Below are 288,358 nucleotides of genomic sequence, written 5' to 3' on the forward strand. Positions count from 1 at the left end.
TCCATTTTAAGGCATTGGAGATCATTTTGGCTGAACAGCCTATCATTTTTTGCACCTCTTTATAGGTTTTCCCCTCTCCAATCAACTTTTTAATCAAAGTACGCTGTTCTTCTGAACAATGTCTTGAACGACCCATTTTCTCAGCTTTCAAATGCATGTTCAACAAGTGTTGGCTTCATCCTTAAATAGGGGCCAACTGATTCACACCTGTTTCTTCACAAAATTGATGACCTCAGTGATTGAATGCCACACTGCTATTTTTTTGAACACACCCCTTTCAACTATTTCAACTAATTGCCCAACTGCACAGCCTTAAGAGCATGCATATCATGAATGCTGGGTCTCATTTGTTTTCTGAGAATCTACTGAACCTACTGGTAACTTGTTTGCCACGTAGCAATAAAAAAATATACTAAAAACCTTGATTATTCTGGTTAGTCACATTGTACTGCTATTATTTTGAACAATACTTTATATGACAATGTGTACATCTAACAAGCAAAAAAAAAAAAAAAAAAAAGTTTTTATAAGCTGTCGACTTTAAAAAACAAGCATTTAAAGACACAGAAATGGAAAAAGGCAACTTTTCATAGTACTACTATTAGTAAAACTGCGTCCACTAGGGGGAAACGTAGTCGGCGATCCACTTTATTCTCCTTAAAGTCTGGGTTTTACGGCTTGACAGCTTATAAAAACTTATTTCTGGGTTCTTTGGCTTGTTAGCTGTACATATTGTCACACAGCAGCTTTTAGGCATTATTCTGTTTTTTGTTATAAGCCAGAAATGACAAGGAGGCGGCCTCTCGCAATACAAAGTCAATGGAGACGGTTGGATTGCTTCCCCCCCCCCCGGTGGGCGTGGTTTTCAGGTTATGACGCGCTGCGCTCTGTCTCTATTGTGTCACAAAGTATACATTGTCTGATCTTTGTTGATTTTTCCCTTTTGAGACTAGAAATTGTTCTAGTGGGAGGCATTTTGCCTTGTTTTATGCTCTAATTATAGTTCTTTTTTGATAACCTCTTGTTTTAAATCTCTGACACATATCTTGAGCATTTCTTTCGAATTCTTCTTCTGTATCATAGATACGTTTAAGTCTTTGAAACTGGCCAAAAGGGATATTATTTTTTAGCCATGATGGGTGGAAACTATCTGCTCTAAGAATTGTATTGCGATCAGTTGTTTTTCTAAAAATAGAAGTATGTAAGTCTCCATTTGTTTCTTTTGTGATTTTAAGATCTAAGAAATTAATTTCAGATGAAGAGAAGTCAAGGCTTTACTTCAAACCTCTGTTAATGTTGTTCAAATTTGAATGGAATTGAAGCAGTTCAGTTTCTGAACCAGACCAAAACAGAATGATATCATCGATATATCTACCCCACCATATTATTTTATCAGCAAAAACATTGCGATCAGAATATACAAATCTTTCTTCCCAAGTTCCCATAAATAGATTTGTTGTTATTCTGCAACCTCTAGAGAAGTTACAGAGAAAGTTACAGATTGCACCATTGAGCGCAACATCACTGAAGTGTATCTTCTTGGTTCAGTTAGCAGTAAACACTGTGTAGGGACCCTGCAAATCGGTATGGAGTTTATGTTTGTAGACCTCCAGTGAGCAAACCAAAGGCAAATATTTAAAGAAACCAAAACTTCAGGTGGTGTAAGCAGTGAAGAAAATAGAAACGCTTAGAACAAATCAGACTCAAGTGCAAGAGTGCAAGGTCTCCTATGGCCAGTTTCCCAATATTGATGATTACTTTGTTTTCTCAATAATGACGATGGACTGAGGCTATCTACAGCTGTAAACTTTTTTAACAGAGAGTGAAACACAAAAAAAAACATATTGGCTACGTCCAAAACCGAAGGCAGCTGACTTGTTGCCTCGGTGCCTCATGAGGCAATGATTTTGGCGGCATGAAGGCCAACGATGCACCAATGAATATCTTTAAAGCAATACTATAAAAATGATAAACAATTTATGTTGGTCATTTCACTTATGTTGTATCTGAATATATTCCAATTTTAAATTTTCCAGTTTCCATCATTTTGACAGGTACAGTTTAATATTACACAACGTTTATAAATATGTCTTTAAATAACAAATATGACATTATGTTTACAAATAATTCAACCAAATTGACAGGAGAAATGGTACCTCTCTTTACTTTCATACATAAACAGGCAAAGATGACATTTTCGGAAAGATGTTTGCGGAGACGTCTAAAAAGCGCACCCTGTTTATTTTGTATATTTGACAAAAGCAAAAGTTTTGTTGCTATAATGAATGTACACAAATAACAGTAGACCCTTCATTTTCAAATGATGTTAAACATGTAACTGTTTCATTATAAATGATGGAGTATTTTAAGTTGATTTCTCTTTGATGAGAAAAAAATCCATCAAACTGCGCCCCTGCGTTTTTTGACCACAGGGTGTTAAACCACATGGCATAATTCCCAAATAATACCTTTATTTTTGCTACTCCGTGTTTACTCTGAACACATTCTCCGGCGTCATTTGTCATCTCCTAACACATTTATGCCATAAACAGGCCGTTCTGTGCTTGAATGTTTTTGCACACAAATAGCTGCTGTTTTACACAACCTTTAAGGGAAATTAACTTTATTTTAAACAGTGAAAAGCTCTCTGTGTAAGGTAAAAGATCTGCAGCCTGGAGGGTGATTTACAAAAAATATAGTGAAGGGGTTGAGGTCATATAGACAATCTATTTTCTCTCTAAGATTTATTTGTCCAGTTCACCTTGTCAAGTGATATACTAAAGCAAACTTCTTTTATTAATGATATATGTTTTGCTTTAATCAGTCATGCTGACTAGAGATTGATAGTCTTGCATTTTTGCTAAAATCAAAATACTGTACAGCAGTGGTTCTCAATGTTATTCCTGGAGGGCCACTGCTCCGCACATTTTGTATGTCTCCCTTATTTAACACACCCGATTCAAATCATCGGCTCATTAGTAGAGATCTCTATGAACTGAACTGATTGTGTCAGATGAGAGAGACATACAAAATGTGCAGAGCAGTGGGCCTCGAGGAACAGAGTTGAGAACCACTGCTGTATAGAAACAATTCACAGAAGTCAATGCACAATGCAATTATCCTGAATGACTCTGGATGTTCTCTGTTATCTTCTCATAACCATTCATGGTCTGTATAATTGTCAATACTCTTTAAGCTTTATGTTTTTATATGAACTAGGCACAACAGACTGTCTTGTCATTTTGGTCATGTGTGGCTATAGGGTTTCCTTGTCATTTGGGGACTAGGCTGTTGGTCTTGGGAATTGGGTAATTAGGAGTTTTCCATATACTGTACCTTACTTAGACCTCGGACTATTCATTTTTGGTTCTTTCCTCATCAGCCTAGATGGTCAAATGTTAGAAACATAATATAGCATAGTTAACACATTCCAAATGATCTCATATATCCTCAGACTTAGTTCACCTAATTAAATGAGAAAGAACACTGCTGCTGTATCCTACTGTATGCTCCCTGTACCACTCGGGTCTCCCCCTCCTCTGCCAGTTCTGCCTTGGTCTCCTGCTCCAGCAAGCCCCCACCCATGCCAGTTCTGCCATGATCTACAACCCCATGGATATATAAACTATCAATATATTTAAAAAACATTGATTGTACTCATCTGAAAAAAGAAGTCATATACCCCTGGGATGGAAATTGGGTATAATATGAGTATATTATAGGATAATTTTTCATGTTCAAGTTAATGGAGAATATCAGTCCCTTTAACACTACTTAGTCAGTTCTTGTCAGCAGCAGGGGCGTAGCAACCGGGGGGGACGGGGGGGTCACGACCCCCCACTTTTACTGTGCGTTCACAAGGCCACAAAGCATCAAAGTGGCCTTAAGTCATACATTTTTAATGAGAGACGGAGGCGAGCTCCGGCGAGCAACAGCGCAGTGCGTCATGTAGAGTGTTCTCTGATTTGTTACTTAGATTTGAGTGAACTAACATTCAACCAATCACAGAGCGTGTCTGCATGAGCTTCAAATCTCTTGTTGCTCTTGTGAAGTTTCGTTTGTTCATTCACTTTTGCTATTACGCCGTCTGGGATAAAATGCACTCCAGAAAAAAGCAAAGGACGATTAGCCTACATAATTTTTTCAACACACGTTAGATAATGTTGCAGTATGTCGTGATGACACACATTAGGCGATAAAGTTTTCATGTTATGACTTAATCTAATGTAGTTAAAATACACTATGGACCTCCTCACGCTGCGCAGGATTCAGCGTGGGTTGCACAGATTAAAATAAGCAGAGTTTAGAGCTAAAATATGGTTTGTTTATCTCAGTTTAATTTTAATTCGAGTTGTGTTGCACCACTTACATTTAAACACAGCTTACAAAACTTATTTATGTTAACCCTTGTGCCTTGTTCCAATTCACTACCCTTTCGTGTTGTTGGCGGCCAGGAAAGGCCACTAAATTAAACGGCTGTAAAGATGTATCGGATTAATGTTTTTTTTAATTTTTTTGCATAGATCTGTTGATCGGCCTCAGAGCTGATCAAAACTACCAAATGTTTCCAAAAAATTCATGATTTTGGCTCTTTAATTGCCAGGCTCGTAGGTGATGCCACTGATTTGAGAAAAAAACACAGAGTCACTGATTTTCAATATGGAAAGTGATTGTGGACTGAATTTTTTTCCGCCCTTTTCGCAGTCTTGGGCATGCCAAGGATTGGTGGGAGCATTGGCTTTGATGCATTTTTTGTTTTTGTGCAGCATCAGATTAAGTTTTTTTCTCCCTCGTTTGTTGTTTGTGGCCGTTTTTTCCCCATTGACTTCCATTATAACAACATTTTTTGATTGCAGAGCCATGACACCTTATTACCATGCATTTTTGATTCTTTGTGGTTTTACCTTTTGCAAAGAGGTAAAATTTGTCATTTTTACTGTTGATCACCATTTGGCACCATTAACCCTTTAGTAGCCTATGCAAAAAAAGAGCTTGAATTCTGGATTGTACATTGAGTTATATGGACTATAACAGCATATTAGAGAGAGAGAGAGAGAGAGTTTGTGTGTGTGTGTGTGTGTGTGTGTGTGTGTGTGTGTTTGTTTGTGTGTGTGTGTGTGTGTGGGTGTGTGTGTGTGTGTGTGTGTGTTTGTGTGTGTGTGCGTGCATGCGTGCGTGTGCGTCTGTGTGGAAAAATCTGTAAAAAATCTTCTCTGCATCAGATTTATGAACAACATTTATTATGAACCAAAATGCAAAAACAACTTCAAATAAACTGAACAATGAATTAAGAGTAGAGGATGGATGGAGAACTAAACAATCAAACTAATTTTTTGGTGTGTATATGTGTACGTGTGTGTGTTCAGTCTTTTCAGCAGGACTTGCAGCATATTACTTGGTGCTCTCTGCAAGTGTGTCTACCACAACGGATACAAGTGCTGACTGTTCTTTTTTTTGGTTCTGTACACCACTTGCATGTTCCCCTCTTCACTCCTGAGCTGCTGGTGTCTGCTGGTGTCTGTGGATTTGTGTCTAGAGGGACAGCTACAGGAGACTAAATCCCTCTCACCAGTGCAGCACTAACTGGTGCGCGAGGGAGGTGCTCTCTCCTCAATACTAACACTAACCCTACACACACACACACACTCGTACACACACACACACACACACACACACTCGTACACACACACTCGTACACACACAATGGTTTTATAGTCCATATAACTCAATGTACAAACCAGAATTTAAGCTCTTTTTTTTTTGCACAGGCTACTAAAGGGTTAATGGTGCCACCTGGTGATCAACAGTAAAAATGACAAATTTTACCTCTTTGCAAAAGGAAAAGGCACAAAAAATCAAGAATGCATTGTAATAAGGTGTCATGGCTCAGCAATCAAAAAATGTTGTTATAATGGAAGTCAATGGGGAAAAAATGGCCACAAACAATAAATGAGGGAGAAAAAAATTTAATCTGATGCTACACAAAAACCAAAAATGCATCAAAGCCAATGTTTCCACCAATCCCCGGCATGCCCAAGACTGTAAAAAAGGTAAAAGAAAATCCAGTCCACAGTCACGTTTCACATTGAAAATCTGTCATTCCGTGTGTTTTCTTTCCCCAAATCAGTGACACTACTTATAAACTTGGCAATGAAAGAGTTAAAATCATGGAATTTTTGCAAACATTTGGTAGTTTTGATCAGTACTGAGGTTGATTAACAGATTTATGCAAAAAAATGTGAAAAAAATTTCATCCGGTGAATTTTTGCAGCGGTTTAGTTTGGTGGCCTTTTTTGGCCGCTAGCAACACGTAAGGGTAGTAAATTTGCCCACGGTATATTGTTAAGTTTTTGAAAAATTTCAAAGCATTTTCTTAAAATATGTGTAAATATAAGATTTGTCACCAAAAATCATGCCATTTGCTGAAACACAGAGAAAGTTGTGGCCAAATTAAGACAAAAAAATAGCAAAAATGGCCAAAAATGGCCCCAACAACACAAGGGTTAAACCCATCATCTGCGCTGATGAATCTGCCAATGTAATTAAACAGCAACAAATGTTGATGTTGTCATTCATAAAGAAAATAAACAGTTTATGCTGGCAAATGTAATATATTTTTTTGTAGCCTATTATAAATCACTATACATCTTTAGATTACTGATCTTATTCAAATAAAAACATTTGACGATCTTTTAAAACAATCAATTGTATTGATTAACGAAGCAATGTGGCAGGAAATATTGCGAAGCTCAGTTATTGTGATATAATGAATGAACAAGATTTGCCGACGGGACGCATTTGTCATGAAGCACCGCCGTGTGTCCGTTCATTCACTGCTCTCAGTTTCTGACTATAGCGCGTGACAGAGGAGAAGCGCATACGAGCATCGGGAGCTGTCACTGGTAGTGTTAATTAATATTTTAAACCGTCAAACTCACTCTGTTGAGACGTTATAATAAACGCATCTTTGAATAGTGCCATCACGCTCGCGGTGTCTGTTTCTGATGATTTAGCCACATATTTAATTGTAGAAAATGTATTTGAACTCATCATACATTAAAGTTAATCCATAACTGAGATTTAAAACAAAGTTTAAAGTAATGGAGCAACAGGATTAAAGATAATCTAATTTAATTGTAAAACGTTTTAAAGTTTTAATGGTTTGATTAAGGGCCGCTGGAAGTCATTTTGAACGGGGTGCTGTGAAATATTTTTTTTTAACAAAAACCTATGAGCCTATAGGCCTATTTAAAATACATATTAAAAATAAATACATTGAGTTTTACTACTTCATTGTCATATACACTTCAGTGCACACAGCCAGGGTCTGAAACACACAGACATCATCAGTTATCAGATAAATATATGCGCTATTAATCAGAAGCAGAAATACTTGCAGGGGAAATTACTTTCGTTATAACTTCAGATATACATACATAGAACATATTTACATACAACATTTAATATTATATTATAACAACATAATATTAATTAAACTTCACAATTTTTAATGTCCATGCGGACGGACATATTTTACTTTCGTTTTTAAATCAAACGTCGATTAACAGTGGTAAAATATTCTCACAGCAACATACCTAGTATATTTTTATATAGATCTTTTTTTTACTAAATAGTACTATTACTGTCTTTTTTTACTTATAATTCATAAATTGAACAAAAATAATAATGGGTTTAGTTCTGATATTGTATAAAGAAATACATGGTGTATAATTACATTTTTAGAATATATTAGGCTTTATATAAGGTTTGTACTCTAAAAAGTATTAATTATTTATTTGTTACAAACAAGAGATAAAGAATTTACAAACATTCTCATCTCACCATATCCACAGGTACAGAGTCATTATATACAATAAATTCGTGGGGTAGCATTTAAATTTTTTTTAAAATAGATGCATTCGTTTAAAGTAAAGCATTTATTTACTTAGCTACAGATGAAGCAGCTCTTTACGCCTTCTAACGTCTCATAATCGGTCATCATTTATGTCAAAGAGACTCAATATTAATCTTTTACATTTTAATCCTTTAATTTTTCATATTAAAAAGCGTTTTTGTGCTGCTTTGCATCCATGTATGTGATAAGCAAACCCGCGTTGACGTTGTCATCCCGTTAATACTGTATGCGCATAATATCAACGCGCTCTTTACTCTAAAGACACTCGCGTCGCGCATTGCGCCGGTTGTATAATAGAGTCCAAAGTCTCTCATGAGCTAGGGGACGAATGCCCAGGGAGTTCAGAATTTCTGTGTGGGCAGGTGTGTGAGTCTATTCTGGGTCATAGTGCTGCGTACCGATGTCTTGAAAAGACGCAAGGCGGAGAAGGTGCACTCGGATGAGGCCACGGAGATGGGTAGGCACAGACAGTAATGAAATTAAAATCCAAAATACACGTAATAACCTACGTGTGTAATAATTTCCTAAAATATTCATAAGTAATATATAAATTGTGCAAAATATTTTTACTTAAAAAAAAAATCTCCCACCCGCAGCACCCCCACTTCCCACGGCCATGTTTTGATTAAAGAACTTACTTCCATCTTGAAAAAATTAAAAACTTGTAAATACATTGATTTAGGGTTTATTGCTATATTTTCATAAAATGTATGTTGTATAAAATTAGTGTAGATGTAATTTGTATATTCATCAAAATACAAATGTAGTGTAACTGAAATATTGTAACTATCATAAAATATCTTTATTTCATAAAAATAAAGTAGGCTATAGATGGTCTCACATTGGTTTCAAAGTCCTGCAGTATTTTTAAATTGTGAGTATGATTTCACAAAAATAGGTTCATGTAAGCTATCATGGCATGTTCCCAAAATTGCCACTAAGGTGCTGTAAAATCCCAATTGGTATTCTATTTAGAATGTATTATTATGAACATCAGCTTTAGGTCACATTACCATACTGCCCCCCCCCCCACTTTTAAAATGGCTGCTACGCCCCTGGTCAGCAGTATCAGTCAGTTCTTTGATTTGATAATGACAACGGCCAAACAGTGAGGGCTAGACCCTTTGTAAGGCGTTCCCAGGGTATGTACCCATCAAAGGTTATCCAACGAAGGAAAATCAGTGAACTGGCGCCAGGGTCACCCGAAACTTACTCATGCATCTGGGGAGCAAAGTCTAGACTTTCTTGTCTGATCACACAGAAAACTACTGTAAAAACGCACTGCATAAAGTTCAGAAATGGTTTAAGGAGGATGACAAATGTTCAAAATGTTCAATCCCAATTTATTTATAAAGCACAATAAAAACAACTGTGGTTCACCATTGTGCTGAACAATATCAATTCAAACAAAAACAAAAGAAAACAGTAAGATGAAAATAAAACACAAATAAGACAATACAGCAATTAATGTTTAGAAAAAGCCCATATGATTTGTCTGTCGGTTCTTGCGGCACCGCATGAAGTTGAACAAGCCTATTGACGCACTGGGCAACCCTATATCACGAAATTATGTACCTATAGGCACGTATGGACCAACGTGACAGTGTCACGTTTCGCCGCGTTTGAGCGTGAGCATGTCACGCTTTTCTGTTTGTGTCATTGTCACGTATTGGTTACTCAACTTTTTTGTCCTATTTTCAAACCATTGTCACTGCTAACACAATCTAACAAAGCTTGTGTTCATTTGATTTATGTTTAGTTTTTATGTTTAAGGGGACATTTAGTAAGAATTTTTTTAAGATGTCAAATTAATATTTTGTGTCCACAGAGTACATATACAGAGTACATAGTTTTAGCTCAAAATACCATATAGATTTAGTATAGCATGTTAAAATTGCCACTTTTATAGGTGTGAGCAAAAATGTGCCTTTTTTAGGTGTGTCCTTTAAAATGCAAATGAACTGATCTATGCACTAAACGGCAGTGCTGTGGTTGGATAGTCCAGATTAAGGGGCGATATTATCCCCTTCTGACATCACAAGGGGAGGCAAATTTCAATGACCTATTTTCGCATGCTTGCAGAAAATGGTTTACCAAAACTAAGTTACTGGGTTGATCTTTTTCACATTTTCTAGGTTGATACAAGCACTGGGGACTCAGCACTTAAACATGGAAAAAGTCAGTCAGATTTTTATGATATGTCCCCTTTAAGTTGGTTCAGAGATTCATCCCATCACACATGCACTTGATTTCCACATACAGTAGCAAATGTGCATACAGAAATCTCTAAGTGAAAGGGGTGTGTTGTTTAGGCAAATAATTGACAGAATAGGTCAGCTAGTTTGACCCCACAGCTTTGCTGTCTGTCCTCAAATGAAAACAATTAGGTGCCTGGCTGACATTTACACTCTACATCTCGAGAACCGGAGGAGTCAGGCTTCAGGCAATGTGGTCAAACAAGGGACACACTGTGAATGTCTCATCCACACAGGGAATCAAGTTACAGGTGGGTGTCTGGCTGTTGATGAAATCACAAAGTCGGTCTTTCAGTTTTGAGCCTAGAGGGCATGACAGGATTTTAAGAGGGGAAGACAAATACAGAATATACTAGATTTGTGTTGGGCTGACCACAAGCCAGTTCAATCATCAAGTGCATAAGACTTTGGGTTTAAGGCTTAGCTTTTTTATAGATTAGTACTTTTCTGTAAAGAGAAACCATTTTAGGAAAGGAACGGTTTTCAGAAGGGCAATATATAGATTTTTTTTTTTTTACTTAAATGGTAATTAGAGAAAAAATACAAAGGAAAGCTTACTGTATAATAGGAAATAAGTTAGCATGAAATATAGCCACAAGGTGGCAGAATATTCTGATTTTGGGTTCTTTTTCAATTTTATCAAATTATACGGAGCAACACAGTTAAAGTAAGAGTAGATGGACATGCAAATGTTTTTGTGCGAAGCAGGGAAAGGAAAGCAGATGATAAGTTTGATGATAAGTCCTACCTCCTGACTATGTAAACAGACCACATTCTCAGACAGTCAGGTCTCATACATCAGTGGAAAACAGGAAAACCTCAGTCAAGTATATTGCATTGTTGCTGAGAAAATCAACACATGTATGTGTTCTGAACTCTCTTTGATTGTGTATGAATCAATCTTTCAGATATGAAATGAATACACTAAGTATTTACTAACAGCTTGCGCCAGTGCAAACCATAATTTTGGCGTTAAAACGTGATTTACTAATGTTTGCGTGTGTGTTATGACTGGTATTTGCACCCTTATTTAACACTGAAAAAAAGTATGTCTTAAATTCAGTGGCGTCCATGCATTTCACACCTAGGCCCTCAGTGGTGTGTCCTATCTGAATGAATACATCTCATAATAACGTCATTATGACGTCAGCAATAAAAACACATTAGCAATTTAAGTGCAAAGTAAAATAGAAATTACTGTATTTTACATTCTACCCCTCAAGGAATAACAGTCAAATGTTATTTTTTTTTAAAAAGACATTGCAAAATGGGACACAGCAAATATTATACAGAAACCTGTTTAAAAGGTATTTGAAATAAAGTCAAGCTCTTTTTTCTTGAGTAGCTTGTATGATCCATGGATCACCCCGCTTGATCCATGGCCATCTTGATGCCTTTTCAGTGACGTCCGTGATGTTCTTGATGGTTTTCCTGCTGTGCAGACCCTTCACTCCAAGCATCTTGAGGGCCCTGATAAGTGACTGGTCGACGAATCCTCTACACCTAACCTCGATGGGATTGCATCGAGTCTTCCACCCCCTGCTTTGGCATTCACCTGCCAGTTCCTCGTACTTGGCCCTCTTCCTCTCAAAAGCCTCCTCCATCCAGTCTTCCCAGGGGATTGTCAACTCCAGCAGCACCACTTGCCTTGTTTTTTCTGACACCAGGACTATGTCTGGCCTTAGCGTGGTCACTGCAATGTTCCCTTGGATATTCACATAATTTACATTTTACAAATATTATTTGCTTACTAAATAAAATGCATTAAACTCACCAAATTAGCATGTGGATTATTTATAAACAAAATCCATCTTCCTTTCTTTCCTCAAGAAGAGTTCAATCACTATGTTGTACAACAATAAGTCATTTTCTATCACTGTGGAGGCCAATAGTGAAAGTCGAGACAATCCAGTAGTATTTCTGGCATAAAAGTTTTAATTCGTTGTAGGGCTGAAAATGTCCGTTCAACTGAAGCAGTGGACACAGGAATAATCACCGCCAAACAGTCAAGGATTTAAACGGGATGTTTTACTTCAAAATCAATCACGGCATACATCACAGTCAGTTTTGTTTATAGCCGGGACAGATAAAATAATAGGTTTGTTTGACGTCATGGTGCATTGTTAGAACTGACAGGCGGATGACTTCAAAGTACCATGAGAGCGAGAGGAAAATAGACTTTGTATGATTTCTCAAATCACTCTCGCGGTACTTGACGTCATCCGCCTGTCGGTTCTTGCAGCGCCTCATGCATTCGAACAAGCCTTATGTTCCGTGACTCTGCGTTCAACATAAGCGTGCATGGATGCCATGGCGGTTCAGTGCATTGTTTATAGTTTTCTTTGAAACAACAGTACCTGCTGATGCAAGGTCTTCCTGATGTTTTGCCTGAGTGGATCTTGGCTCTTGGAGAACTCTCCTGATTATTCTTTGGACTCCTCAGACAGGGATCTTACGTGGAGCACCTGATTGTGGCCGGTTTATGTGAAGTGATGCTCTTTCTACTTCCGGACAATGGCCCCCAGAGTGCTCACAGCAACATTCAGCATTTTGGAAATGCACCTATAACCATTCCCATCAAAATGATTTTCAACGATAAGATTATGAAGATCTTGAGAGAGTTCTTTGCTTTTACCCATCATCAAGTCTTTACTATGTGCCTCCTGGGTAATGAGAAGCCTTTATAGGCCATCAGTTAGGACTAAAACCACTGATATCAATTAGAAATGATCGGGAGCAGGGTTTCTCTTTCAATACTGACAGATTTCAGGTGATCATCTGGCTTTTTATGCCATTTTGTACCTTGTTCTCTTCATGTGTTCAATTCCCTGTGTCATTTCACTTTATTTATAATGACTCAACTTGTATACTTAAATGTTCTGATTACTTTGTATGAATTCAATATTTGGCTTGATGGCTACATCTGGTGGAAATTTTGTGTCAATGGCCCACTTAGAAATCCCCTTACTGATAAAAATGCTAATGTGTCAAATACTTATTTTCCCTGCTGTATTTTGAATACATAAATGCTTACCTTCCCTAATACTTGTTGCAGTGTAGGAATAGTGAGTTAAGCAAGGAAAATATGTGTAGTGCATTGTGTTGCACACTTCCTACACACAACAGAAAATAGTGCTTGAAAAAGTAATGTGGGGCCTGTGTAAGCTTTATGTCTAGCAACGCGCCTGCTGCAGGTCCACTCACTTGGACCATCTATTTAAAAATGTGATTGGGTCAGCCAAATGGTTTTGATGTTATGGGCTGGTCAGACAAAAATAGTAAGATGTATTGGAAAATGCCCTGTCCGTCTGTGCCACCGACAGAAACATAATTGGAGCAAATTATTATGATTCATATTTTATAGTTACTAAACTGACTATTTTTGTTTGATTGACAGCTCCAATGTTAAACAATGATTTTCTTATGTGCATGACTTGAGAAGTCAGGTCTTTAATGAAGTATTTGATTAAGAGGCCCATGGTCTATTATACAAATATTTTCAAATTTATATTATATATTTTATTCTACAAATATTGTTGTGTCATTTATTTTAATAAAACTACAAACATGTTTATATGAAATCCTAAAAATAAATGTTTTTGAAAAATGTTTGATAAGGCAATGAGTAAGTTATTCAAGCTGTCTAGTATTCTTATTAGTTAAGCAGACGTTGGAGATTTTTTCTCCGTAACATTGTTTTAACTTTATAATTCCAATATTGTAAATATCTTACAGTGTTTGGATCTAGTTATTTCTATTGATTTTTTAATTTTGATAATCAGTGGTGTGGTGGTGCGTGGAGAAGTCTTCTCTTAATTTTGCCCCCAATTTTTTTTAAGCATCCCAGCAATAGATAAACGCCCTTTGTTTAAAACAGCATGTAAGTATTGCAAGTAGATCACCACAAAATGGGCTATAGTAGTATTTTCACAATTTTACTGATGCTTGACTTCTTAGAGTAAGGATCACTATGAAATTAAAGCCACAAAGAGGTGCAGAATTTTCAGAAAATAGGCCTACTGGCTAAAAGACTATAAGAATAGACAACTAGTTATGAATGGTGAGTACACTTTTTTTTGCAACAGATAGTGTAGGCAAGAGTATGCCAATATTATATATTTAGGGGGACATTTTGCAAATATTTCAGGTAGGCCTAATACATTAATAAAATATATATTAATACTATATTCTAAAACATAAAATATAAGGGAAGCATGGTCTTTTAAGAGATTAGTTCATAGTTATTAGTTAGTTTATTAGTTTTTTAACAAACTTTAATATACTGTATACTTTGTAATGCACTAGAAGTCGCTTTGGATAAAAGCCTCAATATTTTCATAAAAATAACCTATTTAATCTGTATTTAAATACATTTTACAACATATGACACTCTTAACCCAATGCAGGGTTTCTAAATTGATGCTTATATATTTTAGTCAAGGAACCTAATGGCATGTACTGTAGTTGGGTAGTGCAACACTTATCTAAATATGACATAACAAATAACTGATTTAATGATAATAATAATTTAATAATAAATAATAATTTAAACAGATTCATTGTCAGTGCAGTTTTGACATACAGTGATGGCCAGGCAAATTGTAATTTCGAGCCCTGTAATAAGTTATTTACTTAATTTACAAGTTCCTGTTATTCTCACTTTGGTTGACGTCTTCGTTGGAAACTGTAGCGGGACGGGCTGCATCTCTGTCGGCATCCTCTCTGACTTGGGGTGTGGGAGGCGGATGGAGCGGACAAGGGCGCTTGGCAATCGTTTGCTGAGCTGCTGGCTAACAACACTGATGTTGATTACTATCTTTAGCTTGAACTGCTAGCTAAAAACAGGGATGTAGCATTGCGAGGTTGTTTGTAAATCTGGAATAAAGTTTCAGTAGTATTAATGATGGCAGGCAGTGAACCAGGTAGTGATTGACAGTTCTCTAATCCAATTGTGTTGGGCATTGTCAGATTGACGGCAACCTAACCCAATGGCGTTTAGGCGAATCATATTTCAAAGCAATCCGGAGCCTCTGTCCTCGCATAAGTAACTTATTTACTGAGTGTTTTAGGGTATATTTGCTTTTATTCACATAATGCAATTAGATTAGTTATAAGAGAAGTGGTAATACGCCATATACCTGCATATATCCTGCACTAAACCTTAACAATACTTAACTTAACAATAAAGAAATAAAAATGGATGCAAACTTTTACAAAAAAAAAAAAAAAAAACTTTTGGAGCACCACTGACTACCATAGTATGTGAAAATATTGTGAAAATAATCGTGCTCCAAAACTGTTTGGTTACAAACATTGCTCAAAATATATATTTTTTCTATTCATCAGAATAAAGAAACTTAGGCTATACAAGTTTAGAGCAACATGATGATGAGTAAGTTTGCAGGACAAGCAATTTTAATTTTGAGTGAACTTGTGGTAACATTAAACTTGCTGGAAAAATATATATATATCATAAATACATTGTTAGTTTATATTAGCTAAACATTAACTAATGTTAATAAGTGGAATTTTTAAATGGTTACCTTGTGATGTGAAATTTTGGTCCAGGCTCAGTGGCTTTTCCTATTCCACATATTCCACCACATCTGCCGGTGCCTCACAGCTTCTCTGCTCTGTCCTGGTCACTTCTCTCCTCCAGCACTTCAGGTCTGCCTCAGGCTTCTTCTCCACCAGCTTGGCTCTGTGAGTTGGATCCTCCGGTTGCGGTCTGCGGTCCTTCAGTTCCATGACTCAACCTCAACCTGCTAGCCTTCAGCCCCCTCGGCTCCACCATGGTTCAACATCACTCAGTCACTTTTGGTCACTTGTTGTCCTGATTTAAGTGCAGACTTACTGCCCTCGCTCCACTATATGTGGTTGTTTTAGTTTATAGCGGCATGAGGCGCATATACTGTACCCAAAGGGTGTAAAAATGCCAGGTTTATGTTCAGTGTTGTATTTATTTTATTTTGTCCATGTGCTTCTTATTTCCTCAGTTTGGGTTGGAATTACTACGTTACTGTGATGCTGGGTCTAAAAACCTATTACCCTAACAAACATTTTCTAACAAAAAATACATTATAATTTCACATTTTAGACATTTTTTGCCCTTTACTTAAGTAAAAAAATACAATATTAATAATACACACCGTACCATAATGTAGCACTGCCTTTTTTGCTGCTTGGTAAACTTTCAATCAACACTGCCCATCATGACACTAGAATTTTTTACATCCCATCTGACTACAGAGTAACCACACAGATCGGTATCTTTATTGTCCTTTCTCAGAAAAGTTTAAACCAGTCTAAGCTCATTTGCAGTGACAGAAAAACTCATTACTGGCAGACAATGTAATTCGTATTTCAAAAAATATTATAAAAAGCCTTTATTAGACATGGCTATATAACATTAAAAACATTAAACTGGGCAGCAACCACTTGAGACTGGGCAGCAACATTTTCTTATGAAACTTACTTTTCCCAATAAACTGATGAGATTTGCATCAAATTGTTTTTTTGCTCTTGCAGTAGACGATTCATAGATGATTTATTGTGATATCTATGACTACAAATTATAGATCCTTTTCCTTATAGAGGCTGTTTGTATCAAGTCAGGCTTAAGTTTATTTTAAAGGTAGATGTGCGGCAAGTGCACTAAAATATATACGCCTCTGAAACAAAACTTGTATTCACAGGCGAGTGTTTTGAAAAGCAGAATAAAGCGGCACATCCTGCATTTTCCATGCATTTTAGATGTTAATGGACCCTAATGCAAAAATTCTTCCTATAAATTGCCGGGACTCGGGACACAATCAACTTGGGCATAAATCAGTGGGGACACACCCACAGTGGGTCTGGAAAATAATGTGAATGCTGGTAGCCTACGGACATCAACCTTCAACCTGGTGGCATGACAACACTGGCTCTGCTGGCCAAAAAAAAAAACAAACCGGTCCAACAGGAATTCTCCTGGTCCTCACGATTGGCCAATCTGGGCCTGGGCATTAGTACTTGGACCAGTTTTGTTCCTCATCTGCTCATCTGAATCAATACCTAAAGTCATGACCTCTCACTGCTCCTTATGCAAAATCTTCATGCAGCATTTTAAAGGTCTCTGGCACAAATTGGAGTCCATTGTTAGGGCTGGACCTCTCTGGAATGTAGTGATGGACAAAAGCCTCTTTCATTCCTGTCACTTTTAACTCTGATGATATTTTTCTGATATCCACCAATTGTGTATATTTCAAGACTATGGACATTCAAGGCATTTTACCATTTTTAGAGGTGTTCGCCTTTTCTAACATTTTCGTAGCTAGCTGTGCCAGGTTTAAAGATGTGGAACTACTGTAGGGGTTTCACTAATTGAAGCCATGCTCAAAATGTGTAACCCGAGGTTATGGTTTCCTTTTTCTAAAACTTTCTGAGTTAGCATTGAGGTCAACTGTTATTTTATGAGCACAACGATGCATTGAGGTGAAACTGTCACTTCAGACTCCAGTGTTCCTTATTGCCTGTTTATAAAGAAACAATGAACAGAGAGGGACTTCACAGAAATATAATAACACCTCTGCTTTCTACTTTCTACTATATTTTCTTATTTTTGACAAATGCATTTTGCCAGGGCACACATTTTCAAAATCCCTCTTGCTCATCCTATGTTTCTGTTAGCATGTTTTCTTCATATATGTTATCTCTTGATGTGGTATAAATGAACGTGTTAAGCGCATACCTATGATGTTTGCCGTTGTCATTAGGCACTAAAATTGTTCGCATTTTCTTCATATTTAGCAAGTAATTTGGTCTGCCTTTTGACTGATTTTCTGCTCTACGCCAGTTGGGATACGCTTGCCTTGTGTGAAAGACTGTCTGTGAACCTTAGAAAAACAGGGTGCGGGAAAAATAACATGACTAAAAAGGCTCCTGTTACACGTTTGGGAAGATAGCAGTAGCAGCCAGAAGGAAAAGAATGAACATTTTGCCTCTTTGCACAGTAATTCAGAGCAAAATAAAACTCTGTCGAAAACTGTGGAATTGAATTCTTAACCCATCCACCAATACACTGGTAACAAAGTGAAAGAGAGAGGGAGAAGTGTAAATGTGAGACATGGAGTGAGCGAGGCATGCATGTAGGAAGTATTAGCAGGTTATCAACATGATGGGACATGACACAGAGCCACACAAGAGCTATTGCACATTGAAATGCGGCACCTGAGCGTCCCTGTACTCCAGTGAAAGAAAATCCAGCAGATGAGCTGAACTACACTTAACACAGGTCTGCTTTCAGGAAAATAAAGTATTACTTGATAGATCAGTGTTGAATGATGTCTTGCTTTATTTCTTCTTTAAGTGCATAGAGCTAAATTGATAAAAAAAAGAAGTGTGTGTCTGCGTGTGAGTGCTTATTCCTCACGTGAATGGGTTAAATGCAGAGGTCACATTTTGAGTATGGGTTACCATACTTGACAATTACATCACTTTTCACTTAGATTACTTCTAACTAATCTCAGTCTGAAGCAAACACAGTTGAGGTTATATACTTTTGTGTTCAAAGACATTAATCATGAGCTAAACACTTAACAGCACATAACTGTACAGTGTACGTGCAGTTTTATGTTATGCTTATAAATCACTTGGGGGAACCAATTGATATCCACCATGTGCAATTATCTTTATGTTAATTATGTTTATGTTGTGTCAGACACACACTGTTTTTGTGTATGTATAGAGTTGAGTAGAGTCTCATTACAAGTCATTAATAGATGCATTTACATCTAATGAGTCACTTTTTTCTATAACTTCTGTATTTGACTTTATTTACTGTATAGTAGTTTGAGGAGCCCTCAATCTGACATGCATGGTGTCCATATGTTGTGGTGTTCATGTGGTCTGTCTGTGGTTTCCATACCCACCAGAAGCATTTTCACTCGGCACTTGTCCAGATCAGACACTTTACGTCCTTTAGCATGAGGTCTATGTTCTGCAAAGACTTCAAACAAAACTTTGAAGAAACAAAATCTTTAACACTTTAATAACATCCCCACTACAGTATGAAGACTTAAAGATTTACAGGCATTAAATCAACAAATAAACATTTTCTGACATATGTATATGTTTCTCAAATCATAAATATTTCTTGCCACTGACTCGTGTCCAGATGTAAGCCAAATGCTCCAACAGAACACAGTGTGAAATTTATGAAATACACACAGGGTCCGTCATCCTTTATGATTATGATCCTTTGTAAACATTGATGAACAAACTGGATTTTTAGGCAGAAATTGACTTGAAAATGTTATAAAACAGCTGAGAAGCATGTGTATAAATGTTTTGTGCCCTGGTATGCAAGTGCAATTACAAGCATGAAGAAATTGATTGTAGACATATTTTCATAGAAAACTCTACTTTAAGGTACTTTTTATTTCTGCTCGAATTTTTGTATTAAAAAAGTTATTCTAAGCTACATAACAGGCGGTTGTAATATGTCAAACACACATGTTTTCAGTGAGAAGCTTTACTACAATGACTATAAATCAACATGCAGATGGATAAATGCACCACAGGCTCAAATTGAAAAAAAATTTGCTCTTGTTGAAGAGATAAATTACAAAATGATGAATGACTTCAAAATATGATAACATGTAGCATATACTGCACACTCTATGAATGTGTAAAGCTTGTTTCAGACTACAATATGCATGATAATATGTACCTTTGAAAGTGAAATCATGTTTGTCACCATGTTTATTCTGTGTGCCCTGTGATAGACTTGCCACCTGTCCAGGGTGTTTCCCTATAAGATGCTATAAAATAGATTCCAGCATCCTTCCCCCCCAAAAAAAGATTAATTAGGTTATAAAGTTGATACATGCATAAAGGCAGACACTGTGAAATAGCTAAATGTATCTTTGCAGTACATTATGAACATTACTTCTGAATTATTAAGATGCATGTCCAGCCAGTTGCTGTTATCGCAGATGAAACCCTGACAGAGTGATCAGGATCCTGATGTGAAGCTGAGAGAGCCTTTATTCGCTCTCTGGAACTGTAAATATTTCTTTGTCCTGCTGAAAACAAATTTATAATCAAACAGGAAGCAAGAACACTACTGACTTGTACAAAACTACATTATTGGTGCTGCAAAACTGATCAAAATATCTTCCTTCGTGATCAGCAGAACAAAAAAATGTATACAGGTTTGGGGTGAGTAAATGATGATATTTTGGATGAACTATCCTTGTTTGAGTCAATTCAGCAATTATCACATATGTATAGCATTTATAAGATGGCTTATGTTTCAGATTCTCTGTCCAATTTGTGTAATGTGTGTTTGAAACATCATTGATCTTTAACCACACTTGACGTAGCTCTAAGATTTTTTAAGCTATATAGTAATGGATTTTATTTTGCTGAAATAAAACAGTACACATTCTAATGTTTAAATTAGAAACACCATTATGAACCATACATTTACTGTTAAAATCTGTGTTGTTTTGGGTCTTATTCCAGTATGATTTAATAGTGTTTATTGGTTCTCCTCTGCCAGATAACATCCCAACACATTACCACAGACGATCAAAGACCACTAATTGTCTTTAAGCCAATTCCCATTATAACCATTACATCCATGATGTGTGCTGGTTTCTGTAGTTAGGTTTGCGAGTCTCTGATCGGACCGTTCACAGCTGTGTTTTGGGTGGGACTGAAAAGGAGGCAGTTAACTTTCACCCCTCCAGCATCAGCAAACACGCACACACAGACCTCACAGCTGACACATCGAGAGATGGTTTAGCGCGTACAAACGCTCGCTGAGCACAAACACGTGCGTGTCTGGAGTTTTAAAGCGCCGGTCACCAGTCTCCGCGCGTCAGTCGCGTCAAGGTAAGATACCTCTGATTACAATCAACCTCGCGTGTCATCAGCAGGTCCAGGTTTAAAAGTCATTATGTTTTAAATACTGACTCTTTATCGGTTCAGTGTTTTTCTTACATTTACATGTAGAAGGATTTCTTATAATCCCCTACACAAGCAGTTATTCTCATTACTGCATTACTAATAGTGTGTACAGTAAAGCTTCGATGTTTATTTGTGGACTTACAGTATTAATGTGTGTTCATAGTCTTCCGTGCCAAAATATTTATGATCTGCGGTTACAGCACTAAACAAGTACAGACTTGAATTAGAAATTCACCGTGTCGTACTACTGAAAATAAGAATTTTGATTTTTATTACCTACAGCCAAATATATTGATTGACCTGTCGTGTCAATGTTTTTTCATCTGAGTATATTAGTTTCTGTCAGAATGTGAGTGAGCTTGATCAGACTTGTATCAGTGTTGAGGGAACCATGCGCGACTGTGGTTGTGCGCGCGATGTTGTGTCTGTGTGAAGTGCTATGGAAGGCCAAGCGGTTCAAATGTACGTCAATTTTTCAAATACGCGTGTATTTCAAGCTTACTTAAAGTGTTATTTAGGCCTGGAAAATCAAAGCAATAGTCCACCCAAAAATAAAATTGATCTGATGATTTACTCACCCTCAAGCCCGATGTATATGATTATCAGTGTTGGGAATGTTACTTTAAAAAAGTCATTAGTTATAGTTACTTATTACTTCTCACCAGGGTTCTAAATTAACACCCGCCAACCTGCCAAATGCAGGTTAAAATTTATTTTGGTGGGTGTTAATTAAAACGTACACGCCAGTTTGGCCGGTGATGCATGAGGCATTGCATGAATGATACATAAAGCTCTGTTCTCGGACATTTATCCCTCTGGCAGTACTTCCCATGAACACTGTGCCGTAATGCTACGTGATAATGTTTCATACACCCATTGGTTGAGTGAAACCAGCGTGAGAAACCATGGAAACGAGAGGAGCGCGTCCACCAAAACACAAGGAAGGTGGAACGTGCCCCAGCATAATTCTCAAGTTTAAATTTTGCAGTTAACTAGTGTATTAATAGCGGCAAAACAAATCTATATTGAATGTAGTTACCCAACTTACGCTTGTAAAAGCGACGCAGCAGTCGCACTGACGCATACACGCACAAATCCATGTCCGCGTGCGTCTTTGCGTTCATGCACGCACAACCGCATTCAAAAGGTGATGCCACGCGATTGAGTAGGCAGCTTATGAAAACATGACGAAACTAAAGTAAGTTTCTAAATAATAATGATAATCTTATTTTGACTCGATCACTATTGGCTCCTGTAGATGAACATCTAAATTGTTTTGTGCAAAGCAGTAAAAGGGAAGCAGAAAGGAGATGATGAGTTTAAGGGAGGTAAGACAAGTTACATCAGCCTGTCAGGTCTCAAACATTAGAGGAAATATCTCTATCTTGTCAAGTCTATAGGATTGCATTGTTGCTGAGAAAATTAACACATTTATGTCTTACACTGTTCTGTATTTTCAGATATGAAACTAATATTTAGTTTACTAATATTTAACTCTAGGACACTTTAAAAACTTAGCAGTAACTATGACTAAGATTATTTTAGTATAGCAGTTATAAAATGACTGATTTCTTAAAATATTGTAAAAATATTATTGTAAAAATAAGTTATTAATCATTGCTATCATTGTATAATGTTGAAAATATTTCTCTGCTGTCATTATTTCCAAATATTTTATGCCATTTATGCCTCCAAACATGTTAATAATGTTAGGTATGATGAAGATGAGGGAGACTTTTGGGAGCGAGAGGAGGCAAGGATGTAGACAGAGAAACAAAGAATGTGTTTGATCACAAAAATGTCGTAATGTTTTGTCAGGATTGTCGCATGTACACGAAAGAAAAAATGAAACAAACAATTTTGTGGTGGGAACTAATAATTTTAAAGTTGAGGCAGTAAAGAACCATGAGAGTGCCCGAAGTCATCACAGAACCTAACTTTAATTAAAACTGCCAAGACAGGTCTTATTGAAGAGAGCCTTGTTGGGAGAAGCCTCGCTTTATGTGTGTTTTCATGCCAACAATGTTAATAAAATTATCAAATGCAGTCAGTCGCACTCATAATTTCTCTTATTTTCACCGGAAAAAATTTGGCTAGTGGAAATGCTGATTGGCTGGTAACTTTAGAAAGTTACCAGCCACATTGGCTGGTGATCAAAAAAGTTAATTTAGAACCCTGCTTCTCACAAATAGTAACTGAGTTGCTAACTGCGTTACATCATTATAAAAGTAACTTATTACCAGGGAAAGTAACTATCGTGTTACTTAAAAAAAGTATTAAAAAAAAACTTGGATGCCCCTATATTTAATCAGTTAAATTAATTAAATGGATAGTAAAGAGAAACCACTAATTTTGTAGCAGCATGTAATGATGTGAGGTGCTTCATCAGATCAGACTTGCCAAATATGTGGAGAGACTCTTTCTTCATGGGCATTACATAGGGTGTAAGTTGCATGTTACATAAATATTCCTGCCTTTCACCTCAACAATGGAAAAGTAGTGCTTATTATACTTTGTGTTTGCTACCGCTACCTTTGAGCTCGTAGTACTTGCCATTGCTCTGTCGTTGAGGTTGTGTGTGACTGCACCGTGAGGACTGGGCTGCCTGTGAGTGCCTTGGATGGGGCTAACCACAGCAGCTGCACCCGTTGCTCGTTGAGAAGACAGAATGACACATGCTTTCACTAAAAAGTATCCAACCACGCCAGAAAAGATCGCTAGATTTGTCCTAGTTGCTTTTTACTTAATTAAAGTCGCTAAAGGTCTAAAAAGTTGGTAAATCCAGCGACAAAGTTAGGAACACTGCTCTGACTTTTTTTTACACTGTTTAAACTGCTTGGACTGACTGTTAAGTCTTCTTGTGTATGAACTCTGATTCTGGTTGGCTAACGATGGAAATTAAGCCAATCATCAAAAGCTATGTAGTTGTCCCACCCCCCAACACACACACACACACACACACACTTAGAAAAACATTGTCTTTCTGGCTGAGAGAGAGAGAGAGAGCATACTCGGGTGAAAATCACTTCAGTGAGATCAATTATAGTAACGCACAGCATTTTAATGTCAGTTACGGTAACAGCGTTATAACGGGGGAAACAGTAATTTATTTGATTACTCGTTACTGAAAAAAATAACGTTGTTAGTAACACCGATTACTTATAACGGCGTTATTCTCATCACTGATGATTATATATTTTTCAGACAAACACAATCAGAGTTATATTAGAAAATGTCCTGGCATCGGAGTCGATGGTGTAGTGAGCAGCGCTCCGACATGTATTGCTTTCGCACTTTCGGTGACCCGAGTTTGATTCCCGGCTCGTGGTCATTTGCCAATCCCATATCCTCTCTCCTCCCTGTACTTTCCAGGCCCCCTCTATCACTGTTTAAAAAAGGCAAAAATGGCCAAAAAATATACCTAAAAAAAAATAAAATGTCCTGTCTCTTCCAATCTTTATAATGGTAGAAAATTGTGCTTCCGATTTGAAGCTCAAAAAAGTCCATTGTTCATTCACAGAAGTAATCTGCATGGTCTTCGATGTGATTTTGTAAGAAATTTTTAAATATTTAAAACTTTAAAAACTAAAACAATTAGCTTCCGGTAACAAATGACGCACGTTCACGAAAATGCACTCTTTAAAGCAACGCTAAAGAGTTTTGCTCTTTGCTCCCCCTACAGGTTAGAAGCGTAATTGTCCATTACCACTGTCGTAAATACTGCAGCATAGCTGGCTCTGATTGGATTGTAGGTCTGCCGTAAAGCAAGTTTTTGAAGTATTCCCTCGAACTACAGGACCACTACCTGATGGTTGGAAACTTCTTAAGTGCGGTTTTGGCCGATAGAGGGCTGCAAAGCGAATGTGAAAGTGCCGTTCACCCTGTTTCGAGTGGGTGAACGACGGAAACTTTATTGGAAACATTATTTTAAGGTAAAAAAAACCTCTTTGGTGTTGCTTTAACATGTTCTTGACACAAAAACAACATGTTAAGTACGTGTTAAATATTTCAAGTACGTGTTAAATACATGTAAAGTGCACGTTATTCAGACACCAATTTCCCTTTTAACTGGGTCAGTTTCATTGGCTGCCTAAGAATTTGGTTAAACCATTTCTGTAAACCTGGGTGTTGCCTGCCGTTCATAGGCTACATGCTATCAACATTAAAGATCCTCCTGTTTATTTCTTTGTTATTTGTTTATTTGCCTTTACAAAAAATATCTAGATTGCAGTTTATTTATTAAGATAAGATAAAAGGCCCCTTTTGCACATTAGTGAGCATTCTGACCAACCCATCCTCATGCCCATGGCGTCAATATTTGACGCACTTGACCATGCGTCAATATGTTACGCGGAGGGTATACCTTTCGCGTCATTTTTTGACGAACTGGGGACTTCAATACTATTACGTCCGTTGCATTCTCTTTCCTATTTTCTTACCATTTTCGCGTCGGTTTAGGGTTAGATTTACATAATGACATCCCTACCCAAACCTAACTCTAACCCCAACGCCAGGTGACAACTGTCGTACCTTACTGTAACCCCAACGCCAGGTGACAACTGTTTAATTTCGCCTACACTGTTTAATTTGCATAATCTAACCCTAAACCGACGCGAAAATGGTAAGAAAATAGGAAAGAGAATGCAACGGACGTAATAGTATTGAAGTCCCCAGTTCGTCAAAAAATGTTGATGACATGGGATGAGGATGTGTAATTCTGACTGTAACAACATTTTCCACACTTCAGTTTTTTAACATTGAAAACACTAAAATTTGCTTATGAAAAGATGTGGTTCTTTTTTGAATTTACCATTGTATATGAATTTCCATTTTTGATAAACAACATAAACTTTGAATTAAATAACAAATTAAATGTACTGCTATGGCCAGCAGGGTGCAATCAAGGTGCTTTACAAGTGGCATATTACAGATTATCATAAATGAAGATCTGTCAAGATTAGTGATCTAAATGGGTTTCAAAATCAAATCCAAGTGGTTACTAAAGAGATAAGATATTGACTTACTGTTTTTGTATTACAAAGTGTTTTTCATAATACACTATAGCAAAAGTTTTTGGGAGGTCTGCCTTTACATGCACATGAACTTTAATGACATCCGATTCTTAATCCGTAGGGTTTAATGTGTAGTTGGCCCACCCTTTGCAGAAATAACAGCTTCAACTTTTCTGGGAAGGCTTTCCACAAGTTTAGAAGTGTGTTTGTGGGAATTCTGGAAATCCTCTTAGAAGTGCATTTGTGAATTAAGCATTGATGTTAGATGAGAAGGCTCTAATTCATCCCAAATGTGTTCTGTCAGGTTAAGCTGCAGGCCAGTCAAGTTCCTCCATACCAAACTCGCCATGTCTTTATGGATGTTGCTGTCTGCATTGGTGCGCAGTCAGGTTGAAACAGAAAGGGGTCATCCCAAACTGTTCCACAATGTTGGGAGCATAAAGTTGTCCAAAATGTCTTGGTATGCTGAAAAATAATTAGGAGTTCCTTGCACTGGAAGTAAAGGACCTAGCACAACCCCTGAAAAAAATCCCACACCATAATCCCCACTCCGCCAAACTTGCCACAATGCAGTCAGGCAAATACCGTTCTCCTTGCGACCACCAAACCCAGACTCCATCCAGTCAATCGGATTGAGAGATAGAGAGTTGTGATTCATCACTCCAGAGAACACATTTCACCTGCTCTAGAGTCTAGGGACGACATGCTTTATACCACTGCATTTGCAGTTGGCAAACTATCATGCTTTAACAAACGTTTGTAGAAACAGTCATGCCTAGATGTTTGATTTTATACACCTGTAGTCATAGAAGTACATATGATAATTTGGAGGGGTATCCCAATACTTTTGGCAATATCGTGTGTACCTTAATTAAAAAAAATAAATAACACTTCAGTATGATTTTCTTATGATTATTTTCTTGTGAAACTCCTTTCTGTTTGTGGTTATTAATAGAGTTAAAGTAAAAGACAGATCTGATTGACCATAACAGAATAGGATAAACTTACATGGTGGAAGCAAACTGTAAACCTGGGTGGTCAGCTCCACTGCTAGAGGACTAGCGCCCTGTAGATTATATCTTCAAACATCCAACAATGACTCTGGTCAATTGAATTATGGAAAGCACACCTGAGGTGTAACCCTACGGCACTGTGTGTATTTAGGTCAGAGGTCTTAAACTCAGTTCTTGGAGGGCCACTGTCCTGCATAGTTTCGCTCCAATCAGCTTCAACACATCTGCCTGTAAGTTTTTAGTAATCCTCAAAAGCTTGATCAGCTAGATCACAGCAGCTACATTTGTAAATGTTGCCCAAATTGAATCAGGTGTTTTATACAAGCAGACATGTACATCATTCTGAGAGGAGGTGTGAGGACTGAAATTAGGAAACAATGCTATAATGCACCTTCCTACATTAAACTATGAACATTTGCACATTGAACTATTGCACAACTTGCAAAGTATTGTCTCTTTCTTTTTTAAAACTGTATTTACAGGCATAGATTAATAATAAGAGCGCTGTACATGGTAATGACATATCGTGAGCCTCAAATGGATTTGTTTCTGTGGTATGTGCTAGTTAATGCTATATGCTAACATTTAGGCTGCTAGTTAATGCTATATGCTGGTTAATGCTATATGCTAACATTAAGGCTGAAGTTCTACTATTGACTTTACAGTTACGTATGCAGGTCAAAATACTAGTAGGTGTAAATACACAGTAATTGAGAAGGAGCAGGCAGGAGACTCTGTTGAACTAAACTCATGACACTGTGTATCTGAAACCATCTTGTGTAATAAACGCATGAAGGCAGATTAATGTTAGACTTTATTGTTATACGATTTTGTGCCTTTACCTCACCGATGACCGATGACATCTTGTTTACTTTTGTTCTGGAGAATGATCTCGCACTCCTACATTACACTGGAGTGTGATTAACTTCAGAAGCTGGGCAGACCTTTAAGTGTATGATGTCACAAGTATCGCAAGAGAGACAGTGCTGCATTAGGTCAGCGTGTCACCAACTGGACATGACTAGGAATTACATTTAGACAAGTTGTTAGTGCAATCTGTCAAAATGGCTTTCACATTTTTCCTTTTTCCTGCTAAAAAATAATTGGTCAAAGACCTTTTGGTTAATGCAACCTCTGACACACAAACACACACACAAAAGTAAAGTAAGGTAGTCTAATCACAGGCCAATATGTTTCTTTTTGTTTTAATAGCACAGCACAAGCATGGGTTCCCTCACAACAGACAACATACAGTCCAACAGCTCGTTCTGCACGGTTCTCGAAGTTCCCTTAAATACAGTGGCATTCTCAAGGTGCCCTTTTAAACTCAATCAAGGGAAAAGCAACAATGTCGACCAAGCCATGGATTATCTGAGCTCTCGCTCTCATTATGCCTACGCAAATCCAGCTCAAACGCGCCACAAAATTTTGCTGAGTCTATCACGCAGTCAGATTTCGAAACAGTAAAAGGCATGACTTACATCATATCCAGCTAGCCAACTCTGTTTGCCATAAGAAGTGGAGGAATCACTTGACTCCGTTGGTTGATCTGGTCCAAGCTTCTTAATTGTTTTTTTATTCTTCATCTGAATGCTTTGTAAAGGATGATTTTGTAAGGATTAGGGATGGCGAAAACCCGAGGAGCTTGTATGTAATTGGAAGACAAATGGCTCCTTAGTTTGGAAATGGTTTGGGTACAAGGTGATCGCGTTGAAAATAAAAGCATTTGTCTAGCATTAGAAGCTCATTTGATACATTGCCGCAGCTTATTTAAGAAAATGACAGGTCCAAAGAGACGCCGCTTAAGTTTGAGGTAGTGCTAACAACAGATGCCTTAGTTAGCAGTTAGATGCCTTATGCGGGGCTTTTGATATTGAGCCGACTACTTCTTCCTTGGAGCATGCTCAGCCTATTCGTCTGCTTAATAACTTTACTCTGACAAACCCCACTCAAATAAGTGAAATAATTTAAAAAATCGAATTCCTATTCCTGCCAATTAGACCCTGCACCCACATTCCTTCTGAAACACTGTATCAATGTAATTTCTGCTCCTATTTCACATCTGATTAACACATCTCTTATCTCTGCTAATCTTCCGATTCCTTTAAAGACTGCTGCTATTACACCTGTCCTTAAAAAAACAACCCTTGACCAAACTGACTTTGCTAACTATCGCCCAATTTCTAATTTGCCATTTGTTTCAAAAAGAATAGAAAAGGTTTGGCCGCTCAACTCCAATCTTTACAGGTTGACAACAATCATTTTGACATTTTTCAATACGGATTCCGATCAAATCACAGCACCAAGACAGCTTTAGTAAAAGTTACTAATGATCTCCTCCTATCTGGTGATTCCGGCAACGTTTCCTGCTATTACTCAATCTCAGCTCACCGTTTGATACTGTCTGCCACAAATTATTACTGATGCGCCTCTCAGAGATTGGTATCTCTGGAGCAGCGCTATACTGGTTTTCCTCCTATTTGACAAACAGACATTATTTTATTTTATCACCTTAAAGAAAGGCTTTCTACAAAGCAAAACCCAATTAAGTGGTAAAAATCATGTCTGACAATTTACAAAAACAAAACTTAATCTGCACTTTACTGTTTAAAGAAATGTTAATAATTTGGAATACAATCAGGAGAGACTTTGGTTTCAATTATTTAAATGCTGTATTTTATTTGCTATTCGAATGAAGGATTTTACAAAAAATTATTTAATTTTAAAACCTGGAATATGCAGAAATATAAGTTTACAGAAGGAGGACTTTCTTTATTTCATTAAAATATGGTGGAATGTTCAGAAAATAGTTTTAAATGTTCAGCAATTTTCTTCAAGTCTGAGACTGTTGCATTTAATTATATTTTTGCTTGTACAATGTGAATAAAGTTAAAATATAATAAAACAAGTTATGGGTGTACATGATGTACCGCTACTGTATTTAAGCAGCATTGTATCACACAAGTTGCAACTTACATCTGTGTCATTCTTTTTGGTGAAATGGTCCCACATACTACTTTTCTTTGCACGCTTCATCTTGTTGTCTGTCCAGGCTCTAACCTTGTGAGCGCGTAAACCCAAACACCATGGTCTCGCGCCAAATGTTTTTATTGGTTTATTAAGTACAAACAGGTGAGTTATGAAAAATTGAGTATGAGGGATTTGTTCACTTCACACAAAAAGATGAGATGGCAAACTGTAGTAGAGTTTAGTCCACAGCCTATAATAGCCTAATTTAGAGGTCACTTTTTTAACCGACTACCAACAACTTTGATCGGTTAACGTTGATACGGTCAATTATCGGTCAAGCGGTCATCAGTTAACATCCCTAGTAATTATATTTTCGTTAATCTCAAGATATTTCACTGATCAGTACTGTAACTATCAGTTACGTTACAATCTGCAACGCGGTTATGAGACTCTGAGAACAATCCAATCTTGATTCGCTAACAATAAAAGTTACGTTATTCGCTAACAGTGCTGCGCCCCAAGGATGATCTGAAACAAGCCAATTAGTGCTCAGCCTCAAGTCACATGCTTTTAACAAGTTTACTGACCTACATACACAGTCACATGGGTGGCGCACCTAGACACACACATATGATACACATGAAAAACAGCTTTGATTTTTTTTTTTAATAAATGATAACATGACTAACAGTGAAATAGTACAACTAAACTATTTTATTTTGTATTAATTTTGTATTAAACTATATATTTAACTTTTTGGTAACATGTTAAAGTAGCTTTCTTCTCTGGACAAAGCCCCAGCGCCCCCTATTGATCAGCCGCCACTGATAAGAAAATAAGAAATGAAATACAAACAAGACTCAAATGTATGTATGTACTCAAAATATCAGAATTCCTCAGAAAATATGTACGCACAAGTTGCTTTTAGAAATTCTATTCCAGCTGTCATTTCAGAGGCAGCCTGATCAAGAGTTTGATATTTCCAATTTGGTATTGAGGAGCCTCCACACGGCAATTTTTTTTTTGGACCAAAAAATCTGCTGTGGTAAAAAACTAATTGGGCCAGTCCCCCTTCAATCACTGAGGGTGCAAATCGAGCATAAAATCTTCTGTGTGTGACCAACCTTAGTGAACTTTCACTGTGCGCTTTAGACCATGCACTAAAATCGTTAGGTCCCATAGAGAGGTCCCCTAGTACAGTGGGGGCTGGTCAATAGGGGGCGCCGCCCCACTAAAGTTGGCCAGAGAAGAAAGCTACTTTAAGATTTTTAAAAAGAAAGTTAAATATATAATGCAAATTACAAAATAAAATAGTTTAGTTGTGCTATTTTACTGTTAATCATGTTATCATTTATTTTAAAAAATTAAAAAACTAAACTGAGTTTGTTGTGTGTGTGTCATGTTTGTGTGTCTGGGGCGCACCCCTAATGAGTGTCTATGTAGGTCAGTAAAAAGGGTAAAAACATGTGACCTGAGGCTGAGCTCTAATTGGCTGGTTTCGGATCTGCCCTGCGGTGCAGGACTGTGCGCTCAAACCCTCTCAATTATGTTGTAAGCGAATCAATACTGTTTTTAATGTCTTTGACCTCATGTGATTGGATTGTTCTCAGAGTCTCATAACCGTGTTGCAGATTGCCATGTAACTGCTAGATACAGTACTGATCAGTGAAAGCAAGTGAAATACCTTAAGATGAAAGAAAATATCATTTTATGCTTACAAAACCCCCCTTTACAAGACATTTAGTTGAAGAATAAATAAAGGATTAAGGAGCTTGGACCAGATTAAGCAGCAAGAAGTGATCGCGGACGAGCTTACACGGTGTGCTTTTCCAGCACTTTTGGCGAACAGAGTTGGCTAACGTTAGCTGGAAGCTGTGTAAGTCACATGCCTTTTATTATTTCCCTGTTTGCTGTTTGAAAGTCTGTGTGATATACTGTGTGATATTTTGTGCCGATAATCCGGTATTTTCTGTGGCTTGGTCAGCTTTGTTGCAACATACTGGTCTGTAATTAGGCATTAGTGTGTGTGTGTGTGTGTGTGTGTGTGTGGTGCGTGTGCGTGTGTGTATGTGTGTGGTGCGTGTGTGTGTGTGTGTGCGTGCGTGCGTGCTTCCGCGTGCGTGTGTCAGATCACGTTAACCGAAGTGTAATGCATGAGATCAAATTCCAGAACAAAAACTGTAAGTCATCTATCTGAGGTAAAAACACAAAATCTAATAACAAGAGTCTGCATTTATCTGTCTTCATGCGTTTATTACACAAGATGGTTTCAGATACATGTTTAATTCAATTCAGATTTTTACACGTCTGATTTGATTTGTTCATATTTGCCTGTTCAGCACAAAGTTTGCATGTTTTATCGCCTCAGCTGTAGCTGTCACTGTGAGAAAAATTAATTAATCTGCTTCATGTGATGTTAAACATGTAAAATGATGCAGTCTCTGTTTATCAGTTCTTTTCACAAATAAATAAAAACATTTGAGTTTGAATGCTCGTCAAGTTCATGATAAAAAAAATGAACTGGTGAACGAAAACAATTATTATCATTAAAACATGAAAATTTTCATTCCTAAATAATTTAGTTCCTGAATACATTTATGAACTAATCTTACCAGGTAGTATTTCTTTTTTAATTAGGGCCCGAGCAAAACCCTTTTGTTTTTGCTCAGTTTCTTTTTCTTCTTCTTCTCCAAAATGAATCGCATTTTTGAGGTCCTAAAAATGCTCAAAAACTCATGAAACTTTGCACACACGTCAGAAATGACGAAAATTTACATGTGGTATAGGCGTCAGAAGTGGGCGTGTAGAAATGACTCTATAGCTCCACCTGCAAAATTTCAAGAGAACAGGTCTCCCGCTACAAAAAACGTACAGATACGAAATTTGGTAGGGTCATCTATCACCTCAAGACCTACAAAAAATTCCCTTGGAACCAAGCTCTAAACCCCACAGGAAGTCGGCCATTTTGAATTTTCTCTGTGATTTCTGTGCAAATTTGGCCATTTTCAGGCTTCGTACATTAACGAACTCCTCCTAGAGATTTAATCAGATCATCATCATATTTGGTCAGTATCATCTAAAGGCCTTTGCAATGTTAAATTGCGGAGATTTTGACTTTTCGTTGGAGGGTGTGTCTGTGGCGGCCTGACAAATTTCACCATTTTCGCATGAAACAGGAAGTTGTTATAACTCAGGCATACAATGTCCAATGTGCACCCACGGTTCACATGTTTGATAAGTGTCATGGCCTGAACACATTTCAATGCCAATATTTAGCTTCCGTCATAGCGGCCAGGCATACAATGTCCGACCTGTCACAGACGTCATTTGACATGGGTACTGGCCTGAACACATCAATATAACAACAATCAGTTACAGTCATAGTGCCACCTGCTGCACACAGGAGGTGTGGCACATCATATTTCCTTTGAATTTCCACCTATATTAACCCAATTAAATTCATATCCCCCTGGTTTACTGCTTTACTAATACCATGGGTAGCGGTACCCATGCGTGCAAGGGCCCTACCATCGCTGCTTACAGCTTTAATTTATTTTGGATTTCAGTCATAGTATTGACTTGCATAGTTCTATCTGTGTAATTTCATAATTTTAATGAATTTGTTATTATAGTTATTTTTGGAAAACATATTAATACGTATAAAGGTAAATGACCCAAACCTTTGAATGGTAACATACAATACTTTTAAACTAGGGCTGGGCATAGATTAATCTAGATTAATCTCATACAAAATAAAAGTAATTTTTTGCATAATATATGAGTTTGTGATGTGTAAATATTATGTATATTTAAACACACACACACACACAGACACACACACACACACACACACACACACACACACACACACACACACACACACACACACACACACACACACACACACACACACACACACACACACATACATATATATACATACATTTAAGAAATGTTTTATTTAAATATCTTTTTTTATTTATGTTTTTTGAATGTGTGTGTATTTATATATACATAATAATTACACATAGCACAAACTCATATGTTAAGCAAAAAATTACTTTTATTTTGTATGAGATTAATCTAGATTAATCTATGCCTAGCACTAGTTTAAATTTAAGAATTAAGAATTCTTGCTGTTTTCAAGTGTACAGTAGGGTTCTCAGTAACAATCTAGTTTACTTGGAGGTATATAATTTGTGTGGTACTAGAAAGAAACAATAAGCTTTTGTATTTAAGTATATTTACCTAGACGTTTCAAAGTTCTAACCAAATAACTTAACATTTCACAAGTAAAGTATAAATAAATCTTTTGTATACATTTTCTCCTCTTTAAATTTATTTAAATACACTGTAAGCCCATACAGGTTGATTGAACTTAAAAAATTTATGGGAAATAAGTTTAATGTACTTAATGTTTTAATTTTTTCCAGTATTCCTGCACTCTTAACCCAGATTAGATGACATTACTAGAAATGTGTGAGGAAACCCATTGCATATAACTTTAGTTTTTATCACTTTATATTACTTTTGATGTTATAAATGGTATTATAACAAAAATTCAACACATCCTCACCCCATGACACTTGACCATTCGTCAATATGTGACGGGGAGGGTATACCTTTTTTTGACGAACTGGGGACTTCAATACTATTACGTCCGTTGCATTCTCTTTCCTATTTTCTTACCATTTTCGCGTCGGTTTAGGGTTAGATAACGCAAAATTAAACAGTGTACGCGAAATTAAACAGTTGTCACCTGGCGTTGGGGTTAGAGTTAGGTTTGGGTAGGGATGTCATTATGTAAATCTAACCCTAAACCGACGCGAAAATGGTAAGAAAATAGGAAAGAGAATGCAACGGACGTAATAGTATTGAAGTCCCCAGTTCGTCAAAAAATGACGCGAAAGGTATACCCTCCCCGTCACATATTGACGAATGGTCAAGTGTCGTCAAATATTGACGACTTGGGGTGAGGATGGGTTGCAAAAATTAATGACTGACTTTAAGTCAATCATTAAATAAACGTGATTCTCCACAGAAACAAACAAAAAATGTGTTTTTGACATACGTTGTTACTGTGGAGAGAATACAATAAAATGTTCTGAACAGGGTTCACATACGGAAACACTGATCACCTGAACGGTGACTTCACAAAATTATAATTTACAACAAAACAACATCAATAATATAAGAGCTTGAACCTATATGACATTTTATTAACAAATATTTAAGTAGAGAAAGTTCTTATCAGAAAAAGCAGAAAATAATCAAAATATTCAGGCGCAAAGGAGTATGGGTATTCCTCACAACATGAACTAATAATTTTAAGTTCACTTTACTTGAATGTTTTACTTTAATAGATTTTGTAAGCTTAAAAGTTAAATCAACTAAACTTTTTAAGCTTTGGCTTCAAAACAAAAAATATTAATAATGTTTCCTTGATTGTTTGAGTAAAGACAATATCTGGGTTAACAGTGTATGATATATCAGATATGTTTGAGTGCATAATCTCAAACAAACAAAAAAGGTAATAACAAGCAGATCATGTAAAAAAGATTTGTTTAAATGGGAAACTGATGCCTGAATCACACATGTATTATTCGCGCACTTGATGCATACTTACATGTTGTTTTCACATCAAGAACACATGAATTTTTCACGCGTAAACAACACGTTAATTACACGTGAAATACACATTAGATTTGCGTATCTTTGAATCACTTGACCTTCCACAAAGGGGACGGCTCTGTAAAGGTTTGTGTTGAGTGAAGGATGTGCGTCTGTGAATATGGGCTGCTGCTGTGTCTGTGTGCCAAGGCCTCTGTGCTTGTTCAAGACTGTGATGCTCTCTTATATTATTCATGCTGTGCTTTGTTCTTTAGCACACCAGCTGTCCTAACAGTCTATGAATGTGGATGTGTCAGCATTCTTTCTTCTGAAGAACTAATAAGAAAAATATGATTTATTTTAAACATTTTATGAAGTTTGTTTAATTGTTCAACTTAAAGAAATAATAATAACTGTTATTAATGTTTTTTTATTATAAATATTATTTTCACAACCTGATGTCAGTGCTGTGTGATTAGCTAAAGGTACCTGCATAAAGTTGGTTTGAATCCAGCTTAACACTTTCCCCCAAAGGTGTTGTCCCTAATTTTACCATGCAAGTTTTTAGTTTATTATAAATGGTTTGAGCAGTAACCACATTAACAAACAGCTTTTGGGGACCAAACGTAACTTCCGATATCTCTACAAAGAATCAATAACATTTTAGAGTAGTTTATTTCTGATAACAAGCAAAATAAACAACAAGTAGGTTAGTTTAGTTTAAATCATAGCTAAAGCAAAAACATATACAATGTTCCATGATCGTCGTCTCCCCTCTCCAACTATTTTAATCAGTTGTAAAGCTATGTTTACCTAAAACAGAGAAATATTAGGAGTGGTAAACAAACATTTTAAAAAGTTTTTAAAAGCGGCAGTCATTTACTATATAAAACAATATTTTCTTAGACTGCAAGTCAAACCCTTCCATCTGTTATCTCTGAACATCTTTACTTTCCTCATAGCTGCAGTAAGGCATATTTAAGTAAAGAACTTGATGTTAGGATATCGAGTGAAATAAGGATTATAAAATACAACACATGATTGTTTAGGAGATTTTTCAGATCGCTGTAATAATCTGAAAGTGTTTTGTGTTTAGTCTTGTGATTAAAGGGGTGAGTGCACAATTCAGTAGTGTGGTTGAAACAATTTATCTTTTTAATTTTTCTTTTAATTAGCAGGTTTATTTTTTTTTATCTTTCTTTAATGTGTTGGGGGTTAGAAACAGAAAGGATTTGTATAGTAGGGGTGTCACAATTAATCGATTGTGCGATGCATCGCGATGCGGGGGTGGACGATTCTGCATCGATGCAGTAATAACCCATAATCGATTATAGCCTGCTGACGTCATGCGTCACGTACAGGTATGTGGCGGTAGAAAAAATGGCGGAGGTGAGACACTAGTGATAAAAAATGCACCAGGTATCTTAAAAGCCAATGTCTGGGCTCATTTCGGCTTCTATGAACATGCTGGTAAGCACGAATTGGACAAGACACACGCTGTGTGTAAAGCCTGCCATGTACAAATAAAAAATGTAGGCAATACAACTAATTTAAGAAGCCACGTTAACCATTTTCACCCCGAGCTGCTAAAGGATGCAAGTGTTGATAATGCTTTAATTGACAGTTTTATGCACTTTTAGTTTTTCCTTATGTTTTAGTTTTAAATGCTGCTGTTGTTTGTCAGACTAAGTTTGTCTTGTTTCCTATTAAGTAGTATACTTTAGTATACTTCTTGAAGAAAACAAAATAAAAAGGAGTTCACATACTGAATCTGACTTCTTACATTCATCAATATAAATGTAGCAATGTGCAATAATAAAAAAGGATGCAATGCATCGTGATGCATCATGATGCATTGTAACATCGAATTGAATCGAATCGTTAACTTAATAATCGGAATCGAATCGAATCGAGGAACCAGTGAAGATTCACACCTCTATTGTATAGTGCCTTTATACATTTAAATCTTTCACGGCTTTAGACTGTCTTTAGACTAGATGCTCACACATCTTACAATATCTACCAAATCCATGTGTTGAAGTTGCATTAAATTACTTTTTTATTCATGTGGTAGACAACTATACACTGTACACATTCTTTAAACCTGCACCAGGTTTATAAGAGGGGAAACCTTGACTGTTTCATGTTATTTTAATTAAAGTTTTATTCTGCCTCAGGTCGAAGAGCATCACAACGTGCAAGCAAAGGTAACAGATATAAACAAGATCTCAGAGTTATATCAATATAAAAAGGGAACATGCAAAGCTCAGTACGGTCGATCTTGTGACAGAAGTCGGAATAAACTATTACATTCTGTGCTCCAATTTATTATATTGTAAACATTGTTTTTCGTATACACAGTGTGCTGGTATTACTGTTAATAAAAGTATTATTACATTTTACATAATAATCTCAAAACTTTATTATGTTTTAATAAACTTATTACATTATGAACAATTTACTACCTCGATAATGTAATATTAGATTATGCTCAGTTGTTCAGTTACAACGGTGTATTTAATTTAGTCGACCGATTGTGTTTTAAATATAATTTCCTCAGTAGAATAGTAGAGACCCTTTTGGCAAATTTGCACCTGTTTTTGTAGATACTGTGGGCCCTATTTTAACGATCTAAGCGCATTGTCTAAAGCGCACAGCGCAACGTCTAAATGGGCGTGTCCGAATCCACTTTTGCTAATTTAACGACGGGAAAAATGGTTTGTGTGCCGAGCGCATGGTCGAAAAGGGTTGGTCCTATTGTAATGAGAGTATTTTGAGCGTAATGTACAATAAACCAATGAGAGTCTCAGCTCTCATCCCCTTTAAAAGCCTGATGCGCTGGCGCTGTCTAATCCCTATTTAGACGACGGACTTTGTAAACTGAAAAACTAAGCGGAGGAAGAAGATCCCCAGTTTAAGATTAATGTTAAATAATTGTGTTGTTTTTCACTTGTATTGAAATTGTTATTTTTTATTAAAACCTTTAAAAGTCGTTTTCTTTTAGTCATGGAAGTAAAAAAGTAGGCTTGTAATTGCCTTAAATGTATGGCTATCCAATATCATCAAAAAATAATTTACAAGTATGTAAGATAAGGTTTGTACTCTAAAAATACTTTATTTGTAACAAACTGGAGATAAAGAATTTACAAGCGGCTCTCCGCACGTTCGTTTCAGCACTTGGACAGCGTTGGAAAATGTTTGGAAAATCTCACCATATCCACAGGTACAGAGTCATCATATACAATAAATCCGTGAGGTATCATTTAAAAAACATTTAAAAACAGATGCATTTGTTTAAAGCATTTATTTACTTACCAGGCTGCAGGTGAAACAGCTTTTTGTGCCTTCTAACGTCTCATAATTAGTTCTCATTTATGTCCAAGTGACTCAATAATAATCTTTTACATTCAATCCTTTAATCTTTAATATTTAAAAGCGTTTTTGTGCTGCTGCGCATTCATGTATGTGATAAGCAAACCCTCGTTGTTTTTATAGGCGCAAATTACTAATGCGCTCTTTAAATAACATAAAACACATTGCGCCATTGGCTTTAGACTTTAGACCAGGTTTTTGTTGATCAATGGCGTAGTCTATTTTAGTTGCGTCAAAATAGCAACGCGCCAACAATGCGCAGGAACACACCTCGTTTTCAGACCAGAACGCCCATGGGCGCAAAAGGGGGCGCAAATGCATTTGCTATTTAAACAACGTGGCGCTAAACGTGAAAATTATAATTGCGCAGGGTGGAAACTAGCGAAAGACACTTGCGTCGCGCATTGCGCTGCATTGTGCCGCATTGCGCCGGGTGTAAGATAGAGCCCTAAATAGTCTTTTCTGTTTAAATAAAACATTGTTTTTTTTTGTCTGGCAGTGTGGGATCTGTAGACAATGTGGCACAAAAATCTTAAACAATAGGAAAAGCTGTCTGTGTATGCACATTTACTAAAGAGATCAGTCTTTGATATTATAATATGGTAAGGAGAATTTGTCGTCACAATGTCTAAGTACAGTAACAAATATATCCACAGATTTGAATCAGCTCTTCCTTGACTAATTTTGAAAACCTTGAACTTCATAAAACCCAGTGTCTGGCAGAGCTGCCATTTAAAAAGCAGTTGTCTCCTGGGCGAGTACACAAAAATACACCATGTATACAGCACAAAACCTGGATTTCTGCGTCTAACCAACAGAAAATAACAGGGTCAGATGGGTCGTCCTTCACTGTATTTTCTGTGACCATACTGGTTTACTGGTTTAGTGAAAGGCCTTCTTTGTGGCTTCATGGAACATTCCATTTGTCAGACGCTTTTATTCAGTAAACATGTGCTTTGTATTATAAATCCACTCCTTTAATTCTTTCTCTTGAACTTCGTGCCAGTGACATTTACCTTTCCAATTAGGCATTGACATTGTGTGAAGATTAAAGTTTTTGTTCGTGAAAACGTCTTCTGCCATATTAAGAGTTTTTCCTCACTAATGCTTAGGGTCTATTCTGGATCTTCAGTGGGGATGATCACTGATCTTATAGCCTTGGCCTGCCATCCGAAACAGACATAAGATAAGAGCAACTTGGAGGAAAGTGTTCATGGAAACATACTCATCCCATGTACTTCTTAAGTCATCTCTAAAAAAAAAAAAATGTGTATAGCACCTTCTGTTCCTAATCTCTGTTCCAAATTTGTATGCTAAAAAACAGGAATATTTGGATTTAGGGGAAATGTGAAATAACATACAGCAAACCTGGAGGGCGTATTGTTCACCATAAATGTTTGAAGTGAACCAGACCAGCAGAGGTCATTTGGGTTTAAAAGGATGTGAGTTAAATAAGCTAACCTCTGTGAACAAGCCAAGAAAGTGTGAAAGCATGCTAATATAATTCTTTAAAACAAAAATGGGAATTCTGTTTTCTCTTTTAGAGGATTTGGCTCCATTGAGAAATGTGATCCCACTCTTTTGGCTCCCTAACAGTTCTACATTAAGTACCACTTCTAACTTTTAAAATTCATGCACATTTATCATAGTTTTGACTTGATTATTATGAAAATATGTAAAACTAAAATAGTTTCATACACACCTGAATACAACATTTAATTTTTGTATGGAGTGCATGTGGCAAAAGATAATACTTTAATTCTTGTATTCACTTCTCAGACGGGAGCTGACTTTTGTCGTTCACATCACTAGTTTTTACTATAATTATTTTTTTATAGTATAAACAGTGTGAAGGCATTATTTATATATATGTGTGTGTGTGTGTGTGTGTGTGTGTGTGTGTGTGTGTGTGTGTGTGTGTGTGTGTGTGTGTGTGTGTGTGTGTGTGTGTGTGTGTGTGTGTCTGTGTATTGATGATATGAATGTTACTATAGTCTCTCCTCTCTTTGAATACAGGACGTGTTAAGAAAGTCAGAGGGAATATTTCATCCGATTCTACAGCTCAAGATGCTTAAAACACCTCTTACTGCCTTCTGTATTGGTAACGTATTATTATCTTTTAATGTTTGTTTGTGATTTTAATCTGCATGTTCATTTTCCTGAAAGCAGGTCTTCATACAACAGTATATGCACTTTAAACTGTACAGGTACATGTAAAATTAAGTCCGCACCTTGATTTTCAATTAATCTGGCTTTCAACATAAATCTATTTGTCAATGATTACCACAAATCTGCCCTGGTTAAAGGGAATCTAATGCATTCCGTCAATGAATGAAAATGTATGTAGTTTGATGTTTGCTGTTTCTCAGGTCTTTTCGGTTCACGGTTTTTATGTATATACCGTGGGCACCTGAAGGTACTGTATATGTTACTTTGGGTTCTTCGAGGATTTGTGTACATAACATATGTAGCTGTAGCGAGACTAATTGATAACCCAATGATAGCTGGTGCAATGTGATCTGCAGTATTTGCATCTGCCGGCGACACCTCATGGGGCGAGTATAAATAGGCATCAGGTGTGCAGCATCATCAGTTTTTATTAAGGAGCCAAGCCTAGGAGACCTGGCCGCCTCAGCAGTGGCGAGGGGCGGAGTGGGACCCAAAAATCTACCGTGAAATTTCATAGACCACCAGCCCTTTGAGGTCAGAAAAAAAAAGGTTCCCTGTAAATAAGCAAATGCGGAAATCTTAAATTACAATAAAATAACTGCACAACAACACGAAATACCAAGTGTAATAATTATTATTTTAAAGATCTTAAAGTCAACAACAGTTCCCTAGTTTTAGGTAAGCTAAAGCTTAATTTGGTTGCAAAGCAGTTGCTTATGAAATTATTAAGCCTGTTTGGAGAGAGATGTTTAATGTGACAAAATGTCAGTCATCGTGTGATAACGAAAATATAACGAGGCTTAGACTAACTTGCATGTTCTGAGCAGGTGTTGTCAGTGAACAGGCTGTAAACTGTTGGCTAAGTTACAGACACTCTCACATGAAAAACTGATGCTGATTATACAGCAGTCAAGTTGTCATTGTTTGTGTCAAAGTTGTGCATTTGTTGTAACATTAAAACAGGAGATCAGACTTACTCTGTGCTGCTCAAAGTGATGCTCGGAGCTGCATTCCTCTGTGGGTGTGCGAGGCTATGCTTTTTTATTGGTTGTTGCGTTAATCTTACCCAGATACAACAGTGCTATTTTCTGATTGGCTGTTGTGTGGCCTCTTTCTTTTTTTTTGATTGGCTGATAAGTGGCATGTTCGACTAGAACTCCAGGGGAGACGGGCTTTATAGAGAGAACGCTGCGGCCAGATACGGTACATTTTGAGCCCCGCAGGATATTAAATAACTGATAAATAGTTTTTAGTGTGGCGGGAGTGCATGACTAAAGACTGAAAGCACGGCTATTATCAGACCGGCCCTCGCGGCCTCAAAACACTACCGGCCCACCGGGAAAAGTCCCGACTCTCCCAACTGCCACTCCGCCACTGGCAGTGGTGCCAGCACGATGGGACGTGTTTGTTCCCTACCTTCAGTTAAGGAGGGTTACATCTGTAATCAAGACATTTCCTATCAGTTAGTCACTTCAACGTCATGTGAATGACTGACAAATTGGGAATCCCTTCCAAAGAGCCATGGGTGCTGCCCCTTTCAGTGTCCTCCAAAAGCCTCCGCCCCTTGTTTTCAGAGTAGGTGGGACAGGGCCCTCTGTCAATAAGACCGGCCACTGCTATTCCGATATTCCAGATATTCCAAATGTCTGTCAGCAAGGCACCATGAGCCAGTGCCCAGGACGATGGGATACTTCTGGAAGAGTGCGCCCGCAACCTGAGCAGGCACAGGATGCCCTGAGTCTGATATGTCAGAGCAATGGTGTCCACTATCCAGTGTGACATCCTCTGCTTGGAGACAACTTTTCCCTTCTGCTGCCCTCCCTAACAGACAGAGATAAAGCTTCACGTATGGTCCACGAACAATCACAGAGAGCAGACAGGACACAAGCTAAGGCTGTGTCTGTTTCCTCTGGGGGCATCACTTGCAGGTTCACCACCTGATTCTGCAAGGGAGTGTTGCACAAACTGTAGGCAAAAATCATTGACCAAGAATGCGTGCAGGTCCCCTACCTTCTTTATCAATGCCAATGCAGTCAGAATTTGAGTTTTCATGGAAAAAAACTTGATCCGCATCGACTGCAAAAGCTCAAAGGGAGCGTCCTGTAGAGACTTCAGCACCATGGACAGTTTCCAAGGCCGAGGTGGATTTAATCTTCTAGCCCCTCTAAGGAACATGTTGAACAGATTATGCTGACAAACCGACCTACCTTCTATAGGGCTATGGTGGGCGGAGATATATATATTTTAATGGTGGGGGGACAGCCTCCTCTCTAACCGGTGTTGCAAAAAAGAAAGCACAATGCTGATTGGGCTTCTTTGGGGATATTCTTGAAGAGAAGGACACCACTCAACGAACAGTTTCCACTTCAAAGCGTAAGCTTGTCTCATAGACAGTGCTCTTTCCAAAGTGATCGTGTTCACTACCTGCTGGGGTAAGCCACTTAGAACCTATGTGTCTCGTCCAAGCACCACACATGGAGATTCCATAGGTCTGGACGTGGGTGCTCCATGGTGACCCATCCATGAGAAAGAAGGTCTTCCTCAGAGGGATCCACAAGGGAGGGGAGCTCTGGGAGCCAGTAAGGCGCCACTAATTGGAACTGCTCCTCGTCTTTCCTGACTTTGCACAGTGTCTGTGCGAGCAGGCTTACTAGGAGAAACACGTATTTGCGAACATCCCGCTGCCAGCTGTGTGCCAACACATCTGTGCAGAGTGTTGTCTTTGTCAGAGTAAAATAGATGGAAGTGAGAGGTTTCTAAGGACGCAAACAGATCTACCTGTGCTGTTCCAAACCGTCTCAAGATCAGCTGGACTCTCTGATGCAGTCGCCATTTGATTACTGTTAAAACAGAGCACTTTGTTTCAATGAATGTGTAAGCTGAAATGCGTAGATCTACCTTTTAATTTTGTATGTAGCCCAGTGTATTAAAGGCTTTTTAACATTTTCACTTGAGTGCCTTAGATATTTGTTTTTCCGTATATTAATTACCTCTAAAGAGCACCAGTGATTGACATAAAGAAGACCACTGCAGCTCTGCTATTTCTTTTATATGTATTATGTCCTTATCAATTGCTTTTGTATTATGCTTTGTGTTCATAGCAGTCCTACTGAGTTGTAGCGGGGCAAAGCCAAATGGAAAGAACAAAAAGCAAAAACAAGGTATGTTGTATGACATTTTTTAGATGTTTGTCATCAGAATACGTTCAGTATGTCTTCTAACATGGCTTATGTTTCTCCAGTTGTGCCTGCTATAGACTGTGACGTACGGGCAGGGAGGATCAATGCACCCGAATTCATTGTTAAGTGTCCCGCTAACTGCAGGGAGACCAAAGAGAGGGTGTATGGGACTGAAGTGTTTGCCTCCATATCCAGTATCTGCAATGCAGCCATTCACAGGTACACCAGTGTGTTAAGACCTGCCAAAACCCTGCTTAAAGATTAGTGCTGCAAATGCGCAGTTTACGTATACATTGTGTGAATTAAAACGTACATATATTTTTATGGTCCAAGGTGGTGCAAGAGAGTGGAGGCAGTGACTAATTTGCATATTCATACCTATGGTCTGAGCTGTGCGATTGAGTAGAGGCGGAGACTAATTCACATATTCATAGTTTAGTGTATACTTAATGAGGCAAGGGTGTAGAGTTACATTCAAGCTGCTTTAAAGCATGAAAAAATTGTGGTCACAGGTAAAACTTTTATATATGCTATTATAATGCTCAAAGATGATAGGCAGTCATGTTCTTTGCCCGACCAGCCATTTCCTTCGCCCCGCCAGCCATCTCCTTCACCCACGCTAGCCATCTTCCTTCTCACCACCAGCCATCTCCTTTGCCCCGCCAGCCATTTCCTTAGCCCCGCCAGCCATCTCCTTCGCCCGCCAGCAATCTCCTTCACCCCGCCAGCCATACCCTTCGCCCCTCCAGCCATCTCCTTCGCCTCGCCAACCATCTCCTTCGCCCCGCCAGCCATCCCCTTTGCCCCCCCAGCCATCTCCTTTGCCCCTCCAACCATCTCCTTCATCTCGCCAACCATCTCCTTCGCCCCGCCAGCCATACCCTTCGCCCCACCAGACATCTCCTTTACCCGCCAGCCATCTCCTTCGCCCCGCCAGCCACCTCCTTCGCCCCGCCAGCCACCTCCTTTGCCCCGCCAGCCATCTCCTTTGCCCCGCCAGGCATCTCCTTCGCCCAGCCAGCCATTTCCTTTGCCTAGGCAGCCATCTCCTTTGCCCGCCAGCCTTCTCCTTCGGCCCCCCGCCAGCCATTTCCGTCGCCCCGCCAGCCATTTCCTTCGCCTCGTCAGCCATCTCTTTCGCCCAGCCAGCCATTTCCTTTGCCTAGGCAGCCATGTTCTTTGCCCCACCAGTCATCTCCTTCTCCCCACCAGCCATCTTTTTCGCCCTGCCAGGCATCTCCTTCACACCGCCAGCCATCTCCTCTGTCCCCCACCCCCAGTGTGGCACCAAAAAGTAAGAGGGAAGATACATATGACTGGATGAAGCATCAGGTGTCTTATTTGGAGGCAAAAATGTCCTTTAAAATGCAAATGACCTGATGAAATGCAAACACTGATCACAATGATGGGGGTTTGTTGAAATTTAAACTCAATTGTGATGTTTATTATTTTGACTCTCTCTTTTTCACTCCGGACTAAATGTCACTTTTCTGTGAAGGCCTGCCCTATCTAACTATTAGTAAAATTAATTAATAGTTGCGGTCATTTTTCCATTGACATAAGTTGTAACTTAGGATCCCTTTACATCGCAACTAGGCTAAGTTGCAACTTACAGACAACTGGTGCAACTGGCCCTAAGTGATTGTAAAGTCCAAAAACCTGAATGACTCCACAGTGGTCACAGTATTGCTCTGATTGATAAGTGGGGGGGTTGGGGTCTTTATTTTAAACTCTGTTATCATTTGAACAGTTTGAGGCTGTTCAGGTTGAGGTTGTTATGACTGCACAAGACAGCCAGCTGTTCAAGCTTCCGTCTCTATGAACTCTTGGCTCCTGCAGATTTTCTCGACAAAACAATACATAAGGCTGGGGGAGATCTTTGTTCTTTTGAGTTGATGTTGTGCAAAGCGGAAGTTCTCTTTAAATTCCTTTCCAGTTGTAACATGATTGAGTCATTTTATCAGTGGTTTGCTTTTTAGATTTTGTCTTAATTTCAGCTGTTCCCTGTAGTGACATTAGGCTGTGCAAGCCATTATTTTAGTTTTTCGTGGTCGTAAGACCTCTGTTTGAGGACTGGGGGTGTATGGTTGTTATGGCAATTTTTGTAACTAAATGCCCTTTTGTGAAGGCCTGCCCAACCTAACTGTTAGTAAAATGAATTAATAATAATTTAGCCGTAAATAAAATTAGTCACATGATGATCTTTTGACCTTTCATAGGACGTTATCATCTGGGACAATCCCTCGCTCATGCAGCACTCACACGCTCACACTCTTACTACTGCACAAGGTATTAAGCGAAGCCGGATGCTTGTTAAGGGCTTTAAGGGATCTGGGGCCTCATTTAAAAAAAACTGTGCGTAGGATCCTTACTAAAAATCTATGTACGTAGGCCTACACCAAAAAATATTCAGATTTAAAAACTGCTGGATTTCATCGTCATGATAATGGGGATATAACGTATGATATGGAGTGAAATTGAATGTGTGTATGGCATCAATACTTTTAATCGTTCTTGTCATATTTACTTTCTTCAAAAAAAATTTGATTCCGTCCACTAGTGTTGCCATAGTTGCTGCAATTGGAAACTAAGGATAGCGCGGAGATTAAGTCACTAAAAGGGCAACAATTACAAGGGAAACAAGAAATGTGCCATCATTTAAAACAGGAATTTCTCTGGATTTACAAATCTTTGGGAACTTTGGGCTAATGTGTAGGTACACAACATCATGACATATATCACACTGTGCAAGTGGATTTTGGAAAATTTGTTGTCAAAAATGTACATATTGTGGCTTAAACTACACTGTAAAAAATTATATGCCTCGATAACAATTCCAGCATCCTTTGGGCTGCTACTCCTAGAAGATCCATTCTTTACAATTACAACCATCACAAGCTGCTCAAGTCCTGCCTCTTCATCATTATCCTGCAACATTAAACAGCAAATATGTCTTAAAACCTTTATAAATGTAGACAGCTTGAATATTGAAATAATCCACGCATTAAACTTGTATATTAAAATGTTTTAAAGAAAACTGGATATGTGCAATGGAGTTCATCTGAGTTTGTGGCTTATTAGGTGCGTTTGAAATGTGCAGTAATATTGAAAACTGATAAAAAATTTTCATTGGAATTACAAATAATATCAAAAAATGTTTGAAAAGATATATAATCTATATTTATAATTAGGGCAAATCTTTTCCCTACATTTTTTTCTGTCACACGATAGGATACAGTCACATATTTATTTGTTAACCAAGTTACTCACATGTATACACACACATACACTATATACACAATATAATATGTACAATATATTTATTTAATAATATTCCTCACCTTTTGTTGTGAATAAAGTTCTCCCTCAGCAATGTTTCACGTTGCCTCAGGCCTTCATGAACACACAATTTAGATAATAGGTCGCGAAATTAATAATAATAATAATAAATGTTCACTTTACATTATGTAGAAAGCTTAAACATTTTAAAAAGACAACTTATACATTTAATATCTTACTCACCTTTTGTGGAATTAAATGAATGTTATATTTCCCCTCAGTAATGATACTGTACTCCAGTAAGACGCCTTTGTCAAACATTTCAGTCAGAAATGGTTCATGTTTTCCGCGGGAAAATTCAACACAGGGCGTTGCAATTGAGCACACAATTAATTTACAGCGGAGAATAGTTTTACATTACCAATTTATTCGAATACTTTGTGGATATAATTAACACAAAACTAAATAAACCGAAAAAGACCGCAGTAAAGTCACATTTATCTTTAAAACACGAACCAAGCGAGCGAGCGAGCAGAATTTGTCATAATAAATACATAATACATATCTATGAGAGTTAGTGATAAGAGAACACACCCATTCAGAGGAACAGTATGATTGGTCAGTTTTTTTGTCACTCAAAATGAGTTGCATCTGAACCTCCTAGGTCCTAAAGCAGAAGTTACGTCCAAATCCAGTTCATATTAATCCTTATTGTAATTAATATTTACAAATTACAAACAAATTATACAAAGAAACCCTGCTTATAGACTTATAAGACCAAAGATTGCCCGTTAAATTTACCCGAAATGAATTTTATCCACAGTTTAAACACTACATTGACGTCACAGCCAGCGGAGATTTTCAGCAAGACTGGCCGAGGTGAGGCGCCGTTGTCCGGTATATATACGTCCGCTGATTATCTGGAGCTCCCATCGCCAAAAACTCGAAGGAAATGTTTAAATAGGCGATATCTTTATGAACCTACTGCAGATTCTTGTTTAAAAAAACATACATTCTCGACTGAAATGCTTTCAAAACTTTGAATTTTGGCACAATAACAGAAATATTTCCTAAATCCGTCTGCTCAGCGCTCACAACCTGCATATCAACCCGGAATGGTTTTTGATTTAAAACAGCTGATTCGTATTACGTTGGATTTATTCAGTATTCGCTACATGCACAGATACACAATAAGAATAGCTAAATCATTCACAAAAACAATATGTTGTTTTTATTTCTGTCATTTTTAAAGAATTTTAACACACAAAAAATACTACATGAAATTAATTTGATTAAATAAAGTGTACATATTCAATTTCATCAAATCTACAAGCCTGCAGAATGACTTTTTACAGTGTACCAAAATCATTTGGAAAATGATGGGGTCTTGTCTGGCCAAACACACGTAGTGTCTGATAAATATTTTTCTGACATTTCAGACCTATTTTCCATGCTGTTTATGCTTTTCTGTCCCTCTTCCTTCACAGGTGACAAAAATGGAATTAAAATTTAGAATTTAGTAGGAAAGGGTCCAGCTTTAAACAGTGGGTTATAATTCAGTAAAATAAAGAGAGCATTCATTGTTTCTGGATTGTCTTCAAATCTGGAAGTAATCAAACACACTTTGTATTTGAATCTCAATAAAATTGAAGTAAAAACAATCTCACTTAGAAAGCATGTTTTATTTAACAAAGCCCCATAACTTGCAAACAAATCAAGCAAAACTTTTCTGAGTGAGTATTTGCTCAAACCTGTATTTGTTATAATCCTCTCACACCTCACATCACTGCATAGCCCACAGGTACTCTCTTACATGCTTTGCATTTTTTGCGGTTATTTTGTTGTCAGTGGGGTCATCAGTAACTCAGGAGGAAAGGTTATTGTGAAGAAGATGGCAGGACAGGCCAGCTACAAGGGCAGCTTGGCCAACAGTGTCCGATCTCTGTCCTTACCCACCTGGAGAGAGTCTTTTTCAGTCTCAGGTAGGTTTATTCTGTTGGAAAACAAGTGACAATGTTGACTGTTAAACATGCATTTTAAATTGTTTCATTTCATATCTTTGCTTGGATGTTTCAGTGGGTAAACCAAAGAAAGGGGTGATCTATCCATCCACTCTGGACTATGCCACCCCGAAGCAAACCACTGTGAAAACAGGTAAGCGTTTTTTAAAGTTACATATGACTTAAATTGGAATGATGATTAGACAAAGATTAAACTCTCCCTGTGTGTGTGTGTGTGTGTGTGTGTGTGTGTGTGTGTGTGCGTGCGTGCGTGCGTGCGTGCGTGCGTGTGTGAAACAAGTGGAATGGAAATATTGTTAAAGAAACAAAAGGCTTGAAAATATGTCTTTTATTCTCAACTTTTCCTCTTAATCTTATTTCTCTTTGCTCTTCGGTTATCTGATTTTGGCTGTGTGTCTCTTGTCATGTAATGGTAATTATGAAACGCTGTGTTTCAGAATGAACTTCAAAAGTCTTAACCAAAGCTCACAGCGTGAGGATAATCAACATGTATTATGGCTGTTTCTTAATAGATTACTTACGGGGCAATTATATATTATATGTGGAAGAATTTGTTGATTATTTTTGAAGTCATTATCTGTGCCTTTCAGAATAAGATATTTGGGTACACCTTCTTTAGACATAGAGGAAGAATCTGACATTGTAAAACGATTGAGGCGGTTTCCCGGACAAGGTTTAGATTAATACAGGACTAGGCTTTAGTTATATTATGACATAAACATAGTTTTTACAAATATACATTACACAAAACAATACAGTTGTGCATCTTGAGACAAAACAATGGCATTGATATATGTTCAAATTTTTTAATTAAGGCAGCTCAAACAGGCATTTTAGTCTGGGACTAAGATCAAAATACGCATTTGGTAGGAATTTGGTAGGAAGTGGCCCAGCTTTAAACAGTTTGTTATTTATTATCCAGTAAAATAAAGACAGCGTGCATTGTTTTTGGATTGTCTGCAGATGTGTTAGTCTTTATCTGGAAGTAATCAAACACACTTTGTATTTGAATCTCAATAAAATTGTAAAAACAATCTTACTTAAAGAGCATGTTTTATTTAACAAAGCCCCATAGCCTTTGATTCTGTTGCTATCCATTTCATTGTTTATCCAGGTGCTTAGATTTGAGAATAAGTTTTATTTCAAAGGGCATTGTGTGACCCAAACACACCACAAAGCTGTAGCCAACACCTTTAGCACTGCAGACAGGGGATAGATCTCCAATGTCTCTGAGGATACCTGACTTCGGACCACTAGAGCAGTTGTTTTCAATTTTGTCCTAGGGGACCCACTGCTCTGCACATTTTGCATGTCTCCCTAATCTAACACACCTGATTTAGATCATCAGCTCATTAAGGGAGAGATCCATGAACAAAACTGGGTATGTCAGTTAAGGGAGACATACAAAATATGCAGAGCTGTGGGTCCCCTAGGACAAGACAACCACTGCACTAGAGCAGCAGGCTTGGCGTGAGCAGACTCTGGTTTGGCAGGCATGATGTGAGCAGGCTGTGGCATAGCAGGCATGACATGAGCAGGCTTTGGTATAGCAGGCATGATGTGAGCAGGCTGTGGCATAGCAGGCATGACGTGAGCAGGCTGTGGCATAGCAGGCATGACGTGAGCAGGCTGTGGCCTAGCATGGCATGACATGAGCAGGCTTTGGTATAGCAGGCATGATGTGAGCAGGCTGTGGCATAGCAGGCATGACGTGAGCAGGCTGTGGCATAGCAGGCATGACGTGAGCAGGCTGTGGCCTAGCATGGCATGACATGAGCAGGCTGTGGCATAGCTGGCATAATGTGAGCAGGCTGTGGCATATCAGGCATGACGTGAGCAGGCTGTGGCATAGCAGGCATGATGTGAGCAGGCTCTGGCATAGCTGGCATAATGTGAGCAGGCTGTGGCATATCAGGCATGACGTGAGCAGGCTGTGGCATAGCAGGCATGATGTGAGCAGGCTGTGGCAAGGCAGGCTTGATGTGAGTAGGCTGTGGTATAGCAGGCATGACATGAGCAGGCTTTGGTATAGCAGGCATGATGTGAGCAGGATGTGGCATATCAGGCATGACGTGAGCAGGCTCTGGCATTTCAGGCATGATGTGAGCAGGATGTGGCATATCAGGCATGATGTGAGCAGGCTGTGGCAAGACTGGCTTGACATCAGTAGGCTGTGGTATAGCAGGCATGACGTGAGCAGTCTCTGGCTTGAAAGATTTGGCATCAACTTGTATGGCAGCATGAAAAACTGCACCCACAAAATCCACCAATGAAGTGTCACAATCCACTCTGGTTTGGCAGGAATAACGATAGCAGGCTGGGGCATAGCAGGCATGACGTGAGCAGGCTGTGGCATAACAGGCATGACGTGAGCAGGCTTAAGTATAGCAGGCATGATGTGAGCAGGCTGTGGCATAGCAGGCATGACGTGAGTAGGCTGTGGTATAGCAGGCATGGCGTGAACAGGCTTTGGTATAGCAGGCATGACGTGAACAGTCTCTGGCTTGAAAGACTTGGCATCAACGTGTATGGCAGCATGAAAAACTGCACCCACAAATTCCACCAATGAAGAGTCACAATCCAAAGGGACAGAAACAAATACAGCGCAACTACTACATACATTCAATAAAACGAACAAGAAGAAGGGATATATATATAAGGACAGAGGACCAATGGGAACATGACACATAGTACAAGGGAGCCAATCAGAACAAGACACATGAAACAAGAGACATCATGGCCAGACATTAGTGTTGTATTTCAGTAGTCTGTACTGATACCAGTAAAACCGTACGGTTCTCGGTACCAATTTCAGTACCAAAGCAAAACACAAAAACATGCTAATTAAACACAATTTTATAAATAAAGTTAAAGGTCAATATAAAATAATAACATAAAAGCATTGCCATTCTGTATTTACTTTACATTTATACATCAAGTCTAAAATGAATTTGTTGCTGAAAGGTTTCTGATGAACATCATCCTCTGATGCTGTAAAAGACAACTGATTGAACATAGTTGGATATAAAGCATTTGATGACTGGCACTAAATAACTGGTTTTAACGAACAAAACTGAGCTATTATGATACATTTACAAAAGACTACGTAAGCAATAAGGTACGAGAGGCTGTGCTGTATCGTGAATAAGTAACGACTGAAGGGCGTTGTTAGGCACGACGCGGAGCGGAAGCAGTCATAGCCGTGTTTTATCGTGAATAAAGCACACCTATTGACCAATCAGAATCAAGGATTCAACCGTTTTATAAGAATATTTTTATTACAACAGTTAGGCTACATATTTGTCAGCATGGCACATTCAAGTACACAATGACACTAGACTAAAATTAAATTTAATGTAGATTTTGCCAAAATTGAGCCAACATTCAGTACGAGTAAAATACTTAAGTACTTTTAAATTGGGTTACTTTAAGACTTTTACTCAAGTGTTATTTAAATTGGTGACTTGTAACTTGTAGTGGAGTAATTTTTACGGTTAGGTATATGTACTTTTACTCAAGTATGGCTTTCAGCTACTCTTTACACCTCTGATGTGTTGTGCTTCGCCCTGCTACTCTTTGAATCTGATGTCTTCATCCAAGCTGGGATGTCAGCTAAGCAGGCTGTAATATGAGCTGTTATGGTGGGATCATCTGAGTGAAATGAGAAGAATATCTGGGTGTCATCCGCATAGCATTGGTAGGGTGGTGCATAAGTACATTTTGAAGGGCATGTGTATATTCATCTATCCATTTTTCTAAAGCACCAGGAGACTACACAGAACCCAGCTTAACCACAACAACCACAGCTCCTCCCACAACCACAACAGTGACAATTCCCACCACTACCACCACCACCACAGCCCGGCCCACCACAACATCAGCCAAGCCACGAGCCACTCTTCATAAGGTTCGGGAAGCAGGGAGCTAAAGGATGATTTTTTGTTTAATGGGTTGTGTTGCCTGAACTTCCAGAGTTTTTTAAATGGCAACAGTAATTTCAGAGCTTTGATTCTGGGTCAGTACCACAGCATTAAATGGAGATAGGGCTGCATAAATTAACAGGTTCCTGCTCGTTCTTATTTTCTTTATCCCTAAAACAAATCTGTCTCTGATCCAGGGAGCAGTCATCCATATTTCAGCGCTTTAGCACGTAAGTTCAGAGGTTCACTTCTGTTTTTGGGTGTTTCTAACAGTCTGGTGTGATGGATTATTACTAAGGTTATCTTACGCTTCTACTCTATTCTTTTTTAAAGTTTCTGTCACTTTTGGGTTCTTTAAAGGGGCCATGGCATGAAAATCTGACTTTTTCCATGTTTAAGTGCTATGATTGGGTCCCCAGTGCTTCTATCAACCTAGAAAATGTGAAAAAAGATCAACCCAGTAACTTAGTTTTGGTAAACCATTCTCTACAAGCACATGAAAAAATAGGTCGTTGAAATTTGGCTCTCCTTATGATGTCATAAGGAGCTCTTATTATAATAATACCACCCCTTAATCTGCACTATCCAACCACAGCACTGCCAATTAGTGCAGAGAAAAAGAGAGAGAGAAAATAATTCACAGCACAATTGAGTTTCAATTGCAACAAAAGCTGATTTGCATTTAAAGGGACACACCCAAAACGTCACATTTTTGCACACACCTACAAAGTGGCAATTTTAACATGCTATAATAAATCATCTGTGGGGTATTTTAAGCTAAAACTTCACATATGGGGGACACCAAATATTTATTTGACATCTTAAAAAAGTATTGTGCCGTGGCCCCTTTACGTTTCCTTTCCTTTTAATAAAATTAATGTAAAATTTTAAGTTTAAAATAATATAAACAATGAAATGAGAAAATCTCTAAATCAACTCTCTATCAACAGATATTATCTCAATATTAATTCAATAGGTGCTCTTTATCAGCTTTATATCCTGTCTATATATTACCTTTATGTCCTTTTATATGTACTATATCTTCTTAATATCAACTGTTTATCAGCTCTTTGTCTGCTCTATATAAACTTTATCTTAATATTTCCCCAATCTGCTCTATTTGAGCTCGATATATTTCCAGTTTATCCCAGCTTTATGTTTGCTCTATATCAGCTCTATTCTCTGTTCACAATCTTAATGTTGTATCTAAACACTGGCTGTAGGACAGTCACAGAGCGCCCAAGGAAAAGGTCCCATGCAAGGTACGTCCTGCTTTTACACTGTTTGTACTGCTTACTTTCTCTATCGGTAACTCTAACCATGACAACATCTGTCTAAAGCGTTTAGAAGCGGCTCCATCAATAGATTCGTACCCCGAACAAACTCAGGTAAACCACAGTTTCTGTGTACTTTAAGTGTTTGTCTGTGTATCTGTTTAAATGAGAAAATGATAGAATTTGGGTAGATGGATTTGGATTTCTGAGAAGCACAGAATAGATGCATTCTTATATGAGAACATAAGTGGACTATTAGTAACTTGAAATCACAGTTAGCACAACTTAATGTTGTAATTTTGCTCTATCCATCAGGATATTTTTCTTTTACTTCAATACATTCGGAAGCATAAAATCATACTTTTTATTCAACAACAGTTCACATTTCATATATTTTAATACTTAATAAGTTAAATAAAAATCAAATTTTACTCAAATTAAAGTTTATATAAAAGTAAAAGCTTACATAAAATAATTCTAGATTTTATTGAAATAATAAACATAGGTTCAGGAGGAGGATCGAGCTGAGCCTTGGGTTCGAGCTCCGACATCAAGTTTGTTTACCATTATTTATTAAAGTCACCATGAAACGGAAGTAGCGATTGCCTTATTTTCCCTGTGGTGACGTATATCCGAATGAAACGGCTTTTGAGATGAAATAAGGCAGGGCTGGATTTGAATTTGTCCATTGAGATCTGATTGGATCGTTTGAAGTTGGGTCGTGTTGCTAATTGCTAATTGCTGCGATCCTCTCCCGGACCCCGCCCACCTGCCATACTTTTGACTGGAAGTAAAGAGAGATCGTTTTGAGGAGGGGAGGAGATTTACATTTTTGATTAAAGATTATGAGCACACACGAATTTTAAAAAAATAATGAAGCTCACAGATAAGTCATTTGTTAATAACCCCACAATATTAAAAAAATATATATAGTTTTTCATTTCAATTTCATTGCGACTTTAAGAGATGAACTAGTGAAATTTCCCACTGTAGGGAAAAAACTGATTTTTATTGATGTTTATAGGTCTATGTGGTGTTTTTAATATGTTTTAAGACTAGCCATGTGCAAATTCATCATTCAACACAATCAGAGCCGATCCTGGCCTTCTGGGGGCCCTAAGCAACTTTGTGAGGGGGCCCTGTCATCGCGTTCATAAAAAACATTCACTGTCTCTGCTTAAATGTAGCTATAAACAAAATGTTAACTAAAACACAAATCTTATAGCTGTATGTTTTTGCCACATGTACATTACTGTGACTATCAACAGAATACTTCCTAATTATAACATTGACACATGTTTTCTGAAAAGCCCTTAATCTGTTACATTAGTACTTAGAAAACAAGGTCTACTGCCAAATATATTCTTTTTTAAGAGATGTAGATTATCAGGGAAATTTAAAATTAAATTAAAATGAATTAAATAAAACCAAAATAGCTGTCAGATAAACTATAACAAATAACTCAACAGATTTATTTAAATCATTCTCTAAATATGCAAACATTAGACCTAATGTGCATTGTTTTAAAATGCTAACAGGAGTCACACGACATCTTGCATGAATAAACAGGGGCGTCATGCACCAATTTTTTTAAGGGGGCACAGTGTCAACAGCTCACAGAAATTTGTGCATACACAGACATCAAACGAAATATTATAGAGCTTTTAGTCTTTTCCATGGCACTTACATTTCTAACAATCTGAAAACCCCTGCATACATGCAAAAAACTCCAAAATAAGAGTGATGACTAACTTTAATATCAAATACTATTCAATCGGAATAATGACACATTTGCATCATATTTACATCTGTAACGGCATGTTTTATTTAAGTCTTAATGGCTTGTTTAATTGTGTCATTAATGCATTTTGCACAACAACTACATTATCATATAAAATTAATGTAATTTTAAATCCATAAAGTATATAAACAACTAAAATAACATAAGCTATAGCCACGTGATTAATTTTGATGTTCAATAATGATTTTAAAAAATATGTTTAGATAAAATTAATAAAGGAACAGATTTTTGCATTAAATTTTACCTCATGTGAGCATGTGAGATTCCGTGCCCGCGTTAACTCTGGCGAACTTTGGCGTTGTGCCAAGAAGATGAATCTCTACTTATATAACGTTGAGACGGTCACATTTAAAACCACACATTTTCTACACAGAGGAGGTTAACTGAACATTACCGTACTGGGGTTTGGAAATTTTGTGAGCGTTTCTAACACGTTTTAATGCCAAATGCAGCAGCAAGCCAGCAACAGCAGAGAGCTCGTGAGCGCGCCCAGACGCTGATGACGTCTGCGACTGCGCTGACTGCAGCGCCAGCTGCCGCCAGAATAAAAGTAATGTAACATGATCAAAACACTATCAAAACGGCGAAAATCTCCGAAAAGTGACAAGGATGCAGCACAGAATGTATAATATTGTGCATATTAAACAGATTAAAAGTCAAATAACAGATTAATTGACGCTTATTTGATTTTGAGGTTGGATGCAAAATCCATTGGCTCCAAAAACCAATCGGGCAGGTGCCCCCTCAGTTTGAATGGGCATGACGCCTCTGTGAATAAATGTGTATTTTTTAACATGTATGAAAGATTTTGATTTTTGTGCAAGCATTTCTAACAAAACACATGGACTAAAACTGAATCTAGGGATTTGGACTGCAGTGTTTGTTGTAAATCCATTGCATGGTTATTCAAGACTAAATAGGAATTTTGTGTTCTTAATCTTTTACTTCACCTTCATGGCGCTTGTCTTTCCTGCTTCGGGCGGATAGCTTTAATATCCGAATGAAGACGCATGTTGATATGTGCGTCAACCGCATACAGAGCTGCATAGATGGACTGACAACTGTAATTAAAGTATCGTGAGATCAGACTGCTTGTTATAATTTCGAATGGCTCCCGCGGCACAATGTCACTCCCCAGCTGGAGTGTGCAGTGCTGCATGAAGTTAAGAACAAGCAGGGGCGTAGCACAAGGTCTCGGGCCCTATGCATAGGCAGTCCTGAGGCCCCCCCCCCCATTTTTCCTTTTTAGTTTTCTAATCACTACATGAACAAAATGTATGATAACCAAACAAGACTTGTTTCAGTCATATTTTATTTTGCTGAATGAACAAGACATTACATTTTTACATTACTTAGAACATTTATTTGTATTATGTTTTATTACTTTAAGGCATAAATTAAATCTTAAATATGCCATTTTAGTTTTGTACATTTACAAAAAGCTCCAGTCATAAAAGACAAACAAATCTTGTGTCACTAGTCATTTTTATTTGGAGAAAAAAAGGATAATGAAACAAATGCTATTGCTTACATGCTATAGCTTCCTCAAATGTATAGCTTATACTGAAGTTTATTCCTAAGTAAATGCCCACTGGCGTTTATAATATAATGTTGACCTGATATGTACCAAGCTACCCATGACACTGATTAGCCTATTATTGCTAATTTTAGATATTATAGCCTATTCATTTAAAAATAAACATGTTTCAAATTAGGCTAATATAACGGAGTTTTGTATGCAAACAGCATTAATACACAGTTTATTTATTTAGCCTTTCACCTCAAATTGGATGTAGTCTATTACCAAATTATCATCTGAAAGTGTATGTTCTGCTTTATCAATGGTTTGTCTTAGTTAATTTTTAGCACTAACAATCCCGGGGATATTCAAACAGTTTAGCACGATAGATTTTGTGTTCTAGTTTGTGCTCACCTTTCTTTGAAAAGAAGTCAGTCACAAATAATTCCCCATCGTTTTTTGTTTCCTTTTCATGTCTTTGATTCTTTTTTGGTGGCCTGATTTAGCTTTTTTTGAGAAAGACATTTCAATCACACCGCAGAAGTTTACGCTCCGCCAGACCCTCAACTTTTGTTTCATAAAAAAATGCGCGTGCAGATGGACTAAACCATTTGGCGCATTAGCAAGGGGTGGGACCGTGAGACTTTAGATAGTTTTTACTTATACAAAATGTAGTCAGTAAAACAGTTATTTATCCAGTACACTTTACATTTCATATGACTTTATTATGAAATTTAATTAGGAAATGAAAAAATCCAGGTAAAATAAAATATATATTTCAGACTTTTCAAGGGCTCTCTCTTCCCTTGGGGCCCTGGTAATCAGTACTGGTTTTACCTGCAGTCCAACGCCCCTGAGAACAAGGGGGCCCCCTAGTGGTGCGGGGCACTACACAGCTCGAGTTGCCTGCGTGTAGGGCAGATCGGCTCTGAACACCATTGCTGAGTATTTTCTCATAAAATTGGAGACAGTCTGATTACTGTGGTTTACAATCGCTTTGGTCTCCAAAGTCCTGTACCCAACATTTTATATATGCTGTTTAATATGCTCAAAGATGAGTTTTAAATAATAAACTGATTGGCTACATTGAGACTTTAAGTATTAAAGGTAAAAAAAAGTTTTTAATTAAATGTAGTCGAGTAAAAAGTACAGTATTGTGCATCGTAATGTAGTGAAGTAAAAGTTTGTCAGACAAAAACACTCTGATACAGATACTTTACTTGAGTAAAGTAATAATAGTTAAGTACTATACAACTGTGTTCTTAAAGATATTTTCTGTGAATTCATTTTGAAGGCATTTTTGATTTTTGCCAAACATGGTATGAAGCTCCCGACACATTATTAACTCTTTCCATGCCAGCGGTTTTTTTTTAAGTTGCCAGCTAGCAACAGCATTTTTATGATTTTCACAAAAGTTTAATGCTTTACAGAAAATGCTCGTTTTTAAATATATAAACATACAATATATAAAATGAAAGAACAGACCCATCCATCCTACCTTTATTTGTTCTCTTTTTATCACCTCTCAAATATGGTTTCTTTAAAAAGACCAAATTTTAAACAAAAAGTTGAGATAATTGCGTTTTGTGAAGGACTTTTGATAGAGATCCGATTCAGAGCGATGATCAAAACAAATACAGAGTTTGAACTGTTTGACATAAGGGCTTGCTTCCGGGTTTTATAATTTGGGTAAGAGCGGCATCTGGTGGATAATTAAGGAAACATGGAATGCTGGAAAAACTTGTCATTGGCAGGGAAGCGTTTTCTCGTAACTGACAAGTTAACTCATCAATTCTTGTCAATGGCGGGGAAAGAGTTAACTGAATCCTCATCTCACCAAAGTTTTGTTTGGTTTTTGAGTTTTATTAAATTGAGTTTTGCTGTGTGCTTGTGTCCTGAGCTAAATAAGTTGTGTCAAAACACAGGTGTACAGAGAGCAGAAACAAACGTTGCGGTGCGCAGACAGCCACCGGTTTCTTCTGGTGCAGGTGAACATCATTCGTTTATTCAGTTGAAACAGTCGCACTGCAGACATTAACTTTAGGTTTCTTCTCTCTCTCGTTCTCATCATTGTGCAGCTTACAGTCGTGTGCAGACACCACAGCATACTAATCCCAGTAAGTATCTGTCATGTATTTTGACTGAATGGTTACCCGTAGCTGTCGACGTCATATATGAGGAAGCACTTCGCATGTTCCAGTAGCCTCGTGTGTGTCGTCTCATTCTTTAAAGTATGTAAAAATACATAACAGTATCTACAGATGACGCCTGTCTGCGTGTGTGCTGATGATACGATGTCTTCTCTTCTCTTATGAAGATTAACCATGGTATTACTACAGTCAATACCATACAAACATGGTTACTTACTATATTCAAACCATGCTTACCACAAAATAACCATGGTTGTGCTACAAAAGCCATGATTAAATTATGATTGCTATAGTGAACAAAGGTATTTTTAAAGCACATCTCACAATTTGCATTGTTGCAAAGTAGCTTAGTACACGATGTGACTACAGAAGAGTCAAGTTTTAAATAGAAAAAATATTGAAACTCTTTGGTTATTTTTGAGCGCGATGCTAATGGTCTAATCAGATTCAATGGATTTTGCTAAGCTATGCTAAAAGTAGTACCACCAGACCCGGAGATCAGCTGAATGGATTCCAAAATGGTAAAAATCAATTGTTTAACTCTAGGGGAGCTGGAAAATGAGCATATTTTTAAAAAAAAGTGGAGTGTCCCTTTAATTTACCAATTCTACCTTGCGGAACCTGCAACGAAATTCACATACACAGAATGATATTTATTTAGACTTATGTATATTTTTACGCATCAATGCTGAATATTTTATCATAAAAAATATTATACTACACAGCACTTATGGTGAATTGTGTATAAGTATATATATATATATATATATATATATATATATATATGTCTAAAAACATTTATATATATATATATATATATATATATATATATATATATATATATATATATATATATATATATATATATATATATATATATATATATTACAGTTAGATACTTATTAAATACTTATATAATAATGATGTTAATATTTAATCATTAATTATTTGATATATTTCATTGCAATGTTGTGTTTTGGTGTAAGATCAATTTCTCTTCAGTGACCTGAATCCAAACTGCATGTTTCTTTTATTTTTACTTTTTAAGATATGGGTGACCTTGAATGCATGGAAACAGTCCTCTGCGTGACCGGGTTACTTTTCTTCATGTCATGAACTTTAGTGGCGAGGCTTCATTATATTCATGTAATTTTCAAATTTTATCTGCTATAAATTTTTAAACCCTCATTCATTCGTGCAATGGAATTGCCCCCATCAGAGCGCTGTCATTGATTTACTTATCAACCAGCTAGATCGACACTAAACTGTTCTTGCGTAGCCAGACCTTTAGACTGATGCAGAAGGTCTTGACTCCATAGCAGCTTTCATTGAGTTCATGATCAGGATGTTGCAAAGTTCTTTGTTAACATCAGAAACCATTGCCTGTGGAAAACAGTACGCATGGGTAGCCCTGCTTCCTTTATACCAAAAAAGTAATTTCATGAGATAAGTTGTGTCAAAACACAGGTGTACAGAGAGCAGAAACAAACGTTGTGGTGCACAGACAGCCTCAGGTGTCTTTTGGTTCAGGTGAACGTCATTTGTTTATTCAGTTGAAACAGTTGCACTGCAGACATTAATTTAGGTTTCTTCTCTCTCTCTTTCCCATCATTGTGCAGTTTACAGTCGTGTGCAGACACCACAGCATACGGCACAGTCTAATCCCGGTAAGTATCTACAGATGACGCCTGTCTGTGTGCTGATGATACATACTGTACAGTATAAACTATACACCTGATCCACCATCTATGTAGGCATCTAGAGTCAAAGCTAGAACTGAATGGATTTAAAAGATCAATATTATGTGTTGTGTGAGTCTCCTTTGAGAAGACCAGCATTGCAGTATGTATAGTACAGTATTTTGTGTTGTGCAGTGATAGCTTGCTGGTTTCTCAACCTTCTTCTCTTATGACCATGGTTTTACTACAGTCAATACCATAGAAACATGGTTATTATATTTAAACTATGCTTACCACAAAATAACTGTGGTTGTGCTACAAAAGCCATGATTAAACTATGATTGCTCTAGTGAAACTATGGTTTTGCCAATAGTAATCATTATGCCATAACATCATAGTTGCTACAAAAAAAGATACAATTTTGTAAAGTCATCAACAACCTTATTTGATTAACCAGCACTTTTTTATTCAAAGATATTTTTTAAAGCACTTCTCACAATTTTGCATTATTTGCATTAATGGTCCTTATTTGTCAAATGAGCATACGACAGAAAACTTTGCGTACCGTTGTTTCAACTTAAGACTTTATCAATATGGACAGGAGCGGTGGTGGCTACGATCAAATCTCACGTCAGGTTTCACTTTGTGTACACAAGTTTTGAGTAAGGATTAGGTTGTGTGCTTTACCTGTTTGATATACTATCTGAAAAGAAATAACGAAAAAGTGAGAAATAGTGTTTCCCCTGATGATTTATGTAAGAGACTGTTGTTTCAGACTTGTCTGACCAGACAAGCACATGGTGGCTCCTCAGGGCTGGGAGAAAGTGCTTTAGCGCTCTGAACACTGCTAAGAACTCCAGCGAGTTTAAGTACCATGACTGGTGGTGGCTGCTCCACAAGCACTGGGCTGACAGCCTTCCATAACCGACCCCCAGCCTGAGAGAGAAGCATCTGTCGTTAACGTCATGCGCCAACAGACTGCACCTAACTTCGGACCATGCAACAGAAACACAACATCTTTCCATATTCGTAGGGCATGTAGACTTTACCGCGTAATACTGAACATGCTAAAAGGGTTGCCCCTTGGGGAAAAAGTCTTAGTTTTGAGCCCCACTGCAGGGGTCACATGTGCAAAAGGTGTGTGATTGACCTAGCCTCATTTTGTTCACTTCTGTGAAAATGGAAGTGACACGAGCAGGAGGCATCCGTGCTTGTTCACTTCCTGCTCTAAAATTAGGGACTGCTCTGACCATATAGTTGTACTCAGCAACCCTTCGAATCTGGGGGGAACTGAGTGAACTGAATCCTGTAGCCGAACCTTATTGTGCATAACCCCTATTATGTTTTCCCACCCTGTCATAAATGTTTTCAAGGGAAGCAACCCTTGGAGAAATCCCGCACTTCCCCGGAGGGCAAGGCCCCTTTTACAGCCCTGTAGCACTCTCATCAGGGCTGCTTTTTAAACCTCTTTTCAGCTTAAATGACTGCCCTCAGATTGGGTTTCTTTTGAGGTTTTACAGCACGCCAACCCGACCCCCAGTTTCTGCAACAAGGGGGGGGGGGCACGAGTGCTATCGCTCTCCTTCTGCACCTGTCTATGCAGAGTTTGCGGGTTCGGCCATGATGAGGAAGTGTAAACTCTCTGAGGAAGAAAGGTTCTAAAGGCTGCCACCTTTGGTATTCCTTGGAACCTGAGGATGAAACATGGATATGATATTAGTGTAGAGGCCACTCACTTATAGTGTAAAAGTTACAATAAAAATACAATCAAATGGATGTGTGCGTTTGGTTCAGGTCAAGCCAACTATTGTAGCATAAAAATGTTTAGGCAATGAATTAGGTAAAAGCTTGGTTAAGTAAATGAGTCTTTAGTTTAGACTTAAACTGACGGAGTGTGTCTGAGCAAAGCTGGAAAGGTCATTGCAAAGTTTTCCTAAATCTACCGCCTTTCGAGGATTTTAATATTCAGGGAATTATTAAAAGGCCAGAATTAACCGCAATGTACACAATGAGCATAAAACTGGGCTTATGATCATATTTTTATTTATTTAGTAAACTCTCTATCTGAAGCTTATTTAGTACCTCTGCCAGGCACATACATTCTTAGCTAAATTTCTCCTGGACAAAGTAAACTCTCATCTTTTCATAACCTTTGGAGCAACAGATAAAGCAATGCCCTTGTGGGGTTTTCACAAATCACAATATTAATTATAAACAAATCAAAATTGTATAAGTACCATCAATCTATCTATCGGTCTATCTAAATGTATTAAAAGTAATGTGAACGTTGATCTTTGTGCAACCTTGACTACATAAACCATATTACAAGTAGAAAAGAGTCATGGGCTCAGTGGGTAGCACTGTTGACTCACAGCAAGAAGGTCGCCGGTTCGGGCCCTGGCTAGGTCAGGTGGGCTTTCTGTGTGGAGTGTGCATGTTCTCTCTGTGTCCGTGTGGGTTTACTCTTGGTACTCCTGTTTCCTCCAACAGGCCAAGCACTTGCAGGTTAGGTGAATTAGAGATACCAAATGGCCCCAACCTGTGTATGCATCAACTTGTGTGGATTAACTTGTATATAAATTAAAAAGTGTCCATCATGAATGTAGCCAAATGTTTTAAGACTACAATTCTAACATTTTAAAAATGTAATCAGGGGTCAAGCCCAGAATGGGCGAGACCCCTATTGGGATTGTTAGTTTTCTTATTATTATTATTATCTATTAATCTTCTTCTTCCGCCATTGCGTCTATGGCAGCCCATAGAACCGTATGTAGGAAAGTTATGAAATTTGGCACACTCATAGAGGACATTCGCAATAGTCACCACACCAAATTTGGAAAGTCTATGTCGAACCCAATAGCGCAACCAACAGTCCAAATTTTTACTTACATTTTTGGTTATAACTGCGGATCCGTACGTCATAGAAACGCAATGCTTGTTTCTTCTGATTCCTTGGCTCATGCCGATTCGATTGCACCATATGACGTCATTTCCGTTATGCTAATTATTTCGATATTTTGAATTGTTTGTAAAACCTTTTTTGAACTCGTCCTAGAGCTTTTGTCCAATTTGCGTAAAGAATGGGTGTGTAGCATCTAGAGACATTCATGGCAAAAAGTTATGGAATTCGTGTTGATTCGCTAATCCGTTTCCGTATACTTCGCCAAAGTTAAGCGTATTCACACGACACTTGGTAGTTTTGATGGCAGTCACGACCTGAGGGTGCGTGCCCAGTTTCGTCACAGCGCCACCTATTGTTCATGAGATTTGAAAAATGTCTATTTTTGCTTATAACTACTGCAAACTTGAGTCTAAAATTATTTAAATTATTATTTAAAGTCAAACGATACCAAAAGGTTTTCGGTCTGTCATTTTGGGGGTCGGTCATATTGAATTTTACCTTTTTTTTGTCGGAAAGTTATGAAATTTGGCACACTCAAAGAGGACATTCCAAATAGTCCCCACATCAAATTTGGAGTGTCTATGTCAAACCCAATAGCGCCACCAACAGTCCAAATTTTCACTTACATTTAAATTTTCACTTACATTTTTGGTTATAACTGCTGACCCGTATGTATAATACGTAGCACGAGCACGCTGAAATGGATTTGAGGCTATATCTTCGCAAAGGTTTTGCACATTGATGTGTGTATTGGCAGTGGTTCAGTGGTTAGTGTAAGTTGTCTACAAATCGGAAGTTGGTGGTTCAAACCCCAACTCCACCTGACTAAGTGTTGAGGTGTCCATGAGTGAGACATCTAACCCCAAATGCTCCCGATGAGCTGGATGGCTCTTGTGTGCCTGACACTGTATGAATAGGTGAATGTTTCACAACTTGTAAATGTCATGAACTGAGGGTGTATGGAATGTTTTGTTACAGCACCACCTACAGTAGTTCATCAGTGACATTTTTTGAAAGCCCTTGTAAACTTTTCAGTGCCCCCTAGTGGTTAAGAGTTTTGAGGCTTTATCACCAGATCGCTTTATCGTATGTACACAATCATGACCTGAGGCACCATCTATAGTTTCGGTGCAGTGCCCCCAGTGGTCAAGTCATTTGAGGCTATATCTCAACATTGCTTAATCGTATGTATATCAAATTTGGTGGGTGTCATCACAATCATGACCTGAGGCACCATCTATTGTTTCGGTGCCGTGCTCCCAGTGGTCAAGTCATTTGAGGCTACATCTCAACATTGCTTAATCATATGTATATCAAATTTGGTGGGTGTCATCACAATCATGACCTGAGGCACCATCTATTGTTTTGGTGCAGTGCCCCGTAGTGGTCAAGTAATTTGAGGCTATATCTCAACATTGCTTAATCGTATGTATATCAAATTTGGTGGGTGTCATCACAATCATGACCTGAGGCATCATCTATTGTTTCGGTGCAGTGCCACTTAGTGGTCAAGTCATTTGAGGCCATATCTCCACATCGCTTATTCGTATGTACACCAATTTGGTGGGTTTCATCACATTCATGACCTGAGGTGCCATCTATTGTTTCGGTTCCGTGCTCCCAGTGGTCAAGTCATTTGAGGCTATATCTCAACATTGCTTAATCGTATGTATATCAAATTTGGTGGGTGTCATCACAATCATGACCCGAGGCACCATCTATTGTGTTGGTGCAGTGCCCTCTAGTGGTCAAGTCAGTTGAAGCTATATCTAGGTGTCATCACAAACATGATCTGAGGCAAAACCCATTGTTTCTGCACAGCACTCAAGATTTGAAAAATTGTTTTTTTCCTTAATCTACTGAAAATTTATTAAATCTTAAATCATGACGGTCATCACTGATACTTTATTCTGTGCCCTTTTTAGCTTGACCCCGGCATCGCTGCTTTGCAGCTATATTTGGAGATTTGAGATTGCTTTGAAATTATCTATTTTTTGCTGATCGAATTGTGTTTTTTTTTAAATAACTACCAGCTTGAAAGCTTCTGGGACATACTGTAGTGCTAGTGATGGGAAAATATAGAGTAAAGGTTTTGCTACTACAGGAAAAGTTTTTCAGTGGTTTATTGTAATGCAACAGTAAAGCAAATTAAATGCAAATACAGATTCTCTTTAACCTGAAAGCTAGCCCAAACAAGGCAAGTCAGGTGAGTATTAGTTCCATATAATATCATGGTTCTCAACTCAGACCTGTAAGATTTCTTGCAGTTTAGCTCCAACCTGCATAACACTCACCTGTCTGTATTATTCTAGTAGGAGGAGTTTGACTACCTGCAGCGTAGTGCAGGCTGATGGTTGTATGACATCAAAGTACAGCAAGAGCGATTTGAGTACACACAGCTTTGTATGTTTTCAAATCGCTCTTGTGGTACTTTGACATCATATGGAGGAGCATGGTCTGTGCACCACCGCATGAAGACCAAAAAGAAGACCCTAAAAACCTTGATTAGCTCGTTGAGATGTTTTATTAGGGTTGTAGCTAAAAGCTCTTGAGAAAATTGGATCTTGCAGGCCAGGGTTGACAACCTCGGTACTAGCCCATGGTCATTGGTTTATCTGAAGGGATGTTTCTGAATATGGATGACCCAACTGAAAGTCACTTGGTGAATGTTTGTTCGTGATCGATTGTAAGTATTTTCTCATTCTCTATTCAGCATTTGCAAGAAGAGATTGGACACACCCTGCAAACACACGACCTGATTTGTTGTCTGGGACCAGGAGACCAACAGGTATCAGAACCATTGTGCAGGTTTCATGATCCAATTCAATAACACACTATAACACTTTTTATTAATGTACAAGGGCTAAATATGATTCCAAAGAGATGTCCATATACATGGTAAAAACCATTACATTAGCTTGTATAATCTAACCCGATGAAATGATCTTACTTTCCGTGTTCAGACAGTAGCCACTCTATGCCAAACATTGGCTATAAATGGGGCAAGGTGACCACAGGTGATTCTACAGGTAAGCTTCTCATTTACTGCAGTGAAGTAAATGGAAAAACATCTCAAATCTACTTAATACACAGAGCGAATGTCATATCAATTTAAGTAGTTACGTTTAGATTGTGTTTAATTATAAAGCAGTACAAATTCTTCTTATAATGGTTAAATAAGTCTGTCCATCTGATAACATTAGCTTGTGATCGGTTGGCTTCTTTGCTAACACATGCACGCATAGTGATTCTTTCCATAATGCAATAGGCTCTACTAACTGCTTTGTCCTGCAGCACATGACTCAAGGCCTGATAACACAGAATCTGAACCCTGGCTAAATCACTTTGGACAGTACTGTAAGTATAATTCAAACAAAAATGCATGCCAAGATGTTCTTGACAATGTAAATTAAGTCAGAGGTGAAAGAGGTGAGACTGGATCAAATAATGTATTATACAGTAGTACTGCATATATGCAGAACAAAAATATGAAATCAAAATTATATCAGAGTAGCTTCATTGTCGAAACAAACATACATGAAACAAATTGTTTTTTGTCCAGAACCAAGGACCTAGCCAAGACAACAGAAGAAGAAAACAAACCTAACTGTAAACGGTGTGATTATATTACCTACATTTAATTCTATGCACATTATAGAAGGTTATACAGGTTTTAAAGTGGCTTTACATGAAGCTGTAAAAAATATTGATTAAATATAGAATTATATACTAGCAGATTATATACTTAACAAAGATGGCAATAAAGGTGTTTATTTAGATGTAAAGGAAAGTTTATGGTGAAGCTTTATCATTTAAATTGGTTTTGAGTAATTTTAGGTCTGATTGTGTAGGAAATTGTAACAGTCAGCCTTATTGGTTGATTATTTAAATGGGGTCAGATTTGACTGTATGAGATTAAAATAGTTTATTGTCTCGGGGGCCCTGGCCCTATCGTTGCTGTTTTTGCACTGGGAAGCATCTAGAGCTACGGAACCCGGAGCCCCAACCTGAGGGCGGTCGGTTGTACCGATTTTCGAGGACCTGTGAAATGTTATCCCATCTGCCACCTAAAAAATCGGCTTTTCATGCCTTTTGTGCCAATTAAGCGATTAACGAAGACGAGGGGCAAGCGGAACTTCAGACGCATTCTCAGGGGGAAGGAAGACTACAGTGCAAATAGGCAGTAAGGGGGGTCTGATGGTGTTTCTTGGATAAAACGAGGAAGAATAGGCAGTCAGGGGGCACTATAGGCTGTCCACGGTACTGAGGAAGACTACTGTGTGAGTAGGTGGTCAGGGGGAGCTTCTGGCAATCCCTGGACTAAATGACTAAGATTATGTGGCCAGGGGGGACCATGGTGCCCCTGCTGGCGTACATACGGCCCCTATCTGGTAAAACAACCACTTTACCTGCGGTTAGGCCGAAATGTCTCAATCACCATAGGTTCTAACAGCATATGGAGGTACACGAAAGGGGTACATTCCGTCGCCCCAGCTATGTGTACAAAGGCAGCTTTTTCCAATGGGAAAATTTTCACAAACTATCCTTACCACTCCCCAGCCCTATAGGGATGCATTCATTATAAACCTGATGCGACAACCTTGAGCCCCCAAACTGTCCTTCTTGGAAAAGGAACCATGGTTCCATGCGTCTGTCGTTAATGTCATGCGGCAACCGACCGTACCCAACCTCTGGCCTTGAGACAGAAACCCAAGATCTTTCCATATTCTTGCAAAAAGCTAGCGAGGACATTAGTAGGTCGCCTTTTACACTTCCTAGCTCCCGCGTCATCCAGCTAGTGACGGTACACCCCACCATTAGTTGAATTTGTTATATACATTCAGATGCACTCACGCCTGGTGGCGTTCTCAGAGCATCACTACGTCAACACAATGTGAGTTCCATTGAAAGGGAAATTAGGATAGAGATGGTTCAAGAAACTGTATAATACTTAATAGTTTAAGAACCAATAAAATGAAATAAAAAAGGGTTAATTTGTCATACATGTCCCTTATGGAAATTAACTTATTAAATTAGTTTTGTTGGGGATTAATTATCATTTGTAATAACCAATGTAAACCAATGGTAAATTTGTAGTCACATTGGTTTAGCTACAAATAAAAATACCAGTGGCATAACAAACCTATGAAAATAAAAAGAGATGCGTGTGAGATTTAATGTTGTGACATCACAGAATGGAAGTTAAGTTCACATTCAAGACATTCCATATCTGTCACTCACTTCAACGTTGTGTTGATGTAGTAATACTATTGGTCCCTATACTAAAGACTAAACCACCTCACAACATACTCAGCCTTGTTGCAACCTTCACAGTGCGACAAGTCTCTTCTTATGCTCAAGGGGTGAAAGGAATGTAGTTAGAAACGTTAGCTACAGCGACCTTTTCTGTTTAAATAAAACTACCAGCTGAGCAGCCATAAAAAATGTGCCGGAGAAGTGCTCTTTTCTCTTACAGAGAAAAGAAAACTATGGAGACCACATCCAACGGAAAGCACCTTGGGCTATGTTTGCTGAGTGTAGTTCCTGGAACTGTGCTGGATCAGAACTAACCTTTTGGTGCCTTGCATACCTTGGCCCACACCACCACTTACACAGTAAAGTTACAGGCAAACCCCTTTGCTTTCGCCACCAGCAGATTGTAATGGGTTAGGTCGGGTTGTGACTGCAACCTTCCGATGGACATATTATTGCAGAAAGCAACTTTTCCATCCATAGATGTTGCTTGCAGCGTGGTGGTGACTCAAACAGCTGAAGCAGTGTTCGTAGCCGTCTGATGGAGTGTGATAACAACTACATCCAGAAATACACCAGCAGTAAGACTTTGAAAAGATGCTTTCTCTGGTGTTCTCGTTTTTGTAAAGAAATTTGCTCTGATTAAGACTGCAAAAGTGCCCATTGGAATTCCCATTTCTGCACAGACAGCACAATAACCACTTCCCAGTTCTTATTGCCATTTTCTGAAAGATCAGACGCTTATTTAGGCTCTCATAAGTAAACCCTTAGGGGCGGTTTCTCGGACAGGGATTACACCAGTCCTAGACTAAAATAAATGTTAGAGCTGTCAAAACTGAAAACAACTTGCACTGACATATCTTTAAATACATCAGTGCCCTTTGTATTGCCTCAAAATGCACACAAGTAATGTTTTTAGTAAGGCATGTTTGCTAAAACTAGTTATATTTCCTAATTAAACTAAGGCCTAGTCTTGGTTTAAACTAATCCCTGTCTGGGAAACCACCCCTTATTAGTGTCATTACATCAACACAACATTGAGTGAGTAAAAAATTGAACTTTGTGGGGAATTTTGCTTGATGAGAAGTAAAATTTACCGAACAAATTACAGAAACTGTCTGGATTCATTTATTTCTATTTGCCAGGGTCCTAAGCGTATATTCTTCAAAAGTACAGGGTATCTCATGTCTGGTTATTGTGTAACTGAAGTATCTCTGAAATAAAGTCTTTCTGGAAAAAAGCTGAATTTTTACCTGATTTCTGTTTTCCAGCTCCTGGGTCAGATGACAGCAAGGCTCTGTTAGAGACAATCCACAACAGAGGTATTCAAAACCACATGCACAATGTTTATGAAAACCCAGAGATCTCATTTCTACATGGCTATATGTTTGAGGAGGTGAAATCAAGTCCAAGGATTGTATTTTGTCACTGTTACATAGCAACTGGGGAAAGTATAGATCAGGATAATAACAAAAATACATATTTGAGGGATACATACAGCATGCCTGTGGATACAATAAAAGCGTGATTGTGCATGTTTCGGTAGCCCCACTGGTAGAACATGGCGCCAGCAATGCCAAAGGGACTGATTTGAAAGGAAATGCACATACTGATAAAATGTATGTCTTGAACACAGTATAAGTGTAAGGAAATATACACTAGTTCAAAGGTTAAGGGTCTCTGAAATGTTTCTCATAATCTTGAAAATCTTTGTAGTTTAAATTATTAAATTAAGAGAAAAACGTAAGTGTTCCAACATATACATATTTCATTTCTTTCATCATATAAAATCATATGAAAGTTTTAAAAATGGGTGAATTGGACTGAATAATGAAGAAAAGGCAGTCAAGAATAGATGTAAGAATAGAACTTATTCGATACAGTTTTAAAAAAATAATCGCAGGTTGAGACCTCAACTGCTTGATAAAATGACAAGAGTGGTTTGGCAAATTCTCGAAAAAGCATGACTACACTGAAGATGATACAATATAATATTGAAATATTTTTATTTTTTGTTACAACATAATTCATTTAATTACATTTGTGCTATTGTATAATTTTGATGAGATTATTATTATTAAGTGACCCAACACTTTTGAACTGCAGTGTAAAGTTCTGTTAATTTATTGTTGCAGCACAGGCATGTTTCTAAAATCTTTGCCAGACATTCACACACACAAACACCCTATAAACCAAACAGGCTCATATTTTGGATTTATTGCTTCTGTAGTGTATGTCATAATAATTGACATGTTATGGTTTTCACAGAGACTCCTACTGAATCATGGGACCCTGCATTAAACCCATTTGAGTCGGGTGAGGGATCTTTCTGTTTTGGTCTGGAGTGATCATAGACTTGTGTGGCTAGATAGATCAATGTCTATATTACATTTTTACATGCATATATAATCTTAATACATGGTAAACAGTTTTTGCTTGCTGTTTGCTATGGATGGACTCGGGAAGGATACTCTACTCAAGCATTAATTAGCCCAACACTTACACTTTATGTATATACAGTATATATAAACAAGAACCTATAAGTACTTTAATTTTGTTGACATTTGTAAAACAATCCCTATGATCATTTCTAACTCAGCACAACAGTAACCAAATTAGAAATAAGTCAAGTGCATTTGGAGCAGGAAGCTTTACATCCACAATGCACTGCCAATTTAGTTGTAATCTAGTTGTAAGACAAGACTGAGACAACATTGGCATATGAGTGATGTGAAGGTCAAAACTATTCATCCATAGTAGAAAGAACCCTCCGTAGGAAGTTTTGTTCCTAAATGTATTTTATATTAAGTAATGCAGTCCCTGTAGTGGGACTGAGGGGCTTGTAGCTAATAATGGTGATGATCAGGTCTAAGATGAACGTGAGCTGGTCTTGAGCAGTGTTTCTTAGACAGATGATTTGTATCTGTATCTTGTCAGAAATCACAGCTATCAAAACATTAGTCACTCTGCAGGACAGCTTAAACATACAGAGCATTTTTCTCAAGAACAGTGGGCAGATTCAGAGCACAAAGACTCATGACGCACAATACAAACTCTCATTGTTTGTTGCTGCCAAGCAATGTAGCAGCATCTCACAAAATGCGTGATCACAGATGTGTGTTTGTTGGCATTTTTACACCGAACTCAAACATCCAGTCAGTTTTTAGAATCAGATATATTTGTTTTAGAATTGAAAGAAATGATTGCTCTCGTTTTTTCAAGAAGAGATAAACATTTTGCAGATTGCACTAGACTGAGTCATGTAACCCTCTAAGCACAAGTATGTCCCACAGGCTTTAACTAATTTGTAAACTGTACATCTTCCCATCTCCAGGGTTCAGAATTCCAGAGCAGAACACACCAGCCAGAGCTCCCGATATCATCTCTGAAGGAGATCCAAGTAAAATTCCTTTATGTTCTTATAAGACTGTCACAGCTTAATATAATCATAGAGTTTACTTCAAGACTGTCTTTGATCCCTTTCAAATATGTGAAATCAGTCCAATGGTGAGATGATACGTCATAGGCAGGTGACGTAGGAACCAGGAAGCTATAAAAGCGCATCCAAAGAGGGAGACGATATATACATTAGCCAGGTTGGATCCTGCAAGTTTGATTCAGGGGAACGGCAAAATTCATGCAGTATATCAGAGGCCGTGAGGCAGGTCCCTCTTATAGACTTTCTGGCAGCGTTGAAACATTTGCCAAATGTGTTTTAGTAGGTCTTGCAGATTATAGAAAAAGGCTACAATGTTTTGCAGTCAGCCGCCCCGGTTTAACAGCGTGTTATCCACCATAGGGGGCATCGGTCATGCACGGGTAATGGAACACAAAGAAGTATGAAATATGATGTGAGGGTCATCGCGTTATGCTTTGCAATAGATGCATCCCTCACAGGCTGGGGAGCGGATATGGAAGGCCGTTGGGCCCATGACCTAAAGCAGTGTAGCATACATTCCTGGATGTCGGGAATCAGGGAGAAGACATCCTGTCAAGGCAGGAGCCATTCATTTTTTACGATCACTCTGCTCCTGAGAGTTCTGGAGAGGGTCCAACGCAACAGGGTTAGCCTTTTGCTGGTGGCCCTATTTTGGCCGAACTGGATATGGTTCTTGGACTTGGTGTCTCTCCTCGACACTTCACCTTGGGAAAAACCTGTGACGAGAGACCTTCTCTCTATGGCAGGCAGTGCAATTTTTCATCCCCAGCCAAGGTTGTGGAGACCTTTCTTTACCCCAGAGCTCCCTCCACGCAGAAGGCTTATGCCTAAAAGTGGAGAGTCTTCACTTCTTGGTGCAGTGAACAACTGTATGACCCAGTTAACTGCCCGAGTGGTTTAGTTTTGGAGTTTTTGTAGAAACATTTAATGCAGAATTATCTTCTTTTTTGCTTGAATTTGCTCCTGAGATGGTTAAGCCGTTTTTTATCTGAGGTCCATTGTCTTGCAGGCTTTCGGCCAGAAAGGTCTTCCGGCAACCAAACAACTTCTTCACTGATAGTCTTCAGAGCTTATTCTATTCTGGGCAGACTTAAGGGCATGCTGGCTTTAGTTCAGGATGTTTGTTATGCAGCAGGATGGTCCTCTCTGCTCACATTTGTTTGGTTCTATGAGTTAGATGTGGCTGCTACATCTGGGGCCCAGGTGCTTGTCTTATCTGTGCACGATGACTACACAAAGACAGGCACTTAGTAGCATGGTGCTTTGGTACATCGTTCCCATAGTGTAGCTTCGGCGCCATTGCACAAGTTCCCTCGAAAGAGAATGTTTCAGGCTACACATGTTACCATGGTTCCCTGAGAAAGTCTCGCTTCCATACTTCGCCAGATGCGTTTTTATAGCTTTCTTGTTCCTATGTCACTCACCTATGACGTATCAGCTTACCATTGGACTGATTTCACATATGTGCCTCAGACGGAATCAAGCAAAGGACTCCCATAGCATTATCCGGGAACCACGGTTACATATGTATCCTGAGATGTGTTCCTTTGGTCATTTTGTAGATTGTAAAGTTGATGTGGCGTTTCTTATGGATGGCAGCTGGAGCATTGGGAAACGACGCTTTAAGATTCAGAAAGACTTTCTCGTGGAGGTCTCTCAGGTCATGAATGTTGGTGTTGTTGGACCCATGATGGGCATCATTCAGTATGGGTAATAATGTGTCCCTGGCTTAAACAAATATTTTTTCATAAAAAATGTTTTGTACATTTGATAAAAATATTCCTAATTAATATTCTTATAAAACAAATATAACCTTATTAGTAGGTTTGGGAATCGAGAATCGATTGGAACCGGGACTAGCTTTGCGATTTTCCCAGAATCGTTCAAAAGTTTAAATTTCGATTTCTAGTTTCGATTCACAGTCCGCCGACCGGAAAAAGAAACCGCTGAACACCAATGAAGAAGCGTCTGTTTCGTGCATAGGAGGGTGCACGTCGAACGTAATAAAGCACCTCGTTCAATGAGTAGAAATAAATGTGTGCCCCGTCTTTGACGCGCTGCGCTGACCGTCCTCCGCTGCCTCTTCCTCTGTCTATGACCCACAGCTTGGCACCGCAGTGACTGCACTGCAGTCCTTATCAAGTAAGTAAAACAATACATATACAATGAGGGCTCGCTAAATTTCGAAATCCCTGGTAGAAAAAAGAAACGCTAAAACAATGTTAGTCTCTGAAAACAAAAGGACTTATTATTTTTAAATTACTTGAGTTCGCGCTTTTTGCTGAGCACAAGAACAAGTGCGTACTTGTGAAGAGCGGACCCGGGATGCAGAGGAGCGCGCATCTCAGACGTGAACACAAAAGAAATAATGGGTTTAATTATGCTTTCAGTTTCACTTCTTGTTACGTGAGGATAGTAATGACTGACAAGACGACGGCGTACATACTACCTAACAAAATCTGAGAGAATGCAAAAACATTAAAATATTTTTCCTATGATAGCCCGACGGGCAGAGCGAAGATGCATTTTGGTAACCCGACAGGAATTTGCAATAGCCCCGTGACGTCAGGCTAGCGATTTTGCGAGCCCTGAAAATAATGCCTTGCGCCAACATTGAGCTAATAAATTAGCCCATGTATTTTTTCATAGACAATTTACGAGCTAAGAGTGCGAATGTAAGTTAGCCCATCAATGGGAGCACAGTAACATGTTCAAGTACCTGCAGCGGCATCATACACTCATGTGTAAATGTGTTTTCATGAGGTTTTCAAAAATAAATCTCTCTTGAGGAAAGTGTACCCTGTAAAAAAGTTTATAAAATTTAAATTGATGGAGAAGGTCAGACTATTTCCTTCAGAAAGACCATTGGTTAGCTAGCTCATTTAAAATATACTAAAAAAATTTGACCCTGCCTCTTAAAAGAATCGGAATCGAGAATCGATAGGAACCGTAATCGAAACAAGGAATTGGAATCGGAATCGTTCAAATTCAAACGATACCCAACCCTACTAATTAGTATTTATAACTGTAAAGTGTAGCTCTAGTATATTTTATGTATGTTTAGATAGACAATGATACATACAATCAACACATTGACAGCATGTAAAACTTTTGGAGACGTATAAACATTAACATATTTACAATAATTTACTGCTAAATAGGAGTAATAATTTACTTGCTACAGGAGTGTGTCTGAGAACCTGTGAAAGTGTGAGTCTCTTTCACACTTTTGAGTTTATTTAAGGTTATTAAAAGCAATTCAACATATAGAGGGTTTTCACCGACTCGAACCGTCACTTTCTGGGCGGTAACCCGGATGCGCGGCCATTGTGGAGGCACTCTGTGTAAAGAACTGAACGAAGTACAATGGAGTATTGTGCACTTTGGATATTTTAAGTGAATGTAAACATGTTTAAACAACAGAAAATGCGTCCAAGATGCAAAGGCATATAAGAAAGGACTTGGACCACAAGAAAAGGCACGATATTTTGAGAAATTACAACTTATAGGTGGTGCAGATCCCTACAAATTAGCTCCCTCTTCTTGGATCCGTGACGACCCGGCGATTCTTCCTTCAGTTGCGATATAGTAAACTACCTGGTTTCCATGCCGAGCCCTTATGTCAATGTCAGCTTTATTTATACAGCAAATTTAAAATAACCAGTGTCCTACCAAAGTGCTTTACAGTAAAATAAGCACACAGTAAAACAATAAAAGCAATAATGTTTTTACAATTTACTATAAAAAATATTATTATCATTACAATAGAAAATTTGTTATGAGCAATTAAGCACACTGGCATTAAGGCATTGCAGCACAAATTTTAGTTTAGTTTAAGTACATTTTGTGCAAACACTAAAAGTACATATTAAATAATCTTTAAATAAAGCACAACAAGTAGAAGCATACTTGTTTTCTACCTTATGTACTTCAATCATATTTCTAATACATTACTACTCTTTTTCCTGAGCTTTGCCAGCGACAAGCACCGCCTCTGATAATTTCTTGCACTCCTTTTCCTGGTTTTTAGTAACTTTTGGAGGTCGATAATATTCCAAATGTTTTTCTCAAACTTTCCTAATGATACAACCTCAAACACGGCAATAATTAACCATTTTCCTTGACGACGTTCGGGATATACTTCAGTCCCTGTGCTCTGTTGTGATGCGGAGTGCCTCCAATATGGCGACCACCGCTCTGATGATGCGTCGTGAAAACCCTCTATATGCATTAACGTTATAACTTTTGATTTTAAAAGTGTATTATTAGATCCCTTAATGAACATTAAGGTGATCCATGGGTGTTTTGCGCATCGTCGTTCATCGAATTCATCATCTGTGCACTTAGAGGACTTAGAGGAATAATCTATGTGGCGTTTAGTGAATTTGCCAACAAAGTGGTATTTCTGAATAATTTCTGAATAAGCGGAATTATACCCAACATAATACACTCAGAGAACATATATCATTTTTGATGGAGGTGATGTTTAGTGGCTCTTGCATCTGAGCTCCCTAAATACAACCTTATTGTAAAGTCTTAAATAATTAAATTAACTAAATATAATTTCTATTATTTAGTTTGACCTCAGCTGGTGATTAAGAGATGTGCTGAATAAAACGTATAGCTCGCCAACATTCTTTTAAAGCACATTATGTGTAAATCAGCATATGTGCTGTGTCTCTAGAGCACTTAAAAAAAATGATTCAGTCAATTTACTTAATTTTTTAAGGTAAGTGGTCGCAATCAATTTATTTAAGCTACATTTAAACCGGAGTTTTTTTGTTTTGTTTAAATGTAGCTTAAAGAAATTGATTGCGACCACTTACCTTAAAAAAAATGAGTAAATTGATTGAATATTTTTTTTTCAGTGAGAGCTGGTCATAGTTAAGCTCCGTTGTACACTGAAAAAAATGATTCATTCAATTTTCCTAAATTTTTTAAGGTAAGCGGTTGCAATCAATGTATTTAGGCTACTTTTAAACAAAAAAATAAAATAAAATAAAAAACTTTTGTTTAAATGTAGCATAAATAAATTGATTGCAGACACTTACCTTGAAAGTTGGGTGAATTGAATGAATCTTTTTTTTCGGTGTACAAGAGAGGGCAAAACACTACAGCCGCAAACCTACCACAGCGTGACTGTACATGAGAGAACTCATTGTTTTCTCAGAAGTGTTTTAGTTTGAGTTGTGTTACTGGCAGTATTAAATACTTGCCACGTCTTGTGAAATGTTTGCACTGCAGACATTTTGAGTGACTGTTGCACTGCTTTCCCTGCAGATAAATAAAGGATTGGACTCAATAACTCTGATTCCAATCAGTTTAAAAATGCCTTAATGGGCCTAGATACCAATCTTTGGGATTGGTCTTGGACCACACCCAGGTTTTGCTTGTTACCATGTGTTGTTTGTTATTGTTTGCTGTATCATCACTATTCATATCTATGTACCATATGTATGCTTTGAAAAAGCACCAGATTGATGTGTTTCACCTTAAGACGTACAAAATATCCTTACGATGTAATATGAACTTGTTGCAATTGTCAGTAAACACCAGTAATTGTTTTTTTTTTGTCACTTGTGTGAATTGTTTGATCTAGGGATGATGCAGTCACAGAATTCAGCCTGAAACAATTTTCCAACTCCAAAGACCTGAAACCAGCCATCAACAAAATAGTCCAAAAGGGCGGCGTTTCTAATGTAGGTGAGTGAATCACAGTACAGCACTGCAATCAGCACTGATCTTATACAGAGAAAGCACTGAATTGTTCTCAGTTTGTACATATAAGATCTAAATCTGAGCTGAGAACTGCACGAAATGAAAGGCCTTGAATGCCATCTGTGGAGATTTGTGTAAGCTGACCAAATGCCTGAGGTTTATCCAACCTAGATATTAGGTTTTACATTGGTTTTATGGTTTGTGTTATAGATAGAGTCTGTGTGTCGCTCTAATGTAACAGAGGAATTCTGTAAAACAGCAGCTGTCATCTCTAACAGAGCCATGAATAGTAAGATGTCCTGAGGATACAATGTAATCTGTTTGAATGATGTTTAAACAGTATCACAGCCCTTCATGTCCTGTATGTGATTTATGACAAGTCAAGCTCAGAAATCCCTTAGGGAAAACACTGGCCCCACAAAGTATTTGAACGCTCAAGTCACACTTATAAATCCATACATTTTAAAATCGGTGACATTTCTTTGAAAGGAAACACAGTGTTCAAGCAAAACATTTATTGACAAAAATTATAGTGACAGGTTTGAAATACAATAATATACGGTCTGAATGTCTGAACACGAACACAAAATCTACTCCAAGTATGACATTTTGTGTGGAACAAGTAGTTAATATAATGAACGCTAGCTGTGGTTACTGTGGTAAACACTTGACCTTGTACTGCACATCTGCTTATAATCAATTTAACACCAGTTGTTTCAAAGTTATTCCAAAACTGCTTTGAAAAACATTTACAGTAGGGGAGAACCGGGGGAAAATTTATGTGGGACGAAAAGTGATTTTCTCGAGCCCTGATGACATTTGTATCCCAAACTATGACAGCATCTTACGCACATAACCCCTGACAGATCTGACAAATATCGCGTTATTTACTCACCGCTTTCCACGTGTAGATCCAGGAAGGTGCTTTCAATCATGATAAGTGGTCATTTTTTTCTTATAACACATTGTGTTTCTGGTTTCATGTGATAGAGTACTGATCAACCTACATGTTATTTAGTGCTCTAACACATCCTGAAGTTTGACTTCTTTGAGTTTTTCAAAATAAAAGTAAATTGGGTTTAAATGTGAGGAGATCCTGTTGGGACAAAAGTAACACTTGTTACTTTTGTCCCGCTGTTAATACTGTTGTATATGTTGATTAATTGATATTATTCTACTTTGATGCAATTTCATTTACATAGTGTTCAAACTGTTGGTTGCTTTTGAAACATTTGATAAAACTGAAATTTAAAATGAAAATGTAATTTAATTATTTTTTACAAAGATAAATTACAAAATATGTTTGCAGTTACATTGTCGAGGTCATAGGCATGTATATTTAATAAAAACAAGTGTAACACAAAAAAATCTATCTTGTTTTGTTGTGTTACTTTCGTCCCTGCAGGTGGGGTCGAAAGTAACAATTCACTACTTAAGTTTAAAGTATAATTATACTGAAGTCGTTTTAAATTTTTACTAAATTCTACGTGGTATTGAAAGACCACACGTGTGAGTTATTGACCACAGCAAAAATATATCTCTGTCTATAACATTATCTTTTAAAATTAAGTTTGTCTGAAAAATTTTACTTTCGCCCCCGCTTTCCCCTACTTCTTGTAGAAAACTAATATTCAATGATTTTAAGGCATTTTGAAGGGACTAAATGATAATTCACAACATGGACGATAACTATAACCATAGCTTTAAATATTGTTCAAATTAAAGAGAATAGTAGCGCTAACATACAAGGAACATGTTGTTGTGATCAGTTTTTGCGTGAATGTTTTCTGAATGATGAATGATAAACCTTTGACAGCCAAATCTATTTGAATTTAAACTAAGTGCTTGCGTATTTGAACTGGCAGATGACACTGTGGAGAAGTTTGGTGAGGTTCATAAAAACACAGCACTGTATCATAAAACAATCTTATTTCATAGATGGTTTAAAGAAAATAGATATCTGGAAAACAGCTAGGTTTACTCTTGAAATGATTATCATAATTAACAGAGATGAGTTCATTAAAAGCTGTATCAGACTGCTTGAAGTGTAACATAAAATCCCCTCAGGTATCCAGCGCTGTTGCAGTGAAATTGACTACTCAACTTAATTGACTATTATACTACATTGAATACACCGATAGTTAATATGAGAGATTACATAAACTAGATTCACTGTTTAGAGATACGCAGCGTGCTGAGGACATCTGCTGGTTATAGCCGCTGTAAATGCAACAAGAACTGCATATTCAATTACATGTATACAACTGTAAAAGTTGTAGTCCGGGTGTTATATAGTTATCATTATCGTTAAAATATGAACAGCCCTTAATAGTTCACTGCACGGATTACTATTTAACTTGTTAACGTTTAAATTGAAACTGTAAATTAAAATGATGAATTAAAGAAAGCTCTAGCTGTAAATGGATGTACTGTAAATGCAGCATTAATTGCTTTTCAGTAGGAGTGCTTTCAGCTCACTTTTTCTGTTCTGGAAACATTTAAGGAAACCAAGTTATGGCAGGCATTGGACCTCAAACAGTGCTGTAGTCGAATTAGATGTTTGTCTGTTTGTGGGGTAGCAGGCTGAATAAACTGTAGCTGTTTTAAACTGATTCTGCGTCTGTGTGTTTTCATTTAAGGGAAGGCCCTCTCCTACATCAACAAACAGTTCTTCAGTGACGCTAATGGGAACAGAGGTGGAGCGCCAAACGTGGCTGTGGTCCTGGTGGACGGCTGGCCCACTGACAAAGTGGAGGAGGCGTCGCGTCTGGCCAGAGAATCTGGCATTAACATCTTTTTTGTCACCATTGAAGGTCCAGATGAAAATGAAAAACAAAACGTGGTTGAGGCCAACTTTGTCGACAAGGTATGCATGTGATGCTAATAAACCTTATACATTTACATTTAGCCATTTAGTAGATGCTTTAGGTAAACAATAGAAGCAATTATAAAAACATAAGAACAGCAACACATAAGTACACTGGAAATAGTCTCATCAAGTCCAACACAGTATACATAGCCAAGGGTTGGTTAGTCATTTTTATTTTTTAAGAATGTATAGATAAAGAAAAAGGAAAAATAGAGAAACATAGTAAGTCTTATATTAGTAAGTGAGGTGTTGGCGGAAGAGATGGGTTTTTAACCGATTTTTAAAGACAGCTAGAGAGTCAGCAGATTGTGTTGCTACCATCAGATCATTCCACGGTTGTGGAACAGCTCCAGAGAAGGTATGCGTTAATGTTTTTTTCCCTTTTTGAGATGGCACCACAAGCCGTCGCTCGGTGACAGAGCGCAGGGATCGAGAGGGTACATAAGGCTGTATAAGCAAGCGAAGGTAAGGGGGTACTGACCCAGTGGTGGTTTTAAAGGCCAGGAGTAGAGCTTTACATTTGATGCAGTGTAACTTGACAAAGAGAGGAGTGACGTGCGCCCTCTTTGGCTCATTGAAGACCACTCTTGCCGCTGCGTTCTGAATCATCTGTAGGGGTTTGATTCTGCAGGCTGGACGTCCAGTCAGTAGTGCATTGCAGTAGTCCAGCCTGGACAGGACAAGAGCTTGGACTAGGACCTGCGTGGCATGCTCATTTAGGAAAGGTCTAATTTTCCTAATATTGTAGAGGATGAATCTACAAAAGCGAGCGGTGCTGGCAACATGCTCTGTGAAGCTAAGCTGATCATCAATGACCACTCCCAGGTTTTTGGCTGTCCTGGAAGGCGTGATGGTCAATGAACCTAGCTGAAAGGAAAGATTGTGCTGAATTTTTGGTTCAGATTATATGACAAGCCGTTCTGTCTTTGCAAGGTTAAGCTGGAGACAGTGATCCTTAATCCAGACTGAGATGTCCCTCAGGCATGCTGAGATGTGGGCAGAAACCGTGGGATCATCAGGGTTGGAACGACAAGTGGAGTTGAGTGTCGTCCGCATAGCAGTGGTAGGAAAAGCCATGTTTTTGAATGACAGAACCCAGGGATGTCATGTATATCGAAAAGAGCAGCGGTCCAAGCACAGAGCCTTGAGGCACCCCGGTATCGAGACGTTGGGGTTCGGAGACGTCACCTACCTGAGAGGTACGACTTGAACCATAGAAGCTCTGTGTCGGAGACACCCATAGCCATGAGGGTCGACAGGAGGATGTGGTGATTGACCATTTCAAAATCCGCATATAGATCCAGTGAGATCAGCACAGAAGATTTGGAGGCTGCTCTTGCCTGCCTTAGGGCTTCAATGACTGAGAGCAGCACAGTCTCAGTGGAGTGACCGCTTTTGAAACCAGACTGATTGCTATCCAGGAGATTATTTTGTGTAAAAAAAGAGGGAGCTGGTCAAACACCACACATTCAAGAGTCTTGGCAATGAAGGGAAGAATCTAGCATAGCAGGATTGAGTGTAGGTTTCTTCAACCGCGGGGTTATCCGGGTCTCTTTAAATATTGTGGGGAAGAAGAGGTCTGAACATGTGCAAGAAGCAGCGTTTCAGAGAACTGACTGCTGATAGTATTCGTTTTCTTCACAAAGAACGAAGCAAAATCATCTGCTGTTAAGTCAGATGAAGGTGAACAAAGAAAAGTATAGAAGGTCTTAAAGAGAGTGCGAGAGTCAGGTGAGCTGTTGATTTTTGAGTGATAGTATTGGGTCTTGGCAGAAGAGACATCCATGGAGAAGGAGGCAAGAAGAGACTGATAGAGACAGAGGTCAGCAGGATCTTTCGATTTGCGGCACTTACTCTCTGCAGCCCTAAGTCTGAAACAATGCTCACGATAGCCAAGGGGCAGATGGTGTGGGCCAGGCCAGTCCAGATGTCAGAATTTTCATTTCTTTATTATACTTTTTTTAAAAGTTATTTTTATTAGTTGCTATGAAATATAGAAGCTCTTACATATACATGTACAAAACTCTGTGCAGCATGTTTACTAACAACACAAGCAGTGGTACTCTCACATAATATTCATTCTCTTGCTCGTTCATAGACCATCCCCTCAAAGTAATCAGGACAGAAGTGCTCGAATTAAAACACCAGGTGTGACGGAAATGTATCACTCTTGTCCACTTGTGATCTGATCTACTAAAACACATCTTAATATCAGGTGTAAACAGGGCCACACTGTGCGCACAGAGCAATGATAGAACAAGATAAATGATAACATTTTGATGTATGACTCCAGCCTGAGGTCAAATTTCACGGCTTTCCTTTCACTCTGTAGTGCTCATAAAGTTCAGTTCCAAACACATGCCAACATCCACATATGAGCAGTAATATAAAGTCTAACATCACTGTGAGATTTAGTTTTTTATCACAACTAACCACATTTTACAATACAACATTACTGTTGTATAACACAGGGGTTCTCAAATTTTGGGGGGGCCAGGGACTCCGTACAGGAAATATTTTTGAGGGCCCCTTATAATACTTCAGATCTGTTTTATAGTAATAAATACATTTTAACTTGAATCAAACTAATACCACTTATGTAACATATACATTAAAATTTATCTTGAAATATTTTATCAAATCAGCGGTAGCATTAGGGTTCATTGTGCCTTGGTTGAAGAGAGGGGTTTTCTTGAAGTCCCCATACATCATTTATTTATTTATTTTGCTAATACAGCACAATTTTATAATTTATAGCATATTATTTCATGGACCTCCTGGCTATGGATTGCAGAACACCAGTAGTCCCCTGACTTTACTTTGAGAACCCAAGATATAACCAAAGTCCTTTTAGAGAAGTCATGCCGCTCGGCGGCCATGTTTGTAATGCCTCCAGGCAGCTATTTCAGTCATGCAAGACTAAAGTCCTATCTATTTGAATGGGTAAAGACAGATATCTCTTAAATCACAATTAATCAACAATTGGCAAGCACCTCGCACGACTATGTATAGACCCCCTCTCCAGAGAAGTCTTTATACATTAATGATCAGTTCTTTTAACTGGAAGAAGGGACTTTCATTGCCAGATCACCCATATTGAGCATTGCATTATACCCCTATTCATAGTAATAGTTGTTATATCTAATATCTTTTGTATAAAATTAAAGAAATTGTTCACACAAATTTATCTGTGCACCTATAAAAACACATCAGAAATGTTTCTGAACTTAGAGTTGTACAGTTTTACTTTGTGATTAGGGAACAGAGGAAATTGTTATTCTTATTTTTGACCATAGGCTGTGTGCAGGACCAATGGCTTCTACTCCCTCCCTATAGCAAGCTGGTTTGCTTTGCGTAAAGCCGTTCATCCTCTGGTGAAGCGAGTGTGTGACACAGAGCGCCTGGTGTGCAGTAAGACTTGCCTCAATGCCAACGACATCGCTTTCGTCATCGACGGCTCCAGCAGCGTCGGAACCGGAAACTTCCGCACCGTCCTGCAGTTCGTGGCAAACGTCACGCGAGAGTTTGAGATCTCGGACACGGACACACGTGTAGGAGTCGTACAGTACACATACGAACAGAGGTTGGAGTTTGCTTTCGGACAGTACGACAACAAAGCCGAGCTGCTCAACGCTATCAAGCGTATAAACTACTGGAGCGGAGGAACCAGTACAGGAGCGGCTATAACGTACGCTGATGATAAACTCTTCAGCAAATCCAAACCCAACAAACGCAAGATCATGATCGTCATTACAGACGGACGCTCTTATGATGATGTGCGGGCCCCGGCGCTGGCGGTACAGCGTAAAGGTAAGAGCAACAGCTGTCAAAACTCCATTAGATTCAGTAGGTCACGTTCCTGGTTAGCTTCTGGTTGATTTATTTATTAAACTGCTTTTCCAACAGTCAAACATAGCACTAACTCTAATCTTTAAAGTGACTGGGCGCTGATTTCTTGAAAAATATGATGTTAAGCCAGGAACGTGACCGACTTCACCAATGAATCTTATTTCAGAACACTGAAAGTTTGCTCATGAGTTTCTTTACATTCTGTGTCATGAATCAGGTGTGGTTGCCTACTCCATCGGTATAGCCTGGGCCGCACAGGATGAGCTTGAATACATCGCTACTGACCCTGATCGAGAGCACTCTTTCTTTGTGGATGAGTTTGACAACCTCTACAAGTATGTGCCAAAAATAATTCACAACATCTGCCAAGAATTCAACTCCCAGCCACGTAATTGAAGCAGACATAGAGATTTGGATCTGCTGGTATATAATTAAAAATATAATGATTTCGCATTAACAAATCACAATCATCCTAACAGTATTACAGATTTAATAAAGCAGGACGCCTTTCTTTTCATATGAATGCATTAAAAGAAAACAACTCAAGGTCAAGTTTCTTATTATGTCATTTTACAAAAACAATCATTGTTTTTTAAAGCCAGAGTTAGTTTTAGTGGATGGCAGTGGGTATGTTTTCAGTGATTTTGGATTAATGTTTGAGGTCAGAAACTCAATAAACATTTCCTGAGATGTATGTCGAGAGAGACATAGGAAGCAGCAAACACATAACTTATAGATAGACGGTTTTAAGTAGAGGATTATATTTTTTCATTTAATATAACAATAATATAGTAAACTTGGAGCTAATTTTATATGCAGAGCAATGTTTTTGTCAATTAAAAAAATCATTGTCTAATAAATTCATGTGTTCAGTGTCAATATAGGCAATATGTTGTAAACCGTTTCCAGTAATATTAGCTGAATTTTAATTGGCATTGCATGTTAGATGGGACCTTACTGTAAAATACAAAATGTTGGTTAAACACAAATTTGAGTGTTTTGAATAGATGATAAAGTCAATGAATGCAAACATTCACAGAGTTTTGTGTTAACCATTCAAACAGGTGTCAATTACAGACCTTGTGAGTATTTTTGTCAGCTTCTTTATTGATGTTAATGTATATATTACTTCTAAAATTTGCTTGTAAGTTTTTGAAAGACAATCAATATTTTAATGCATTTTTTAATAAAAAATATGATTGAAAACCAGCAAATCTATTGCATTGAATGGAATTGTAAAGTGTCTGAATAAGATTAATGTGAATAAGAGAGTTAATACAGTAAATACACTGTGTTTGACATCTACAGTATCAGTCTAGACAGACAGATAGGTAGAAAGATAGATAGAAATTACTAAGTAGTAAATAATATATATGTATATATATATAAGTACAAAAACACTAATATGTATCTATTTCACTATAGTTTACTACAGTAAATAGAAGTATACAGTATACAATGTCTACAGCAGGGGTCTCCAAAGTTTTTGTGAGCAAATGCTACCACAATGAATAAAACAATCTGAAGGGCTACTTTATTGATATAGTCTACTCAAAAAATTCTCTTTTTTGTTTGTGATTTTATTTAATTTTACTTGTTGATATTGTTTAATATTACCACACATCAAAGAAGCCAAGCTAATAAACATGTTTTGACAAAAATGTGAAAAAATTTATTTATCTCGTTTTGCAACGAAACTCTTCATATATACACACACACATATATATATATATATATATATATATATATATATATATATATATATATATATATATATATATATATATATATATATATATATACATTTTTCGATTAATCGTTTTTTAAAACGTGGTCGATTCAGAATTGATTCTCAAAGAGCAGAATTTTTTTTTCATATTTTTTTCTGCAAACATTGAACGTAAGATTAACGTTAATCAAATTACTAGTCTTCTTCACTAGATGTCACCCTCTTTTTTGCCTTGCGCGATGTAACCAAGGAGCCTGTCATTCTTTCATTCAGTGCTTAAAAAGGGGGTTCTAGGTGCTTCATCGAAGTTGATGCCACCTTCACATAAAAAGTAAGAGGTATGGAAGCATTTTAGATTTCGCAAGCAAGACGACAACGTAAGTGTTGTGGCTTTTAATTTCTTTTTATTAATTACCCACTTGTAAACTCAGGGCTCCAGACTACCTTTTTTCACTAGGAGCACAGTGGCCCCCAACTGAAAATTTTAGGGGCGCAACCAGAAAATTTAGGGGGCACACACCGTAAATCAACATGCTAACCAAATATTCACATTTCTGCTAATTTCCACTGTATTTCTAATAAATACTTTAATGATAGATGCAGAAAGTACAATGTGCTGTTTTCAAATTCAGTGTCACATCAGAAAAAAGGTCAAATTTACTGGTTGCACATGTGCGACTGGATGTAAAATCCAATGGCACACTCTAAAATTTTGGTGGCAAAATGCCACCATTTGGTGGCAGTCTGGAGCCCTGAAACTTTCACTGTTATTTTTTATTAATATAGTATTTGTATTAAATCTATATTCGTTGAGTTGAATCGAGAATAAAAACCGCCCTGAGAATCGGAATCGAAAATTAGATCGAGAATCGAAATCGAATCAATTTGATAGCTTGTGAATCGAAATTGAATCGATCTGGAACATCTGAATCGATACCCAGCCCTAGAGACCACCTGGGAAAACCAGGTTGCTGCTGGTAGAGGTGTTACAGAGACCAGTAGGGGGTGATAACCCGGTCGTCTGTGTGGGTCCTAACACCCCAGTATAGTGACGGGGACACTATACTGTCAAAAAGCACTTTCCATTAAATGAGACATTAAACCGAGGTCCTGACTCTCTGTGGTTGTTAAAAATCCTACTAAAGTTTGGCCTACTAAAGTTTTAGATGTCTCTTTACACACCTGATTTAACTCATCAGCTTGTTAGGGAGACATGTTTACCATTTTGGAAAGAGGCTGATAAGTTGAATCAGGTGTTTTAAATAAGGAGACATCTGAAACTTTCTGGCAGGGGGGCCTTGATGACCAGGATTGGGAAGCACTGTCCTAGGACAAGATTGAAAACCACTGCTCTATAGTCATCATGGCTCCCTCTGCTGGCCTTCAGAGGCTTCACCCTCACATCACCCTTAGGACATCTAACAGTGTTTAATGGATTATGATTGTAGTTTACCCCGTTTACAGAATACTTTTAATAAAACCTGCATTTGGATCCTCAAGCCTTCAGGTCTCAGAGCAGTTTGTTACACTAAACAAGACATGGCTATGTGAGAGGGTGAGAGCAGGGATTAAGTCAGGGGTTACCAATCCTGGTCCTGGAGGGCCGGTGTCTCTCAGAGTTTAGCTCCAATGGATTAAATAGTTGCAATTTAAATACCAACAAATGCATTTACACTGTTTATAAGGAGAATCAACAAATGTGAACTGTTCTGGAAAGGCTACTTAGCTTACTTTTGGGATGTAATGTAAGTGGTAATACCAATTCGTTTCTGTGTAAAATATAAACCGCTCACGGTACAAATAATTAATCGATACAAAATTTTAAAGGAATTCATTAAAAATATAAATGTCAAGAACAATTGAATAAATATAAAAACACACTTTTCTAACCGGCATGCATTTTGCAGAGATCACCGGTGATCGATTCTGTGCAGAATTTGCTCATCTCAAACAAGCCTAAACTCTGCAGACACACTGGCCCTCCAGTACCAGGATTGGTGACCCCTAGTTTAAGTATTCTGGATAATGAGCAGCAAGTGTGGCAGTTATCAGTGTGATTCAATGGGTTCTGGATGATGGAGTCCTGAGAAAGATGGATGAAGCCTCTGAAGGCCAGCAGAGGGAGCCATGATGACTATCGTGACAGTAACACTTGTAACTTTTGTCCCGCTGCTAACACTTTTGCATTATGTTGAAAATTGATATTATTCTAATTTGATCTAATAAAATTTTCATAGTGTTCATACTGTTGAAAAAATGTTATTCTCAAAAATCCAAGTTTGTACTGTCATGTTGCTTTTGAAACATTTGATGAAACTGAAATTTAAACTGAAAAGGTCATTTAATTATTTTTTGCAGATAAAAATATGTTTGCAGTTACATATTAACAAGGTCATAGGCATGTATATTTACTAAAAACAAGTGTAACACAAAAATCTATCTTGTTTTGTTGTGTTACTTTTGACCCACCTGTGTGTTACTTTCGCCCCAGCTGACAGGTTTAAAAGTAACAATGCGCTCCTTATGTTCAAAGTGAAATAATAAGTCCTGGTATTGATAGAGCACACTTGTGAGTTATTGACCACAGCAAAAATATATCTCTCTTTAAAATTACGGGGTTTTTTTTCTGAAAAATTGTATAGGTATGTGACAAAAAATATAAATACTAGAAAATTCATATATAATTAAAACCATATGATAGATAATAAAAAGAACTTTAACATGGTTTTTAAATTATTAAAATCGGATAATTATTAAGAAAGTTATGGAATTTTTTAACTCGAAAATTAGGGGGCATTTTTGTACCCAATTAAAACTATAAAACTATGAAAAACTGTGACCTCTTCCGCTTGACCAAACACTTTAAAATATCATAACTTTCTCATTTCGTGGTCTATTTGCATAATTCAAACACCACATTGTAGGTAATTAAAAGCCCAACAAGATTAAGATGACATCTTTTTAAAAGACATATAAATAAATGTTATTATTTTTGATTAACCACTAATTAATGAAACCGAGAGCATCAATCCACGCATATCTTTCCATATGAAATCAAAGCCCTCTCAAGTAAAAGCTATATTTTTATATATTGAAGAAACATTTCATTGTTTCTTTAATATTTCTTAATTGACTAATAATGCTGGCGAGCAATTTAAATGGTCAGATATTATTAATACATTAATTGATGATTATGTTATTTATCATTAATAAATCAATAAATGCATGCATGTTGCATGCATGTATTTATTTATATGTTTGGCAGAATTATGCCAATAATGTAATCTAGAGATTCTAATCCTTCGTTCTGTATGATTACTTTGAAAAATAATGCACAGATTGATGAAAACGGAGAAGTTTTGGAAGCCAATTATTGATTGGGCGATTCTGCTTTTGACAACAACGTCACTCGCGGATCTTAAAAAAGCACATGCGAATGTTACAATCAATCCCAAACTTTACCTAATTCAAGTTAAATGTATATTCTATCAAAAGTATTTGGTTTGAAACAAAAAAATACTCGCCTTCATAGAGGATTTCAACGCCAAACACGAGAAAAATTTTGCTTCGCTTATAACTTTCTTCTTACGACAGCTATCTTGGAAATTCGAACGTGAGAATCAACGTGAGGAAGTAATTTATGTCACTAGTATATGGGCTTTAGAGGTATTCACAAAGCAAAGATATGACAGATTTCCTAAGTCACCAACGCACCTGCTGGGAACACAGCCGTGGGAACAAACCGCTCGTGCATATTACGTCATTTTGTCAAATACCTAAATTGTACTTTCGCCCCTGCTCTGCACTACTGTTTTTATTATGGGAATGTATATACATTAACATTACATATATACATTACATATATATTGTATAGACAATAAGACGCATAAAAAACAACTCTTGCATTTCAGCTTTGTTCATTCATTTTTTTCTTATGTAATATTTACATGTCAACCCCAGGATTCTCAGGTATTTCACCATTCTATAATGCCATCATCCCATTAAAATATTTTAATATTTCTTTAAAAAATTCCACTGGCCGTAATTTATGTTTGCAACATTCAGCTCCGGTAAATATTTTCCTGCATTTCTTTCGTATTTATAATTTTTTAATTTTTAAATCCCACCGGGCATATTTTATATGTTTGCTACATTTCACTCAAATGACACCTGCCAATAAAACAAGAAGAAGAACATCCAGAGGAAGGAGGATGTCGAGCCGCGTGCAAAGAAACACAAAATGCAGTGCCCACAAACTTGCACATTTGGACATGCTCGCGGCAAATAATGTAACTTTGCGTGTTTGGAAACACTGCTGTTGTCCTTTACTGTCACGTAAAATCATTCACACTGGTCAAGCTTACAAATACACACCTTAGAAGGTGTTAAGGACTGCAATAGCCGTGTTTGCACTATCTCGCCTCAAGCGGGCGTGCCAGTGCCTGCCGCAGCCTGTTGTGTTTGCATTGTCACTTCCGGGGCATGATCGTGTTTCGCGGGTGCTTCGTTGGGGCTTAAGGCCCGGCTTTTCTGGCCCGCCGAATACCTTGGGCCAGAGAAGGCCAGGTGGGGCTTAAGGCGTGGTTAAGGTCAGAGGCGGAGTTTGTTTAAGTCAGGTAATTTAAGCATCGGTGGCAAGATGGTCACTTTCATATGTCGCTATCGTAACATTTCAATTATGGAAAACCGACAGTACTGGTCTGCTGAACACACCAGAGCTCTATTAACTTATATGGGCAAAAGATAATGTGCAACGCCAGTTTGACGGAGTATGCAGAAACGAGGATGTAATGAAATATATTGTCGCCGAACTTGCAAAAATAAACATCCAACGCACAACGAGCCAGGTACGGGAGAAACTGAAAAAACTGCGGGCGCAATATAAAGCTGTTAAAATACACAACGGACGGAGCGGTGCACAGCGGAAAACCTTTCCATGGGTTTATTTAATGGACGAAGTTTTGGGGCATCGGCCATATGTTAGTGGAGAGACGACCGGTAAGTACAGTCGGTAAGTTATTTTGGTTTGCAAAGTACCGAACGCTTGCAGACAGACGTAGCCTACTGTTAAGTTAAGTAAAATCCATTACTCAACGTTACATGTGTTTATTTTTAAAGATACGACGAGTTGTCTTCCCAGATTGACCTTTTTGACTCGGAGGTTGAGTCTGGACCGTCAACACCACCACTGCAAACGTCCACGCCTGGTATGGTATTTAGTTTGCTCGAAAGTCTGGTTTTGGGTTGTTACTATAACAGACATAATAATGTTCCTCGTTTTTGTTTGTTATAGAGAGAAACGAAGCTGTAGTGGAGGTGTCAGGAATCAGAGGAGGATCACATCATATTCCAGAGCGGACCAGACCAGGTACATTTTACTTGCTAACATACCTGGCCCATACAGAAATCTGCTATATTATACAAACTGCTTTTATTAAATATCTGTCTGTGTGTGTGTGTGTGTGTGTGTGTGTGTGTGTGTGTGTGTGTGTGTGTGTGTGTGTGTGTGTGTGTGTGTGTGTGTGTCAAACCTTTAACATACACTGTAAAAAAAAAATCCGTAAAAAAACGGTAAATCTCTGGCAGCACGGTCGCCAGAGAAATTCCGTCAAATTACGGTAGAAAAATGTTTTTCAAAATTACATACAAAAACCGTAAAAATACAGAGAATCTTTTACAGTCCTAATTCATTAAATTACAGAATATTACTGTTAATAATTGTTAATAAAACTGTAGAAAAACAGATAAATTATGTGAAAATACATGAAATACAACTACTTTTCAGGTCAATCCCTGTAAATATACAGCTTTTATTAGTTATTTTATTAAATTGCTCTGTACTTATACAGTAATATTATTTTAAAATACAGTTTATCTTTGTAAAATAACTAAAAAACACCTGTATAAAAACTTATTAAGTATGTGAAAATACATGAAGTACACTGTAAAAAAAAATCCGTAAAAAAACGGTAAATCTCTGGCAGCACGGTCGCCAGAGAAATTCCGTCAAATTACGGTAAAAAATGTTTTTCAAAATTACATACAAAAACCGTAAAAATACAGAGAATCTTTTACAGTCCTAATTCATTAAATTACAGAATATTACTGTTAATAATTGTTATAAAACTGTAGAAAAACAGATAAATTATGTGAAAATACATGAAATACAACTACTTTTCAGGTCAATCCCTGTAAATATACGGCTTTTATTAGTTATTTTATTAAATTGCTCTGTATTTATACAGTAATATTATTTTAAAATACAGTTTATCTTTGTAAAATAACTAAAAAAAACACCTGTATAAAAACGGAATTAAGTATGTAAAAATACATGAAATACAACTACTTTTCAGGTCAATCCCTGTAAATATACAGCTTTTATTAGTTATTTTATTTAATTGCTCTGTATTTCTATAGTAAAATCCTTTTAAAATAACTAAAAAACCTGTATAAAAACGTAATAAGTATGTGAAAATACATGAAAACCATCTACTTTTCAGGTTAATCTCTGTAAATGTACGGCTTTTAATAGTTACTTTATTAAGTTGCTCTGTATTTATACAGTAATATTTTTTTAAATACAGTTTATCTTTGTAAAATAATTAAAAAGACCTGTGTAAAAACGTAGCAAGTATGTGAAAATGCACGAAAAACAACTACTTTTCAGGTTAATCTCTGTAAAGGTATGGTTTTTATTAGTCATTTTATTTAAAAGACATGTATAAAAGCGTAATAAGTATGTGAAAATACATTGTAAAAAAACAGGTTTACTCTTAAATATAGCTTATCTTTACAAAACAACTAAGAACAATGTATAAAACCCAATAAGTACATAAAATCAAAGACTAAAATATTACAGAAATATATTTTTACAAAATTATTGGACAATAGAAAAATAATCATAGTATGTTAATACCTCAAAAGCTACATACATAATCTGGAAATTAAGGTATTTAGTTGTCGTTATATATAACAGCCATGTCTACGAACAATAATTTTGTGTTAAAATATAGCCAATCTCATGTATAGTAACTAAGAAATGTTATTTCTTGCAGTAAAATAAAAACTATAAAAATGTACAGGGTACCTCCTTTAAAACAGAACAGTCATTTAAGTGAATTGTAAACAAAAATGTAATGTTAATTGGACAGTAGAAATACAAGCAAAGCATGAAAAAATAGCTACATTATGATAATTAATAAAATAATTGTGTCAAATAAAATGTTTTACTGGCAAAATAAAAACATTTCATTGAGGAAAACATTTCATGACTTTTCTCCACTCAATGGACCTCAATTGCAACCAAAATGTTGAAGTCCAAATCAATGCAGTTTCACGGGCTGTGCACAGTCGCACCTGAGAAATAGGGTCTTACAGTATCTGAAACGATCTATCATTTTCTAAAATAATAATAATAATAATAAACAATAATAATAATAATAATAATAATAATAATAATAATAATAATAATAATAATAATAATAATAATAATAATAAACATTTATATACTTTTTAACCACAAATGGTCATCTTGCCTGGCACATTGAAGACCAGTACATTCCGTCATCACGTTGGAAACATTTTAAATAATAGTAAAATAAAAAACAAAGATGTTGAAATTGGAGGGAAAATTAGATGGAATTTGCTGCCCTTCCCTGCCTTTTTAAATGGAGTACACAGATAAATATATTAGATAAATGACATGACGGGTGACAATTCCAACGTGATGACGTAATGCCTGGCGCATCGCAGACCAGCACAAGCTGAACATTTGTGATAAAAAAAGTCCATAAATGTTTTTGTGGGTTTTTTTTAGAAAATGACTAAAGAAGATCCTATTCCTCAGCTGGGACTGTGACGTGTACAGCCTCTTGAAACTGCATTAATTTGCTATTGAGGTCCATTGTGTTGAAAAATCCTGAAATGTTTTCCTCAAACTTAACTTCTTTTACACTAAAGAAAGAAAAGACATGGACATCTTGGATGGCATTGGTGAGTTAAAGGAATAGTCTACTCATTTTCAATACCAAACTATGCTATTACCTTAACCTAGAATTGTTGATACATCCCTCTATCATCTTAGTGCGTGCACGTAAGCGCTGGAGCGCGCTGTGACACTTCGATAGCATTTAGCTTAGCCCCGTTCATTCAATGCTACCATTTAGAGATCAAGTTAGAAGTGACCAAACACATCAACGTTCCTCCCATTCAAGACGAGTAGCCACACGAGCAAGTTTGGTGGTACAAAACAAAATGTAGCACCTCTCCAAGTGGATTCAAAAGAGGAACTACATTTCATGGCGCAACAGCACCTTTGGGAGTACTTGGACTCGGCGCAGTAACACTCTCCCTCTCCCATTATGAGAGTGAGAAGGGAGCGGACTTTTCAGGCGAGTCGAAGTACTACCAAAAGTGCTACCACGCCACAAAATATAGTTCCTCCTCAAAATCCGCCCAGAAAAGCGCTACATTTTATTTTGTACCACCAAACTTGCTCGTATAACTACTCGTCTTAAATAGGAAAAACGTTGATGTGTTTGGTCACTTCTAACTTTATCTCTAAATGGTAGCATTGAATGAACGGGGCCAAGCTAAATGCCATCGCAGCATCGCAACGCGCTCCAGCGCCCACATGCACGCACACAGATGACAGAGGGATGCACCAACTCTTCCCAGTTAAGGCAACAACATAGTCCAACATTGAAAATGAGTAGACTATTCCCTTAATGATCAGGAAATGTTCATTTTGAGGTGAATTAGTCCTTTAATAAAGGCCTTCTGAAGCAAAGAGATGCATGTGTAAAAACATATAACTTTATAATCTAAATGATCTAGCTTCTGCCAGATGACAGTATGCATTCATATGGTGTCAGAAGAATTGTCCATCTTAGATTACACAGATTTCAGATTAAAAACAGTCTAATATTTCCACACCTGGGTTGCCATGGTCATCCGATGTAGATCCACAAGCACAGGTTTTTTATAATCTGAAATCACAAAAGGAGGAAATATTAAAAAAAAAAATTATTAACATTTAGGTTTAGGATTAACTATGAGATTAACTATGAATAACTCTTGCATAGTGCACCTTTAAAGTGTAATGGATTAGTTTAAAGGGACACTCCACTTTTTTAAAAAAGTATGCTTGTTTTCCGGTTCCCCTAGAGTTAAACATTTGATTCTTACCATTTTGGAATCCATTCAGCCGATTTCCGGGTCTGGCTTTACCACTTTTGGCATAGCGTAGCAATTGAACCATTGGATCTGATTAGTCCATTAGCAATGCATGTTTAAAAAAAAAAAAACAAAGAGTTCAAATATTTTTCCTATGTAAAGCTTGACTTCTGTGGTTGCATCGTGTACTAAGACCGACAGAAAATTAAGTTGTGATTTTCTAGGCAGATGTGGTTAGCACTATACTCTCATTCTGGTGTAATAATCAACGACTTTGCTGCCGTAACATGGCTGCAGCAGGCGCAATGATATTACGCAGTGCCCGAAATTAGTGCCCTGTGATTGAAAGTTACTAAGGGGACTACTTTTGGGCCCTGCGTAATATAATTGCCCCTGCTGCAGCCATGTTACGGCAGCAAAGTCCTTGATTATTACACCAGAATGAGAGTATAGTCCTAACCATATCAGCCTTAAAAAAAGCAACTATTAATTTTCCATTGGTCTTAGTAACCTACACAACGTAACTTACAGAAGAGTCATGCTTTGAATAGGAAAAATATCGAAACTTATTTTTTTAGCCCAATGCTAATGGTGTAATCAGATTCAATGGATTATGCTAAGCTATCCTAAAAGTGGTACAGCCAGACCCAGAGCGTTTAACTCTAGGGGAGCTGGAAAATTAGCATATTTTCAAAAAAGTGGAGTGTCCCTTTATGCATTTTTTTAATTTCCAAACTCATTATAGAGGAAGCATTGATACCCCTTTTCCACCAAGGGAGAGCTGGTGCTGGTTTGGAGCCAGAGCAAAGCAAACCGGTTCTTAGTAAGCTTGTCAGTTAATCCATGTCTTTCTTTCCTCAGTGGAAGAGAAAAATTATTTCTGAACTTTTCTTCACAGATTGGAGTTATATGGAACCCAAACTCTTCTTAGCTCAAATCAACGCAGTTTCAAAGGTCTCTGAAGTGCTTTCACAGGCTCTGCACAATACCAGCTGAGGACGGGGGGTGGGGGTCTAGCAAAACAATTGGTTAAAAAAGGTATATACAATAGTTCGGATTGAGCTCAAGCCGGGAACTGTGTCATCACACTCCACGGCGCATGCGCGAGCAGAAGCACTCCCCCCTCTCTACACGCGAAACTTACATATATGGTACTAACGCTGGCCGAGCGTGATGACGTACTAACGCCGCAGACCTAGTTCCCGGCTTCTTCCGGCCCGAGCTCAATCTGAACCATTTAATAAAAAGTACATACTTTTTTTTTAGAAAATAATCCTTTCGTTAGATTGTTTCATTAGGATCCCCCCCGTCCTCAGCTGGAATCGTACTGAGCCCGCTGAAGCACCCCAAAGACCCCTGAAACTGCATTGATTTCAACCGACAAGAGCTGAGTTCCACTGAACCCCATCCTGTAAAGAAAAGTCCAGAAATGTTTTCCTTAAAAAAAAACCTGTCTCTTTCACTGAGGAAAGATGTACATTGATATCTTGGATGGCATTGGGGTGAGTAAATCAAGAAATTTTCATTTTGAGGTGAACCAATCCTTTAAAGGGTTAGATCACCCAAAAATGAAATTTAGCCTGTGATTTACTCACCCTAAAGCGATCCTAGGTGTATGACATCCTTCTTTCAGACAAATAAAATCTGAGTTGTATTAAAGTGCCCCTATTATGGAATTTTTAAAATTACCTTTCATAGTGTGTATCATAGATCTAAGTGAACGAAAACATCCAGAAATGCACTTTTATCATGAATAGATGCACTTTTATCAACTTCAAAACAGAAGCACCCATTGACTTCTAATATAAATCTGGGAAGAGCCAGGGCATTTGTTAATATGATTGTATTATGATTGTATTTGTCTGAAAGAAGGTGGTTTTATACACTTAGAATGACTTGAGGGTGAGTAAATGGGCTAATTTTCATTGCAGGGTGAACTATCGCTTTAAGGCTTGAACATGCAATAAAGGGACAGATTTGTGACCTTGTTTAAAAATAGAATTAAAAAATATAACATTGGAGATTTTTTTCCCTAAAATAATTGTTTTCTGTACTCTTACCATGCATTCACACCAGACGTGTTAAGAGATGACAAAAAACGCTATTCGCGCATAGTTGGACGCTTGAACATTTGGAGTTTACTCGCTTCATTCGCGTCTGAAAGCCGCACATGAAATTCTAGTTATTCAAGACATTTACGCAGAAATTTAATCATGGGAGGGGCTTCCACGACTCTGCTCGCTTCCTGTAATTACATCACTACTAGAGAAAGCTCCTGATTGGTTAATGCGGGCGTTTTTCTGCCAAAGGTCAGATTTTTCAACTGTGCAAACTAGACACACAATTGAGGCGGATTCGCGTCTACCGAACCACGCTAAATGCCTCATTAGCAACGCAAGACCTACAGATGCACGTAAACGCGTTTTTAAATTGACATAACATTGAAATCACTGCCGCTTGATGCCTCTACCGCAGCTGGTGTGAACACAGCATTATGATAGGAAATAATGTAATAATCTGACCTGGAGTAATTCAGTTTGCCCAGTAGAAAATGACTAAAACAGTCCCCTCTTGGGAACTGGGATGCTGTGGTCATCTGCAGTAGATCTCCACCAAGCACAGGCTTTTCCACATAACCTGAAATCAAATGTAAATATTTTAAAATACTCTTTACATTTAGGATTTGTGAAATTGATAAGTTTAAAGGAATAGTCTACTCATTTTCCATATTAAACTATGTTATTACCTTAAGTAAGAACTGTTGAATCATCCCTCTGTCATCTGTGTGCGTGCACGCAAGCACTGAAGCACGCAGCGACACTTCGATAGCATTTAGCTTAGCCCCATTCATTCAATGGCACCAAACAGAGACAAAGCCAGAAGTGACCAAACACATCAACGTTTTTCCTATTTAAGACGAGTAGTTATACGAGCAAGTTTGGTGGTACAAAATAAAATGTAGCGCTTTTCTAAGCGGATTTAAAAGAGGAACTATATTTTATGGCGTAATAGCACTTTTGGTAGTACTTCGACTCGCCTGAAAAGTCCGCTCCCCTTCTCCCTCTCATAATGGGAGAGTGTTACTGCGCCGAGTCGAAGTACTCCCATAAGTGCTATTACGCCATACAACAGAGTTCCTCCTCCAAATCCGCCCAGAAAAGCGCCACGTTCTACTCTGTACCACCAAACTTGCTCGTATAACTACTCGTCTTAAATAGGAAAAACACCGATGTGTCCGGTCACCTCCAACTCCATCTCCGCTTGATACCACTGAATGAATGGGGCCAAGCCAAACGCCATCAAAGTGTCGCAGCGCGCTCCAGCGCCCACGTGCACGCACACAGATGACAGAGGGATGTATCAACAATTCTTAGTTAAGGTAATAACATATTTTAATATTGAAAATGTGTAGACTATTCCTTTAAGCATTCTTTAAAATTTCCAAACTCATTAATGGAGGAAACACTTAACCTGTTATTATGATTGATATTAAGGTTTGACCACAATACTGTGGTGAATATATCATTTGATTTAAAGAAAAAAAAAAGTTTACTTTAATGATACAAAATAATATAATTATTTGACCACAGGATCACTTAACAGTAGCTACGTTTACATGGACACATTTAGCCTCCTATCATAGTGTTTACATGAACACTTAATGTGATCGGAATGATGTGCGTGTTTATATGACACAAGATTTACATCAGATTTGATCATTTGACATGCGCACATACACAAATATAGTTTCACGCTGTTTCAAGATTTGCTTTGTGCCTCACTGATTATAAAGCAGTAGCAAAAACACCCATTCACGTGTTGCCAAAAAGCGTATTTCACTTCACGCAGTGCTGCTGAGACCGTTCGCGAGAGCGAGTCCAAACACACGCGTTTGTGGATCAGAGAATAAACCATGGACTGACCGGAAAACGCTGTCTGGTATCACTTTATGGGGAATTGGAAGGATAATAGGAACAAGATTAACAAGCCAATCACTTCTTGTGACTTCCTTCAACAAAACAAACTCGAGCTATTTGCGTCACATGTCATTACGGCAATTCTACGTCATTGCACGTGTGAATATGCTCCACACTACCGTCCTGTAGGTGGCGGAAATGCGCCTTTCAGTGGGTTTGCCAACCACCATTAAAATCATTCGAATTCAACAATCAATTAATGTGGACTACACTGGAAAACGAGAAGTAAACAGAGGTATGCGAGCTGGCTGAATTAACATCACTTTTATGCATACCTTTCAAATATACTGCAGTCATATTTACAGTGTTCACTCAGAAGAAAACACTTTACATTGCTGGGCACTTGTGATAACATTTCCAAGGTGTTAAAGAGGCTAAAAGAACATAACTGGGCCCATTTTAGTCACCTGGGTGCAAATTTTAAAAGAGGATAACACAGTGTAGCCAACAACAATTGTATTCATTGTTCTCTGTACTGACAGCACTCCATTTAAAAACAACAAAAATAAAATGTTAAAATTGACCAAAGTTCTCCTTTAATGCACTCTAATAGTGTATTATAAGTAACGTTCTATAACAACATTAAATATACTAGATTACATTGAAATATGTTATTAATTCATATTCTTATGACTTAACCTTCTAATGAAACAACTACAATGACATTAGGAACATCCAAATGAAACATTTACTACATTTAGCACCTACCGATCATGTGCAGGCCTGACCACGCGCGTCACGCACACCACAAAAGAGCCGTCACATGGATGCTTACAACACGATGTACAATGCATGTTTAATAACAGTTACGCAGATCTATTGTCGTTCAGAAAAAATAATTAAACAAAGTACATACCTGTAAACAGACCAACATCATCATCAGTGGATCAACGGGGCTGGGCAATTCTTCTCTCTCACTCTGTCCTGAAGACACATGAGCGTAATATGATAATTATAAGATTATGAAATTCATAACGTGCTTATTACAATTAAACACTTCATCACAACCAACACGATCAAATGCTGTTAAGCACTTGAGCAAAAATAAGCATTTGAACGATAAAACTCAGCATACCAGAGTAACGTCCACGAGAAAAGCACCATCACACGTTGTACATGGAGAAACCCGGGAGATGTCGCACAGATGACGCGCCCACCCTAAACGAAGACCCGAAGAAAAGTTCCCTTAATTTAACGTTATATTCTCTTACATGTGAACAATGATATGAACAAAATTGTTTAAGGTTCATTAACCCATTTTAATTATAAAACGGAGTATATAACCAGTAAATTCAAGAAAATAATACAAAATAGGAAAAAAAACGATTCAAAGAATTCACACCAGTTACAAATGCATACTTTTTATATTAAACTGAAAACACTCTTACCTTCGTTCGAAACGCAGGAGAAAACATATTCTTTATTCCAAAATGCAAATGCAGCTCCATGATATCCGAGGATGGCTCACCAAAGCACTAAAGCAGTGAATCGAAGATAAGTTACCCGCGCAAACCCGTTGAGGTCGGAGACTGATCTTCTTCTTCTTCTTCTTTGGTGTTTTACGGCAGATAATTGCATCCAGTTTGTTGCACTACTGCCATCTTCTGTTCATATTTGTCTCCTCCTAAATTCTCTTGTCCAGTTTCTTTTAGATAGTCAAAAAAATAACTTGCGCCGTGTCCCTTTTCCGCTAAATATTAAATATTTTTAACATTTCCATCTATTTGCTCAATACTCTGTAGCTGCCATAATTTCTTGCCTTTCGTGATTATATTTCCCGCATATGCTCCACAGTCCAGGAGACGCATCTCACATCCGTTTGTGAATTCAAACTTCTAAAACACGTGACCAAATCATTGCTGCTCATTCGACTGTTACGACCTACGACACATTCGACGTTGTGGGCGGGAATTGGCGGCAAATTTGAATCTGTGTTGCACACATACAAACACAAACAAGAGATGCATCTGAATAAAGTGTGCTGTTGAATAAAATTGTGAATGTTAAATAGTTGTATGGAGTTGAAATAAGAATAATGTTATTTTTATTATTCTGTGGAAATATTTTGATCTTTGTCAAAACAAACTAATAGGCAACAAAAGTTACAATCACAAATATATATATATATTATACATACATATAGACCAGTTCAAATTATGTAAACAACACTGGTCCAGAAACACTTCCTGTTACAGTTTGTGACAGTAATTTTTTTATTTCACATATATTATTATATATATATATATATATATATATATATATATATATATATATATATATATATATATATATATATATATATATATATATATATATATATATATATATATATATAGGGGAGAGTGGGGCAAGATGAGCCAATTTTTACATATGTTGCCTTATCTGCATGAAAAAATGAGACAGAAGTCAAACAAAACCATCAACCTTTATTTAAGGATGTCTCCTGTCAAATGAAATTATAAGAATGCCTTTATAACAAAGGGCTTTGAAAAGGTGGCTTCTCAAAAAAAAGTGCTCTTGTGGCTCAACTTGCCCCAGCTGAGGGGTAAGTTGATCCAAGTGAAGGGGTTAACTGACCCACTGACTTTTTTTTGTTTAAACCCGAACATGGTTTAAAAATTCACACTTTTCTTAAATTAAATTTTAAAGGTGCCAAAGAATGCACTGAAATAATCGTTAAATTGTTCTTTGATATTTACATAGAAGGTATGTAACTTTATTAAGTGCAAAAATTATCCAGAAACGTTTTTACATGTCCATTTACAACCCTAGGATTTGTCATTTGAATAAAATTGTCTATTTTTGCCCTATTTGAAAGGGTAATAATAATAATCATGTTGATTGCTCTTTTTTAAAAAAATTAACTAAACATCATGGTGGGGTACATTGAACCGCTGGTTCAGTTTACACCACAACATTTGGATTACTTTGCCCCACGGCCACCATTTTGGGAAAAACGGCCTAGTTTAGTAATCCATGCTAATCTTTAGCTAAATCATTGACATGGTTTTATACATTAGCCTATCACCAATATGTATGGTATAAATATTTAGACCTGTATAAATCTGCTTTGACATAACAGCCATTATACCTGACATGAATAAATTTTACTTTGATGGGATAAAAACTGTTTTTGTAAAAAAAAAAATCATACTTATCTCTTTTACTTGTGCTTCTCTGTACCATAGTCAAATAGAAATGATGGTTGCTACCTGGGTTTGCTACTATATATACTATATATATAGTAGCAATATGTTATAGGCCATATATGTGTGTGCATGCGCGTGTATAAAAAGATTCTGTTGGAGTTTCTCCTTCACTACATCATCCATGTATGTAGCCTGTCATGTGTGTGGTTCGTAATTTCAAAATATGTGTCCTGCGCTCTGAGAGACCGTGTGTGCACCACGTGCCATGCCAAAACAAGTGCCCGCTGCAGACGCGTCAAAGGGTCCATGACAAAAATTACGATCATGTTTGCCAGATAATCGCATAATCTCATGCCTAATCAGAGTTTAATGTTAAGGGAGTGCCTTTTGGAACATGAGCGTCTCCTCCATCATAAACGGTCTTGACGCTAGTGCAGCAGGCACCCACCCTGACAAAACACGTGATGCACACACGATCCCCCCACACCCATGACACATACCCTGGAAAAGGGAACCACACACATGATACTCCGAACACTTATTTTGAATTCGCGCCCCTCGGATGAGAAGTCACGAGCCGCCACTGATCTCTGCCCACATGAACATGGAACAACACGTAATTACACGCTGTCAAGAGCATGCCACACCGGCAGGCGGGGATATAACTCAAATCATTAAGCCACCGTGGCCAATCAGAAGCCTAACACAAGTGACGTTGCAAGGCGGTTTTACTGTCTACACAACAACACTGCACTCGGCGTTTCTTAAAATACACACTGGCAGGGGTTTTCAAAAATGTTCAGTTTTAGTGATACTGCGTGTCTGTGTGGATGAAAGGCGTAAAAAAGTCACGGTTATAAAAATACCCGTGTCCATGTGAACAAGGCCTAAGTTTGCCATTTTGAAATCCCGCCAGTGTAAAAATGCAGGAATAAGGCCTAGTCCACACGGACATGGGTATTTCTAACCTGAGTTTTTCCTCCATAACAAATCCTGTCCACACATGCTCAGTTTAAAAAGCAAAAACACGCTATCAAGCGCTGTCAAGAGCATGCCACACCAGCAGGCGACAATATAACCTCTGACATCAAATACAGCAGATAACGGTGCACACTCTGACGTCGCAGGGCAAAAAAACCCAGTTTAATTGTCTACACAACAACACTGCAACCAGCGTTTTCTTAAAATCCTCACCCTGGCAGGGATTTTCAAAAATGTTTGGTTTCAGTGCCCTGATACTGAATTTTTGCGTGGACAAACGGCCGAACCATGTTTAAAAATGCCACGCTTATAAAAATACTCAGGTCCATGTGGACTAGGTCTAAGTCTTTAATAGAATTGTGAGTGTCTATTGAGTTTACATATTACAAATACACAGATAATGTTGCTTTGTTTTGAATGGAGATTTGAATGGAGATGACTTTTGTTGTGGATCTTGTATCAAATTTGTCTTAAGCCCTGTTTTCTCTCTCTCTCTCTCTCTCTCTCTCTCTCTCTCTCTCTCTCTCTCACTCTCTCTCTCTCTCTCTCTCTCTCTCTCTCTCTCTCTCGCTCGCTCTCTCTCCCTATAATTTGAAAATCACATTGCTGTAGTTTGCAATGAATTGTGGGAGCATGCTAAATGCAAATTTTACAGTTATGTCTGCAATATTGTATTATTAAAATAGGCTAATATGTAAATGCTACAGGACAACATGTAATGACACTTATTATTTTATTTTATGTATTTATTTATTTATTTATTTAAAAAGTCAGCTGTGGCACTAGTTTGAAAATAAAAGCTTTGGCACTTTACAATAACTGCAGTAAATGCAGCCTATTAAATGAATTATAAACATGCATGTAGATTCTGTTAATGTACAAATCTTTGTCAAAAATGTTTGATAAGAAACACATTTAGACAACATGTGCGTAGCGCAGTACGTGTGATGTCACGACGTCATCAGCAAATTTGCGCGCGGTGCACATGCTCATTGCGAGTTTGCGCAGACAGGTGTCTACGGAGTGTAAAGAAGTTGTTGCATCTGATAATTCTTCAATCGTGTAAGTAATATTTTTATTTTGTCCCATTGCAAACACAAGACCGTTCATCATAGTTAGGTATTAGCGTTAGTTTCTCTGCTGAATTTATTGGGCTAGTCTATAGCACATAATTTGATGTAATATGCGCGTGTTAGTTTGATGCACATGCTGCTGGAAGACAGGGCTCTCAAGTCAAGTCTCATGCATTCACCGTGAGACACACGCATTTCAGTCAGTTCAAACGCTCACACCCCACACCTTGTATTTCTCAGGCTGATTAGTAATAGATAAATTGTCGAATTTTTCGAAAAAAAAAATTTGTACTCAACTTTACGCAGCGCCGCAAGAACTGACAAAGATGACATCAGAGTACCGCGAGAATTGTTGCTGAAAAGGCTGATTTCAAGTCGCTCTCGCGTTACTCTGATGTCATCCATATGTCATTTCCTGCAGCGCCTCGCCTCATGAAGTCGTACTTTGATCAAAGACAAGTACAATTCTATAATCTACTTAAAGTGCTCTATTTTCATGTACTAATTTTGTACTTAATATAGCCTACATTTTTTGTTCCTTAGTACATATGAAATATGCTAAAATGTAATTTAAAAATGTATTTATGTACCACTTGTAATACATTTGAACCCATATTTGTATGAAAGATGAGTACAAGTTTACTTAAATATATTTTGTAATACAAGATTATAGTATGTTAAATGCATTTCACTTCATATTCATGACATCTCAAACACGGAGAAAGATATTTTGAGGAATGTTTGTAACCCAATCTTTAATGAGCCCCATTCACTTCCAAAATAAGAAAAAGAATACTTAGTCCCTTCTTATTGAAGCTGCCATATTTATTTTTTATGTCCTGTTTATATGAAATATAGTTTAATTTTTTTTTTTACGTAGCAGCAACTGCAGCTTACATGGAATGAGGATTATCGGATTCACCTACACTCACTGATCATCCAAGGTAATTTGGATACAATGAATACAAACTATTTTTTGTTTTCTTTTGTAATGATTAATTTTTTTTTTCTAGTGTTATCTGTATTATTTTGGTTTACACAAGGTACATACACTGCAATAAAAAGCTCAAGTAAATAAGTACATTTACTCTTCGTATAGTCGAATAATCCAAAAAAGATCATTTTAAATTATTTTTTATTCACTTAATTTAGATTGAAGCTAGACAAAATTTCTTGTCATTTTTCTTATCTTATATTCTGCATCTTGATTTAAGAATTTTAATATATTTAGACTGGAAAAAAGACAGAAATACTAAGCTCTTCTTTGCAGTGCATGCCATGAACCATACTGTCACAACCATTATTAATCCAAGTTTACTTTATATAGGTGAATTGATGACCCCAAGCAAATGGATGTTGTCATCTGAAGAGAAGGTTGTCCTGGGCCCATGTTAAGAGGCATTTGGGGCATATCAGACACATATCAGAATCAAGCTGCATGCACACTTGAGTTTATTCAGAGGTAATTCAGAGCATAAACTCTTAACCAATATCTATTGTATACTTGCAAGTTTTTTTGACTTCTAGGTTAAGTTTTTTAGTTAGTGACTTCTTTTTTCCGGGGAGCAAATTCAAAATATGTGTTTGTCGCGTCATGTGAACCATGTGCATCATGTGTATTTTCAAAATGAGTGCCTGCTGAACACGCATCAAAAGGGTCCACGACAAAAGTGCTCACGTTCACAAAATTCTCCCAAGACTCACTTAACACTTCACACATGAGATTACGCCAGTATCTGGCAAACGTGAGCATCTCTTTTATCGCAAATCATTCAGACGCGTCTGCAGCAGGCTCGTATTGCAACATCTTGCGTGATGCACATACATCCACATGAGGCGCCAAACACACACCTTGAAATGGTGAGCCACACAGATGAAGAGCTATATACATGTTGTGACGAGACAAGCTTTGCATCATGTGCCCTCGAAAAAGAAGTCACTGGCCGCCACTGGCTTATCATGAGTTGACACATAGACAGTGATAATGCACTGTTTATCTATAAACCCCGTCATGTTTCACACCAAACTCTAGAGCAGATACTTATAACTATAACACTACAACCACTGCATTATGGGTTGAAATTAGTCAAAATAACAAATACATGGACATTTCCTGGTGAACTTGATGCACGTTACAACTGTGTTTTACCATGCACAAACAAATGCCATAAGATTTGAATATATGAAATTCAGAACTCAAACGAATGTGTACCGATTCGCACAAATGGAGACATGCATGTGAACAAAAATGTTAATTTTTTATGTATTTATATATATCATAATTTGCTCATGCAAAAAAGGAGATGTGCATCTGTGGATCAGGTGACACGCCTGCATTTATCCTGTTCTGTTCATTTGGATTTTGAGATTTCCATTTTGCCGTTTAAAGCATTCTATGAGCCAAATACAAACAACCACCAATGAACGAACCAAACAAATGCGTCTCATCTTGTGTTGGAATTTAATTATGTGCATCAAACAGGATGAATGCACATGCATTGCCTGGTTCACAAATGCACATTGGTGTTTTTTTTTTGCATGCACAAATTGTGATATTTGTGAATTTCAGTGATTATATTTTTTATTGGTATATTACAATTTGTGTATGCAAAAACATCAATGCGCACTTGTGAACCAGGCGATGTACATGCACTCACCCCGCTCGATTAAATACAAACCACGCAACAAAAGTCGCAAAATTTGAATGAACCAAACATGTGAATTCACATGCATCACCCGACTCACAAACGCACATCAGCATTTTTGCATGCATAAATTGTCATATAATGATACAAAATATAATCACTGAAATTCACAAACGTCTCTGTTTGTACAAATCTATGCACATTCATTTGAATATAGAATTTTTACGGACACAAAAATGAAAGGCATTTGTTTGGTTCATTCATTGATAGTTTGGCTCATACAACGCTCCACATGGGGAAATGAGTCTGAAAATCCAAGTAAACAGAACGGGACAAACGCAGGCGCGTCACCCGAACCACAAAAAATCTCATTCTTTGCATTTTTATTCACATACATGTCTTCACCCGTATAAATCAATACACATCAATCCAAACTCTGAACCTCACATACTCAAATCCAAGACATCCGTTCGTGGATGGCAAAACACACCCGCACTGTGCATCAAGTTCACCGGCAAATGTGCATCTATTTGTGAATAATTTTCTAATTTCAATCCATACTGCATTGTTATAAACCCAGTATGAATTAAAGGAACTGCCCTGGACAGTTTTTATGTTTGGCAGAACTAAAACTTTAAAATCTTTTTCTAGCAAATTTTGATTTTATTGTTTTAGTATATGCTGATTTTTTATAATTAGATCTTCTGGTTGTTGTTTTTTTTAACAGAGAAGTTGTGGTCATCAGTCTGGAAACTGGATCAAAAATTTGCTGCTGGAACGTGTGACAAAAAAAGGCATGAAATGAACCCATATGTATGAACACTACTACGAAAACTAATGGACTTTGAATGGCTTGCCAGTTAATTCCAATGGAATTGAAGAAGAGACTCTGACATTTTCAAGTTTGTGGTTAATTTAAAAGATTATCTTCATAGATAAGCAATTTAAAGGTAGGCACAGTTAAAACTATTTCTTGTGTGTTTGTTTAAACTGTAAATTTATGACTGAAGTTTGGTCACTATGTAGTAATGTGTTCCTTTGTGGTTAATTAAATGCTGCAGTGCTTTGTGGTATTCGTTGTTGCATTTCCAAGGCTAAAGCCTTATTTTGTTATCTGCATTGTATTGGAGAGTTTTGGACTATTGTACAATAAATGCATTTGGCTACATCTGTGATTTTCTGTTATTTTAAGTGTTTAAGTTTACATTACATTAAAGGATTTATCACAGCAGTTAAAAAAAAATTACAGTAGTTTTTTTACAGTGTAGGCTACCATGACACAAGTTGCAGCTCCAAAAACATTTCTTAGTCAAGTTGTATAGCTACAAGCAGCACAAAACAAAAGAAGTGGATTTGATGAAGTCATGTTGTAGTATTGCTGAACAACGTTTACCAGTTAGAGATTGAGGTGGAATATGAGTTAACAGTGGACGTGGTCTTACTTTGCAGCAAGAGCAAAACCCTAAAAGTTTCAATGCTGAAGGGTGATACATTTAAAACACTATAAATTTACTGTTTTATGTAATTTTACTTACATTTCTACAGAAAAATAATCAATAAAACATTTACAGAAATTTTCTTTTTTTTTTAATCTGTAAAAATGAACGGCAAATTTCTGTGAAAATTAACGGCAAATCTCTGTGGAAATTAACGGCAAATGTCTGAAAATTAACGGCAAATGTCTGTGGAAATTAACGGCAAATGTCTGAGGAAATGAACGGCAAATGTCTGAAAATTAACGGCAAATGTCTGTGGAAATTAACGGCAAATGTCTGGAAATTAACGGCAAATGTCTGTGGAAATTAACGGCAAATGTCTGAAAATTAACGGCAAATGTCTGTAAAAATTAACGGCAAATGTCTGTGGAAATTAACGGCAAATAACTGAAAATTAACGGCAAATGTCTGTAAAAATTAACGGGAAATGTCTGTGAAACTTAACGGCAAATGTCTGTGAAAATACATTTTTGATCTGTAAAAATAGTATGAATTGCCTTTAAAAAACATAATTTTGTTGTGATTGTTAATTACAAGGAAATACTGTCATTTTAATGGTAAAACTTTAAATTACAGAAAATATCTGTAAAACAAAAGCATTTTACTGTTTAATGAAAAAATTGGAAAATTCTGTGAAAAAATACAGAATATTACCTGTAAAAAAACGTTTTTTTTTTTTACAGTGTACTGTTTGTAAATGTAGTGATAAATTACTACGTTACATATCCTTGAGATTTTGCTAAGTTTGTGTTTTGTTTGTATTTTAACAGAGACTCAGAAGCATAAGGCAGCGATGACAGCTTCCAGGGAATTTATCCAAAGTTTGCAGGACATGTCCCAACGCCAGATGGAGAAAGAGCAAGATCTGAGGCTACAATGTACAAACGAAGAATTAAAGATGTGTAGAGAAGAGATGGAGGTTGATGCACAACTTCGCCGTGAGGAGATGGCAGGAAGGCAGAAAGACTCTGAGGCGTTTGCTCTAGTCCTTGCAAATTTGGCTGCAGCACTGCTCCAGACGTAAAGCAACATATTTCTGAAGTTGGACATTGTTTTAGCAATATCTTATTTTTATTTTTTCAAAGCACCTTCATTTTTTAAGCACACTTTTTAATGTAAATATTTTGTTTTGACTGTTTTGACTTGGCTCTTTGTAAAGCACCTAACTTATGTTTGTGATTTTGTTTATGGCATCTTGTCAGTGTTCCTTGCACTAAACGATACATTTCATATGTAAATAAATGAGTACTTTTTTATCTGTTTTTACTGTGTGTGTATGTGTTGTGCTTTTATAAATAGTGGGAGTTCATACAGAAACAGGTGCCCATATTTGTAATATACCAGCAAATTAGCCAAATGCAGAGTAAATCAAAACTGTTAAAAGCAAAAATCATAGATAAAAATAAACATTACAAAAGCAAACAATAACAGTACTGTACAGACCCGGCGTCATGGGCGGGCTTTAGGGGGCCGGGCCCGCCCCCAGAGTCAGCTGTGCCCGCCCTGGCCGAACGAGCCCTTTTTTTTAAACTGAGAGCCTGTCACCAATCACAACTTTTGTTTTATACATTTAAAAAAATATAACAAAACAATAAAAAAATATATAATAAAATTATGGATTTGATTGGTTTGTTAAAACTGACGCGTTTAAAACATGCAGCCTGCATGTCAGGCAGCTATCGGAGTTTTGATCTGAGAATATGTAGCTAAAGCGATCGTTTAGGCTATAGATATAAGGCGTTTCCTTAATTTGAATCAACGAGCTCCACGATTGGTGGAAGAGAGTGACAAAGACGGCGAAAGTAGGCCTATAGTGAGTAACCTGCCTAACATTAGTTCTAAAGTTGTCACTTCCGACAAAGCTAGCAGTAGCCACGGTGCTAGCCGACACTGTAAGGCAAAGCAAGGGTCTTCATCACAGGCGGCAGAACCAGGAGATCTCGGCATTGAGAAACCAAATCAAATTGTCCTGAAAACCTTTCCTGCACACTTGTTCTCAGACAAAAAAAGATCTTTCAACAGCGCCTGGTATGGTAGCAGAAGCTGGCTGGAATACTCCATCCAGGCAGACGCTGCATTTTGCTATCCATGCAGAAAGTTCAGAGCACCCTCCTCTGCTGTAGACTCGACCTTTACGCTAAGTGGATTTTGCGATTGGAAGCATGCAGTCGAGACTGGAAAAGGACTTAACAAACATGCATTATCAAAAGAACACCAGCTCTGTGAGGCTATGTGGAGAGATAAGGAGAGGCGTGTTCAGATGTGTACAGAAATCACTACGTTGGTAAATACAGAACAGTTGCAACGTAATAGATACTACCTGTCAGCTATCATTGATGCCATTGAGTTCCTTACAGTAAACCAGCTACCTTTTAGAGGGGACAATGACGGTTTTGATAGTATGTCTGGAGATGTCTGTGGTCTATTTTTGTCCTTATTTGAATACACTTTAAGGAAAGATCCTGCCTTGGCCAGAATCGCACAGTCCATTCCACACAACGCTAGATATACTAGCCATGATATTCAGAACACCATTATAGACATTATGAGTACTATGGTCACAGAGCAGATCGTGAAAGAGGTTGGTGAGTCGTTTTACACTATAAAAGTGGATGGAACTAGAGACCCTACAGGAACAGAAAATATTTCCATAATTGTGCGTTTCGTCAATGAACTGTATGAGCCAACTGGGCGTCTTCTGGTCATTTTCACGACTGACAAGGAGGATGCAGCTACATTGACTGACACAATTATTGAGGAATTAACAAAAGCAGGACTGAGTAACGAAAAAATCATCAGTCAGGTGTATGACGGCGCCTCCCTGATGTCGGGCAAACACGGAGGAGTGCAAAAACTTCTGCAACAAAAACTACACCGAGACATACCATATCGTCGCTGTCCGATGAAACTCACGTATGTTCATTTTGCCGATTTTGAGATTTTTCGACAGATTGAATGTCCAGGTTCATTTCCATATACAGTATGCGTCACATACCTAAATAGCCAATGAAAACTTGTGAAATCATGTCATCTGATTTTCAAGTACCCGTTTGGTGTCAAAGCTGTCAATCACGCCGCATATCTTCCGCCTGTGAAGCATCTCGCCGGTCTCGTAAAGTTTCATCGAAGCTCAGCACTGGATATAGCCGAATAAACATGACAATGACTTTCCTTCGAGGTAAACGTTTCCCCCGGACGCCAGACTAACATCTAGGAGTTACTTAATTACGGTAGGACTGTGCAAACAAAGTATCTGTCTAGCATTGGTGATATTTACGCTGGGGATTTCCCCACCACTTTTTGAAAGCATTTGGTTAAAATGTTCTGAAAAATCAAGCGATGCTTAAGACTGGTTTCGTGGTCCAGGGTCACATATGTTGCGTTGTATGCTTATGGTGTGTTTTCTTGTAAATATGTAATGAAATTCATTGTAATCATTTATTAAACGCGCTGCTGTTTTCTACGGTATGGTGCTTTGGCATTGTTCGGTTGAGCTGGTGTTGCAGGGACTGTTACATGTGTGATGTGTGCAGTCGACATTGTTGAGGGTTTTATGCTGAGTATTTACATGTTGTTGACTGGCACGCTATGCCCATTTTTGATGCGCCGTTATTCAATATTTTTCCCGTCCTGCAGTAATGTTTTTTTTATCTGATCTTTTGTCCCCACCACTTTTCAACACAAACTGACACCCCTGTTGTGTAGCATTACTGTCATGGTTCTGCCATCTTGTCCTTTGTTTAAACTAGTCTTGTGGCAGAATCATGACAGACCTATGTTTTGTGTGGGTTCACGTGGTCTCAGTATTGGTTTACTAGACCACATGTTCCCTGTGTCTTGTCTCTTTTACCCCGCTCCCTTGTCATCCTCTTCATTATTGTTTGATTTATATCACCTGTTCCCCTCTTGATTTGCTCCCCTATTTAATCCTCTTGTATTCATTGTCCTGTGCTTGTGCATTGTTTCCATACCTGTGAGTAAAGTTGTCAAGTCTAGTGTTTATATATCAAGTGTTTTGTCTAGTTTATTGTTAAGTGTATCCAGTTTAGTGTCACAGTTTAGTCCTGTCTAGTTTAGTGTTCTTAAGTCTTCCTGTTTATATTGTTTTGCCCCCTCGTGGGTTTTGTTTTCTGTTTATTACATATTAAAGTCTTTTTGTTAGTGATGGGCAGAGCGAGGCTTCGTGAAACACTGAAACAGTTGAATCAATTGTGTCGAGGCTTCGAAACATGGTTCGAAACCGCCTCCACAGTGACACCTAGTGGTCATTTGCACGTATTGCCATAGAGCAGCATTGACAAGGTTTTAGACGAGCGCTGACAAATTGTATCCCACATGTTGATTGTTTGACATAAGTGATCAGGTGGGAGAGTGGATAGTGTCCTCGACTTGCATGCAAAAACCCCTATGGATCGAACCCCGGGCAACGCGTTACTATTACCATCGTCACAATGAAGTTACATATTGTTTTGTTGTTGTTTTAACATCTGTTTAACAACTACATGAGCTTTTAGGCTCATCATTGTCAATAACTATAAGCTGGTATATTTAATAAATAAATTGAATAGAGATAAATACCACATAAACAATAAGAAATTAATAAAATATATCAAGCCACCATGTCACATATCTGCTGTTTGTGGAAGGAATTAGCTACTTCTTTTTTTACAGATAATTTCTCCAGCCTTTAAAAAACTCCTCTCACAAAAACCCACAAGGTCAATATGGGTTTATTTCACTTTTATACAGATGTGCGATAGTGTTGTCTGTTTCCGACCGTGCCAATCGAACGCTGATTCGGCAGACCACACCTGATGAAACACTTGGTGAAACACTTCGAGGCTTCATTTGGTCATAGTCACGTGACATGGGTGTTTTGAATCGCGCTTCGGATCAGTGTTTCGACACATCTGCGCTTCGGGATCTCGCAAAGCTTCGGAACGACTGTTTCGCGTAAGATGAGCATATGTTACCATATGCAAGTTCAGCTCAAAGGGACTTTATATAGTAGTGATGAATATAGTGTTTGGTAATACTTTGTAATAAAACTCTTACCATCACCATCATCTGTCGGCGTTTCTCTTTGCGCTGCAACTCACTAGCTCATCTCTTTCTCGCTCTTTCGCGTCTTGCCGCCAACAAACCTTTTCGGCGTAAACGCCGTTCAATCTCCGTGTACTCATCTAGCATTTGCTCTCTCATTTTCCACCAAACAGAAAGCAAAAGGATCAGACAAACCGCAGCTTCAGTTCTCTCCATCGTGTTTGCTTTGCGGCCATGCAACCCAGCTTATCTCTCTACCCGTCACACCGTCAAAATGGGCAGGGTTATGTGACGTTCAATCCAAGAAGGCGGGTTTTAGGCGGGCTTTACGACGACTCTGCGGCGCCATTGGCCTGAAAGTGCAAACGCGTCCTGATTTTGGCCTCACAGCAGGAGGTCGGAGGCTATTGGCTCCGCGAGGCCCCTTTTGAAGCCCTGGCTCGCACAGGCCCGATAGTGCAGAAGCGGCTAATGTCTGCGTCTATGTCCTTTGCTGATTCAGCAACACCACACAACAAATGAAAAAGGTATCCCCCATTCATTCTGGTTAGACCAAGGGTTTTCAAACTCTGCGTTGGGACCATCTAGTGCATTGCGCAGTCACTTGGGGTTTTAGTGAATGACTGAAAAAGAGTTTTGTCCTATTAAGGACAATTAATGGCAATGGTTTTGATGTCAGGTAGTTTGGTAATACAATTAAACTTACTTATTACACGGCTCTCTGGAATGCTTGATTCTGATTGGTCAGTTGAGACATTTGCAGGTTCGTTCTTTTCGAATAATAACCGCTCCAAAATAATAACGCATAGCCGGACTACTTGCACGAGTAATATCGCTCCGCGCCAAGAAAGATCAATAAAGATTACTGTCTGTGTGGCGCCATCTTGTGACAAACACTCGACAACCACGACAAGAGACAGACAGCTTACTGAGACTGAACTTGACAAAATAGAGCATGACAGCTACGAAGCCAACACACAAAAAAATACAGAATGGGGATTAAAACTTCTCAAAGAGAAAAAATGGAGAGAAGTATGAAGCAGAGGATCTTTATAAGGTATTACGATCATTTTATGCATCTGTGCAAAGTTTCGCGGAAGGATAAAAATGTTAATTTAAAACAAATATGCCAATAAAATGTTTCAAATTCATATTCATGTCCAGTTTTTTTTGTTATGTGGCAAGTAGCCGTGTAATAAGCGGGATAATGTAGAGGCAGCCGGTAGTTATTGGGAAATAAGCCCCTTCAGTGTGATACAAGACCCTCCGCTTCGCGTCGGGTCCTGATCACACTGTCGGGGCTTATTTCCCAATAACTACCGGCTGCCTCTACATTATCCCTTACTTATTTAATTCATACATTAAAAATATAAACTACTCTCTTCTAAAAGAGAACACATTTCGTTGGTATTTCTAAATGTATTTTTTCTGCATTATTTCTATACAAAATATTTTGGTGGGTCCTGATATAGATTATACCTGTCTAAGTGGGGCATATAATAAAGGACAGGGGGGGGGGGTTTCTTTATTTTCAAATCCCAATGTTGACAGGTATGCTATGGTGTAATTTATTAATTCAGTGAAGCATTACCGATTAAATATTTCAGTGCAGCATCACTAAATTACTCACAGTGAGTTGTGGGTAAAATCGATCTGTGTACATGGATCTGCATTTCGAATTTCACCAAAAGCAGTTGACCATCCGGGATACTAATTTGAACATAATATGTTTTGGAAAATACTAATAATTATTTTAATTACTACAAGGAATAAATTATAGGCAAATTAGGACACATGTTGTGAATTTATATGGATGTAATATACAAATTATCATAATTTTCATCCGACATATTTAGCAACATATGATCATTTTCACGATGAGATTGGCAGCATATCAATGTTGCATGAATCTCACATGAACCCTTGGTCCTACGTAAGACTGAAAAATGAGGCCTATTGTGTATATCATGCCACCATTAAAACCAGTCAAAAGTCATCATATGAGAAAGAAATCTGACTTACTTTTTTACAAAAAGGTCAGGCAAGTTTGTTTTTATTAAGGGTTTGGGTTAGTTTAAAGCTAAAACACTGTTAGATGTGGATTTGCCAACTAAACATTTATTGTTTTGAAAAAAAAAAACGGTAAAAGTGGAGCCAGAAATACCTATCCAGCTGCAGTGGAGTAAATAAGACTCACCTGCCATACATTTGCATAAAAAACGTGTTTCTGAAGAATTTATGTTAATGTGCAATACCGCGATTGTCCACTAGACAGCGGACTTACCCAATTTATGGATAAACTGAAGCCAAAACGTGATTTACTAATTTTATGTTTGATATTCGTTCTGAATCTGATCTCTAACTAAGTTCCTTCACAAAAATGCAATTGTTTCAGCTTTTTGCAAAAAAAAAGTGTATTTGTAAAGAGAAATACCAATATTTAAGAGTTTATAAGCAGGGGAAAAAATAGGATGAAACGGTTTTTCACTTTTTTTATTGTTTGTTTGAAAGTAGAGGGTCTGTTCTTTCATTTGATATATTTGTATGTTTATATATATTTTTAGAAGAAAATTTTTCTGAAAGGCATTTTGTAAAACTTGTGAAAATCATAAAAAATGCTGGCGGGCAACTTTTCGAAAAATGGCTGGCGCGGAATGAGTTAATGTAAAAAAAATCTGTTTTTAAATAAAATAACCCAACAAGCTTATTTATGTTGCATCATAATTCGTTAATAATAATAACATTAGACCATTTTTATAACTTGATAAAAATTATATGAAGAAATAATATAGCTGCTGTTAAAATCATTTAACATTCTTTAAACAAACAAAATTCCTGTACTATGTGTTTATTCGTATAAAACACAAATCGCCTGTTTTTAATCCATTCATATTTTTTGATTTCATTCAATAGATTTAATGTTTATTCAATAAATATCACCGGCTAAGAGTAATTTGTACTTGAGTAGTTTTTAAGAGGGGTACTTTGTACTTTTACCTAAGTACATTTTTAACACCAGTACTTTTACTTGTAATTGAGTATTATTTTAGCAACTACTTGTACTTGTACTTGAGTACAAATTTTCAGTACTCTTTCCACCTCTGCTTAATACCATCATCAGCAACATTCAAGCTGTAGGTGAAAATGATGAAAGATATTAACCAGAGTCATCACCCTCACATCAACATTATCATCAGATTATGAAGGTGAAAAGGACTGGCATAAAAAGAAGCTAATTGTCAAAGGGTCCAGCCTCATGTCACTCTTCAAATTTTGCCAGATGTGCAGGAAACCAATTTCATCAAAGATGTTGACGTTGTTGCACAGAGGAAGGTGGATTGGACATGTCTTGGGGGGCCATGATGGAACCTGGAAATCTTCACATGAAGTTAGGGGAATGCCAGAGGTGAACCTTCTTGCAGCAGAAGCTGTTCTGTTCAGAGGGGGGACATACACAGAACTCTTAAACTGGTGCAAGACCATGGATGTCCAGTTTGACATCTGGGACAAAGCAAAACAGACAATTTGTTGCAAATTCAGAAATATGAGAGAATACACGGTTGCTGTTACGTGCACGGGCATACCGCATCATAGGTAGGGAGAGAGCTCGGACACAGACTCACACAAGAACGGGTAGTGGGAAACACTACTGCTAACCTTTCATTAAGTCATGATAAATATGATCAGCCGTCTTCTCTGTTATAACATCCGTGACTGTTGACGTTTACGCAGGAACGCGGATTTAAAATAATTTTCACTGTTATGTGAGAGAGGCGCGATGCATGCAACATGAGAGAGGGGAGGGGGCGCGTGCTGTTGAAGCGCTGCACACAACGAGAGAGAGAAAGAGAGAGAGGAGGCACGCTAAGCGCTCGCTGCAATGAATTAAGACGTTTTAAATTGTTAAAAAAAGTGTAAATGGGAATCATGAAAAATCTATGTTGATTCTGTCATTGATAAATCAATGTATGGGAAACAATGCAACCATGACAGTTTCGTCGAAATTACGAGTGCATTGCGAGGGCCGGATTGAAGCACTATGCGGGCCGGATCCGGCCCCCGGGCCGTATATTGCCCATGTATGATTTAGACCAATAACATAGATGATGTCCGAAGCCTCCCTCCACCTGAGTGGCTCAGTAAGTGGTTAAAATATTGGCGCAATATTTTGACAGCTATATAAACCCCTGAAAACACTTTTAAAATGTGTGGTTGTGATAGAGGTGAGTTTTGGTTGTTTCAATGGAGCCAGCAAAAAAGACTTCCGTTGTTTGGAAATACTTTGATCGGATTTCTTCGAACTAGGTAACATACATACATTTTTATCTGTGCATTATATTTGTTTAAAAACATAATTTCTCACTATCTTTTATTCAAAGGTGAAGTGTATGTTGTGCTGGATGGGTAAGAGAAGCTTTATTTACAAAGTTTCTCTTACAGAGCTGGATGATGTCCTGGTCACAATGATTGTGAAGGACACTTAGTGTTGTTGAGTATGTGAGGTTTAGGGACAATGGCCCTCATTTATCAAAAGTGCGTACACCAAAATTCCAGCGTACACCTGGCGTACACCCAAAACCACGGTGACTTTGAGATTTATCAATATGGACGTTGGCGTACGGTACGCTCAAATCCTATGCCTGCTCAGGAGGTGGTGTACGCACATTTTGAGTTAGTGCAGAAATGCGCAAACACTTCCTAACACCACAAAACGCACTGACAAACTAAAATATATGATATATTATGACACACTGTAAAAAAAACAACATAATAATTACAAACTTCAGTGTTTATTTTTATGCAACATGGACTTTAATGTTTAATTTGAGAGACTTTACCAAAGCATTTGATTTGTATGCATATGTATTCCTTCAGTTGAGAGCCTGGGCGCTTTACCTGACATTTCAGGGCAAAGCATGTGAGCGGAGCGGAGTGGAGCCTTGAGTGGTGCGGTAATATTACCATCAAAGCGCCTTTCTAAAAAGTCCGCTCGCACCGCTCGTTGAACCCAGAACGCCCTTTGATAATTTGCTAGTTCGAGAATCTGTAAAAACGTCTAGCAATAAGTTGTGGAATTCAAGCCTTATACATAAATGTAAAGTAAAAATCAAAGTTAAGATTGGACAGGAAGAAAACATTAAAAGGAAGTGCGGAGAAACTGTAAAAGTTAGCAAATATTCATCCTGGAATCTGAAGCGGCACATTGCAAGAAAGCACAAGGATGTGCTACAAAAACATGGTAATAATGCATCAAAAGGTAAGTTAGTTACGTACCATTCGATGATAAATAAATACATATGAGGTAAAGTAAAATGTTTATGTTGAATGGAGCCATAAATCCGATCATGGATCATGACATGCGGACAAAATCATGGCCACGAATTATCTTTTATGCTACATTATGGACACTTCTTTTTCTTATTTAGTCTAAAGTATGGCCATAAATATAAAATTCGTTCCCAATATTCAACAGTTTGTTCCTTGGGATTAATTATTATAATATTTCGTCATTACTTTTACAATTATTATTACTTCAAATTACGAATTAGCCTAGTAAAACATGTGGATGTCGTGGAAACAAATTGTTAATTTGAATTATATCCGGAGCTCCGTATGAAACTGGATCTTAGCTAACAAACAACTGTATGTAAATACAGAAAAACACGCTATAAAAGTTACTACATCATTTTAAAATATTATTTAAAAAAAAACTTAACCGAACCATTAAGCAGACATATAATTTAGATGTAGGCACCAGTAAATAATAATAATAATAATAATAATAATAATAATAATAAATAATAATTATTCTAAATATCAATTAAGCGTCATTAATAATAAAAATAATAATACAAATATTACAAAATGTCATGCAATTATTAATGTGTCTTTAATCCCGCTCTTTAAACTCCCAAATAAAACAATTTTGTTTCTTTCCACTTCCCCGGTTTGTCTTCTTTGCCGTCTTCTATGTGTCAATGTCGTAAAATGAGGGCGTGGGGGAGGTGGAGACTTGAATTTATATGGGCGTGTTATTCTAATGACGATCGTTTTCAGCCGCGGCATTTATGAAGGGCAGATATTGCGTACACCTGAATATCAACGGTACGCACAGTTTCATAAATCAGGCGGTGAGAGAAGTGTAAGCATAATCTTACGCCAACATATACACCCGTTTCTACGCAAGAATGATAAATGAGGGCCATTGTTCACAAACTAGTCCCAACCAATGTTCTTCCCACAAGGCAGGGGTGTATAGGTGCAGGCCAAAGAGAAGGCCAACGCTGAAGTGAAAACGGTGGCTGCAGTGAGCCTGACATCTGGCATGTGGACGTCCATCAACATGCTTGCCTGCCTGTCAGTAACTTGCCACTTTGTGGACAACAACACCTCAATTCTCAATCTCAATTCATTTTTTAGGAGTAATAAAATTCCCCCAGGCACACATTGTTGTAAAGTTTAGCTTGTGTGAAAGCCTCCCTCATGGAGGGATGTGGGATCCCTGCTGAAAAAAACAGCATCAAACCAGCATGGACCAGCATGGGAATTATGCTGGTCTATGCTGGTTTAGCTGGTGGTCACCAGCATACCAGCCCCAAAACACAACATATGCTGGTATGACCAGCATGGGATGCTGGTGCTAATGCTGGTTTAGCTGGTGCTAATGCTGGTTTGATGCTGGTTTAGCTGGTGTTCACTAGCAAACCAGCACCAAAACACAACATATGCTGGTCTTGCTGGTATGCTGTTTTTTTCAGCAGGGATGACCAATAACGTAACATTTCTGGTTACAGATGTTGTTGCTAATATGATATACTGTGGCGGGTAACTGAGCTAGAGCATAAGTTATTCCTATAAAAGTATAAAGCACAAAGTTCAATGCTAAACAATATATATATTTCTTTAACAGAATTCGCTTTTCGAAGCCTACAGCAAACAGCCGGTTTCTTTTTGAGACGCTGCATGCTCCCTACAAAAAGCCCAAAAAGTTTTTTAAAGATGTGAATGGGCTAGCCAAATGTCAAATAAAAAAGAACCATGGGCTGCTGATTAGTTGTCTCATGGGCTAATCTGTCCGGAAAAAACATCTTGCGTTAACTTTTTTGAAAAATGCAGTACATCGCCACAGAGCCTTCCTGCGCTATTAATGAATTAAGCAAAAACAGAAATTAAGAAACAGACAGCGATGCGCTGTGTACGAGTGTTATGGGCTGGTCAGACAAAAATAGTATCAGATGTATCGGCCCAAAAAGTATGTCCGCCCACCAGGAAATTGACCGGTCTGCCAAATGGCCAGTCCACCCCTGAGCTGTGTGGATCACTTCTGTGAAGGATGAATGCACTTTTTTGGGCTTTAAAGTCAAAACTTGTTAGCTGATCCCTGTTTTCGCCCATTTTTAGCTTGGAAAAGCAAGGACATTTTATAAATAACTCCAAATGTGTTTGTCTGAAAGATGATGGACATACTGTATATCTCGGATTGCTTAAAGGTGCAGTGTGTAAATTTTTGCAACATCTAGTGGTGAGGTTGTGCATTGCAACCAACGGCTCAGTCCACTGCACACGCATCGCTTTGAAACGCATAAAAGAGCTACGTTAGCCGCCAGGGGACAAACATGTCATCGTTGGAGACAACTTAGTAAAAAAGTTTGTCCATTAAGTGCTTCTGTAGACACATGGCGGCACAAAATGGCGACTTCCATGTAAGGGGACCCTCGGTGAATGTAGATAAAAACATCTCATTCTAAGGTAATAAAAACATATTGGTGCATTATGAAAGGTCTTTATACACCCCTGATCATATAGTTTTAAATAATAATATTTAGCATTTATGTCAAGAGATTCTTCTAAAAATTGCACACTGCACCTTTAAGGGTGAGTAAATCATGGTGTAGTTTTGATATTTGGTTGGAGTATCGCTTTAACGTTCCTTAATGTGATATCAAAAATAGAGAATCTTCTGTAGAGAATCTCAATTTAAAATATGAGATTTTTTGCTGATATGTTGTATATTTTTGTTGTATATATATACCGAGTCGTTATGCCAAGAATTAGCCAAGAAGGTTGTATGATTCTTTGGTTTCTATTTTGAAGTTTGATAAATTGTGCATAATGACATTTGCAAACTCATAGATTCTTCTTTTAATAATATATTCTGTGACTTACAGGAATCCAGGAATGAGAAAACTCCCAAATCTTCAACAGACCTCTGGCATTGTTGGTGACAAGCAAGGAAATCTCAGGACACAACACAGATGAGCAGACGTGTGATATACTGATCTTAAACTATATCTTAAGGTCCCAACGGTTCCAGGAAATCTAATGATTTAGTTTACCTCTATACCATTACAGTAGTTTGGCTAGATAAGGCACACTCTAATTTTACATAAAATGTCCTATATTGTCTTTGACTTTTATTATTTTATTGAACTCAGCATTAGTTGTGTGGAATGCTTCTTTGTGAAACTGAGTATTTCTAGCACTGGGTTTGGTGAAGCAGAATGAGAAGCATCTGGTTCTAGTTGGTCACGTGAGCCAGCTGTTGTCTTTTGGGAGTTCTTAAGAGCTGCTTACATATTCTGCTTCTTTATTTAAAGTTGCACCCACATCTGTCTTACAATCCCTGTTTTCTTCTTGTCAAGTTTTAAAAACACACATTTTAAGTGTTTAAAGGAAAAAACTCAAAGCTTCACAGTGTGGTTGTACCCTTTTCTTCTCTCTATAATGTTGGCTTTGTTTCTGTGTATGGCACTGAGCTGACCTTTTTCTCAAACATCCTGTAGTGACGCTCCATCCCTCCCTCGTTCTCATGTGTCTGTTTCCTGTTCTTGCACAATTCTCTGGTTTTCCTCTTCGTGGCTCTTCCACAGATACATTAAGGTATTTGATAACATTCACATTTATTTAGCATTGTTTGTTAAATTGCTTATTTTTAATGATCAGAAACCCATATTAATGTTATTATCTCCTCATCTCAGTTTCAGTTTATTTATTTTACATAGGCTCATGCTTGGACAAAGTGATCATTGCTGTGAATTTGATTCGTGCTTTAGTGGTGTTGTAATCATTGCTGTGACTGTGATTTGTGCTGCTCCAGTGATGTTGTGATAATTGCTGTCAGGGATGTGCACAACACATTTTGAGGAGCAGGGGCATAAGTGGAATAATAGCATCAAAATTTTACAAATGTCATGACATGAAAGAGTGTAACAATACACAGGAGTCACAGTTCGGTAAAAACCTCGGTTCAGGGATCAAGGTTCAGTATAACAGAATAAAGCTACAAATACCAAATGCTAGAGGTCTTCCCTTACGAAAAAGAAGTATACTTCGAGTTCATTTTATTAAGTATACTTAAGTAATGTTGGAGTATAGTTTTAAGTATACTTTATGTAGTAAGTGTACTAACATTTATGTTCTAGTAGTATACTTGTAAGTGTACTGCTTGAATACCGCTTGGGACTAAATTGGCTCACTTTTAGTATATAAAAGTATACTTCTAAGTGCACTATAAGTGTAAGAGTAGTCAACTTTAAGTGTACAACTAGTGCACAATTAGTTCTTCATTTGTACTGCAAGTGAACTCATGAGTATACTAGTAGTTTTCTTGACTTATACTTCAAGTGTACATGCAAGTGTTAGTTAGTCAGTGTTTCCCATACATTGATTTATTTGTGGTGGCCCACCACAGAATCAACACTGGCCCCCACAAATAGAATTTTCATGATTCCCATTTACATTTTTATTTCACTATTTAAAACAGCTTAATTTGGCTTAAAATATAATTTGATATATAATACAGATCAAATACAGATACAGATCAAAGATACTAGATCAAACGCAAACACGACATGATGACGTCACATATATGGTAATTAGCGGGTGACGTCATCACCACCACAGTCTCTCAAAATCCTGTGGGAAACACTGTTAGTGTACTCTTAGTAAACTAGTAGGTTACTAATTTTGTGCTGCAGGTATACTTCCAAGTGTTCTTATAATATACTTTTAGTTAACTAGTAGTTTACAGAAATATATACTGAAAGTGTACATGCAAGTGTTCTGTTAGTGTACTCTTAGTAAACTAGTAGGTGACTTATTGTGTGCTGCAGGTATACTTCCAAGTGTTCTTTTAATATACTTTTAGTTAACTAGTAGTTTACTAGTCATCAGAGACGTGCACAGACATTTTGAGGGGCAGGGGCTCAAGTGAAATAAAGGGCACCTTTCATAATTATGTATATTTTTTTTAAACAAAAAGTATATATATTAACACAATTCTGACTTCCTTTTTAAAAAAATTATTAAAAAAGGTAATTAATTTTATCTTCCTCAAACTCACGCAATTGTTTAATTTTCAAAAGATGTCTACAAAATAATCAGTTCACACAGACACCATGGTCTCCTTAGTATTCTAGGTTTATAGAGCAGCAAAGGAAGCCATTACATAATGTGCATGTTAATTACAAATTTGTTAAAATGCTAAAAACAAAGTTGTGACTGCTGAGTTAGCGCTACATGCCAATAAATTCTATATCATATGCTAGCGTTTAGCTGATTAGTTGTTAGTTGTTACTCAAAATGTATTTTTGTCTGATAAGGGCTCAAAATATAAGGTCTAATGTGAGCTTCTGGCATGAGCCTCAGAGCAGAGCAAGCAGAGCAGAGCTCAACATTATTATTCATGACCCTTTCAAATAGGGCAAAAATAGACCATTTCATTCAAATGACAAATTCTAGGGTTGTAAATAGACATGTAAAAACGTTTCTGGATCATTTTTGCACTTAATAAAGCAACATACCTTCAATGTAATTGTCAAAGAACAATTTAACATATTTTGACAACACATCCTATGGCACCTTTAATCTTAGGTTTCATATTTATTAGGGTTACACATGTCAGAAACAACAAATATAGATTAGGCCTATTTTATTTGTATTTTATATTTTACTTTTTTGTGATGTCAGTGAAAATTCAGACTGGGCAAGTAAAATACTGAACCATCAGATTTCTTCCCAATCTACTCCAGCACTCCAGTATAACACATTATACTTATTTAACAGACCTTACTAAAAACGCAAACCAAAAAGCTTACTACTGTAGTTAGCAATTATTTTATTGTTTGTGCTTTATTATTTTATGAGCAGTCTGTTTAAACTACATACACTACACTGTTACAAGTTTGCAACTATTCAGGTTAATATGGGATTGCCATGGAAAACAATGTCCCTGAATCGTTATGTGTAACAACGTGTCCCATATTTTGTGCATAAAACTGTTAATATAAGAATGCTTTCTTCCTCACACACTTACCGGTAGCTGCCTGCATAATCATGCACATGATCGCGTCTCGTTCAGGCTGAGCAGCTTTGGCGCTTGAAGCGTGAATGATGCAGCACGAGGGTAGACAAGCCAATCAAAAAGCGAAGTAAGTTAGAGAGGCGGGACTAAGGAAAGGTAAAGCCAATCATATTAGCGATGTGAATTTTGAAGGCGGGACTCATCTGTCAACCGTTTGTGTGCCACAAATAGCGCTATTTTTCTTTATATAAGAGTTTAAATCTCATTTAAATGATTCCTGAATAAATTAATGTTACATTAAATAAGCAACAAGTAAAACACACAAGAAACAGACAGACATCAGTTGTTATATGAATAAAGATAATATTATTTTTTTTAAAAGCACCCCAGGAAAAAAAGGGCACTTTCTCTCCAGGAATAAAAAGGGCAGGTGCTCAAGCCCCCTTTTATGTAAGGTGACCAGACGTCCCCGTTTTCCGGGGACAGTCCCGGTTTTTGGTGTTCTGTCCCCTACTGAAGCTGTCCCCGGAAATGTCCCCGTTTTACAGCATGTCCAAAACAATCAGTAAATACACTGAAAAACATAGCGTTTGTAGTAACAGACCGGAGCAATCATGTAATGATTATTTTCACCAGCAGAGGGGGCCGCGAGCTACTTATTACTTGCGCACGCCACTGATTTAGCGATGAAGAATTTACAACGAGACACGAGAAAGCATCATTATCATCAATCAAGTTATCATAAGATATGAAATACGAAAAAAAGTTATGGGGGCTTAAGGTACTAACTACTCATGTTAAATTAAAATAATAAACCAATGAAGTGAACTGATCACAGTATGTTACGGAGCATTTGTTTTGTGTAGGCTAAATATGTTTACATTTTGCATTTTTCCTTCTGTTCTTCACGTTTACAATATTATGAAATCAGCTGAAGTAGTTCATTAGAAGTCATTTTGATGAGGTATGTCTCTTGTGTAAAAAACTGCAAAAAATGACTTTTTTTTTTAGTATTTTTCTCTTGTTTTCAGTACAAATACAAAAAAATTCTAAAGTCAAGATGCATTTTCTTGATGGGCAAAATGACCTAATAATATAAGTCTAATTTTTAGACCAAAATATCAAATTTGTGCTTAAAAAAAGCAAAAAAATCTACCACTACCTAATTCAAGAAAAACATTTTTTGCATGTTTTAAGCACAAATATACTTAAATTTACATATTTTTTTGTCTTAAAGCTAGATTTTCCTTAGGGGATTTTGCTTATCAAGAAAATGCATCTTGTTTTAAGATTTTTTAGATATTTGTACTGAAAATAAGACAAAAATACTATTAAGTAAGAAGAAAGTCATTTTTGCAGTAAACCCACAACACTAAAAAAAGAAAACTAAAAAAAAAAACATTTTGTCCCCATTTTTTAATTCATAGATAACAACAAATTAGATTTTAATGATATTTTCACCATTTAACTAGGAAATGTCCCCGGTTTTCATTTAAAAAATCTGGTCACCTTACTTTTATGTCTATGTGTGCACGTGCCTGCTAGCAGGCACGTGCACACATAGACATAAAAGGGGGCTTGAGCACCTGCCCTTTTTATTCCTGGAGAGAAAGTGCCCTTTTTTTCCTGGGGTGCTTTTAAAAAAAAAAATATTATCTTTATTCATATAACAACTGATGTCTGTCTGTTTCTTGTGTGTTTTACTTGTTGCTTATTTAATTTAACATGAATTTATTCAGGAATCATTTAAATGAGATTTAAACTCTTATATAAAGAAAAATAGCGCTATTTGTGGCACACAAACGGTTGACAGATGAGTCCCGCCTTCAAAATTCACATCGCTAATATGATTGGCTTTACCTTTCCTTAGTCCCGCCTCTCTAACTTACTTCGCTTTTTGATTGGCTTGTCTACACTCGTGCTGCATCATTCACGCTTCAAGCGCCAAAGCTGCTCAGCCTGAACGAGACGCGATCATGTGCATGATTATGCAGGCAGCTACCGGTAAGTGTGTGAGGAAGAAAGCATTCTTATATTAACAGTTTTATGCACAAAATATGGGACACGTTGTTACACATAACAATTCAGGGACATTGTTTTCCATGGCAATCCCATATTAACCTGAAGAGTTGCAAACTTGTAACAGTGTAGTGTATGTACTATGTAGTTTAAACAGACTGTTCATAAAATAATAAAGCACAAACAATAAAATAATTGCTAACTACAGTAGTAAGCTTTTTGGTTTGCGTTTTTAGTAAGGTCTGTTAAATAAGTATAATGTGTTATACTTAGGGTTGCCAACTTTCTGAAATGGAAATAAGGAACGCCGGGGGGGGGGGGGGGGGGGGTTTGAAAAAAATAACCCCTTAAATGAAGACTTCTGGTGAAAATAGTGGAAACTAATTAATAAATTTAGATACATATATTTCATACAACTTCTTAGGCCTAAATATTTAATGAATAGCAAAGTATGCCTAATAAGTATACAAGACTGAACCACAGATGTGAAATATAAAGGCTATCATGATCATTTTGCCAACAATGAACCATGGTTTTGTTAAGTTTATAATACGCCCTCTTCAAAAACCCCGCCCCTTTTTAAACCTTGAGCTATCTAAATCCATTATTATTTAATAAGAAACCCATCAGAAATGACTGACACATTATGAGACGGGAGGGAGCGGGACACAGGAACAGAGGGAGAGCACTGGAGAGATAGTACAAGTTTAGCCTATCACTTTCTTATCAACTATATTTTAGTTTTAAAAATCCACATAATTACATACCATATGAGCCTCTGAGACGACTGACGGACAATGAACCTTGACATTGCTCCATCCTGTGCCCGCAGCCTCTCGCTCCTCTTGTGATTATCTCCTCATGCGTGCTGCTTAATATCACACACTCCGCCGTGACAAACAGAAAAAACGTGACGGCATATGGTACAATTGGCCTTGTATTCATTGTCCCTCACGCATTCCAGCCACAGGTAATCATTTTCCCATTCAATTTTATATTTTTGTGCTCGTTTCTTTTTCGCCGGCTGCTCGGATGCAGTCATTTTTACATTTCCCGCTGTTGTCACTTGTCGTCATCGTTGCTATGATACGTGACATCACAATGACTGAAACGACCAATTAAAAGGGCATTCCCTGATGGGGCTGCAAGATGTTAAAAACGCTACGCTGATCATTGACAAACAGAGGGAGAAATGACCGCACCGTCAGGGTTTTCTTATACAAATGACGCGGTCTTCGTTCATGGCTGACATATTAGAAGCTATGTGTCTGTCATGTATTTGCACTGAATTAATTTTCATAAAATACGGAACAAACTGCGTTCCGTATCAGTTCAATACGGAACAAGAATTTTATGTGTCAAATACGGGACGATTCCGTATTATACGGAACGGTTGGCAACCCTAGTTATACTGGAGTGCTGGAGTAGATTGGGAAGAAATCTGATGGTTCAGTATTTTACTTGCCCAGTCTGAATTTTCACTGACATCACAAAAAAGTAATATATGAAATACAAATAAAATAGGCCTAATCTATATTTGTTGTTTCTGACATGTGTAACCCTAATAAATATGAAACCTAAGATTAAAGGTGCCATAGGATGTGTTGTCAAAATATGTTAAATTGTTCTTTGACAATTACATAGAGGGTATGTTGCTTTATTAAGTGCAAAAATGATCCAGAAACGTTTTTACATGTCTATTTACAACCCTAGAATTTGTCATTTGAATGAAATGGTCTATTTTTGCCCTATTTGAAAGGGTCATGAATAATAATGTTGAGCTCTGCTCTGCTTGCTCTGCTCTGAGGCTCATGCCAGAAGCTCACATTAGACCTTATATTTTGAGCCCTTATCAGACAAAAATACATTTTGAGTAACAACTAACAACTAATCAGCTAAACGCTAGCATATGATATAGCATTTATTGGCATGAAGCGCTAACTCAGCAGTCACAACTTTGTTTTTAGCATTTTAACAAATTTGTAATTAACATGCACATTATGTAATGGCTTCCTTTGCTGCTCTATAAACCTAGAATACTAAGGAGACCATGGTGTCTGTGTGAACAACTGATTATTTTGTAGACATCTTTTGAAAATTAAACAATTGCGTGAGTTTGAGGAAGATAAAATTAATTACCTTTTTTAATAATTTTTTTAAAAAGGAAGTCAGAATTGTGTTAATATATATACTTTTTGTTTAAAAAAAATATACATAATTATGAAAGGTGCCCTTTATTTCACTTGAGCCCCTGCCCCTCAAAATGTCTGTGCACGTCTCTGCCTGCTAGTCATATACATGCAAGTGTTCTATTAGTGTACTCTTAGTAAACTAGTAGGTTACTTATTGCAGTGGTTCTTAACGTTATTCCTGGAGGCCCACTGCCCTGCACATTTTGTATGTCTCCCTTATTTAACACACCTGATTCAAATCATCAGCTCATTAGAAGAGATTTCAATGAACTGAACTGAGTCTGCCAGATAAAAGAGACATACAAAACATGCAGGGCAGTGGGCCTCCAGGAATAACGTTAAGAACCACTGACTTATTGTATACTGCTTGTGTAACAAAGCACTTTAACACTGAGGATCTATCTGCAGGTTTTTATTAAACACACTCATATTCCAACAGGCAAGGTCAAACAACAGCAAACATACTCATAAACCGGGTAAAACAGATAAAGATCAATAAATACAGATAGATATGCAGGCAGGCAAACCGCTCAGCAATGACAGCCGGTACAAATCAAGACTTTGCACTGACTGAATGTTTCCAGAGAGTTTATATAGGTTGTCCAATGAGTTTCAGGTGGCAGTGTAATCAGTCCAGGTATTTGGGATTATGGGAAATGGAGTCCAGAACGAAAGTTAATATTCAGGGGGTTCAGCCATATATATATATATATATATATATATATATATATATATATATATATATATATATATATATATACAACCTCAAATCAGAAAAAGTTGGGACACTGCAGAAATTGTGAGTAAAAAGGGAATGGAATCATTTACAAATCTCATAAACTTATATTTTATTTACAATATAATTCTATAGTGAATAAAATATAAGTTTATGAGATTTGTAAATTATTCCATTCCTTTTTTACTCACAATTTCTACAGTGTCCCATTTATTATTTTTGTTTGATTAGCTCACCGATAGCATATGAAAGGTTTAGCTTCAAATTGAAAGTACAATTAAAAGGTATATGTCAAGTATAAAAATTAATACACAGGAACATTGTATTGTACTTTAAGTGCTATATAGTAAAAGAATACTTGCAAGTATACCTGCAGCACGCAATTAGTAACTTACTAGTTTACTAAGAGTACACTAACAGAAAACTTGCATGTACACTTTCAGTATGAGTACATTAGTTAACTAAAAGTATAGTAAAAGAATACTTGAAAGTATACCTGCAGCACAAAATTAATAACCTACTAGTTTACTAACACTAAAGATTCTCCATAAAGATAATATACATTTGTACACTACATATACTTTCAAAATGTACTTAAAATATACTGTTTCTAAAGGATGCTAAATAATGTATTTTATAAATATGTCAGTGCATTATTATAATGATAACTTTAACAGATAAAGTATACCTAAAATAAACTTTAAAATAAGTTCAAATTAGTATACTTTAAAAACTTTAACTCCAAGTATATATTTTTTAAAGTATACTTTTTAAAAAATATACTAAATTATAATTATTTTGAAATATGTTAAAAGTTTAATTGTACGCAAATATGTTGTAAGCATACTTTCAATATATTCAAAGATGGTACATTTCTTTCTAAGTATACTGTATTTGTAATGTACTATTGCAAAGTTAAATATACTTGAAATACATTAAAGTATATTTATTTTTCACCAGGGCTATTCATATGGCTTTTTGCAGCTTTCTTGATATAGCTTTCGTTGTTGCATTTTTACTTTATACTTTTAAGTATATGTCAGTAAACAAGTATAGGAAAAATATACTTAGACATTTCGGTCGGTATAGGTCAAGTATACTTTAGTACAATTTAAGTATATTTCTGAGAAGTACCTAAAGTACATTCTAGATAAGTACAAGTAAACTGAAAGTATCCTTTCTTATTTTAAGTTTAAAAGAAGTATACTTATAGCACACTTGAATAAACTTCTTTTTCGTAAGGGTTTTCATTTAATTTGAACAGATAGTAAGTGCAAATGATTGTTTTTCCATCTAGCGGCCTTTAGTCCTCTGAGACAAAACATACAGGGCCCTATTTTAACGATCTGAAACGCAAGTGCGAAGCGCAGAGCGCAAGTAACTTTGTGGGCGGATCTTGGGCGCTGTTGCTATTTTCACGGCGGGAGAAATAACTCTTGCGCCAGACACAAATCAATAAGGGGTTGATCTGAAGTAGGTTCATTATTCATAGGTGTGGTTTGGGCGTAACGTCAAATAAACCAATCAGAACGCTATCCAACATTCCCTTTAAACGCAAGTGCGCAAGTTCCATGGCGGGTTGCTATTATTATGACGGATTTGACAGGCGCACGCCAGGAGCGGTTCACAGCCGAGGAGACCGACGTTCTTGTAAGAGCAGTCAAAGACAGAGAAGTTGTTTTGTATAGGGATAGGAGAAACCCGCCCAAATCAGCGTCGGTTAAACAGACGTGAGAGGAAATATAGCCACAATTGTCTCATCAGCTGGCTTCCCCATCGTTACAATGATGTCAGGAGACGGGGGAATCCCAAGTTTGCCAACATAAATCGGGCACGCCATGTAACGGGAGGTGGATCTGCCTCTACACATGACCTGACGCCAGCAGAGGACATCGCTGCGTGCACCCTCACCCCTGAAAGGGTTTGGGGGTTTTGAAATCGGAAACGCAAGTAAGGTCCAACACCAAAGTACACTTACAAATCAAGTTCACATACATTAAGGTTTCTTATGAAAACATTTTAATTATTATTTAGATAAAATAAACGTAATACAGCCACTCAACAAACTTATGAAAATATTTTAATCGTTATTTGCATGATAATTGTTTAACGCTGCCACACAAAATAAATAAAAACTACCACAATGCTCACCACAATGATTTCCCTTATCTCATGTATTAATATTTTTTATTGTAACAATTTATGATTTGCAAAAATAACTGTTGCATAGATTAGATAAGCAATGCGCGTTGTGCACGGTATACATTATGGTCAAGCATGCGCCCTTAAAATAGCATAATGAGCCACACGCAACGCGCCACTGACTTTAGATTAGTTTTTTTTGGTTAGTAGCGCAATTGTTTTTTGAAACTGCAAAATAGCATAAGAGATGGTTTGCGCCGGAGCACGCCTCCTTTTTTGCGCTGAACCGCCCAGGGAGCGCAAGTTCATTCCCTAGTTTGCCGACGTGCGTCTGTGGAAGGAAAACCCCGCTGTGCGCCGGTGCAAAATACGAAATGATACATGCGTCACTGACAAAGTCAATTGCGCTGGGTGCAAGATAGGGCCCACAGCCTCCTTTAGTGTATAAAGCATTAATATAAATTCACTCTTGCATATAGATGGTTTCAGCAGTAACAACATAAACAAACGGCTTCTTGGAACACACGTAAACAGGCCCGGATTGGCCATAGGGAGAACCTGGAGAATTCCCGGTGGGCCGGTCTGTTTTTTGGGCACGAAGGCCAGTGTTATCATGCCACCAGGTTGAAAGCTGCTGTCCCTATGCTGACAGCACTCACAGCAGCCTCATTCGCGTAATTTGCAGTTGGTATAAGTACCACCGTTTTATGCCCAAGTTGATCTCGACCAGGTGTGGAGTACTGACCTTATAAAGTCACTGAAGTGTGTGTAGTGCAGTGGGTGAGTCTGTCTTTGACGTGTGTGCACCTGAAGTCTTGCAGTATTGTGCCGTGTCTCTTGCTGTCTGTACTCGCCCTCCAGGTCGAGAAAGTCCCTGCTGGAGCAAACGTGAGCTGCCGCGGGGGTGACCACCAATTCTATACCGGCCCGCTATAACCCCCAGCCCCTGTGTTTCCCTGCCCGAAGAAAGATCCAGTGTACCCCTCTTGTATACTCACTGTATGCCCGACGACAAGGTCCATTGTACCTCCTTTGTATACTCACCACCTGCCCAAATGAAAGATCCAGCGTGCCCCTTCAGTATGCCCACCGTACACCGAGGGACAATGCCAGTGTGTCCGCGATGCAGAAATGCTGAACATTCTTTTTTTAGTATTTAATCCCCCCTCCCCCTCTGTGTTTTTTTAACTATTTAATAAAACTTGGTAATTTTTATTCCTTTGTCCGCCTGGTCATTGGGATGTTTTGGGACCTCCTCGGGGTGGAAGTGAAGGAGGAGCGTGACCCGCGACAGGGGCGGTCCGCTCCCACCTGTGACAATATCAATTTTATTCAAAAACTCCTAAAAAGGAACAAATGTGTTTGTGTTTTTTTCCCCTATATTTCTATTTTTAATAAATGGTGGGTCTTGAGATTACCTGTTGGGTTGAAAAAGTTTGGAAACCCCTGATAAGGCAAGATTTATCAAGTAAATAATTAAAGTATTGCCAAATAATGTATGGTAAGCCTCTCTTGTGTCAAAAGGAACAAATATATAATGGACTTTTAACATTTTACTTGAGAAAACATCATATTGATATGAAACATAGTTTTTCCTCCCATAAAACTGATGAGTTTTGCATGAAATAGATGAAGAATAACTATTCAAACTGCAACCAAAGTCGCTGTTTATTTACTTCCATCATTGCTGGTCTTCTCAAATCAAACGCAACAAGTTGCTGTTTCTTCTTCGTTTGTGGGTTAACTTGTCAAGCTGCTTCTTCTTTGATGGTCGTGCTGCTACTGTGGTTGCACGCGTGGATACTGCCTACCAGCGGTCTGCATGTGTGTTTGCACGTCGACGTGGACAACGACGCAAAATTATAAATGAAAACTGACGCGGAACCTACACCGTCGCGGCTAAACTCCACTAAGAATCAATAACAACAAAATCCTTTTAGGGTCATTTATTTTCTGATAACAAGCAAAATTAACAACAAGTAGATTAGCTTAGTTCATATTTCGTAGCTTAAGCGTATAAAAAATGACACTGAGATAACGTTGCTGTTAAAAATGTGTACTGTAATGTAATGTATACAACTACAAACCGGCTGCCAAACCTCCCTTCATATAGTGATGATTCATTCCTGTCTTAAGGAAACCAAAACATTTGTTATTTTTGATGAGGTATTTGTCCCAGAGTTCATTTTAGCCACTAGTCAGACTAGTAAACAAACAGAGACCGGAAGTAAAGTTCCGACCAGATGCGTAACCGCAACAGCGCATATGCGTCAGATAAAACCGTTTGTAGGCCATTTTCTTTTTTTAGAGCTGATAAAAAACAAAACTTTTATATCTATACAGGTATCTCTATGATCAATCAATGCAAAACAATGCATAGACCCTTTACGGCACTTTATCGGCACATGAAATCAATGTAACGCGAGAGTGATTGCACAATGAGCTTCTGAATGGCTTTCGACTGGTCTGCGTAGTGCTGCATTCAGTCTAACACAGGTGTACACTGCAAGCACCATGATGTCTGTTCAGTGGCGGTTTAGGACGAATACATATATGTTCAAGAGAGCACTTTCTCTCGTGGAAGAAAAGGGCAGGTGCTCAAGCCCCCTGTCATTTCTATGTGTGTGCGCGTGCCTGATTGCTGTGACTGTGATTTATGCTACTTCAGTGATGTTGTGTTCAATGCCGTGACTGTGATTTGTGCTCCAGTGATGTTGTGATCATTGCATTGCAGTCAATTTGTCCTCTAGTGATGATGGATGATCATTCAACAGGAGGCCCAGCTGAGCCCATCACCACTGTGACCGGTGGCAATAAGCCTTTGCATCGCTTCCTTAGAGGAGAACCCAAGACTATTGGAGTAAGACACTAAACATGCTTTACTTTTCACTGTTTTCCTTTTAAATTAGAGAAGCTCTTTAATCCTCAACAAATAGTTTGTCTTGGCTATAATACACATAAAAGTATAATGCTTACTGTATGTAATAAAGTATATGGGAAACTGGGGCTAGTTCTTACATTTGTATTGGAAGTAATAATTTTCAGGGTACGATAAAACTGATTACAAAGATACAGTTAGCAAAACATAATTGTCATACATAAAGGCCGACCCATCCTACAGGTATTTGCCCCTGGCGGCTCCTTGCTGGTGGGGCTCAGTGAGTTCGCGACCTAATGTTAGACTATGCTATACTAAATTTGAAATCTACTTATTATTATTATTCCAACAAAATTATTTTTTATAGAGTATAATTGTAAACATAATCTTTTAAATGTGAATGGAAAAATCTGTGCATTTGTCTTACAGTGAGAGCAGCCTAAAACATATATTTGTATGAATTAACAGTTGTATTTGCGTATAGTTTGTACACTCTTGTTGTTAATTTAGCAATAATATGTAATAATTAAGCAATATTGCTGGAGTAGGAGTGTGACATAGCTCTATATCATCATGGCTGTGATTAGCAGTGGCGTGTTTACCCACCACGCAATTGCGTGGGGCCCCGCACAAGCAGTTAACTCATTTAATGATTTCTTATGACGTGCGGTCCAGATACATAGAAAAAACAACAACCACACAACAGACAAAAGAAGACCCTTGTTTAAGGCAGTGGTTTATTCCCAAACTGGGGGTGCAGAGTTATCAGTGGCTACGGTAAGCATAGCTTCGAAAGTACAGTATGTTGCCTTTATTCAGACCCAAATCTAAGCCATGGATATAAAGCATGCGTGAGCAAAATATGCGAGTATGCACGCAGAATAATATTCGCGCACAGAATAGCACCCTCGCGAGAGGGCATATACTATATTCACCTTATTTTCAATCACGGAAGTAAGTGATGAGACGCATTTTCCGTCTTCGTGAGAGAAGTCCATTTCAATAGCCAGCCAGTAGACTACCATTAGCTGTAGTGGCTTACCGAAAGTCTTGCACAAAGGGGCAGAGATGTTTTCACTCGTGAAGAAGCCTATACACCTTATTTTTGACGTAAATGTGGGCGCCACCATCTTTGAGATCCTTTGTGTAAGACTTCCATGACCCACTACAGCTAATGGTCGTCGTATTGTGAGGGACATAAGTGTGCCGTTTTGACTGGCTTTTTAATGGTTGTTATGAAATCCAGGAAGACCGGCATAATTTTTGCAGTTAGGGGTTGCCATAATAGCTGGTACAAATGCAAAAATCTCTACAAAACATTTGTTTTAAGTATAATACACCCACAAGAACTGAATGTGTATGTGGCGCACGTGCACCCATGATCTGTATCCACATATCCATCCAGTAAAACCATTCATAGTAACTTACAGTGAACAATAAAAACAATAATTGTTCAAAAACAACTAATATAATGTTCATAAAAATATGCTGATTAAGCTGGTTTATTTATTCTGCTACTATATATATTATTACAAAAATGAGATTTTGGTACAGAATATATACGACGTAAACTGCTTATTAGTCAATGTTTAAATAGTGCTGAATGTACGAAATTAGCCATGGTTTTACTACAGTAAAAAAAACACACACAAAATAACCATGGTTTTCAAAAAACATAGTTAAACCATGGTTAGTGTAGTAAAACCATGGTTTTGCTGATAGTAATCATGGTAAATACACTTTTACCACAATAAAATCATGGTTAATTTTCGTAAGTGTGTTTGCGCGTTATGTCTTAAAATATTATTATTATTTTTTAAATAAGCAAATAGTTGTCTACTGCATAATATATTTTCATAAAATGAAAACAATACTGAATGCATGTAACAGTAGTTTAATGTGTTTATTATGTTCAAATAACTTACAATGTGTTGAATGAGAAAGATACTGCCGCTGACTGTCGGATCGCGTGAAGCTTGAGTTGTCGCCATAAAAACTCAAACAAGTCTATTAAAAATTGCTGTTTAAAAAAAACTCTCACCAGAGGGACATTTGTGACATTTTAAACCATCCCTTGAAATGGTTAAAAACACAAAGGGCTCTATCTTACACCCGGCGCGACACAAGTGTTTTTTGCTAGTTTCCACCCTGCGCAATTATCATTTTCACGTTTACCGTCGCGTTGTTTAAATAGCCAATGCATTTGCGCCCCCTTTTGCGCCCATGGGCGTTCTGGTCTGAAAATGAGGTGTGTTCAGGCGCATTGTTGGCGCATTGCTATTTTAAGGCAACTAAAATAGACTACGCCATTGACCAACAAAACCTGCTCTAAAGTCTAAAGTCAATGGCGCAATATGTTTTTTTTTTGTTATTTAAAGAGCGCATTAGTAATATGCGCCTATAAACGGGACGACAACCTGCTTATCACACACATGAATTCGCAGCAACACAAAAACGCTTTCAAATATGAAAGATTAAAGGATTGAATGTAAAAGATTATTATTGAGTCTCTTGGACATAAATTAGGACCAATTATGAGATGTTAGAAGGCGTAAAGAGCAGATTTACCTGTAGCCTGGTAAGTAATTTAATGTTTTACTTTATTTATCTATTTTTAAATGTTTTCTTTAAATGCTACCTCATGGATTTATTGTATATGATGACTTTGTACCTGTGGATATTGTTAGATGAGAAACATTTTTAAGTAATGCTTAAAAAAAACTTGTGACGCTGTCCAAGTGCTGAAACGTGCGGAGAGCCGTTTGTAAATTCTTTATCTCCTGTTTATTACAAATAAAGTATTTTTAGAGTACAAACCTTTTCTTACATACTTGTAAATTATTTTTTGATGATATTGGATAGCCATACATTTAAAGATCCACTGTGTAGGATCTACTCCCATCTAGCGGTGAAAGTCTATATGACAACCAACTGAATATTACTTTCTAGCCCCCCCCCCCCCCCCGCCATTCGGAACGCGTTTTAACTCGTACGGTGGCCAGGCCGTGTCATGCCAAGGTTAACATGGCTTCCAGTAGCTACAAAGCAAAAGCAATGAAAAAAAATGAACAATTTGCAATGTCATTTGCGTGTGATCCATCAAAGCACACAGATTTATGTTTAACATGGAAAAAGTCTGATTGTCATGATATGTCCACTTGAAATCACATACAAAAAGCAACCATAAACGTAGCTTAGACTCTCCTTTTACATCTTCGCGAGGAAAAATATCACAGTGTCTGTTAAACTTGGTTTTAAGATGTGTTTTAGTCGATCAGATCACAAGTGGACGAGAGAGACACATTACGTTTACACTTGGTGTTTAAATCCGTCTCTTTTTGTCCATTTTCGACCGCTTCTCTCCAGATCACTGAGGGGATGGTCTGTGGACGAGTCCCTCTCCTGTCATTTAATCATGAGCGGGAGTAATGACGGGTTTAAATGGACGCGAACCAGTGATGCCGGTAACGCGTTACTTAGTAACGCGTTACTCTAATTTTACCACTTTTTTTAGTAACGAGTAATCTAACGCGTTAATATTTCCAAACCAGTAATCAGATTAAAGTTACTTATCCAAGTCACTGTGCGTTACTATTTTTGAAATTTTCCTTAGTAAAATATATATTTTCTTGTACATTTCTTCTTGCGTCTCGGGAAGTGAAGTCAGGTGTGCGACAAGTCACGTTTTCAGCACGAGGACAATTCAGGTCACGTGTAAGCGACACAAACGTAAACAACGTACAATGAAGAGAGAAGAGAGTTGCAGCTACAAAAACACTACGTCAAATAAAAAAAAAAAAAACCTTTGGAGTCGCAGCACGGCGCAGACAGTCAAACTAAGAGCAAGTCCCACCACCCGGTGATGCAGTGAGCAGGAGTTCATCCACTACCCAAACAACAAAAGCTGGACTTCAGTGCAAAATCAGTAAGTGTGGGAGAGTTGAAGAACGAAAGTAACAAAGCGATTTTCTCCGAGCCCTGATAACATCTAAATCTCACTATGACAGCATATTAGCACATAACCTCTGAAAGAGTTGACAAATATCGCGTTATTTACTCACCGATTTCCACGTGTAGATCCAGAACTGTGTTTTCAACCATGATAAGTACATTCCAAAAGCGGTCTTTTTTTCTTACAACGCGTTGTGTTTCTCGTTTCATGTGTTACAATACTGATACATCTACAAGGTATTTAGTATATAACATCCTGAAGACTTCTCAGTTTTTCAAAATAAAAGTAAGTCGAGTTTATAGAGTAAGTAGATCCTGTCGGGTCAAAAGTAACACTTGTTAGTTTTGTCCAGCTGCTAATACTGTGTATAATATGGTAAAAAATTTATATTATTCTAATTTGATTTAATTTTATTTTCATAGTGTTTAAACTATTGAATTTTTTTTAGTCTCAGCAATTTAAGTTTGTACTGTTGGTTGCTTTTGAAACATTTGATAAAACTGAAATTTAAAATAAAAATGTAATTTAATTATTTTTTACAAAGATAAATGACAAAATAAGTTTGCAGTTACATATTAAAGAGGTCATAGTAATATATATTTAATAAAAACAAGTGTAACACAAAAATCTATCATGTTTTGTTGTGTTACTTTTGACCCACCTGTGTGTTACTTTCGTCCCTGCTGTCAAGGTCAAATGTAACAATTCACTACTCTTGTTTAAAGTGAAATTATACAGAAGTCGTTTTACATTTGTTCAAAATTCCAGCTGGTTTTGATAGACCACACTTGTGAGTTATTGACCACAACAAAAATATATCTCTGTCTAAAACTTTCTGAAAATGGCCCCTGCTCACCCCTATTTATGTTAAGTGAAGTCAAGAAAGACTCATATATATATATTTTAGTTTTTTAAAACACAACAGTTCAACTTAAAATGTCAGGAGATACATTGTTGACGTTACTGTTAAAAATGCACTTCCAATAAAGTGAGTGTTGGCAAAACCGGTTGTCATTTTTAATGTTGAGGCAGTGAGGGTGTTGGCAGCTACTGGAATGTAACTAACAAAGTAACTTGTAATCTAACTTAGTTACTTTTAAAATCAAGTAATCTGTAAACGTTACATGTCCGTGTATATGTAAGAGCTTTCTCTGATATTGGTGAAATAAGATCGCACAACTTTCACACGCTTGTAAAATGAAACGAAAGACGCGCAGATCAGACACTTTTATCAATGAAAGGCTAAAAATAGCGCTGTACACCGTGTGTTTGTGCTAACGTTAGAGGTCAGAAAAGATGAAAAACATTTATCTCAGTACCTCAGATTACATAAATGGGCGTAGAGACGGCGTGTGGCTGTTCGAACACGTTAAACCACATGCGTGGTTACACTAACAAGTGTTATGCATAACCATGCTATAGTTAGCCAAGGAACTATAAAACTTCAAGTTTACAACATAGACTGTATAGATGTAAACGAATATGTTGAATTACCTGTGGAGAAGATAGAAAGTATGCAACTTCTGTTCTGTGTCCCTTGAGCCACATTATCTTGGTAAACTAACTCCAATATTGACTTTGTGTCACGGTTAATCCATTTCATGTCTTGTCTCTGTTCCGATTGTTATCACCTGGACATTCATTGATTAATTACCTGCTTCATCACACCTGTTTGTCATTTAGTCTGTGTGTATATATACCTCTGTCTTCTGTTTGCTCACTGCCGGATTATTGTCATTGATACCCTGTCTGTTCCTGTGTTAATGTTCCTGTGTTCCTGCGTTAATGTTCCTGTGTTCCTGCCTTCACCATGTCTGCCCTCGTGTTTTTATTATTAAATGTTATTTATTTTGAACCTTGCGTTTGCGTCCTGTCTCTCCAACCCTGTCGTGACACTTTGGTCTTGATGTCTTTCCTGTCGCGTTGTCGTTTTAAACCCCCGTTTCGCTTCCTTGGCGACGTGTTTTAATGTCCTCAAGAATAGTTCTTTAACAGGCTTTCAAATCTGCCTCAAATCAAAGCATTAGATCGCGGGATCATCACGGTGTGGAGCTGTTGTTAAATCCGAAGGATTCAGTCTACGCAGGTCGCATATCCGAGCTGCATACGTCATCAAGCCTGGTTTATTTAAATTAACTGAGCATTACATTCACAAGTCATAAGCATATTACATCAATTTACAATTAACTTAGAATAATTGCCAGCTTTATAATTGTTAATATTCTGAAATAAGACTGTCTCGATGACGTTTAACGCCTACACATGCAACATCCGGAGGCTTCAGCTAGCGGCCAGCGTGAGTCTGAAAGCGCAAAAGGCGGAGCTTGAATTTCAGGAATGTCCCTCATCGGCGAATGTATTTCAAAGATGGAGGCACAACATGGATGCGCCAGTCGAGCGTCTCGACCGTATGTATTTTAAATAGCAGATTCTACACTTGGTGGAAGTAATTACACATGAATAAGCACATAGTTTTGAAAGAAAACATGGATTTTTGCTTAGAATTAACTCAAAAAAGTACACAGTGGAGCTTTAAAGCAAGTAAAAGCCTGCTTTTTACTTTCATGACTAAAAGAAAATGGGTTTTAAAGATTTTAATAAAAAAATAACAATTTCAAAACAAGTGGAAAACAACACAATTATTTAACATTAATCTTAAACTGGGGATCTTCTTCCTCCGCTCAGTTTTTCAGTTTACAAAGTCCGTCATCTAAATAGGGATTAGACATAGACCCATTGCAACTGGCTTTTAAAGGGGATGAGAGCTGAGACTCTCATTGGTTACGTTACGCCCAAAATACTCCCATTACTCATTAAAAAAATAGGAGCCACCCTTTTCGACCATGCGCTCGGCGCACAAACCATTTTTCTCGTCGTTAAATTATCAAAAGTGGATTCGGACACTCCCATTTAGACGTTGCGCTGTGAGCTTTAGACAATGCGCTTAGATTGTTAAAATAGGGCCCAAAGTCTTGGTCTATTCCATGTACAAACACTCGACTGACTTTCCCATTGTAAAGATACTGTTATGTCTCTCTGCTTAAATGTAGCTATAAACAAAATGTTAACTAAGACATGTTGTATTATCTTACAGCTGTACGTTTTTGCCATTACTGTGACACTCATCAGAATACTTTCTAATTATAACATTCACACATATTTTCTGAAATGCCTACTGCCAAATATTCTTTAAGAGATGTAGAACATCAGGGAAATAAATAGAAAATTATGAATTAAATAAAACCACAATAGCAAACAACTTAACTGGTTTTCCAATTTGCTAAAAACTAAAGGGCGATTTATAGTCGTGCGTAGGTCCTACGCCGTAGCTACGTAGTAGGCTACCCGTAGCCTGTGCGTAGCTCTGCGTAGCCTGACGCGCACCTCACAAAATTTTTAACAGCGCGTCAGATCTACGCGGACCGCAAGCGCTGTGATTGGTCCACCAGAACCCCTCCCGTCAGGTAAAAAAAACTGTGTCATAGGTATTTCCGTTTGTGACGGTGAAAACAAAGATGAGCCAAGTTGAGGAGTGATTTAACTCAAACTGCATCAAAAGTCGCTGTTTATTTACTTCCATCATTGCTGGTCTTCTCAAATTATACACAACAAGTTGCTGTTTCTTCTTCGTTTGTGGGTTAACTTGCTAAGTTTCTTCTTCTTTCACGTTTGTGCTGCTACTGTGGTTACACGCGTGGATACTGCCTACCAGCGGTCGCGCGTATGTTTGCACGTCGACGCGGACGACGACGCAAAAGTATAAATGAAAACCGACACGGAACCTACGCCGTCGCTGCTACGCCGTAGGACCTACGCACGACTATAACGAGCCCTTAAGGCATGATCAGACTGCAAAGGTAAACATACCAAAAACATCAATCATTCTCTAAAGGGTGGTTTCATGGACAGGCATTAGTCTAGTAGTCCTAGACTAAAATAAATGTAAGAACTGTCCTGAAAACAACTTGCATTGACATATTTTAAAAAACATACTGTATGAAAGATTTTGATAATTGATGCGTACAAGCACTGAACTAATACTGAATCTGGGGATTTGGACTGAAGGGCGGTTTCTCAGCAGGGCTTATCCTAGTTCCAGACTAAAATGTATGTTTGAGCCTCCTTGATTTAAAAACACTTTGCAAACATATTTTAATATCAGTACAATTGTTTTGTCTCAAGATGCACACAAGTATACTTTTTTGTAAGGTTTGTTTGTAAAAACTACTTAAATGTCCTAAAATAACTATGGCCTAGTCCTGGATTAATCTAAACCCTGTCTGGGAAACCGCCCCTGAGTGTAAAAATCCATTGCATGGTTAGTCAAGACTACATAGGAATTTAAAAAATTAATGTGTTATTCATCTTTTTACTTAACCTTCTTGGCGTTTTCTGCTTCAGATGGACAGCTTTAAATCATATACATATTAAGACGCATGTCGATATGTGCATCAACTACATGCGGAGCTACACAACTGACAACTGGAATTAAAGTATCGTGAGATCAGAGTGCTTGTTATGATTTCGAAATGGCTCCCACGACACAATGATTTGATATTTCATACAAGTTTTGTCCATTCTCTTTATGTTTGTTTCAGATTGTGTTGGTGATCATGGGCATATGTCTCATCATGTTTGGAATTCCTGTACACATGACTTGGGACAGTCCATCAGACACATTGACCCCATTATGGCTTGGCATTCTGGTATGATAACTTGCACATTCTCTTTTGAAATAAAATCATATATATCGTCGCTGCCCGATGAAACTCACGTATGTCCCAAACGGTTACTTTTCAGGAAGTGAAAAAAACATAGTATTTCAAAAGCAGTTGAATGTAGCATTGTCATACTTGGTACGGCATCTTTACATGTAACCATATTCTTGCCAGTGTAATGATATAATCCACATTTGACCAAAATTGAGTTTAAATGGACATACATGCACATTTTACAGTAACGGTGGTCGATACGCGTTCTTCCTATCATTAATTAGAATGGCCAAGTCGCGTTTCATATTGACAGATGAGTACGCTTAGTTTATTAAATAGCCTACGTCCTAGTTTATTAAATACGCTTACTTTATTTAATATTAATTAAAAGTTTATTAAATGTCTCTTGCAAACTATGAAGGGACAATGAATTAATACCGCCTTACAAAGCCAAAGCGCAGTAACTACGCATTTGGTCAAAACTGAGTTAAAGGTCAAAATGGGCTTTGTGAGATCTGTTATGTCTTGTAACAAAGTCTCCTGGTTCAATTTTGTCCCATTTCAAAGAAACGTGTGTGCCAAAATTGCAGTAACATGTTTGACTGGCTGGTGTAAAAAACTTTCAGGGCATTTTTCTCGGTTTCAGTGTTTGTGTAGTTCCTCCACTTAGCCTTTGTAGGGCAGAATACACTGACATGGTAATGCTAGACAGATACTTTGTTTGCACAGTCCAACCGTAATTTTGTCACTCCTAGACGTACGTTTGGAGTCAGGGGGGAAACGTTTACCTCGATGAAGGAAAGTCTTTGTCTCTCCAGGCTATGTTTATTTGGCTATCCAGTGCTGAGCTTCGATGAAACTTCACGAGACCGGCGAGATGCTTCCACCAGGCGGGAGATACGCGCCGTGATTGACACCAAATGGATATGCGTGAAAATCAGATGACATGATTTCACAACTTTTCATTGGCCATTTAGATATGTGAAGCATATTGTATACAGAAATGAACCTGGACATTTAATCCGTCGAAAAATCTCAAAATCGGCAAAATGGACATACGTGGCTTTCATTGGACAGCGACGATATATACATATATATATACTATACTCTACCACCCTAGAGTATGTTTACCCTTATGTAGCTCTACACCAAGGGTCTCAAAATTGTCTCTCATAAGAGGGCTATGTTAACTTTCAAAAAAATCTTTCTGTAAATGCACTGTTTAAATTCTTTTATTTTATATATAACTTCAAATATCAAATAAATTATTGATTTCAATAGGGCTGGGCAAATGAAATTGTTAAGGAAATTGTTTCCTATAAAATGGCCAAAATCAGGCATAACACATTTACGATGGCTAATATATAGATTTGGCAGAGCGCAGCGCAAAAGGCGTATTTTCAGAGACCGCGCAGACTTACTTGCCGAGAATGAAGACTGGTGAAGACCAGTCGTTTCAGGCTACCCAGACCAGTTCTTTTGTGAAAAGTTAAAACTGCTTGTGTATTTCCTCTAAAATTCTATTTTTTTTATTTTTGAATAAGATTTTTTCGAAGTTAACTAATTCGTTTTTTGCAGTCAAGCTTCATGTCGAATCATTTTCCTTTCACTTCTGGGACTGTTCGATTAACAGATAAAAATTTCATTAACAGCATCTGTAATGTGTTGCCAAGCTTCCATTTTTTAGGACCTGGGACGCCACTATGTGTGCTTGGAAATAAAATTTGGCGTTTTGAATTAACTTCTGATAATAAAACTTCAATTTCTGCATCTGATCAATTTTTATTTTCCATTCGCTTTTAAGAAGACATGTTGAAATCCTTCGTTTGGTGTCATAATATGATGCCCATATATAGTTTTCAGTCGGATTTAATGGGCAGGATTTATGGTAATTGAGAATAAGCGTGAACGCGCGTCCCATGTACGATTGATAGGAATTCATTAACACATATACACACATTTAACTATCAAATCTGACGTTTACAAAGTATTTGTGAATCAGGAGGAGAGTTTTCGGGAAGGTCTGTTTACGTGCAAATCACTCACATATTTACTCAGATATTTACGTATGTTTCATGAATTAGACCCATAGTGGTTTGCTGGAGTCAAGCTTTAACAATGGCTTCATAACCTTTTCCAGACTGATAGGTTTCAATTACATTCTTTCTCATTTGTTCCTGAATTTCTTTGGATCTCAACATGATGTGAAGAGGGTCTTTTTGTCTAATTCACTTCAGGCAGGTCTTATTTAAGTGATTTCTTGATTGCGAACAAAGTAATCAGGTCTGGGTGTAGCTAGAGAAACTAAACTCAGGTGTGATAACCCTGCTGAAAAAAACAGCATGGACCAGCATGGGAATTATGCTGGTCTACCCTGGTTTAGCTGGTGGCCACAAGCATACCAGCACCAAAACACAACATATGCTGGTCTTGCTGGTATGACCAGCATGGGATGCTGGTGCTAATGCTGGTTTGGTGATGGTTTAGCTGGTCCTAATGCTGGTGCTGATTTAGATGGTGTTCACTAGCAAACCAGCACCAAAACACAACATATGCTGGTCTTGCTGGTATGCTGGTTTTTCAGAAGGGAAACAACAGTTAAGTTATGTTTTAAAGGGGGGGGGGGGGGGGGATTTTGTTTCATTTTAAAACTGCATGTTGTGTTTACTTGTGTTATCTTTAATTAATATTATAGTATTAATTATAGTAATATATGGAAAAATAATAATAAATACATTTGAAGTGACGCTGAAAATGACTATTCAATGTTACATAAGCTAGTTGAACAGAAATATTAATATTACTGCTGTATGTGTAATTGCATAGCAAGCTAATGATATATGAGATATACTTCATTATATACATATTATACATATCAGGGTTATTATAGTTTTAAAAAAAGATTAGTTTTTATTTTTATTTAGTTTTGTAATGTGTTATTTTATTTCAGTTTAGTTTTAGTTCTTCTTAGTGGTGCATAAATAGTTTTGATTTCGTTTCTATTTTTTAAAAGTCATTACTTTTCGTTTTTGTTTAGTTTTAGTATAGTTATAGTCTTTAGCGTTATATCATTGGTTGTGGTTGTCAAAAGTGTACATACACCTTGCCAAATCTGGAAATGTTGAAAATAAGAGGAGAATAAGAGTTTTTTTTTTAAATAAGGTTTGTTTTTATTTAGTCCTGCTAAATACCACACTAACCCAAAACTCTAAATTATGTTGGGTTATTTATGCTGGGTAAATATAATATACAAATATAAATACCAGCATTGGGTTAAAAATAACCCAGCCGAATTTAGAGTGAATCAAACTTATGTCTATGGACAACAACTGAAAATAATGCAAAGTTTAATGTTCTGTCTATGAGTGTCCATTTCTGTACCAGAAGACATCCCTGTACAAACATAATAATTATTTGTTGTCTAAACCAATTGTTGATTATCTGTGAAAGCATATAATAATATCAGATCAGATAAGCGGACATTCTGTATCATAGCAACCAAAAAGCGTCCGCTAACACTGCCAAGCAAGCGGTCGGCATTTTCAGCCACGTTTAAATGCTTCGGGGTGTACAGTACACTGAAATAATTAAGCCGCCTTCAGTTATTTTAAGGGTAGAAGACAGGTTGTCTTAATAAACTAACCGTTAGCAATGAGATGATGTTTTCTGAACCGGCCTTTTGGCTCCAGGGATCCAGTGCCCGGACAACGTCATACACATCACGTGGCGCTGATGTGCAGGTCAGGGGTTCCCTTTCAGTCGGTCACGACGACGTCAAGTCGTGACCGACGAATTGGGAACTCGCTTAGAGGGACCAATCTGCTTCGATAATTACTAAAACAACAATGAACTTGGCATTGAGATATTTGCATAATGCTGGCGCTGCCCCGCCAGGTGCGTATATAAGCAGCAGGTGCAAATAGGGAAATTTGATTTTTCGCTTCGAAAGCCGGCAGTATCTGCTACTGAGAAGCTACTCTACTCTGTTGGGATCGATTGCTGAAGTTGGTTGGACTAGCAGTACCACAGCGGACGCTTCGCAGTATTCCACAGCTCTGCATTTTTTTTGTTTTGAGTTTAGTGTGTGTGTTGCCTTTCCTTGTGCGCATCATCAACTGAGCATCTGAGTGAATTTCCCTAAAAGAGTGTTCACAAGTTCACACTTACAAATAAATTGGTTAGATTAAATTAGTAAACGTATTTGGTGTGCTGTCCGGGGAGAGGGCTCTGAGCTCGGAAATGGGCCCGAACGCAGAGTATCCCCCCCCGCCTTAGGAAATAACCTGGTGAGTGAGAGGAGACGGGTGGTGGAGGGATTCTGAAAACTGCAGATGATCTTTGGAGAGTTAAACTGTTAAACTGTGACTTATATATGGCTTGCCTTTGTGCTGACTGGGTAGATATGGTGATTACTGATTGTGGACAGCTGGTGGTACTAGAGTATTTGTTGATTACTGATTATAGACAGCTGGGAGTACTCAAGTGGTTTATTTGACGTGCTCCTCCCGAACTACGTTAATAAAACATAATTTCACAAGTTCACACTTACAAATAAATTGGTTAGATTAAATTAGTAAACGTATTTGGCGTGCTGTCAGGGGAGAGGGCTCTGAGCTTGGAAATGGGCCCAAACGCAGAGTATCTCCCCAAAAAGCAAAATAAACTTATTCAGACAGCAGCAGGGAACTGTACCCCCCCAAAAAATAGAAATGATGAGGCTGATGTTGGCTGTGTTTGCTATGCATCCGATGGGAGTTCAATACTCGCTGCGATTGGAACCGTCTGATGGAAGTTCAATGCTCACTGTGATTGTACAGGAAAGCCTCGGTTGGAAATTAGGTGGATGGTTTATATTTGGAGGGCTTTTTTGTGACCTCCGACGGGAGTTCAATACTCGCTGAAATCGGAGCCGTCCGACGGGAGTTCAATACTCGCTGCGATCGGACGAGTAAGCCCTCACTGATGATGGGGTGGATGAATTATATTGGGAGGGTCTTGCAGCATCCGACGGGAGTTCAATACTCACTGTGATCGGAACCCGTCCGACGGGAGTTCAATACTCACTGCGATCCGACGAGTAAGCCCTCACTGATGATAAGGTAGGCAATTTATATCAGGAGGGCTTTGCGGCATCCAACGGGAGTTCAATACTCGCTGCGATCGGACGGGTGAGACCTCGTTTGTCGATGAGGTGGACGATTTGTATTGGAAAGGATTTGCGGCAGGGGAGTTCAATACTCACTGTGATCGGAACCCATCCGACGGGAGTTCAATACTCACTGCGATCGGATGGGTAAGCCCTCCGTTGGCGATGAGGTGGACGATTTATTTGGGAGGGCTTTGCGGCATCCGACGGGAGTTCAATACTCGCTGCGATCGGAACCCGTCCAATGGGAGTTCAATACTCGCTGCAATCGGACGGGTAAGCCCTCGCTGATGACGAGGTGGATGTTTGGTTATTTTAGATTTGGAGGACTTTTGCGGCGTCTGAAGGGACTTCAGTACTCAATGTGATCGGACGGTTAAGCCCCTGCTGACAATGAGGTGGATGTTTGGTTATTTTAGATTTGGAGGACTTTGCGGCGTCCGACGGGAGTTCAATACTCGCTGCGATCGGACGGGTAAGCCCTCGCTGATGACGAGGTGGATGTTTGGTTATTTTAGATTTGGAGGACTTTTGTGGCGTTTGACGGGACTTCAGTACTCACTGAGATCGGACTGGTAAGCCCCCGCTGTACATTTGGTTATTTTAGATTTGGGGGTCTTTGCGGCATCCGACGGGAGTTCGATACACACTGCGATCGGACGGGTAAGTCCTCGCTGACAACGAGGTGGATGTTTGGTTATTTTAGATTGGGAGGGCTTTTGCGCCTTCTGACGGGAGTTCAATACTCGCTGCGATCAGACGGGTAAGCCCCTGTTGATGTAGACTTGAATACGTTAAGTTATTACCAATTAGGTAATAACTTAACGTATCACTACCGCAGCAGTGGAAAAAATTGACCCTCCATTGGAGCATAGGAAACATCACTGCGGCGGTGGAAAAACTAAACTTCTACGGGAGCAGGGAAAACGTAATTGTTGCAGCAATAGGAAAATTATTGCGTACAATATAGCTGGCTGTGTGTAAATGTAGTTGCTTTAAGAAATCCTTGTACTTGCGTCGATCAGACTTTAGAATTGACGTTGGTTAATAATAATGATAATAATGATATTTATAAATTATAAATGTTTTGTGCACTTGTATAGTTTGTATTGTATGGTATATTGTATTATGTTTTATGGTCAGTGTATGTGGACTAGGGGTGAGCAGCGGAGTCAATATTTGTATTCGTAATGATCTCAAAATTTTTGAATCTGAACACAGCAAAATCGCCAGCGTCAAATCCACTCTGCCGGCGCACACATGGGCACCACCAGGTCTGGTGGCACTCGTATAAACACCAGCAGCATACATCCAACACAGGCGACTCCACTGCATATTGTTTTGTTTTGAAAATAAAATGCAGGACTTGCTTAATGTTAAAAGGGATTAAAAAGTTATTAAGATAGATGAAACTTGAAAACGATCTTCCTGGTGCTGAATGACAGATTCAAAGCATGCATGGACGTGCAAGTGTGCGACCTCAATATATACACACACACACATACGCAAGGTTGATAATTGTATATTGTTTTTAAAAGCTATCAGGTCCGGTTCTGCTGTAAATCACGGATGGATGAAGTTGTGGCTGCAGGTTTAGCATCAAGCCAATGCAGTCTGGGATCGAGATGTTTAAAAAAAATAATCTAAAAGCTAATCGATGTAGGAATTGCAAAGTTGTTAAGGAGAACCCATCAAATGCTTCTAGTAGCATATAAAAAATCTCGGGTATCTTTGCAGGCAAGTAAAAATTCTCTATCCCATAAATCCAGATGACTGAGCATCACTTTTAAATGCACAGGTGATACCTACTTTGCCAGCCGAGCACCGCGACTGATGTTGCCCACGCTGAAGCATGCCCACGCTTCGGAATGGCGAATAATGGAAGAAAGAAAGGAACCCTGCTTAAGGGCTTGTGCAAGGCAGTAGTGAAGGCAGCCTCGCTCTAAAGTTTTAAGTCGGAACATGATTAGAATGAGAAGGATCCTGGGTCTGAGCCGCTAGCGGAGCCATGCTCACGCTGCGAGGTCGCCATGCGTTGCCGATGGCTGTTGCTGATGATCCATAGCATGATCCGGCCATGCTGGAGACTGTAACGTCTACTCTAGAGCAAGGGTCTAAGCAAAGCACATTCTATTAATAGTCAAATGTAATATTTATTACATTTTTTTTTATATTAGCTTGGATTGGTTTACGTATGTTAACATTTTAAACAATACTAAAACATATTAACAAGTAAAACAAAAAAATTGGAGTAGACTATATCAAAAAGTTGCCCTCCAGATTGTTTTATCCATTGTGGTAGCCCTTGCTAACAAAAAGTTTGGAGACCCATGGGCTAGAGCTTCTGAAGACTGCAGATGATCTTTGGAGAGTTAAACTGTGACTTATATATGGCTTGCCTTTGTGCTGATTGGGTAGATATGGTGATTACTGATTGTGGACAGCTGGTGGTACTAGAGTATTTGTTGATTACTGATTATAGACAGCTGGGAGTACTCAAGTGGTTTAGTTGACGTGCTCCTCCTGAACTATGTTAATAAAACATCATATACGGAGAGCTTTGTGCCTTGTTAGAGGCAGCCACTCTCTCGTATATCTGGAGGTCATCGTCCTTTTAAGGATGGCTTTTCGTCCATGCGATCTTGGGTGCGGGAAGTACATGGGTCCGAAGGACGGTCACGAGCGTTGTCTTTCGTTCTTAGGCATCGAGCACGCAGAGCCGGCGTTTGCTGAGGGTGAGTGTTCTCACTGCGAGAGCATGTCCCTTGTGGATTTCCGGCTGTAAAACTCTCCAAGGATGACATCCGCATCACTGTGCTGAACCGGCCGGGGGATTCATCCTCTTGCTCTCAGCCTCCTCGTCCACAGCCAGCAGAGGTTCCAATGGAGACTTCAGCGTTGTGTTCTACAATGTCTGTAGAATCTGTTGTGCCTCCCTCTGGATCCATAGCCTCCGCAACATCCGAGGGTGGGCCCCCTCCCTCTGAAGTGGATCCCGACGTCCTTCCTACCTTTGGTCGGATCGCGACACCGGAATTCGATCCTGAGATGGTAGCCGATCTCTCTCGAGTGGCGGAGACCGTATGGTTAGTGTGGGTTAACCCCCCTCAGCCCGAACCTTCCCGTCTGGATGATTGGTTCTTCAGAGCTGCTCGGGCTTCACAGCCCTCTCCTCCAGTGCCTTTCTTCCCCGAGGTGCACGAGGAGCTGACTAGAACCTGGAAGTCGGCGTTTTCAACCAGATTGCGGCCGTTTCAGCCCTCCACTCTCACCTCCCTCACCAGCGGAGCCACTAAGGGTTACACGGGGATCCCTCCCGTGGAGCGGGGGGTCGCGATGCAGCTGTGTCCGGCCACCGCTCCCTCTTGGAAGGATTTCCCAACCCTCCCCTCCCGTGTTTGCAGACAGTCGTCCGGTTTAACGGGCGCTGCCCACGAGGCATGCGGAGAGGCGGCTTCAGCCCTGCACGCAATGGTGTTGCTGCAGGTTCACCAAGCGAAGGCCTTGAGGGATCTGCACGAGGGAGGACACGACACGCCTGTCCTCTCGAAGCTCAGGGCTCCCACTGATCTGGCTCTCTGGGCAACGAAGGTGACAGCGCAGGCGATTGGTCCATGTCCATGCTGGTGGTCCAGGAACGCCACTTATGGCTGTCTAGCGTACATGTCGTATGCGAAGAAGAACAAGTTCTTAGACGCTCCAGTGTCCCAGACCGGTCTCTTCGGCGAGTCGGTGGAGTCTTTCACCTAGCGATTCTCTGCCGCCCAGAAGCAGACTGAGGCGCGGGTTGTGGGCCGCGGGTTGTGGGCTGTATATCTGGGACTTGTACGCTTCGCTACGGAGCTGCGAGGGAAGGATGTACTAATACGCACCGACAACACTGCGACCGTAGTGTATATCAACCACCAAGGCGGTTTGCGCTCTCGTCACCTGTCGCATCTCGCTCGTCATCTCCTCCTTTGGAGTCAGAAGCATCTGAGGTCTCTTCGTGCCATTTACATCCCGGGTTCGCCGGGTACACCCCGCCCCGACCTGTGGGATCTCCATGTATGGTCGCTGAGCACGCGGTAGGTTGTGGTTATTTATCGCAAGCAGTATCTAACACCATCTCTGCAGCGCGAGCACCGTCCACTAGACAGGCTTACGCGCTCAAATGAAACCTGTTTGTCACCTTGTGTTCCTCGCAACGCGAGGACCCCCGAGAATGCCCCATCAATATCATGCTTTCATATCTTCAACACCTCCACCATTTAAGTTGATATCGCCGCTATATCTGCTCATCACTTGCTTATCAACGGCAGATCGGTCGGCCAGCACGACTAAGTTGTTAGGTTTTTAAGAGACGCTCGAAGGCTAAACCCTTCGCGCCCCCCCTATTCCTCCTTGGGACCTGTCCATGGTGCTGAAAGCCCTGCAGGGACCCCCGTTCGAGCCTTTGCAGTCTGTGAGTCTTAAGTTTTTGTCAATGAAAACTCTAACCCTGCTAGCATTGGCCTCCGTGAAGAGAGTAGGGGATTTACATGGATTCTCCGTTAACGATTCGTGCCTTCAGTTTGGTCCTGCTGTCTCGACCGTAACATTGAGACCCAGACCAGGCTACGTGCCCAAAGTTCCCACCACTCCCTTCAGAGATCAGGTGGTGAGCTTGCAAGCGCTGCCCCCGGAGGAGGCAGACCCAACCATGGCTTTGTTGTGCCCCGTACGTGCACTGCGACTTTATGTGGATCGCACGCAAAGCCTCAGGACCTCAGACCAGCTCTTTGTTTGTTAGGGTGGTCAGCAGAAAGGGAAAGCTGTCACTAAGCAGAGGATGTCTCATTGGATAGTTGATACTATCACCCTGGCTTATAATCTGCAGGGTATTCCTTGCCCCTTTAATTTGAGAGCGCACTCCACTAGGAGTGTTGCCTAATCTTGGGCTCTCGCTCGTGGTTCCTCGCTAACAGACATCTGTAGAGCTGCTGGTTGGGCGACACCTAATATGTTCATTAGATTTTACAGTGTTCGTATCGAGCCTGTATCCTCTCATGTTCTTTCCTCATCAGGGGGAGCACGGAGAGCAGACTGGCATGTCGGCTTGCAACCTCCGACTGATGCTCCACAATAAGTGTCAGTATGGAAGTCAATAAGAACAAAAATGCGTAATGGTTTGAATTGTTCTTCCTCCGCTGCCTTGGCAGCCTATGTTGCTGAGCATTGGCTGTCAGCCTCTCACTAGCTGTATCCTCGCGAACCTACGTGTTTGGCTCGTGCTCCACATTGCGTCCCTTAAGCAGGGTTCCTTTGTGAGTATTCTTCCGTGGGGTTAATCCTACTAGCCCACGTTTCCCTAAACAGAGCACTGCTTTGCTTACACAGCCACGGCTCAACTAAAGTTGTCTTTCACCCACCATTAGCCCTTAAGAGGGGCGGTGGCTTCCGCAGCGTTCCTATCCCGCTCAGGTAGGGCGCTTCCCAGTTGCTGGCACTTCTGTGGGGTTAAAGGAACATCTAGTGCCCGGCCTTCTGCCTTAATCCTATTCTCCATCTCCTTAAGTGGAATCGGAGGGCTTTTTGCAGACACTGGAAGAGATCAGCCCCTAGTGGCGTTTTGGTAGGGATTCCCAATTTGTCGGTCATGACGTGATGTCGTAGTGACAGACTGAAAGGGAACGTCTCAGTTACGGATGTAACCCTTGTTCCCTGAAGGAGGGAACGGTCACGTCCCGTCACCACAGGTGCTGCTCCATGCTGTCGGCCGGTCATATTCTCCCGGCTTTCTTAGCGAAAAGAAGCTAATTTCCCTATTTATGCAAATATATCAATGCCAAGTTCATTGGCGTTTTAGTAGTTATCAAAGCAGATTGGTCCCTCTAAGCGAGTTCCCAATTCGTCGGTCACAACGTGACATCTCCGTTCCCTCCTTCAGGGAACAAGGGTTACATCCGTAACCGAGACGTTCTAATAGACATTCGTCTGCCACCTATTGGTCGTTAATGATCCAGCAACATCTGATAATTTATGATCCGGTAATACAAGTGTTCAACTGCTGATCCAATAACATTTAAAAAACGAAAACGCAAGTTATGTTTTCTTAAATTTTATTTAGTTTTGTTCGTTTTGCAGGTCCACATTATAGTTGTAGTTTAGTTTTCGTTTTTATTTTATTTCAGTTAACGAAAATGTTTTTTCACTAATAGTTTCAGTTTTCGTGATAGTTTTCGTTTACTATAATAACCCTGATACATATGAACGAGATAAGTAACATAGCTGCATACATTTATCTTTTGCATGTTTCTCATCATTCCTCTTTTCCTGACCTGGTCACCTGATGGCTTAAACCAGTTTGTCATCTGTAGTTTAATAGAGTGCCCAGAAATGATGTATTTTTGTAGGATAATCCGGAAGTTAACAGGACACTGTTTCCCTCGAAAAAAGGCGCATAAATGTTTCCTATAGACTTTTGAATTATCACAAAAAAGCTCTTTGTTTAACAAAAGTTTATGACACTTACACATTTTGACCAACAAGTTCATCTTTACAGTTGAACACAACTTTTATACATTTTGCATGGATTTTGTATTCATAAAACCCAATCACACATTCCGTATTCCTCGTCTCGGCGAGCCTGGCTCATGGTTGGTTAGCAACAGAAGATGTCACAGGAGCGCAACCTCCCGAGCGCTGGAAAGAAGAAGCAGCTTGACTCGCATTTAACACCGTTTTTAGACATGACATGTCAACGGCCCCTTTAAAGTTGAAGTAAATTATCAAAAAAATATTAAACCAAGACAATAAAAATCTTTTTGCGAAAAGAGGAAAGATGGCCCGGAAATGACCTGTGGGATGGCAGTTTGAGACCACTGCTCTACACAGACCAGTCAGCATATTGCAAGACCAGTGCTTACTAATCATTGGCCGATCACTCTGTAGGCTACAGCGCTGCATGAAATCAAACATCTTTTGACTAATCATCATGGACTAATTGGAAAGGTGTGGGAATTACAATTACAAGTTACTATAAGTCACCCTCAGTGTAATCTGTCAAAATGACCAAGGGCCTTCAGTTTTTCTGTCACTGCTAAAAAAACGGTCAAATACAGATCCACGCACAATGTAACATAAGGTGTTTTTATAAAACTTTTTTTGTTTGTTTATTTTGGTTTCATATTAAGTAAATTTTAAGTAATTTTTGAATAATTTTAGGTTAAATAAATGAATGGGATTTTTTGTTAGAAGGACCCCAAAGTGTCAGCAGTAGTAGAATACAGCAATGCAACATAAAGATAGATCGCCTACCTGTACAGTGTAGTGATACAAATAGTAGTTCAGTGAAAAGATCATAACTGTGCTTTTATTTATTTTTACAGTTCATCACCTGTGGCATTCTGTATATAATGTCTGAAAACAACCCAACCAAAAAGATTGTAAGTAAAATCTGAATGCCAATTTGTTTTCTATTACAAATGACCTTAAAGTCCCTGTAAGGTCAATCTTGAAAATTGTTTCTAAACACATAATAAATGTAAGAAATGTATTTGTGGAACACGTCATAAAGACTGTAAACTATAAACTGTATTGCAGAGTTAGGGGACAGTCACACCAAAAGCGCTTTAAACGCTTGCAAACGCAAGGCGCGACGCACTGCCTTTTTTAAAAAAAGAGGCGGTGCGACGTGGCAGTGCGATGCGGCTTTTCATATTGCTAAGCAACCACCGAGTCAGCTGTCTTGTCAATCAAATATTGAAGCGTGAGCGCTCTTTTGCTGTTAACTGTCATATTAGCAGAAACTTTAAAAAGAGGACGCTTGCTCTGACCTTGTTTGAGGGTGAGAGGTGCACAAACACGCATGAGAGAGTGAGCAAGTGGAGTCCAGTTCTTCAAAGCAGCTGTAAACTTCCCTCACCACAACGTAAGGCCCGCCTCTCCCCTCCTTCGATTGGACAATGCAAAGACGCGAATGACGCCGGGCGCTTCTCCGCTCTCAGCGCTCCTTCAAAAACGCGTGCGCGGCAGGCGGCAAAAAACCGCAAGACGCTCGGCACGCATAAACAGCGCGCAAACGCTCCCTGCCCATAGAATATCATTCAAAAAAGGCGCTTGCAACTGCCATAAACGCTTTTGGTGTGACTGGCCCCTGAAATGGTTAAACAGTTTTTGGCTATTCTGAGATTTGATTTAAAGCGGGCCTAAAACACAATGACACATTGGAGCCACAGCACATGGCCCCACCCCTAACACAATTGCAAGCATCCATTCAGGTCCTAGCTGTATTTGAAAGTTGAGAGAGATGGCGGCTTTCCCATGAGTTGGACAGCGGACACGCCCCCACTGCTTGAGAGCAGAGAAACCTGCATATTTCCAAACTTTTGATAACTTATTTTATTTACATGCTATTTTTCATTTATTCAAATTTGTTTGGGTGGATAATAAGATATTTTTCTGTGGTGTAACAAACTCAAAACAAATTTAATACCTGACTTTACACAGACTTTAAGAGACACTCAAATGATATGATTTGAAAAAAAATATTTTAAAGCATAGTTTTAGAAATGGTTGATTCTTAACCGCCCAGTTTGTTGACTTTATTGGAATTAAATAAACTTTAATTTCTGTTTTTTTTTATTTTATATCTTACAGATCACAGCTAGCTTTGCTGTCAGTATTGTCTCAGCCATAGGAGTGTTAGTTGCTGGCATAAATGCTTCTATTGACCTCCAGCACAGTCAATGGTTTTCTGAATGGAATAATACGGAGAACGGTTATTATGGAAGCCAACATTACGTATGTGTTTTAGAATAAACAAAACATGATGGCTTACAGAAGACCAATGAATGATTGTGCATAATGAATATCATTTCACTCTATGAGCAGTTTTCCGTTACTGTCATGGAGCGAGTGTTCCTCTTCCACACTCTGATAGGGGGCGTTCTGATTGTAACCATGATGTTTTTTGCCAGAGCTGCGTTACGCTCCAGTAGAACACGGGTAAATAAATCATCTCATGCTACTTTAATAACCCACCAAAGCCTCTCTGCCTGTGCTCAAATTCAGAATCTGTCCAGATACCTCAAGAACTTCTCATGTGTTCTCAACTGGTGGGTCAAAACCCAGAAATAGATCAGAGGTCAGTTTAGATAAAGCTATGTCACGACTGGCATACAAGTCATAACGATTAGAGAAAACACTGCTTTTTAACTCAAGTAAAGGAGCAATTTACCCGTAGAAACATTAATCTTTATTGAAAGTGTGTCATATTTGTAGTAGAAATTTAACACACACTTCAAATGTGGTGCCTACTTGACCGAGAATAGACAGAAATTGACTTTAGGGTGTCATTTGTATAGAATACTACAACTCTCACAATGCACCACGATGCACGGCTCCGCAAGCCACTCCCACTAATCCAGAAGACCGCCTACAAGACTTATTCATTTCACAGAAAACTTTTATCGAGTTAGTTGGCGAATTACTCCTCGTTTGGTTTTCTTTCAAAATGGTGAATTCTTGCATGGTACGGGGATGTTCAGTCAGAGCAAGGAAAGGGCAACAAGTACGTTTTCATTATCTACCGAAAGATACGGAGAGATGCAAACAGTGGCTCAGGGTGATAAATCATCCGTACTACTCGGAACACACACCCACGGAATATTTGAAAAAACTAAAGGTTTGCAGTCTTCATTTCAAAAAAGAAGACTTCCAATTAAATGTCTTGGGAATGAAGAGAGTCGCTTTTTTGGACTCCGCCATTCCGTCGGTGTTTACCTTTCCAGAAGACGATGAACAGCCGTGGCCATCTGGACTTAGCACCACGAAACGCATTCGCTTGGAGGTAAGAGACTTGCTCGACTATATTTCTGTAAACATATACAGTCTTCTGAAGTAAAGCAGAATATACAATATGAGATGTATATACGTTGGCTATTTACAAAGTAAATTTGACGTTTTCCGCGTGTTTTTCTTGCTTGTGGTTCTAATGTGTCGACATCACTAAACTGTACTTCGCAAATTAGCATCGCTAATGTAGACATGTAACCAATGTATGATTGAAATTAAAGAAATTTAACACTGAAAATAAACCTCTTTTTGATTGTACAGTTGCCAAGTACACCTGGTGCCCTCGACAAAAGTGCCAGCAGCATTGAAGTTGGTTTCATCGACGAAAGCTATCAGCTTGAGTCGACCATTACCCTCACATCATCATCTTCGTCATCAGAAGATGAAGGTGTAAAAGACTGGCATGAGAAGAAGGTTATTGTCAATGAATCTAGCCTAATGTCACTATTTAAATTCTGCCAGATGTGTGGGAAACCGATTTCTTCGAAGGACATCTTTGATAATGGGGCACAGAGAAAAGTAAAATGGACTTGTCTTGGGGGTCATTCGGGGACTTGGACATCTTCACCTGATGTTAGAGGAATGCCACAGGGGAATCTCCTTTCTGCAGCAGCTGTTTTGTTCAAGGGTGGAACATACACGGAACTGTCAGACTGGTGCACAACCATGAGCATCCAAATGATTTCACAAACTACATTTTACATCATTCAGAACGCATACTTGCAGGGCGATGGCCGATGTGACTTGCCAGGTTTCAACGCAAAATATTGTCACTACACATTTATGCTAGACGATAAAAAGGAGATAATCCACACGGAGCTGGTGCAGGTAAGATGCATATAAATGTATACAGAATCATTGTATTCAAAATCACTGCTGCTATGTTGAAAACTTTGATAACATCAAATTTGAACTTTAGTATACAGAGGCCACCAGCTCTGGAGCCATGGAGCCATTAGATTTTAGAAGGGGAATGACAGAGCTTCTAGACTTGGGACTCCCTTGACGTGGAGGTGATGACAATGGACCGCTCGTCATCGATAAGGAAGATAATGAGGGAACAATATCCTAATATCCAGCACAAATTCGACATCTGGCACACAGCCAAAGGTATGTTTTTTTTTGCCACTCTAGTAAACACACACGATGTTGTTTTTTTATCAAAATGATTCTGCATTTAAGGCCACAGGTTTCTGGAATAAAATACTGACTAAAGGGGGAAAAAAGGACACTGCAATCCTTCTCGCATGGACCAGGTCAGTGTTGGTTTGTAGTCTTGGAAAATTTACATTACTTTACAAGGTTGGAAATTACTAATTTCAATATCATTCACAGGTCTATCGTAAACCACGTGTGGTATACCTGTGCCACAAGTAAGGGGAACATAGAGGTAAGGAATCAAAAGCTGCAATACCCCAATGTCTGTCTGATTTGTGTAATTTATAGCATTAGTATTATTGAAAACCTTTTCTTTCACAAAGGCACTGCAAAACCGTTGGAAATCAATTATACACCATGTTTGCAATGAACACGAGTGGAGAGATAATGACGGAACACTGCATCAGTGTGAATGTGGATTGGCAAGAACTCGGTGGCATTGCAGGCCCTGTCGTCACTGGTCCTAGACAAAAAACTGTTGAAAGACCTCAACCAGATGGCACTCTTCAAACTTACTGGTGAGAATATATGCACTTTTACTATTGCATATTTTTTATATCCTAAATGAACATACCTCCCAAGCAAAGCGGCAGGCCTTCTCATACCATGGGACCTTGCCATCTTGGACCACAATGAAAACATTGTGAAAAGGAGGCAAGCCACCACAGTGACAGGTTTGTTACCATGTGCTCTTTTGATAGTTTAACCAAAATAAGAATAACAGCTAACTGAATTGGCATACTTTGCTGAAAGGTGTAATGTATTCATTGTGGAGAAATGTCTAGTGCAATCAAATCTACATTTATAATTTATTATATTATATTCCCTGTCATTTACAGGAGAAGAATGATTCAAGCAGGTGTAGCCTACTGCAAAAAATCCAAGCAGTGGATACTAAAAAAAGTCTACATACCACAGACTTTGTCACAGATTAAATAGAAAAGGTCCTGGAAAATGGACGGAATCCAAACACCCCATTCAAAATGGCGACCTCGTCACTTGCCCTGCCACAACCTGCGTTGCCACCACTGTGTGTGTGTGTGTGTGTGTGTGTGTGTGTGTGTGTGTGTGTGTGTGTGTGTGTGTGTGTGTGCGTGCGTGCGTGTGTTAGCATTAAACTTGTTTTTATTTCAAGTTGTAAATAGTGCAATTTAGATATACCACATCTACTAAACCTTTATTATTTGCAGTTTTAAAATGTTTTTTTATATTTACACAAAATATTTCTGTAGGAAACACCCTAAAATGTAAACTTCACTTTTATAACCTACACACAATGATAATTACCAGATTACAAATGGTAAATGTTTGCCCTGGTCCTGCCAGTCATTGTAACAGGAGCATTATTTTGATAACTGATAAATGGCTACCATTATTTTGATAAGTGATAAATGACTTACCTTTTATCACCTATTAAAATAATGGTTTGCCATTTATCACTTATCTAAATAATGGTTAGCCATACAGCACTGGCTGAACGATATTATCAATAATGTGAATGAATGAATAGATGAATGAATATACTTTATTCGAATTATTGCTACAGTGCAATAACAGTTATCATATTTTACATTACAACATATTAACAATGGAAGTTACAGTTCCTCCTGAGCGTACTCAACTTCTTGGTGCCCGCTGTAATGGCCATCTGGAGCAGGATATTTCTTACGGATTGTCTGCACAACACAGGCGGGTAAAACGACACGATTGCCTCAACCCAATCTCTCGCCTTGCAGGACCCATTCAAGAAAGTGTCGGTAGGCTGTTAGGCGATATTGTCTACAAAACATTGACCACACAGTTAGCGTTGCATGGTATTTGTGTTTAGCGTGCCACAGTAACGTTAGTTTGCAATGCAACAGCAAGCTGTGTAGTAAATAAGCCAAGCTCAGCCGGCTGACGTTACGTATTAAACTGTAATAACTTCGTGCTAATGCTTGAACAAATTGTGTACATACATGTCACGTTGGTATGGGAAAGAAAATAGAAACACTTACTTTATACTCAGACGTCCGTTTGTCCCTGCAGGCTTTGGCTGTCGCTTCCAGTTGACCTTCGGTATTCTGAAATATGTATCCAAAACGCTGCTGTCCATATGCGGTGCGAAGCTTGGGTGGTTCACCACACAAACGTCCTCATCTGAGGTAGCGATTTCGTCCAGAAGAAACTGGCATCTGTCAAATTCTCTGCAGCAGACGGACTCAATTTCTGTGTCCGTAGGCATACAGCGAGAGCACAGGCACCACCAGTTCCTCGAAGCTCGAGTCAGTCCTGGCTCCTCGCCGGCGGCAGTAGCCGCAGCCGCCTCCTGTTCCTCCATCTGCCTCAGCTGCTCTTTGCTGTATTGTGGCTCAAAAAGGGAGCCACGAACATCCGATTCGAGCACCACGGTTTCGAAATCAACCTCTTCCATATCATTCTGATTACCTTCCGCCATTTTTGTGAAATATCAAGCCTGGCTCCACAGCGTCGGTTAGCTTAGCTTAGCATAAAGATGGCGGCTGATCATTTTTTTTTCCGTCTGCGTTCGTATGTTTTCGTAAGTCCCACCCACTGATCTGTAATAGGTCTGTAGCGTGAGTGGGTCCCACCCATAGCCCCCAGCTTGGAAAAATGAGGAATGAGCGTCTGTAGTCTTTCACCCTCGACAAAGACACAGGACTTCCTTCTTTCAATGACGCAAAATGACGATTTTTACATCATTGAAAGAAGGAAGTGCCTGACTGAAATCTGTATTTCTCCCCTCTCAGGGGAAACTGAGGGAATAATGCACGACCATTCAAAAACATGACTGGGGTTCTAAATATACAAAGCTTAATGCAAATTGGTGAAGTTTCCCTTTAAAAGATTTATCTAACAGAGAAATAGTTAGCTAACCAAAGGTACAAAACAATAATACAAAAAAAAATTCTGTTCTAATAGAGAGAGTGAACACTGGATGAGATGCTATTAAATCATTACTCCGAAACAGGTGCGCCTTATCTCCAGCCACCACTAATCCCATAAAACAGACATAAAAAACATATCACCTACACAAGGATCATAACAGCCGACAGAAACTAAACAATGCTAAAACTAACACACAAATTTATGTGTTCTTCTTCTGAGCTTTCTGGACAAGCAACATCGTTAATGGTCACCCAAGCTTAAGCCTTCCCGTATGAAAATTAACCATGGTTTTATTGTGGTAAAAGTGTAGTAACCATGTTTTTTGATGTATTGATTACTATCAGCAAAACTAGAGTAACCATGTTTTTTAACCGTAGTAAAACCATGGTTAATGTTCTTAAGGCTTTCTTTGCATCTGAAACCATTTTGATGTAAAGCGATGATGGCTGCACATCTTTCTTTGGAGGTAACCATTTTTAGAACTCATTTACATTTCGAGCTGCTGATATTAGTGAAATGATTTTAGCTGGTCATTTTGTGTCAGGGCCAAAAACGGTGAAATTTGTTTTTTTTTTTTTTTTTGAAAAGCTTGGGTTGTTTTGGCAAACCTTTTACAAATATTTTAAAGGCATCTGATCACTCTGCACAAGAAACAACCACAACAGCTTAAAGGGCACCTATTTCATTGCTATAAAACTTTATTTTGTGTATTTGGTATAATACAGTGTGTTCACATGGTTTATGGTTTTAAAAAAACACATTATTTTCCACATACCGTACATTTTTGTGGCTCCAAATTTCACTCTCTTCCTAAAAACGGACTGATTTTGAACAAAACTCGTCGATTTGAAAAGCGCTGTGTCCCTGATTGGACAGCTAATCTGTATGTTGTGATTGTCCTGAACACCTCTGATGTCAGCTGGAAATGTGTCGCTCCTTACCATGTTTGAAAGATTCACTCACAATGCGATGCTAACACGAGTTCACTTACAGGCTGTGAGTCAACAAGGGGGGAATTAGGATAATGTCGGTCTTGTCTACATCACCAATCCCAGGAAGTAAACTGTTGCCTACAATCCATGCGTTTGTTGTAGTCTAAGAAACGAGATTTATGTTGAAGACGATAACTCACATCATCGTTTACTTTGGGTTATGTCCCTTTTTGCATATCATTAACATTTACTAAAACACACTTACACACCAAAGAAAATGAAAAATCGTGAATCGGACAATAGCCCAAGTTGTCCTTTGAGCAACAAACTTTGAAAACACAAAATTTATGTCACTGCCAATACTTTTTTCCGTGACTGTATGTATGTATGGTCCAGTGTTGAGATGAAAAATAAGTTCTGGGTCCTGCAAAACCAGTTGAGAACCACTGACCTACAGTACAAAAAGGAAATCATTAAAGCACAAGAGAGGGTTTTTAGTTCTTTATGTCATTTATGATTGGATCAATTGGTTAATAACCAACTTTTATACCTGCAGGCTGTTGTTGTTTTGAGAAATCTGTTGTCAGTGGAGTAGACCAGACCAAACAAACCAAAACCATCGCAATGAGAATCTGAAGAACCACACTGATAAATGAAAGAACATTTCACTAATAGTCATGTGCGATGTTAAATGTGTTAAACAATATTAAACTGTTGCTTATGTAAAATGTTACTACAATGTGAATAAGAGAAACAACAGTATGTTGACAATGAAAATGTTTGGTTGAATTTGAATCCACATTGATCAATGAACGTGGTCAAATTAGCGGTAACACTTTACAATAACAGTACATGAATAATCACGTACTAATACGTAAATTAATAATCAGTTTAATATGAACTAATGATGAGTTAAGCTATTTACTAATCAATAACTAACCGTAACTATGTTATGAGTCATATGAATTCCTGCATGAATTACCCCCACCTTAACTACACATTAATACATGTTTGTTAGTTAATGCATTAATTAACACTTTGCGTACCCCATATCAAAAATGCTCTCTAGAAGAACGAAAATAACTTTTGCAAAATGTTTAGGTTTGTAATGCAAAACTGTTTATACATTTGCTCCTGCAGCTGAGCAAAAACATTGAATGGCACTGGATTTCTTGCAACATTTACAGTTAACCTTAATCATTAAATGTACAATTATGCATTAATAATTAAAATTAGTTCCACTGCTGCCATTAAGAGTGACAGACGCTATACTTTCTAAATTTAAATCAGTGTTAGCGTACAGACGATGGCTATTGTGTGAACTGGCTCGTCTTATTATCAAAATGCACATAAAGTATCTGTCTTGTTCCTCTTTTAAGCCATTATTACCCCTTCCAAATGTCTGACCAATTTTCATATTTGCTCCTCTCCTTTAAAACCACCAAAAATTTGGATTTTGATGAGCTGAATTTGTATAAAATGTGTAATTGATAACTTTTTAACAGTGTTCCCCTCCAAGAAAAGTCATTGGGTAGGTCCTACACAATAATACATTAACAAGTCATTAATTTATGTTAGATTATGAGTAGTTAATGATGAGTTAATAATGATGTGCCCCCTCAAGTAAAGTCATGACCTAATCATACATTAACAAATCATGAATTTATGTTAGTTTATGAGTAGTTAACGATGAGTTAGTAATGATGTGCCCCCTCAAGTAAAGTCATGACCTAATCATACCAAAACAAATCATGAATTTATAGTTTATGAGAAGTTAGTTAACGATGAGTTAGTAATGATGTGCCCCCTTAAGTAAAGTCATGACCTTATCATACATTAACAAATCATGAATTTATATTAGTTTATGAGTAGCTTCGCATCTAAGTTTGCTGCAGATATAAGTTACCCAGTGGCGGAGGCAGAAAGTGTTTTTGATGGGTGGGCATCTATACATCTGCGGGCCAGAAAAATTCACATATTTTTTTAACTTGCGTTAATTGGGAGGATAAATAACTGTTTTTCCGTCAGTTTTGTACATATTAAGATGGAATTACGTTATTCAATCTAACTGTATTACAATCGGCCGTCTCTCAAACAGAAGGCTGCATCCTCCGGAGGTCGGATATGCAGGCTGCATAAGTCATTAAAGGCTCTCTAAGCGAATCTGCGAGACGTTAGTTATTGTTGACGTTTGAAACTGTTTTCAAACAGACGGAGCGTAGCTAACTCCTCCCCCTCCCCCTCCCTCTCCCTTCAGTGCTTTCATGAACGCGCCCAACCCCCACCCCCAAATCCTTTTTGTCGTTTATTGGCTGGAATACTTTGTTTTGTTTTGTGATGCTAGGTTTGGCTGGGTTTGGCCACTATGTTGATATTTCCGTTTGTGAAGCCTGGGCTGTCTACAGAGATGGCGTTTTTTTACAGTTTGATCAGCGGACAGGCAGCAAGGAGATAGTGAGGAGATTTTTCCGGTATGTAACAAAAAATGTTTTATGGTCTAAAACGCTTCAATTCGCTTAGAGCGCCTTTAAGCCTAGTTTATTTCAGTTAAATAAGCATTACATTCGCAAGTCATAAGCATATTACAACGATTTACGATGAACTATTTAAGCATTAAGCATTTATTTAGCTAAACGTCCGTGGCTTACCTAAGCACTGGTTCTGAAACATAGAGGACCCAGAAACAAAAAATTTAACACTGCTTTATTGAAAATCAACTTAAACAGTCCAGTCGGGCCGTCGAGTCCCGAGCCACCAAGAGCGAGTTAACTTTAGTGTTGCTGGTTTACACCGTTTTAATTTAGGAGTCTTTTCTTTACCGCAGTGATCCACGCATACACACGAATCTGCTACTCACTCAGTGCATCTAACCTACCGCGCACTCTCTTCAAACCCGCCCTCTTCCGCTCTAGAAAACAGCAGCGATTGGTGGACGGAAAGCAAGACATTACCGTAATAAACCATATATTGCCAAAAAGCGCAATTTGTCTTCTTTAGGAGCAATTCTAATTTTTTGATAGTTCAAATGGTTGAAGAGTTACGATTTGAATGAAAAAACAATGTATTTCCATTAATCTGATTGGGTGGGCAAGCTGTCAATCCACCCGTAGATTCGCCCCTGGCTGAACCCTGATCCTGATACAATTAATTGCGAAAAATTAAATAAACAATAATTAAAATAACATCAAGATAACATTATAATAGCTTTCACAAATAAACTGGTATGATTTGACTGTTTGATGGTCTCTATATGAACACTATACATTTGGCATTGTGACTTTGGTTATGTTTGTCATTTCTGAGGACTAGTTTTTAACTGAAATATTTTGACAGCGACAAAAGCAGCAGACCACAAGTGCAACGAGCAGGCAGCCTGTTGTAGGCTGTAAGGTTTACATCCACCTTCCTTTTGATTTTGCAATCTACATTGACAAGCACACAAAAATAGGGAACATTTATCTTACATAATAAAATACTTTAACTACCTGCTATCTTGGGATTGTGAGCATATTAATTTGAAAAATATATTTTGTTTCTAAAATTATAAGTGGAACATTTTATGTATCTTTATTTGACCTCAAACAAAGCATCAGATCCTGCAAACTGTTGGGAACCACTGTTCTAGAGCATGTTTGATTTCGGTTACCCAAAGTGTTAATTAATGCATTAACTAACAAACATGTATTAATGTGTAGTTAAGGTGGCTGTAATTCATGCATGAATTCATATGACTCATGACATAGGTATGGTTAGTTATTGATTAGTACATGGCTTAACTTATCATTACTTCATATTAAAGTAATTATTAATTTATGTATTAGTACATGATTATTCATGTACTGTTATTGTAAAGTGTTACCAAATTAGCTGTTGTTTCAATAATTTACTAACAATGTGCATAACTCATAAGGTACCGTATATAACTTTAATGTTTGTATTTTGTATGTGTGATAGTCTAGGAACGTTTTAATAACTGCATGAATGGCCAATTATATTTTATTATTTTTTAATAAACAAATTAAACAAATTATGATTTGCTTAAAGGCCTGGCTGGAACAACATGGCTGCTCATAATCATTTGTCAGACAGCAAAGCTTTTTGAAAGATGTGTGTGTTAAAGGGCACCTATTACGTTGATAAAAACAAAATTATTTGGTGTAATAAAAAGTTTTTGCATGATTCCTGGTTCAAAAAACACAATATTTTCCACATACCATACATTATTGTTGCTCCTTTTTGCCCTCCCACCCTGAAACACGTTGATTATGTACAACGCAATTAGGAATGTAACAGATTGGTAAGGTAAGGTTACTAAAACATTAAACACACTTCTGTATTCCTGGAGTCGCACATGTTTATCACGTGTTTAGCAGTCAAGTTGCAGCTTGGCAATTTGACCATAGTTTGAGCACATCATTTGTATGCTTTGGTTTTGCATCACATCCAGTTACAGACAATCCTGATCCACTTTTTCCAACACCTGGGCCCAGTTTTTCTAAAGTAACCCACACAGTAAAAGGACTCCGTGGCGGATCAGTCGCGGAGGTATCGCGGCTTCCGGAACGAACCCCGCAAAACGGACCCGTGTCGGCGTCCACTTGCGCGCGGTGACGGATCCGCAATGAAGGCGGATCGCGGACCCGCCGTGGACTCGCGCTGCATACGCTCCGCATCCTTGGCGCAAATTGATTCATATATCCGCCGTGGACCCGCAACTGACTCATTAAAAGTCTGAAATAAGCTCCGGGACGGATCCGCAACGGATGCAGACCGGAGCTACTGACTTCGGAGCGGTTCCGTTACGAATTCACTCCGGAGCTTATTGCTATCAGGACCGGGTCCGTTTTGGACCTGTTTATCTCACTTTCAAATTCAAAATCCCTTCTGTTCTTACTGTAGGATAAATAGGATAAACTAAACTAAAGATTAAAACCAAAACTATCACTAGGCCTGGCTACTGCAGCAATATAGAACCTTATCTGTTCTATTGCCTTGTATTTTTAACAATATTGTAAATAGGCCTAATAGAAAGGTTTCACTAAAAGATATCATTTTAATGTACAAAAGTAATTACTACTCAATGGAAATATTAAATCGCCATTTACATTTATGGACAGTTATAGGTTATAGCGTATTCTGTTTTTCTTTAAAAAATGTCTTTTTGTGGTCAAACCTAATTTAGTGCTTTATAGGCCCAGGTCAATGCAAACATAAAATGCTTGATCTATTAGGGTACAACTTTAATGAAATGCTGCACTATGTACAGCTAAAACATCTGAGAATGAATAACTGGAGAAAGACAAGTTGTTCAACAAAAATGTTTTTATTATTTAATCATTTCTCCCATTACACGTCTCCTCGTTGCCCGATCTGTTGCCAGGTTGAACACATCACCTGTCATCAAACAGACAAATGTTTATAGTATGTAGCATCCAAAGTCAAGTATGCTCATCATAGTAACGCCACCAAATGAAGTAAAAGTACAGTTTTTTCACTAGAATGAATAAATGTATCCTTAACACCGGCACTTCCGGGTATACCCGGGGAAGCCCAAAATCACGAAAATTCGCAACAGGTGTGGGATCTGACGCAGCGATCTCCGATTGGATGGATCGGAGGTTAAGGAGGGATATAAAAAGCGTGTGAAGATGTAGGAAGGAGGCACACGATTTGAAGGAGTTTGTGGTGAGTGAGAGGCAAGCAGCGATCCGGAAGTGGGTTGGAAACCGTTTGAAATCTGGAGAAGACGTGCAAAGCACGGAGGAAAAAGGCAACGACGAGTGGCGTAGAGGTGAGAGGAGTTAGTGAGAGAAGGAATAATACTTACCGACTGTGTGGATCACGCCGAAGGAATCTCTGGATTCATTTATGTGAGCGAAGTCCCCGCTGGCAGCTCTGCTTACTATAAGGATCTGGAAAGAAGGAAAGGTAAAGAGGGAGCATTAATCTGGACAGAGTGAGTACCAAAGCAGCTACATCTTTGAAGTAAATACAAGTACTATTGTGGATCTAATCTGTTGTTTACAATGCCCCGCCGTTCATGTGGAAGTAGGCGGGCGAGCCGAAGCCCAGTAGCTGGTGTTGCTGGCGGAATTATTACCACCAAAGTGGGGCATTGTGGTAGCTACGCCTGTTAAGTCTCCTGTTGGGGTGAGTCTTGTTCAGAGGAAAAGTGTAGGCCCTATTCAAATTCACCCAAGTGTGTGGAGTGCCGTGAGTTATTGTGCCTGTGGCGTGTGTGCACCTGAGGCTTTTTGCAGTGTCGTGCTGTGTCTCTCTTGTTGTCTACACTTATCCCCAGATAAAGAAGGCTCCGCAGAGACGGAAGTGAGCCGCTACCGCGGCGGTCCCCCCTCTTGCAGCTTACAAGCCGCTACAACCCCAGTCAACACCGGTGGGTACTGGCTTTCAAGTGAGGTATTGTAACAAGTGTCTTTGATACTATTGTCTAATCAGAAGGAATGTCGGGGGCATTGCATGAAACCCTAACCGCTGTGTGTGTGTATTCCATGGTGGCTGTGTGAACGGAGTGGCCCACCCTCCCCACAGTTTGTTTCTCCACCCGCCTCTAGGAGGAAGGGAAAAGGACGTGTACGCCACGAGGACGAACGCAGGTTGGACGTCCCACCCTAGAGTTTTGCTATCGAGGAAACACTAGCTCCACCTGCCCCCCCTCCCTACCTGTCGCTGGACATTGGCACGGAATTCTCACGTTGAACTAGAAACTTGTGAATGTCAGTGATACTTACTGCTGCCTAGCTAAACGCCATACTCACCTCGAAGAAATCCTCACGCTGGATTAGCAATTTGTGACCGTCAGTGGTATCCACCGCCCATAATCACCGCTACACTTACCTTGAAGTAGTCACACGTAGACAGGAGGAATCTGTGGAAGGGACACATAGGAGTTGAAACAAATATTACACTCACCTGTACTTTCTATTCCAAACTCAGTCCACTCAGGGCCTAGTACGGCCCTTGGAGTCGAGGGCTCAGAGAAGCCCTAGGAGTAGGATTGGATCCATCTTTCCCCGTTAGGGGCCAAGTAGTGCTGCCTGTCCTTTCCCCCTCCCCTTCCTAATACGTATCGTGTGTTTGATTCTGCCTTCAGGAGGAACAAAGGGCGCCACGGAAACATCGACACCACAAGGCCTACTTACCTGGCTGAACCCCCTTTCCCTTCGCTCCCCGTTGTCTCCTGGAGGAGAAGAGAGAAAGACAGTTATTTTAAATCCCCCCTTCCCCACTCCCAACTGATTTTAAGTCATTTAAATAAAGATTTTTGTATTTTACTTATCTTACTCGTTGTGTCTGGTCATTGGGGTGCTTTGGGGACCTCCTCGAGGTGGAACTTAAGGAGGGGCGTGACGCACAAAGTCTGTGGTCAGCCTCTGCCTGTGACAGCTCTGACTGACACCTGCATTCATTTAGTCACTGATTAGGTCACATGATGGCATCTTGCAGTGTGACTGTGAGTCTGAACCGAGTCAAACAATGATTAAATTGCCAAAGATTAAATCCGCTTAGAAAAGCGCTATGTTTTATTTTGTACCACCAAACTTGCTCGTATAACTACTCGTCTTAAATAGGAAAAACGTTGATGTGTTTGGTCACTTCTAACTTTATCTCTAAATGGCAGCATTGAATGAATGGGGCTAAGCTAAATGCTATCGTAGCGTCGCAGCGCGCTCCAGCGCTTACGTGCACACACACAGATGATAGAGGGATGATTCAACAGTTCTTAGTTAAGGTAATAACATATTTTAATATTGAAAATGAGTAGACTATTCCTTTAACAATGCACAGCTAGGGCTAAACCATTATCCACGACTGAACATGCTAAAGTTTTCCTAATATCAATGTCATTCCAATCATTAGTATACAGGATGATTAAAAAACAATGTTTACTGCCACAATTATATCAATAAATCAATACTTACTCAAAAGAGGGTTCAGCTCAACCATGTCCCAGCAAAGAAAGTCTCGATTGACAGGTGTGCATAGTTAAACCGTTCAGTAAAGGCGCGTCCGAAGATCCGACATGGGTCCATTCAGGATCCGCTGTTTGACAGAAGAATTTACGGCGCTACCGGAGGCGGAGCTGGTCCTCTGTGCGGCTCCTAAACGAATGTGACAGTCACGCGGGTTTGGCGTGTTGAACGCGGATCCGCATAGGAGTCTCCTGGGCCCGGTTTTTCAAAAGGCTTAATCCGGATAAAATTGATCCGGATTTAGTAATCCTTTCTTTTGCGATCCGTGATCACAGAATCCAGTTTACTTTTGAGCCAGTTTTTCAAAGCAACATCGGATTGGATCAATCTGATCCGGATAGGAACTTTTCAGGATCACCAAATCTGGATTACCAGTGCTCAAACAGGATAGAAAATCACAATGTAGAACTATAGATATGTAAAGAGCAACGAGTGGAATAGCCAGTGTGTGGTCAATATAAGTTTATTTTAATTTTAAATGAAAACACACACATTAAAAAAAACAAACCCATCCTCTTCCAGCAGTCTGCTCATCTGAGACCTACAACACAAACACTGAGGATATTTATAACAAGTCAAATATAGATGTATTGAATAAAAAAAGACTTAATGTCAAATACTCCACAATAATTTTATTATTTTATGAGGCCAAACTCTTTCTACTTTGCTGTAGGCCTATACTGAAAGGCTGAGTACGTTAAAGCCTACCTAATCACTGTAGCCTGACAGATGAACAAATAAAATTAAAACCTTATGAATAAATAGGATATCTTGTAAGATACTGCAAGATCCAAATATAGTATTATTTGATACATTTTTAAAGTTTACATTACATTTAGGGCATGAAATCCACGCTAAATCCAACCTTCTAATGGGATCAGTTTAATCCAGAATTTTTGGATCAAGGTGATCCAAATCCTACAAAAATGTTCTGAAAAACCCAAACTAAAGGTTTGATCCGGATCAAAGCCAAGATTGGATTACGTGATCTTATCCGATTATGTAATCCGTTTTTTCTTTTGAAAAACCCATTTTCAAGATTTGATCCAATCTGTTATCCAAAATCCTAGTGGATTACTTTTGAAAAACTGGGCCCTGCTGTGTGGAAAGCCACTAGGATTTTGGATAACGGATTGGATCAAATCTTGAAAATGGGTTTTTCAAAAGAAAAACGGATTACATAATCCGATTAGATCACGTAATCCAATCTTGGTTTTGATTAGGATCAAACCTTTAGTTTGGGTTTTTTAGAACTTTTTTGTAGGATTTGGATCACTTTGATCCAAAAAATCTGGATTAAACTGATCCCATCAGAAGGGTAGATTTAGCGTGGATTTCATGCCTAAAATGTAATAAACTTTAAAAATGTATCAAATAATACTATATTTGGATATTGCAGTATCTTACAAGATATCCTATTTATTCATAAGGTTTTAATTTTATTTGTTCATCCATCAGGTTACAGTGATTAGGTAGGCTTTAACATATTCAGCCTTTCAGTATAGGCCTACAGCAAAGTAGAAAGAGTTTGGCCCCATAAAATAATCCCCAAACAGCTGTCAAAATTGACCAAAAGCAATACATTTTATTCTGTCACTAATATATATATATATATAATATATAATATATATATATATATATATATATATATATATATATATATATATTCAGTGTTTGTGTTGTAGGTCTCAGATGAATGGACTGCTGGAAGAGGATGGGGTGGGGTTTTTCTTGTTTTTATTTTTTTTAATGTGTGTGTGTGTTTTCATTTCAAATAAAAATTAACTTATAATGACCCCACAATTCTACTTGTTGCTCTTTACATATCTATAGTTCTACATTTTGATTTCCTATCCTGTTTGATCACTGGTTATCCAGATTTGGTGATCCTGAAAAGTTCCTATCCGAATCAGATTAATTCAATCCGATGTTGCTTTGAAAAACTGGCTCAAAAGTAAGATGGATTATGTGATCACGGATCGCAAAAAAAAGGATTACTAAATCCGGATCAATTTTATCCAGATTAAACCTTTTGAAAAACCGGGCCCTGGTGCCTCATTTATCAAGCGTGCGTACGAACAGAAGTGTGTGTAAAGTGTGCGTAGGAATAGTTTTACGCAAAGTGTGGAATTTATCAAATTGCACTTATACGTAGAAATGTGTGTAAATATATGCACCCCTCGGAGTATGCGTACGCAGAGAATCTAGTGGTAGAATAGCGATACTACACAGGACCGTCCATCCCCAGCGTTAAAAGAACACTTTGTCTATTTATTATCTACGGAGCCCTTCTGATGACATGGTAAAACTTTTTTTTTAAATCGTGGCCACGAATTAGCAATTCGTTCCCACGAATTATTAAATCGTGCGCACGTTTTAGTAATTCGTTCCCTCGTTTAAGCTAAATCGTGCGCACGATTTGGTAATTCGTTCCCTCGTTTAAGCTAAATCGTGCGCACGATTTAGTAATTCGTTCCGTCGTTTAAGCTAAATCGTGCGCACGTTTTAGTAATTCGTTCCCTCGTTTAAGCTAAATCATGCCCACGTTTTATTAACTCGTTCCCTCGATCAAGTCAAATCGCGGCCACGCTTCACAAATCAGTGCCCAGAATCCCATTTAAACCATCTGGACATTAACACAACGCTAACAAGATCAAATTCACTCTAGCCATTATTAATGACGCATACTTAATGCAGTTTTATAAATTCCTGCCAAGAATTTCATTAAAATCATCGGAATAGTGACGCTTATTGCAGCTCAATGCATTAATACATTGCTATTAAGTATAAAATTCATACACCTTATGGCTTCTGTATAAATACAGTTTATTAACTCCTTCACAGAATTTCATAAAATATATTGGGACATAACGTGAGCTAACGCATTGATACAGTGCTATATAAGGATCAAATTCATACATTGGGTCTTAAACCGTTTTATTCGTTCCTGCCCGGAATAAGAAAAAGCGATAATCGGGAAATTGGCATGACCCTTAACGCATAAATACAGTGCTATTTAGAGATCAAGATTAATCTATGTGCCTTGTTGGTGAGCCGTACTTCATGTGCAGTTTTGTTAGTTCCTGTGCAGAGTGAAACAAACCTTGGCACAACCTTTAGGACATTAACATGACGCTTAATGCATGCTAATGCATTAAATACAGTGCTTTTAAGATCAAAATCACTTTATTAATAAGTCACATATTCCTGCACAGAATTAAAAAACATATTGGGACATTAACGTGACGCAGTAATTAATTTATTTTGGTTTGTCCAACTAAAAAATCACCCAAGTGACATAAAGAGATTTAAGTTATTTTATTTTAGTCATATTTAAGCCCCTGAATTATTTAGTTTAATTAATTCCTGCGTCACGGTAATGTCCCAATATGTTGGGACAATATATGGGCAGGAATAAATAAAACAGAATATGTATATGACTTATTAATACTGATTTGGATCTTTTACTGTATTTAATGCATTAGCATGCATTAGCATCGCTGGTCAAACTGTGCAGCCTCTTTGCTTAACATAAAAGTGCTCAACCTGTTCGGCAGGTCCAACCATAGGGATTTTTAAAAATATATGGGGATCATTGAACGGCTCCTCCCCAAATGGCATAGCCTGTCGGCCTTTGATGTAAAAAGCCGCGCCGCTCAATGCTTGTTTATTGCAGTACATATGCGGTCGGATTGATCCATCAAGCAGATAGACTATTTTATAGAAAGTGTGGATTAAGGATGTTTAAAATCTCTAGCTTGGTGGTCAGTACATGAATGGATCAAATCAGCACATTTGCAAAGGTTTGTCTCCATATGGCTATATAATAAATACAAATAAGAAGGGTAACTTTGCAGTATCACATTATATATTTTCTACTAAGTGATTTTCATATTATAAACGAGAGTATTTAACTGCAATATGGCAATATCCTCACAACATTATTATTTCTCAAAACTTTTTACAAAAATTATTTTCAAAGGAACTGTATTATTGCAGTTATTCAAAGATGCACACATTATTCCGCATATGATTTAAATATTAGTCGAGAGTATATAACAGCAATGAACGTCTTATATGGCAATAAATATCCACATAACTTCAAATAACAACATAATGAAATTAATAAAAAGACAAGGAAGCAGGATTGGCATGTAAGTTGTATTATTATTACCGGAAAAACAGCAAAATAACTGAAATAAACTCTGAGGTAAATGAGCAATAACAGTGGAAAAAACGTTATTATCTATCAAAACTTTATATGACAAAAATTATATTTAAAGTTATTCAAAGATGCACACATTATTCATGAACACGTTCATCTCTGGCCTGGCTCTGTTATGTAATAGCTGATTGACAGGTGCGCAACTCCGTCTTTCGAACAGGTATAATTTTGTATAGTTACTCATTTAGGAAAATTATCCATGATTTAATGATTTTATTATTATTATGAAAATGTTTTTTTTTTTTTGGAGATTGGTTAAGATTTGTTTACCCGAGTTTAAATACAAGACCTTTTTTTTTTTTACCACGGAGGGCCGGTGGTATACGGAATTTCCCAATAGATTTTTTGGTCCCACTCCGCCCCTGACTGTATTAATGCGTTAGGCGTCACATTAATGTCCCTACTTTTTAATGGCCTACTGGGCACGAATTAATAAAACTGTATGGGACCCAGGGTGTATGAGTTTGATCCTTATAGCACTGTATCATGAGCCAGCTCACGTTAATGTCCCAATATGTTTTTTAATTCTGTGCAGGAATAAATAATTATGTGTAACTATGTGACTTATTAATAAAGTGATTTTGCATTAAGCGTCATGTTAATGTCGGTTGTGTTAAGTTTTTTTTTATTCTGCACAGGAATTAATAAAACTGTATATGAAATATGGCTCATTAATAAGGTATATAGATCAATCTTGATCTTTACATACTGTATTTATGCGTTAAGCGTCATGTTAATGCCCCGATGGTTTATTTTTTATTATTCCCGGCAGGAATGAATAAAACGGTTTAAGACCCAAGATGTATGAATTTGATTCTTATACAGCACTGTATCAATGCGTTAGCTCACGTTATGTCCCAATATTTTTTATGTAATTCTGGGAAGGAATAAAACTGTATATATACACGAGCCTAAGGTGTATGAATTTTATACTTAATAGCAATGTATTAATGCATTGAGCTGCGATAAGCGTCACTATTCCGATGGTTTAAATGAAATTCTGGGCACTTATTCATAAAACGTGGGCACGATTTAACTTAATCGAGGGAACGAATTACTAAATTGTGCGCACGATTTAGCTTAAACGAGGGAACGAATTACTAAATCGTGCGCACGATTTAGCTTAAACGAGGGAACGAATTACTAAAACGTGCGCACGATTTAATAATTCGTGGGAACGAATTGCTAATTCGTGGCCACGATTTAAAAAAAAAGTTTTACCATGTCATCAGAAGGGCTCCGTAATTATCCACCCCCAGGTGTTAAAAATAATTACTGTTAATAAAGTAACTGCAAATCAGTGTTGAAGTTAATTAATGAAATTAGTGTCTAACCCTATTGTGGGGATGAAAAAATCTCGACCCAACAGATAGTATTTAAGAGAGTCTAGAGCCCATTTCACTGCCAAACACTCTTTCTCAATGACAGAATATCTTGTCTCCCTAGGATAAAGTTTTCTACTCAAGTAAGCCACAGGATGTAAAACCCCTTCCTGCTCTTGCTTTAATACAGCTCCCAATCCTACTTCAGAAGCATCTGTCTGAAGAACAAACGTTTTGTCAAAATCAGGACTGTACAAAACAGGATTAGTTACCAATGCATTTCTCAAATCCTGGAAAGCTTGTCTAGAGTGTTCAGTCCACTGAATTTGGTTTGGGCCTGACTTCCGTGTCAACTCTGTTAAAGGAGCTGCCCTAGTAGCAAAATGAGGTATAAACCTCCTATACCATCCTGCTAATCCCAAAAAGGACCTAACCTGTTTTTTTGTGCTTGGAAGTGAGCAAGTCTGGATGGCATGTATCTTCTGGACTTGGGGTTTAATAACACCATTACCTAAAACATAGCCCAGATACTCAGTCTCATTCTTGGCTAATGAACACTTAGCAGGATTAATTGTCAAACCAGCATCTTTAATTCGCTGGAACACTGTTGTTAGGTGATAAAGATGTGTCTCCCAGCTATCACTAAAAATGACCACATCATCAAGATAAGCTCCGGTGAATTCCCCTAAATCCTGTAAAACAGTATTCATTAACCTCTGAAAAGTTGGGGGAGCCCCATGTAGCCCAAAAGGGAGAACTTTGAAATGCATTAGGCTAGTAGGGGTGCGAAAAGCAGTCAGTTCTTGAGACTCAGGGGCCAAAGGCACCTGCCAGTACCCTTTGCATAAGTCAATTGTACTGATATATTTGGCCTTTCCCAACTTCTCAATCAGCTCTTCAATACGAGGCATAGGGAAAGAGTCAAATTTAGAGACTGAATTTAAATACCGAAAATCAATACAGAACCGTAAGCTACCGTCCTTTTTTGGAACAAGCACAACTGGATTACACCATTCACTTTGAGAAGGTTCAACAATGCCCATTTCTTGCATTACTCTTACCTCCTCAGTAAATGCAGATACCAGCTTCTCTGGAATACGGTAACTCATCCTTTTCACCTGAGCATTAGATTTCAACACAATTTGATGTTGAATAAGAGTGGTACGACCAGGGGTGGTTTTAAACAGTTCTGGGTCACACAACTTTTGAATTTGTTCTTTCTGCTCCCCTAATAAATGATCAAGATTAACTGAGGTGGTTTCCTGACTAACAGACAAATACTGTTGTTCTTCTTCATCTTCATCTTTTACCAACCGAACAAAGTTCACGTTCGCAGACTCTTTCTGTGGAAACCATTCCTTCAACAGATTTATGTGTAATGTTCTATGAGAACGTGACCTACCAGGAGTAGCAATTTCATAAGTTGTGGATCCTAATTTCTTGGTAACTTTGAATGGCCCCTGCCATTTTCCCAACAGTTTGTTCTCTTCTGTGGGAAGCATGACTAAGACCTGCTGACCTACCTCAAAAGATCGCTGCTTTGCCTTTACATCATACCAAGATTTCTGCCTGCCCTGTGCCTCTCGTAAGTGCTCTACCGCCAACTTGGTCATTTTCTCCAATTTCTCCCTCATCTGTAACACATAATCAATGACATTTACCTGACTAGGGGTCTGTAAACTCTGCTCCCAGGACTCTTTTAACAGAGAGAGAGGACCCCGCACATCATGGCCATAGACAAGCTGAAAAGGAGAAAAACCTGTGGAAGCCTGTGGGACTTCTCTATACGCAAATAGTAAATAGGGTAGCCATTGATTCCAATCAGTCCCTGTGTCACTTACAAATTTGCGAAGCATCTGAACAAGAGTTTGATTGAATCTTTCTACAAGACCATCAGTTTCATGATGGTAAGGGGTGGTCTTCAAACCTTTTTTGAAATTTTGAGGTAAAATTTGTTCCCCTGTCAGTCAATATCTCAAGAGGAAACCCCACTCTGGAAAAAAATTGTACCAAACAAAAAGCTACACTCTTTGCCTTGATGTTCTTTAAAGGGAAGACCTCAGGGTATCGACTTCCATAGTCACAAATGACTAGCATGTATTTGTTGCCTGCTTTGCTCCTCTCTAAAGGGCCTACAATATCCATGCCTAGCCTTTGAAAAGGCACGTCTATTATGGGGAGAGGCATTAAAGGAGCCTTTGACACTCGGGACACATTTTACAGAACTCAGCTATATCTTTGGTCATCCCTGGCCAGAAAAAGTGTCTGGGTATAGAATGTCCCAGTTTTAACACTACCTTGCGTACATTCATGGGTAGAACCATTTGTTGTCTGTTTTGAGTCTTACGGTATAAAAGTTCATTCATCAGGCAAAAAGTAGAACCCTTAAAAAGTACCATATCTCTACCTTGCTTTGCCTGTTCTACCATTTTAGAATAAATTGGTCCAATTTCAGAATCTACTTTTTGTAGCTCAGACATATCAGCAGGAATTATCCCTTCCACATTAAGGTTTCCTGAACCCTCCCTATCTGAGACTTGGACCTTTGTTCCCTGAAACTTGTTTGACCTCTTCTCTGCTCTAGTCTTCACAGGTTTCACTGGGTGAGTTGGAATGTCACAATCATAAAAAGGAAGGCAATTCAGGGAGTTTGTCTCATTCTCCACCTGATTCTGACTCTGTTTAGTCTTTGCACGGGTTAATACCACATTACACATATTACTTGGATGCAGTAAGTCCATTAACAAAGGATAATCATGCCCAATGATCACAGGATATGGCAGGTTTGATGCTAACCCCACTTTCATTTTAAAGGTTTGCTCATTAACCCCCAAATAGACTTCAGTGGTAGGATATGACCGTTCTTCACCATGAATACATTTTACCATAACAGAGCATTTATGTTCCATAGAACTTTCAGAAACAAGATCAGCTTCTACTAAAGTTTGAGTACATCCTGTATCTACCAAAGCTATCACCTTTTTACCATTAATGTCTACAGGAATTGTAACATCATTCGGCATTGAGGTAATACTGGATACAGGTACCACATTCTTTGGAACATAACAGACACTGGAAAGTTTCTTATTCAAGTTTGGACACATTGGTTTCTTATGGCCTATATGGCCACAACTATAACACCTAATAGTCCCAACAGAAAAACTAGGCATTTCTGTCTGTTTAGAGAGTCTCTCACCCATACTCTTACCGCCTTCTTGCAGTGAGGTGGTCTTGCGAGAGGAAGGTTTATCCCTTACTGCTTTCCAGTGAGCATAACTCCAAGGCTCAGTCCTTTTCCTTGCTGCCACAAAGACTTCCGCAAGCTTTGCAGCTTCCTCAGCAGACCCTGGATCATGTTCTTTAATCCAGGTTTGTAATTCAGGGCACAACATTCGTAAAAACTGCTCCAAAACGACAGTCTCTGCAAACTGATCAACAGTCTTTTCTGCAGGTTTCACCCACTTGTTGAGTAAGTCTCTCAGCCGAACATACAGCTCCTTAGGAGTTTCTTCCGTCAACACTTCCATAGAACGAAATGTCGATACGCTGTCGATACACCTCCGCGTTGATAGAGTATTTTCTTAATATTGCCTCTTTCACCTGCTCATAATCAGTTGCCTCTTCCAAATCCATGGACACATAGGCAGCTCGAGCCTTGCCAGTGAGTAGAGGAACTAGTCGAATAGCCCAATCCTCTGTAGGCCATCTGCAGACTATAGCGATTCGCTCAAAGGTTGTCAGATAATGCTCTATGTCATCCATCTCACCAAGCTGTTGCATCTTTGGCTCTTTCATTGGACCACCAACACTTGGATGTTGAATTCTATCAGCATTTCTGGCATAAGTGTCTGGACCTTCACTCCCTCCAGGCTGCAGACTTCCCACTGAGCCATGATATCCCTGCAGTAATCGAAATTGATGTTGCAAAGACTTCAGTCTAGTTTCTTGTCGTGCATTTTCTTGTTCTTGGCGAACTTGTCTGTCTTGCTGGTCCACCACAAACCTCTGGAACATGTCTTTGAGTTCAGCAATATCTCTAGAAGAACTCTCTGAAGATATCTGCTTTCCATCACCTCCACCAGCTCCTTGGGGATCCGGCCCATTATCATTTTCAGGGTCCCCCAATGCTTGTGTCTCAGTTCGTGATCGTTTTGGTGCCATCACAGTTGGAAGTTCAACAAAACAGTGCGCCTCTTCTGAAACATCCCACCGCTGCCACCATTATGTGGGGATGTGAGCAGAGAAATAGGCAGGACACACTGCTTGCCATCAGCAAAAAGGATTTTTATTCCCTTACTGAAATTAACTGGGATCCTCCTCACGGAGAGACCTCAGCACAACATCCAAACCAAACAAAATCTGACTTCACCAAGGAGAAGGAACCCTATATAACTAAGGGTTAAACCAATATACACACACATAGGGAAAATGAAAATCATATACATAAATACACAAGCAATATACATTTAACACTTAAGTTCAAAATTAATCTTAACATAAATAAACAATCCCCAAAACAAATATAAAAACAAAATACAAAAATAACCACAATACCTTTCCAAAAATAATATTCCAAACAGACACCAAACAATGACCCCCCTGCTTACTCATTTTGGATGGACTATGCCTACATTACCCATAATCCTCCAGGATAGCATATAATGAGGAACAGGAAGGCCGCGCATCCTCTTTCACTTTACTCCCGGATAGCATGCTGCAGTCATGCACCCCGAAAAACAAAAGGTAAGAGAAATACATCATTCAAACTTTAAATAAAATAAAATGAAAACTTTGTGTCCTTTCTTTGATCTAATGTGCACCCTTAGACCAGAAAGTAACCAAAATTTATTTTTAAACAAACACACAAACAAACAAAAGCATAAACATGTATTTAAACAAACCAAACCATTACAAAACACAAAAACAATTTATGACATCCCCACACCTATATAAGAAAGCTCCGTCAAATGCTTGACACAGTGCAATGGCTTATCTTGCATTATTGGAAGACTTGGAAAATCATCCATTCCGCCCGGAGCGTGTTTTCAAAGATCGCGCCAATGATGCTGGTTATGCTGTCCAAGGAAAGTTCTGTCATTGTCTGTCCTTCTACAGTTGCACTGATTTCAAGTCGGTGTGCTGTGACGCGTTTTTTTTTTTTTTGGCTGATAATTTTATGTCAAACCACTTTTTTATTTCTAGAAGTGTTCTCATACCCAAAGGAATTTAATTTTTTTTTCACTGGTAACATGTTCCCATGCAGATTTGTTTTCTTTTGTTAGTCATTCCTCCCGCACTAAGTGAACCAGGATGTGTTATTAAACTTCATCCACCAGTAATTTCTGTGTCTGTAAAATTCCTCTTTGCCATTATTGCGATGAGGAAAAAAGCACAACCACGTGACTTATAACGGGAGGTGTTGTCACCATATATGGTTCATTGGAGGTGTTTCGGAATGCAAATGACCATGAACGGGCACGAGCATAGTGCTTAAGAACACATGGGATTTATCATTAAAGGAACAGTATGTAAGAAATTTATATAAATTAATCATAAAATGGCCCTGATACAGTGCCCTCCACCATTATTGGCACCCCCGTTCAACATGTGGTCGCGGACCTCCAAAAATTCTCCCTTCCATCCAAACAACATAGAACCCAAATGCAAAAAAAGACAAAAATCCAACTTTTGATTTAAGTACATTACTTTGGTGGTAAAGAATTCACACGTTCAAAAAAAAAAAAACCTGAAATCATGCGTTCCAAATCCATTGGCACCCTGATATGAATACTTTGTACAACCCCCTTTTGCCAACACGACAGCACTTAATCTCCTCCTATAACATTTCACAAGATTGGAGAACACAGAGAGAGGGATCTTTGACCATTCTTCTTTGCACAATCTTTCTAGATCATCCAGTGTCCTGGGTCCTCTCTTCTTTAGCTCGCCCCACAGGTTTTCGATTGGGTTGAGGTCTGGAGACTGAGATGGCCATGGGAGGACCTTGAGTTTGTGACTGCTGAACCATTTTTGTGTAGATTTTGCCACATATTTTGGATCATTATCCTGCTGAAAGCCCCAATGACGAGCCATCTTCAGCTTTCTGGCAGAGGCCCTCGGGTTTTTATTTAAAATGTCCTGGTAGTTCCAAGGATTCATAATGCCATGCACCCTTACAAGGTTCTGAGGGCCTTTGGAAGAGAAACAGGCCCAAAGCATCACAGATCCTCCACCATACTTCACGGTGGGCATGGGGTGCTTTTCTGATACTCATCTTTTGTAAGACACACTTAGGGCCCTATTTTAACGATCTGAAACGCAAGTGCGAAGCGCAAAGCGCAAGTGACTTTGTGGGCGGATCTGGGGTGCTGTTGCTATTTTCACGGCAGGAGAAATAACACTTGCGCCAGACGCAAATCAATAAGGGGTTGGTCTGAAGTAGGTTCATTATTCATAGGTGTGGTTTGGGCGTAACGTCAAATAAACCAATCAGAATGCTATCCAACATTCCCTTTAAACGCAAGGGCACAAGTTACATGGCGGGTTGCTATTATTATGACGGATTTACCAGGCGCACGCCAGGAGCAGTTCACAGCCGAGGAGACCCACGTTCTTTTAAGAGCAGTCAAAGACAGAGAAGTTGTTTTGTATGGGGATAGGAGAAACCCGCCCAAATCAGCGTCGGTTAAACAGGCGTGAGAGGAAATATAGCCACAATTGTCTCATCAGCTGGCTTCCCCATCGTTGCGCCAAGCGCTACAATGATGTCAGGAGATGGGGAATCCCAAGCTTGCCAGCATAAATCGGACACGCCGTATAACGGGAGGTGGATCTGCCTCTACACATGACCTGACGCCAGCAAAGGACATCGCTGCGTCCACCGTCACCGCTGAAAGCGTTTGGGGGCTTTGAAATCGGAAACGCAAGCAAGGTCCAACCCCAAAGTACACTTACAAATCAAGTTCATATACATTAAGGTTTCTTATGAAAACATTTTGTAATACCCTATAGCTTTAGTACAGAGCAGCTGGGTAAAAACATTTATTTATATATTTTTTTCTGTTTGTTTATCATCTGTACAAACCTCTGGTATTTATTTCTTATTCAGAGATAAAAAGTTAATTTATTTCAATATGTTTCATATTATTAAGTGTAATGTTCATTACGTCATCCTACATAATGTTGGGTTGAAATGTACTTGTAAAATGTCACCAGGTGACGATCTTTTCGGGGCGGAACCAAAAGTTGGGAAAGTTTGGTTCCGCCCGGATGTTTCCGTCCAGACCGGAGAACGGAAACACCGGACATCCGGCAGTTTTGCGAAGGCTGTAATCAGCGGATTGAGCACAGCTGTGCCTAGTTAAAGAGATCGCCGGGCAATTGGACAACTGGAGTACGTGGAGGAGTATAAAAAGCACAGTTAGATCACAGTTTGGGAGTTCGGGCACGAGAGGGGGATTGACACGGGGAAAGCTCCTCTGCTTAATGCAGAAAAAGTAACTACGTACCTTTTGAAGAGCCCGCAGGCTCTGTTGATCCGGGCTGCGCTTGGAGCGCACGGAAAGAAGACAGGAGCTGCCTGGGGTGAAAGAAAGGCGATACGTGGGTGGAGAAAAGGAGCACCCCGAAGAGAGCATTGTGCTGTCAAGTTGAGTTGTAGTGTGTGCTGAGGAACGGAGCTGTGCTCATTGTTAGACGTGGTGGCTGTCTGTATTTCTCTCTCTCTCCCTCTCTTGTTGTAGTTTACGGTGGACCTGCTGGAGTAAACGAAGAATCCTATGGGTAGAAAGGAACCTTGGTCTAACCAGTATTTTTGAAGGAGTAAAGCAGGAAGAAAATTGACCTTGTTGCACAACGTAAACAAAGGCTATCCGCTGTGAGTATACCCGTTGGTGTGGAGTAACTTGCAGATATTAACCTGTGTGATCGTTGGAGTCCTCCAGGACTAGGAGGGCGGCCCTACCCCTATAATAGCGTGGTGGGCGAGCCGCTAGAAGTGTACGTCCAAACAGCCACAGCAACGAGACTTTATTTTGGTCGTGTTTTCCATCGCCCCTATTTCAGCCCAAGCGCAGTGGAGGACACCGGGCGCTTTCCCTTGTGGTGTTGCACTTATAGTGTGGTGAGTGAGACTTTACAATTAATAAGCTTTTCACGTTGGAGTGGTGCTGTGTATTTGCTGTGGGTTGCTGCGTGTCTTGTCAGACGAAGCCCCGCACCATCCATTTCCTCTACTGGGCAGAGGACGGAGAGGCTAACGACCTCAGAAATTACTGCTACCATACGCTGTGTGCTGTTTCGGAGTACGAAGGGATGCAGACCAAGAGCTGTCAAGGACTGTGAGTAGAATATTGGAAATATTCGTGGTGTAAACTTACCTGTGTCTGTCTTTGTCGCAGAGTCAGAGGCGAAAGGGTCCGCCGCCCCCGTGGTCTCTACAAAAGGGCGCCCCTGTCCAGGATTCGATCGGCCTACGGGCAGTGGAGATAGGGCAGCGCTCGACCCGGCGAGGTGGTGTGTGACCTTCGCCCCTCTGCTGACCTACAGAGGAAACCATACCTACCTAGAAAGCTGTAAGCAGCAGAGCGGGTGAGAAATACTCGAAGTTTCAGTAACAGTGTCTTTGTGTCCTAGCGACCACCTGTGGAGAGGGAGGAAAACAAGAGTGAATAATTGAAGAACAGACTGTGAACGTGATACCTACCCAGAAAGCTGTAAGCAGCAGAGCCGGTGAGAAATACTCGAAGTTTCAGTAACAGTGTCTTTGTGTCCTAGCGACCACCTGTGGAGAGAGAGGAAAACAAGAGTGAATAATTGAAGAACAGACTGTGAACGTGATACCTACCCAGAAAGCTGTAAGCAGCAGAGCGGGTGAGAAATACTCGAAGTTTCAGTAACAGTGTCTTTGTGTCCTAGCGACCACCTGTGGAGAGAAAGGAAAACGAGAGTGAATAATTGAAGAACGGACTGTGAACGTGATACCTACCCAGAAAGCTGTAAGCGGCAGAGCGGGTGAGAAATACTCGAAGTTTCAGTAACAGTGTCTTTGTGTCCTAGCGACCACCTGTGGAGAGAAAGGAAAACGAGAGTGAACAAATTGGAGAACAGACTGTGTAACGTGATACCTACCCAGAGAGCTGTAAGCAGCAGAGCCGGTGAGCAATACTCGAAGTCCAAGTAACAGTGTTTTGGTGTCCTAGCGACCACCTGTGGAGAACGAGAATGAACACTAGGAGAAGGAACTGTGTGAAGATCCAGTTGGTGGTGGAGGAGAGCCTAGAGTGGCCATTATTTTAAGTTCCCCGTTTTTCCCTTCCCTATTCATCTTTTTTTTAAGTAACTTAAATAAAGTACATTTTTAAATTATGTTTACCTTGTGTGTCTGGTCATTGGGGTGGCTTTGGGAATCTCCTCGAGGTGGAGAAAGGGGCGTGACCTTATTTACATCTGGGTCCACCCCGACTTGTGACAGATTTGGCGTAGTCGGCAGTCCACCTCGGGTTGAGACCAAGGTCCCCCAATGGCCTACCACATTTTTTTTAAAGAAAAGCTCCCATCAACGCTCTATCAGTCCCTAAACAACGCGTTCTCGGGACGAGAACGGATTGGCGGGGGAGGATGTCACAAGGTGACGATCTTTTCGGGGCGGAACCAAAAGTTGGGAAAGTTTGGTTCCGCCCGGATGTTTCCGCCCAGACCGGAGAACGGAAACACCGGACATCCGGCAGTTTTGCGAAGGCTGTAATCAGCGGATTGAGCACAGCTGTGCCTAGTTAAAGAGATCGCCGGGCAATTGGACAACTGGAGTACATGGAGGAGTATAAAAAGCACAGTTAGATCACAGTTCGGGAGTTCGGGCACGAGAGGGGGATTGACACGGGGAAAGCTCCTCTGCTTAATGCAGAAAAAGTAACTACGTACCTTTTGAAGAGCCCGCAGGCTCTGTTGATCCGGGCTGCGCTTGGAGCGCACGGAAAGAAGACAGGAGCTGCCTGGGGTGAAAGAAAGGCGATACGTGGGTGGAGAAAAGGAGCACCCCGAAGAGAGCATTGTGCTGTCAAGTTGAGTTGTAGTGTGTGCTGAGGAACGGAGCTGTGCTCATTGTTAGACGTGGTGGCTGTCTGTATTTCTCTCTCTCTCCCTCTCTTGTTGTAGTTTACGGTGGACCTGCTGGAGTAAACGAAGAATCCTATGGGTAGAAAGGAACCTTGGTCTAACCAGTATTTTTGAAGGAGTAAAGCAGGAAGAAAATTGACCTTGTTGCACAACGTAAACAAAGGCTATCCGCTGTGAGTATACCCGTTGGTGTGGAGTAACTTGCAGATCTTAACCTGTGTGATCGTTGGAGTCCTCCAGGACTAGGAGGGCGGCCCTACCCCTATAATAGCGTGGTGGGCGAGCCGCTAGAAGTGTACGTCCAAACAGCCACAGCAACGAGACTTTATTTTGGTCGTGTTTTCCATCGCCCCTATTTCAGCCCAAGCGCAGTGGAGGACACCGGGCGCTTTCCCTTGTGGTGTTGCACTTATAGTGTGGTGAGTGAGACTTTACAATTAATAAGCTTTTCACGTTGGAGTGGTGCTGTGTATTTGCTGTGGGTTGCTGCGTGTCTTGTCAGACGAAGCCCCGCACCATCCATTTCCTCTACTGGGCAGAGGACGGAGAGGCTAACGACCTCAGAAATTACTGCTACCATACGCTGTGTGCTGTTTCGGAGTACGAAGGGATGCAGACCAAGAGCTGTCAAGGACTGTGAGTAGAATATTGGAAATATTCGTGGTGTAAACTTACCTGTGTCTGTCTTTGTCGCAGAGTCAGAGGCGAAAGGGTCCGCCGCCCCCGTGGTCTCTACAAAAGGGCGCCCCTGTCCAGGATTCGATCGGCCTACGGGCAGTGGAGATAGGGCAGCGCTCGACCCGGCGAGGTGGTGTGTGACCCTCGCCCCTCTGCTGACCTACAGAGGAAACCATACCTACCTAGAAAGCTGTAAGCAGCAGAGCCGGTGAGAAATACTCGAAGTTTCAGTAACAGTGTCTTTGTGTCCTAGCGACCACCTGTGGAGAGGGAGGAAAACAAGAGTGAATAATTGAAGAACAGACTGTGAACGTGATACCTACCCAGAAAGCTGTAAGCAGCAGAGCCGGTGAGAAATACTCGAAGTTTCAGTAACAGTGTCTTTGTGTCCTAGCGACCACCTGTGGAGAGAGAGGAAAACAAGAGTGAAGAATTGAAGAACAGACTGTGAACGTGATACCTACCCAGAAAGCTGTAGGCAGCAGAGCCGGTGAGAAATACTCTAAGTATCAGAAACAGTGTCTTTGTGTCCTAGCGACCACCTGTGGAGAGAGAGGAAAACGAGAGTGAATAATTGAAGAACGGACTGTGAACGTGATACCTACCCAGAAAGCTGTAAGCGGCAGAGCCGGTGAGAAATACTCGAAGTTTCAAGTAACAGTGTCTTTGTGTCCTAGCGACCACCTGTGGAGAGAAAGGAAAACGAGAGTGAACAAATTGGAGAACAGACTGTGTAACGTGATACCTACCCAGAGAGCTGTAAGCAGCAGAGCCGGTGAGCAATACTCGAAGTCCAAGTAACAGTGTCTTGGTGTCCTAGCGACCACCTGTGGAGAACGAGAATGAACACTAGGAGAAGGAACTGTGTGAAGATCCAGTTGGTTGTGGAGGAGAGCCTAGAGTGGCCATTATTTTAAGTTCCCCGTTTTTCCCTTCCCTATTCATCTTTTTTTTAAGTAACTTAAATAAAGTACATTTTTAAATTATGTTTACCTTGTGTGTCTGGTCATTGGGGTGGCTTTGGGAATCTCCTCGAGGTGGAGAAAGGGGCGTGACCTTATTTACATCTGGGTCCACCCCGACTTGTGACAAAAACACGAGGCGTGTGTAACCAAGTTTGATATTTGATATGTGATTGGATGTAAATGACTAAAACCCGCCTCCTATGTGGGTTCCTGTAATGTTATTGGGTGATAACGAGTGAGTGACGAGAGAGAGAGGAGAGACGAGTTTTAAACAGATGAGATTTTTCGCGTGTCAGTGAATAACTTGCTATATGTGAGAAAAGCGTATTTTGTGTTAACACCAAGTGGTTCTTGTGAGTAACACCGCAAAATAATCTTTGACTCAACATCTGAGTTTAAGTTTTTATTTAATTGTGTTGTTTAAAAGTTCTGGACTTTACATCTACGAGCCAGCTCACGCTGTTCGTTTGGACACGAGAGACACGTTGAGTGTTATTTCTGTCTATCTGTTGTTTTTTTACTGATTTGCCATCCCGTTTGAGCGTAAGAGACGATTAAGATCGCCTATTGAGCCCAAAAGGACGGACTTGTTTACATTCATATAGGGCTTATTCGCAAACACCGGAAGTCGCTAGCCACGGCCATCTTGTTGACATGACATCTGTCCTGCCCCTAGCCGCACGTAGATTTGAGTCGAGGGGATTAGTAGCCTAATGGCTTAATCTCGTCTGTATTAAGAGAAGATTAGCTTGATTATTGTGGAACAATATCAAATAGACCCAATAGCCTTAAGTAAAGATCCGTCCTTATTGCCAGCCGTAACTTATCCGGATATTTATAACTATATCGTTCATACAGTATCCGCATTCATCATACAAGCACTGAAGCGCCGTTCACATTATAACGATAACTATAACGATAACTATATCATCGTCCACATCACCAAACAATACGTTTATGCCAATTCGCTCACGGCACTCGCGCAAATCACTTGCCTTTAATATTGCTTGTAATAAAAACTTTTGCAGATGTCCTCAACACGCTGCGTTTCAAGTAACTCTAAACAGTGAATCTAATAGTTTGTGTAATCCTTACCTTTTGGCATAACAGTTAGTTAATGTAATAGATTAAAAAGCATTACGTAGTCAATTTTCACAGCAACTTGAGGTAATCTAATGTTATAGACCTCAGCAATGAGCTTCACTGTCATTTTAAGTGGCCGTGCACTTGAAGTTCAAATAGATTTTAATGCTATCAATGGTTTATCCTTCATCAGGTGGGAAAATCGCTCAGAAAGTGATCCCAATGATGTCGTTCATTGTATCTGTATCGTTATAGTTTTGGTGTAAGCTCCGCTATTCTGTTTAATTTAAAACGATTTTCAAAACTATGTGAACGGCCCTTAATTCTCTACCTAGTATCAATGCCAGACCTATTATTATGTTCATATAGTTATTAATACTAATTTAATATCAATTTATGGCAGCTTATTTGAAAGAGCAGTTTCAGCCACTGCTTACAGCTAACCATATGTGATCAAATTATGGGGACAGACTTTGCTGTGAGGCATATATCCCTAACGTTACCTGTGGTAAAATGATGGGGACAGACTTTGCTGTTGGGTACCTCTACTTGCTCTCCTTCGCTGGTTCAACTCCTCTGTCTCCTTTCATGTTTTCTGACAGTCGGTATCGCATAAAAAGTAATTCCGGGGTTCTTTTTGCTGTTGTTAGAACATCCGTGTATTACACCACACACCATCGCGCGGTTTTAAAAAAATTACACCGATAATACCAGGCATAATACCCACGCTGCCTCGCTTGTCAATTGACAGACTGACAGTTTTATGTCAACAATATGGCCGCCGCGAACATTGATGACGTAGATCGAATAAGCCCTATTGTGAAGAGATATCCGGACATCCAGCTATTGCCCATAGCAACGGACGCTGTCGGGCGTTCCTTCGGTTACGAGTGACGGTGAGAGTTATCGCGAGTGGACGCGGTTGCCCGGTACAGGATCTATTGCTGCTGGTTAAGGAGCACAGGTACCGTGTTTGCTTTGTTTATTTGCTCACACGAGCGAAGCGGCCATTTTAAAGTTTCAAAGGCCTCTACGATCTCAAGCAACTAAAGTTACACAGGCCTGCATCGGGGTTGGGGTGTGTGAGTACTGTTGTTTGTGAGAGTGGGCCCATTCTGTATATTGTTGGTGATTATTAATTGATACGTTACTATTTGTTATCATTTGTTTACTTTGATACTGTGAAAAATCTGTGAAAATTACCTCCTGTGTTATAATGAGGAGAAACTTATAAGCTAAAGGTTCTTGTGTGTTAAGCATACCATTTTACACTTTTACCCTTTGAGATTTTGCATACCAGTGTGTATTGTAAAGTGTTATTTGGGGTTTTTCAGTCTTTTCTCTTTGCTATAGTGTGTTATTCTGTGTGATATACTGTGTAGTGTAAACATAACAGTTGAACAGTGAATTAATAGTTCACAAACTGTGATAATAAGACTGTATTTCAGTGCAAGCATGTAACTGGTGTTTTCTGATCACACTTAAAGGGGGTGTGCGCTACAAATTTTGGTATATTCTTTTCTTATAAAATTCTATTCTTTAAACCCAAATATATATTTTATTGCCTTCATATTCATATTTTTTTATATTTAGTTAAAATAAATTCTCTTAAAGGGTTTTTTCAAACTGTTTGGGTTATTTGAGTCCCAAAAGCAGCTTTAAGGGTATCAGAGTAGGATGTTTATTTTTTTAGTCGAGAGACAAGCAAACTGAACCCGTCGCCCACTCTAAAGCAATTTGAGTCATACACCTCAAATAGGGTAGGGGGCGCTACAATTTTAATTATTATTTACATAAAATAAACGTAATACAGCCAGTCAACAAACTTATGAAAATATTTTAATCGTTATTTGCATGAGAATTTTTTAACGCAGCCACACAATACATAAAAACTATTACCACAATGCTCACCACAATGATTTCCCTTATGTCATGTGTTAATATTTTTTATTGTAACAATTTATGATTTGCAAAATTAACTGTTGCTTCTGTGTAGATTAGATAAGCAATGCGCGTTGTGCACGCTATACATTATGGTCAAGCATGCGCCCTTACAATAGCATAATGAACTACGCGCAACGCGCCACTGACTTTAGACTAGTTTTTTTTTGGGTAGTAGCGCAATTGTTTTTTGAAACGGCAAAATAGCATAAGAGATGGTTTGCGCCGGAACACGCCTCCTTTTTTGCGCTGAACCGCCCAGGGAGCGCAAGTTCATTCCCTAGTTTGCCGACGTGCGTCTGTGGAGGGAAAAACCCTCTGTGCGCCGGTGCAAAATACGAAATGATACATGCGTCACTGACAAAGTCAATTGCGCTGGGTGCAAGATAGGGCCCTTAGAGTGTTTGTTGCCAAAAAGCTCAATCTTATAGTCTCATCTGACCAAAGCACATGATCCCAGTTGAAGTTCCAGTAGCGCTTAGCAAACTCCAAATGTTTACGTTTGTGAGAAAAGGCTTTTTCCTTGCATGTGTGGCATGACGAGGGGGTGCTAGTTTAGCTTCATGACGAAAGCAAAGATTTTACATAAAATTCCGACTACGCCACCCCGGGACTTACACCCAGGGAAATATTCCTTACACCCAAAAGGGTGGTAAGGCACACAAGTTCGTTCCTCTTAAAAAGAAGAGTGCAAAAGACATGGGTATAGTACAAAAATAGGTTTTATTTAGACAGAATCCCTTAAAATGAGCCCTCCCAAGACATACAAACTCAATCCACTTCAATGCACAATCACCACAATCAAATCTCAAAATGAGAAATTAATAGAAACAAAACAAACAAAACAAAACATACAAACCAGCAGGGCTGAGGTTCCCAACAGGAGAAACTACTTTATCACGACTCAGTGTTTACAAAAGGCACACACACACACCCCACTGTGCACTCAGACTACACAACCACACACGTCAAGTGTTACACAGCACGCCCTGAGGAGGAAGCACCACCACCGGAAAAGCTCCATCACCCGTGGGACCCCAGCTCCTGCAACAAACCAAAATGATATAAATAATTTATTCACACAAAATAAAATGGTGACGATCAGCCTTATTTCACAAGGCCGACGGCCACCACAGACAGTAAAAGAAAATAAACTAATAATTTGATAATTAGTTAAATTAATTATACCAGTCCAAACCACCTGTATGTAATAGGAAGCCAGTATATAATGTAAACATGTACCATTAACAAGGAGTCAATTATAGGCAGAACACAGTTCTCAGGACCCAACTATAATGAACAATCCTATATACTAGCATCATTAGGTCATCTGAGCGAATTCTCACAGACACAGGGGTTGTTCGTCACCAATAAGGGAAAATAAACAAAAAGAAACACAATGATGATGATGCATTAAAAACAGCCACTGGAGAGGTACTCGTTCTCATACAGAGCAAACCACGGCTCTGTGATGGTCACATTAAAAGTGGAGCATTATTTCTAGCCGCTCAGCAGAACCAGACAAGGTACAGTCCCACGTGTAGCAGTGCAGCTGACGTTGTTAGCAACGGTGCAACACCGTAATGCGAGAAGCAAAGACACAGCGCAACGGGAGACACGGCATAGAACGAAAGGGAGACTCCTACAGCGAAACAAATATAACGTTAAAACTACACACAACACGAACATTAAGACTTCGTGCTGGACACTTACCGAAAAGTGGCATCACCCCAGACAATTTACTGTTTTGAGGCACAGGTTAACCAACAGCAGGAAAACCCTAAGCCAACTGAGGGTACACCATCACGTACACCACGGACAGGACAAGGGCACCAGCACGACAGACAACACACTAAAACCAACACAACATTACTTTTAAATGACAAACACATTAAAACTGCTAACCATAGCGTGTTAGCAAGAACTCACCTGCCGCTAACGTTGCAAACCCCCAGGGGGGAAGTCGGACATGACGCATTCAGAGCAGCAGCCAATCACCGCTTAAAAGGGGACTGCCACTCTCTGATAGGCGATACCAGCTGTCAATCACAGCTCACCTAATCCTGCTACAATCCACCCCAAGTTTCTGCAACGTCGCCCCGACGGTGAACTAAACAGAACCCCACCTCAGGGTGCTCAGTCCTGAGGTCGGAAGAAGGCACATTTTACGATCCACTCTGCAGACACAACCACTGTGCCCGCCATTTACAAGAAGTGGTATCAGTTGGAGTACTGACCTGACATACTCTCTAATGACACGACTAAAACAAGAGCTTCCCAGTGCAATAAAATCTCAGATGGCTTCGTCCCAGACTCTGACGGACCCCATCCAGAAATGACTAACCTGGGGGGAAGGTACATCTCCTACCAAAACATCATCGGATGGTTCCACCCCAAACTCTGAGGGACCCCATCCGACAACCAATGACATGGGACCGATTTGTACCTACCCACCCTTACATAAAATTAACTAACACTGGGATACATCTCCTGCACAATAAAATTCGCCAGATGGTTTCACCCCAAGTGCTGAGGGACCCCATCTGAAAATGACTGACCTGGGGGGTACGTCTCCTACCAATAAACCTCATCCGATGGTTCCACCCCAGACTCTGAGGGACCCTATTTAACAACGGATGACATGGGACCGATTAGTACCTACCATTCCTTCATAAAATTTAAGTCGCAGGCATAATACTACCTCAGTAATACCCCAACTTCAGACAAAACTGTACAGATAATACAGAATGAATGACGACAACCAATTTAAAGGTGCCTTTAATGATACGCCATGTCCAACATCACAAAACTTTTACAACCCTGCCCATATAAAACCAGCTGGCCCTCTACGTGACAAAACACTCAGATTCTCCCTTTCGTTCTTAAACCAATAACAAGTTCAACCTCCCATAGAGCTACTAAATTTCTTAACCCAGATAATTTGTCCTCCATCATAATAACACAGGACTGCTTACCACAAACGATCGGACAGCACAAACCCAGCAACAAATTGTGCTGGGGTCGCGACACGGAAACTGCCTCCGTCTGGTTCCTGCAAGAGATAAAAAACAAACCCACATACACACAAAACAAAAAAACACAATACCCACGTCTCTGCACTCTAAATCAGAGGACCCTGCCGACTACGCCAGAATGTGGCATGACGAGGGGGTGAGAGTTTAGCTTCATGACGAAAGCAAAGATTTTACATAAAATTCCGACTACGCCACCCCGGGACTTACACCCAGGGAAATATTCCTTACACCCAAAAGGGTGGTAAGGCACACAAGTTCGTTCCTCTTAAAAAGAAGAGTGCAAAAGACATGGGTATAGTACAAAAATAGGTTTTATTTAGACAGAATCCCTTAAAATGAGCCCTCCCAAGACATACAAACTCAATCCACTTCAATGCACAATCACCACAATCAAATCTCAAAATGAGAAATTAATAGAAACAAAACAAACAAAACAAAACATACAAACCAGCAGGGCTGAGGTTCCCAACAGGAGAAACTACTTTATCACGACTCAGTGTTTACAAAAGGCACACACACACACCCCACTGTGCACTCAGACTACACAACCACAAACGTCAAGTGTTACACAGCACGCCCTGAGGAGGAAGCACCACCACCGGAAAAGCTCCATCACCCGTGGGACCCCAGCTCCTGCAACAAACCAAAATGATATAAATAATTTATTCACACAAAATAAAATGGTGACGATCAGCCTTATTTCACAAGGCCGACGGCCACCACAGACAGTAAAAGAAAATAAACTAATAATTTGATAATTAGTTAAATTAATTATACCAGTCCAAACCACCTGTATGTAATAGGAAGCCAGTATATAATGTAAACATGTACCATTAACAAGGAGTCAATTATAGGCAGAACACAGTTCTCAGGACCCAACTATAATGAACAATCCTATATACTAGCATCATTAGGTCATCTGAGCGAATTCTCACAGACACAGGGGTTGTTCGTCACCAATAAGGGAAAATAAACAAAAAGAAACACAATGATGATGATGCATTAAAAACAGCCACTGGAGAGGTACTCGTTCTCATACAGAGCAAACCACGGCTCTGTGATGGTCACATTAAAAGTGGAGCATTATTTCTAGCCGCTCAGCAGAACCAGACAAGGTACAGTCCCACGTGTAGCAGTGCAGCTGACGTTGTTAGCAACGGTGCAACACCGTAATGCGAGAAGCAAAGACACAGCGCAACGGGAGACACGGCATAGAACGAAAGGGAGACTCCTACAGCGAAACAAATATAACGTTAAAACTACACACAACTCGAACATTAAGACTTCGTGCTGGACACTTACCGAAAAGTGGCATCACCCCAGACAATTTACTGTTTTGAGGCACAGGTTAACCAACAGCAGGAAAACCCTAAGCCAACTGAGGGTACACCATCACGTACACCACGGACAGGACAAGGGCACCAGCACGACAGACAACACACTAAAACCAACACAACATTACTTTTAAATGACAAACAGATTAAAACTGCTAACCATAGCGTGTTAGCAAGAACTCACCTGCCGCTAACGTTGCAAACCCCCGGGGGGGGAAGTCGGACATGACGCATTCAGAGCAGCAGCCAATCACCGCTTAAAAGGGGACTGCCACTCTCTGATAGGCGATACCAGCTGTCAATCACAGCTCACCTAATCCTGCTACACATGCCTCCCAAACAGCTTGTTGGCATGTATAGAGGTTCTGATAATTGTTATGGAGACTTTGTAACCCCAAGATGCCACTCTTTGATGCAATTCTGTGACAGTAAGCTTAGGAAAAATTTTTACTTCTCTAACCATACTCCTCACTGTGAATTGTGGCAAGATAAACATGGGACCTCTTCCAGCCTTGTTTGTCACGGTTCCAGTTTTTTAAAACTTATTAATGATTCCTCTGACTGTAAATACAGGCAAGTTAAGGCGAGTGGCTATTTTCTTGTAGCCATTGCCTGACTTATGAAGGTCGACACACATCTGCCTTAGTTGAATGGTGTGTTCTATTGTCTTTGCCATAATGACAAATGGGAGAATTCAACCTCTTTGTCAAGTAATATTTATACTCCAGGGAAACAGGAAGTCATGAATTACTAATTAAAACTTCCTAGATACCCTGACCAACTTTAGCAACTACAGAAAAATGTATTTAAAACTTTTTTTAATATAATTTTTCATAGGAATTGTTAGGGGCTAATAATTGTGGAACGCATGATTTCAAGATTTTTTTTCTAAACATATAAATTCTTTACCACCAAAGTAATGTACTTAAATCAAAGGTTGGATTTTTGTCTTTTTTTACATTTGGGTTCTATGTTGTTTAAATAAACAGGAGAATTTTTAGAAGTCCACGACCACATATTAAACAGGGGTGCCAATAATTGTGGAGGGCACTGTCGCTAGACATTAAGAAATAATTTTCATTTCAAATACTTATATCACAGACAACAGTGGTCTGGCCAGGATATTGTCATTTAAAAAGTGGAGTTGCAGCCCTCAACTGATGTTTATGTTGTCGTTTTGTGTATTGGCCACCAGTTGTGTGATTGCAGTACCAGTTTTTAGCCAGAAGTATTGTAATTGCAATACCAGTTTTGGCCCCTGCTCTGCACTACTGTTTTTATCATGGGAATGTATATACATTAACATTACATATAAACATTATGTATATATTGTTACCTAGACAATAAGACGCATAAAAAAACAACTCTTGCATTTCAGCTATGTTCATTTTTTTTTTCTTATGTAATATTTACATACCTGTAAACCCGTTTTTCCCGGGATTCTCAGGTATTTTACCATTCTATCACGCCATCATCCCATTTAAATATTTTAATATTTCTGTAAAAAATTCCACTGGCCGTAATTTATGTTTGCAACATTCACCTCCGGTAAAGCAGGCGGCAGTATATCTGTAAAATATTACAACCGCCCTGTGCACGCAAAGATTTCCCTTATTTTTAAACCCCCATGTTGACAGGTATAAATGTTTACCCTATGGTGCATACCTGTACCATCAACGCCCCCCCCCCCCCCCCCGTATTTTACCATCTATACTGCTATCATCCTGTTTCAATATTTTCCTGCATTTCTTTCGTATTTATAATTTTTTAATTTTTAAATCCCACCGGGCATATTTTATATGTTTGCTACATTTCACTCAAATGACACCCGCCAATAAAACAAGAAGAAGAACATCTTGAGGAAGGAGGATGTCGAGCCGCGTGCAAAGAAACACAAAATGTAGTGCCCACAAACTTGCACATTTGGACATGCTCGCGGCAAATAATGTAACTTTGCGTGTTTGGAAACACTGCTGTTGTGCTTTACTGTCATGTAAAATCATTCACACTGTTCAAGCTTCCAAAATACACCTTAAGCCCTATTCGCACGGGATTAGTATTAGATGAATGAACTGTTGAATATTTATGCTGAAATCTGATATTTACCGAACTGAAATGATTTGCTTTTATCGGTTTTCAATTTAAAACAAATATATTATTTAAGTAGATTACAATTAAGCATTAAAAGTATAATAATTTCAGAATAAGGGACCAGTCCAGTACCCATTAAAAATCCATTCTGGGCCCTGATATGTAACGTGGGCTTCATTACGTGGGTGCAATATGGGCCCTACGTGTGTTGCCCACATGGGCCCCACATAGGCCCCACTCAGTTTCTATATCAAATTCATGTGGGCAACCCAGGTGGGGCCACAGTGGGAACCATGGACAAACCCATGTACAGCCCACATTGGAAGCCCATATGGGGCCCATATAGGGCCCACATGGGCCCCATGTGTGTTGCCCAGGTGGGCCCCACATAAGCCCCACTCAGTTTCTATATCAAATTCATGTTGGCTAACCCAGGTGGGGCCATAGTGGAACCCATTGAAAACCCCATATAAAACCCACATAAGAAGCCCATATGAGGCCCACATGGGCCCCACCTTGCAATGTTGGCTGGGTATTTGCGATCTCTAAGTTTAGGTGGAGCTTTGGCTGTCGTGGTAAAGGAATTTCATTTGCGGTGATTTTGCGTGGCTTACTAGCGTGGTATACCTTTGTTTATTAAAATAAAATTATTACTTAAATCCAGAACAACGAGATGCACTGAGGTAGAACGCAGGGTGCTATCTTTCCCCTATGAGAATATATATATATATTATATTAAAGAACATTGTTTTGGCTTGAAGGCAATACATAATAATATAGGACATTTTCAATTTGTATCTATAAAGTTTGAAATTAAGTTGTAAGATCATTTTTAGTCATTTGGCTTTTTTCATCATTTCAGAACAAGCTTAACTGCTATTCATAATAACTTATATCATATTCTGTGTGTTCCTTGGTCGAAGATATGTAGAAATATATGCGAGTAAAAAGTACAGAACAAAAACATTTAGCTCACGCGGAGCGAACGAAAAGCCGTTAATAAAGCGGACTCTCCGTAGAGGACGTGCTGAAACAGTCGAGTCGGCAGATGATCATGATGTTAATGTTTCACGCAGATATTGTTGATAAAAAACGTTCATGTCTAAATGCCCAGGTGAGAGTCAAGTGTTCAGTCAGTTAATATAAAGCCAGACGTTACATTGGCTGCTGCCTCCTCGTCCACGGAGCGGAGAAATTCGATTTTAATTAAAAACGGTTTTAATGCTGCTAAGCAATCATATTTTGGCGCCTGGTATTTGTGTTGATCAGATAGATAAAAGTAATTTAAACTGCATCTAGAGGCAGAGGACGCTAATTCTGTCATCTCAGATTCACTTTTTTCCCCACACGTTCGCTCACTGTATGATTTAACGAAATACGATTTGGTATGGTACCTTTTACAGCGTGTTGCGGTGTTGCGTATGCAAAGCCTCAACATTATATCAGGGAGATAAGTCAGTAAATTTGAGTGAAATCACAGGTTTTGCTTATCCCGTGCGAACCGGCCACACGAAACTCAGACGTAGAGAGGTAATTTCTAAATCACACAGGGTCCCCAGATAATACTAATCCCGTGCGAATAGTACATTAGAAGGTGTTAAGGACCGCAATGTCTGCATCTATGTGTATAGCAAGTCCTTTGCTGATCCATGGGAACACCAATCAACAAATGAAAAAGGTATCCCCATTCATTCTGGTTAGACCAAGGGTTTTCAAACTCTGGGTTGGGACCATCTAGTGCATTGCGCAGTCACTTGGTGGTTTTAGTGAATGACTGTAAAAGAATTTTGTCCTATTAAGGACAATTAATGGCAATGGTTTTGATGTCAGGTAGTTTGGTAATACAATTAAACTTACTTATTTAATTCATACATTAAAAATATAAACTACTCTCTTCTAAAGAGAACACATTTCTTTTGTATTTCTAAATAGATTTTTTCTGCATTATTTCTATACAAAATATTTTGGTGGGTCCTGATATAGATTATACCTGTCTAAGTGGGGCATATAATAAAGGACAGCGGGGGTCCTTTATTTTCAAATCCCAATGTTGACAGGTATGCTATGGTGTAATTTATTAATTCAGTGAAGCATTACCGATTAAATATTTCAGTGCAGCATCACTAAATTACTCACAGTGAGTTGTGGGTAAAATCGATCTGTGTACATGGATCTGCATTTTCGAATTTCACCAGAAGCAGTTGACCATCCGGGATACTAATTTGAACCTAATATGTTTTGGAAAATACTAATAATTATTTTAATTACTATAAGGAATAAATTATAGGCAAATTAGGACACATGGTGTGAATTTATATGGATGTAATATACAAATTATCATAATTTTCATCCGACACATTTAGCAACATATGATCATTTTCACGATGAGATTGGCAGCATATCAATGTTGCATGAATATCACATGAACCCTTGGTCCTACGTAAGACTGAAAAATGAGGCCTGTTGTGTTTTTCATGCCACCATTAAAACCAGTCAAAAGTCATCATATGAGAAAGAAATCTGACATACATTTTTTCAAAAAGGTCAGGCAAGTTTGTTTTCATTAAGGGTTTGGGTTAGTTTAAAGCTAAAACACTGTTATATGTGGATTTGGCAACTAAACATTTATTGTTTTGAAGAAAACGGTAAAAGTAGAGCCAGAAATACCTATCCAGCTGCAGTGGAGTAAATCAGACTCACCTGCCATACTTTGTATTAGTGTTGTCAAAAGTACCGGGTCTTCTGTACTAAGCCGGTACTAAAAAAACAATAAAAGCCATCGGTACCAGGTTTTTCTATAAAGGGATGCTTCATCTCTGGAAATATGAATGTGTATTAATGGGTCATTTATGTAGTAGAAATGTTAAATTATTTTTGAATTTGGAGCTTTCTAGACTGAGAAAAGGCAGACAATGTATTTTTTTCTTATGTGAATGAAAGACAACTCCCAGAATGCACTAGCTTTGTTGCCCTTACAAGGCCACTCCCAAACCACGCCTACCGGTTACAGGCAGCAATTTCCGAAAAATTGATACAACTAGGCTTGCTTTGATACATTGTGACTCTATAAATGTGAGTTAGTTGATACATTTGCATCGAAATGGTGCAAAATTGCTTTGTACCACACTGTAAAATGTAATAGCTGAGCTTACTAAAAAGATTAAGTAAACTTAACTTATTTAATTAAGTTTGTTAACCTTACTTAGTTTAACTAAGTAATCCCAACTTTTTTCTATGCAAACTCAAGTCAACTTGATTAAACTTAAAAGATTAATTTAGCTCAACTTAAAATTTCAAGTATTTTCAAAAAGGATGACTGCACAGTAGGTGGCAGTAATGCTCCCAAGGAGTAAGTGGTGGCTTAACTGAAGAAGACGACAACAGCACATGGTCGGATGAGAGCATGAGGAGGTAAGTTTGTGCTTATATATCATTTTTATTTTTTAATTGCTAAATTTTTATCGCAATATTACAATCACAGTTTGTAAACAGTAATATTTTGTCAGTAATAATAAAACTGATGCATGCTATTTGATCACAATTAGCAATCCAACAACTGCTAATCATGTATGTTTAAAGATAAACATTTTCGTTCAACAGACATAAGTAACTAATATGCAGAGGTAGATTGAGTACAAATTTAATTATATAAAAAGTTAGTTAAAGTTAAGCCTTATAGTAATAACTGCTTGAGTAAAAGTAAAAGTATGCAATGGAAAAACTGCTTAAGTAGTGAGTTTATAATTCGTGTTGGTGTGGTTTATAATAATAAACTACATGAAAATGCTTAGAACTGCTTATAAAAGGTAAAATAGCAATTTTAAAGTAGGTGCTTTCAAAATTGTTACTCAAGTCAATGTAATGCAGTAAGCATGTTTCTACCCACCTCTGGAGAAAAAACATTAATAATTTCATACCTTAAAATGCCAAGTTATGTTAAATAAGAGATGTGCTGTATAAAAAGTTTTAAGTTTATAGAGTGAATGCTAAAAATGTTGTTTTTACAATTGCTTTTTAGTATCTATCAATCAATATACTATGTTAATTGTATATTATTATTATTTAGCAGGAGCATGTTTCTTTGAAGAGAGTGCATACCCTTCATGGAAAGTCAGGTAATTAACACACATTTTATTAGGGCATGTCAAAACTTTTTAAATCTTGATATGTTGTTTCTTTTGTTATCCTTCTTTCATATAGTATAACGTTACTGTGGAGTACAACCAAGTCGCAAGCAAAAACCTCAAGCAAGAATTGTTCTCATCCCTTGCTAAACATTGTTTTTGAAGATTTTGAATGAGAGAAAAGTTTAAAAGCTCTCTTGAGTATCTAATAGTAAGTATTTTTGTTTGTTTGTTTTAAATAGTTTAAGTCCATTTGCTAACTTTTAAGTAATCTGTTCTCACTGTTGATCCCAATGTTTTATGTATTATTTGTCAGAACATCACTGATGTCAGTGCTCGGTGGACGGTAGTTCTCCGTGGTCTTGCTATCCTTCTTGCGGAAGACACTACAGACTTCCTGAAAACAAACATGGTTAGTATTCTTCTCGTTTAATCAATATGAGATGTCCTAATTTTTGTGTTAGCATTTAATTAGCATTATTAAAGAAATAATGGGTTAATTAAAGGCACCAAGGCACATCCTTTTGTCCCACAATTCTATGCGTGAGCATGCTCAGGATTGGTTGAGCCTGGTTGAGTTTGATAAAATAAAATGGTGGGCAAGAAAGCAACTGAGCACACATTTAGTGTAAATAAAGTAAAATTTGTATTGTAGTTTTGAACTCTTTCCCCGCCATTGAGTTATTCCGTCAATTAAGAGAATCAATAACTTCTGATAAATGCTGTGAATAAATTAAAACATAATTTATTTGCCAGGTAAAGGTTTTATGCCAATTACATAACCAATTCAAATTCATTATAAAGAAAGCAAAACATCAAATATTCAAAGATCAGTCTGAGATGTATACCTGACAGTAGCGAAATACATCAACATGACACTATGGGTTTTGGTTTATCGCATTATGAGTGAACAAAGCTTAATACAGGTGTTAACAGTGTGTAAACCGTTTTGAGCTGTCCACTTTCGACTACATTCAGATGTATTCAAAACAGATTAGAACCGCTTAAAGGTCACATATTTTTAGGCTTTCTAGAGTTTTATTTTAGGTTATGATGTCCTTAAGAATATATATTTGCTGTTTAAGTACCAAAAATAATCTCTATATATTTTTTACAGCTCCTCTTTCAGGAGCTCTGCTAAAAACAGGTCGTTTTGGCATGTAATAAGTAATATTCATGAGCCTCTCTTCTGATAGGCCTGTTATTTTATGAGTGAAATACGCAGTTGAAATAAAGTTACCCATGGAATTACACTTAAGTGTTAGTTTCTGGACACTAAATGTTAGGTTAGTAAACCAATAGACACAGAGACGAAGAGATTTTAACCTTACCATGTTTAACTCAATAAACAAACAGACACCAAAAGGGCTTGTGTCTCTAACTTAAGAATACAAACAACGTCTGATTTCCAACAGATATTCTATCAAAACCGGTGGCTACCAAAGACTTTAACGTTACAAAACAACACTTTAGCATCTAGTTAGCAAACACGTTAGCGTTGCATAATTGTTTACAATATATCATTTCAGTTTTCTCTTGCTCCATTATGTATTTTAAAAGTTAGGACTGCTGATAATTGCATGCGATTGTCTCGTGCATCTCTTCAGTAAAGCCGGTTCATTGATTAGTAGTAAATCACCATCAGCTGCTTTCAGAAGCGGCAGCCGGTTCTGAGAGAAGGTGATGCCGCTTTACTACTAACGACGAGATTCGTGACAATCGCGTGCAAGTTATCGTGCAGCCCTGCTTGATATGTGTTTACTTACGGGTTGTGGATTTAAGGTCGGATCCAACAAAGTAAGGACTGCAACATCTTTGATGAGTAGATTCCTGGACAAACCAGCATTGAACTGCCACACCGAAGCAGTCACTTGTGAAATGTTTAGATCAGACGGCTAAAGTTGAACTTATTGTTGAGGAATTTCTATTTAAACGAATATTAGCCATTGTTCTCGTATATTAATGTTTTCAGAAGCCTTTGCAATGATTTAGTTTCCTGACATCCATCAATTGAACAGCATTTTCTCACGTGGTGTAATATAACTTAGGAGTTTGTTTAGGAACAAGGGGGTGGGGCAGTGGACGGTGAACAGTGCTTGGGGTGGAGACTGAAGGCGGCGACTGTCTCACGGTGACGTAGCAAATTCACGGAAGTACAAACGAACTGTTTTAACTCACAGCTACTTCAAGCAGGCTGTGTGAATTTGACTCTTAAATGACTGTTTTGAAACTTATATGGTACTTACATAGCCCCTAGACCTCAGTTATCATGAAAAAAGCCACAAAATTTCAGTTTTGACCATATGTGACCTTTAAACACGCTGTAACCCGTATGCTGGAAATAAATTTGACAGGTACCGTTTAAAGCGTAACTAAACCCCTGGTCAGAGCCTGACTCCACCCACTGGCAATATTTGAAAAATGCAAGAAAAGTGGGCAGATCCCAACGGAGATAAAGGGGACGAACTAAGCTCGAACCAAGCATGTGGTGAGATCGTAACAAGGGCGTGGGGAGCTTGAACCTGCTTACGTCAAGAGTTACTTTTTGGACCCAACATCCAATAGGAAAATTCAACTGCAGTAGCCACCGTTCAACCTGAAGAGGGCAGCACTCAGACGTTTACACCATATATTGTAGTATTGAAACACTTAATATCCAAATGTCAAAAAACTGGCTAAAATCAATCCACAGCACTAATAAAGCATCATTCTTACAGATCATTAACTAAAAAAAGTTGGTTAAGGGTTTAGTTACTCTTTAATAATACACAAAATTAAATCAAATGTCTTTTAATAACATATGATGTTATAGTTACAAATGATTAAACCAAATAGTGTGTTTGTGACATTTGAACGTCTTGTCTTAAAACTGAAAATAAACAGGTTTTCCTGTATTTGTTAAGAATAAGCTTATAAAATAGTTAAAATAAATATTTAATGTTGCTTACCTTATGAGTAAAATAGCCACATAACAAGTGGGATAATGCACAGACAGCAGGTTGTTATCATGAAATAAGCCCCTTCAGTTTGATACAAGACCCTCTGCTTGACACAGAGTCCTGATCAAACTGTTGGGGATTATTTCTGCAAAAACAACCTGCTGCCTATACAATATACCTTACCTATAGAAGAGTTTTCTAACAAGATATTATTAATTAAATATGTTCCAAGGATGTTTTTGCACCACCAGGACAGAAGCTTCTGCTGAAAGGTCCAAATTATTATTGGCAATTCCAACCGAAGCACTGTTAGAAATTTAAGTGTCACTTCAAAAACTAGTAACATCACCTTGAACAGTTTAAATTTTTAAATGACACATCCACTTTGCATTTGTATTATGAGAATGTATATTAATATTGCGTTTCTATCTTATTAGGACTGTGATGGTGACACACCTCAACTATCAAAAGGAATTCTCATTCTGGTGCCGGAGGACAGACGCATTTCTCCACATGGTTTACAGCAATTATTTGGTAGGGTGTCACAGCCATGGATGGACTTGAGAAAGTATCACATGCCATGTGTTTAGTTTTTGGACTGATCGTTGTTTTAAATATGGAGTACCTCTTCACAGCTTATTTTGAGTTGATTCACAGGGTTTTTCTTTCCCTGGGGCACAAATCACTAAAGTCAAAACTGCCATCACTACAAAACATACTAATGTGAAGTAGTGTGTTTTGTGTGAAACAAGTCCGTGTTACTGTATATCTGTTGCATTTTGGGGTTTTTATTTTTCGTCAACCTGGATACAAGTTCCAGAAAAACTCAACTTTAATTGCTGCAAAACTTTGATGTTTTAGATAAGCTGTATTTTGCGTGTTTCTGGTGGCAGAAACAAGATTGTTACTGTAGGTCTGTTGATGCAATTTGTGATTTTTTATCAGTCACATGACAACCTGGATACAAAACCAAAACTGCAGTCACTAAAAAAAAAACTTGTTTTGAATTTGTTTGTCAAGGTGTGTTCATTGTGTTTGTAATAACAGAAACAAGACTGTCTTAGGTCTATTGTTGCATTGTGGGTATCCAGATTGATGGGTGACTGAACACAAACCCCTTTCTTGTGTGTGTGTGTGTGTGTGTGTAAATGTTTTACTTTGTACACTGTTAACATGTTTAAAATAAATGTTTTAACCTCATTTTGTTGCTTTTTGGCTTTACTCATTTTTGTTAGTTCAGCTTACTTACAAATGTAAGGCAATCAGTTTCCTTATATTTACAAGTAAAGTGAACAATAAAAAGAAGTTATCTCAACTAATGATTTTAAGTAAAGAGTACTTAACTTTACTTGATTAATAAGTTTAGTCTACTTGTACTGTTAAGTTTTGACAACTTAAAATCAATACTCTACCTTACTTGTTGAATAAGTTTAGGCTACAAATAATATAAAGTTTTGCCAACTTAAAAGCAACACACTAACTTACTTAAAATTATGAGGCAATCAGTTTCCTCACTTTTTTAAGTAAACTCAACTTATTACATTTTACAGTGCAGGATGTACACCCAAAACCAGGAACGGACAAGAAGTTTTCATCATTTGCAGATAAAAATTTGGCGCAATGTAAACAGTGGCTGCGAGCTATTAACCACCCGAAGTTTGGAGAGGACACAGTTATGGAAAACCTGATAATCCGTAGGATTTGCAGTCACCATGTCAAGCAGGAACACTATGAACCGAACGTCCTTGGACTGAGAGAACCACTCTGAAGGACAATGCAATTCCATCGATATTCACCTTCCCAGATAATGAACAGCCTGGGCCATCTGGTAGTAAACGCATTCGCCTAATACTCGACTCTATTTCCGATCACACAGTAGCCTTTATATAGTGTTGTAGTTGTTAGCAGTAAAAAAGCAAAGTTAGCAAAGTAAAGTTAGATAGACAATTACATATAAGTTGTTTATAAAACGGTTAGTTCCAATCCTTGATTCTGATAAAACACTGCTATGACCGCTTCACCCAACGGTTTTTTAATATCACTGCGCCCTTAGCAACACCCTTAGCAACACATAAACATATAAAGAGACAAAGTCTGAGAACAGTTTGTTGTTTTTATTTGAGCTTTCATGTTGTTGTTCGCAGTCAGGGACTATTTTTTCTAGCGGAAGAAATGCTTTTATTGATTTATCTTCATGAAAGTTGCACTAATATTTTTTTTACTTTAATATTGTGTGGTAACCGTTTTATAAAAGCAATAAGGTACTCGAGGCAAGTGCTGTATCGTGAATAAGTAACGGCTGAAGGGGTTGCAGGCACTCCGCTTCGCGTCGTGCCTAACAACGCCCTTCAGCCGTTACTTATTCACGATACAGCAAAGCCTCTCGTACCTTATTGCTTACATATAACTTGACTGTTGTCAAAGTAAAGCCACTGTTCTGTATAACCGAGTTAGCCTATTTGTCTATTTATGCTAACGTTACCACACAAGCCACTCGCTTTTGAAATGCATAAAGGAGCTACGTTAGCTGCCACCGGACAAACATGTCATCGTTGGAGACAACTTAGTAAAAAAGTTTGTCCCTTAAGTGCTTCTGTGACATTGCCAAAATTAACTTTAGAACAAACCAACATTCTAGACGCCCCCCTAAGCCTTAATTAACTTACTAAAGCACTCAATAAAATTCCTAGCAATAAATCTCCCGGGCCAGATGGATTACCAGCTGAATTTAACAGACACTTTTGGGACATATTATCACTATTATTTAACAGAGTAATTATAGAGATTAAAACGTCATCCACCTTACCCACACACATGAATACAGCAGCCATGACATTACTATTAAAACCCAACAAAGATCCATCTCATCCTTCAAGCTACCGACCTCTCTCACTATTGAATACTGACTTGAAAATGATCACCAAAGCATTAGCAACCAGAATAAAAACAGTCACCCCCACACTCATTCATCCAGATTAGACAGGTTTCATAAAAAATAGACACGCTACAGATAATGTCCGTAGACTTTTTAATCTATTTAATATATCACAAGAAAAACAACAGAAAACAATTATCATTTCACTTGACGCAGAAAAAGCTTTCAATAAGGTAAAATGGTCATTTTTATTTAATACACTTCACAAGTTTGGTTTTGGAGAGTCTGAAAATACTGTATTCATCACCAAGGGCCACCATCACCACCAACGGAATTAGTTTTGCAGAGTTTCACCAGCCCAGTCTCCTGAAAATGCGTACAAACAGCACGATGTGTAAAACTCGCGCAACACACACGCCAAACTCCACTTTGGCGTGCATATGATACGCAAGTCCTTCCCATTCACTTAAACGGGGCATCTTTTTTTGTCGTTTTATTTATTGGTTTCTCAATTTTTTTGCTATTTTTTTACCATTTTCGCTTGGGTTTAAGATTAGAACAACTTTTTGTTATATAAAAATGACATCCTAACCCAAACCCCAACTCTAACCCCAACTCCAAGCGACCATGGCTTAAATATGGACAAAAACATTGAGAAACCTGTATATTAAATAACCTTATTAAGCTCATCTAAAATCTAACCCTAAACCCAAGCGAAAATGGTCTAAAAAACAGAAAAAATTGAGAAACCAATAAATTAAACGACAAAAAAAGATGCCCCGTTTAAGTGAATGGGAAGGACTTGCGTATCATATGCACGCCAAAGTGGAATTTGGCGTATGTATTGCACGAGTTTTACACTTCGTGCTATTTATACGCAACCTCAGGAGACTGTATTGGTTTCACACTGCATAAGGGCACCAGACAGGGATGTCCTCTCTCGCCCTTCCCTCTTTGCCATTTTCATTGAACCTCTCGCAGCAGCAATTCCACAAAACACAAAATCAGTTTATATGCAGATGATCTTTTACTATATCTACAGAACCCACGAGTGTCACTTCAAGAAACGTTCAATATTATCAGTAGATTCTCCCTTGTCTCACATTACACTATCAACTGGAACAAGTCAACTTTACTACCACTATCAGATGATGCATGGGATTCTGGAGCTCAGGACCACTCTTTCCACCTTCACACAGGCAACATCAAGTACATACAGTAGGGATTCAGATTTCCCCCAGGCTGTCAGAGCTTTTCACTCTCAACTACACTCCTCTCCTCAAGAAAATTGAAGACGAATATAAACGCTGGTCTAAACACCCACTTACATTAATCGGAAGAATAGCCGCTGTAAAAATGAAAACCCTACCTCAAATTAACTACCTTTTTTCTATGATCCCTATCACTCCTACAGATAAATGGTTCAAAACTCTTAATTCTTTAAAAACACAATTTTATTGGAAAAATAAAAAACCCAGAATTTCACTCTCTACACTACAAAATAAAAAAATCACATGGGGGGATTGAGGATCCAAACTTTCATCATTACCTCCTGGCAAATCAATTACAGTACTTATTTAAATGGATCAATATACGCAAGTATAATTACCCATGGCTAGAATTGGAACAAAACCAATGCATAAATATCCCAATTGCAGACCTTCCCTTCCTCTCACAATCAATTAAGAAATCCAACCTCTACCAGTGCATTACTATCAAGTCAACTCTGAACCCCTGGTGGAAAACAAATCAAATCACAAAATCATCATTAGAATTAAACAAGTTTACCCCACTTTGGCACAACCCAGAATTCATGATTCAAAATAAACCTCTTTTTTCCCGACATGGCCACAAAAGGAATCACACATCTTCACCATCTTTTTGAGAACCTCCACTTCATGTCATTTGACACACTTGCACAGAAATATGGGGTTGGGAAAGAACAATTCCTTTAATATTGACAACTTAGACTTAGAATTAAACACAAAACCAGACTTATCAACAACACATTACAACCATCTCAACTTATAGAAGAACTTATGAAAATTAATAACTTCAAAAAATTAACCTCCCAGCTATACACTATGATTTCCAACCATAACACAACAGTAACACTCCCAACAACCAAGTGGGAAACCGACTTGGCCTTCTCTTCCAACCCTGAGTACTGGGAACAAATCTGCAGGAACATATTTTTCATGACCAATAACACAAACCTGCAGCTCATACAATATAAAGTCATTCACAGAACTCACATCACCCAAAGTAAAATGTTCAAAATGGGTCTACACAACACCAATATTTGTTCACAATGCACTTTAGGTAGCATAAATGACTATTTACACGCCATGTGGCAGTGCCAACCAGTTCAATCATTTTGGGTTACAGTCACTGAGACACTATCCATCTCCTGAGTCACAGAATCCCATTATCTCCAACACTCTGTCTCATTTTTCTGAAATCCATATCCCGCAAAAATACAGGAATCCGTTGCTCGTCTCTGTCGCTAAGAAAGTAGTTCTCCAAAACTGGAAATCAAAGAAATCTTGCAACATCAATCATTGGATAAATTTAATTTCAGAACACATTTCAATAGAGAAATACAATGCACACAGAAGGAAGCAGATATCAGCCTTTGAAGACACCTGGACCCCATTTTTATAATTTCTTAACACACAAAAAACAGCTACAAGCCGTGTACATTACCAGTCACACATCTCCCTCTTCTGTTATGTAAGTTTATTTATTTTCTTCCATAGGCACACACGATTTATACTTATGCATAACATGTTTTTCAAACCCCCTAAAATTCCTTAACTGTGACTAACGAATGTGAACCTCAAGATCATTCTACTCAACCAGCAATAATACGTTCTAAATAGTGCTTCTGTAGTAACATGGCGGCACAAAATGGCGACTTCCATGTAAGGGGATAAAAACATCTCATTGTAAGGTAATAAAAACATAACGGTGCATTATGAAGGTCTTTATACACCCCTGATCATAATAATATTTTGCATTTATGTCAAGAGACTCTTCTAAAAATTACACACTGCACCTTTAAGGGTGAGTAAATTTTGGTGTTATTTTGATATTTGGCTGGAGTATCGCTTTAACGTTCCTTAACGTGATATCAAAAATAGAGAATCTTCTGTAGAGAATATTAATTTAAAATATGAGATATGTTGCTGATATGTTGTATATATACTGAGTCATTTGAGCTATCTAATGCCAAGAATTAGCAAAGGAGGTTGTATGATTCTTTGGTTCCTATTTTGAAAGTTTGATGAATTGTGCATAATGACATTTGCAAACTCATAGATTCTTATTTTAATAATATATTCTCCGGCACAGCTTTCAAAGCTGAAACTCATCAAATCACAATTTGTATTAAGTGCTTTTCGTGTTTATTAAAATATCTTTATAAAAGTTAAAGTAGGGAGTGTTCCCTGTTTTTCATGGAAGGTGGTGGGGATGGTTTAGGTGGGATTGGGGGGCACTGAAGGGGTGTTTGACCAAGGCATCATACAAGCTTGAATTGCAAACACATCTTAAGACAACAGAACTGTAAGACTGTGGTCAGTACAGAAGCATCATCATTTTATAGAACTCAGCATTAGTTGTGTGGAATGCTTCTTTGTGAAACTGAGTATTTCTAGCACTGGGTTTGGTGAAGCAGAATGAGAAGCATCTGGTTCCAATTAGTCACGTGAGCCAGCTGTTGTCTTTTGGGAGTTCTTAAGAGCCGCTTGTTCTGCTTCTTTATTTAAAGTTGCACTCACATCTGTCTTACAATCCCTGTTTTCTTCTTGTCAAGTTTTAAAAAACACACATTTAAAAGCATACCTTAAAGCTTTAAAATCAAAGTGTTTCAAGGAAAAACCCAAAGCTTCACAGTGTGGTTGTACCCTTTTCTTCTCTCTATAATGTTGGCTTTGTTTCTGTGTATGGGACTGAGCTGACCTTTTTCCCAAACATCCTGTAGTGACGCCCCATCCCTCCCTCGTTCTCATGTGTCTGTTTCCTGTTCTTGCACAATTCTCTGGTTTTCCTCTTCGTGGCTCTTCCACAGATACATTAAGGTATTTGATAACATTCACATTTATTGTTTGTTAAATCGCTTATTTTAATGATCAGAATACCCATATTAATGTTATTATCTCCTCATCTGAGTTTCAGTTTATTTATTTTACATAGGCTCATGCTTGGACAAAGTGATCATTGCTGTGAATGTGATTCGTGCTTTAGTGGTGTTGTAATCATTGCTGTGACTGTGATTTGTGCTGCTCCAGTGATGTTGTGATAATTGCTGTCAGGGATGTGCACACACATTTTGAGGGGCAGGGGCATAAGTGGAAAAATAGCACTTATCATCAAAATTTTACAAATGTCATGACATGAAAGAGTGTAACAATACACAGGAGTCACAGTTCGGTAAAAACCTCGGTTCAGGGATCAAGGTTCAGTTTAACGGAATAAAGCAACAAATACCAAATGCTAAAGGTCTTTTCATTTAATTTGAACAGATAGTAAGTGCAAATGATTGTTTTTCCATCTAGCGGCCTTTAGTCCTCTGAGATATAACATACAGCCTTCTTTAGTGTATTAAGCATTAATGTAAATTCATTCTTGCATATAGACGGTTTCAGCTGTAACAACATAAACAAACGGCTTTCATGGAACACACGTAACTTCCGGTATACTCCGCTAAGAATCAATAACAACAAAATCCTTTTAGAGTAGTTTATATTCTGATAACAAGGAAATAAACAACAAGTAGACTACCTTAGTTCATATTTCGTAGAAACCCTGAGGACCCAGTCCCGGGTACAAAATTTAGTATTTTGACTCAATATAAAATATTCTTTTAATCTTTAATGGTCCGTCATGGACCCCAGTAACACATATGAGATACTGTTTGAAAGCTTAGAGTCTCTACTTTCGGCAGATATGCATCACTTTGAGAAATCTTTTACTGTAAGAAAGTTATTTACACTTAATTTACACTATCACCTCCCCATAATTTTGTATATGATTTAATATTCACATATTTCATATTTTTCAAGTATGACAAACATGGGCAAGTCTTATATCAAATGAAAGCTCTCATTCTCAGGAATAAGGCAACAGCGTTATTTTTGTTCTATTATCAACACATATCCAACAATAGTTGAATGAATAATAAGGTAAAAAATCGACTTTTGTAAACATATGGGAAAATTGAGCATGAACTGCCTCAGATAGCACAGATAGCCACAAATGATACACCATCTTTTCTCTTAGGTCCTACTCTAAAAAATGAGTCCATTCACAGCATTTTCTTTGGTTGTGTGCATAAATAATCCCTTGCTTTTTATTATATGTGCAAAACAAAAAATTAATATTTATATGAAAAATGTATTTTCGCACACTTCAGTAAAATGAGAATAACTTTTGAATGCGACATGCTAAAGAGATCATTCTTTTTTTGGGTGTTTACTAGGGCTGGGTATTGTTAGGAATTTCACAATTCGATTCAATTTCGATTCTTGAGGCTTCGATTCAATTCGATTCGATTCAATTCAATATTGATTTACTTGCTTTGATATCGATTCAATTATAAGTAAATACACAAGCAATTAAGTACCCGAGTATATTTTTAAATAATGTGTGTAGTATTACTAATGTTTGATCACGTTGATGGTGCAGGCTTGAAAGAAGTGCTGCTGTTTGCCATCTTTGATCTTTCTGTTTTGATAAAGCGCGTCTTTAACAACGCTGAACGCTCTCACTAGAGTGTTGCCCACAGCGCCGCCACTGGCCGGGGGGGGCTGAATCGATTCATAGGATTTGATGAATCGATCTTGAATCGAGAAAGAAATAATTGCAATGCATTGATGAATCGATATTTTTACCCAGCCCTAGTGTTTACTGTCTGCTGCTGCTAACAACCAGAACTGTCTTCAGTCTGCTAGAGCACCCAGAACCAGAGTTATACACTATTAAAGGCAGTATTTACAACATAAAAAAAAGAAAATTTGGTGTTTCATCGTATGAAAAACAACATAAATAACAATATTTGTCACAAACAGCAGCTTTTTATGTAACTTCAAAGGGTTTCTTTAAAATGATATAAAGAAATTGTATTTATTCCACTGTATGTGCTTATGGGAGCACTTCAAATATTTTTAGGTGGAAATTAAATACAAAAAGGGTATTATTCCTCCCATCAGTTGGAGTAAAATAACTTTTTCAGAGATTATGATAGATAAAAAATTCCTTTTTCCTCTGTAAGCTGGCAATTGCTGGAATCAAACAAAACTGTCTGCAGGGAGCTGAGGCACCCAGGGCCAGAGGTATATACTTTCAAATAAAAACTTTAGAAAAAAACCATCAAAAAGCGCCTATTTATTTTTGTGTTTATTAGAGGACTGACAACACATACAACCATGTTTAGCACTTTCAACAGTGTTTTATGTAATTTCAAAGGGTTTCCTTTAAAATGATACCAAACATTTGTATGTAAACCTCTGCATGTGGGTATGGGAAGCTTTTGAAATTGGGTAGGCCAAGTCCAGGCGAAAATTCCCAAAATAGCTTCAGGGTGGAAGAAGTTAAGCGTATAAAAAATGACACTGAGATAACGTTGCTGTTTAAAATGTGTACTATAATGTGAAGAGTTTTGTTGCAAAACGAGATAAATCCATTTTTTAACATTTTTGTCAAAACATGTTTATTATTATCTAATCATGTTATTATTTTGTTTTATGGTGCTACTTAGCTGTATTTTTTAAGTTATGTAGGTTTAAATCAAAACAAACCAACTGCAGTTCAATTGAAATTAATTGGAATGCACAACCAAAAAACAAGATTTCTGAACAATTAAAAAAACGGTGGTTATCTCGTTTTGCAATGAAACTCTTCATGTATACAATGTTCACTATAAACCGGCTGCCAAACCTCCCCTCACATAGTGGTGATTCATGATCGCCGTCTCCCCTTGTCTTTAGGAAACCAAAACATTTGTTATTTTCGACGAGGTATTTGTCCCAGAGTTCATTTTAGCCACTAGTCAGACCAGAAACAAACAGAGACCGGAAGGAATGTTCTGACCAGACGCGTAACCGCTACAACGCACGTTTGTCAGATGAAACCATTTATAGACGGTTTCAGCAGTAACAACATAAACAAATGGCTTTCATGGAACACACATAACTTCCGGTAAACTCCGTTAAGAATCAATAACAGCAAAGTCCTTTTAGAGTAGTTTATTTCTGAAAACAAGCAAAATAAATAACAAGTAGATTACCCTAGTTCATTTTCATAGCGTATAATAAACGACACTGAGCAAACATTGCTGTGTAAAATGTGTACTATGATGTATACAATGTTCAATACAGATTGGCTGCCAAACCTCCCTTCACATAGTGGTGATCCATGATCGCTGTTCAGTTTAGCCACTAGTCAAACCATTAAACAAACAGATACCAGAAGTAAAGTTCTGACCACACTGTTAGACATTTTCAAGGATTTTTACAGTAACCTACTGGCAACACTGTTGCCAGTAGGCTACTGTAAATAAGATTTACAGTTCTAAACTGTATTTCCATTTTACAGTATTTAAATGCTACTGTAAATATGTAATACAGTGTGCTACTGTAAAAAACCCAGGTTTACAGTATACTACTGTATACTATACTACTATTCTTTTTATTTTTTATACATTCATTTTTATTATATTTAAATTAGCTATAATTTTTAGATAAAATTAATTTTTACATTTTAACCTACAGATACTGCTAACATTTAATTCAAAGAGACAATTTCAAATATTGAAGCCTTTATTTAAAACAATACAAATACTTTAAGTTGTGTGAAATTACATTTAAAACATACACATTTCAAATCATTTGCAGTAATACATTTAAAATAACACAAATTATAACCATAAATACGTATAACACTGATTACAGGTTTAGTTAATCAAAAAATTATAATTTTATAATTTAAACAATGATTTTCTTTGGTTTTCCAGTTACAATGGGAGTAGTCTGTGACCGCATTATGGCTCCACATTATACGTGCTATATATTTCAAGTGTCCCAAAGACATACAAAAAGGGGTGATGAAAATATAATCCATATAATCAATTTTGACCCGTCATTTCTCTAAATGAGTAATGCAAGTAAACAGCTATACCTGATGGATAGGATGCTCACAGTCATGTTTACTGTCAGGGCTGCAACAACCAGGATATACCAACAAAATATACACATCAGGAAGAATGTGTAGATGCAGTATTTGGAGAGTCTTTGACATAGGACTTCACACGCAATCATGTCTGCCTTTAGACGACTTTAAATTATGTCAAGTTACATGGAGTTATGCTATAATGATTTGGTGTTATACATTTTGCATCCTACTTTTGAAGCTAGAGAGGTGATCATGATCCACTACCACTGTAACCAGAAAACCCATAACACCACAAAATCAGCATCATAATAGCAAAATTAAAATTTTTGTGACCCTTTTATTTAGTCTAGTTAAGTTCTCTTAAAATAGAACTGGTTTAAAATGAAACAATGACTGTCTGTCTTTACATTTATCTTCACATTTACAGAAAAAGGCAAATAACATACAGTGCAATGCATTACATTTTTTATCAGCATGTGCATTCCCTTGTTTGAACCCATGGCGTTTTATGATGCTAACACAATGCTCAACCACAGAGAAAGGTTCTAAGAACGTTCCTTGAAAGTTCCCAAAGTTCCCAATAACGTTATGAATTTTTTTGCTAGTAATGATAAAAAACATTACATTCCATTATTTACAAACTGTTGTAAAAGATTATTTCTTAATGTTCTGTTAAAATATTGCATATAAACATTCATAAAATATACTAAACATGTGTTTTAAACATTGTGAGTACATTTAAACATGACATTGTCTGAAAATAAAATGTAACATTCCTCTAACATTCGCACAATCAAGAAACATTCCTAAACAATTTAAAACTGGACACTTTTATGTTTGCTTAACATTATTGGGACCTTTGGGAACGTTGTTAGAACTTAGAATTAGAACTTAGAACTAGAGGAGATATACTCTTTAGCCTTTACTTACAGTAAATACAGTAAATGTACTTACCAACTTACAGTTCTGAATGCACATCAAAATGAATTGTCATAGGAAATAATACAGCAGCTTCAAAAAAATACCAAACTTCTGGTATAAAATAATCAGTCTTGGTATAAAATAATCCTGTGAGTCCTGTAAGCAGAAGAAAGATGGTCATAATTATTTTGAACCACAGTTTTTACAGTACTGTTTGTTACAGCTGTTAGTTAATTAGGGAGACCTAACTAACCCATGCAGCACATACTGTATCTTTTTGAGAAGTGTCTCACCTAATACAAGTTGTTTCACTCAAACTCTGTGAGGTGGTGAAGAAAGGATGGATATTCTGTTGTCCTCTTCATCCTCACTTGTCTCTCATTCTAGTTCTTGCAGTGTTTTTTGTTTCATCCTCCTTAACTTATCCTCCCAAAGAATTTTAGACAGCAGAATAAATGCAGGGAAAAAAGGACATATTTAACACATTTAACACATGATGCTAAACACTCATATTTTTCAGTAAATACTGTTTTGAAATGATAACCAGAGTAGATGTACTCTACTCGAATCACTCCACCATGGCCACAGGTCTGTGTGTTAGGACACTGGGACGTGGTTTTCTGATCAAGGCTGAATATTTACTGTACAGCTACCTTGGCCTCAAAAGCAATTTAATACAAAACTAAAACACAATTTAAAACTTTATTTTATGCAAATTAGGTTTCAGCCTTTACGTTTAAACATATTCACATTTAAAATATAATGTTTTAACGATTGGCCACCACACACACATAACATACGCTCATATGTTGAAGTCGTTTGTAAAACTAAATGTTAAGCAAACTCTTATTATGTTCAAATGGGACTTTCTAAAATGCTTAACGTAGTTTAACGAATTTGAAAGATAACATTTAGTTATACACCTTATTAATAACGCATAACGTTAATTTATGTAACAGGTAAAGCCAAGCGGATGAGAATATAAACACAACGTGGTAACTTACACATTAAGGGTTTTCCTCCCAGCAAAATGTAATTTAGGGTACTTTTTTAAATATGCTTTTATATTAATAAATTATTCTCTCAGGTAACGTTATATCCTAGATCTGATCTTTTCATATCATTGACGTATACATTAGGCTACGTTAAGCATTTCTTCATAATAGTTTTATATAAGGAAAACACTAGCGTGTAATTTAACGCACCGCGCGTGCTCGTAGGCTTGCATACACATAGTATGATTTATTAATTAGGTTTATACTGACTTTGGTAAACTAATATTACCGTTATACGTCAAGCAACGCGTCCGGTTAAAGGTTTTAAAATGTCCCGTTCGGTAAACAACAACCGCGGGTCTGATAATAAATAACTTATATAGATTATTTACCTTGCTGGTCTTTTTTCATTCCCTCCTCTCGTGTATCTTCAACTGAAAAGCGCCGCTGTGCTGTCCCAGGGAAAGTCTTGTTTGAAAACTCTTCTGTTTATGTGCACACCTGAAATCGGTCCTCTGAACACCTGTGCTGCTACATGGTTCCTTAGCTAAAATAAGTCAACGCCTGTGTGTATACAATTGTCAAAAATGATGATTTTGAGAAAAATAAAATAAGGATTTGTGTGAATAAGGAAAATACCGCCAAAAGACTGTTAGAAAATATACAGTAGCATACAGCAATTTTCAAAAATACAGTAAAATACTGTATATGATGTATGATGTCACAGAAAATTCCCAAAATGCAACGCGAATTACAGTTATGTACTGTATAAATAGTTTACAGTATAATACTGGGTGATATACAGTAAATAACTGTAAAAATTACAGAAATGTCTAACAGTGCAGACCGGTAACTGCGACAATGCATGTGAGTCCGATGAAACTGTCTATAGGCCATTTTCTTTTTTTGTAGAGCTGATTAAAAACAAATCAAATCTTTTATATCTATACAGGCATCTCTATGATCCATCAATGCAAATCAATGGATAGACCCTTTACGGCCCTTTATCAGCACATGACATCAATGTAATGCAAGAGTGATTGTGCAATGAGCTTTTGAATGGCTCTCGCAGAATTTTGATGTTATAGGTCGATTGATCTGTGTAGTGCTGCATCCAGTCGAACACAGGTGAACACTGCAAGCACCATGACGTCTGCTCAGTGGCGGTTAAGGAAGAATACATATATGTTCAAGAGAGCACTTTCTCTCGTGGAAGAAAAGGGCAGGTGCTCAAGCCCCCTGTCATGTCTATGTGTGTGCGCGTGCCTGATTGCTGTGACTGTGATTTATGCTACTTCAGTGATGTTGTGTTCAATGCCGTGACTGTGATTTGTGCTCCAGTGATGTTGTGATCATTGCATTGCAGTCAATTTGTCCTCTAGTGATGATGGATGATCCTCCAACAAGAGTCCCAGCTGAGCCCATCACCACTGTGACCGGTGGCAATAAGCCTTTGCATCGCTTCCTTAGAGGAGAACCCAAGACTATTGGAGTAAGACACTAAACATGCTTTACTTTTCACTGTTTTCCTTTTAAATTAGAGAAGCTCTTTAATCCTCAACAAATAGTTTGTCTTGGCTATAATACACATAAAAGTATAATGCTTACTGTATGTAATAAAGTATATGGGAAACTGGGGCTAGTTCTTACATTTGTATTGGAAGTAATATTTTTCAGGGTGCGAATAAACTGATCACAAAATACCAAAGATACAGTTAGCTTAACATAACTGTCATACATAAAGGCCACCCATCCTACAGGTATTTGCTCCTGGTGGCTCCTTGCTTGTGGGGCTCAGTAAGTTCGCGAATTAATGATAGACTATAGACCGTTTCAGCAGCAACAACATAAACAAGCGGCTGCCGCGGTCCACACGTAACTTCCGGTAAACTCCGCTAAGAATAAATAACAACAAAGTTCTTTAAATGTAGTTTATTTATATAACATGCAAAAAACAACACATAGATTACCTAGGAAACCAAAACATTTGTTATTTTCGATGAGGCATTTGTTCAAGAGATCTTTAGCAACTAGTCAGACCTTAATAAAAAAAATGAAACCGGAAGTAAGGTTCGGTTCCAGACGTGTATCACGTGCGTACGATGAAACGGTCTATAGTATGGTAGTATGTGGTTTCGGATTCAGCCACTGTCTGGGAAACCGCTTCTGAGTGTAAAAATCCATTTCATGGTTAGTCAAGACTACATAGGAATTTAAAACATTAATGTGCTATTAATCTTTTTACATCACCTTCTTGGCGTTTTCTGCTTCAGATGGATAGCTTTAAATCATATATTAAGACGCATGTCGATATGTGCATCAACTAGGCTACATGCGGGGCTGCACAAACTGACTGACAACTGGAATATAAGTATTGTGTGATCAGAGTGCTTGTTGTGATTTTGAAATGGCTCCCACGGCACAATGATTTGATATTTCATACAAGTTTTGTCCATTCTCTTTACATTTGTTTCAGATTGTGTTGGTGATCATGGGCATATGTCTCATCATGTTTGGAATTCCTGTACACACGACTTTGTACAGTTCAGTAGATGCATTGAGCCCATTCTGGCTTGGCATTCTGGTATGATAACTTGCACATTCTCTTTTGAAATAAAATCATATATGTGTGTGTGTGTGTGTGTGTGTGTGTGTGTGTGTGTGTGTGTGTGTGTGTGTGTGTGTGTGTGTGTGTGCGCGTGATTTTTTGACCCTTGGTGTAGAGCTACATAAGGGTAAACATACTCTGCCACACTAGAGCAGTGGTTTTCAAACCCTGGGTCGCGGAAATTAAAAACTGGGTTGCCAGAAAGATTTCAGAAAAATTTTACTAAAATAATTTATTCAATTTTATTATAAAAACAATAATAATAACAACCTACTTGAATAAAAGCACAGTAAAAAATATCTTTTAAATACACGAAACAAAAAAATACTCCACCACTGTGTCACATGACCCATGTGCTTGCGCAGCTTACTGTATTAAATTGCGCGCGGGGTCACAGCCATTTCCCCCCTTGAAATGATGCAAGGGGAAATAAAATCTAAAAAAAATTAAAAAGGTCTGATTTTAACAAATATATATTTTACATGTATTTGATTGGTTTGTCGATAGTGAGCGCGCCACCGCTTGGTTGAGTTTTGACGTGAGACTGACACGTTGTGGTTCTGCTGTTATCTTTGAACTATTTTCGCTGCTAAAACAACAAAAACAGTCAACATTTCGTCTAAAATGTAAGTGACTAAATATGAAATACTTGTTTAGTGAACTGTCATATGAAATCTGTAAATTTTCAACCGTGATGTGATGCTGCTTAACTGTATCATGTTATTAAAAACTCCACATTTTTAACGCAGTATGTTAAACCCACTTTGTTAACACAGTGTAAACTCACTTTGTGTTTGCTGTGCTTATTTGCTTAACTTAACGTTATTACATTATGCACTTTCGGTCGCTATTGATACTAAAGGATGAATCATTATCGTGTTTTGGTGATTGTTATTGACGTTTTAATCTTACTTGTCCCTGATAAGCGGACAAGTGTTGATGTAGAGCCCTGCGACGTGTTTTTAGACTGCTTTGGTAGGTACAGGCTAGGTCCAATCTTTACGACCCCTCCGTTGTATTGCGTGTGTCAGTTCCTCTTCGTTTTTTGTCCATTATCATAATTAATGATATTATGCATTGCAGTGAGGTTGGTCTCATTTGTGCCCCTCTGAAAAAATGAAATGCCCGTCCGTGAATTTGTGTCTGGCGTCGGGTCTGCTCATTAGGTAAGATATGTACATACAGACGCGCGTGTGCACGTTTCACCGGTCTCACTCCATTCTGACGGCGTTCGGCCCCGCCCTGCTTCATGCTACTGCGATAGTGGGGGGGGGGGGGGGGTAGAGTGTGGGTCGCATAATCTTTATTTTTTTAAATTAGGGTCGCTCCTAAAAGAGTTTGAAAACCACTGCACTAGAGTATGTTTACCCTTATGTAGCTCTACACCAAGGGTCTCAAAATTGTCTCTCATAAGAGGGCTATGTTAACTTTCAAAAAAATCTTTCTGTAAATGCACTGTTTAAATTCTTTTATTTTACATATGCATTGGTGTGAAAAAGTGTTGGCCCCCTTCCAGATTTTTTTTTTGCATGTTTGTCACACTTTAATGTTTCAGATCATGAAACAAAGGTAAATATTAATCAAAGATAACACAAGTAAACACAACATGCAGTTTTTATTATGAAGGGAAAAAAATCCAAACACACATGGCCTTGTGTGAAAAAATGCTTACCCCCTAAACCTAATAACTGGTTGGGCCACCCTTAGCATCTTTGCAGAATTGTTGTAATTCAGCCACATTGGAGGGTTTTTGAGCATGAACCGCCTTTTTAAGATCATGCCACAGCATCTCAATAGAATTGAGGTCAGGACTTTGACAAGGCCACTTTTTCTTCAGCCATTCAGTGGTGGACTTGCTGGTGTGTTTTGGATCATTGTCCTGCTGTTGCATCCAAGTTTGCTTCAGCTTGAGGTCACAAACAAATTGCCAGACATTGTCCTTTAGGATTTTTCCAAAGTTCAACATTTGTCTCGTCAGTCCACAGAGTACATCCCCAAAAGACTCAGGGATCATCAAGATGTTTTCTGGCCAAACTGAGATGAGCCTTTGTTCTTTTTGATAAGCAGCCGTTTTCGTCTCGGAACTCTGCCATGCAGACCATTTTTTCCTAGTCTCTTTCTTATGGTGAAGTCATGAACACTGACCTTAACTGAGGCAACTGAGACCTGCAGTTCTTTGGATGTTGTTTTTGTGGCCTCTTGGATGAGTCGTTGCTGTGCTCTTGGGGTTATTTTGGTCAGCCATACACTACTGGGAAGGTTTACTACTGTTCCATGTTTTCGTTATTTGTGGATAATGGCTCTCACTGTGGTTGGCTGGAGTTTCCAGACTGATAGGTCTCAATTACATTCTTTCTCATTTGTTTCTGAATTTCTTTGGATCTCAACATGACGTGAAGAGGGTCTTTTTGTCTAATTCACTTCAGGCAGGTCTTATTTAAGTGATTTCTTAATTGCGAACAGATGTAGCAGTAATCAGGTCTGGGTGTAGCTAGAGATACTAAACTCAGGTGTGATAAACAACAGTTAAGTTATGTTTTAACGGAGGGTGATTTTGTTTCATTTTAAAACTGCATGTTGTGCTTACTTGTGTTATCTTTAATAAATATTATAGTATTAATTATAGTAATATATGGAAAAATTATAATAAATACATTATTAAAGTGATGCTGAAAATGACTATTCAATGTTACATGCTAGTTGGACAGAAATATTAATATTACTGCTGTATGTGTAATTGCATAGCAAGCTACATAATGATATATTAGATATACTACATTATATACATATTATACATATGAACGAGATAAGTAACATAGCTGTATAAATTTATCTTTTGCATGTTTCTCATCATTCCTCTTTTTCTGACCTGGGCACTTGATTGCTTAAACCTGTTTTTCATCTGTAGTGTGCCGCAGGGATGATGTATTTTGTAGGATAATCCGGAAGTTAACGGGACACTGTTTCCCTCGAAAAACGGCACATATTTGTTTCCTATAGACTTTGTTTAACAAAAGTTTATGTCACTTACACGTTTTGACCAACAAGTTCATCTTCATAGATGAACACAACTTTTATGAATTTTGCATGCATTTTGTATTCATAAAACCCAATATTCCTCATCTAGGCGAGCCTGGCTCATGGTTGCTTAGCAACAGAAGATGCCACAGGAGCGCAACCTCCCGAGCGCTTTAGAAAGAAGAAGCGGCTTGACTCGCATTTAACACTCGTTTTTAGACATGACATGTGAACGGCCCCTTAAAAGTTGAGGTAACTTATCAAACAAATATTAAACCAAGACAATAAAAATCTTTCTGCGGGAAGAGGAAAGATGGCCCGGAAATGACCCGTGGGATGGCAGTTTGAGACCACTGCTCTACACAGACCAGTCAGCATATTGCAAGACCAGTGCTTACTAATCATTGGCCAATCGCTCTGTAGGCTACAGCGCTGCATGAAATCAAACATCTTTTGACTAATCATCATGGACTAATTGGAAAGGTGTGGGAATTACAATTACAAGTTACTATAAGTCACCCTCAGTGTAATCTGTCAAAATGACCAAGGGCCTTCAGTTTTTCTGTCACTGCTAAAAAAAACGGTCAAATACAGATCCACGCACAATGTAACAGAAGGTATTTTTATAAAACTTTTTTGTTTGTTTATTTTGGTTTCATATTAAGTAAATTTTAAGTAATTTTTGAATAATTTTAGGTTAAATAAATGAATGGGTTTTTTTTGTTAGAAGGACCCCAAAGTGTCAGCAGTAGTAGAATACAGCTATGCAACATAAAGATCGATTGCCTACCTGTGCACTGTAGTGTTACAAATAGTAGTTCAGTGAAAAGATCATAACTGTGCTTTTATTTATTTTTACAGTTTATCACCTGTGGCATTCTGTATATAATGTCTGAAAACAACCCAACCAAAAAGATTGTAAGTAAAATCTGAATGCCAATTTGTTTTCTATTACAAACGACCTTAAAGTCTCTGTAAGGTCAATCTTTTATTGGAATTAAATATACTTTAATTTCTGTTTTTTGATTTTATGTCTTACAGATCACAGCTAGCTTTGCTGTCAGTATTGTCTCAGCCATTGGAGTGTTAGTTGCAGGCATAAACCTCATAAGAGCTTCTATTGACCTCCAGCACCAACACTGGTTTTATGATGGGAATGATACGGACAACTATTATTATGGAAGGCAACAATATGTATGTGTTTTAGAATAAACAAAACGCGATGCCTTACAGAAGACCAATGCATGATTGTGCATAATGAATATCATTTCACTATATGAGCAGGAAGTCTTTTTTTTTTGTTGCAGTTGTCTGTTGATGTCATGGAGCGAGTGTTCCTCTTTCACAGTCTGATAGGGGGCGTTCTGATTGTAACCATGATGTTCTTTGCCAGAGCTGCGTTACGCTCCAGTAGAACACGGGTAAATAAATAATCTCACGCTACTTTAATAACCCACCAAAGCCTCTCTGACTATGCTCAAATTCAGAATCTGTCCAGATACCTCAAGAACTTTTCACGTGTTCTCAACTGGTGGGTCAAAACCCAGAAATAGATCAGAGGTCAGTTTAGATAAAGCTATGTCACGACTGGCTCACAAGTAATAACGATTAGAGAAGACATGTACTGCTTTTTAACTCTATTAAAAGATTTATCTAACAAAGAAATAGTTAGCCAACCAAAGGTCAACAAAACAATATTACAAAAAGAAAATATTCTGTTCTAATGGAGAGAGTGAACACTAGGTGAGAGCAAAAGTGGCATCGGACACGCCCATTTAGACCATGCGCCGTGCGCTTTAGACAATACGCTTAGATCATTAAAATAGGGCCGATAACTCACATTATCGTTTACTTTGGGTCTTGTACCTTTTCAATATTGTTAACATGTACTAAACACACTTACACACCAAAGGAAATGAAAAACTGTGAAACGGACAATAGGTGCCCTTTGAGCAACAAACTTTGAAAACACAAAATTTATGTCACTGCCAATATTTTTTCCCTGACTGTATGTATGTATGTATGGTCCAGTGTTGAGAAGAAAAATAAGTTCTGGCCCTGCTGAAAAAACCAGCATACCAGCAAGACCAGCATATGTTGTGTTTTGGTGCTGGTTTGCTAGTGAACACCAGCCAAACCAGCATCAGCACCAGCATTAGCCCCAGCTAAACCAGCACCAAACCAGCATTAGCACCAGCATCCCATGCTGGTCATACCAGCATATGTTGTGTTTTGGTGCTGGTATGCTGGTGACCACCAGCTAAACCAGCATAGACTAGCATAATTCCCATGCTGGTCCATGCTGGTTTGATGCAGTTTTTTTCAGCAGGGGGGTCCTGCAAAACCAGTTGAGAACCTGACCTACAGTACAAAAAGGAAATCATTGGAGCACAAGAGAGGGTTTTTATTTCTTTATGGCATTTATGATTGGATCAATTGGTTAATAACCAACTTTTATACCTGCAGGCTGTTGTTGTTATGAGAAATCTGCCGTCAGTGGAGTAGACCAGACCAAACAAACCAAAACCATCGCAATGAGAATCTGAAGAACCACACTCATGTGCGATGTTAAATGTGTTAAACAATATTAAACTGTTGTTTATGTAAAATGTTTTTACAATGTGAACAAGAGAAACAACAGTATGTTGACAATGAAAATGTTTGGTAGAATTTGAATCCACACTGAAAGTGGTCAAATTAGCTGTTGTTTCAATAATTTACTAACAATGTGCATAACTCATAAGGTACAGTATATACATTTTATGTTTGTACTTTGTATTTTGTATGTGTGATAGTCTAGGAACGTTTTTATAACTGCATGAATGGCCAATTATATATTTTTATTTTTTAATAAACAAATTAAACACATTATGATTTGCTTAAAGGCCTGGCTGGAACAACATTTTTAAAGCCTGCTCATAATCATTTGTTAGACAACAAAGCTTTTTGAAAGATGTGTGTGTTAAAGAGCACCTATGTTGATAAAAACAACATTATTTGGTGTATTTGGTGTAATAAAAAGTGTTTGCATAGTTCATGGTTCAAAAAACCCAATATTTTCCACATACCATACATTATTGTTGCTCCTTTTTGCCCTCCCACCCTGAAACACGTTGATTATGTACAACGCAATTAGGAATGTAACAGATTGTAATATCAATTTGAAGAGTTTGGTTCCAAAATATTGTTTTGTGTATTTTAATTAATATCAATCAAACTGCAGTTGTATTTTCAACCAATTTTTAATTAATTTATTAAATGCTACGAATGCTATGAATACGCGTTGTTCTCTCACTCTGTCTCGTGCAGTGCATTAATCCTCGTGTTCATTCACATAAACTTCAGAGAAACATATTAAACAACATACTTGTATTGATGAAAGTGAACCGTCGCGTTGCTCTCTCTCTCTCTCTCTCTCTCTCTCTCTCTTGCACTAAGGTAATTAATCCTCATCTTCAACCTTTAGAAAGACGATTAAAACTACAAGTTATAAGATTGTAGACTACTGTTTGTGTTTGAGGGAATACAAACGGTCCGTTCTGTCAGTCATTCTTTCTCTCTGTCTCTTGCACTCATGTGGCCGCGTCATGGTTGGATAGTGCAGATGAAGGGGCGGTATCATTATAATAAGATCCCCTTACTACGTCATGGGGGGAGCGAAAGAAGAGATCAGATTCAGAGGCATCAAAACATACAGTGTTTTTAGTGTTGAGTAAAAGCGTCAATGTTTAAGTTGGGTAAGATCGCAACCCAGTTCCGATAGCGGAAATATAAATTTGAGGTGGAAACTCCTCAGGGAACGTTTTTTCTTTATTGATGAGATGACTCAACAATATTTATTGACATTTATCTGGATATCGCCATTAATTGTGCAATTGTAGACAAATTAAAAATATGATTAAAGACTGTGGTGTTTATTTTCATAAAGCAACAGTGGCGCAGTGATACTTATGTAATGCGGTCTGAACCGTGGGGTTACCGGGGTATTTTAACAAGACTTAGAACACTTTCAACCAATCAGAATGAAGAACAAGAATTGCCTGTTTTATAATCTCTCATTTATAACATGAAAAACACTGAAATTAATGATTTTATTGTTTTATTATTCTGTGCAAAAATGAACTTGGCTTGCTAAATCAACGTCTTTTTTTTTTTCATTTTATAGGCACATAATGGATTCTTATATCATTCATCAGGGTGGCACTCAAGCACACAAACTGAGTATATTTGTGATTGTATATTTATTCATTACACAGACTGATTTCAAATGTTTATTTCTTTTAATTTTGATTTCCTTCAACTAAAGAAAATCCCAAATTCAGTATCTCAAAACATTAGAATATTGTATAAAGATTCAATATTGAAGACACCTGGTGCCACACCCCCCCAAAAAAAAAAAAAAAACACCTGCAAAAGGCTTTAAATGGTCTCTGAGTCTAGTTCCGTAAGTTACACAATCATGGGGATGACTGCTGACTTGACAGTTGTCCAAAAGACAACAAGGCAGGCAAGACACAAAAGGCCATTGCAAAAGAGGCTGGCTGTTCACAGAGCTTTGTGTCCAAGCACATTAATAGAGAGGCAAAGGGAAGGAAAAGATGTGGTAGAAAAATATGTACAAACAATAGGTATAAATGCACCCTGGAGAGGATTGTGAAACAAAACCCATTAAAACATGTGGGGGAGATTCACAAAGAGTTTACTGCAGCTTCAAGAACCACTTCGCACAGACGTATGCAAGACATGGGTTTCAGCTGTCACGTTCCTTGTGTCAAGCCACTCTTGAACAACAGACAGCGTCAGAAGCGTCTGGGACTGGGCTGCTGCCGAGTGGTCCAAAGTTATGTTCTCTGATTAAAGTAAATTTAGCATTTCCTTTGGAAATCAGGTCCCAGGGTCTGGAAGAAGAGAGGAGATGCACACAATCCACATTGCTTGAGGTCCAGTGTAAAGTTTCCAGTCAGTGATGGTTTGGGGTGCCATGTCATCTGCTGGTGTTGGTCCGCTGTGTTTTCTGAGGTCCAAGGTCAACACAGCCGTAAACCAGGAAGTTTTAGAGCACTTCATGCTTCCTGCTGCTGACCAACTTTATGGAGATGCAGATATCATGTTCCAACAGGACTTGACACCTGCACACAGAGCCAAAGCTACTAGTACCTGGTTTAAGGACCATGGTATCCCTGTTCCTAAACTGAAATATATCAGTCTGTGTGTAATAAATGAATATAATACACGTTTCATTTAATTGTGTGAATGGAATTAGTGAAATAAAATGTTTTTTTGGTGATATTCTAATTAAATGACCAGCACCTGTACAAGTAATATATAAATTTAGAGGACATCCTACTGAAGGTCTGGGGGTTCTGGCTAGATCATAGAATACTGCTACAGCCTAAATATTGGGAAATGTTGGTGCTCATCCACACCATTTATGTAAGGGATTTAGCTTAAGGACTTTCATGCAACCGGGCACTGGCTAGGCAAGATTATGGAACTCGCTGCCCCTGGCACTTAGAACAATAACACCACATCAGGAATTCAAGCCTAATTTCAAAATGTATCTGTTTACCACTAGTCATAATGTATCTTTTTATTCTTCAGCTTTCTGTGTATAGAAATATATGAACTCCTGCGATGTGCAACTGCAATCACTTACGTTTTGGACTGTAGCAAATGCCTACTGCCTATTTCTATGTTCTCTAAAATTGTATAATGTTTGCTGTACAGTCTTTGTAAAGTGTCCTTTAGCAGGGAAACGGCGAAATAAAACATATTATATTATTAGTGTTTGAACATTTGTTTCTATGAATGTGAAATTTACAAAGCAAAATAATAAAAATAATAATTGCAAACATTTTCCCTTTTTAGATCAAAATCAACAAAGCTCAGCATCCTTTCCATACAGCATACAAAGTGGACAAAAAGACAGCAACAGTTTTAACAAATATTCACCACAAAAAAATTTGCTAAAGCAAATGTCATTTATAAACCTTTCATGTAGTGATTTGTAGGGTAATAATTATTTAAATAAAATCACTTTATTGAATAAGAACTGATGTGGAAACATCCACACTTCTTCCTCGCGCCCCCGCTCGATCTGTCGCGTATGTGATCACTTCCTATCTGCGTGTTTTACTTCCGCATCGTTCCTTTCCCCTGCGTGTCTGATCTGAGTACAGTCGCACGTGTTCCTCTGCTTAACATCAGTTTAGATGCCGTCAAAGATTCACACTGAAGTTGATAACATCACACACATGGAGGACGTGGACAACGGTCTGGAGCTTATAAAGGTAAGAGTTTAATAAAACAACATGTTTAACTGTTATAACAACAAGCGTCCGAACTCTCATCTTAGCTTAGTTAGCTAATAAACAGCGGAAAGATAACGTTACATTATGACTTTCTGTTTTAACTGTAACTTTGTTACTGATGCACAGACCTAAAACATATTTTACGAAAAGTAGCCATGGTTTTTAAGTGTATTGACGACTATTGTCAAAAACATGATTTTACTGGCTTTGGATCAAAACCATAGCTATTTTGTTGTAACCAGGGTTTAACTAAAGTGACCATGTTTTTCCAAATGAGGTAGAAACAAAGTTAATCTTCGTAAATGAATTAAACACTTTCCTGAAAAAAATCAAGATTATGGGTTTCTAATGTACATTTGCACACGTGTGGTAGGACGTATGCTTTTAATCACGTGGGGCGAACGCGATTGTTTGGAACGTGAATGTCACGTGTTGTACGCATGACGTCACAACCCATGCAGGATGTTTAGGTTAAAACTAATCTGTGCTTTTTGATTTTTAATTTGAAAATCATATGTATAAATGTTGAAACCGGAGAGATTTAAGATGTGGTGTGGTTTGCTTTCAAGCTTACCCGTTCGATCATTTAATATGCTAATGTTGTACACATTACGTTGAAGTTTAGTGGCTGTAAATGAGTATAATGTGGTACTGCGTGAACTGAATTATGGATTCGTGCTGGTACAAACCTGTTAAAAGAAGAGTCTGCAGAGGTGCTACATATAAATCATTGTGTGACACAAAATTGTAACTTTAGTTTAAAGTTTATGTTTACTCGACCAGTAAACGAAACTAGAGATGAGTTGTTATAACTTCAAATAACAATGTAGTTGAAGAAAGTCAACTTCATTTTATAAGTTGTATCAACTCATCTTTTGTCAAGATAAATAATAGTAAGTTGACATGACTTGTAAATCTGAGTTGATTTAACAACAAAAAAATTAAGGCAGCAAAGATTTTTAATTGTCTAGGACAGTGTTTCTCAACCCTGGTCCTCAAGGACCCCCTTCCAGAAAGTTTTAGATGTCTCCTCATTTAAAACACCTGAACTAACTCATCAGACTCCTTCCAGAATGTCTCCCTAACAAGCTAATAATTTAAATCATGTGTGTTAATTAAGGAGACATCTAAAACATTCTGGAAGGGGGTCCTTGAGGACCAGGGTTGAGAAACACTGGTCTAGGATATATTCATATGTGTATAATATTATTATTATTATTATTATTATTATGTTCACACAGTAAGGTTCCTGCTGCCTTTACGAAAATTAACTATGGTTTTACTACAAATAAAAAACACGGTCAACTAAGGTAGTCAATACACCAAAAAACATGGTTAATACACTTTTACCACAAAAAACAGGGTTTATTTTTGTGACGGCGGAATCACAGAGCAGCTACAGCTTTTTTTGACTATTGGAAGCGTTTTTTGCAGCATTTAGTGCAAATATGTTTATCTTCAACGGCGCCTGCCGTGAAGTGCTGTGTCTGCAGATGGACAGGATTGTGGACCAACTCCGCTTCACCTCTGTAACCGCCCTTGTAGTGCCAGGCTTTAATTCGATAACGATAATTTTACCAATATAATTTTCCCCAATAAAACAATAATGACAGTTCCATAAGTGATCAATAACATTTACACAAGCACTTCCGGATGCGCAAACAGCAGACCAAATGGGTATAGTATACTGTACCTACTTTTAGCGTCCGCCTTGCATGTGCACACGTCTGCGCAGCTTTAAAAGTATATTTACAGGATAGTGTTGGGCGATATGCCCTATTTTTAGATCGTCCTATCGTCAGCCTGTGAGATCGGCGATACACGATATTATCAGGGGCCGGGCCGTAGTTTACTCATTTTTTTATTTGTTAATTTTTACTCATTATAACAAGTCACTTGATGGGTGGACAAAAAAAACAAGACCGTAACACCGTCATGACCGCAACCTTCTTAAAACTGATGCCATTAAAGCGAGCGCGTAAATAAAACCCTAATCATGATTACTTAATAACTGTAAAAACATGCATCTGTAAAAAACACACGTGCGCGCACATACAAACTATTCAATGCATTTATTTAGTGCTGTTGCAGAAGACTACACGTGTCAAGCAGTTGTGCTCTCATGAGGTGCCTTTTTAAACGCATTGGTCCAGCGGAACGCGATCACATTTTAAACACAATCATATATTAAACACGAGGGACGTGTTGCTACAACTCATTGAAATGCGTATCATAAACTATATCATTAATACCTTGTGATCTGACTTCAGAGAGAGCGCAGCTCTCTGCACGTACGCGAGAGTGAGAGAGAGGCGCTAATATGCAGCGGGTCATATTTTAAACAAAAAGTAAAGTTTGCATCAGCTCGCCTGAAACGCATAAACTGAACAAATAAGGATTACTACTTTAGTTTATGTTTAGACTGCGGACAGACGCGAGAGCGCGTGCACGTGAAACAGAGAGAAGCGCAGCTGCTCATGACGCGGCGCGCTGGATTTAGTGGTAAAGTAGAAGGAGACCAAGACGCGCGCATTAAGTGCAGGTACGTGCAAGAAGGAATTCTCTCTTTACAAGCTCTCCACGTAAAGTGAAGCCCACAAACCCTCATGTGAGGAAAAGCATGCATTGTGGGTGTTAATATAAAACTATGATGATAATAATAATAATAACCATTCGCCAACTATCGTCTTGACTATCGCCATGAAAGCCTGCCATTGGCGATATGTCTGAAGATCGTCGATACACGATACTATCGTCAATCGGCACAACCCTATTACAGGACATTTACAAATTCGGGAAAGCTGAGAAAAACAGTGGATCCACCACTGCAGTGAATATACTGTATGAGTGTGCGACTGTGCATTCCCACAGCAACCTCACTGTATTCAACAAACAGTGTTAAATTAAAATGACTTGCACTTTTCTTTTTGTCCAGAAAAAGAAGAAAAAAATCAAAGAGATAAAGTCCACAGCAGAGATGGATGAATGTGAAGCACCCGCTCCCAAGAAGAAAAAGACAGAGAAGATAAAAACTGAATCTTTGGATGTGAATGGAAACACAGAGCAAAGTCCCATCAAGCTAATGGGTTAATAAACAGTGTTCTAATCACTGGATACATTTCATTACATTGTAATGCAGGGTTTTACAGTCTGTATGTGATATTCTCAAAACAACGTGCAGCTAAAGAAAAAGAAGAAGAAAAAAGAATCAAATGCAGAGAACACGAATGGCGATGCAGAGAACACAAATGGCGATGCAGAGATGTTAACAACCTCCAGATCATCAGAGGTCATCACATGTCCTCTAGCAGAGACACCAGGACCATCCAGTGAGGACTCCACCAGTGACAGTGACCCAGAGAAGGTGTGTGTAGACTCAGATTTGACTTTTCCTTCTAATGATGCTCAGTGTTTCCTCATTGTTGTGTGATTTCTATAGGAAACTCCAGAGCAAATAGAAGGAGCGTTTTCCAACTTCAGAATCTCAGAGAACACCATCAAACTACTGAAGGGTAACTTTCAAACACTAATACACTACCCTCTGAGTTATAAAGCACATTACAGTATGTGTCTGTTTATATATCGCTTAATGAAACGGTGTGATTTATTGAGTTTTTTGTTGTCTTATTTCAGCACGCGGTGTTACGTACCTGTTTGACATCCAAGTGAAGACCTTTAACTCTGTGTATGATGGAAAAGATCTCATTGGCCAGGCGAGGACAGGCACAGGAAAGACCTTCTCGTTTGCTGTCCCGCTGGTGGAGAAACTGCAGGCGGATGGAGAAGACAGAAGGAGAGGTCGACCCCCAAAGGTAAAACCCCACCAAATTTTTGGTTACTTGGTTGTCAATGTTTGTGTCTTACAGTTTTATGTGCTATAATGCAATAAAATGTGATAAATCTACAGACGGATGTTTAAAATGTCACTATGCATATTTGCACTTTATTGGAAACACTGTAGTAATACAATGTTGCTTTTAGGTGGTGTTTACCCGTATTCGAGTCCTTAAGACGGTTGCGTTCACACACAGTTCGGTTATTAATTATGTTTTATATATATTTCTGAAAATTCATATCCTTATTTACATTGTGTGATGTGTGTCCTCTCAGGTCTTGGTTCTTACACCGACTCGAGAACTCGCTATTCAAGTAGCCAAAGACTTTAAAGACGTCACAAGGAAACTCTCTGTTACATGTTTCTATGGAGGAAGCCCCTACAATCCTCAACGTAAGATTTTAATGACTTTAGTGTATATTCTTACTACAATTATTATAAACCTGTAATGCCTGTAATATTTGTTTAATAACGTAATGATTTTCAGTTGATGCAATTCGCAATGGCATTGACGTACTGGTGGGTACGCCTGGTCGAATCAAAGATCACCTACAGAACAACAAACTGGACCTGTCTCAGGTCAAACACGTAGTTCTGGATGAGGTGGACCAAATGCTTGACATGGGCTTTGCAGAACAGGTGGAGGAAATACTCTCTATGTCATATAAAAAAGGTACATTTATAATTTCAATGTATAGTCAAAAGTCCTAAATTATTTAAAGCCATATAATAAAGAGCAGTGGTTCTCAAACTTTTTGGCATGCCAACCCTCCCTTCGTGTAGGGTGCATCCCTTTGCGGCCCCCCAAAGAAAATTAATGGCGGAATAAAAAATCATATTAAATTATATAATATAGTGCTGTTGCTTAATTGGCTTATTTACACAGAATGCATGATAAATTTATGTATTTATAACAGTCATAACACTGGGGCCCCTCTGGCACCATCTCACGGCACCCAATTTGAGGACCACTGGTACAGTTTTTCACTTATTCAGAATTGTCTTAAATGTTTCAAATCGTTGTTTTTTTTAAGTCTTATCTTTTGCAGGGGAAATGGAGCATAGAAAACAAAATTTTATTAATTTTTGTCATTTTATATATTATGATTTCTGTAATTCTGTGATTTGTCTAGGGACTACGGATGTAATTAGCCATGTGGCTATAATCCGGCATGTTTACATCTGTTGTTGTTGCTTCAATGCAGATGTTCATCAGTGTGTATTGTCCCTATCAAATAAATAAATACAAATTAGAAATGAAAATTAGTTAAGATTGAAATATGGATATACTACTGTTTTAATATGTGGGTTATCTGCAAATTTGCATCTGGAGTGTTGTAGAAATTCCTGTATGTGTACATTTATAGGGAAAATGAAGTGAATTATCTCTTATGTTAATAATATATTAATAGTATTAATATTTAAAGGGGTCATATGATTTTCCTTTGTCTTTGTAGTGTTAAAAGCTGTTTGTGCAGATTAAAGTCTCAAACCTAAAGAGTTATTCTTTCTAGAAGTGAATGCTCATCCACACCTTCTTAAAATGTCTTATACAACCCCCCCACCCACACATATCTACACCGCTGTGTGGGAAGATTCGCATTACATCGTTCAAATGTCTACGCAACAAAAGTAAAGCACTGCATTTTAACTCGAACCTGACTAGACCAGACATTTTTTACAAACCTCGGGGGTGTCGTAGATCAGTGGTTTTCAAACTGGGGGCCGCGAGATGGTGCCAGGGGGGCCCCAGTTTTATGACATTTTGTAAAATACATTAATTTATCATGAATTCTGTGTAATTAAACATAAAAAATAAGGATAGTTACCAAAAGCACTACTTTTTTGTATAATTAAATGTGTGTTTTAGTAAAATGTTGAGTTTTAGAACAGTTTTGTCACAAATTTTCTTTCGGGGGCCCCGAAGGGATGCACCGTACACAAGGGGGGCCGCACGCTGAAAAAGTTTGGGAACCACTGTCATAGATCATACGCACTCCGGGCCTCGGGCTTCTGTTAAGCTTTTTCTTTTTATATTTTATACATATTTTAACTTTAGTTAAAAAAAAACTTTGAGATGTTATCAACCCCCCAGTAATGTGCAAGGTGTCAGGATGAATGCTCAATGTGTAGAGTATGGCGCTAGCAACAGCAAGGTGAAGGGTTTGATTTACAGCAAAAAAAACATGTACTGATCAGATGTGTAGCTGCACTTTGAGAAATAAATCATCCTCGATTGTAAGTTGAAATATTTTGTCTGGCTTGTTTCAGATGCAGAAGAGAAGCCTCAGACACTGCTTTTTTCTGCCACATGTCCTTCCTGGGTTTATGAAGTGGCCAAGAAATACATGCGCCCTCAGTTCATACATGTGGATCTCATCGGGAAAAAGACTCAGAAAGCAGCCACCACAGTCGAGGTAAAACATGACATGCACTTCTTTACACAGGGTGTCCGCGGGGTTTTAAAAAGTATTAAAAAGTGATAAATCAGAATTGTCAAATTTAAGGCCATTAAAAGTGTTAAATTTGGCTTAGAGGTATTATTTTTTTCCAAATTAGGCATTATTTTTTTTCAGACTATCAGGTGTTCTATACTGATTGAAATTCTATGTGCGTTCGCGTTAGTTCGTTTAAATATGGGCTTTAGCATATCTGGGCACATAATCAAAGATCTTTCGTCTCTGGTATGTGATCAAAGCCTGGAGTGGAGCCAAATCACGTTCCTCTCTCCACTGTAAGTGTTCTGTTATCCCTACGCACCGGATCCACTCCGGGTTTTCTGACTGTATCACGTTAAGCTGAGGTAAAAGTTTATTTCAGCTAGCATGGTCAAGCTTATAATGCAGGAAGGCTCCGATGTTTTGAAGATCGATAAAGGAGTAAAAGACCAATGGAGATTGACTTGACTTAGCGAAATGATGAAAATTGGCAAGCCTTTCAGTTCGTGGGCTAAGAAACCCAAACAGCCAGGTAACTTGCGTGTCTGCACAGTATGACTAACGTTAGGGGTCCTGTATTTTGGGGGTAAATGATTTCTCACGTACGTGATCATCCGTGTCACGTTTTTTAATGCTATGCTGATCTAGCCAGTGGGTAAACTCGTGGGTAAACTTCATGTGGCGCCACAAGAACCAAGAGGCAGATGACATCCAAATCCTCTGAGAGGGATGACGAGGAAGCATAAGAAGAGACTGCTTCCGAAATGCTCTCGCGGGACTTTGATGTCATCGACCTGTCGGTTCTTGCAGTTGCATTTGCGTTTGGTCCGTCACAAAAACGTAACATTTGTACATATATTTAAGCACCGCAGTTTAAAAACAGGCGATTTTAAGCCATTCAAACACAAACAACAGCGCTAAAGGCTAAAGCCGCGCATTTGTTTCTCATTGAGCTTGTGTTGTGAGTATTTTTGACGCTTTATTGGCCTTAAATAACACACACGCCTCAAAAATCCTGTCTTTGCAAATATCCTCATATAAACACGACCATTTAGGTCTTAGGAGAAAGTAAACAGCATAAACATTGCGCATAAAATAGCACATCAGCGCTGCTTCTATTGTAACATAATAATTTGTTGATAAAGTACAGTCATTCATTTTACAACTGTCACTCACTATGGTTACAGGCATCCTGTGCGAATTCTACACGAGTTTGCTCGTTCAGGGTTTATATTCATACATAACGTTACTGTATTAGAGCTGTGACTGTAAGCTGTTGTGTGAACAGAACAGACCCTGGATTATTCGTTTATGTGTACTGAATAATATGATATGAAAAAGTTGTATTTGTTCACATTAGTAAATGCATTATATAACATGAACAAACAATAAAAAATAGAGAGTATATAATCATTGATTCATTCTTGTTTATGTCATTACAGTAATTGATGTTAGTTCATGGTGCATTAACTAATGTTAACAGTTTCAACTTTTTATTTAAATTATTAGTAAATGCTAAAATAAATACATTTACAATTAATAAATAATTAATAAAAGATTCATTAAAGGTGGTGATATTCATGTTTTCTTTTTATATAGTGAGTTATTTAGCTGTTTCGCTGTTTATCTGAAATGCCCTGCAAACTACAGCTACCTATATATGCCACAGGAGACTTCAATATGGAATTCATGGCAAAAAAATCTCCCCTAAAAAAGCTATTGGTCTTGCATAAAGTGTTAGCTAAAGGAATATGACTTGGCCTGAAAAACATTTCAGTCAGAAGAATTTTTTCACTTTAATCCATGTCTATTCTTTTTTGTATATTATATATGTCAAAATCTGTGTAAATAATAGAAAGGCCGCTGATTAACACTCGCAATTCAGTGTCGTGGTGGTTTTAAAAACTATTCTTAAGGTAGTAAAAAAGGTATTAAAAAGTAGTAAATTTTACTTAAGGATTGCTGTATATACCCTGTTACAGCTCTGTTTGTATTTTGCAATGCAATGTAATAGTGCTCCACGGGTGATGCAGTGATAGCTGCCCTCTGCTCCGGGTGTGTGTGTTTACTACATAGACTGTAAAAAAGATGTACGACACAATGTCGCCTCCCTCCATTGTAATTAATTGAAGCCAAAAATGTCCGACCATGGTCGCCGTCATGTTACGTAAGAGCGTCAGTTTGGGGCCAAGGCATGTGCAGAAAGAATCGTTCGCGGAGACAGAGGCGGAGCCGCGGTATCAAACTTCCACCCAAACGCTCACGCGACCAATTGAACCACGCTAATCATAATGACACGCCTGTATCTATAGCATCAAATTACTAGCTAAAATGAAACGTATCGCAAAAATGAACACTTTAACATATATCAGCATGATAACAGCTACTTGAAAGGACCAAAACCATCTTTCGGACACTTTTATTGGAAGTGTAAATATTTTTTTGATTTAGAGCAGAGTCCCATTTGTTTGAATGGAGAGGGCGGGGTTTATGACTCGTACTGCAGCCAGCCATCAGGGGGCGATCAAAGAGCCAGAGGCTTCACTTTTCAAGACTTATGAGGCACACCCGGTTTACTCTAGTGTTCAACCGGCACTAACTGCAGATAACCGATAAATTAACAGATAGTTTTTGACCATTTTCTAAATTCAAACACAACACTCATAACTCATTTACTGAGCTCAAACATAACACAACAAAGTTGTGTTGAACTTTATTACAAAATTAGAAACCGGGATCGACAAAATTATTTGTACTTCTAAGTAAAAAGTAAATATGAAATATATATTAACTATCAACAAACCTGAAAGTAAGCAAACTAAAATAATACTAAACCAAAGTAACACACCAAAAAACAGATTCAAAATATAAAACATTATAGCATGAACTGTTCTAAAAAAAAATACAAATGAAATACAGAATTTGCTGAAAAAGTATGACATTTTAAATTAAATATAAATATATATTAAATATAAACCTTAATATAAGCAAATGAGAACAAGACTGAACCAAAGTAACACTCAAAGAACATCAATCAAAACAGATATAATCAGTATAATAGTGCATTTTTATTACAATTTCAATTTGTCCGCTCATTTTTTCTTCTTGCATGCAGCACTTGGCGATCGAGTGTCACTGGTCTCAGAGAGCGTCAGTCATCGGTGATGTTATTCAGGTCTACAGCGGCTGTCAAGGACGAACCATCGTCTTCTGCGAGACTAAGAAAGAAGCCACAGAGCTCTCCATAAACACATCAATTAAACAGATTCCTAAAAACCTCAATGTCTTCACTGTGCTTTTAATAGTTCTGCGACCCTCTCCTGGTTTTTACTGAACATCTGTACCCATCTGTGTGTGTGTTTTGTAGAGTACACAGTCATTACATGGTGACATTGTTCAGAAACAGAGAGAAATCACTTTGAAAGGTTTCAGGAACGGGACGTTTGAAGTGCTGGTGGCCACCAACGTGGCGGCCCGCGGTCTGGACATACCAGAAGTGGATCTGGTCATCCAGTGCTCTCCACCAAAGGTTTTTATTAATCATCTCTTAAAACAAACTAGCTTTTAGATCTTTTTTTAGTTCAATTTGTGCACAATTGATATGTTTCACTGCTCATGGTGTACTATTAGTCTTTTAAGAGTATCATATGTTATAAATACAGGATGTGGAATCATACATTCATCGCTCAGGACGAACTGGCAGAGCGGGACGAACGGGCGTCTGTATCTGTTTCTATCAGCGTAAAGAGGAAGCCCAGTTGAAGTTTGTAGAGCAGAAAGCTGTGAGCCACTTTACAAACTTCTCATATAAATCACAATTACTGAAATAGTCGTGAGCTCACAAACCTGTGATTATCACCATCAGGGCATCACCTTCAAACGAGTCGGAGTCCCAACAGCGAATGAAATCATCAAATCCTCCAGTAAAGATGCCATGAGGTCAGATGATTCAGATCAGTGACATTAGATGATTGTCTTTGTTTGTCTATTTCTGTAAACTTTAAACGTATTTTCATCCATCGCAGGTTTTTAGACTCCGTTCCAGCGGTGGCTGTTGAATATTTTCGTGAGGCAGCGCGTGAGCTCATTGAGCAGCGGGGGGCGGAAGAGGCGCTGGCGGCTGCACTCGCTCACATATCTGGAGCCACGAGTCTGGAACAACGCTCTCTTATCAACTCAGACACCGTATGACTCTCTTTAAATTTCTGAAATGTTTTTCTTTTGTAAAATCTAATAAGTCATAGTTATGTTTGTAATCATTCTGGTGTTTTAATTTAAAAAAAGGACTCAAGCATACATTTAGTTGAATTTTGAAAAGACAATTACAGTGTGTATGAAAACTCCTCACAGAGTTTCATCTGTCATATGACGCACAGAAACTAATGATGCATCTACATGTGTCAAACGTGTTTCACAAACATGCATCACACAGTATGGATTGGTTGTGAACTCACAGCTGTCCTGTACTCCTTTCATTCATGTTGTTGTAGTGTATTTAATATCCAGACAGCATGTCACACATGATTCAAGATGTACATTTGACTAATGTTAAGAAGTAATTGTTATATATTGAACTGTGATCATTTCTTTGCTCTACTCCTTCATAAAGGCAAGGCTGCTTGTGATATTAAGAATGTTAGTCAATATAACGTGTGTTGTTTTTATGTCCCGTTATCTCAGGGATTCACCACAATGACACTGAGCTGCTCTTTAGAGATGCATAACATTGGTTACGCGTGGCGTGGATTGAAGGAACAGCTCGGAGAAGAAATTGATAGCCTGATCAAACGTATGACCTTCCTCAAGGGCAAGAAGGGTGTTCAACTCAAATAAACTACTAACCCATTCTGGATTAAAAGATGAAGTCTGAATGTGATGTGTAGTGAGACTAAAGGAGTTTATGATGAAAGTATTGTCCTGTTACTACTTAGTTACTTATTTCACCAACTTCTAGTTCTAACCACAGCTGAACACTATTTGTTTTGGCAATGCAACCTAGATAATAAAGTAACATAACAAAAGCACAATGTATATTTTATCACAATAGCTTAACACAAATAATATGAAACACTATAACAATAGATGTCTTCATATCATTTTGTCCTCCCCCTGACAGCAGATGACATGGACATAAAGGCCGTTTCTCAATTCGAAGGCTGCGGAGGTCGTATATGCAGGCTGCATATGTCATCAAGTCTGGTTTATTTTAGTTAACTAAGCTTACATTCGCAAGTCATAAGCCTATATTACAACAATTTACGATTAACTAAGAATAATAGTCAAATTTTTTAAATGTTAATATTCTGAAATAAGATAGTCTTGATGACGTTTGCAGCCTACAAGGTTGCAGCCTTCGAATTGAGAAATGTCCAAAATCAGTGTTGAAAGATAAAGCTGATGGTGTCCAGCTTAAACACTGTTAGAAACCTGCCGAAACACACACAAACCTCCCAAAATGTTTAAATGATGTCTAATGTGGTGATTTTAACATCATACTATTCATGGATACCAATACTTCCGGATACTTCCGCCATGCCCGCCGCTGTATTTGTGTCTTGGCAGTGCACAGCATATCTAATGCACCAAATTGTCACATTTATTAGTTTAATTGAAGGCTTACCAGAGACAAAATACTGATTTTACAATCTGGAGTTAGATGTCGGCTGCCAGTCAGTCCCTCCAGTTGTTTGCGATCGCGGAAGAGTGCAAAATAAACATTATTTGCATTATTTGTCATATTCTGTATTAAACATTTCCAGAAATTAAACAGGGTGTCCGCGGGGTTTTAAAAAGTATTAAAAAGTGATAAATCAAAATTGTCAAATTTAAGGCCATTAAAAGTGTTAAATTTGGCTTAGATGTATTATTTTTTTCCAAATTAGGTATTATTTTTTCAGACTATCAGGTGTCCTATTCTGATTGAAATTCTATCTGCGTTCGCGTTAGTTCGTTTAAATATGGGCTTTAGCATATCTGGGGACATAATCAAAGATCTTTCGTCTCTGGGATGTTATCAAATCCTGGAGTGGAGCCAAATCACGTTCCTCTCTCCACTGTGAGCGTACTGAAATCACTACGCACCGGATCCACTCCGGGTTTTCTGACTGCATCCCGTTAAGCTGAGGTAAAAGTTTCAGCTAGCATAGTCAAACTATAAAGCAGGAAGGCTCCGATGTTTTGAAGATCGATAAAGGTGTAAAAGACCAATGGAGATTGACTTGGCTTAGCGAAATGATGAAGATTGGCAAGCCTTTCAGTTCGGGGGCTAAGAAACCCAAACAGCCAGGTAACTTGCGTGTCTCCACAGTATGACTACATTAGGGGTCCTGTATTTTGGGGGTAAATGATTTCTCACGTACGTGATCATCCGCGTCACGTTTTTTAATGCTATGCTGATCTAGCCGCTGATACAATGGGTATGTTAAACTCGTGGGTAAACTTCATGTGGCGCCACAAGAACCGAGAGGCAGATGACATCCAAATCCCGTCAGAGAGATTGACGAGGAATCATAAGAGGAGACTGCTTCCGAAATGCTCTCGCGGGACTTTGATGTCATCGACCTGTCGATTCTTGCAGTTGCATTTGCGTGTGGTCACAAAAACGTAACATTTGTCCATATATTTAAGCACCGCAGTTTAAAAACCAAGTGATTTTAAGCCATTCAAACACAAACAACAGTGCTAAATGCGTCCGCTGTTTCTGTGTCAGGAGCACGCAAGCCGCGCATTCGTTTCTCATTGAGCTTGTGTTGTAAGTATTTTTGCCACTTTATTGGCCTTAAATAACACATATGCCTCAAAAATCCCGTCTTTGCAAATATCCTCATATAAACACGACCATTTAGGTCTTAGGAGAAAATAAACAGCAGAAACATTGCGCATAAAATAGCACATCAGCGCTGCCTCTATTGTAACATAAAAATTTGTTGATAAAGGTACAGTCATTCAATTTCATTCTCTATGGTTACAGACATCCTGTGCGATTTGTACACTACTTTAACTCGAGTTGCTCGTTCAGGGTTTATATTCATACATAACGTTTGTATAGCTGTGACTGTAAGCTGTTGTGTGAACAGAACAGACCCTGGATTATTCGTTTATGTGTAACGTTACTGAATAATATGATATGAAAAGTTGTATTTGTTCACATTAGTAAATGCATTATGTAACATGAACAAACAATGAAAAATATAGAGTATATAATAGGGATGTCACTTTTGTGAAAAAATCATTTTCGATTTTTAATACATAAGTGTTCATTGAATCGATTGTAAAATCGATTTTCCATGTCTAAAAAAGACGTTTCCATTTAACGCCAAATAACAGACAAATGCAAAAAGAGCGCCTGAAACGCACAAGTCAGCAATATTTCTTATTCATTGTCATTAAGTTTCGTGCAGAATAAAAAACAGCAACAGTAGTGCAACATTCTCTTAAAAAATATGCAGAGTGGACTGCTGCCATAAATGAAAAACATTACTGCAGGCTTCAACCGGCTGCTTTTATGATTTAGGCGATTCAAAAATTATTTTAAATAATGATTCGATCCATTTCAAACAACTGTTCAAAAATGAAACTTTAAATAGACTTACTTGAAGTTGAGAACATGCTGTGTATTTTTTTATTAAACGTAACCGACACTTAGGCGGCACTATGCAGGCATAATGAAATGTGCAAAAAGACTAGGGCCATTACAAATTATTGGTCAGGAAAACAAGTCGATCAACATTTTAGGGGTCAAGAGCAGAGCGCTTTTCATTCACTATATGTCCATCTGTTGAGAAGATGCACTCTGACCGCACTGATGTCCCAGGGAAACTCGGGTACTTCGTTGCCAGCTGCGTATTTCGTAATGCCAATCTTCCATCACAAAAGCGGGTCGCTGTCAGCTCGCAAGGGTGGCTCCTTGTCATAACTCATCATCTCCTGTAAGGTCACAATTTCGACGCTGTCTCGTGTTGCACAGGTTTATTGACGTTGTCCTCCATTTTCTTTGCAAAACACTAGATGCAGCTATTGAAAGCGTGAAACTATAGGTGCGTAAAATTGCTGGGTATTTTCTGTCTAGCTTTCGCACACCTACTGCACTTTCGGGATTCTTTATTTTCTTTTTCTGCTTGTTTGTGAGTTTTGTTACATCTATATTTTAACTGTTTAATTCTTTTAAAATTAATAGTGTACATATTTGGTTAAAATCGATTGCCTATTTTCGTTTTCGAAACGTTTTTTGGTTGGTCCGATCGATTATGCAATCGATTTTCGAACGAAAAGTGACAGCCCTAGTATATAAGCATTAATGAATTCTTGTTTATGTCATTACAGTAATTGATGGTTGTTCATGGTGCATTCACTAATGTTAACAGTTTCAACTTTGATTAAAAAAAATATTAGTAAATGCTAAAATAAATACATTTACAATTAATAAACAATTAATAAAAGATTCATTAAAGGTGGTGATATTCATGTTTTCTTTTTATATAGTGAGTTATTTAGCCGTTTCGCCTTCGCATCTGAAATGTCCTGCAAACTAAAGCTACCTATATATGCCACAGGAGACTTCAATATGGAATTTATGGCAAAAAATCTCCCCTTAAAATGTTATTGGTCTCGCCTACATAAAGTGTTAAAGGAATATGACTTGGCCTGAAAAACATTTCAGTCAGAAGAATTTTTTTTCACTTTAATTCATGTCTATTCTTTTTGTATGTTATATATGTCAAAGTATGTGTAAATAATAGAAAGGTCACTGATTAACACTTGCAATTCAGTGTCGTGATGGTTTTAAAAAATATTCTAAAGGTATTAAAAAAGGTATTAAAAAGTTGTAAATTTAACTTAAGGATTGCTGCATATACCCTGTTAAAAATGTCTAATAAAAATACATTTAATATATCTCTGTCATCATAAATTTAATTAATTAATAATAAATAAAATTTGTTTCACTGTTCTTAAATTATTATCTCTTACTGTTTACTTGATTGTTTAATTACTTGAGAACTTTTTACTATTCATTTAATATTAGGCAAGTGCTATAAGTTATCCTTGGTCACTTCTGATTGAAGGCAATCCTTTATTCCGCCGATTTAACTCCTTTGGAATAGAATAAAATTGTAGTTCGGGGTTCCTCTGACGACTGTTGCTACAGCCAACATCGCAACATATCCCGGGCATATTGTAATCTTGTTGTGAACCTCCTGGGAGTGATCGTTATCTGGTAGTTGGTGCCTGCTTTGACAGTAGAATAAAGCAGGGCACACAGCTGTGATGGGACACAAAATGGCGGCAAAATAGAGAAAAAGCCCTTCATCAAAATACAGACAATACAACACTTTATAACATCTCTTCAGTTATATTAACAGTACACTGAACTGAAGATCCTGTTTACACAAACACAGCTCACACATACTACATACACTTATACACAATAGAGCTTTGAATTAACATCATCATTTAATAATACAGATCACTTTCACACTCCTGTCGGTTTATTTTGTTTATTTATTTTGTCCACTTCTGCATCTTTATTTTCTGGTTGATTGGATAAAGGCACAGATTCGTCCCAGTCTTCTCAACATCAGTCGACTCTTCTATGTGTGTCAGTAACTCTATGATGACTGATATAATATGAAGCACAATGCACACTTATGCCCATATTTTGTCCGCCTGCCACATAAACAAATATTGTTGAACTGCCCAATCTGACCTCTCTGCATAAAATAGCTCATAGTCTCATAAAATACAAGTCCGGGTTATATTTCAATCTAAATTTATAAAAATAATAATAATTAATTTTTATATACAAAAATGTATTACAGATATTGTAAAAAAAACACTTCTATACTACTGTAATGAACAGAGTCACCATTGAGAATAATGTTATTTATAAAGTAAACATGTGAATGGATTACAGTATAATATTGTTATTAAATATGTTAATATAAAATAATGTAGTAACATCAAATAATCATAGTTTAATCATTTTCTTGAATCAGAATATAATCAAATGGAATATGTGCTCCATCCATACTGCCCTACAAAGCCAAAGCACAGTAACTACACATTTTGTCAAAATTAAGTTAAGGGTTGAAATGGGCTTTGTGAGATCTGTGTGTCTTGTGACAAAGTCTCCTGGTTCAATTTTGTCTCATTTCAGAGAAACGTTGCGTGCCAAAATTGCAGTAACATGTTTGACTGGCTGGTGTAAAAAACTTTAAGGGCATTTTTCTCAGTTTCAGTGTTTGCGTAGTTACTGCACCTTTGTAGGGCAGAATAGCTAAGAGTATTTGTTTAAATGTTTTTTTTTTTGTCTCATATTTTTTCTCTTGTCTTCTCTCAGGGTGTTTGTTTCGATGTTCCAGCCGGTAAAGTAAAGGAGATTCAGGTATGATGATCTTTTTGTGTTTGGAGTCGTTTGTAAAGTGACACTAGCAGAACATGTCTGTACATGTGTCCAGCTGATTTAAGATCAGCTGTGTATCTTCTTTCTCAAGCCACTTTGATTTGTTCGAGTGGTTATATGGCGTTGTGTTTGACTAACAGAGGCTTGTCAACAGATGCTTTATTTCCTTGACAAATGAAGCGTTGGTTTGCTGATCCGACTGTTTTTGGCGTCTACAGGACAAATGGCAGGATGGCCGTCGCTGGCAGTTGACGGTTGCTACGGAACTTCCAGAACTGGAACAGAGCGGGCGTGTCGCCGGCGAACGAATGTCCGGTGGGTTCGGAGGTCGGGGTCGAGGAGGACGGCGGTCGTTTGGTGGAGGCTTCAAAGGCAATGGTGGTGGTGGTAGAGGAGGAGGAGGTGGCAGAGGAGGAGGAAGAGGAAGAGGAGGAGACAGACGAGGAGGTCCTCAGAAACGAAGCTTTAGTCAGGCATTTGATTATTGATGATGGACCGCCGTGATGATCGAACTGTCACATCTTTTTTTTTTTACTGCCATTTCTCTGTGCTCGATCCATGAGACACATGCAGGTTGTTTTTACATGCAGCTGTGGTATTTATATAATAAATTCCATTCACATTAAAGTGGCTTTACAACAAAGTACTGTTGTGTGTTCTGTCTTCGGTTTCATTTGTCTTCAAACTTTTTGTCAGGTGATTTAAAATCACACTCATTCTCTAGTCATATTGATCTGAAGAGGTACTGTGAAGCTTACAGTCTGTCTGGTAGGTATAACCAGAAAAGTCCATTGTCTCACCTAAAATGAGAGAAATTGACAGAGTTTAATATTAAATATTATGTTATACACCACCTTCAAAACAACATAGTTAATTTTTTTTAAAGGTGCTAAAGAATGCATTGTAATAATCTGTTAAATTGTTTCTCTGATATCTACATAGAAGGTTTGTGAATTTATTAAGTGCAAAAATGATCCAGAGATGATTTTCATGTCCATTTACAACCTTATGATTTGCCTTGAGAATTAAATGGTCTATTATTACCTTATTTGATTATTGCTCTGTTCTGATTGGCTGTTTCTCAGAGCAGTTCCTTCAGTAGCTCTGTGTGTGTGTAAACAGATCTTATGTTTGAGTCTGTATCAGACGAAGATACAGATTTTGAGCAATAATCAATTGTTTGGAGATTGTAAATGGACATTTCTGAGGTGTACGTTTTTAGTGGTAAGTTTTTTTTTTCTGAATGCACCTGCAAAACGTAACTGTACCGTTAATAGTAGAACTAAACATGATAGCATTAACTAGCATATAGCGTTAACAGTGTTTCCCACAGGATTTTGAGGAGACTGTGGTGGTGATGACGTCACCCTCTAATTAGCATATACATGATGTCATCATGTCGTGTTTGCGTTTGATCTAGTGTTGGCACCTGAAATATGTTTCACTTCTACTCTTTGGTCTGTATCTGTATTTGATCTGTATTATATATCAAGTTATATTTTAAGCCAAATTAAGCTGTTTTACAAAAATGTAAATGGGAATCATGAAAATTCTATTTGTGGGGGCCAGTGTTGATTCTGTGGTGGGCCACCACAAATAAATCAATGAATGGGAAACACTGGCGTTAACTTCGCCATCACAACATTGTTCTTAGGCTGTTTCTCAATTCCTAGAACGGACTTGCGTTCTTGTGAAGATTGGTCTTGCCAGGCGACCTTGGAAGAATGAACTCAGAAGGTTGCGAGAACACAGAATGCACTTGTGAGAATTGAGATGTGTGCGATCTTCCTGTTGGTCACATGATCTCCCCAGATTCTAACGTGCAAGTCTGCACTCAATGCTTTCTCGATATCAAGAACACATCCGGGTATTTTCATGCGTCCTCTGTACTTGTGTTCTTGAGAATTGGAATTGAACTTTGACGGTTAATGATGACGTAAAGCGAGAACACAAGGATGCAAGATCGCTGAAGAACGCTTATTGAGAAACAGCCTTAATTTGTTGGGTCGTACATCTTGGCTATAGCGTCACAGTTGGTGTTATGTTGAGATTGGTTTGTTTTCCAGCTGTCTTTTGCATGCACAAGGTTTTCATAAGAAGGAGGAAACAATTGAGGCTCACGATATGTAATTACCATGTACAGAACTCTTATTTTTCATTTATGCATACGTATATACAGTTTTACATTCTACAGCACCTTTAAGAAATAAATCTTTCATTACTTTATTTGAATGTGAATAATTGGTGGGATGTTATCCTACATAAACACTCTGTCCATGTTGGGTTTGGTGGTCTCCAGCATCTATCGCTCTCATATAAAGGGCTCCAGTGATCCAGATTCTTTAGGTGATCCACAATCTACACAATACAAACACAATTCAAAATATAACTGCTATAAACTGTTAGTTCGACATAATGTTTCAAAGCTGCTACGTAACAATTTACTTTTTTGTTTTGTTTGGTTGTGAAGATCATATTACAGTATGTAGTTTTTAAGCATTTGTTTTAATGCATGACCCTGAAAGGCAAACAGGCCTCCTTTCTCAGGGCAAGCGTACCTTCAGCACAGCTTCTGTCTGTTCATTCTCATCTGTAGTGCTCAGCTGCAGTCCTGTACAGATGATTAAACTTCACATTTAGATTGATTTATCATACGCTTTTATCTAAAGCAAGCAACTTACAAATGAGAGAGCAAGTATAACTAATGTGCACAGACCAGGATCAGATCATACGTTTGAATCTCCTCACCATGGGCTGTGTTGCTGATGGCTGAAGATCTGGAGTAGATGGAGGTCTTCTCCTGCTCAATACATCTGGACAGATCATCTCTTCTAAGGGCTTCAGCTGTGGAGCTTCCTCTATTATCTGTAAACTTCCAGAAGGTCTCTGTACTCAAACGCAAGAGAGAGATACTGTACAGTGCATCTCATAGTGATGAAACTTAGATTTCTGAAATGTTACTCGTGTACCTGTAAATTTCCCCAGCGCTGTGTTTTTTGCAGGTGTATCTGTATCCATGCTTCTCAATGCTTAGAGAATCACATCACAAACATAACCTTCTTTACTTGCTACAATTCAATCATACAAAGGTCTTTAAATAAACAAAACTGAGATCTACTACAGCATATGTGACCTATATGATACCTCTCCGTCTCTTGAGGGATTTAGTGTGCGGCAGTAGAGCGTAAACCCTGAAAGCGTTGTGACCTTTCTTAATGCTTCTATCCTGAAGTTCTTTGACATCCGGCAGGGAGTTGAGGGCACAGCGAAAGTTTGCTTTCCATGTTTTGGGATCAGGTTTGTCTGTGCCAGGCTTGTATCTCCCTAGCATCCACAAGAGCAGAAATATTAAACATCCTATCATCTGAAATATAATAAACCACAATTAACTCACTAAGGGTTTTTGGAGAATATTTAGTACTATGATTAGATATACTGTAACTGTCGATTTGTCAATCAAGCTAAAGTGCTCAAAGAGCCAAACTGTGTAAAAAAAGTCCACAAACACATCAGTCGGTGGATATCTGATGACTTTACCTGTGTGGATGGCCCAGTTTCGGAACAGAGTGGCATCTGTCTCAATATTCCAGCCGTGTCGAGCTGCGTGTTTCCAGGGAATCTGGAAAACTCTGGCAGACTGCAGTTTGTCTCAGTGTTAGGAACGCACAAATTTAAATCTTTCCTATTGCATGTAGTAGCAATAAAAAAAAACTCCGACATTCAGTCTCATTAAAACCGGATGTACAGTAGTGTTAAAAAAATAGCAGTGCAATATCAGTAACTTGATAAACCACTGTTGTAATATTTCTGCATGCAGAAAAGTTTAGGATGCTCAGCTAAAATGATCTCAAATGCTTTAAAATGGCAACAAACCCCCAAAGCACGTGGAAGAAAACAAGCAACTACTATTAAAACAGATGGAAGAAAAGTCAGGATGGCAAACATTCAGTCTTTCATCGCCTCTAGAATGATCAAAAATGATCTGTAAGTACTGTGACAGTCAGAAGCGTCTGATTGAAACTAAGCTGTTTGCAAGAAGCCGCCGTAAAGCACCATTTTTGAAAAAAGGCATTAACACATCAACTGGCCCAAAGAAACATGACGTAACATTTTGTGGCCTGATAAGAGTAAAATTGTTATTTTGAGGTCTAGTGGTTATTGACAGAAGCTCAAGTGACACCCAGGTACTAAAATCAAGGCACGGTACACTGTAAAGACAGTTGAGCATTGTAGTGCAAAAGTCATGGTATTGGGATGTTTTTCCACACTGCCGTGTTGGGCCTATTTAACGTATACAAGGGAACATGGATCAGTTTGAATACATCAGAATACTTTGCAGAAGAGGAAATGTCCCTAAAATGGGTGTTTTTACAAGACAACAACCCAAACACAAAAGCAAGAGGGCAAAATCTTGGTTCCAGACAAAAAAATTTGAGGTTATGGAGTGGCCAGCTCATTCCCCTGATCTTTACTCCATTGACAACTTCTGGGGGGATATTAAAAATGCAGTTTCTGAAGCAAAACTTAAAAAATGTCAGGTGCTGTGGATCCTGTGCTGAAATATCTGTTTAGGTGCCAGAAGTTGGTTGACTCGATTTGACACAGATGTGCAGCTGATGTCAACAACAATGGTATTGCAACTAAATATTAGTAGTTAAATCATTTAAAGTGAAGTTAAATCATAATTTCTTAAGAAGTGTCTACAGAGAAAATATATTTGATTTGGAATTGAATGTGTAATGGCTTCATTTGAAATAAGGAAATAAACTCTATTTATAACATTTCTGCACTTTTATTAGTACGCTGCTATTTTTTGAACACCACTGTAAGTTTTTAAATTGTTGATGTATTATCGAATAAAACACTGCCAGTTAAAGCACCCTCACAAACTACTGATCTTACCTGATCTAACCACACGACTCCAGGATATCTGCCAGACTCGATCTGCTCCTCTAGCCACGGTCGCAAGCGCAGACGACCCTGATGCATCTCTACAGTCAGCTGAGCAAATCTCAGGTAAACCAGTGTGAGTCTTTAACAGAAGTGCATCTTTCCCTTTAAACGGCTAACATCACGTGCAGACTTGATGAAGATGTTTAACGCTGAAATCACGGTCATTCAATCGCATAAGCTGAAGCATCAAATCCGACTCTACACCTCCTCTTACTGTACTCGACCTGCTCTAACAGGTTTGGACAGTTTACTTGCTGAAGAATTTCTGTGGTACTAAAGGACCAAACAGGTTCACACCCCTTCTGCAATTCCACACCAATCAATCAAACCGTGAAACAAGGAAAAGCAGCTTCACAAAATGTCTGATAAATTTATTTATAGAAGGGCCAAGTAAATACAAATACAGTGAAAGAAACGCTGAGCTTACATATATCACAAGATAAAAAACGTAACCAATGAAACTTTTAGATCAAGTAAATATTTTCTGATTTTTAGAAGTGTTTTCTTAATTGTAAATATTTAAGATTTTAATCAGTTGTCGGTTGTAAATTCTTTGTTAAGTTGATGAGTCACTTGGGTTTCTTGTGAACTTCAGGTATTTTCCAGTGAAACGCATTGCTTTCATCCCCTTCATTTGTTTTCGGATGCACATCGAGTTAATAAGAAATCAAGATTTTTCAAGTTTCTAGATAGTGGACAGATAGATGTCATCTGGGATTTTTGTTTTACTTGTGCCTTTCAGGACTGTAAAATAGATTAAGTCATTGATCAATTGCTTATTAATTCACTATAAATAGCAATAAATGCCAAATGTGCCAACATCACCTGATCTCACCATAATATAACAATTCTTAAAGCAATGCTTCAAATTTAAAGAGCTCCTATGGTCATGTTGTAGGCAACAGTTTACTTCCTGGGCTTATTGATGTAAGACCAACATTATCATAATTTCTCCCACTTTGACTCAGAGCCTGTATATTAATGCATTGCATTGTGAGCGAATCTTTTAAACATGGTAAGGAGCATCCAATTTCCAGCTGATGTCAGAGGTATTCAGGCCAATTATAACGTACAGATTAGCTGGCCAATCAGGGACACAGAGCTTTTCAAATCAATGAGTTTTGTACAAAATCAGTGCTTTTTAGGAGTATATCTGGAGCTACAAAAATGTACGGTATATGGAAAATAATGTGTTTGAACACATTGTATTATCCCATATACACAAAATAACGTTGTTTTTTAGCAATGAAATAGGTGCACTGTGCTTATTTACAGATAACTGACTTCCTAATTCTTCACAGGGAATATCGGTTGATATTATATATCCTTTTGGACTCCAAACTTTCACACACACATTTTTATCTGTCCAGATCTCAAATGACATCTTTCCTCAAGCTGAAAAACATTTTTACAGTTTTTTAAACTTAAAATTAAAGTTTATATTTCCAATAGATTATGTCTGTCTCTTTCCTTAGTTTTTGGTTATCTTCTTGAATCACAACAAATGGGAGCTCTAACACAGCTCTACACTTTGACTTCACCATGGTAAAATATCTCCCAGCTGAACTGTCAACTTGGAGCACTGTCTACCTCCTCCTACCTGTGTTTTGCAAGCACTGCGATCATCGCATCTTCTCTGCCGACTCAAATATCTCCATCAGGGATCCTGTCTGTGCTTTAATCTCACTCAATATGTTAATTTTCCAACACATTAGATTTGGTCTGTGCTACAGGTGTGACCATTGGCCAGCTTGAGTGTACTGAGGTATCATGTATAAGTGACCACAAACGTTGTTTTTTTAAATGTTTTTTCACCTTTACCGCAGACAATAAAGGTGCATGTTATCTCTTTTAGAAACATTAGAGATACTGACCTATGCTTTTATAAAATATATTACTAGTGAACTACCAGTTGTGACCTCCAGTGAACAATATAATGTTGTCTTTACATCTATTCTGGATGAGTTTGCTTCTGTAAAGAAACGTTTCTTTTAAGAGGCCTTCTCCGTTGTATCAGCATGAGTTACATGAGCTTAAGGCAGGTGGTAGACAATTGGAGCGACAATATAGGAAATCCACCCTAACAATTGACAAACTTTCATATGAACAACATAAAACTAAGTACAATAATTCTTTAAAAACTGCAAAAATAGAGTATTATTCCACTCTTATTAATAGTAGGATTTCTAATCCATGAGTATTGTTTAATACAATTGATAAATGAACCCAACCAATGGCTAGGGTCAAGCACCTCACTGCAGAGTAGTGCAAAGATTTTCTTAAATATATTTCATGTAAAATTTAGAACATTTAAAATTGACACCATCTGTCCGAACTTTATCTGAATGATTGGACCTGTATCCTGTTATTTTCCCTCCTCTGTTTTAATGTTTTACTGTTGTTAGTTGTGATTATTTTAAAATTGGTTTTAGCAATGAATTCCTAATCTTTTATACTAGATCCACTTCCCACTAGTGTTTTGAAGAAGTGTCTGTCAGCTATTACCCCCCATATTGAAGTGATTATTAACACTTCACTTATATTATAGACCTATCTCAAACTTACCATTCGTTGCTAACGTAGTAGCTGGTCAGCTACAACATCATCTTTCTGCGAGCAGAATACTAGAACCTTTTCAATCAGGGTTTAGGGCTGGGTAGAGTACAGAGACTGCCCTCTTGAGTTTGATGAATTATCTCCTTGCTGGAGCAGACTCTGGGGTGTGTGGCATTTTAGTTTAGTTAGATTTCACTGCTGCATTTGACACCATCTGTCACACTACATTGCCGGACAGGTCTTTCTGGTATAGCTTTAATGTGGTTTGAATCATATTTTTCAGAATGCTCCCAATTTGTCTACTCTGGAACAAACATCTCAGACTGTTCCATTACAGCAGGGCATACCTCAGAGGTCGGTGTTGGGTCCTACTCTCTTTAGCATCTATATGTTGCCTCTTGAGCAAATTATTCTAAAGTATGGTCTGGGATACCTGATGCTACATCAACATTTACAACCTTATCTGCTTGCTTATCAAAAATACAGGTGCGGAATTTGGGTGTGACTCTTGATGCACAACTGACTTTTAACACTTATTTTAAGAATGTTACTAAAGTAGCTTTTTATCATCTTCAGAATATTGCACGCATACGACTATTTCCTGCCATGCCTGATGTAGAAAGGCTTATTTGTGCCTTTATAACATCAATGCTTGATTATTGCAATTCTCTATTTGCAGGGTTACCTGCAAGTTTTTTTATTAAGAGACTGCAATATATGCAAAATTCAGCTGCTCATGTTTTAACTTATACACCATCACGCTGTCATATTACCCCTGTGCTTTCTCAACTACACTAGCTTCCAGTTGAACCACACATTCATTTTAAAGTTCTTATTTTAACTTATAAAGCAGTACATGGGTTGACCCCAGATTATATTTGTAATTTGATCACAGTATCCACACCAACTTGGTCTCCCCGCGTGTTCTCTTACTTTGTATCAGCCTCGCTACAAACTCAAAACTATGGGTGGGAGGTTGTTCTCTTCTGTTGTACCCAGGTTGTGGAATTCATGCCTTTTCCTATTAGGAATGCTTCATATTTTGATTGTTTTAAGAAATTACACTTTTTTAATGAATCTTTTAAGTTATAATTGTACAGTTGTTGTTGCTTTTGTTTATTGTGCTGTCATTATGTTTCTTTTTCATTGTTGTTTTTATTGTTGTAGTGCCTGGAGTGTAAGAAATACAAAGAAAGGCGCAATACAAATAAAATGAATTATTATTATTATTATTATTATTATTATTATTATTATTATTATTAGACCACGCGTTGGCTGCTGGATTGTGGTTCAAAGGTCCTGGCAACTTCTCAATTACTCTCATATCAACTGGAGGTAAAATGCCTCCGTCGTGTGCAGTTTGGGGTATGTACAAACCGTCACACACCTCAAAACAAATCTCAAGGAATAACCTTTTACAAGTAAGACTGGATAACAGTTGTTTCTGGTTGTATTTGGCCATTATAACATTATTTTGATAAAGAGTTGTCAATTGGAGGCAGACTTTTAGTAGCTAGAGATATCACTATTTAGTCTAAAAGTGTGGGAAATTGAAATTGTTGTATTGATGTTGGATGCAAATTAATTCAATTCAATTTTATTTATATAACGCTTGTCACAATTGGTTATTGTTTCAAAGCAGCTTTACATTAATAGAAGCAGGGGAAACACAAAAAAATCGACAGACAATACAAGTAGCAAAACACAGCAGCTATGAATAAAGTTTACAAGTAAGCGTATTAATAATGTCTCGTATACAAGAAGGTTCTAAGTTAAGCCAATGTCGCCTGACTCCCCAGGGTTGAAAAACACCCTAGGAGAAAAACCTCCCGACTTTTTAGCCTGGGATGGACAAAAAGTCTTAGGAGGGAAAAAACCCTTGGTATATATATATATTGACTGTATATATATATGGATTGTATTCTGATACGAAGGTGCTAGGCCATTTAAGGCTTTGTAGGTGATTAATAGTATTTTAAATTGTATGTGATATTTAACTGGTAGCCAGTGTAAAGATGCCAAAATTGGGCTTATGTGGTCAAACTTCTTAGGGCGAGTAAGCACTCTGGCAGTGGCATTTTGAACTAGCTGAAGCCTGTTAACCTGATTTGCATGGCATCCTCCAAGTAACAAGTTACAATAGTCTATTTTTAGGTCATAAAAGTGTGGATAAGCTTCTCTGCAGACATATGGCGTATTTTTGAGATATTTCTAAGATGGAAGGATGCTATGTGCCAGAGGTTGGAGATATGACTGTCGAAGTATAAATTGCTGTCGAACACCACACCCAAGTTCTTAACCATGGAAGATGGCACCACAGTGCAGCTATCTATGGGCAACTTGTAATCTGACATATTTTGTTTTGAGCGATTCGGTTCAATAATAAGTATCTCTGTCTTATTAGAGTTTAGCATAAGGATCGCTAATATCGCTAATACAGTCTTTTAGTTTACAGAGCTGGTGTGTTTCGCTAGGATCAGAGAAGATGTAAAGCTGGGTATCATCTGCATAGCATTGAAAACTTATGTTATGTTTCCTGATGATGTCTCCTAGAGGTAACATATATAACGAGAACAGGATAGGACCTAAAACTGATCCCTGCGGTACACCATATTTAACTGGGGAGTGATATGACTCTTCCTTATTTACATGAACAAAATGATAGCGATTGGTTAGATACGATCTAAACCATGCTAGCCCTGACCACTGATGCCCACTAGTTTTCTAGTCTATTGAGTAAGATTGTGTGATCTATTGTGTCAAATGCTGCAATAAGGTCTAATAATATAAGAATTGAGATTTCACCACGATCGGATGTTAAAAGGAGGTCATTTGTAACTTTAAGCAGTGCTGTCTCTGTGCTATGGTGGGGCCTGAATCCTGATTGGAACTTTAGATCCGCCATTAGATCAACAAGGAAGGCAGATGTATGGTAAACAGACGGTAAGCAAATGCTAACTTTAGCCATCACCGTTTGGTGATTCATCATCATCATCATCATTTAGTTTTATTTGAGCATCTAATACATAAAATCAACAAAATAACAAATTTCATTACAATACAAGTAAAAAAAAAAGAAAGACAAAAAAAGAGAGAAATAAAGAAAAAATAGAATTGATGCTCAAAAGGGGTAGGTAGAAGCTTAAGCTTATTAACACCTACCCCCTTTTATACCATTAAGCCGCAATTACATTTATTAACCAATAAGACAGTCGTCACATGTTTATGCTATCCTATTCCAGTGACTCTACAATCAACAATAATTGCTCACAATACTTCTATTAAGACATGAAAGAAAAGAAAAAAAACTCTTCAATAAGTACAAAAAAGATAGAGAAAGAAAACATTGCCTGTAACAAATAGTCACTAATCTAGCTCTATAACGTATTCCACTTCCACCCTAAGACCATTCTTCCATCCTGTACTTAGACAATATTATTTGTTTATACTTTGCTTTAAATTGATGAATGGATGGACACTGCTTAAGGTGGGAGCTCAGGGTATTCCAGAGTCTGGAACCACACACAGACACACACATACTTTTCCTTGTCGTTCTAAAAGAAGGTACTTTAAAATGGGCATAACCTCTCAGATTGTAACAGCTATCCCTTTCTGTGAATAATTTTTGAATATTCGCTGGTAAAAGAACCCGATTTGCTTTATATCCTAATTGAACAATGTAAAAATCAATTAAGTCCATAAATTTAAGCATATTACTTTGTAAAAACAAAATATTTGTATGTTCTTGATAACCTGCCTTATGAATAACTCTGACTGCACGTTTCTGGAGTATTACCAGGGAATGTAGGGAACTCTTATAATTAATTCCCCAAACCTCAATTCCATAAGTTAGATATGACAAAATAAGACTGGAATACAATATATATAGCGCCTTATAATTTAAATAATACTTTACTTTATTTATAATTGCAATATTTTTGGATATTTTTCTTTGTATGTGTCCAATGTGTGATTTCCAGCTCAATTTTCTATCTATCGTGATTCCCAAAAATTTTATTTCTGTTACTTTTTCTATTCGAATACCAGTTATGCTTATCAGTAATTCAGGATTTTCCTTGTATTGGCCAAACATAATCATCTTTGTTTTATCTAAATTGAGTGACAATTTATTCCAGTCCAGCCATGTTTTAAGCTTAGCTAATTCCTGATTTACATCCTTTATAAGTTTATTATAATTATCATTAGAATAGAATAAGTTGGTATCATCAGCAAATAGCACCATTTTTAATAGATCTGATACTTTAAATATGTCGTTAATATATAAATTAAATAGCAAGGGAGCCAATATAGACCCTTGAGGCAGCCCACAAACAATGCTCATACATTCTGATTCATCGTCCCCCATTTTAACAAATTGTTGTCTCTCATCTAAATAACTTTTAATCCAGTTCCCCGCTATTCCCCGAATGCCATATTTTTCTGCTTTTTGAGCAAGAATAGAATGATTGATGGTATCGAATGCTTTCCTTAGGTCTATAAAGATTCCCACAGCATATTTTTTATTGTCAACAGCACTAGTGATTTCTTCCACAGCATCAATAATAGCCATAGTTGTCGATCTTTTGGATCTAAATCCGTATTGCCCTTCATTAATTAACTCATGTTTCTCAATAAATGTATCCAATCTATTGTAGAACATTTTCTCCAATATTTTTGAAAATTGTGGCAGCAGAGAGACAGGCCTATAATTTGTGAATATATGTTTACTTCCATCTTTAAATAGTGGTAACACTTTTGCTATTTTCATTTTTTCTGGAAAAATTCCAGTTTGAAATGAGACATTACATATATGTGTTAAGGGTTTTACAATATTATTGATTATTACTTTTATTAATCTCATATTTATGTCCAAATAATCCATAGAGGATTTATTGTTAAATTTATTCACAATATTTATGATTTCAGTCTCACTCACGTCAGCAAGAAAGATAGTTTGGGGGTTAGATTCTATACTGGAGACCACCATTCTGTCATTAATGCTTGCTGGGATTTTTGCCGCTAATTCAGGACCCACATTTATAAAGAAATCATTAAACTTATTGACAATGCTTTTCTTATCATAGTTTTCAGTATCATTATCTATAAAGTAGTCAGGGTATACATTAATTGAATGATTATCTCTTAACAATTTTTTTAATGTACTCCAAATTCCTTTAATATTACTTTTATTCTCATTTAATTTATTTTTATAGTATATTTTCTTGCTATTACGTACAATAGTTATCAGTTTGTTCTTGTATACTTTGTACCGTTCCTCAGATTCTTTTGTTTGTTTAATCAAAAATTGTTTATATAAATTGTTTTTCTTTTTACATGCATTAAGTAGTCCTCGAGTTAACCAAGGACACTTTAATATTTGTTTCTCCATCCTACATTGACGCGCCGGGCAGTGTTTGTTATATAATTTGCAAAATATTTCTAAATAAATATTATAGGCCCTATTCGCGTCATTCTCCATAACCACATTGGTCCAATCCTGATTAGCTAGCTCACCATTTAAAGCGTCAATAGACTTCTTAGTTAGTACCCTTTTATATACATTTTTTTGAGATTCATAATTTTTTTCATAAGTGTCATTATACAATGCAAATATTGGAAGATGATCAGTTATATCAGATATCATGAGTCCACTTACTTTTGTTTGATCAATAGCATTTGTAAAAATATTATCAATGAGTGTTGCACTATGAGAGGTTATTCTACTGGGTCTAGAAATAGTTGGAAATAGACTCATACTATATAAAGCATTCACAAATTCATCAGTAGCATGATGGTTGTCATGATTCATCAGATCAATATTGTAATCACCACAAATGAATAATATTTTATTTATAGTAGAAAATGTTCTCTCCATCCATTGAGTAAATATTTCAATGCTAGACCCAGGTGATCGATAAATACAACTAATTATAATGTTTTTTTTCCTTTCACAAATTATTTCAATTGTTACACATTCAAGTAAGTTATCAACTGATACTGCCATTTTCTCAATCATTTTAAATTTTATTTTATTGCTTACATATATAGCTACCCCACCACCTGCTTTGTTTTTTCTATTCACATAATTTAGGACATAACCTTCCAATTCAAAATTGCCAATACCTTTTCTTTCATTTCATGTTTCTGATATTGCTACAATATTAAATGGAGTAGTGAACTGCTGCAAATACTCTCTGATACTACTAAAGTTTGTGTACATGCTTCTGCTATTAAAATGAATTAATGATAACTTTCCTTTGATGTTAATATCATTGAAATCATTTTCAGAGTAATAACGACAATCAATATTAGTATCTGACAAAAACATAGTGTCAGGATCTATATTATTCTCTGGGACATACTCATTATATTCAGAAACCTCTTGTAAATTGGTCTGATTGAATGTAGTTGTATACATGAGTAGTGAATCATGTTACCTCAGATATGTCACTCCCATTTTCAGTCATATTTGGCTAACTCCTCCAGGCTTCTGACAACCAACACCTTTGCTTCTTCCGGTGACCCTTTTAGCTTAATAAAAACTTTGCAATTCCTCACCCAAGTGCTCTGGATTTTGTCTTGCTTTCTCAGTATCCTGGCTTTGCGTGCAATTTCCGCGTTCTTTCGTGTTAAGTGCTCGTTCATATAGACGTTAGTCCCCTTTAGTTTTCGTCCTTGTTTCAGTAATTCAGTCTTTTTCTTCCGGTTTGCAAACTTCATAATTACCGCTGGCGGCTCGCTGTCTCTCCTCCGCGGGATCTGGTGGCAGGCTTCTATCCTCCACGTCCAGCGTTATTCCTCTGGACTGTAGGAGGGTCACCACCTGTTGTTCCACGGATATCGCGTCCCGCTCATCAGGCTCAACTCCGGTGACAGCCACCGCTCTGGCATAAGACCGGGGTCTAACTTTCAGGCCAGTCACAATAACATCATTTACTCTGGAAAACTGCTCCAGTTCGTCCACCCTCTTCTCCAGGTCAGAGATTCTTTCTTCCTTTATTGCATTTTGCCTTCGCAGCTCCTTAACTTCATCCATCAAGTGTAGGAGTTGTTTTTGTTGCTCTTTAATGACGCTGGTTTCGCATGATAGGAAATCAAGTGACTTCCTGATTTCTCCGATATCCTCAGTCATCGATGACTCTCTGGGACGTTTGTGCAACTCTTTTATTGCGTTTATCTCCTCTGTTAAGAAATCCAGCGACTTTTTAATTTCATCCATCTCTTTTTTAGGTGGCATATCTGGTAGAAGCAGTCCTATTTTAAGTACTCATTTAGTGCAAAAATTGCTACCGCTGCGGCGTGAGATCCGCTGCGGCGTGAGACTCTGGAGTTTGGCCTCAGGGCTCGTTTTTCTCTATGATTTACAATGTATCATATAAGTTTTGTATGAACTGATGAAATTATTACAAGTATTACAAGCATGGCCACTTCCACAACACCCCAATCTACTTGTGTTGATATTGAACCGCCACCTGATGTTCCTACTCCACATTGGTCACCACCAAAAGTTTTCCACCCACATAATATAAACACTTTCCAATCAACTCCTACTCAATTTAGGAGTAATGTGCCTCTCACTCATGTGCAATTTGCTTCACCAGCTCCAGTGGTCAGTCATCTAGTGCAAGTTCCCACTTATGAACAAGGACCTGACCATATGCAGCTATGTGACTCTCTTTCAGCTTCACCCATTTCACCAGTTTCACAGCATGACTTGCCTGGTTTTCTTCCCACACCTGGAAAGGAGATGCATCATCTTACTGCTCAAATGCAAGGCAACTGGGAAAATATGTGTGATATCATGAAACGACAGGAAAGAGCCATCAGCAAAATCTGCAACTTCTCTCCATGAAAAAAGGTGATGACAATCATCAGCAAATATTTACCATGTTAGCTACCTCCGAACCACAAGGACAAAGGGAATCCGATCACCTAATCAAGGCATTTAAAGTTATGATGTCAGAGGAATTACAAAAAGTTACCTCTACTCTGCTTTCTGAAGTCGGGTTCATGGTGGAACAGCTCCAGGTAGAACTCCAAGGAGACATCAGGACTACTCATAAAAGTCTTCAGGAAGGTCAAGAACAAATGTCTACAACATGTAATCACTGCAACTCACAAGTCGATAATCTGACAAAACAGGTCATGGAGTTACAGACAAAAATTGAGGAAACTTCAGCACACAACTTGAAACCTGCTGCACGGAAAGATACTGGATTTCAACACACAAACACTACCACATCCATCCATCATCTTGTGATACTGTAAATAATGCTTTGTTACCACGTATGTCTGTTGGAAAGTTAACTTTCCCTACCTATGGAAGCAAAATAAGAGAAGTCCCTCACACTACTTGCAAATGAATACAATAATACAATAAATGATTGAACACATCATTATACAAACGTCACATCTGATAACCCTCCCCAAAAGGAGAACTAAGAAAAAATGTATTCATATAAAAAATTATACACAAAGGAAAAAAAATACCATCAGTTTAAGTAATCCTTTATCATACATATACATAGCTAATACAAAATTATAACATTACATTATATAAAGCCTCATGGTTCATCCCTGAAGGTGATAACGTATTTAAGGTAAAAATCCAAAATTACTTACGCCTCTGTAGGAGCAGTTTAATATTTCCACCTCTAGGTGGCACTGTGACTTTCCCTATACCGCAGAAACGTACAGCTGAAACATTATGATTATAAGACAAAAAAAATTGGACAGCCACTGCATGGATAATTGACATTTTTTCTTCTAATGGTACTCTTATGTTCACTATTTTTTTGCTTCAATTGACATGAAGTTTTTCCAAAGTACCCCAAAGCACAAGGACAACAAATCAAATACACAACATGTGTAGAAGCACAAGTGATCACAGACTTAACCAAGATTTTTTGCCTGTCCTAGGATAACAAAAGAATGATGTTTTAGTTGTATTATTACAATTGCCACACCGATAATTGCCACTTGGTAATGGATTTAATAATTTCTGTGACGGACTGGGAGTGTGACTTTGAAATCGTGCATGAACTAAATAAATCTTTTAAATTCTTCACCCATTTGTATAAAATCAGTGGGGGATGTTGAAAGACTGTAGGGGAGACCTGGGGCCTCATTTATAAAGCGTTTTATGCACAGATTTGATCCTAGACCGTGCATACGCTTAAATCCACTCCAACGCTCAGATTTATAAAACGTGGAAAAGTACTTACCTCCACGTCAGGTTCCGACTTGACATACGCACGTTTCCTTGTGGCAATATTGCAGTATTGCAGGGAGGCATATTCAAAACTTTTTGTTTTGTACCTTTTGGTCAACATACAGAAACATTTTTTCATTTGTTTTGGAGTTGTCCTTATTCAAAAATTCTTTTTCTCTTTTATCCCCTAGTTCAGGGATGGGCAACTTCGGTCCTGGAGGGCCGGTGTACTGCAGAGTTTAGCTCCAACTTGCCTCAGCACACCTGCCTAAAAGTTTCTAGTATGCCTAGTAAGACCTTAATTGACTGCTTCAGGTGTGTTTACATAAATGGTAAGAGCTAAACTCTGCAGGACATCGGCCCTCCAGGACCGAAGTTGCCCATCCCTGCCCTAGTTAAATGTAAAAAAAGTGTTGAATATGTTTGATTAAAAAAAAAAAAATATTCAAAACTTTTGCAGCGTCAACATCATCTGTATTAGAGCCCAAAAAACCATAACCGAAGCCCCTGCACGTTGTGTCCGAGCCCGGCCCGACCGATACATTACCGACAATGTTTTATTGTGCGCCGTGACGTTCTCAACTACAATTCAGAGTTGTTTGAACTACAGAAATCTGTTCAGAATTATCTTAATGAACTAATGCAACAGGATGAAGCATGTAAACTGCTGTTTGTTTATTCAGAATAGAAACGTAATAAAAACCATGCAACAATGATGAACACAGAAAATGAACAAGAATGAACTGTGGAGAAGGCTTACTACTCCAAAATAATTCAACAAGGTTTTAGAATATATTATAAACAAAATATGTTGGCCTATTTTGATATTTTAAAAGACCTATTCTGGTGCAAAAAGGTGGCGCCCAAGCTATAGGTTCAGGAAACGATTTTCTAGTTTGTCATCTTTTCAAAAAATATAAAATATATATAGCAAAATTGTTTCGCGGTGTTTAACGCACGTGTAAATGTTACAGAACATGTGCTGAATGAAAGTAAAAACTAATCGAATTTAATGATTAAAACGACAATAGGGACATGTGACATTTAAGAGTGGAGGGTATTTCAAAAATTAATATAAATTATTCCCATGCATTGATTTTAATGTTAATCATCTGTAAATCCAAATGAATCCATATGGAATAGTTCGACAGTTTAGGATACGATCTTTGAATTTTAAAGTTGAAATATCTTATTTTTACATCGCCGCGCAGGAGGCATGGCAAACTGAAACAAAACTTTAAAGACACAAATATTATGTCTACGTGAAAAACTATATTTGAATGAAACCCGTGAATTGAAAGGTCCACTAATAATTGCCTTAACTCGAGTGATGTCAATAAAGTTTCCATGTTAGAATTTAGAAATATTAAAAACTTAAGCAAAAGACAACAAATAGCCTGTTTTCTTACCACTCGCCATTGTAGCAGTCAGAGAATTTGGGCTTTGATAATTTAATATTTATATGCTAATGAGTTCTAAAAGCATTCGGCTGCGCACAATTTTAAGATAATTTGGGATTTATAAACCGCACATCTGGAAAAGAGGCGTACGCACTTTTTTTGTGCATACGCTCATTTTCCCTGAATCACACTTACGATCATTTCAGAAATGGTCTTAGATGAAATGTAGGACATTCCTACGTCACACTTTTATAAATGAGGCCCCAGGGCTGGTTGTCTCACTGGTTGATTGTCACATTGCTTATTCCAGACACACTAGATGGCGCTGTGGTACAATTTTGATATCAATCTGTTACCCTTTGATAGCTTACTCATTTGCACTTGTAATTTTGATGAGCAGACACAAAACATTGAGGTGAGGAGACAATTTTTTATTTTCATGGGTCAGAGTAAATTTTCATGTTGGTGTTTTTGTGTTGGGAGCTTGTAGGATATTAGTCATTAAAAAAATAAAGCACTTATTAAAAAGCCAAAAGTAGTAGCTTTATTTTGAGTCATATTTTAGCTATCAAGTTAAAGCCATGTGGCAGCTAGCTTACCATGTTTGTCAAAAAATCAGTTTGGATGGTTGTCTCATAGCTTGCGGGGTTACCCCCTCAAGTATTAGAATAATTTTTTTTTCAACTGAGATACTCAGATACTGTGTAGATACTGATATATTTTGTGTCTTTGTTGGTAGAATGGTCAGGGGGGGCAGAACACCAGCAGACATTATGCTATTAGCTGTGAGGCAGGTGAAGCTACAGGCAAAAGCATACGTAGCACAGCTAAAGAATTTGATATTAACTACAGGACATTGACCCGTTACTGCCAGAAAATGTCAAATGATGACATCCAGGGTGGAGCTACCAGTTCCTCAGTGCCAGTTGGCTATAGAAAAAATTACCAGATTTTCAACGGTCACCAAGAACAGCAGCTTTGCTTAATAAAGGCCTCTGAGATCTATTATGGTCTCTCTCCCAAGGAAGTGTGCAGTCAGGCTTACAAGTTTTCAGTGTCACAGCTAATTAAAATTCCACAGTCCTGGAGTGACATTAGTCAAGCCAGTGCTGACTGGTTCAGTGGCTTTATCAAGCACCATCATTCTTTCTCCATTCGATCACCTGAGGCCACAAGCTTGGCACGAGCCTCAATCTTCAACAGGGAGAATGTTGCCATGTTCTTCGGCAACTTGGAGAGGGTCATGCAGAAGTACAAATTTGGGCCTAATGATATTTGGAACATGGATGAGACCGGTGTTACCACTGTACATAGGCCAAATAAAGTTGTGGCTCGGAAGGGCCACAAACAAGTGGGCAGCCTCATATCCGCTGTAAGGGGAACACTTGTCACAATTGCCGCTGCTGTTTCTGGCACTGGGAACAGCATCCCCTCTTACTTTGTTTTGAGTCCATTACAGAGATTACTTTCTTAAAAATGGGCCTGTTGGAAGTAGAGGTGGAGCAAACATATCTGGATGGAGGAAGGAGGAGCATTTTGTGGATTTTCTGACGCATTTTGTTATCCACAGGAAATGTTTTACAGCTTTTGGACAACCACAGATCACAATCTCTCTGTGGATGGCCTTGACTATGCCAAAGAAAATGATGTGGTCATCCTGTCTTTTCATCCACACTGCTCACACAAGCTTCAGCCCCTTGAAAGGTCAGTGTATGGATCTTTTAAGAAGCAATTCAGCTCTGCCTGTCATGCCTGGATGCTGCAAAACCCAGGGAAGACCATGTCAATTTATGACATTCCTGGTAGAGGTCTACACGGAAGACCCGAGGACCCGACCCGGGACCCGTACGGGTTTGGGTCTATATTTTAAATGATCAGCTGGGTCGGGTCCCAATCGTTTACTCCGGGTCCCGGGTCTGTTTAGCATTATGGGTAATACCCGAGTCGATTGGACTCGGAGAACGAACACACACACCGCGCCATTATCAACCTCATACTTATAATAGTCTGTCAGCGCGGTGCGTGTGCTGTTTTGAGGAAAAAAACGTGCGACCTTGGGTGGGCGGAGTTAATGAACGCACACGGCGATAATGGATACCTTCATGAGTGATGTGAGGAAAAAGCTAAAGGAAAATTAATATAAAGAGGTTAAACCAACTGGCACTTCTGTTTGGGCCTCCTTTGTGCAAATTGTGGACAAAGACGAGAAAAAAGTAAGCGCCGTTAAGTGTACTGGCTGTGATGCACTGTTAAAGTTTGATTCGACAAAAACAGGCATGTCGCATCTTTTAAAGCATTCCAGGTCATGCGGAAAAAATGTCTCGACTCAATCTTCAGTGACATCATTTGTTAGATTAGGCGTAATTCCAAAAAAAGCTAAGGATGCTATTTTGGAAAAATGCACAAAAGTCTGCACAAAGGATTTAAGGGCTTTTAGCATGTTTGAAACACCCGCGTTTACTGAGTTGGCACAGGCAATATTAGACACGGGAGCAACACATGGCCGGTGTAATGTGAAGGACTTACTTCCGTCTGGTGTGATGGTATTTCGGTTCACTCAGAAAAAATATGAATGTCTGAGAGCAGAGCTCCTGCCAACAGTTAGGAAAGCCATAGCTGAGGCACTGGCATGTGGAGCATCCACAGACATGTGGACAGATGACCATTGGAAGGTCAGTTACACCTGTATTACACTGCATTATATTGATGATGACTGGGAGTTTAACACTAGAGTCATATGTACATGTGCATTTCCAATCGGGGCGAAGAAAACTGCCTTAAACTTAAAAACAGAACTGCTCAAACAACTGGGTGAATTTGGTCTGACCTCAGATGAGATCGACAGACTGGTGTTTGTCAGTGACCAAGCTGCAAATGTGCAGGCAGCGCTCTCCCGATGGGTGCACAAAAGCTGTGTAGCACACATACTGAATACAGTGCTAAAGCACACCTTCAAAAAGTCTAAGGAAGGTGATGAAGAGGATGAAGGAGATGAGGAAGAATTGCAACATGTAAGAAGTTGCATTGAGCAATGCAAGACACTGACCACATTTTTTAAACATTCTGGATTACAACTTCGACTCAGTCAGTCTTTAAAACAAGAATGTGAAACAAGGTGGAATACTAAACTGGAGATGGTCAAATCTGTGCTTAATGCATTTGAAGACATTCAGTCCATTCTGCTGAACGAGAAGAGATGCATCGGATAAGTCACATATCCAAAGACATTCTTCAGATGCTCGTTCACTTCCTGCAGCCTTTTAAGCAGGCAACTGAAGAGCTCAGTGGGTCAAAGTATTGTACGATTAACTTAGTGGCCCTCTGGAAAACCAGGCTGATGACCCACTGCCAATTCTCCCAAGCTGATCCAGTGCCACTCAGGATAATAAAACAGAGGTGAGATGTAGTCTAATTAATCTTCTAATTTCTAACACATTATCTGTAATTGTAAATGTGCTATGAAAAAGTTTTTATTATTATTAATTTAATTTAATTTATTCACTGTATGCTATACACTTTAAAAAAGATTTTATTATAATTTTTTGCACATTGTTTTGTGTTATCCTATTTAAGGGCGCAGTCACACCAAAAGCGCTTTAAACACTTGCAAACGCAAGGCGCGATGCACTGCCTTTTTTAAGAAAGAGCAGTGCGGCGCGGCTTTTCATATTGCTAAGCAACCACTGAGTCAGCTGTCTTGTCAATCAAATATTGAAGCGTGAGCGCTCTTTTGCTGTTAACTGTCATATTAATAGAAACTTTAAAAAGAGGACGCTTGCTCTGACCTTGTTTGAGGGTGAGAGATGCACAAACACGCAGGAGAGAGTGAGCGAGTGGAGTCCGGTTCTTCAAAGCAACTGTAAACTTCCCTCACCACAACGTAAGGCCCGCCTCTCCCCTCATTCGATTGGACAATGGAAGACGCGAATGACGTCAGGCGCTTCTCCGCTCTCAGCGCTCCTTCAAAAACGCGTGCGCGGCAGGCGGCAGAAAACCGCAAGGCGCTCGGCGCGCATAAACAGCGCGCAAACGCGCCCTGCCCATAGAATATCATTCAAAAAAGGCGCCTGCAACTGCCATAAACGCTTTTGGTGTGACTGGCCCCTAACACATCATGTGTTAATTTAGCACATCATGTGTTAATTTAGCACATCATGTGTTATTTTAACAGTGGCGCGAAGAGAGCTGGCCAGCTTTCCTAAAAATGCTACAACTGAGGTGAATGCCCAGCAGACACAAGAGAAAGATAAGGAGATGCCTGGGCCAGTACCACCACCAGTGCCACTCTTTTGTCAGTGGGCTGATATTGTGGATGCTGAATTGAACACAGGGCTTGATGAACTAGAACAATATTTGAAGCACAAACCCACAATGGAAAATGATAGAGACATCCTTGGGTTTTGGAAACACAACCAAAATATGTTTCCATCAATGGCACAACTGGCAAGAAAAATACTTTGTGTGCCTGCATCCAGTGTGAGTTGTGAGTCAACCTTCAGCATCTCTGGTCGCACACTGGAGAATCGTCGGACCTGCCTCAGCACTGCTAGTGTAAATGCCTTGCTATTTCTGAACAGCAACATGTGAACATGACAATGAAAGCTCCCTACTACTACACCTCTAAGCACCATGTTTTTACATGAGAGAGCTAACGTTTTTTTTCCTTTCTACTTTTCCTACCCATTAGTTCAGTTTTCATAAGCATCTACCTAGGAAAAGGCTTCAAAAATCAAAAGAAGGGCAATTGAATGTTTACTAGCTAAAAAGATCTGGTTGCTAAGGTTTTTTTGCAGGCAAGGTTTTATAGCCTATATTATACCGAAGCGCAGCACGCTGTTTACTTAAAGATGGTATTTTGTGTTTGTTTGTTTAATTAAGTTAAGATAGCCATCATTAAATGCTGCTTTGTTGACAAGAATGGTTTTGTGTACAGCAGGGAATCAGATAATTAGCTGAAGAATATTTGCCTGTCGGGTCTGTGTCTTCCCGTACGGGTTCGGGTCTAGCTTTTGAATAATAGATGGTCCCTCCCACCACCAGTCAGCAGCAGACACTGGCCCCTCCCACCACCAGTCAACAGCTGGACCTAGTCCCTTCTACCACCACTCAAATGCTGGCCCTTGCCGCTCCCACCACCAGTCAACAACTGGACCTAGTCCCTTCTACCACCACTCAACAGCTGGCCCTGGCCCCTCCCACCGCTACCTGTTCAACTGCTTTGCCAAGCCCAGAGGATATCTGTCCGTTTCCCAAGGCGGGTCCAAGGAAACTGGTCCAGCGAAGGAGAAAACGCACAAGTGCTGTACTAACTGATACTCCTGTGAAAGCCGTAATTGAAAATGAAAAAAGGTCTGTTGATGCTAGGAAGAAAATTTTTCATGTGACCAAAGATGCTCCTCAGCTGTTAAAAAGAAAAGCCCTTCTTAAAAAGAAGGTAGCCAAGAAGCCAAGGCTAGAACAAGAGCCTGATGAGGAGGGATGTTTCTGCCTGGTCTGCATTGAGCCATACACCAATAGCAAGTCCAAGGAAGTATGGCTCAGATGTGTTTGCTGCCAAATGTGGGCACACAAAGATTGTACCCCTGGCAATCCAGGGGCATACATTTGTCACAACTGTGATTCTTGTGACATGTAAGACTGTTGGTCTGTTTGTTTTTGTTTGCTGTTGATTGCATGGGCATACATTTGTCACAACTGTCATTCTTGTGACTCTGAATGAAGCACAGCCTGTGCTGCAGGGCGTTTCCTACTTTAGTTCAGTAGATTGTTAAGAGTACTGGACATGTAGAGCTTTTAAAACTGTTGGTCTGTTTGTTTGTTTTTGTTTGCTGTTAGGTAACTTACATAATTAAACAATAATAAAGAGGTTTTAGCACTAAAAATTGTTTCATTTTATTTCTCAACACAGTAGAGAATTCAAGTAACTGATCACCCACTTTAATCCCATTGTTTAAACGTAAGCGGCATTGATGACAACTATCATAGGGGTGGTATTCGTATTAAAGGCGGAGTCTATGATGTTTGAAAGCCAATGTTGACATTTGAAATCACCTAAACAAACACGCACCTACCCCAATAGAATCTGGACCTTCTGTTGATAGACCCGCCCCACACATACGCAACCCGGCATTTGATTTGATCTGATTGGCTGTAAGTGTGTTTTGGTAGTCGGCCCGTCTCCTTTTCCAAACCGTTTTACAAAAATCGTGGACTCCGCCTTTAAAACTTATTTGCAGTTTCTAGCTTAAAAAACTAAAAAGTTACACATTACCTTTTCATATCCCAATTTATCATTGAAACCCTATTGAAACTATATAGGGACAACCTGTGATGGGGTTGGTTGTCACATTGGGTCAGAGTGTCTTTGATGGTTAATTACTTCCTGTTAAAATACATTCTAAAAGTAAAAAATATACACATTTAAAGCCAAGACCCCAAAAAACAATATATAAACACTTTTCAGACCTCTGATTTTCCCACTCCTGTAGTAGCGACGGGTGAATTCACCTGCGGCAAGTTTACTTTTCACCAACTCCATCCTCTTCTCCAGGCTAAAGGCGTGCACGCAGCGGCATCAGGTTTTCCCCCGCCCCCTCCATGATGCACGTTTCACGCAGCAGCCAGACCTTCTTTACGGTGAACAGCAGCTATGATTAATAGATATTTTTTTCACTACTGAGCGGAAAAGATTAAGCCTGAGGTCTGACCCGACCCAAGTAATTTGCTTATATTTTTGACCCGAACCCGCGGGTCCCGTCGTGCTGACCCGACCCGTTGAGATCTCTACACAGCAAAATCACCAGTGTTTAATTTTCAGGGATGGTGTTAAATACACAGTGTTGATGCTGTTATAGACCAGTTCAAAAGATGCAAACAACACTGGTCCAGAAGCACTTCCTGTTTCCGTTTTTTAACACTAGATAAACGTTGGGATAAAAGAAACCAACAGAACATATAAACCTGAATTAACTGAAGTTAAACAAACATCTTAAAGATAATAATAAATGTGAAATAAAAAAATAACTATCACAAACTGTAACAGGAAGTGTTTCTGGACCAGTGTTGTTTACATCATTTGAACTGGTCTATAACACTATATGGCAATAACATAACACTGCCATTGTTATATCCTCAGTGTAAAACAAGGGTGTTATCAGATTTCACTCTAAGTGGTGTAAATCAAGCCACACCTCCACTGAATGTATCCTGTCAGGATTTACCCGCCATTTTCTTTTACAGGAGGACCTGAAGAGAGCAGGTAAATTAGTCTCATAATGGTGACATGGTTTAGCTAAATTAAATTGTTATTCCTCTGTCTGATTCTATGCAGCCAAGGCTATGGGCTATGCAAAAACTCCAACAACGAAATAAGCCATTTTCCCCAATTACTTAATTTGTTACCTGGTTCAGCAGAACTTGTTACTTTGTTCCTTTGTTTAATTAATTTAGTATAACGTTAAACTGTTAGTATAAAACAGTTTTAACCAAAAATTATAATATTAACAGGAGATATGAATGAAACACTTGAACCCTCAATTCTTCATTAATGTTAAATATCCAGGGACAGTGTAAAATACAGAGTGTTTGTGTTATTTTTAAAGCGTAACTAAACCCCTGGTCAGAGCCTGACTCCACCCACTGGCAATGTTTGAAAAATGCAAGAAAAGTGGGCAGATCCCAACGGAGATAGAGGGGAGGAACAAAGCTCGTACCAAGTGTGTGGTGAGATCGTAACAAGGCCGTGGTGAGCTTGAACCTGCTTACGTCACAAGACATTTTTGGACCCAACATCCAATAGGAAAATTCAACTGCAGTAGCCACCGTTCAACCTGAAGAGGGCAGCACTCAGATGTTTTTACACCATATATTGCGGTATTGAAACACTTTATATCCAAATGTCAAAAAACTTACTAAAATCAATGAACAGCACTAATAAAGCGTCATTCTTACAGATCATTAACTAAAAAAAGTTGGTTTAGGGTTTAGTTACACTTTAACACTATTTGATAAAAAATTGCACCACCAGTGTTCTGTGTAACATTGTGATGGTGTTAAATTTGAGTGGTATTTTTAAATTAACTCAAGCTGACATAAATCTATGCCACGCCTCCACAAATTGCTCAAGCAGCAATTATGTGAGTCTAACAAAATTTTCTCACAAGACGACGAAAGTGCAGGTAAGACGGTTAATATACAGTCTATCTTCATAACATACTGGACGAGAAATGAATATTAAAAGTTTAACTAGATTTAAAGAGCCACACAGATCCAAAATCGAAACTAACCTTTATTGCAGTGTGTCGTGTAGCTGTCCATCAATGTAAACAACGTGTAAAGTAGTTGAACCAAAAAGTGCACGATTAATAAAGTTATTGGCTTCTAAAGCAGGGAGTCGACTCTGAATCGCTGAAACGAGTCGTTATAGGGAGTGAGTCTTCTTCCTGATATTATCCACGTCACACAAACTTATCCACGTCACATGAGATACTAATCTCTGCCTACAGCCTTGCCTGCGGGAGAAACGAAAACGATGACCCGCCCACAGCTAGCTAGTGTGTGAGTGTAAACATCAGCTCACGCTGTTTTCAGCTTTTGTTGTTTTCACTACCAAAGGAGACTTTTTCAAGGAGGGATATTCTAAACGTGTCTGGCTGTGAAGAATCAGTGGTTAAAATTAATTTTTAACGGAGGGATTTAGACGTTTGGCAATGCAAGATGGTTCAGTACCCACTTTATTTGGAACAACATGCGTCTCCTAACCACAACCTGTAAGTATGATTATAGCTACATACTTGCTTAAATGAGTGTAAAATGTCTATAGTCGTTTTATTGCTTGGATTAATGATGAATGATATCGTTGTTTAAACGCTAACTTATATACTGTCAGAGCCACGATAGCAAGCAGTTTTGCTATGACCCGGTAAGTTTAGATAAATGCTTAAATGAGTGTAAAATTGTTAGTTTCAATCGTCGTTTGTATTGTTTGGGTTAATGATGAATGATGTTGTGTGTTTAAACTGTTCATTTACTGTCAGAGAGTCACGTTAGCAAACGGCTAACGCATGCTTATTTACGGTTTTGCTATGACCTGGTTAGTTTAGATAAATGCTTAAATGAGTGTAAAATTGTTAGTTTCAATCGTCGTTTGTATTGTTTGGATTAATGATGAATGATGTTGTGTGTTTAAACTGTTAATTTACTGTCAGAGAGTCACGTTAGCAAACGGCTAACGCATGCTTATTTACGGTTTTGCTATGACCCGGTTAGTTTAGATAAATGCTTAAATGAGTGTAAAATGTTAGTTTCAATAGTCGTTTTTATTGCTTGGATTAATGATGAATGATGTGTATTGGTGTTGACAATGTCTTCTCAGTAAATCATGTTAGCACGAGGTCAATACATGTTGCACTGTTGTTGGTCTGTGCCACCGATCTGTGGTTAGTGATGAGCGAGTCACTCGAAACTCGGATCATTTAACCCGATACCTAAAATGACTCGAGAACCATGAGTCCTTAGTGACCATTAACTCGAGTCAGTTGAGTCCTCTCAGACTTTGCTTTAAAAATGAGAAATTGGATCAAACACAAAGCTCTTCAAATGTTTACAACAGAATTACAACACATAACTCTACACAAGCTGCCATAACTCTATAAGTCTATAAGTCATAAGTCTATAACTTGCAACAACGAGTTAATTTACATCACCAAATGTCGACTGGGGGTACCGAGTGAGCCAAAAGCACACTCGTAATTTTCTGCAGCTCCGAGTCCGAGTACAAAGGGATGCGTGCGCGCGACAATGAGTTGGTCGGCGGCTCGGGGATTCACACAGAGAATGACTCAACTCATAGAGCTTGAATCCTGGACTAGGAGAAACGAGCCTTGCTCGTGTTATTAACCCACTGACTCATGTAGGCTAATCTGTTGCAATATTTGACTGGCACAATGCTTTGGGTAGAAGCTGCAAATGTTTAAAAATTTTAAATACGAGGACTGTTGCAGCAGTGCTGCTGTAAAGATCCGCCACCGACGGACGTACACGGCTCCTCTTGTTGACTGAGTCACTCAGAGTGACGTGAGTGGTTCACTCACAGGACCCGTGCAGGAGCGGGCGAGCGGCTCTGTCTGGGACTCACTCACAAGATCATGTTCTTGCGCGGATGAGTGACTGTGTGGCTGCATTAACCGAAGCCTATCGTGGATCTTGTAAGTCAATCTGAAACAGGACACGTTCCTCTCACGTCCCAATTCAACAAAGCCTCACATCTTTTAAACGTGGTGTTGATATATTTGTCGTTATGAAATTAAACTAAACACACACACCGAACTTTTACAATTATGTTATTGATAATGTTACCATGGACATGCATGTTTTTTTACAAGTTCCTCAGGTCACATGAGCCCCTTTTTGCGAGCAAAGGAGTCGTAGACTCGTAGCTGCATGCGTGATCTGAGTTGCATTGGTATTAGCGATTGGAACTGGGAGATTTTGACCAAGTGATTTAAGTGACTCAAGTGACTCGCACAACCCGGATCATATTAGTGAATGACTCAGAATAACCCGAATCCTTAAAAAGATCCGGGTTGACCATCACTATCTGTGGTCTGTGAGACTGATCTGTGATCTGTGCATTGTGTGCAAAGACACTCTGTCAGTTGACCAATCAGAGCAGAGTAGGCTACTGAAAGGTGGGGTTTAGGCAGGCTGAGTCGTTGAATGGCTTCACACGAATCGTTTGGGGATCTCTGAGAAATGGGGTAATTTTAAATTTATATTTTGAGAAAATTACAGTGTTTTTTGACCTTGCATGCATTTAAACCTGTTGTCCGGGACTTATAAATAGTGATAGGATGCTTAAAATTGTCATCTTACTGGCTCTTTAACAAAAAATAATAGCAAAATATATAATGGCTATAATATAAGTTATTTGGCTTCGTCCATCTTTGCTTTTATACACAGTGAATAGAAAGGTCACGTCATGATGTACTATTTTTCTACTGGTCACATCCCTGCTAAAAAAACAATAGACACCATCACAGAAATTCTATTGGTTTTATTGGGAATTTTATGGGTTCTAATGGAATATGGCCCAAAACACACTACGGTGTATTGGTCTTTGTTGATCTCTGATGGTATGTATTGGTTCTACTGGTTCTATGTATTGGTTTTAATGGAATATGGCCCAAAACACACTACAGTGTAGTGGTTTTAATGGTAAAAGCTAATGGTTTCAGCATGGATATCTCATAGATAAATTCGCAGGTCAGAATTTACCAGACTTGAACTTTGATATGCAGCAAAAAATTTGCACGAGCTTGCGTTTTCCATTATCCGTTTGAATCGAAGTCAGGGGAACGAACAGTGCAACTTAGTGTGATTGCCCGTCGGTTGTTTACTGTACAGCATAAGAGTCATCACCCTCACATGTCCACCAAAACGGCACTAAAGGCATGGATCCTCACAAAACAAGACGGGAGTTTGGCAGCAATTTTATGACTGGAATAAGTTATTTACATCCACCCGTATTGTGTAACTGTTAAAGCCGCTCTATGCATTTTCAGCGTTTTTGTCAAACAGCGACCCCTAGAGTCGCTGGAGAATACTTGCAACTGTCGTAATTTCCAACTCCCACTCTAGTACACCTCTGAAGATGATGACCAGGTAATGTTTCACAATTTCATACAAATATTAGGCTACTGCATAGTCTACTAAACTACAGATGATGGTAATAGGATAATAAGAAGTTTATTCCAAGTGTAGAGTAGGCATATAATAATAAAGTAGCCTACCGCGTTTGCTGGCTTATAACGTTTTTACACGATTGCAGCTAAATCACAAGTAAACAGTCTATAGTCTATGTCTACTGTATCATTATATTTGTGTTCTTTTACTGTAATGTAAACATTACAAAATGCCATGACAAAGTTAATTGTGTACGTTGCATTATTTCATAACATTGGTCGTTATAATGTCACTATACATGATTGTTGCTATTTATCATAATAGTTTGCAAATTGTGCATGTTTACACTATTTACAACCTCTAGGCTTATTTATGTCCTGATAATTATGTGAGATATTGACAACTGTTGTCATGAAAATCGCATGACATACTACAAGCAAGTGTAACAACATACAACATAGACAGCAAACAAGTTTACAAATAAGAGATTTACTTACAAGTCCATCAACATAATCGCCAGATCAGCATCCCTCCAGTGCTGTCTTTTAGTTCACGCCAACGAGTAAAAATCTGACCGAGTGGGACACTTGTCCGGTTCCTAACGCGGTCAGATTCTCTTTTCCTTTTCCTACTCTCTTTCGAACGCGCTCTTAACTTTTAAATCGTTTAGCCTCACGTCTCAAATTTGCGCGTGCAGTTGTTGTTATAGGCTTGATCGACTTCATGCGGCACTGCAAGAACCGACAGCCGGATGACATCAAAGTGCCGTCTCGGATCATTCTCACGGTACTTTGACGTCCTCCGGCGATCGGTTCTTGCAGCGAAGTCGAACAAGCCTAACATGTGTGACATCGTTGCCGTAAAGCAAGTCGTGATTCTTGCGAGATTTGTCAGGGGCGGTTCTCTCAAGCTTGCATTGCTGGTTTTGCTAGCGGCGTCCTCCCCAAGCTTCATCAGGAGGATGATTCGCCCTACTATGACTTTGTTTACCACCGAAATAACTTTGAAGCTGTTATATTAAGGTAAAATAGCTGCATAGTGTGTCTTTAAGTGTTAGGGTTGCGTGTACTATCTATTTTTTTTTAAGATAATGTTACCTTCACTATTTCATCTTAATACACTATTATATCATCTTAATGTATTCTATAGACCCCTTCAAAGTTTGTAAACATTGAATGACTATCGGGTGCGCGCGCAGCATGGGGTCAAACTGTTCATACCATCCAGGCTTTATAATGTAATCTAACAGGGCTGAAAAATTATGACTTAGCTCAAATGAAGTGAACACAACAAACACAAGCCTCTTTGATATTTGCATTGTTCCAGTCTGCACGTTAATTGCTTGCAGCTGCAGATGTTCTTGTTTTTGAGATTCTGCATGAATCGCGAAAACATAACGGAAGACCTGGTGCGATTTTCACAGCCCACAACGTAAGTAGGCATTTTTGACGATACCGAATCATACGCAACTCAATCTGCTGTAATGGCTTTTCTGACCCTGACATGCGCAGTGGAAACCGCCTGTGACGTGAACCGTGAAGGGGTCTATGGCATCTATATTAATATAGCTTAATGTCCAATTCGGCTCATCCTGACGCAGTCGGATGTTTAACATTACTAAACATATTTTCCAGTCAATTTCTTGCATTTCCCTGCATATGAACCACTATTCATTTGGTACACAATAATTTGTCTCTCTTTGATTGATTTGAGCAAACATAAACAATGCAAAACATGGCCATTTTGAGTAACAACGCAAAACATGGCCATTTTGAGTAACAATGCAAAACATGGCCATTTTGAGTTTGTGATAGTGCTTCTTAATGACTTCCTGCCCTTTCGCGACACAGCAACGCAGTGATTTGTCGTCATGTGCAAAGAACCTATATATGTAGGCCTTTGCAAGCTTGGAGAACCATTAAATGAGCGTACTACATAAATAGTACTGTCTACCCTGCTGAAAAAACCAGCATACCAGCAAGACCAGCATATGTTGTGTTTTGGTGCTGGTTTGCTAGTGAACACCAGCTAAACCAGCATCAAACCAGCATCAGCATCAGCGTTAGCACCAGCTAAACCAGCAACAAACCAGCATTAGCATCAGCTAAACCAGCATTAGCACCAGCATCCCATGCTGGTCATACCAGCATATGTTGTGTTTTGGTGCTGGTATGCTGTGACCACCAGCTAAACCAGCATAGACCAGCATAATTCCCATGCTGGTCCATGCTGGTTTTATGCTGTTTTTTTCAGCAGGGTAAGGCTAACACTGAGAGGTGTGCTTCGTTCCTAAGAAATGCTTGTTCAGGTGGAGTGTGAGGGGAGCCTGAAATGGGTCAGAATCCCAGAGAAAAATTATGTCTTTGATTACCACCAATTTTTTGTGAAGGTAAATTAATCTCTTTTTGAAATTGTTCTAATTCACAGCTTAGTTTAATTATTTCAATGTGTAAAGGTAAACTGTCATATCAGTTATTTTGTATTGTAATATTAAACAACAATTTGTATAGTTTTATTCACTGGAATGCATTTGCAAGTTGATATTTATGTGTATTTGTTTCTTCCTTTGCTTCATCCAAGTTCAACCTGCCAAATGGTACTAAGGTTATCCTGAGAAACTTTTCAGGAGTGGATGTGGATGAAGATATTTTTGATGAGTTGGTCAAAGGTTTCTTTCAAAGTTTTGGATGGAGACAAGTCTGGAAAGAAAAAATATTTTGTCATGTTTACATACAAATCTATCATGGTTGTATTGCCTGTTCATATGCTAGGGGTCATTCAACATATCGGGGCAGTTTCCCAGACAGGGTTAAGATGAATCCAGGACTATGATTTAGTTATTTTAGGACATTTAAGTAGCTTATAAACCTTACAAAATCAATACTGGTGATAAAAATGATATTAAACTCACGATTTACTCACCCACAAGCTGTCCGAGATGCAAATGTCCTTCATTTTCAGACGAACACATTTTCTGTTATTTTAAAATTGTCTTGGATCTTTCAGTTGTAAAATGTAAAGTTAAGGTGTCCGTTCCTTCAAGTCCAAAAAGTGTGCATTTATCCTTCCCCAAAGAAATCCAAACGGCTCCAGGGGGATAAACAAAGGCCTTCTGAGCAATTCCTCTGTATTCAGGAGAGAGTATCAATATCGTGTACGCACTTTTCTTAGTGACGTATGACAAATGCGGAGGGCGGGGGCACAAAGCAGATCCAAAATGCATACACTCTTTTCTTGAATGCAACTAAGATGGTGGCGTTGAATAATCATTCTACTAAAACTACATGTGATGGGGTGATTTAAATCATGTTTAAACTTTCACTTTGAGGAGTGCTGTTCCAGCTTGTGTGCTTTAGATGACCAGTACAATCAATTACTGTTCTGATCACAGGAAAGCATCTCAAAATGCCTTTTAACAAAACTGTTAATTGGCATCCAATGGGGCGAATCAACATGTACATGCAAATCGACGTAATTATTAAAAACACTATTAATGATCCAGTGTTTCCCATACATAGGCTCTACTTGGGCGGTCCGCCCAGGTAAATTGCGACCCGCCCAGGAAATTTCCGTATTTTCGGAACTCGACTGGATGACCCGTGTTTTGTTGAGAGAGAGCGAGAGAGAGAAAGGGGGTTGGTTGACCATGATGATGATTAGGGCTGGGTACCGAACGTCGATACTTTCATGGTATCAAACGGAAAACTTTGATACTATGAGTATCGAAAAATTATTTATCTTTCGGTGCCAAATTTCGGTTCCAAAAGCCAAGCGGCTGTGTCTGTGTGAGCATGTACTTGCATGTTAGAACCTAAAGCGCCGGCGATTGGATGTCCACCACCACGCGACGGGGAGGATTTCTAGATGTCTAGGTTGTAGAAAGGATGCAATATGAGAAATATACAGAAAGGCTTTGTGACACTCTTACCAATAGAGTTAGCGCAAGTATGGCGTGCTGGTCATCCCGGTGTCAAGGGAAAATTGTTAGCGAGATTTCTCTGCAATGAATAGGGTAAGTGATTGTAAACCATATTTCAAGAGAGCACAAAGTGAAATGTTTTGATCTTGTGCTATCTTCCAAAATGGTTATGCAAGTTTGTTTCTGTTTCGGATCAAAACTGACATGCGAAATAAACTTCAAGGAGAGCACTTTGCTGCATGCTTACGGATTAGTATAAATTCTCAACCTATGGGAAACACTGACTGATCATGACTTTGCTTACCTACATTGGCAACCAACCAAATGTCGAATCCAATGCGTACGTGGAGCTTGACCTTATATATACACTGTATAAACGGAGGTTGCAATCGAGAATAGCTTTACGGGCATACCATATTTTATAATTTACAAAGAACAACATTAGCCTTAGCTTGTAGCTACCCTCCTAGTATCATGTCACAGTAACCCCATCCCCAGACGAAGTCAGTTCTTAATTCTAAACCAGCAATGTTTTGGTGCTACTTTTCCTGGTTCAGAGCTGGTGCTTTGGGTGTCAAAAAAGGACTGATTTGAAATTATTTTTGTATTTATTTCCAAAAGTGTTCATACTGTCTTGTGTTCTACTTTATTTTAATATATTGTTCTTTCAGCTGGAAGAAACTTATCTGAGGCCTCCTGCACTGAGTAGTTTTCATCAGTGGAATCAGAAAGTTCAGACTCCTCAGTAATTTGTCAGTCTTCAAAGGCACACAAAAGACAGCTATTAGAAGCACCTCCTGACTGTAGGTTGGCAAAAGATGTAAGGTTCTTCATGGAATCAACTATTTTAAGATGGGATAAGAAAGTGTTTTTATGTTATATATTACAGCTGGTTTGTGCAGCTCTGCACTCAAAACCAGGGGGCTCTGCTGTATTGAATGTGTAACCAAACCAATAGCCTTTTTGACCCAACTCGAAGGAAGCTAGTCAACATCCTTGTGGTGGATATGGTAGAGAGTTATGGGTAAGTGACAGATAAAAACATTTACAATTTAGTTCTTAAAGTATAAAATGTCCACTCTGTTTATCAATTGTAATAGTATAACTAATAATTGTGGACATTGTTGTATTGTTTTCTTAAAGGTCACGTTCTTCCTGATCCCATTTTTTAAACCCTACACTCTAAAAACTGCTGGGTTAAAAAACAACCCAACCATAACCCAACTGCTGGGTCACTATTGGACAGAACACGCGCTGGGTTGGCTTAACCCAACTGCTGGGTTAGACCATTTAACCCAGAATTCTGGGTTGTTCATTTGACCCAACCATTTGGGTACAATTAACACTCTTGCTGGGTTAAATGTTACTCAAGTGCTTTGTTATTTAATTTGACCCAACCAGTGGGTACAATTAACACTCTTGCTGGGTTAAATGTTACTCAAGTGCTGGGTTATTTAATTTGACACAACCAGTGGGTAAAATTAACACTCTTGCTGTCTCATTCCATTTGTTTTACTGGAAAGAACCTTTTTGTTTTCTAAAAAACATCCAAAAAATGTACATAACTTCACATAATGTAAATAAATTGTTACAGATTAAAAATATGTGAATAACTGAATTTTGACAAAAATGTCAGATTGAACCTTAAAATTCCAATGTGACAAATTGTTAGATATAAAATAAATGTAACAAATACCCCCTGTAAAACAAAACTGAGAGGCCCCTGTTAATGTGATTTAAATTGAATTTAATTTTTTTTACATTTAATACAATGTTTTAATTACATTTTTGTATATTTGTATAATACAAAAGTTACAACCCCATTATGACATCAAACAATCCCCACGGACTTTATAACTCTTAATATTTAAACTATGATGATTAGCATTTCATTTACTTTACATTTTCATTCATCAAAATGTTATTAAAAACAAGAAGCCCTGAAACAAATTTTTTTAAAAGAGCAGCTATGGTCCGATTCACATTTTTACATTTCCTTTGGTGTGTAATTGTGTATTAATTCATGTTAACGATATGCAAAAGGTACAAACCCCAAAGTAAACGATAATGCGAGTGATCTCTTTTCTTGGACTACAACAAACACAGATTGTAGGCAACAGTTTACTTCCTGGGATTGGTGACGTAGACAAGACCGAAATTATCATAATTCCTCCCACTTGACCTCACAGCCTGTAAGTAAACTCCTGTTGGCATTGCATTGTGGGCGAATCTTTCAAACATAGCACTGAAATAGTTAATTATTAGTGATTAAATGTTGTCCTCAAAATGTTAACAGAGGAGGACTCATGTCCATCAATCTGATAAATGGCATCCTGGTGAAACTCCCAGGTGGGAAGACAATAGGTGTGTTCGAGATCATCCGGCGCTGCGCAGACCGATCGACGAGGTTTGCCGCTTGCAGTCGAGGGAGGAACTGAAGACGGAGCCGTCAAGCCGGACACCTGCTGCTTGCCGTAGTGACGTGTGCGCCGTGTTTCCTTGTTTATAATCGCAAATTAAGTGAATTAGATGCTGAATTTGATAAAAACAAACCTTTTGATAAAAAGTTGCAACCAGAAACATTTTATATCGAATATTTTAATTGCTGCTTAAACTGTATACCCGAAAATAACGGGAAACAAGCCTATATTATTAAAATACCAATAGAGTTTGTTATTTTCATTTTTATTTTATTACACGACACAATATAACATATTTTAGGATATTAAAGTGTTTTTTTCCTGTTTTAAAACATGAATTTATAATGTTTATTAGTGAAACTAAAGGTTGGATTAAACTTGAAACGCACGTGATCGTTGTCATCAATGAAGCGACCAATCAAGTAAAGCTGTTACGTCATCACAACTCCGGGCAGCCGCTCTGGAGAAGCTGCACCGGCTGAGCCAGCTGGCTACTATCGAAACGCTCTCGCGGTACTTAAAAACCATATGACACAGTCACGTGCCTGCAGCGCCAGCTGAAGTCGGACAAAATTACTAACCAAAATGCACTGCTTCAAGTCACCTGCCGATCGGTCTGCGCAGCGCTGCATGAAGTCGAACACACCTATTGCTTTGTGTAGTTAACATCAAAGACAAAAAAAAACTTATCAACATCCTTCACCAAAGAGTTTGTCTCAGAGGCATTGCCTCCAACAATGGCAAAGGTCTGGCAGGTCCTTCTTGGCTCGTCCCCAAGTCACAAAACGTGCAACATCTCTGATTTTGCAGATATTCCACCATGTTGGTCCCCACCTGTTGAGTACACACCACAACTTAGTGATGATTTAAGTCAAGCATTTTTGTGAAAGTATCAAAAAATACAAATAAAATAACTGCAAACATTCATTCAAACTTTTTTATTAAAATAGTTCTAGTAATTAAGTAGTATATTCCACTGCTCATATTATGATATTATGGATTATTAATATAATCACAATACATGTAATATTATCTTAATATTACAGTGAAACTATAATTAAAAGACAATTAAAAGATTTTAGTTAAAACACCTCAAGCATAAAGATTGTGCATCCATCCTTTACAAAAGTAATCCATCCGGCTCCATGAGGATAAACAAAGGCCTTCTGAGGGTAATCCATGCGGTTTTGTGATAGAAATATCCATATTTAAAACTTTACAAACTAAGATAAATAGCTTCTGGTAACACCACGCCTCTGCATTCAGGAGAGAGTATTAGCGTAGTCTACGCACTTTTATTTGTGACATAAGACAAATGCGGAGGCACAGAGCATCAGCAAAGACTGCAAAGTGCGTACACTCTCAAAGCTAGAACATTTTCTAAAAATAAAAAATAAAAATGTGATCATCCGATAAATAGATATATGCATCTTGGATGGCTTGAGGGTGAGTAAATCATGGATTTATTATCATTTTAGGGGTGGCACGGTTCATGAAAAAAATCTGAACTGTTCGGTTCACTTGTCTCGGTTCGGAGCGTGTGTGCGCCGCACGGTTTAATGGTTCATGGCATGCGCAATGTATGTAGCCTCGTGCCCTGTATGTGACCTCAGATAGCGTGTTTCCCTTTCGCGAATCGCGCGAAAGAAGAGGTGACTGGTGTGGAGAGTGAGTGCTGCATGTCATGTTACGTTTAGAAATGGCAAGTGGGAACTAAGGAAGTCTGCCCGGGGTTGGAGGATGCGCCAGCATCGTATAAGTTTGGTGTGTGGAAACAGTTTTTATTTCATGTTACCTATGATGACAGCGGATATAAAACAATAGATAGAACTGCAGTCTATGGGCTGAATGTGTTCGAACAGCCACAGGAGACCACCTTCTCTCCGACCATTTATCTGATCTGAGGTACTGAACACAATGTTTTACCTCTTTTCTGACTTCTGCCGCGCTATTTTTAGTCTATCATTGATAAAACGAAAGCGGCTGATTTCCGCGTTTCATTTTGCTAGCTTTTGAAAGTTGCGCGATCTTATTTCATAAATTGCCCCTCAAAGTAATCAGGACAGAATTGGTCAAAAGTGGACAAAAGAGACGGATTTAAATATTACAGGTGTAAAACTTATGTTTCTCTCTCGTCCACATATACTCTGCAGTATTTAAGCAGCCTCTCGGTGATAAATCTTAGAGCTACACTGAAGTAGGCATTTTGATAAATGCAAGTTATCTTTGTGTGCTAAAAAGGCACATAAGTTCATGTAGATGGCAATACACATTCTATTTTTTTGCCAAATAAATGTAAAGCATGTTGAAATCATCAATGTCTTCCCTCTTGCTGTATAAAAATCTCACCTGGCTTTCCTCAGAGATGGTCCCAATAATGTGCTAAGTCAAATTCAGTTTGTGCATGATTACATGATATAACTTTTTTAATACTGCATTCTAAATTATGGATAATTAATACATTAATAAGATAATATATTTCTGGAGTGTTAAAAAATTAAAAGAAAAAAATTAACAACAAGAACCGTACAGAACCGAGAACCGTGACCATAAAACCGTGATACGAACCGAACTGAGGGTTTTGTGAACCGTGCCGCCCCTACTTTGTATGTAATTTACTTGCGCAAATCTTTGAATTTGCGTTTGGTGTGTACGCCCCTATAAGACTCGCTATAAAAAAAAGAGAATGGTCATTTATGTTTTATAAGCATTTGCTTGCTACTATATGTTTGCAGGCTTATTTAAATGTAGCTTACTCAGGTTTCACCATTGGTTTCCAGCAGATGGGATGCAAGGAGTCTCACAAGTAGCCTCCTCTGCTTGTTGGTAATTGCTTGCACTTTAACGGTTTAATACGGATTTCCTCTCAGGGGTGCTTTCCAAAATCTGACAAACTGCCTATAAAAACAGAACAATCATCAATGTCTTTTTAGGTCCATTAGAACTGAAATTTTATTCAGTTAATATCCAATACAAATAAAGTCGATACTTACACAGGCTGAAAAAAGTTCCACTGTCATGGTGATATGATCTGTTGGGGTAAATTCAGTGGATTCTACTGAACTCTGTTGGTGGATTGAACAAAAATCAAGAAAGAATATTTAAAGCGACACTCCACTTTTTTTGAAAATATGCTAATTTCCCAGCTCCCCTGGAGTTAAACATTCGATTCTTAATGTTTTGGAATTCAGCAGCCGGTCTCCGGCGCTACCACTTTTAGCATAGCTTAGCATAATCCATTGAATAGGATAGGAACTATACTCTCATACTGGCGTAATAATCAAGGACTTGATATTACGCAATGATATTACACAGCAGCCGAAAATAGTCCCTATAGTATCTTTCAATAGCAGGGGACTATTTTCGGGCACTGCGTTATATCATTGCAAACATGCAGCCATGTTACGGCAGCAAATTCTTTGAATATTACTCCAGAATGAGAGTATAGTTCCTAGCCATCTGCCTAGAAAATAGCAACTTTAAATTTTCCGTCAGTCTTAGTACACGATTTAACTAGAGAAGAGTCAAGTATTTAAATA

The 288,358-nt window shown here is 38.3% G+C and overlaps 5 protein-coding genes and 8 long non-coding RNA genes across 21 annotated transcripts in view; 9 read left to right on the top strand and 4 right to left on the bottom strand.

Moving 5' to 3' along the window:
- Nucleotides 1–20,882: 20,882 nt before the first annotated feature.
- On the top strand, nucleotides 20,883–87,340 carry vit (vitrin). Of its 6 annotated transcripts, none has more exons than XM_073872866.1 (24): nucleotides 20,883–21,048; nucleotides 41,117–41,201; nucleotides 44,374–44,430; nucleotides 44,511–44,667; nucleotides 49,576–49,709; nucleotides 49,804–49,881; nucleotides 53,510–53,665; nucleotides 53,863–53,898; nucleotides 54,892–54,930; nucleotides 55,009–55,056; nucleotides 60,188–60,250; nucleotides 60,341–60,379; nucleotides 62,032–62,079; nucleotides 67,707–67,781; nucleotides 67,957–68,022; nucleotides 68,288–68,350; nucleotides 71,518–71,568; nucleotides 72,515–72,562; nucleotides 73,581–73,646; nucleotides 75,248–75,395; nucleotides 79,285–79,388; nucleotides 82,043–82,269; nucleotides 85,569–86,082; nucleotides 86,339–87,340. In XM_073872866.1, the coding sequence occupies exons 2-24, from the start codon at nucleotides 41,168–41,170 to the stop codon at nucleotides 86,515–86,517; spliced, it is 2,430 nt and encodes an 809-aa protein (XP_073728967.1). In that variant the 5' UTR covers nucleotides 20,883–21,048; nucleotides 41,117–41,167; the 3' UTR covers nucleotides 86,518–87,340. The 6 variants fall into 6 exon arrangements, with proteins under 6 accessions (XP_073728967.1, XP_073728968.1, XP_073728966.1 ...); XM_073872865.1 differs by having other exon boundaries at nucleotides 20,884–21,048; nucleotides 44,371–44,430; nucleotides 86,339–87,339; XM_073872867.1 differs by lacking the exon at nucleotides 55,009–55,056 and having other exon boundaries at nucleotides 44,371–44,430.
- A 5,529-nt stretch (nucleotides 87,341–92,869) lies between these two features.
- Nucleotides 92,870–111,438, top strand: LOC141368855 (uncharacterized). The gene is made up of 3 exons (XR_012372281.1): nucleotides 92,870–93,057; nucleotides 93,144–93,218; nucleotides 111,116–111,438. It is a non-coding gene; the product is annotated as an uncharacterized lncRNA (long non-coding RNA).
- LOC129431886 (uncharacterized) lies at nucleotides 96,473–102,741 on the bottom strand. The gene is made up of 5 exons (XR_012372006.1): nucleotides 102,390–102,741; nucleotides 102,077–102,159; nucleotides 101,858–101,925; nucleotides 99,547–99,661; nucleotides 96,473–96,837 (listed from the first exon to the last, which is right to left on the bottom strand). It is a non-coding gene; the product is annotated as an uncharacterized lncRNA (long non-coding RNA).
- Nucleotides 106,240–110,017, top strand: LOC129419676 (uncharacterized). Its single transcript, XR_012372007.1, has 3 exons — nucleotides 106,240–107,148; nucleotides 107,532–107,666; nucleotides 109,577–110,017. It is a non-coding gene; the product is annotated as an uncharacterized lncRNA (long non-coding RNA).
- Nucleotides 111,439–124,141: 12,703 nt separating the features above from the next.
- On the top strand, nucleotides 124,142–166,112 carry LOC141368762 (membrane-spanning 4-domains subfamily A member 15-like). Of its 3 annotated transcripts, none has more exons than XM_073872871.1 (7): nucleotides 124,142–124,268; nucleotides 136,530–136,639; nucleotides 145,208–145,315; nucleotides 157,817–157,873; nucleotides 159,087–159,230; nucleotides 159,321–159,434; nucleotides 165,819–166,103. In XM_073872871.1, the coding sequence occupies exons 2-7, from the start codon at nucleotides 136,532–136,534 to the stop codon at nucleotides 165,855–165,857; spliced, it is 570 nt and encodes a 189-aa protein (XP_073728972.1). In that variant the 5' UTR covers nucleotides 124,142–124,268; nucleotides 136,530–136,531; the 3' UTR covers nucleotides 165,858–166,103. The 3 variants fall into 3 exon arrangements, with proteins under 3 accessions (XP_073728972.1, XP_073728974.1, XP_073728973.1); XM_073872872.1 differs by having other exon boundaries at nucleotides 124,185–124,268; nucleotides 136,514–136,639; nucleotides 165,819–166,108; XM_073872873.1 differs by lacking the exon at nucleotides 145,208–145,315 and having other exon boundaries at nucleotides 165,819–166,112.
- LOC141368763 (uncharacterized) lies at nucleotides 160,487–162,524 on the top strand. Its single transcript, XR_012372010.1, has 5 exons — nucleotides 160,487–161,111; nucleotides 161,203–161,393; nucleotides 161,466–161,539; nucleotides 161,619–161,673; nucleotides 161,765–162,524. It is a non-coding gene; the product is annotated as an uncharacterized lncRNA (long non-coding RNA).
- A 19,896-nt stretch (nucleotides 166,113–186,008) lies between the features above and the next one.
- Nucleotides 186,009–190,582, top strand: LOC129453671 (uncharacterized). The gene is made up of 2 exons (XR_012372008.1): nucleotides 186,009–187,139; nucleotides 187,576–190,582. It is a non-coding gene; the product is annotated as an uncharacterized lncRNA (long non-coding RNA).
- A 3,705-nt stretch (nucleotides 190,583–194,287) lies between these two features.
- On the bottom strand, nucleotides 194,288–195,849 carry LOC141368761 (uncharacterized). Its single transcript, XR_012372009.1, has 3 exons — nucleotides 195,513–195,849; nucleotides 195,297–195,435; nucleotides 194,288–194,627 (listed from the first exon to the last, which is right to left on the bottom strand). It is a non-coding gene; the product is annotated as an uncharacterized lncRNA (long non-coding RNA).
- Nucleotides 195,850–203,404: 7,555 nt separating this feature from the next.
- Nucleotides 203,405–208,501, top strand: LOC141368856 (uncharacterized). Its single transcript, XR_012372282.1, has 5 exons — nucleotides 203,405–203,454; nucleotides 204,110–204,158; nucleotides 204,244–204,378; nucleotides 204,484–204,579; nucleotides 207,544–208,501. It is a non-coding gene; the product is annotated as an uncharacterized lncRNA (long non-coding RNA).
- A 5,447-nt stretch (nucleotides 208,502–213,948) lies between these two features.
- Nucleotides 213,949–228,729, top strand: LOC129416404 (membrane-spanning 4-domains subfamily A member 8). Of its 2 annotated transcripts, none has more exons than XM_073872875.1 (7): nucleotides 213,949–214,063; nucleotides 221,436–221,561; nucleotides 222,546–222,653; nucleotides 226,557–226,613; nucleotides 226,737–226,889; nucleotides 227,003–227,116; nucleotides 228,162–228,729. In XM_073872875.1, the coding sequence occupies exons 2-7, from the start codon at nucleotides 221,454–221,456 to the stop codon at nucleotides 228,198–228,200; spliced, it is 579 nt and encodes a 192-aa protein (XP_073728976.1). In that variant the 5' UTR covers nucleotides 213,949–214,063; nucleotides 221,436–221,453; the 3' UTR covers nucleotides 228,201–228,729. The 2 variants fall into 2 exon arrangements, with proteins under 2 accessions (XP_073728976.1, XP_073728975.1); XM_073872874.1 differs by having other exon boundaries at nucleotides 213,951–214,063; nucleotides 221,452–221,561.
- Nucleotides 228,730–231,824: 3,095 nt separating this feature from the next.
- ddx21 (DEAD (Asp-Glu-Ala-Asp) box helicase 21) lies at nucleotides 231,825–249,321 on the top strand. The gene is made up of 16 exons (XM_073872876.1): nucleotides 231,825–231,985; nucleotides 234,942–235,083; nucleotides 235,186–235,370; nucleotides 235,446–235,518; nucleotides 235,640–235,818; nucleotides 236,117–236,234; nucleotides 236,329–236,514; nucleotides 238,113–238,258; nucleotides 241,395–241,542; nucleotides 241,645–241,808; nucleotides 241,942–242,061; nucleotides 242,145–242,218; nucleotides 242,305–242,464; nucleotides 242,960–243,092; nucleotides 248,614–248,660; nucleotides 248,897–249,321. The coding sequence occupies exons 1-16, from the start codon at nucleotides 231,908–231,910 to the stop codon at nucleotides 249,164–249,166; spliced, it is 2,223 nt and encodes a 740-aa protein (XP_073728977.1). The 5' UTR covers nucleotides 231,825–231,907; the 3' UTR covers nucleotides 249,167–249,321.
- Nucleotides 249,170–253,839, bottom strand: irf1a (interferon regulatory factor 1a). The gene is made up of 8 exons (XM_055170704.2): nucleotides 253,581–253,839; nucleotides 252,216–252,315; nucleotides 251,823–252,002; nucleotides 251,648–251,707; nucleotides 251,427–251,564; nucleotides 251,237–251,289; nucleotides 250,940–251,036; nucleotides 249,170–249,478 (listed from the first exon to the last, which is right to left on the bottom strand). The coding sequence occupies exons 1-8, from the start codon at nucleotides 253,665–253,667 to the stop codon at nucleotides 249,399–249,401; spliced, it is 795 nt and encodes a 264-aa protein (XP_055026679.2). The 5' UTR covers nucleotides 253,668–253,839; the 3' UTR covers nucleotides 249,170–249,398.
- Nucleotides 253,840–287,476: 33,637 nt separating this feature from the next.
- Nucleotides 287,477–288,358, bottom strand: part of LOC141368764 (uncharacterized) — a 2,493-nt gene continuing 1,611 nt past the window's right edge. Inside the window, exons 2-3 of the long non-coding RNA XR_012372011.1 lie at nucleotides 287,813–287,884; nucleotides 287,477–287,717 (exon numbers count right to left, since the gene is read on the bottom strand). This is a non-coding gene — a long non-coding RNA (uncharacterized lncRNA). The remainder of the gene's footprint in view (nucleotides 287,718–287,812; nucleotides 287,885–288,358) is intronic.

This window comes from Misgurnus anguillicaudatus, chromosome 11, assembly GCF_027580225.2.
Source record: "Misgurnus anguillicaudatus chromosome 11, ASM2758022v2, whole genome shotgun sequence".
NCBI lineage: Eukaryota > Metazoa > Chordata > Actinopteri > Cypriniformes > Cobitidae > Misgurnus > Misgurnus anguillicaudatus.

Bases quoted from the DNA above. Each gene is read 5' to 3' on its own strand.
- vit (XM_073872865.1), top strand. From the start codon at position 41,168: ATGCTTAAAACACCTCTTACTGCCTTCTGTATTG. The intron at 41,202-44,370 runs GTAACGTATTAT...TTGTGTTCATAG, and splicing joins TCTTACTGCCTTCTGTATTG to CAGTCCTACTGAGTTGTAGC. The intron at 86,083-86,338 runs GTAAGAGCAACA...GTCATGAATCAG, and splicing joins GCTGGCGGTACAGCGTAAAG to GTGTGGTTGCCTACTCCATC.
- LOC129416404 (XM_073872875.1), top strand. From the start codon at position 221,454: ATGATGGATGATCCTCCAACAAGAGTCCCAGCTGAGCCCATCACCACT. The intron at 226,614-226,736 runs GTAAGTAAAATC...TATGTCTTACAG, and splicing joins ACAACCCAACCAAAAAGATT to ATCACAGCTAGCTTTGCTGT. The intron at 226,890-227,002 runs GTATGTGTTTTA...TTTTTGTTGCAG, and splicing joins ATTATGGAAGGCAACAATAT to TTGTCTGTTGATGTCATGGA.
- ddx21 (XM_073872876.1), top strand. From the start codon at position 231,908: ATGCCGTCAAAGATTCACACTGAAGTTGATAACATCACACACATGGAG. The intron at 235,519-235,639 runs GTAACTTTCAAA...GTCTTATTTCAG, and splicing joins CACCATCAAACTACTGAAGG to CACGCGGTGTTACGTACCTG. The intron at 241,809-241,941 runs GTTTTTATTAAT...TTATAAATACAG, and splicing joins TCCAGTGCTCTCCACCAAAG to GATGTGGAATCATACATTCA.
- irf1a (XM_055170704.2), bottom strand. From the start codon at position 253,667: ATGCATCAGGGTCGTCTGCGCTTGCGACCGTGGCTAGAGGAGCAGATC. The intron at 252,316-253,580 runs GTAAGATCAGTA...GACAAACTGCAG, and splicing joins GAGTCGTGTGGTTAGATCAG to TCTGCCAGAGTTTTCCAGAT. The intron at 249,479-250,939 runs GTAGGATAACAT...CTCTCATTTTAG, and splicing joins AACATGGACAGAGTGTTTAT to GTGAGACAATGGACTTTTCT.
- LOC141368762 (XM_073872871.1), top strand. From the start codon at position 136,532: ATGATGGATGATCATTCAACAGGAGGCCCAGCTGAGCCCATCACCACT. The intron at 145,316-157,816 runs GTATGATAACTT...TTATTTTTACAG, and splicing joins CATTATGGCTTGGCATTCTG to TTCATCACCTGTGGCATTCT. The intron at 159,231-159,320 runs GTATGTGTTTTA...CTCTATGAGCAG, and splicing joins ATTATGGAAGCCAACATTAC to TTTTCCGTTACTGTCATGGA.